Source organism: Canis lupus, chromosome 9 (assembly GCF_003254725.2).
Source record: "Canis lupus dingo isolate Sandy chromosome 9, ASM325472v2, whole genome shotgun sequence".
Taxonomy (NCBI): domain Eukaryota; kingdom Metazoa; phylum Chordata; class Mammalia; order Carnivora; family Canidae; genus Canis; species Canis lupus.
Window position 1 is genome coordinate 24,453,287 of NC_064251.1, and position 279,910 is coordinate 24,733,196.

General features: G+C 48.2%; 10 protein-coding genes, 2 long non-coding RNA genes and 6 other non-coding genes across 31 annotated transcripts; 13 read left to right on the plus strand and 5 right to left on the minus strand.

Moving 5' to 3' along the window:
* The first annotated feature begins 2,559 nt into the window (after positions 1 to 2,559).
* Positions 2,560 to 4,902, plus strand: LOC112655387 (uncharacterized). The gene is made up of 2 exons (XR_003133648.3): positions 2,560 to 2,820; positions 4,697 to 4,902. It is a non-coding gene; the product is annotated as an uncharacterized LOC112655387 (long non-coding RNA).
* Positions 4,903 to 25,228: 20,326 nt separating this feature from the next.
* On the plus strand, positions 25,229 to 52,954 carry FBXO47 (F-box protein 47). 2 transcript variants are annotated; one of them, XM_025440337.3, is made up of 11 exons: positions 25,229 to 25,413; positions 27,894 to 28,103; positions 28,499 to 28,669; positions 31,285 to 31,361; positions 33,385 to 33,462; positions 36,669 to 36,777; positions 41,918 to 42,094; positions 43,036 to 43,182; positions 43,855 to 43,997; positions 47,748 to 47,907; positions 48,572 to 52,954. In XM_025440337.3, exons 2-11 carry the CDS (start codon positions 27,920 to 27,922, stop codon positions 48,682 to 48,684), a joined length of 1,359 nt encoding a protein of 452 aa, XP_025296122.1. In that variant the 5' UTR covers positions 25,229 to 25,413; positions 27,894 to 27,919; the 3' UTR covers positions 48,685 to 52,954. The 2 variants fall into 2 exon arrangements, with proteins under 2 accessions (XP_025296122.1, XP_025296124.1); XM_025440339.3 differs by lacking the exon at positions 48,572 to 52,954 and adding an exon at positions 48,287 to 48,504.
* A 6,958-nt stretch (positions 52,955 to 59,912) lies between these two features.
* On the minus strand, positions 59,913 to 111,899 carry LASP1 (LIM and SH3 protein 1). Of its 3 annotated transcripts, none has more exons than XM_025440720.3 (7): positions 111,773 to 111,899; positions 92,039 to 92,133; positions 82,948 to 83,032; positions 75,200 to 75,307; positions 66,519 to 66,672; positions 66,021 to 66,124; positions 59,913 to 62,853 (listed from the first exon to the last, which is right to left on the minus strand). In XM_025440720.3, the coding sequence occupies exons 1-7, from the start codon at positions 111,803 to 111,805 to the stop codon at positions 62,680 to 62,682; spliced, it is 753 nt and encodes a 250-aa protein (XP_025296505.1). In that variant the 5' UTR covers positions 111,806 to 111,899; the 3' UTR covers positions 59,913 to 62,679. The 3 variants fall into 3 exon arrangements, with proteins under 3 accessions (XP_025296505.1, XP_025296506.1, XP_025296504.1); XM_025440721.3 differs by having other exon boundaries at positions 111,753 to 111,779; XM_025440719.3 differs by lacking the exon at positions 111,773 to 111,899 and adding an exon at positions 99,551 to 99,800.
* Positions 100,484 to 100,555, plus strand: TRNAC-GCA (transfer RNA cysteine (anticodon GCA)). Its single transcript has one exon. It is a non-coding gene; the product is annotated as a tRNA-Cys (tRNA).
* Positions 102,173 to 102,244, minus strand: TRNAC-GCA (transfer RNA cysteine (anticodon GCA)). The gene has a single exon. It is a non-coding gene; the product is annotated as a tRNA-Cys (tRNA).
* On the plus strand, positions 105,994 to 106,065 carry TRNAC-GCA (transfer RNA cysteine (anticodon GCA)). The gene has a single exon. It is a non-coding gene; the product is annotated as a tRNA-Cys (tRNA).
* Positions 111,900 to 112,000: 101 nt separating the features above from the next.
* RPL23 (ribosomal protein L23) lies at positions 112,001 to 118,124 on the plus strand. Its single transcript, XM_025440722.3, has 5 exons — positions 112,001 to 112,131; positions 112,696 to 112,779; positions 113,067 to 113,195; positions 117,776 to 117,889; positions 117,994 to 118,124. The coding sequence occupies exons 1-5, from the start codon at positions 112,119 to 112,121 to the stop codon at positions 118,074 to 118,076; spliced, it is 423 nt and encodes a 140-aa protein (XP_025296507.1). The 5' UTR covers positions 112,001 to 112,118; the 3' UTR covers positions 118,077 to 118,124.
* LOC112655735 (small nucleolar RNA SNORA21) lies at positions 112,811 to 112,945 on the plus strand. Its single transcript, XR_003133862.1, has one exon. It is a non-coding gene; the product is annotated as a small nucleolar RNA SNORA21 (small nucleolar RNA).
* Positions 118,125 to 121,338: 3,214 nt separating the features above from the next.
* Positions 121,339 to 124,687, plus strand: C9H17orf98 (chromosome 9 C17orf98 homolog). Its single transcript, XM_025440499.3, has 3 exons — positions 121,339 to 121,670; positions 123,442 to 123,541; positions 124,430 to 124,687. Exons 1-3 carry the CDS (start codon positions 121,464 to 121,466, stop codon positions 124,585 to 124,587), a joined length of 465 nt encoding a protein of 154 aa, XP_025296284.1. The 5' UTR covers positions 121,339 to 121,463; the 3' UTR covers positions 124,588 to 124,687.
* Positions 124,688 to 125,404: 717 nt separating this feature from the next.
* On the plus strand, positions 125,405 to 125,476 carry TRNAC-GCA (transfer RNA cysteine (anticodon GCA)). The gene has a single exon. It is a non-coding gene; the product is annotated as a tRNA-Cys (tRNA).
* Positions 125,477 to 141,512: 16,036 nt separating this feature from the next.
* CWC25 (CWC25 spliceosome associated protein homolog) lies at positions 141,513 to 160,110 on the plus strand. Its single transcript, XM_025440845.3, has 10 exons — positions 141,513 to 141,653; positions 144,008 to 144,180; positions 149,174 to 149,410; positions 151,328 to 151,397; positions 152,089 to 152,216; positions 152,890 to 152,953; positions 153,588 to 153,784; positions 154,169 to 154,267; positions 157,673 to 157,834; positions 158,550 to 160,110. Exons 1-10 carry the CDS (start codon positions 141,636 to 141,638, stop codon positions 158,662 to 158,664), a joined length of 1,263 nt encoding a protein of 420 aa, XP_025296630.3. The 5' UTR covers positions 141,513 to 141,635; the 3' UTR covers positions 158,665 to 160,110.
* A 915-nt stretch (positions 160,111 to 161,025) lies between these two features.
* PIP4K2B (phosphatidylinositol-5-phosphate 4-kinase type 2 beta) lies at positions 161,026 to 189,107 on the plus strand. 2 transcript variants are annotated; one of them, XM_025440850.3, is made up of 10 exons: positions 161,026 to 161,321; positions 171,646 to 171,743; positions 174,996 to 175,092; positions 177,702 to 177,854; positions 178,663 to 178,809; positions 179,837 to 179,875; positions 180,354 to 180,467; positions 183,769 to 184,027; positions 184,463 to 184,566; positions 185,085 to 189,107. In XM_025440850.3, the coding sequence occupies exons 1-10, from the start codon at positions 161,163 to 161,165 to the stop codon at positions 185,163 to 185,165; spliced, it is 1,251 nt and encodes a 416-aa protein (XP_025296635.1). In that variant the 5' UTR covers positions 161,026 to 161,162; the 3' UTR covers positions 185,166 to 189,107. The 2 variants fall into 2 exon arrangements, with proteins under 2 accessions (XP_025296635.1, XP_025296637.1); XM_025440852.3 differs by lacking the exon at positions 161,026 to 161,321 and adding an exon at positions 163,067 to 163,087.
* A 1,281-nt stretch (positions 189,108 to 190,388) lies between these two features.
* Positions 190,389 to 200,706, minus strand: PSMB3 (proteasome 20S subunit beta 3). Its single transcript, XM_025440862.3, has 6 exons — positions 200,485 to 200,706; positions 200,019 to 200,203; positions 196,833 to 196,940; positions 192,922 to 193,099; positions 191,424 to 191,518; positions 190,389 to 190,489 (listed from the first exon to the last, which is right to left on the minus strand). The coding sequence occupies exons 1-6, from the start codon at positions 200,485 to 200,487 to the stop codon at positions 190,441 to 190,443; spliced, it is 618 nt and encodes a 205-aa protein (XP_025296647.1). The 5' UTR covers positions 200,488 to 200,706; the 3' UTR covers positions 190,389 to 190,440.
* A 736-nt stretch (positions 200,707 to 201,442) lies between these two features.
* TRNAN-GUU (transfer RNA asparagine (anticodon GUU)) lies at positions 201,443 to 201,516 on the plus strand. The gene has a single exon. It is a non-coding gene; the product is annotated as a tRNA-Asn (tRNA).
* An 8,542-nt stretch (positions 201,517 to 210,058) lies between these two features.
* LOC118355858 (uncharacterized) lies at positions 210,059 to 213,170 on the minus strand. Its single transcript, XR_004819121.2, has 3 exons — positions 213,046 to 213,170; positions 210,958 to 212,496; positions 210,059 to 210,456 (listed from the first exon to the last, which is right to left on the minus strand). It is a non-coding gene; the product is annotated as an uncharacterized LOC118355858 (long non-coding RNA).
* PCGF2 (polycomb group ring finger 2) lies at positions 210,949 to 217,021 on the plus strand. Of its 3 annotated transcripts, none has more exons than XM_025440854.3 (10): positions 210,949 to 211,069; positions 211,593 to 211,744; positions 212,331 to 212,427; positions 212,739 to 212,794; positions 212,877 to 212,927; positions 213,132 to 213,240; positions 213,425 to 213,479; positions 213,569 to 213,667; positions 214,697 to 214,777; positions 215,323 to 217,021. In XM_025440854.3, the coding sequence occupies exons 1-10, from the start codon at positions 211,014 to 211,016 to the stop codon at positions 215,698 to 215,700; spliced, it is 1,134 nt and encodes a 377-aa protein (XP_025296639.1). In that variant the 5' UTR covers positions 210,949 to 211,013; the 3' UTR covers positions 215,701 to 217,021. The 3 variants fall into 3 exon arrangements, with proteins under 3 accessions (XP_025296639.1, XP_048970698.1, XP_025296638.1); XM_049114741.1 differs by lacking the exon at positions 210,949 to 211,069 and having other exon boundaries at positions 211,610 to 211,744; positions 215,323 to 215,431; positions 215,582 to 217,021; XM_025440853.3 differs by lacking the exon at positions 210,949 to 211,069 and having other exon boundaries at positions 211,610 to 211,744; positions 213,572 to 213,667.
* Positions 217,022 to 217,249: 228 nt separating this feature from the next.
* On the minus strand, positions 217,250 to 243,084 carry MLLT6 (MLLT6, PHD finger containing). Of its 8 annotated transcripts, none has more exons than XM_049114736.1 (22): positions 242,660 to 243,084; positions 241,381 to 241,460; positions 240,873 to 240,927; positions 240,521 to 240,630; positions 239,531 to 239,634; positions 239,206 to 239,299; positions 236,794 to 236,955; positions 236,036 to 236,134; positions 233,521 to 233,659; positions 232,309 to 232,923; positions 231,672 to 231,859; positions 231,312 to 231,420; positions 229,861 to 229,927; positions 229,509 to 229,654; positions 228,806 to 229,003; positions 228,613 to 228,701; positions 227,175 to 227,524; positions 226,638 to 226,728; positions 225,276 to 225,626; positions 219,981 to 220,037; positions 219,353 to 219,472; positions 217,250 to 217,653 (listed from the first exon to the last, which is right to left on the minus strand). In XM_049114736.1, exons 1-22 carry the CDS (start codon positions 242,766 to 242,768, stop codon positions 217,474 to 217,476), a joined length of 3,513 nt encoding a protein of 1,170 aa, XP_048970693.1. In that variant the 5' UTR covers positions 242,769 to 243,084; the 3' UTR covers positions 217,250 to 217,473. The 8 variants fall into 8 exon arrangements, with proteins under 8 accessions (XP_048970693.1, XP_048970691.1, XP_048970692.1 ...); XM_049114734.1 differs by having other exon boundaries at positions 233,434 to 233,659; XM_049114735.1 differs by having other exon boundaries at positions 233,434 to 233,659; positions 236,794 to 236,952; positions 242,660 to 242,833.
* Positions 243,085 to 265,363: 22,279 nt separating this feature from the next.
* On the plus strand, positions 265,364 to 268,697 carry LOC112655285 (elongin BC and polycomb repressive complex 2 associated protein). Its single transcript, XM_025440321.3, has one exon. The coding sequence runs from the start codon at positions 265,879 to 265,881 to the stop codon at positions 267,016 to 267,018; it is 1,140 nt and encodes a 379-aa protein (XP_025296106.1). The 5' UTR covers positions 265,364 to 265,878; the 3' UTR covers positions 267,019 to 268,697.
* The last annotated feature ends 11,213 nt before the right edge of the window (positions 268,698 to 279,910 follow it).

Genomic DNA, 279,910 nt, shown 5'->3' on the forward strand with positions numbered 1-279,910 from the left:
ACAAGTGCCATGATTGGCCACATACCAGACACCGGTTATAACAGTCATCAACACGGGGCCCTGCTGCCGCTGTATGCTCACCCATCCTTCTTTATTGGATTATTTTGAAGCAAACATTAGAACTCATGTCATCTTATCAGTTAAAAGATCAGTTTGTATCTCTTAAAAAGAAAGATCCTCCAAATCTGTGCTCTTGACTCCCTCAAAATAATGACCCTGGGTGAGAGATTATCACAGAAATGCCCACGCCACGGGGGAATGAAGCATTCCCTGGCTGCCTGTGGCATTTCAGCACAATGTGTGGGGACTACACTCAGTATCTGCTAAGTTCAAGAATGCCCATCTGGCAACCCAATACCACAAGGACCTGCCCACCTGGCCACAAAGACAAACCAACAGGCAGGAGCCTGTTACCCCAAGTAACATCTAATTAAAGAAAGGTATCTAACCAGTCTCTTTCAGATGCACTATCTCAGAACACATTACTCTGTTGGCTGTCCTGTAGACGTGGAAACATGGAATAATATTAACATTTATTCAACACATCTACTACACGTCAGACACTGACCTAGGAGTTTTTATGTGTCAGGTACCTAATGCTTGATTTTTTTTTTTCAATCTTGATTTTATTTTTGTGGTTTGAATTTCCATTTGGTTTGGAATTTCCTCTTAAACTGAAATATTATGGAAGGACTATATAATTCCTTCAAGGGTTGGCTTCAACAATCAGCAGTATTTCTTGAGAACATGTGCATGCACACGTGTGTAAGTCACCCTGTGAGTCACCTTGGAAGTACTGAGAATAGAATATAATTTCTGCTTTCTACTACAGTGGAAGAAACTTCTCTGTATTGAAGTCTGCAAATACTTTATTAATCTCCTTTTCTCATGCGGCAGGGCTTGTGGTCCCCGTCCTTAGAAGTCTAGTAGGGTGAATAAGACAAAGTGCACAAATAAGCAGATCTCCAAGGTGGGACACACCAACTGCCACAGCAGATGTAAAAATAACACATCATGGGAGTTGAAAAGTGATAGCAGTACTGTGTGACCTGGAGAATTCAGGAAAGTGTTGGTGGCATGTGAGACGAAGAATGTTCCCCAGGACTCTGTGAGGTGTGCTTTACCCGCCATGTACAACAGACTAGAGAAGCCATATGCTGGGTCTCAGTTTCTCCTCATCATGACGTGGTGCTAATCCTTACCAAGGGTCACTGGCTCTGGTCCCATCTGCATTCTTCCTTCATGAGTCAGAGCTGCCCCCTAACTGCTCTGGGTTATCTGCCCCTTACCACGGAAGACTGGTTGCTGCTAGTGATGGCTCTCAAGGGGTTGCTTGCTGACCCCAGAAAGCTGGGTGATGCTGTAGCTCTCTGTGTCTCCAGCACAGGGTTTGCTCACTAAATCACTGGTTTTCTGCACACTGTGAGGATGACAAAGGGTCTGAAGCACCATCAGAGGAGTTTACCTGCTGGAGTCAGGGCTGAACACAGAACCGTGGTTAGGATTTTTACTGGCAGAAATGATGAAGAGATGGAACCATAAGTAGAAAGGCACAGAGGCAGGAACAGAGCACTTTCAGAGAAACCCACCTAGAGGGCGGGCTGCAGGGAAAGACAGGGAGAACTGTGGAGGAGTATCTGGAGAAGCAGGCTGGGTGCTTGATGAAAATCCATAAATACACGTTGAGGACAAACACAGACAATGGAGAGCTAATGAAGGGACTTTGCAGAATTGTCACCGTACCTTAGGAATGTTCACCTGGCACAGCAAGTATCATGCACTGGAACGGAGGGGAAAAAAACAGAGGCCTGAGACCAGATAGAGGGCCCAGAGTGTATGCTCTTCTGCTTACTTATCATGGCCCCTGCTGAAAACAAGTGGGCCGTATGAAATAAGCCTTCAGCTGGCTCTCAGGATCTTGGGGAGTGGGCCAGCACGCATTCTTTGTTTTCCCAGGGCCTGGCACATAGTTGGTGCTTGTTAAATAGTAGTGCCTGGCACATAGTAGGTGCTCAATAAAGAAAGACAGAGAGAGAGGAAGGGAGGGAGAGGGGGGAGGAAAGAAGGAAGGAAGGAAGGAAGGAAGGAAGGAAGGAAGGAAGGAAGGAAAAAAAAGCCAACCCTGTGATATGTTATGAAGATGGCTTGGGGAGAGGCAATGACGTCCTTTCTAAAGAAGCAGAGGAGTTAGAAGTGATAAGGTGTGAAGCCACAGATACTTCACGGGGGGGGGGGGGGGGTCAGGGGGAGAGGCTGGCAAGTGGGCTGACAGCAAAAACCAGAAACCAAAGATGACCAGGAGAATGATGGGGCCATGAATAAAAATAAGACAACGAGGAGGAGAAGCAGGTTGGCAGGGAAAAGGCAGTAAAAGGATGATTTTCATTTGGACACCTTTGAGTTTCAGGTCCCCCCGAAAGTAGCCAGGACGCAGAGAGGAAAAGCTGCAGAAAGGACCTGGTTCCAGAAAGTGCAGACTGCCGTGGTATCCCTCCGCAGAGCCGGTCCAGTGGCCAACATGCGAATGGGTGAGATCATGGGGCAGAGAAGAGAGAGGGGCCGAGCCTTGAAGGATGCCAGCACCATGGGAAAAAGAACAAGCAGTTTCTGGGAGACACAAAAGGGAAACCGGGAAAGTGCAGCCTGGCCCAGCCAAGGGGGAGGCTTCAAGGGGGAGGTGAACAGCAAGACCAGATGCTTCAGAAGTCCGGTGGGATGAGGTCTGAAAATGAGCCCACGGGATTTGGCAACAGGAGGTCACAGCAGCCCTTAGGAGGGCACAGTGACTGTGACGCTCCGGCGGGATCCAGATGGTGCCTGGTAAGCAGGGAGTGGGCGGTGAGAGCCCGGAGGCAGCCAACTAAGGCACTCCATGAAGGGCCCTGGCAGCCATGGGGAGACGTGAGGGAGGACCACGGCGGGAAGGGAGGGAGGGCTGGAGGAAGATGGGCTTTTGGAGTGGGTGAGATGAGAACAGATTTGTAGGCGGGAGAGAAAGAAGCGGTGAGGTGTAAAGGAAGGAGACACAGGGCATTTGGGCGAGCAGAGCAAAACAAGAGAGAAGGAGGGGGGAAATCAAGAGAGTATATATTCTGAAAAAGCCTACCAATCAAAGCAGCACATAAGTGAAATGCAATCTACAGAACATTTTAATGTGCTTTATCTGATTTAATCCTTGTGAGGGGCATATTATGATCCCTACTGAAATAGAAGGTTAAATGACTCACCCAAGATCACACATCTAATAAGCAGAACTCAAGATCAAAAAGTCCATCATGAGACATGTCTTGATTAAAGAGTCCATCGTGAGCCTGCTGTGCCAGCACAGTGTTTGGTGCCAAAGATCTCAAAGAGAACAGAAATGGCTCCTGCCCCCAAGGAGCTCACAACCCAGGAGGCTGACTGCCACATGACTGACCAATGTGCTCCAAGACATAATTGTGCTCAGACTGAGGAAGGAATTGGGATAGGAATCAAGGGAAGCTTTCCAGAACTGGTGATGTTTTGCTGAGTGTGGAAGGATAAACTAGAATGAGCTGGCGAAAGGCATTCCCAGCAAAGATTGGTGTGCAAGAGTCTGGAGCCTTTGGAAGCTAAGAGCAATTCGCTCTGCTGGAACACAGGGTAGGTGTGGCAAGGTACAAGAGAGACCTGTGCCAAGTCCAGGGTGGGGGAGCATGGCATGCTACCCCGAGGACCTCTGATCATATCCTTAAGGTGAGAGCACCAGCAGAGGATTTTAAGCAAGGGAAAGGTATCCGATTTGTGTTCTATCAATCACTCTGGAAGACTTCGGAGGCAACATGGAGGATGGATTAGAGCAAGATATTATGGGAAGCAGGGACACCAATTGAGATGCAAATGTAGTGATCTAGGCAAGAAAGGATGAAGCCAACCTGGATGGGGCAGTGGGATTTATAATGGACTAGAGGACAAATATTCCTATGTAAGTGATGAAAAAATGGGCCAGCCTTAGAGGAGAGCAGAGAGCAGAGAAATAAATTTCTCTTATTTTCCTTAGAGAAATAAGGAAATGGAAGGGTCTAAGATCATTCCCAGTTTCTGGCTTGAACAGAAAAGCAGGAAGAGAAACAGCTACTGGTTGGAGGTGGGACGTTGAGTTCAGAATGTACTGGGTTGAAAAATCCATGGACATCCAGGAAGAGGTGCTCAGTAGGTAGCTGGATATGGAATCTGGGGCTCCTGGGGAGGCTGACCTGAAGATATATCTTGTAAGTTACAGATTAAGGCAGTGGTGGGAACCACAGATGGGGGAGAGTAATTGGGAAAGAGAAAATGGTCTTTTACTCAGCCTTATGAAGCACTGACACTTAAAGAGTAGGTGATGAGAAGGGGCACCTGAGAAGGAGGTCAGAAGGAGAGGCCAGAGAGGCAGGAGAGGGGGAGACAAAGGAGAAAAGAATGTTCCAGAAGATACTGAGATGCAGCAGGTCACTTGGGAAGATGCTGCTGAGAATAAGAGTACCATCTTTAGGGGCACCTGGGTGGCTCAGTGGTTGAGTGTCTGCCTTTGGCTCAGGTCGTGATCCCGGGGTCCTGCGATAAAGTTCCACATCGGGCTCTCCACAGAGAGCCTGCTTCTCCCTCTGCCTATGTCTCTGCCTCTCTCTGTGTGTCTCTCATGAATAAATAAATGAAATAAAAAAAAAAAAGTATAATCTTCATTCCCTTCCAGGGGGAGAGGAGATGACTTCCTCTGGCTGGTCAGAGAAGCTTTGAGGAAACAGAAGGAAAGCGAAAAAAAGCAAAGCCCTTTTGGGCTGAGAAGTGGAAGGAGAGAAGGTTATGTTTACCGTCTCATCTCCTCTTTGCTCTGTTTTCTTGACTCTGGCTGCAATAATCATTGCATTCATAGAAAATAAAGCATGTTATTTGATGAAATGTGGAGAATCAGATGTTCAAAATGTTTCAGTGACGTGCTTCGAAACCAGACATGCTAAAAATGGAGACCATCCAATGCAATGTGATCATGCTGTCCTTAAAAATATTCCTTTGATAAACACTAAACTGTTCTGTATACCAGAAATGTTAACAAGGAAAATAAACAACAGGGCTATTTAGGAGTACTTCAAAACTGAAGTTTAAACCATTAAAAAAAAAGACAAAAAAAAAAAAAAAATCCAAAACTGCATGCACATTGCAAATTTCAGCTGCCCTTGAAATCTTTTTCTCCACCTAACATTACATTCTTCATCAGCCCAAGCCATCAGGTTCACATGCTAAAATTCGGTGAGTATGTCATACTCAAAGGACAGGGTATTGAGAGCGGGGAAATGATGTAAAGAGATGGGTAAAAGTTTGACACATAAAGGCCTGAGGATTTTCTAGAGGAACTTTAAGAGGATTCTTGAAAAATAGGGGGTGCCTGGCTGGCTCAGTTTGTAGAATGTGCACTCTTGATCTCAAGGTTGTGAGTTTGAGCCCCATGTTGTGTGTAGAGATTATTTACAGACATAAATTATTTATTTATTTATTCATGAGAGACACAGAGAGAGGCAGAGACATAGGCAGAGGGAGAAGCAGGCTCCACGCAGGGAGCCGGATGCGGGACTCCATCCCAGGACTCCAGGATCACACCCTGAGCCAAAGGCAGACCTCAACCGCTGAGCCACCTAGGCGCCCTAAGACCTAAATTTTTTTCAAAAAATAATATTATTAAAAAATAAGTGATGCAAAAAAAAAAAAAAAAAGAAAGAAAGAAAGAAAAAGAAAAAGAAAAGAAAAGAAAAGAAAAAGAAAAGTAAGTGATGCAGACTTCCATTTCACATGATATAACGAACCCGGGCACATTAACTGCTGGAAACAACTAAATGCTCTGGATAAAATACTAAAAATATCTTCCCCTAAATACATGAATAAAAGTAAGAAATAGCCCAAACCATGTGACAGTAGGAGTTCGAGAGATAAATGGAGCAATTGTCAAACCAGTTAGCACTCAGTTTTCAACTCAGCTCCTCACAAGGAGCTCCAGGGTCAGAAGACAGAGCCTGAGTCTGCCTGGAGGGGAGATTCTGGTTGGATATCCTTCCCTGTGGCCATAAAGACTATACCTTCACCATTAGGCTAATCTAGATATACAGATAGTCCCCGACTTGTGATGGTTCAGCTTGTAATTTTTCGACTTTACATGGTATGAAAGTGATGCCCATTCCATAGAAACTATATTTCAAATTTTGCATTTTGGTCTTTTCCTGGGCTAACAATATTCAGTATGAATCTTTCTCATGATGCTGGACAGGGCAATCAGGAATGTAAACAATCGATACACTTACAACCACTCTGTACCCATACAACCATTTGTTTTACATTTCCAGTAAGGTAATCAGTAAATTACATGAGATAGTCAACACTTTATTACAAAATATAGGCTTTGTATTTTGTCCAGTTGCAGGCTAATATATGTGTCCTGAGTACATTCAAGGGAGGCTAGGCTAAGCTACGATGTTCCGTAGGTTAGGTGTCTTAAATGCTATTTCGACTTAATGGTATTTTCAATTTACCACAGGTTTATCGAAGGTAACCCCATTGTAAATCAAGGAAGATCTGTAAGTCTAATGCTTCTACCTGGAGGGTTTGCAACCAAAATGGGCCATCTTGGTTCTTGGTACCATGTGCAAGTGAAACTAACTCCCAAGAATGTGTACCCAAAGCTAGTCCCCACACAAGTTTGCAGCCCACATCCATATTAGTTGTTTGGGCTGAAAGCCTTCAGCAGAAAATTTAATGTAAAGTGGCCCTGAGTGCCTGAAGTATTGGGAGAAGCAAATGCAAATCCTCTCTAGATGAACCCATCTTTATCTCAGGATCCCTCCAAACTCACATAGGTAAAGAAAGCTTTAAGAAATGTCTACTCTCAGTGAAAATCATAAAATCCAAGGAAACTAGGGACCATTAGCAAGAGAAGCTGAAACACAGCAGAATCAGATTTATAAACTTTAGATATAGGACTGATCAGAAACCTGATATAAAATAACTACTTTAGGGCTTTTAAGAAATAAAAAAATAAATATTTTTAAGAAAAAAAATTTATTTAAGAAATAAATGAGTAAATAATGAGACTGTAAAAAATGATCACACAGATGTAAAAAGGAAATAAAAGTTTGGAAGTGAGGGTGCCTGAGTGTCTCACTCAGTTAAGCATCTGCCTTTGGCTCAGGTCATGATCCCAAGGGTCCTGGGATCAAGCCCCATGTTTGGCTCCCTGCTCAGTAGGGAGTCTACTTCTCCCTCTGCTGCTCCCTGTGCTTATGCTCTCTCTCTCTTTCAAGTAAATAAAATCTTTTTTAAAAATCTGGAAATGAGAAATGGAATAATTAAAAAATGTAAAGCTCAGTGGACAAATTTAATAGCAGACAGACACAGTGAAGAAGGAATTCATGAGCTAGATGTCTAAAGAAATGATTCTGAGCACAGTGAGACAAAGAAATGGGAAACAGAAGGATACTCAGATTTAAGAATCCCAATGAATCCCTACTAGAAATAAAAGGAAATTTGCATTCCAACACATTGTAATAAAATTGCAGGTTACCAAAGACAGAATCTAGATTGTAAAAGGAGAGAAAAAAGTCAGATAACTTCAAAGCTGCAACAATTAAACTAATGGCTGGTATCTCGAGAGCAATAAGAGTCAAAAGATAATGGAATTCATTGTGTTGAGAGGAAATTACAATCAACCTAGAATTCTATACCCACTGAAAATCTGTAAAGAACAAAGGTAAAGGGCTCTGGGCTGGCTCAGTTGATAAAGTATGGGACTCTTAATCTCTGGGGTCATGAGTTTAAATGCCACATTGGGCATGGACCCTACTTAAAAAAAAAAAAAAAAAAAAGGTGAAAAGAAGGAATTTCAAACAAATAAAAACTAAAAGCATTTGCTACCAAAGAGTATCACCAAAGGAAATTTCAAAGTATTTTGGGGTAGGGGGTTTTAGAGTGAGAGAGAGTGCATGCAGGCAGGTGTGTGCAATCTGGTGGGAGAGGGGGGAAGGGCAGAGGGGGAGAGAGAGAGAGAGAAAGAATTTTAAGCAGCTGAGCATGGAGCCCAAGGCAAGGCTCAAGGCTCAATCTCACAACCCTGAGATTATGACCTGAGCCAAAATCAAGAGTCAGACACCCTATCAATTAAGCTACCCAGCCACCCCTTACGGTATGTATTTCAAGCAGAAGAAAAGTAATCTCCAATGGAAGGAATGAAGAGAGACAAAAGTGGTAAAATAATTAATCAAATATGGACTATCTACTTTACTGAACTTCTATTGACTGTATAAAACTATAATAATGTCCTATGGCATTGAAAAACTAACAAAAGGCTATCTATCTGCTGTCATCTGGCCCCTGGGGCTGCAGTACAGGTCCAGCCATGGTTCTGTACTATCCCATGGCCATGGATCTCAACAAGGGGTGCGAGGTGACCAAGAATGTGAACAAGCTGTGGAGGCCAAGAAAAATTAAGGCCATCCCACCTAAAGTTTAGCATTAGCACAAGTACAGCCATTTTAGGCCCCTGTGAATAATAGCTGAACTTTACCGGAAAAATTGCAGAATGTCCTCAATGTCCTTGGCAGGGAATCCCATATCAGAAAGACAACAGAGCTCAGAATTGCCCTGGCCAGAGAATCCCATATCAGAAAGACAACAGAGCTCAGAATTGCCCTGGCCATAGAATCCCATATCAGAAAGACAACAGAGTCCCCACCTGTGGTAGAAAGTCCCATATTAGAATGAGAACAGAGCTCAATGCCCTTGAAAGCCCCATATCAGAATGTAAACAGAACTTGAGAAATTCGTCCACCCCTTCTGAAAATCCCCTAGACCAGCCTATAAAAAACCCAGCTGTAACCCACTTCGGGGTCCAAGTCCCTGTTCCGCTGTGTCGGTATATACTTGGACCCAAGCTCAAGCTTGCTAATAAACCCTTGTGTGCTTGCATCGGTGTCGGCTCCTTGGTGGTTTCTCGGATTCGCAATCTTGGGCACAACAAAGCCAAGACATAGATGTAACCCAGGTGCCTCATCAAGCACACCATGCTCCAGTGGGGCATAATCCAAGAGATGTGCAATTTTTATCTAAATGGAATATGAACAACACACCATGGAGCTGCTCAAAGTCTCCAAGGACAGGCAGGCCTTCAAGTTCATCAAGAAAACAGTAGAGATACATAACTACACCAAGAGGAAACAAGAGAACTGAGCAGTGTCCTGGCCACCAAGAGGAAAGCAGCTGCCAAGAGGACCAAGCCCCCTCCTGGCTGTGCATAAGAAAGCTTTACAGATAAATAAATAAATAAATAAATAAATAAATAAATAAATATAAACCTAGCAAGAAGTCAGAAGTCAGAATATGGGTAATGGAAATTATTGTCCTGGGATCCGTGGGTGGCGCAGTGGTTTGGTGCTTGCCTTTGGCCCAGGGCACGATCCTGGAGACCCGGGATCGAATCCCACATCAGGCTCCAGGTGCATGGAGCCTGCTTCTCCCTCTGCCTGTGTCTCTGCCTCTCTCTCTCTCTCTCTCTCTCTGTGTGACTATCATAAATAAATAAAAAATTTAAAAAAAAAAAAAAAAAAAGGAAATTATTGTCCTTACAGTGTTTGGAAGAAGGCAAAAGAATAATGATTTACTTTGGGTTTGATGAGTTAACTATGCAAGATAAAATTTCAGATTAACTACTAAAAGTCTAGGAATAGAATATTTAGCTTCTACACTAATAGAGGGGGAAATGAGAAGTGATAAAAAGTAATTTTTTAAAAAGTTAAAAGAGAAGAGGGAAAATAGCATAAAAAGGGAACCAAATATAGTTGATCCTTGAATGACATGAGGCTTAGGGGTGCTAACCTCCTACATAGTCAAAAATCCACGTATAATTTTTGACTCCCCAGGGATCCCTGGATGGCGCAGCGGTTTAGTGCCTGCCTTTGGCCCAGGGCGCGATCCTGGAGACCCGGGATCGAGTCTCACGTCAGGCTCCCGGTGCATGGAGCCTGCTTCTCCCTCTGCCTGTGTCTCTGCCTCTCTCTCTCTCTCTTTCTCTCTCTGTGACTATCATAAATAATAAATAAAAATTTAAAAAAATAAAAAAAATAATTTTTGACTCCCCAAAACCTCAACTAATAGTCTACTATTGACCAGAAGCTTGACCAATAATATAGTCAATTAACACTTATTTTTATATGTATCATACACTGCATTCTTACTCTAAACTAGAGAAAAGACAATATTATTAAGAAAATAACAAGGCAGAGAAAATATATTTACAGGACTGTACTGTAAAAAAAAAAAAAACCCGCATATAAGTGAAATTGCATAGCTCAAACCCATGTTGTTCAAAGGTCAATTCAAAAAAGAAAAATAGAGGACCTGGCTGGCTTAGTCAATGGAGCACATGATTTGATCTCAGGGTCATGAGTTTGAACCCCATGGTGAGTGTAGAGATTACTTAAATAAATAAACTTTAAAAAATAATAAAATAAAGAAAAAAAGAAAAACTATTAGCAAACATAATGGTGGTATACAAAAATTATTTCCTTTAAGACTGGAAACAAGACAAAAATGGTTGATTTTCTGTATTGTCCTGGAGACCAGCAGAGTAAGAATAAGTATAAAATTTGGAATGAAAGAAAGAAAACTCATTATTAGTAGATAATAGTATTAGTCACTGAAAATCTCCAAGTATCTACAGAAATTATCACAAGAATTAATAAGAATTTAGCAAGCATTAGATGCAAAAATCAATAAATGAAAATCAAGTGCATTTCTACATACCATGTACTGATAGAAATTATACTTTTAGAAAAAGACTTATTTATTTATTTGAGAGAGAGAGAGTGCCCGTGGATGGAGTGGGGGGGGGCGGGGCAGGCAGGGGACAGAGGTAGAGGGAGAGACAGAATCTCAAGCAGACTCCCACTGAGCATGGAGCCTAAGTCAGGGCTCCATCTCATGTCACTAAGAACATGACCTGAGCCAAAGCCAAGAGTTGGACACTTAACCAACTGTGCCAGACGGGTGGCCCAAAATTGTACTTTTAAAAGAGATATTTATAATCAAATAAATAATATGAAATACCTAGGAATAAATCTAACAAAGGATGTACCAGACCTCCATGAAGGAAAATTATAAAACTTTATCAAGAGATGTTAAAGAGGGCAGCCAGGTGGCTCAGCAGTTTAGCGCCGCCTACAGCCCAGGGCCTGCTCCTGGAGACCCAAGATCGAGTTCCACATCAGGCTCCCTGCATGGAGTCTGCTTCTCCCTCTGCCTGTATCTCTGACTCTCTCTCTCTCTCTGTGTGCCTCTCTCTCATGAATAAATAAAATCTTTAAAAAAAGAGAGAGAGATATTAAAGAATACTAAAATAAAGGGCTATACTATGTTCATAGACTGCAAAACTCATTAATAAAAATATCATCTCCTCAAAAAAAAAAATCATCTCCTCAAATAAACCTATAAATTCAATGCAATCTGCATTTAACAGATTAATTATTAAGTCTTTAAAAGGAAAGAAATTCTGACATATATTATAACAGGGATGAACCTTGAAGAATTTATACTAAATTAAGCAAGTCAGTCATGAAAGGACATATATGATTCCACTTACATGAGGAACCTACAGTGGTAAATTCATAAAGAAAGAAAGTAGGAAGGTGGTTGCCAGCTGCTGAGGGGAGAAGGGAATGGAGAATTAGTGTTTAATAGGTGCAGAGTTTCAGTTGGAAAGAGGAAAAAGTTCTGAAGATGGGTGAAGGTGTTGCAGTTGCACAACATTTTGAATGTACTTAATGCAACTAACTGTACACTTACAAATGGTTAAAATGGTAAATGTTGTGTATATTTTACCACAATGAAAATGGCTAATACAAAATTCCAGACAATATTCATCTCTGGGATGAAAATAGAAGATCCAGTTGGACAGATACATACATGAGTCTTCTGGGATATGATAATGTTCTTTCTTGGCCTGGAAATAGATTTACAAGTGTTCCTTTTATTGTTGTTTTTCAGAGTAAACATATACTTCCATGCATGATTTTGTTTGCATGCCATATTTCTTTTCAAATTTTAAACACATATAAACACATATGCTAAAACAATAATGAAAAGCAAGGACATGGGATACCTGGGTGGCTCAGTGGTTAAGCATCTGCCTTTGCCTCAAGGCATGATGCCGGGTTCCAGGGATCATGTCCCGCATCGGGCTCCCTGCATGGAGTCTGCTTCTCCCTCTGCCTGTGTCTCTGCCTATCTCTGTGTGTGTCTCATGAATAAATAAAATGTTTTTTTTTTTTAAGAAAAGAAAAGCAAGGATATTTATAACCACAAATTCAGGATAATGGGTACTTCTGAGGGGAGAGGGAACATCAGAGGTCATGCTGAATTATTTTCTAATACTGAGTAGTGGAGGTGCCTGGGTGGCTTGATTGGTTAAGCACTGCCTTGGGCTTAGTTCATGATCCTGGAGTCCCAGGATGGGGAGCCCCACATTGGGCTCACTGCTCAGCGAGGAGTCTGCTTCTCTCTCTCCCTCTGCCCCTCCCCACTGCTTGTGTGCATGCTCACTCACTCCCCGCCCCTCAGATAAATAAATAAAATCAATTTCAACCCTGTAACAAACTGGAGGAGCTGCAGAAAAACTTTAATATCCCCCAAAGGAGGGCATGTTCTCCTTTCCACCACTTGCATAGGAGAATAATAGTTTATTAGGCACTGAAGTTGTCCATTCATCACTTCACAAGTGCTATTTCAGACCACTGTGGTCATCCAATGGCATCACAAAGGTACCAGGAAAGAAGTAGCCTAGACAAGTAGCCCAATTACATAGCTGGCCTCAGTGTTTGACATGTGCCAGATTTACAAATAAAGCTGGACTTTATTTTTATTCTAACCGTTTTGTTCTTTTAAAAATTTTTATTTAGGGGCTCCTGGGTGGCTCAGGCGGTTGAGCATCTGCCTTGGCTCAGGTCATGGTCCCGGGGTCCTAGGATTGAGCCCTGCTCTGCGGGGAGCCTGGTCCTTCCTCTCCCAGACTCCTCGCTTGTGCTGTCTCTCTCTGTCAAATGAATAAATAAAAAATCTTTAAAAAAATAAAATTTTTTATTTAAATTCAATTAATTAACATATAATGTATTATTGGTTTCAGAGGTAGAGTTTAGTGATTCATCAGTCTTATAGAACACCCAGTACTCATTACATCATGTGACCTCCTTAATGTCCATCACCCAGTTGCCCCACCCCCCTCCTCTCCAGCAACCCTCAGTTTGTTTCCTAGGATTAAAATTCTCTTATGGTTTGTCTCCCTCTCTGATTTCATCTTGTTTTATTTTTTCCTCTCTTCCCCTATGATCCTCTGTTTTGTTTCTTAAATTCCACATGTGAGTTAGATCATATGATAATTGTCTTTCTCTGATTGACTAAAGCTGAACTTTAAAAATATACACATATATTAAGGTTTTCCTTAAAAATTACATTTATTAACTATTGAATAAATAAAAACGAATATTTTCAAAAATATGTGTAAGGAGTAAAGAATCATAATATAGGAGTGCCTGGGTGGCTCAGTGATTGAACATCTGCCTTTGGCTCAGGTCATGATTCCAGGGTCCAAGAATCGAGTTCAGCATCACACTCCCTGCTGGGAACCTGCTTCTCCCTCTGCCTATGTCTCTGGCTCTCTCTGTGTGTCTCTCATGAATAAATAAATAAAATCTTAAAAAAAAAAAAAAGAATCATGCTGTAAGGGACTCCCAAGTCTATCCCACCACTCAGTTTTATATTTTAATTTTTATTTATTTTTAAAAAAGATTTTGTTTATTTACTTGACACAGAGAGAGACAGAGCATGCACAAGTAGGCAGAGGGAGAAGCAGGTTCCCTGCTGAGCAGGGAGCCCAATGGGGGCTCAATCCCAGGATCCCTGAGATCATGACCTGAACCAAAGGCAGATGCTCAACCAGCTGAGCCACCCAGGAGCCCCTAAATAAAAATTTTTAAAAGAATAAAACGGTCAGAATAAAAATAAATAAAGTCCAACTTTATTTGTAAATCTGGCACATGTCAAACACTGAGGCCAGCTATGTAATTGGGCTACTTGTCTAGGCTACTTCTTTCCTGGTACCTTTGTGATGCCATTGGATGACCACAGTGGTCTGAAATAGCACTTGTGAAGTGATGAATGGACAACTTCAGTGCCTAATAAACTATTATTCTCCTTATGCAGGTGGTTGAAAGGAGAACATGCCCTCCTTTGGGGGATATTAAAGTTTTTCTGCAGCTCCTCCAGTTCTTTACAGGGTTGAAATTGGGCCACTATGTCCCTTGGCTGCATTCATCCCATTAGCTTCCTCTGCCTTTTTCCCAACATCAACAAAGAAACAATACAGAAAATACAATCGCATAAAAGATCCAGTCATATTTGACAAAGAAAACATTTTTCTAGGATAAAGTACCAATTATCTCTATTCTCTCAGAAAGTGAGTAGCCTATCACGGGTGGGGGGGCGGGTGGGGATGGGCAGAGGGCCATTTGGCTTGAGCCCTCACAGTCACAAAAGACCTCACACTTAGATCTTTGACTTCCTCTCCAAATGAGATTACAATACAGTCACAAAGACACACACACAAAAGATGAAAACATTTGTGATGCAGTTTTAAGTGTATGTCTCCCTATAGTGTCCTGAGAGTTAATAGTTGCTCTAAGCCCTATCATTATCTTGTGACCAGCATAAATATGGCAAAGTAGTTTTTGTTAGGAATTCTAGTTTATTAAATGTTAAGTATTTAAAAATTTAGCACAAATTTTATAACACTGCTTTGGCATTTCTTCATTTTGAAATAGATCAGGAGTCTTTAAGACTTAGAGTTGCCAGATTTAGCAAGAAAAAACACAGAACACCCAGCTAAAATTTTAATTGCAGCTAAATAACAAGGAATTTTTTTAGCATGAGTATGTAGCATGCAAAATTAGGGACATATTTACACTAAAAAAAAAAGTGTTGTTTATCTGAAATTAAAATTTAACTGGGTGTCCTGTATTTTACCTGGCAGCCCTAGTCATGAAGTACTCAGTCTTTCCATTTCTGTGTACCCTGGAGTGGGAGGAAAAAGCAAGTAACATTCATTGAGTGTCTGCAATGGATAAGCCAAGTACATTACAAGGGCAAGCTCATTGAAACCTTGCTACAGTCCTATGGCACAACCCTACATTCTCACTCCATGGTCCTATCTTATTGCTCCATTTTACAAGTAAACACAAAGCTTTATTACTTATTCAAAATAATTTGAATAATTTGAATTTTGGTTTATTCAAGGTGCGACAGCAGACATGGGATGGATGGAGAATCAAATTTGAGTTTGCTTCCCTAATCTATATTTTCTCCCTCTCGATACACTTTCTACCAGACAGCTTTCAGATGGCTTTTTAAAAGATTTTAATCAAAAAGAGACAGCGTTCTCTTGCCATTTTGCAAATACATGAATGGAACTAGAGAGTACAATGCTAAGCAAAATAAGTCAGAGAAAGACAAATACCATATGACTCTGCTCATATGTGGAATTTAAGAAACAAAACAAACATGCAAAGGAAAAAAATGAGAGTTAAAGCAAGAAACAGACTTCTAATCATAGAGAACAATCTGATGGTTACCAGAGAGGGGTGAGGGTGAGAGGGATGGGTTAAATGGGTGATAGAAATTAAGGAATGTTCTTGGGATGAGTACAGGGTGTTGTGTGGAAGTGCTGAATCCCTATATTATACACCTGAAACTAATATAACACTGTATGTTAACTACCTGGAATTAAAATAAAAACTTTTTTAAAAAGAGAGTTCCGGAAATACTCCAAAGATCTTTTTTATTATTATAACTTAATATTTCATGTAAAATATTTTCTTGTATCTAATTAAATGTGTTTGCATGGCATGGAATGTAATTATAAATTAAATCTGCATAGCCTGACATGTTTCAAGGAATTTTAATGAAGAGTTTTGCCTTAGGAAGGTCAGATAATTTCTCTGGAGTCAGTTTTCTTATCTGTGAAAGGAAAGTGTTCTGTGACAACGAAAGTGCTTTCCAGTCCTCTGCCTTTAGGATTTCCACACCTGGGGGGGTGGGGGGGTGGCGGGGGAGGGGAACATATTAAAATCTTATACAGCTCTCTGCTGCCACCTGCTGGAAAAATTGCAGAGCCCATTTCTGCTTGAAATGCGCTCTGTTCAGTAACCAGCCAGTATCCTTGATCCATCCTGAAGTTTATTTACTTAGTAATTTCAGTCAATTAATGAGAATTATAGTTTTCTGAGTTTTCCCAGTTTCAGTGTTTTCAATTTGTAAAACATTCCAAATGAGTCAAGCCTGAACTTTGACCATGTGGAAATTAATTTTTTAGCAGGTTTTCCCACAGGGATGTACTTTTTTATACTTGTCCAGTGTTTTGCAATGACTGTCCTGCCAAATCTACTCACATGGAATTTGCTTTAATACTTGCCATTAGTAAAAACAAAACAAAAAACCTGCCATTAGTGTTGCATTCATGAGGTCTGATAAAAAGAATTTAATAGAATAAAAAATATTTTTTTTCTTAAAATGTCTTTTAATTTCTGAAACATCTAATTTTTCTGCTTCAAGAAGACAAAGATACAGTTCTCATCTACTTTCCCACAAGGACACACAACCTTGGAATACGTGGGTTTTTCTGTTTGTTTGTTTTAATTTGAGTGCTTTATACCTAGAGTCTCTTTTCTTTAATCAGAAAAATAAAATCCATTGGGGAAAACAAAATTCCTAAATTAAAGGCTAAGTGGTATGTTTGCTATACTGGAATTAAAATATAAACTTAAAAGAATAAAGCCTTAGTGCTGGCCTGAAAATTTTTTTACACATAGACTATTTTTTAGAGCAGTTTTAGGTTCCCAGCAAAATTGGGTAGAAGTGGGTGCTTGGGTGGCTCAGTTGGTTGGGTGTCTGCCCTTGGGTCAGATCATGATCACCAGGGTACTGGGATCAAGTCCCATATTGGGCTCCCTGCTCAGCAGGGAGTCTGCCTCTGCCACTCCCCCTGCTTATGCTCTCTCTCTCTCAAATAAATAAATCTTTTTAAAAAATTTAGTGGGGCAGCCCCCAGTGGCGCAGTGGTTTAGCACCGCCTGCAGCCCAGGGCGTGATCCTGGAGACCCTGAATCGAGGTCCACGTCAGGCTCTCTGCATGGAGCCTGCTTGTCCCTCTGCCTGTGTCTCTGCATCTCTTGTCTCTATGAATAAATAAATAAAATCTTTAAAAAAAATAAAAAATAAAATAAATAAAAAATAAAAAAATTTAGTGGAAGCTATAGAAGTTTTCCACATGTCTGTGCCCCCCCTCCCACCAATGCACAGCCTCCCCACTACCCCTGCATCAACACCCCACACCTGAGTGGTACACTTGTTAAAACTGATGAACTTTTATTGTCACCCAAAGTCCACCGTTTATAAAAGGATTAATTCTTGGTGGTGTACATTCTATGGGTTTTGACAAATGTATCATGACATGTATCCACCATTATAGTGTCATACAAAATATTTTCAGTACTGTAAAAATCCTCTGCGTTCTGTGTCTCAAACTGCCCCCCCCCCCCCCCCAGCCGCTGGCAATCCCTAGTCCTTTTACTTTCTCCATAGTTTTGCCTTTTCCACATGTTATGTAATTGGAATCATACAATATGCTGCCTTTTCAGACCAGCATCTTTCATTTAGTAATATGCAGTTAAGTTTCCTCCTTGTCTTTTCATGGTTTGATAGCTCCTTTCTTTTTAGCACTGAATAATATTCCATTGACTGGATGTACCACAGTTTATCTGTTCACCTACTGAAAGACATCTTGGTTGCTTGCAAGTTTTGGCAGTTATGAATAAAGCTGCTATAAACATCTGTGTGCAGGTTTTTGCATGACATAAGCTTTCAACTCCTTTGGGTAAATACCAAGGAGCATGATTCCTGGATCATCTGGTAAGAATATGTTCAGTTTTGTAAGAAATCACCAAACTGCTTTCCAGAATGGCTACACCACTTTGCATTCCCACCAGCAATAAATCACAGTTCCTATTGCTACACATACTCACCAGCATCTGGTGTTGTCAGAGTTTTGGATTTCGGCCATTCTGATAGGTGTGTCCTGGGATGGCTGCTTAAATTTGCAATTCCTTGATCACAACATGATGGTGTGGAGTGTCTTTTCACATGCTTATTTGGCATTTGTATATCCTCTTTGGTGAGGTTTCTGTTCAGGTCTTGTGCTCATTGTTTAATGGGGTTGTTAATTTTCTTATAGCTGACTTTTAAAAGTTCTTTGTGTATTTTGGATAATGGTTCTTTATAAGCTATGTCTTGTGCAAGTATTTGCTCCCCGTCTGTGGCTCATTGGCCTTAATTTTTCAAACAATTAAAACCACTTTCCAGAATTCCCATCATAATGCTAAAAGTGCAGTCCAAATAATTCAATCATAAAATATAAAATATAGGACTAAGTATATTGCCAGTAGGGGTTGAGTCAGCTTCAGAGGGTGGGAGCCAATAGCCAGTCCCTTCATATCTGAATCCACATTATCTCAGGGTTTTGTTGTATAGCTGCCAGGAGCTTGATGTAATCTGAAGGGCATTAAATTCAGAATCCTACTCCTTTCTAAAAATTAACCTTGGGGGTAGGGCTTCTTGTGAAAGGAGATCAGAAAAAGATTTGAGGAAAAAGAGGAAATGCCCACTGACGGCTATTCTATTTGTTCCTTCTGCTGCTTGACTTCCTGGCAGAACTATCAACAGGTTTAGGTATTAGAATACATTTATTTATTACCATCTTTCAGTTGATGATGATACATGAAAACATCCAAAACTACTTTCCAACCCTTCCATTTATGGTACAGTAATATACAACAGTGCATATTATTAATATTTTTTTCTAATAAAATGACACAGGCTCCATACACAGAGCTTGGAAAACCGGAAATGTACAAAAGAAAAAAGAACTTAGTTGAAGTTCCCTTCCTATTGCCCTGCAAAAATAACTACTGCCCACATATTAATGGTGTCATTCCTTCCAATATTTTATATGCCAACAGACACGTTCTTCCCTCAAAAATAATAGTATTACACTGTACTTATGAATTTACAGTTGATTTGTTAACTATACAATTTTCCAGGCAAAATTTGACGTGACTCAAATGTGACTGACTCAAACTGGCTTCGTGCCAGGATGCTGGAGTTGAAAACCTTGGGAAAGACATTTAATTCCTTGGACCTCGGTGTCCTTGTCTGAAAAGTGAAGAATCTCTTGCCATTCTCCTGACAAAGCCTATTTTGGGATGAAATTTTGTCACTATGTCATATTCTGAGGACTCCATGTAACAGCCCCCAAGTTCCACATATCCTAAGTTTATACAGAGTTTTATTTTGTGTTAGTATATATTTTCACCTGCCCTATGCAAATCATTTGAATCTGCCTTATTATTTTTGCTGGCAATTTTTGTGATTCAGCTGACTAGCCTTTAAAAACAAAGAGTAAAAATAAAATATCCATCTTTTTAGTAAAAAAGGATGACAAAAGAAAAGTTGAAAAATCCATTATTGGGCTTTATTCTTACTGTGTAAAGAAATAAATGCACCAAAGTAGATGATGAAAATCACTATATTTCAATTCAATTCAGACAATTATGACTTAGTAAGAAAAAAAGGTACAAAATGTGGGGACCAAAATAAAGCAACATCAATAGAATACAACAAATATCCCAGAATGACAGAATAGGATTTGGAAACTCTAAGGAAATGTAACTAGAAAGGAAATTACTTTGTCTAAAGAAGGGAAGTGAGAGGTGACTTTAATTACATTCAATTATATAAAAGACATAAGCCAATTGTGTGTTTTCTCTATCAAGAACCAACAGGAAATTGGTTTAGGCTGTTGTTAGATTAATTTATACATTAAAAACTATTGAAAAAGGGATGGGAAAGAAGGCAAAGTGTACCAAAAATGGAAAATGTGCTAACCTATAGTACAAGAACTGCTGTTATACTCCGATATCTGCTCTTTCCTCTTCTTCCCTTCTTTTTTTTTTTAAAGACATGTTGGTGGGGTGGGAGGAGGCAGAGGGAGAGGAGAGAGAAAATTTCCAGCAGATGTCATGCCCAGTGCAGAGCCCAGCTCAGGGATCAATCTCAGGACCCTGAGATCATGACCTCAGCTGAAGCCGATAGTTCAACACTCATCCAACCGAGCCACCGAGGTGCTCCCTGCTCTTTCTTTCTTATATAGTAATAGAGTCCCCTATTTTTCAGTTGGACACAGGGCCCTATGAAATAGTTCCCAATTAAGAGTGGGAAGAGTGACTATGTTACTATATTCTGGCCAAATCTATGTCAAGGAGTATTTAAAAGGTCAAAGAGGGGGCACCTGGTTGGCTCAGTCAGTCAAGTGTTTGCCTTCAGCTCAGCTCATGATCTCAGGATCCTGGGATCGAGTCCCACATCGGACTCCCTGCTCAATGGTGACTCTGCTTTTCCTTTCTGCCTTTACTTTTGCTTGCACACTCCCTCTCTCTTCCCTCTCTCAAATAAATAAATAAATCTTAAAAAAAAAAATTGCAACAGATCTCCCTGGCCACACGTGGCACATCTGGGAGTCAAATATTTGGATCCTTGCAAACTTCTAAGTAAAACAACACCGGCACCATCTAGATTTGGGTGGTGTATGTGTGTGTATGAGGTGTAGAAGGAGCATGGAGAGAAATACCAAGTGAACTAACTCATCTCTAAGTTGAGACTCCATTGTTAGTGCTTTCAAAGAGCTTAAGGAATAAAAGGATAATGAAGACCTGTACATAATTAACCATGATTCAAGGCAGAATCAAGTGCCTATAGAGCAGTACCAGAATGAAGAGGGTTCAAAAGAAGGCACCTGGGTGGCTCAGTTGGTTAAGCATCTGCCTTTAGCTAAAGTCATGCTCTTAGGACCTTAGGTGCTCTCAGCACCTGTCTCCCTGTTCAGCAGGAAATCTGCTTCTCCCTCTACCCCTCCCCGCATCTCATTTTTTCTCTCTTTCTCTCATGCTTGCTCTCTCTCAAATAAATAAAATCTTAAAAAAAAAAAAAAAAAAAGAAGGTTCAAAGAGGAAAAACATTTATTATAGGGATTTTTTTAAAGGTTTAAGACACTTAGAAGAAGTAGCCTGGGAAATGGCCTAAGTCTGTATATCTCAAACTTGACTGTGGATTTTGTTAAAATACAGGTACTGATTTCACTAGCCTGGAGCAGGGTCTGAGATTCTGCATTTCTAATAAGCTCTCAGGTCATGCTGTTGGTCCTGGGACTCCTCTTCCAGAAGCAATGGTCTATCTATCTTAGGATGTCAAAAGGTAGAGTTGGAAGAGAGGATTTCAGAGCAGAGAAAGCAGCATGAACAACTCCCCCAGGTGATAGCAAGGGGGTCAGTGTTGGGGAAGTAAGGAGAGTCTGGGGAGTCATCTGGAGACATAAAAGTCAGCCACATCGAGGCAGGTCTTGAAGGCCAGGTTGAGAAACTTCTACTTGATTAGAGGCAATAAGGAGCCATTGAAGGCTTTTGGGAAAGGGAATGATATAATCAGTAACTAAAATCTTCATATAAATTCCAGTGAATAAAACAAGCTTAATAAGTCAATAAATATTTGAAGGTAGTTAATTTGGAGTCCATCAATAAACATGTGTTCAACGTCCCTGTGCTCTTTATAAATACAAAATTAAGTGCAGGGCGTTGGAAGGTGTCTGTGCATGTAGGAGGCCCCAAAGCTTAAATTTCAGTTGGCTTATGGTTGATTCATCCCTGTATTTGTTGTTCTTCCATATATGAAGGCTACAAAAGAGATATAAAGCATCTCAAGGTCATAGTATTTATGAGGGAAAGCATACTTATTGAAGAAACAAGCTTCATGCAAGGTGTGAATCTTCAAGTAGGACCCAGAGAAGATTTAGAAAGGAGGGAAATCACTTTTTTTTTTTAAGTTTATTTTTTTATTTTTTTTTTTTTATTAAAATTTTTATTTATTCATGATAGGCACACAGTGAGAGAGAGAGGGGCAGAGACACAGGCAGAGGGAGAAGCAGGCTCCATGCACCGGGAGCCTGACGTGGGATTTGATCCCGGATCTCCAGGATCGTGCCCTGGGCCAAAGGCAGGCGCCAAACTGCTGCGCCACCCAGGGATCCCTTTTTTTAAGTTTAGTTATTATTGTTTTAGTAATCTCTATATCCCATATGGGGCTGGAACTCACAACCCCTGAGATCAAGAGTCTCATGCTCTTCAAACTGAGCCAGCCAGGTGCCCTGAGATATCCTTTTGTTGTTTTCGTTTTTGTTTTTAAGATTTTTTTTTTTTTTTTTTTTTTTTTTTTTTAAGTAATCTCTAACATGGGGCTGGAACTCACAACCCTTAGATCATCAAGAGTCTCATGCTCTATGGACTGAGCCAGTCAGGTACCCTGGGAAATCATTGTTGATGGAAATTTCAACACAAAGAGGTAGGGGTAAATCTGCTAAGGAGACACCTCCCCCATCCTTTCTCCCCTACCCCCACAGAAGTAGCAGGTTTGTCTCCTAGGGAGGGAAGAGAATATGTATCCGTCCAGGTCAGGTGCTTGTGACCTTGAGACACTGGAAGGCAGAAACTGTACTTACTCTGCAGTTACTACTGAGCTTGGCAGAAAGTAGGCATGGATCGAATGTAACATATGAATGAACAAGTAGAAGGAAAGAGATAATAGAGAACACTAAAGAAATGGCAGAGATTTGCATTTGATGTGGCTGGCAAGGCAAAGCCACTGTACATTCTTGAAAAAGGAAATGACAATGTGGACCCAAAGTACTTCTACCTCAGCTGGACTGTCAATCCAGTGGACACTGGTAGTACTCATCTAACAGACACCTTGCGGAACTCAGCAGCACTCAGCACTACTGACCCCTCCTCATTCTTGAAGCACTCCGTTTCAAGTCTCCATGACTCCATTCTCTCCTGGTTTCTACAGTTTACTCTACCACGTGCTCTTTTTCAAATTCCTCTAAGAACTTGTCCTACTTTTCCCAATCTTTGAATGTCCATAAATGGATAGCTCCAGCCCAGAGTTTTTCTTTCAACCTCCAGGTTTGTAAATTCAACTACTTTCTTGATAACTCTACTTGGATGTCCTGTAGATACATTAAATTTACTATCTGCAAAATTAAACTCTTAATTTTCTGCTAGAAACACTCCTTCCCACTTGCATATCTCAGTAAATGAGATTAACATTCACCCACTCATTAAAATTAAAAGCCTAGGAATCACTTATATCTTCTTCCTTTCTCTCCCACCAGTGTCTAATTTATCAGCTGATTCAGTTACTTCTATCCCCAAAATACATCTCAAACCTATCTCTCCAGGGCCACTACTCTGGTCAGCCATCAACATCCTAACAGATCTCACCTCTTCTACTTCTACCAACTTCATTTATTCTCCACATAAAAGCCGGAGAAATCTTTCAATGACATAAATTAGATTCTATCACTCTGCTTCAAACTCCTCCATGACTTTCCAGGACACTTTGGATAAAATGTAAATGGCTGACCACTCAGAATCTTTGTATCCAGTAGGTACTCCTGGCCCACTGCCTAGGGGCTGAGATCTTTATGGACCTGTACAAAATGTTTGAAATTGGGGGTGGGGGGTGGGGGGGGGAGAACTAGCTCCAAAAAACTGCAAAGTCGAAATTAATAAATGTTTCTGACTACATAATATAACAATATGTCAGCTAATCCTAAATAGAAAGTCAATCGTTATGTAGTCATTTGTGTATTTTATTTTAATGAAGGATGTGGGCTATATTGTGGAGTGGGTCCCCTAAAGCAAGAGTATTATAGTGCCTACAGGGGTTCTAAAATGACCCTTTTTTTTTTTAAAGGTCTTTATATAAGGTCCTGTATACCCCATCTGTGCCTACCTCTCCACGGTCTCCACGGTGCTACTTTACTACTTGCTCACTAAACTCAGCCAGGTAGCTTACAAATTCCTACAGTGTACCAAAATCTTTCCTGCTGTACCCCAAGTCCTTTTCCTGACTGGCTGCTTCTCCTCCACTAGTTCTTAAATTAAGTGTAACCTCCTCAAAGGGACCGCCCCGACCAGTCCATTTAAAGTAGGCACCCCTCTCGCCCAGTACCATCTTATTTTCTGTTGTCTTATTTTCTCCATAACACTCTTTATGCTATCTTTCCCATTAGACCAATAAACTCTACTAAGGCAGGAAAATGATGTGTCTTATTCTGTTGTATCCTTAGGGCCTACTCCAGTAGCTGGCCCAGAGAGGGCTTTAATAAATAGCTATTGAATGAATAAATGAATGAGGACTTCATCTTCGGGACGCCTGGGTGGCTCAGCGGTTGTGTCTGCCTTTGGCTCAGGGCATGATGCCTGAGTCCTGGGATCGAATCTCACATCAGGCTTCCTGCGTGGAACCTCCTTCAGTCTCTGCCTCTGTGTGTGTGTGTGTGTGTGTGTCTCGTGAATAAATAAAATCTTAAAAAAAAAAAAAAAAGAGAGAGAGAGAGAGAGAGAGAGAGAACTTCATTTTCAAGGGAAGAGGGTCAAGCTAGTAAGTTCTGTCTTGGACTCCACCTTGGGAGGCTGGAGGCACGTATCCACGTATCCTTGTCTGAATCTAGGCACCCAAGAGAGGTTTAAAAAGGAATGTTTGGAGGTTTCTTCCAACAGAAGTTTTGATGAAAGCGCTTGTAACTTACCCTACTGCGATGGGGGCAAGGGAAACAAACAAACAAAAAAATGGGCTCAAAACTAGGCTGAAGGGAAAGGAAGTGGTTTGGAGCTGATGCGTGGCGCGCCAGGCTGGGGCTCCCTTCCTTTGCACCCTCCCCTCCCCCTAGACTCTAACGGCTCCACCCCTTCCTGTCTGGAGCTTGGAGCAAAGAGTCGCTTTAGCCTCGGCTTGGGCTCCGAGGACCTTGTCCTCGTTAATTATTCATGAGGTAGGTGGGCACTATGGGCGCCGGGCTTTTACTATTCATGAGGAGGCGGGGCCTCCTGCCTCCGGGGGTTCCGGAGGGAGTTTTCTAAAATATTCCTGAGGGAGGAGGGCACTATGGGAGCCTGGGTTCTTGCTATTCATGAGGGGGCGGGGCTTCCTTCCCGCTGGGGCTCCTGGGAGGATTCTAAAATATTCTTGAGGCCACGGGGGCGCCTGGGAGGCGGGAACGCGGCTCCGGAGCCGACCGGAGCTGGGTCCGCCCTCTACCCGGCGGGAAAAACTTGAGGAAAGAGTTTTCTTTTTTAAACATTAAGAAATTTGAGGATGGTGGGGCAGAACAACTAAATCCCATTTGCCTGTGATTCCTTAGCCGGAAAACTGTCAAAATCTGTGGTAAAAAGAGTTTTTTTTTCTCCCCAGTACTTTCCTGAGATAATTTCACCTTTTCATGGACTGAGGGGATAAAAACCTCATCATCATGTGGTTTGATTCTTCTATGGGCCAAGTTTCTGCTTTGTGGCCTCCCTAGTTTACCTCTCTCTAGAGGGGTTTGGGGCCAGTATCCAAGCAGATGTGGTGGGTCTCTAAGGGTTTTTTGTTTGCTTTTTGTTTTGTTTTGTTTTGTTTCTTAGATTAAAACAAAATAGAAATCGCGGGTGAATTGCTATTGGACGGTTTTCTCTGAAGGAGGGGCAAAGTTCAGCCAAGAAGGCCCTCAAAGCCTTTCAGAGTGGGGTGGAACGGAGGCATCGAAAATTTTTATTTATTAATATTATTTTGGTCAGTGATTCTCATTCTCTTGGGGGAGGAGAGAACCGGAAATAGTTTGGGTTTACACCTTCAGGGTTTTCAGAAAAGCCTGCATCCCCCCCCACCCCACCCCCACCCCCCCAGCACCAAAAGCGTCCAGGTCTGAGTGAGGAAAATAAGGAATTGTTAAGAGGAGACTTTAGTGTTAAAAGAATGGGCCCATTGCGTTTTAATCCCGAGAGGTTTCAATATATACACTCAGTGGTTGACACAACTGCAGTCCCCTGGGTCCCCAGGTGTCAGTGGGTCTCTGAAGAGCCCGCAGGTCCCACCCACGTCCCCACTTGACACGCTCCTCAGAACCAGGACAGATCCTAGGCCCGATTTATAATTCTGTTACAGTGAAAATGCTTTATAAAGTGCGTACTGTGAAAAGTTAAAAACAACCTCGTGGATTAAATAAATTAACATTCTTCCATTTGGTGTATTTACATGCAGCCTTTAAAATAGATATGCTTGTAGAAGTAGATTGGCATGGAAAGGAATTATTTTTACTTACAATTACAATGGGGAAAAAAGCAGATTACAAAAGCAGGGCATGAACAATGATCCTTTTTTGTTAGAATATATATTTATTTTTTTTTTTATTTTTTTTATTTTTAGAATATATATTTATATATGTTTTTCACTAAGAGCCAAGTTTCTTGGCCATGTTTTCCGATGGATAACTGATTTTTAAATTGGAATGTAACTTTTTAGATACGTTAAGTAACATTGTGATTTTAGCAATTTTGTGACAAAAGGAGAAAGTGGATTTGGGTCAGATATATTTGTAACGCTTTGATGAAACGTCTTAGTTGTTACTTCAGAAACAGGGAGGCCTGGACTGGAGTTGTAGTTACGTATATGTACATATACTTATATATAAACAAAAGGCAATGTTTTCTGAATTGCAGCAATAGTGACACAAAGTCACTGGGTACTATGAATATTTTTTTAAGAACTTTTTTGGGGGGTAAGTAAATTATCAGTGATTTCGATAAGTTCTAAGAAGTGTTCATTTTGAAGTCAAATTGTATAGGTCCTTCCTCAGACTTATAAGTAACTAGTATTAACCAAATTGGAATTAGAAGGAAAATCATTGTTCATTTATTTATTCTATTCTTATTAATTTTACAAGACTTTAATTTCACTGTTTATTTGTGTTATATAACACATAATTGGTAATGGTAATGCACCCTTCTTAATCTATTAGAGCTAGTAAATTTTAAAAACTCCAAACTTAGAATTTCTACTTATCTCTTTATTTTTACTGTTTCCAACAAAGAAAATGTCAGTTTTAAAGAAATAGAAAAACTTTACTACAAATTTTTAAAGCTACATTGATATTTTGATTTTTTTCTAGAATATGAGGATTGTTTTGTTTTGTTTAGAATATAAAGATTGTAAAAGCAACATATTAATTGACAGATATCGAACGTTTTGAATTTGTTACATTGTTTTTTTGTGTCAAATCTTTTACTTTTTAAAGATTTTGAATATTTTCTTAGACTATCTCTCATCCAAATACATGTTTCTTATTCTTTTTTTTTTTAATTTATTTATGATAGGCACACAGTGAGAGAGAGAGGCAGAGACACAGGCAGAGGGAGAAGCAGGCTCCATGCACGTGGAGCCTGACGTGGGACTTGATCCCTGGTCTCCAGGATCATGCCCTGGGCCAAAGGCAGGCGCTAAACCACTGCGCCACCCAGGGATCCCCCCCCCCCATGTTTCTTATTCTGCTAAAATTCTTTTTTGTAGAATATTTAGCTAAGAGGGGAAAGACTTTTAAACATTTCATATCATGTGAAGTGAATAAATACACTCTTACTGGTGGAAACTCCATAAATTGGACATTATAAGTTTTGTAAATAGAGGGGCTCCTGGTTGATTCAGTAGAGCATATGACTCTTGATCTTGAGGTGTGAGTTTGAGCCCCACAATGGGGGTAGAGATCACTTAAATTTTTTTTTGTGAATAGATAGACCATCAAAGTATCAACTTTTTGATTTTAAAAAACAGCTCTTTATTGCTATAATTTCCTTTCTTCTTTGTCTCTTGTGTTTTATTTTTCTAACCAGGGTAAATTCATGAGATAAGAAAAAGAATGGCGTCTAGAATAAATACTGGTTTCACTTTGATTCCCAACCAGAAATATAGACGCAGTAATCGTCGATCCACCAGCTATTTTTCCAACACCCTTGGCTCAGATTCTCAGCCTTTATCAACGCTTGGAAATTTTAAAGCCTTGCCATTGGAAATATTCCAAATAATCTTAAGATATTTGTCAGGTGAGGTCTGGGGACTGTGAGTAACTATATAGACCCTTGATTTTTTTTTTCCCCAAGAACTAATTTGTCATCTTAGACAAACTAGAATGCTAGAATGTTAATGATATTTACATTATGTTTATTTTCTAAAGTTTTGTCATTGTTAGGTAAGGGGTACAATGAAGAAAGTATGACACTCAAACTCTTTAAAGCATGCCTCTAATTATAACAATATGATAACTTGACTATTACATCCCTGAATATTTCCAATTTTCCCTACTTCTCCCCAGTTTTTTATGTATTTTATTATGTAGTATTATTATTAATGAGCTAACATGAATTAATAGATTGTACTGATAATGACATTCTTGTAATTAAGTTATTTTTTATATATGTATATGTATTTTTTTTGGTAGTGAAAGATATCAGCATGCTAAGTATGGTGTCCAAAACAGTCAGCCAGCACATTATTAATTATATCTCAACCTCATCAGGAAGCAAAAGACTTTTACTACAGGATTTTCATAACCTTGAGCTGCCTAGCAAGAGACAAGACTCTATCATACTGGAATATTACAGATCTCTAGGTAGGTAATTTATGTAATGAGAATTGTAACAAGTAAAGAACTACACTGAGTTAAGGGGATTTTATTAAACAATTCTGTTAAGGCCTGTGAGAAAGGGGATATTTCTTACAATGTGCCTATTTCTATGATGTTTTTTACTCTTCCCATAATAGTCCCTTATACTTATCTTTAAAGATGAGAGAATGTACTTTAATGTAAAGTATCAGTTCTTGTGATTTCATGTACCTACAATGTCACCTTTGCTTATTGTCTAGGTGGCTTGCCAGTGTGTTTTCTATGCTTTACTTCCTGTAGATCTAATGAGTTTTTTTTCTGAACTTTTCTCTTTCACCATAATCTAGTCCTTAAAATTAGAAAAGAAACGTAAATACCTTATTGTGGAAGATCACTTATTCTCTTATCAGAAATGATGTGTTTTCTTAAGTACTCCACACATTTACTAATAAATCATTATGCTATAATAAATTAATCTTATCAAAGGAAATTCCATGTAATCTCTTCCCTTGATTTATTGATTTTATTCTCCCTTCCTCAGAGTGCTGAAGTAAAATTCTAATTTTGACTTGACTGGTGACACCAGTTTAATTATGAAACTACCTAATAATTAACCAAAGCATGGCAATAAAACCAAAAATTAAGGTGATGTTTTCAAATTTTAAATAGAAGTGTAATAGTTAAGTGGTTATTACCTTTTAGTAGCCCAAGGATGCCTAGCTTTAAGACAATAAAATAAGACTATATACATGTGTAAATACATAAAAGTGTATTTGATAAGTGTATTTAATAAGATTAAATGAAAGATATGTAATCTGATTACATTATTGGTTTCAGTATTTGTGAGTAGACTTTGTAAAGCCTGTAACAGAGTATAGCAATGACTTTTTGCTACTTGTCATTTAAACATCTTTTTTCAAACATCCTTAATTGCAGAACAAGTGGTACGGTAAAAGAGCTTATTTTTTGGTTTTGATCTGAAATAATTTTTCTTCTCTCTGACCAAGACTCAATCACCTAAAGAACAAAAAAATTAAAATAATTATTTGGAAAATTCAGTGGAAAATACAAATATGTATCGATCTTAATAGCCAGGTTTTAAGAACAGTTTTATTCATGTAATAATTTCAACCCTCCATTTAATTTTGGTGCAGACACCTGGTTTATGACTGATTCTTTAGGTAAATGTTTGATGTACTTACCAATTTTTCATGTTGCCATTGCTATCTGATCCATTCTTGTTTTCAGACATTAAAATAACGTTTTCAGAATTCTGTGCTCTGAAGATTATAAATTTTAATTTGCTTCTTCATACAAATCAGAGCAGATGGCTAGTGTGAAAAGAACATTACATCTGACTCTATTTTAGTGGGAAGAAATTTTAAAAGTTGATCTCTAAAGGGTATAGCAGAGCACCTGTGTTAAAAAAATAAATAAGTCAGCCAGTATTGGTTTTTATGGTAAATTGCAACCCTTAAAAATAGGAGTTTTACATTAGAAAAAGCAACCAGCATACAATTATAGCTTACACTTCCCCAGCTATGATATGCCATGGGACTGGATGCCAAAACATGAAAGGAAAAGAACTCAGCTTAAAAACCAAACACTGAAAATGTCTTTTTATGTACAAAAATAAGGAAGGTTTATATTTCAAACTCAATTCTGGTCATGTGTTGCCCAAACATAGCAACTTCTAAAAATAAATTGGATTCCCATAGATTCTACAGAATTATATAAAGTAGCTATCATATATGTTGGAAAAAGTAAATGTAGAAAACATAAAAATGGAGAAATTCATGATATTCAGGTATTTATTTTCCTACTATATATCTTATTTTTAGTGTAAGGAAAACATTGCCCTTATAGGAATGTTAACAACATATTGCCATTTTAGGAAAACAGAACACATAAAGTTAGAAGAAACAAATCATACACTTCTGTCTCTGTAGTTCAAGTTACATGTCTCACTGGGAAATTGAAGAGTTTTTTCTTCTTTTTTAAAATATCTGAACACAAAATTCTATACATTCTTAACATGCATGCCCCATAAAAGGATATCATTGAAAAAGAAATGGATATTTCATCCAAACTGGATACTTTCTGTGAGCAAAAATAACTTCTAACCTCTGTATTTTAAGTACTTATGATTTAAAATTTTTTATATGGAGAAAAGAATATAAAATCTCTTTTCTCATTTTTTTCCCCATGTTCTACAGTAGTAACTCTTAAGGCATTTTGCTTCATGAACATGCGATTAATTTCAAGAAATAATTGGAATCTGTTTTCTATAGAATAAAGTTCCACTAGTGTATTTTTTGTATCTGTTATTATATATTTTTAAATCTAAATATTTTCTATATTTGTCTTTTAATATAATTTCATAGTTTTTGTAATATTTTACGCCACTTAGTGGATATCACATTACTTGGTAAACACCATATATTGTAAATAATTGGTGCCCTTGCTTCCAGTCTTCCTCTTCAGAACCATATCAGTTCACAGTCCACTGTCATTTACTATACTTGACTTTCAAGGAAATGTTATGCTGTGCTTTACAAATACTCTAAGTACATTAATTATATTGTTGTCATTTTTTTCATGTGTTCTCTTTACTTTCTCAGGTCTGCTATTTAAAAGATGTACGTTGCTGCTACCCACAAAGGAAAGACTAAAGTACATTCACAAGATACTTGCAGAAGTAAGATCATACTTCTTAATTGGTTCACAATCTTGATTTCTAGTAAAGATATTTCTTATATCTTACACTCATTTCAGATCCATCTTTAATTAGTAGATTTTCATGAAAAACCTAGTAAAAATTGATGATAATCTAATATTATACCAAGTACCTAGAGATTATAAAACAGCAAAATATAGTAGTCTTTTACTTATTATAAACAATTTTTACATATAGCTAAGAATATCATTCAAGTTTATTAGATTTATCAGAGAATAAAAGTGTTTTTTACCTTACATGAGAATCCTGAGGCTGTTTTAAAATAGTGATTTAGATATCTTATTAAAATGAAATAATTTCTGGGGCAGCCCAGGTGGCTCAGCAGTTTAGTGCCACCTTCAGCCCAGAGTGTGATCCTGGAGACCTGGGATTGAGTCCCACGTCGGGCTCCCTGCATGGCGCCTGCTTCTCTCTCTGCCTGTGTCTATGCCTCTCTCTCTCTCTCTCTCTCTCTGTCTCTCATGAATAAATAAATAAAATCTTTAAAATAAATAAATAAAATAAAATAATTTCTGAATGTTAACTTACTGTTTAAATGTACAAAAACATAGGAAACATATTTTTAATTTTAAAATGACAAAACTTTTGGAGGCGTCTGGGTGGCTTAGTTGGTTAAACATCCGACTTTCAGTTTTGGCTCAGATCATGATCTCAGGGTCATGGGATTGAGCCCTGTATCAGGCTCTGTGCTAAACAGGAAGTCTGCCTAAGATTCTCTCTCCCTCTCCCCTCACACACCTACATGTGCACACTCTCTCTCTCTCAAATAAATAAATCTTTAAAACATTTAAAAAATAAAATAACAAAAATTTTATGATAATTTATGACTTAGAAATGTGTATCTGTGTTTTTAGGCATAATCTCTGTATAAGCTTTTGAGTTTCACTATACAAACTCAAACATACATCCAACACTAATAGTTCAGTTCTACACTCAATAGCATGTGAACTGTTTCTGATGCATTAGCTTTGTTTCATGTCAGTATTTGCACTGAGTTCAGGTCTATATTATTACAGCAGCTTCTCAGATCTTTCTGCCATCTATTTCTTCACTTCCCAAGACATTCTATATGCTGAATCAAGGTTATTCTTCCTAAAGCATTCCTTTCATAGAGTTATTTTCTTACTTAAAAATCTTTCAGTGGCTACTCAGTTTTGGCAAGATAAGGTCCAAAGTCCATAGCTGGTATTTTTAGGGCTCTTCCTGACAATGCCGCCTTGCTTCCTACTACATTGAGCCTAGTTAAGCATGTCCCACATAAAGCTTCTTTTTTTTTTTTATTTTTTATTTTTCCACATAAAGCTTCTATACAATTTTGTCCTTATTTTGTTTCCCTCACTTATCTTTTCCATTCATTGTATTTGAATCCTACTTTGAGACAATGCTTTTTTCACATGCTTCAGAAGGTCTTTTGATCATTCCCAAATTTATCTTGTTTCTGCTTTCACAGTGTCTGATATAGTGTATATTCGGTCATTTTAACATTTATGTATATTCTAACCTGAATTATCAAAATAATTTCATTCGCATATATTTTATTCTTCTAAATTCTTCTAAATTAATTATGAACTCCTTGAAGACAGAGACACTGTTTTATACTTCTTTTGTGATCTCACCTACGTGATACAATGCTTATTAGTTATTTTACATTTTAATTATTTTCAATTAATATTGAAAAATTCCTGCATATTTACATTAAATTTGAATGTCCAATAATTGTATGGTTCGATTGGAAAAGGGGAACTAGGGGTGGCTGGATGGCTCAGTCAGTTAAATGTCTGCTTTGAACTCAGGTCATGATCCTGGGGTCCTGGGAATGAGCCCCCACCCATAGGGTTCCCTGCTCCAAGTGGAGCCTGCTTTTGTCTCCCTCTGCCTGATGCTCCCCCTGCTTGTCCTCTCTTGCTCACTCTCTCTCTCTTTATCAAATAAATAAATCTTTAAAAAAAAAAAAAAGAGGAATTAATTCTTGTTTTCTTTACAGGTTTCCTGTTTTAAATTCAATGGCTGTGCAGCTCCTATTCAGTGTTTAGGATTACCATGTTATGGCATGTTTTTACAGGTACATTTTTTTTTTTTTTTTTTAGTGAAAGAAGAAAAAATGTTTTTTGAAGTGTTAACAAGTAGAGTATGTAGTCTACCTTTCTGTAAGTTAATAAAAATAATAGTAATCTAAAGGAGAACAAGATAAAATTATAAAGATTTGAGGAAGTGTTAGTCTAATAATGTGTCTGCCACCTCAGATTTTTTTTTCTTGAATTTCTTGAGGGGAAGAACATTTAACATTTATTTGCTCTACAGGAATATCCTTGAACTTTCCAGCCAATTGTAAAGACTAGAAGTCTTGTGGGTGGTGCATGTGTGTATAATAATTTTTTAGTTTTGAGCTAGTTATTTAAAATATGATTTTAGGGATCCCTGGGTGGCTCAGCAGTTTAGTGCCTGCCTTCAGCCCAGGGTGTGATCCTGGAGTCCTGGGATCGAGTCCTACATCGGGCTCCCTGCATGGAGCCTGCTTCTCCCTCTGCCTATGTCTCTGCCTCTCTCTCTCTCTCTGTCTCTCTGTGTCTCTCATGAATAAATAAATAAAATCTTAAAATATATATATATATAAATAAATAAAATATGATTTTAGAAGTGAAAAAAAAGTGTAGCTTTGGGAGATGGTAGATGTGTGTGTTAACTAACCTTATTGTGGTAATTATTTTGCAATATATACATATATAAAATCACTACATTGTACACTTTAACTTAGACAATGTTATATGTCAATTTTATCTCAATTAAGCTGATAAAATAAGAAATCAACTACATGATTTTTTAAAAGTTTTTGACTAATCTTTTATTATAAACAAAGAAGATAGGACGCCTGGATGGCTCAACGGTTTGGTGCCTGCCTTTGGCCCAGGGCGTGATCCCCGAATCCCAGGATCGAGTCCCGCATCAGGTTCCCTGCATGGAGCCTGCTTCTCCCTCTGCCTGTGTCTTTGCCTCTCTCACTCTCTGTCTCTCATGAATAAATAAATAAAATCTTAAAAAAAAAAGAAGATAATAAGATAATACTATTATTTAATGTTATTCAATATTAATGATATATTATTAATCTATTATATTCTAAGTAGTTTAAATGTACAGTTTACCCTTGAACAACATGGATTTGAACTGTCCAGGTCTACTTATATACAGATTTTTTTTAATAAATACAGTACTGTAAATATATTACTTCTCCCTTATGATTTCTTTGTTTTATAATTTTCTTTTCTTTTTAAAGATTTTATTTATTTATTCATGAGAGACACAGAGAGATAGGCAGAGAGAGAAGCAGGCTTCTAGCACGGAGCCCGATGTGGGACTCGATCCCAGGACCCCAGGATCACATCCTGAGCCGAAAGCATAGGCTCAACCATGGAGCCACTCAGGCATCCCTGTTTTAGGATTTTCTTGATAACATTTTCTTTTCTTTCACTTTGTTGTAAGAATACGGTAGACAATACACATATCATACAAAATGTATGTCAATTGACTATGTTATTGGTAAGACTTGCAGTCAGCGGTAGATATTAAATAGTTAAGTTTTAGGCAAGCCAAAAGCTATATGCATATTTTTTACTGTGCAGGGGTGTCAGCACTCCATCCCCTGTCTTGTTCAAGGATCAACTGTAATAACTTATTTAAAACTTACACAACCTTGCAAGGTTTACAACAGTCTTGCTCTGTATCCCAGCTTGCCAGCCACCATCTGCAAGCCCAGATTCTGGTAGCCTACGCCCTCCTACCATCCCTTTTCTAAGATAGACTTTTGCTTTTGGGGGATGGGAGGTGGGTAGAGACGTAATATAAACATATATTTATATAAAATTCAAAAGGTACAAAGTTGTATAAAGTGAAAATTAAGTCTACCATCAAGGCCTGTTGCTGGTCCACCAAGTTCCTTTCAACAGAAGTAACCATTGTTAGCAGTTTCTTCTATGTCCTTCCACAGAGAAAGAGATTAATTTTTAAACTACTAAAATCCAGGGCACCTGGGTGGCTCAATGGTTGAACATCTGCCTTTGGCTCAGGTCATGATCCTGGGGTCTTGGGATCAAGTCCCACATCAGGCTCCATGCAGGGATCCTGCTTCTCTTTCTGTCTCTCTCTGTGTGTCTCTCATGAATAAAATATAAGTAAATAAATAAATAAACAACTAAAATCCAGTTCAACTGCTTTAAGAGAAACTTATTATTTTATTATTTTAAAAAAATATTTATTTATTCATGAGAGACAGAGAGAGAGAGAGGCAGAGACACAGGCAGAGGGGGAAGCAGGCTCCATGCAGGGAGCCCGATATGGGACTCCATCCTGGAACTCCAGGATTACTCCCTGAGCCGAAGGCAGACACTCAACTGCTGAGCCACCCAGGCATCCCTACTTTAAGAAAAATTTAAATCATTAGTCAACCTTTTTCAAAATCTAACAATAGTGGTGAGCCATTTGAATTTCCTTTCCTTTTTTTTTTTTTAAGATTTTATTTATTCATTCATGAGAGACGCAGAGAGAGAGAGAGAGAGAGAGAGAGAGAGAGAAAGGCAGAGACACAGGGAGAGTGAGAAGCAGGCTCCATGCAGGGAGCCCAATGTGGGACTCGATCCCAGGGCTTCCAGGAATACACCCTGAGTTGAAGGTGGCGCTAAATCGCTGAGCCACCGGGGCTGCCCTGAATTTCCTTTTCATATATGTTTAACTGTACAGTCTGGTTGGCTCAAAGACAATTATTAAACTTTGTCCTAATAAAAATTTTTTGCTTGTTCACATCAAAATGTTAATAATAAATGCTCATAATTGTCACATTAAAATGAGATCACTGTCATTTGTAAGCAATATCATAAATGATTAACCAGAAGAAGACAAAGGGATTTTATTATAGTCTAAAACTAAACCACCGTATGGTTGTGAATCAGATCTCTAATGTGTGTCCTAGGATTTTGGCCTTTGTTATTTTACCCATACTGCCAGAGTTCAAGATTCAGTACCATTTGAAAGTTCTCTGAAATAATACTCCCTTTACAACCAAAAAAAAAAAAAAAAAAATTGGATCTTGGAGCATTTCTAGGATTTCTTTATGTAAATTTTCTTTTTAATTTTAATTTTAACATTCCATCGTGGATAAAAATTGTATGTTACTTCGATCATGTGCTACAGCAGTTATGCTCATAAGCTAGTAGTGACTTACATTTTGATTTGATGATCTGAACATCTGCAATGTTTCCTTTATTTTACTATTCTCAGACCTTAACAGCAGGTTGGGATGAACTTGAGTGCCATCGTGTATATAACTTCTTATGTGAACTGACTAATCTCTCCCGCAAGATGCAGACCGCTGTCTGCAGCAAACCAGGTAAAAAAAAAAAACTATAGCTCACAGGTAATATTATACAGATATTAAAATAGAAAAAAAAAAGCAGAGCTCAAAAGTATATTTAAAAGTCAACCATGGGGGATCCCTGGGTGGCTCAGGGGTTTGGTGCCTGTCTTTGGCCTAGGGCGCGATCCTGGAGACCTGGGATCGCATCCCACGTCGGGCTCCCTGCATGGAGCCTGCTTCTTGCTCTGCCTCTCTCTCTCTCTCTCTCTCTCTCTCACTCTCATGAATAAATAAGTAAAATATTTAAAAAAAAGAAATATAAGGGGATGATAAATACTGAATTAGATTTTGAGGCAAACATGGCATATGATTAGAGAAAGAAGTATTCGGAGGGCTCAACTGTATTAATAATATTTTATTGCTTAAGACTGGATGGAGGGGCACGTGGGTGGCTCAGTGATTGAGCCCCTGCCTTAGGCTCAGGGCATAATCCTGGGGTCCTTGGATTGAGTCCCACACTGGGCTCCCTGAGGAGAGCCTGCTTCTCCCTCTGCCTGTGTCTCTGCCTCTCTTTCTGTGTCTCTCATATAAATAAAATATTTTAAAAATTTTTTAAAAGAATGAGCATAACAGCATGTAACCATGAAAAACTGCCTACAGGGGCAGCCCGGGTGGCTCAGCGGTTTAGCACTGCCTTCAGCCAGGGACGTGATCCTGGAGACCCGGGATCGAGTCCCATGTCGGGCTCTCTGCATGGCGCCTGCTTCTCCCTCTGCCTGTGTCTCTGCCTCTCTCTGTGTGTCTCTCATGAATATATAAATAAAATCTTTAAAAAAAAAAAACTGCCTACAATCTAAATGCCCATCATCAGGAGAATGGATAAATGAATTAAGTATCCATACAGTGAAAACCATTAGTAGTTAAAATGAGTGAACCAAAGCCACATGTAGTAATATGGATAAATCTCAAAATGTAAGTTGAGGGTAGCCCGGGTGGCTCAGCGGTTTAGCACTGCCTTTATCCCAGGGCATGATCCTGGAGACTCGGGATCGAGTTCCACATCAGGCTCCCTGCATGGAGCCTGCTTCTCCCTCTGCCTGTGGGTGTCTCTGCCTCTTTCTCTCTGTGTCTCTCATAAATAAATAAATAAAATCTTAAAAATATATATATAAATTGAAAAAGATAACCAAAGGATATTTTCAATATGATACTATTTATATACAAATTAAAAACATGCAAAATAACTCTATGTATTTTTTATGGTAACATACATATATTAAAAAATATAAGACCATAGTTGGGAGATGTGATGTTAAGTTTAACTTGGCTGGGCCACAGTACCCAAATATTTGGTCAAACATTATTCTAGATGTTTCTCTACATTATTTCTTAGATGAGATTAACATTTAAACCAGTAGACCAGATGCGTGGTGGCTCAGTCAGTTAAGCATCTGCCTTTAGCTCAGGTCATGATCCCCTCATCCTGGGATCCAGCCTTGTAATGAGCCGTGCATCAGGCTCCCTGCTTCTCCCTCTCCCTCTGCCTGCCACTCCCCTGCTTGTTCTCTCTCTCTCTGTCAAATAAATAAATAAAATCTTTAAAAATAATAATAAATAAATAAATCAGTAGACTTTGAATAAAGATTACCCTCCATAACATGAGTAGGTCTCATCAATCACTTGAAGGACTTAGTAGAAAAAAACTGACCTCCCAAGCAAGAAAAATTCTACCAGCAGACTGCCTTTGTACTTGAACTAAAACTCTTCTCTGGTCTCTAGTGTGCCAGCATACCCTGCAGATTTTGGACTGCCAAATCTCTACAGTCTTGTGAGCTAATTCTTCAAAATAAATTTTTTTCTGTGTGTGTGTGTGTGTGTGTGTGTGTGTGTGTGTGTGTGTTCTATTTTTCTGGAGAATACTGACTAGTACAAGAAAGTCAAAACCCAAATTCAAGATGCTGATTACCTCTGAGGTTGAAGGGGAAGAGGATTGGGAATGATATACAAGAAACTGTAACTGTACCTATGTTTTATTTATTTTTTAAAATCTGAAGCAAATATAGCAAAAAGTAAAGCTTTGACAAAGCTAAGTGATTGGTACACAGTATTTGTTGTAGTATCTCTGCTTTTCTGACAGCTTGAGCTATTTCATTATGAAATCAAATTATAGATCAAAAGGCAGATTAGAAGCCCAATGAAACAATAACAAAATTAATTTATCATGTCCCTCTCTGGATCAAAAAAATTTATTGGCTTCCTGATGTCTTCAAAATAAAATCCAAATGTTTATACTGGCCTTCACATTCTAATCCCAACCTACTTTTTTTTTTTTTTAAGACTTTATTTATTTATTCATGAGAGACACAGAGAGAGACAGAGGCAGAGACAGAACTAGGCTCCATGCAAGGAGCTTGATGTGGGATTCAATCCTGGGACTCCAGGATCACGCCCTGAGCCGAAGGCAGATGGTTAACCGCTGAGCCAGCCCCCAACCCACTTTTTCAAATTTATTCCCTACTGTTCTCTGTATCTGTTTGACATAAGAGTAGTCTTTATCACTCTCCTCACTGTATCTCACACATCTCTTAAACATTTCTATTCATATCTTTTATTCATCTCTCTCTCTTTTTTTATCCCCTAAAATACCATCTTTTAAGACCCAATTTGCCTGACTTCCTCTGTAAACCCTTTCCTGATCCTCAGGCCTTCAGTAATCTCTGTCCTCTAAACGTCTGTGTTACTCGGCTTACTACCTCAGGGGGTACTTATTTCATATGACCTTAGATTACTGGTGGACTTTCTATTTACTCTTGTCTTACCTACAAGTAAGTAGAACATAAGTGGTATAAAGATGTAAAACAATGCCACCACTATGGAAAACAACTTGATTGTTTCTCAAAAAGCTAAACATATTATTATCACATTGCCAAATAATTCCACTCCTAGGTATTCCTAAGGGAATTGAGAGCTGGGACTTGGAAAGATACTTATATGCTAATGTTCACCACAGTGTTATTCGCAAAAGCCAAAATTGGAAACAACCCAAATATTCATCAACAGATGAATGGATAAACAAAATATGGTGTATCCATACAATGGAATATTTTTCAGCCATAAAAAGGAGTGAAGTTTTGATACATGCTAAAATGGATGAACTTGGAAAACATGATAAGTGAAATAAGTCAGACACAAAAGGACAAATATTGTGATTCCACTTAAATGAAGTACCTTAAACAAGCAAATTCATAAAAACAGCAGATTTGAGGTTATTAGGAACTGGGGGCAGAGGGAAATAGGAAGTTATTGCTTAATGATTATAGAGTTTCTCTTGGGGTAATAAAGAGTTTTAGAAATAAAAGTTGTGAGGTGGAACAGCATTGTGAATGTAAGTGATGCCATTGTATTTTATACTTTAAAAATGGTTAAGATGGCAAACATTATGTTATATATTACTTATATGTATATAAAGATATAGAAATACATTTTTCTATAATTAAAAAATTAATAAGATAATATATTTTTAAAAGTTTGTTTATTTAAGGGGATCCCTGGGTGGCTCAGCAGTTTGGCGCCTGCCTTTGGCCTGGGGCGCGATCCTGGAGTCCCGGGATCGAGTCCCACGTCGGGCTCTCGGCATGGAGCCTGCTTCTCCCTCCTCCTGTGTCTCTGCCTCTCTCTCTCTTTCTATGTCTATCATAAATAAATAAATCTTTAAAAAAAAGTTTGTTTATTTAAGTAATCTCTACACCTAACATGGGGTATGAACCCATAACTCCAACATCAAGAGTTGCATCTTCCAACTGAACCAACCAGGTACCCCAATAATATAGATTATAAACTATTGAATTATATACTTTAAATGGGTATATTATTTGGTATGTAAATTATATGTATTTTAATAAGTCTGTTTAATAACACAACCACAAGATACCACTTCATTCCCAGTAGGATGGCTAGAATCAAAAAGTCAGAGAACAACAAATGTTGGTGAGAATATGGAGAAATTGGAACCTTCATACATTGCTGGTCAGAATGTAAGATGGTACAGCCACTTTGGAGAGCAGCCTGAGTTCCTCAAATGAGTAAAGAGTTACTGTATGACCCCAAAACTCCACTCCTAGGTATATCCACAGAGAAATTAAAACATATGTCCACACAGAAATTGGTACACAAATGTTAAGAACAGCATTATTTATAATGCCCAACAGGTGGATACTATCAAAATGTCCATCAGTGGGTGAATGGATAAGCAAAATGAGGTATATCTATGCAACGGAATATTATTTGGCCATAAAAATGAAGGAAGTACTGATAGATGCCATAACATGGGTGGAACTTGAAAACATGCTAAGTGAAAGAAGCCAGTCACAAAAGACTACATACTATATGATTTCATTCATATGAATGTCCAGAAAAAGGAAATCTTTAGAGATAGAGGGTAGATTATTGGTTAAGGCTAGGGGTGGTAAAGAATGGAGGGTTGGGGGTGATAGCTAAAAGAAGAGGATTTCTTTTTGAAGTGATGAAAATATTCTAAAATTGACTTGGTACTGGGTGTACATCTCTGTGAATATACTAAAACCACTGAATTGTATGATGTGTCTATCTCAATAGAATTCTTTATTTTTAAAATATTTTATTTATTTATTCGTGAAAGATACAGAGAGAGGGAGAGACATAGGCAGAGGAAGAAGCAGGCTCCCTGTGGGGGAGCCCCATGTGGGCTCAATCCTAAGAACCTGGGAACACACCCTGAGCCAAAGGCAGACGTTCAACCACTGAGCCACCCAGGTGTCCCTCAATAGAATTCTTTAAAAAAGAGTCCCTTCATAATCTAAAATTATTACAGAGGAAAATGAAATAACACTTATAGTACAAAGTATATTACAGACATCTATCACTGACCATATCCACGTGCATATCCAATATGCATATAAGCCTTTCTTTTTTTTTAAGATTTTATTTATTCATGAGAGACACAGAGAGAGAGAGGCAGAGACATAGGCAGAGGGAGAAGCAGGCGCCCTGTGGGGAGCCCAATGTGGGATTCCATCCCAGGACCCTGGGATCATGAACTGAGCCAAAGACAGACGCTCAAACACTGAGCCACCCAGGCATCCCCATATCAGCCTTTCTAGGAAGAATGGTTTATATAATTATTTTGTCTTCATAGGAAGTGCCCGAAAACTGGAATTAAGGATCAGACTGTTCTGTAGGAACGTCCTGCTTGATCACTGGACACATCAAAGTGATTCTGCTTTTTGGTTGACACGTATATTAAAACCATGGCCAATGGTGAATCAGGCAAGATTATTGTATATCATCTTCGGACCAGTATCTCCTCAAGATGGTGAGCATACATTTTGGGGGGATGTATGTTACAAAACTGGTTAATTACTTCTATTTTAGAAAGCATATCTTTTTGTACCTGCTCACTTTCCTCATTCCTTATGACTGAACTATGTTTCATGATTTCATAGATGTACACAACTTTAGCTTATGCATAGCTTAAGCTTCAAGACTACAGGCCATTACCAAATATATTCCCATCATCTCTGGTATACCTAAAGATCACTATCTTTCATTTGTAAACATTACCTCACCTCGAGATTATGTTTGCTGCTAGAAGGGAATCACAGTGTCTGTAAAGCACAGTAGTAGTTGAAATTGACATTTACTTAATTTTGGATGCATAATATGATTATTTGCATTTTTTGTCTTTCTAATTAAGTTTTACTTAGATTATTGTTAATATTAGTGTGCAGTTCTTTGGTTTATGTTGACTACGTTAGGAGGTTACCAGTTTAAAGTATCAGCAGGAAACCGATCTGGGATTAAATTTTATTGTGTGTAATTCACAAAGAGAATTGGTCATAGGCAAATATTCAAAACTTGACTGGATTACTGTATTTTCATATTAATGTTTGGAAGATACTCAAATACAGTGTGGCCTCTTTTGGGGAGGTTATCAGATTTCATCTGATTTTAGTAAGATTATATTAATTGTTTATTATCATTTTTGTTACAGGAGTAGCATTATCTTTGAACTAGAAGTGCTGTTCTGCTTGGTGAAACTATGTTTTCTTTACTTCGTGTAGCTATTGTTGCTAAACTTCATCACAGCAGTCAGAGACATTCACATTTATACTGTTAGCAGAATTGACTTTTCACTATGAAAGTAGCATATATAAGCAATGGGATTCCATAATGCAATTCAATTTCCTTTCCATGAAGTCTTTATCACAAAGCCAACTATTCTGTCATAGCCTAGTTTTTGTTTCAATTATCCAGGACAGGTGGTTTGGCAGAAAATGATAGAAGGACCTACGGATGAATCCAGTCTGAAAGATTTGGCTGATGCTATTAAATTACTGTATGACACAGGCACCAAAGAGTGGACAGCAGATGATGTTATCAGTCTTGTAGATGAACTATCAGGTAAAATACATATTTAACACATAGAGTAGTTGAAATGTATTCTTAGAAGACAGTTATAAAATTGTAAGGATAATGCTACAGGTAACAAATGAATTGCCTATTCAAAATCACTAAATGTTCTAAAATATTTAAAGAGTTTGGCATTATATCTGAAGAGAATGCATATAGTCAACTTCCTTTCCTCCAGTTGCCAATTAATATGTATGTTTATTACTATTATTATTTGAAAGTTTCATAATTAAATTACCTTTATTATTCCCATTTTGCAAATTCTCACAAACAACCTCCTAGGTTGCATAAGAAGAAAGCCCTCTCCTGTTGGCACAGGAGAAGGAAAACAATTTTTTCTTAAATTCTTGCAGAATCTTTTAGATTCTAAATTTTATAAGATTTCTTTCCTTATACAGAATTAGACCATCTTGCCTTTTGATCTATGTGTAGGAGGAATGCTTTGACTATATTACTAGGACATTTGTAAAAGCCACCATAACTTGGCAGTAATCTCTGTCTCTGGTTGAATGCTGTAATTGCAAAACTAAAGCACTTTTTCTGAGCTTTTTCCTTGGCACTAGTATTTCCAATAAGGCGATATAATATTGCATGTATTTAATGATGTTTACTAGAACTATTATATAATTTCTCACCAAATAACTGTTCTTCCTCTAATAAAAGTGGTTCCCCGTGAATGGCTTCTAGAGAATAATGCACGTCTCCTAATCCTAAGTGGGAACAACATCTGTTTCACTTTCATGGCTAGTAAAGCTGTGAATGGACGGGCCATTGAACTGGCAAAGCTCATTGTCTTTTTGGCTTTGGTAAGTAAGAACAAATTTTTCTCTAGCAAATTGTTTACCATGATAGTTGGCTTACCAAGGAGCTGCCCTGAAGGAACAGAAATATGTTCAAAACATTTTGAAAGAATCAGTATTTAAGGGCAGCCTGGGTGGCTCAGCAGTTTAGCGCTGCCTTCTGTCCAGGGCCTGATCCTGGAGACCTGAGATCAGGTCCCATGTCGGGCTCCCCACATGGAGCCTGCTTCTCCCTCTGCCTGTGTCTCTGCCTCTCTCTCTCTGTGTGTCTCTCATGAATAAATAAATAAATAAAACCTTTAAAAAAAAGAATAAGTATTTAAGCATATATTTTTATGTATACTTAAAAATCTATATATTATCATATCATATTTGGAATTGTTCCTTATATTAACGTCTCCCCACTTTATGTCCATATTTTCATTATGCAGCTCTGCCAAGTTATATTCTTTTTCTAAAATTCCATTTAAAAACACTTTTTATGATTTGCTTCAAAATAATCAGTGGGCAGCAGGGAGAGGATGTGAAAGTAAATGGTAGTAAAGAGGAAACAGGATCAGTAAGTGATGAAACTAGGGAATGGCTATTGGAAGTTCATTATACTATTATCTCCACTTTTGTATAGTTAAAATGTTTCTCAAAAGAAAACATTAAAGAGGCATTAAACGGGGTGGCTCAGTTAGTTAAGTATCCGACTCTTGATTTTGGCTCAGGTCAGGATCTCAGGGTCATGAGATCTAACCCAGCGTCAGAATCCATGCTAGACATGGAGCCTGCCTAGATTCTCTCCTTCTCTCTCTGTTCCTCCCCCACCCCCCTCATACTCTCTCTCTAAAAATAATACTAATAAATAAAACATTAAAAATATATCAAATATTCATTCAATACAAATTGAGTGCTTTACTATGGGCCATATACTGTATGAGATTCTAAGACTATGGAAATTAATAGAAAAAATCTTCTACCAAAAGCTGCTTAAGGTCTTTGAGATATCAAGGTACATATAAATAAGTTCAGTGTGATAAGTACAAAAATATATGTACAAAAAAACACAAACAGAGGTAGCAGAGAGGAACCAATGTTGGGTGAATACAGAGCACAGACAGGGCTTCCCTAGCCTCAGTAGAAATATGTTTTTAAAAATGGATAGGAGGAATTTGCCAGGAGATTGGGGGGAGGTACAAATTATTCAAGGGTGTACCTGCATGAGTTACATAGAAATGTCATTGATTTGGCTACCATCACAGATGCCATCCCAACCAGTGCTTCAGAAGCACTGGAATAATCTTCCAGGTGACTCTTGTCAGGAGTGACTGAATGTAATCCATTTCCTATGGAATGGAGACAAGGACCTTTACCAGCCCAACTGCTTAAAACATGAGAAACCTCTGTGGCTCTTCTTATAATGTGAAACTGTGAAGAAAACTACTAAGTTAACTACATTCTCAGTGTAAATATTTATTTTAGTAATTAAGCAGATTGCCTCAGAGAGAGAGAAATGGAACTGCATGGCTATATGTGCAGGACTGTAAGCAGCTCAGTATTACTTCTGGAGTAATATGTGCAGAGGAGGAGGAGGAGGAGGAGGAGGAGGTAAGGCTAGATAGGAAGGGAAAGGCTAGGTAAGGAAGGGCTTTGTCAGCCATTCTGTGGGGCTTGAACATATCCTCTACTAGGAAGCTGCTGAAAAGTTTTAAGAAGGTGAGAGACATGATCAGTTTTAAGTTTTTGGAAAGTCACTTTGGCAGCACTATAGCAAGTAGAATGAAAAGCACGTCACTTCGGGTGACTTCCCTAGAAAATCTCCGATAAACATCTCAACTCTGATCACTGATTTTCTCTAAGTGGTTTCAGATTTGTCTTTTATCTTCGTTTACTACTAGTGTTCTTAAGCCATTGTATGTGTGGTAAATCATCTCCCAGAAGAGATTGAGAGTTCTTTGACATCCAGGACTGGGTGGCTTATTTTTTTCATAGTATCTGGAAGAGTGCGTTACACTTAATATATAGTCAACGAATCTTTCCTGCCAGGTTTACGTTATAACTAAATGTTGCACTACTATATGGTTTATCTTCATGCTGTGTATTATTTGGCTGAGTGAATTAAATTAGAATGTTAGTAAATAAACCTCTTTCCTTCTGGCCAGTTTTAATTAACATGTAATCGCTAAATATTTTATCTTTTATTTTTTTAAAGATTTTATTTATTTGAGACTGAGTGAGAGAGAGAGCATAAATGGGGGGGGGGCGATATAGAAGGGGAAGAGAGGCAGAGGGAGAGGGAGAAGCAGACTCCCTCCCTGCTGAGCAGAGCAGCAGATGCTGGGCGGGATCCCAGGATCCTGGAATCACAACTCAAGCTGAAGTCAGACATCCAACCAACTGAGCCACCCAAGTGTCCTTAAATATTTTATCTTTTGGGCAGCACTGGTGCTCAGTGGTTTAGCACCGCCTTTGGCCCAGGGCGTGATCCTGAAGACCTGGGATTGAGTCCCAGGTCGGGCTCCCTGCATGGAGCCTGCTTCTCCCTCTGCCTGTGTATCTGCCTTTCTCTCTGTGTGTGTCTCATGAATAAATAAATAAAATCTTAAAAAAAAATTTTATCTTTTGGGGATCCCTGGGTGGCGCAGCGGTTTAGCGCCTGCCTTTGGCCCAGGGCGCGATCCTGGAGACCCGGGATCGAATCCCACATCGGGCTCCCGGTGCATGGAGCCTGCTTCTCCCTCTGCCTGTGTCTCTGCCTCTCTCTCTCTGTGACTATCATACATAAATAAATTTTTTAAAAAATTAAAAAAATTTTTATCTTTTAAATAATAGGTAAATATTCCCTGCAGCTTTCATGGTGGAGTCACCATAGTTCTCTTGCCTATTAAAATTGCCTGTTTGTTGGGGCACTTGGGTGGCTCAGTTGGTTTGGGCGTCTGCCTTGGGCTTGGATCATGATACCAGAGTCCTGGGACTGAGTCCCACGTCGGGCTCCCTGCTCACCAGGGAGTCTGCTTCTCCCTCTGCCCTTCCCCTCTGCTCATGGTTTCTCTTTCTCTCTTAAATAAATAAATAAAATGTTTAAAATATGTAAATAGGGATTCCTGGGTGGCTCAGTGGTTTAGCGCCTGCCTTTGGCCCAGGGCGTGATCCTGGAGTCCCGGGACTGAGTTCCGCGTCGGGCTCCCGGCATGGAGCCTGCTTCTCCCTCCTCCTGTGTCTCTGCCTCTCTCTCTCTCTGTGTCTATCATAAATAAATACATACATACATACATACATACATACATAAATACATAAATAAAATATGTAAATAATAAAATTGCAAAAAATAAAATAAAATAAAATAAAATTGCCTGTTTGTCACCCTTATTGAATTTCTGGAAAATAGAGGCCCTGTCTTTATGGCTTAACCACTGTATCTCTAGCTTTTAACATCTGCTCAGTAAATATTAACCAAGTGAATAAATGAGCAGAAATCTTATTTTTGATGTGTTTAATATTTGCGATATTAGTTCTTACATTAATAAATAATGTGCTATGATAATCTTGAACAAAGCTTTTATTTACATCATATTTTTTGCCACTAAAATTGTACCATTTGAAAGCAAAGGAGAATTAGATGTAAAAGCATTTCCCACTTATAAACTCAATATGATGTCATGTGTAATAACTTCTGTAAAGTCATAAAGCATCATTGTCAGTACCATTTTCAAATTCTACAGTTTTCTTCACATGAAGATTTACCGTAACTCTTTTCGTTATCTAAATCAGGTATGTGAGAAAGAACTCTACTGCATGGATTGGGCAGTTAAAATGATGCAAAAAGTCTGTAAAGTCTTTAGCACTCCAGTGGAAAGAAATAACTTCCTACAGAGTGTGGCAAATGCGTTTGCATGTGTTATAATGGAAATGCTGCAGTCAGTTATGTCCGGTGAGTGAGAATGCGTGTAGACGGTGCACAGGTGTGACTAAAATGCATCCTGGTCTCCATTGAAAACAGAGCTAATTCCATGGAGACTTTTATTTCCAAACCAAGAATAGAAGAAGCAGACCTTTGTTTGTTTGTTTTTCCACAAGATATATTTAGCTCTTGGTTTTGCTCCTTTTTATATCTCATATGGATTTTAATGGAAAACCTAAAGAGTCTGCTCTGAAAGGAACGAGTTTCAGTTTTGCACAGCAAAATGCTCACTTGCTCACTTACCATCTATCATAAACATCATAATAATGCCCTATGTTGTTTTGTTGCAACATATATTATTGTATAGTTTTATTAGGTAGCCAACATGATAATTAACCCTGTTTTACAGATGAGAAAACTAAGGTGAAGAGAAATTATTTGACTTGCCCAGGGTCATGGAGTTAGAGGCAGTAAAGCATGGACCAGCATCCTTTTCTGCTGACTTCTTATATAGAGCTCTTATCTGATTCCCTGATTTCAGTGTTAACATCTGACTTAGTAAAGATCACTAAGAAGTCTTCTGTTACATATTATTAGGGAAAATTGGAACATCTTGTTCCAAATAAATCATGTATTTAAAAATTTAACTGTCATTTCCTTTTCCCTACTGTCCATTCCTGTGTGGGGCATACAGGAGACCGTGACGAAGATGACAGAAGCTTCTTGAATCTGTTCCATCTTGTGCATGCTCAGGCTAACTTCCATAAGGAAGTCTTGTATTTGACCATGAATACTCTTTCTACCTAAATACTCAAAAAGCCTTGCATTGAGAGAATACCTCACTGAACTAACAATTCCAAGAGTGCTACTTTTCCACCCTCAAAGAACAGCAGCCATGGGACTTTTTATCACCTAAGTGACCTAAGAACTCAAAAGCTGTACAGAATTTTAGAAGCAACTGCTTGCCCTATTACTAACATAAAAATTACAGGCAAATCCAAGAGTGTATTGAGATTTCTCGGGAAAACAAGCTGTGCCTCTCCAGATTTTGGTAAACCTCACACCCAACTCAATACAGCATTAGTGTCCGAGAATCTGGGGCTAACCTGTATGTGTGGATGTTTGAAGCAAGGGAAAATTGTTTTCTAGGTAGAGCTGACTCAAATTCACTAAATGGTTTATATCTGTTCTCTTTGCTGAGGTTCTGTAGACATAATCTAGAATGTTTTGTGAGGATCTGCAATATGATGTTTTGGAATGTACAGATATAAATCACATCTTTTACCACCTTTTTGGCATATGATTACAAAAACATTATATTTTGTTCATGTTTTGCATGAACTAATCAAAAACCAAAAACCAAAGGAAGTGGATCTATACATATTCATACATATATATGTGTGTGTGTGTATATGTATATATACATATACACATATACATTTTCCTCTTTAAGACAAAAGTCTATAAATAGAGGAAAGTATACGTTGTCTTAATACAATTAAATCATCTTTTATGCCTTCCTGGAGATTAGAGTAAAATGTTGCAAATAAGGGAAAATATAAAATAAAGTACCTGTTCTGCTGCCAGAACAATCTTTACAAATAATTTGCACTTCTTCCTAAAGCTTTCCTCCCTGTCTAAAGAGTGGAACTTGAAGGAAACTGGAAGCAGCATGCATTGGCTAGAGCAGCCCTGAGAGGGTGGAGTTTTCACTCAAGTAAATGGATTCCAGGAAGCTCCAGGACTATTTCAGTCTTACTAGCATTTACCCACTGCTTTTACTATTAAAATTGAAACTAATAGTGTAACAGGGCTGAAATCATGCCGGGGCCCTCCTGGATCTCCCATTTTCTTCTCCTTGGGTTTGATCATTTTATTTCTGTTAAAGACATACTCCTTCCCCCTGGACTTCTCAGAGTCTGGCTTTCTTTTCCTAAGCCCTTGACTTAACTCTGTAGCTGAGGAAGGAAAGGAACACTAGAAAATATAGAAACTACTCACAAAAATGGGGTGTAAATTATGGAAAATTCTCAGGTGTTTGGTAAGAGGGGCTCAGAGATTTAGTAGGATTGAGGAAGAGTGAACATTTTGGAGAAAATAGAAATTGTGATAAGATTTTACTATATTTCAGTAGCATAAACACTTACCTTCATTTTTGGAATGTCAGAAATTAACTACTTTTTCCTGATGGATCATCCAGCTATAATTCCATCAGTGGCAGGAATTTTTTCTCTAGAGTTCAGTATTTGTATATTCGTGTAGAAACAGAGTTCTTGCTTTTATCTTAGCTTCATTTTCTTCCTCTCATTTTAATAATTCACTCACCATTAAATTATAAAGATTAAAAATTGGCAGATACCAAAATACGAAGTAATACCTTGCTTTTAGCCTTTTCTTCCCCCTCTCTCACTCTTTTTCCTATACATGCTCTGAAAAGCCTAACCCACTTATTTATCAAAACACTGGTGATTCCAAGTTAGCAAAATATGCCCATTAAATTATTTGAGGAGGGATAGTAAAAACTTTAATATTAACAGTGAATATTTTTAGTATTTTACTCAATAGATGTTAAGTCTCATTCTCTTAGAGAAAGAAATCTGGCCTTGTGAAGTTTCCTTGAATTATCGAAGTCCCCACAGTGATTATTTTCAGCACATTTACAAAATTTTGAATCTCGTTATACACTTGAATTGACATGACTGCTGCTATAAAATTTTTCAAACATATTGTATTATCCTGGCTAATTGTGAGATTATTATCTCACTCTGCCCCAAAAGTTGGAACATAAAAAAATCGAGTTCATTCTTTGGATGCAACAGAAAATGAAGTTGTCTTGCTACCAATAAAAAGTAAACTGACAAGTTCCTCATTTGGTTATTAATAGATAAAAATAAAATTGCAACCAAACTTGCAATTTCCTCAATTTAGCAGCTCAGTGTTTTTTTGTTTGTTTGTTTGCCAAACGCATTTGTCATCAGGAATAAAGTGTGACATCAAATGTTAAAGTGGGAGATTAGCTTGCAAAAGTACATATGGTTATCACTGGTATCAATGTTTAAGGGACAGTATAGACACGGTGCCATCAAAAAAGGAGTATCGGTAAAAATGCATAGCCTAAAAAATGCTAGGAGATTGTCCATTTCTAACTAACTTTAGAACAGTCATAACAGAACAACATGAGCTGCTAACAGGTCTAATAATTTATCCTATTCTTTTCCTAAGTTAGAAGATTGACCTGGCCTTCTAGTTCTTTTTTTCCTTTTGATAGTGATTCCCTCATCTCCTTTGACTTTCATTTGAGGCTGATTTTTACTTCTACTAAAAAGCAAGCCCCATGATACATCATTATCTTTACTATTGATTCTAAACACACAATACCATACTAATAAACTAAGGACACTTCTTATAAACTCATTTAAAGCTTATATCTTATGATAAATACTCTGCACCTTAAGAAACCATGGAACATCTATCCTTAACACTTTTTTGAGTAATTTCTTCTGATGGCCTTCTGATCCCTCAACTTCTTTATTGTATTCACAATGCAGGCAGTAAATTGCTGTGTTTGGGAAGCGGTTTAATCACTCAGGAAGTTCAAGTAGTTGCTTATTGGGTTGCTCTCCACAGCATGAACAATAGACACCTTATTTCACACTTGTCCCATCCTCTGATGACTTAGTTCATGCTTCCAGTTCTTCTGTTACGAACAAAGATTTTATTGCCAGGATAGTCATCTACCTGAAGTAGGATTAGAGCAAACATGAGGTGTGCAGGAAAAGATGGAACTGGAAGAACCATCTTATGGTAATAAAAAACAAACCTTTACCTCTTTGTGTGATTATTACTTAAGAGTTAATCTCTTTAAGTGAATAGTACTCAGTTATATGATTACAGATTTCTTTTCAATTCCACTAGCAGGTAGCAGTGAAACCTGTAAGAAATCAGGTTATGAACATATGCTCCTTGGTTTATTGAAACATCACTAAGATAGGAAAGATGACCTGAAAGACAGCTGTATTGGATAGTCTTCTCTAGATTAAAAAAAAAAAAAAAAAAGTGCCGAAGTACGAAGAACACATTGTTTTTCCAACAAGAAAGCAAATATAACTCCAGAAATTTCCTCAAGTAACCAGAGACTTTAAAAAATTTTTAGGTTAGCCCTTGAAAGGCTTTCTTATAAATGTGTACAAAACTGAAAAATATGCATTGTTATTTTTTAAATATTGTATTTATGGTAAAATGTCTTTGATAACCTAAATATTTGCTAAACTTTATTTGTTATTTATTAATATTAATAAAATAAAACTTAAATTGGAAACATTCTAACTTGTATAGAGTTTGTCATTATGCAAATCATTGAGTATAATTTCTTTATTTTTTATGGAGGAACTTATTTTTATTTAAGCTGTTAGTTATAGCTCTACCATGATCAAAACACAAAACATCTTAATATAATATTGCAATTAGCTATATCTATGTCTATTTATGCTTAGTATTACAGTACATAAATCACTTTAGTCAAATAATTTCATTTCGTGGCAACAATTCACAAACTGAACAATAATCTAAAGTAGAACAGTAATCTGTACTATTCTATTTAATTCAGAGACCAAATTCCCAACAATTAATGTTCCAAATACTACAGTTATTGTAGTTTAACATTAGTTTCAGAAACCAAAATATGAAATTAAGTATCGTGGATTACCTGCAATTTCCCATAACTACAAGATCTGTTTTTCTAAGAACAAAGAACTTCTTACATAAGTCTAAATGTACTTGACTTAGCATGTTTGAGTTTATAATGGAAGTTGTGTCAATGGCTTTTTCTGTTTCTTCTTTTATATATGACTTTGTTTTTATTTTTGTTTAAAATGGATGGAAGCAAAACTAACTTAGAAGAGGTCATTCTAGGGATGCCTCGGTAGCTCAGCGGTTGAGCGTCTGTCTTTGGCCCAGGGCGTGATCCTGGGGTTGGGGGATTGAGTCACACATCAGGCTCTTTGTGTGGAGCCTGCTTGTGTCTCTGCCTTTCTCTCTCTCATAAATAAATAAAATCTTAAAAAAAAAAAAAAAAAAAGAAGAAGAAGAAGAAGAAGAAGAGGTCATTCTAGGTTTAGCAAATATCTGTAGTGTGATAAAGCCAAAGCATGTAATCTACAAAGACAATTTTCACTTCACTAAGCTTGTCTTTTATTAAGGGAAATTCCCTTTTCTTGAGTAATTTAAAATTAAAATGATATTTTTAAGGGATCTGAAGTCTGAATAAGGCCAATTTAAGCCCTTCAAAGCAAATAAATTTTTTGAAATTCAATAAATCATGTCATGCCAAGTTGCAAACTCAAAAAGTTTAGATTTGATTCTGTATACCCAGAACAATGAGTCTTAGGTGGTTCAAGACTTAGTAACATTTATCTTTCCATTATTTAACTGTTTCTCAAAATATATCCTCTTTCTCCTGAAATAAAATACATCACTTTCTCATACAAATCCCTATTTTTTGTCAAGAAAGCAGAAATTAGTGTAATAAAAAATATTAATTTTTTCTAAGTAATCTACAATTATTTAGAGATGTTTTGACTGCATTGATGTGGGCCAAGTACAATACCCATTCTATAGGACAGGATTGCCTCATGACAAATTTATAAAATTTATACAAAACTTCCTTTTACAGATGTAACTTTTTTCAGTGTTTTATTACATATTAGGATGCCAATATATACCAATATACAAATAGTTTAAATGTGAAATTAAAAAATATCAAAATGATGAACACCATAAAACTCTATTATCAACTGGCATATTATAACACAGATATAGGCACAAAGTCCTAAGATTTTTTTCCAAAATATAGCCACTTATTTTTTTAAAACCATAACATTTCATAAGTAATATGGACACTCTTTCTGTCCTTACATTGCACCCAATACCAGTGATATGTGTCAATGGGGTATAACTGAAACTGGCTGCTTGTTTTCATTGAAATGCTTAGTGGTTTCAACTATGCATGAATACAGGCTAAAGAGCCTTGACCTCATAAAAGACTTCAGAGCAAACTTGATTAGAGACTAAATCTTGAAGAGTCATATCACTCTAATGAACTGTGTCACTCGGACCCCTCCAAAACACTGACACTTGCCTTGAAGTAGAAAAAAATTTAGTTTGAAACACAAAGTTAGCTAAAGAGTCAGAAGAATGTTTTAGTGGAAAATGTCATGTCAAGGACTCCCCAGATAACCAAAGATCATCCCTGAATGTATTAATGTTCAGAGCCATGCTTCTCGACTTTAGCATGTCAGATCACCTTTATGTTACCACCACGTAGGACTGCACATGTTAATATTTCCTAAATGGCTTAGGCAAATTGTCACTGCCACATATTTGGAGTAAATAAATATTGTCATTTTCTCCTCACAGTGTGGTTGGTAGTGCCAACAAAAGAGTTTTGCAGTTGAGTTTTCATTATAAAATGTCATGTGGAGAGAGCAGAAAAGCGAACTACTGATAAACTATTTTAAAAGTTTATTCCATAGGAATTCTGTTCTCTGGGACGCCTGGGCGGCTCAGTAGTTGAGCATCTACCAGTGGCTCAGGGTGTGATCCCAGAGTCCTGGGATCAAGTCCTGTATCGGGTTCCCCACAGGGAGCCTGCTTCTCCCTCTGCCTGTGTCTCTGCCTCTGTGTGTCTCTTATGAATAAATAAATAAAATCTTAAAAAAAAAAAAGAAGGGACGCCTGGGTGGCTCAGTGGTTGAGCGTCTGCCTTCGGCTCAGGGCGTGATCCTGGAGTCCCGGGATCGAGTCCCACATAGGGCTCCCTGCGAGGAGCCTGCTTCTCCCTCTGTCTCTGCCTCTCTGTGTCTCTCATGAATGAATAAATAAAATCTTAAAAAAAAAAAAAAAAAGAAGGAATTCTGCCCTTAAAGGTGTGGTTTCCAAAAATAATGCATCCTAGAATTGTAGAATTTTAAAATGAAAAAGGGAACTTTAAAATTAAAATTAAGTTAAAATTTAATAAGTAACATAATAAATAAATAGCAATTTTTTAATCCAATCCTTTCATCTGTCAGAATAAACAGAAGCCCTGAAGGCTAAATGACTTATTGAAGGTCATTCATTTATTGCCAAGACAATGCTTCTAGAGCAGTGTTTTTTCTTGGCCAGAATTTTAAAACGCAAGTTTTCCATTTTAATTGGATCATATATTGTAGTGCCTCAATTTCACTTCCTTTTAAGACATAGAAATTGAATACAGTATTATAAATAAAAACTATTAAGTTAATCTTTCTCCCGGTTTATTTTTAAGCTAGAAAGGAAAATCAAATGTAGAACAATGATGATGGACTTTTCAAAGGACTGGGTATTACAGATTTGGAGCCCAATCTACTCTGGACTCTAAAATATATGGTTTCTTCAACCCTAATTGGACAAAAAAAAAAAAGAAATATGTTGAAAGCTTTTTTTCCAGACAAGGAACATTTGACAATATATATAAAAAAAAAAACACACACTTATTTGGGAGTAAGAGAGAGATTTTTCCCCAAATAACAAGTGAGATGATGTATAGCTACCCTATTTCTATAATTTATAATTCAGCTAGTCACAACAATGAGGATTATGTAACAATTTCTCTCTTGAAACGAGAAGCTGGGGCACAAGTGGTATGGAGTGGAAGAAACTATGATAAATCTTAAAAATTCAAACGACAAGTTCCTTCTGGCTGGAGAGTGAGACAAGGGATACCACACAAGCTCACACGGTGCAGTCTGCAAAGACAGTGATAAAGTGACCGCTTCATAGATGAAGATAGACGATGAGCTCTTGAACTTACAAGGGGCCCCCTACGTGTGGAACGGAAAGGAAAGAACATGTTCTAGCATCATATGTTGCATTTACACCTAAAGAAAGGCTGTCAAGAATGAATATTTGAGCAGTTCTCCATGGTAAGTTTAATGAGTCTACATTTCAGCTCTGTGCCTCAACACCCTCTATCTACAGTTAGAACACACAGTATCTGCCAGCCATGCCCACGAATTCCTGAGGTCCCAGATGAGGGCCTCTGCCTTGGAGCTCAGAAAGCCCCTTGCTCGATGGTGGTTAGCCATATCCGGAAGGCTCTGGAAGAGGTCTGCTGGGCAGCAGGACTGTTGCTGCTGATAAGAGGCCTCTGGCTGGACTGGAGACCGGGAGCTGTGGGAAACCCAGAAACAAGACTCAGATGGAAATAGGGTGACGCTATCAGCAGCCCAGTATTGGCTATGGATTAACAAATGAAGTAGTTCCTCTCTCTCGGCCACCAAACCCCACAGCTGGGAAAGAATGGACAGGTCTCCCCCAGGCCCCACCCCCAAGTACATTTCATTAGCCACTTCATCTTCAAGTGAAAATGAGTCACTAATTAATGCAACCAAGGAAGCGTAATTGCAAACCACTCTGTTGACATATAAAGATGTGTTTTACCTTTAATTACCAAGAGAGAGAGGGGAAAAAAAGATAACTTGGAGCCGGAGCACCTCACTTGAAGAAAAAAACTAGGAAATCATAGTCCCACCCCCCCAAGCACACCACTCCCGACCTGTCCTATCTAAAAATCCTTCGCATTGGGGGTTTTATTTTTTCATTTTAAAAAATCGTTATTTTAAATTAGGTCTCAAAGAAAGAGGTTGGCATCTCTTATTCTTTTCAGAGTGGTCTGAGAAAGGCTCTATCAATGCATCTGAGGAAGAAAAAAAAAATAGGATAACGAGATCTCTTTCAATTTTGTTTTGGAATCAATACCCGAAATAATGACCAGAAGCAAAAATCCACCGGTGCGTCAGCAAAGCAGGATGCTCGGCCAGTCAGCTTCATCCTTTCCCCCTGAGCTGTTCTGAGGGCTCCCGGCGCAGCTGCAGGCCACTAGAGCAGATAGATAATGTAGGACAGAATGACCAGGCCTATGATGGCAAAGAACATCAGGATGAAAATATCCAGCATTATGGAGTCCTGGGCTGAGGAGGCCTCTGGATTCCGGGCAGACGGGAGCTGGGAGCTGGGAGGTTGCAGCCAGTGGAGAGAAATGGCTCCCTCCTCCCTCCACTGCGCTCCCTTCCCCCTCCCAGGCCTGAGACTAAGATGCTGCAGCTCCATCAGCAGCTACTGGCCGCCCCCCTCGCCGCCCCCCAGCCAACCAATCACAAGGCCCGGGAGCGGGGTAACCAAGGCACTGCTCGATTTAGACCCGGCAGTAGCGAAGAGGCTCAATTTCTCCCCAGGAACCCAATCCCACCTCTTTGTATCTAAATGGAGTCTGCATGATAGGGACGTAGGAGGAGATCTGATCTCTATCCGGATCCCCTAGGAATGAAGCCTCCTGACTGCCTTCCGTCTCTGCCTTTTTCCTCTAACACATCCCTGGCAAATGATCTCAGCAAAATAATGGCTGGGAGTTGGGTGAGCCATGGGCAAGTGGTAAGGGTCAGGCTATGGAGGGACATAGACAGAGGTCTCTTCTGAGTCTCAGGTGGCACCCCTGGGGTGGGCGATTCCTGTGCTGTGCCAGGTGCTGCACACTGGCCATAGTTTCAGCCTCCCTGCAAGCCGTTTATAGATGAGGCTCCGAGATGGTCAGGAATTTGCCTGATGTTTCATTGGAAGGGGGGAGACCAAGATTTAACCTAGGCAACCAGGCTTACACACTCTGGAGTCCATAGTCCTTTAAAAAAAAAAAAAAAGATTTTATTTATTTATGAGAGACACAGAGAGAGAGAGAGAGAGAGAGGCAGAGACACAGGCAGAGGGAGAAGCAGGCTCCATGCACAGGGAGCCCGACGTGGGACTCGATCCCGGGTCTCCAGGATCACACCCTGGGCCAAAAGTGGCGCTAAACCGCTGAGCCACCTGGGCTGCCCCCCTCCCCTTTTTAAGATGTTATTTATTTATTCATGAGAGACACAGAGAGAGAAGCAGAGATTTACGCAGAGGGAGAAGCAGGCTCCCTGCAGGGAGTCTGATAGGGGACTCTATCCCAGGACCCCAGGATCACGACCTGAGGCAAAGGCAGATGCTCAACCACTGAGCCACCCAGGTGCCCCAGGAGTCCATATTTTTCTCCTGTCCCCCTGACTGGCCCACCTTGTTAGCCTGAAATGCCCCCTCGGCCCTGCCTGCCCTGCTCAGATCACTCCGCGTACACTGTGAGCCCCGGAGTTCTCTCCTCCAGCTATTCCGAGGCTCTTTGTGGTCATCACCACAATCTTTGTCCTCCTCAGGGAGCTCAGGACAGTGTTCTACCCGAAGAGCATACCATCCAACTCCCAGGACCCCATTCCTGTGCAGTGAGAGTGTCTAGATGTGCAAATTCAAGAGAGGCCTTCTGGGAGGTATGGAGAATTAATGTTTTATTTTTTTAATCTAGGTGGTGGGTACTCAATTATGTCTTGTGTTGTTTTTATGCCTTTTTATGTTTTACTTATTCTCTGTAAAATGAGGGAATATCCTTGACTCTAAACAGTTCTTTTGAAAGCCCAGCAGGTGGGGGTGTGGAGGCGAGGGCATAAGTGACCCCCTTCCACATGCTAGAGGCGGCTTCTAGAAGGGGGTCTGGAAACCCTCCTGTTGGCTTGTGCCCAGGAGGTAGGGCCCAGAGCTTTCTGTGACCAGGGAGTGGAGTGGAGGCAAGGATTCCCTCCCAAGCTGACTGCCCCCTCCAATCGCTCTGGTGAATGAAGCCTCCAGGGAGGGAGGGAGGGAGGGAGGGAGGGCTGCTGCTCGGCAGACAGAGGGGGCAGGCCAACAGGAGGCAAGATTTGCCAACTCATTCCCTTCTGCTGGGAAAATATTAGGCGGCCTGCTCAGTCCGCTCGAGAGGGAGTGGGTGTCGGCGCTGTCTTTAATTATCCCACCCGGGGCCTCCGATGCTCCCTGCACCACTCCCTGCAGCCCTGCAGCCCTCGCATCTTTCTTTCTCCCTATTACCAAGGCTCAGAGAGGGCCCTTCCACCTCCACCGCTGCTCCCCTGAAGCCAGAGGATGCCTTCATCCTGAGCCCCAAGTGGGAAATGCCCCCCCTGCAAAGCACCTGGACAGGAGGCTGACTGGCAGCACCATCCTGGGAGGGGCGGCTCCAGATTCCTCTACCACTGTCCCCTTCCCAGTCCCGCAGAAGAGGGAGAGGCCATCTGGCCCTCTGGTGGGAGGTCAGACCCAGGGCACCTGGAGCAAAGGACAGAGCAGGAGGTGGATACAGAGATGAGAGGTGCAAAGGGCATGGGTGCAGGGCCCACGGGGCAAGGTGGCATGGCCTGAGGCTGTTGTGAGCATTGCACTGGGGGTCCTAAGACCTCCGGCCCTGCCCCTGGCTGTGCAACTTCCACCAAACCACGCCCTCCCCGGGTTTCAGAACCCCACCAGTGGGATGGACATGGTGGTAGTTATTCAGCTTCTGAGTGGGTTAGGTTGCCAGATGCCCCCCCCCCCCATAAGATGGCTTCATCCCATGTCTTACCCCACCCAGACTTTCCCTGTCATTTCATTCCTCACACAGCACCAAGCTCTTCCCGTGTCCCAGGCAGTGGCAGAGGGCTAAACCTGCTCCTATCCCTGGGCTGAGCTCATGCATTAGTGCAACAAATATTTGTTTCACAGCTATGAGCCTGGCCCAGGGCAGGCACTGGAGATTGAGAGGACTTAGACCCATTACCTGCCCCGTGAGTGCACTGGCTCGTGGAGAGACAGTGGTGGGTCAAACTAAGGAAGTCAGACAGGACGAGGGAGACAAAGGAGATCAGGGAAGCTTCTGGAAATGTCACCAAGGTGGCCTCAAACTGTAGCCAGGAGCAGACTGGCAGGAAGAATTCTCCACGAGAAGGAAGTAGGTGCCAAGTCCCCATCGCAGAGCAGACCGCTGCTCCATTCAGGCGGACAGCTCTCCAACTGGGCATCATCTCCTCAAGGGGGGGGCAGCAGGACTCCCGGGGGAGTGGGGCACAGGGTAATGGCGCACATGCACAGCACACACAGCAGCACTTCAGAGCCAGAGAGAAAACCAAGTCCGCAGGTAAAAATTATACTTTTATTATTTGAGTCACCAGGAGAAAGATTCACTTGTGGTCCAAGTCAAATGTCGAGAATCATTAACAGGCCAGAAAGAGTTGATCCCAAGCACAAGCCCACGAGGGAGAGGACCAAACAGACCAAGAAAAGACAACCACCCCATATAAAAAGATGAACGGACGGCTTCACACACACACACACACACACACGCACACACACACGGATGAAATGTTTGGACAAAGGCAAATTTCACATGGTCATTTGTTTCTTTTTAAATACAGGTTTGTGGGGTGGTATTTTTTTTTTCCAGCTACTTAAAAAATAAAAAATAAAAAGGCCCAAAAGTGCATATGTGAGAGGAAAAAGGCAGAAATTAAGCAATAGTTTTCCCTGGAGGGACATGAGGAATAGGAAGCAGTGTGACAAATTCACTTTTCTCACTATTGGGCTTCTTGTATTTTCTTATTGGTTGGTCCACTAAAGTTATAGTCACATTCTAGCTTTGATGTATCTGCTTTCCTGGGATTAGATTGGCCAAAGACCTTTGTGAACTGTAAGAAAAGACCTGGGACTTGGCCCAGCCCTCAGTTCTGTGCTCTTTTAGGGATGGATGGTTCTGGAAAGGAGCAAGGACTCCTAGCAGCCTCTGAGTCCCTCAGCACCAGTGTGGCAGTCCTTCTCTCTGGGGGTGTGTACAAAAAGGTCCCCTATTTTTAGGCCGGGAGGAGCAGAGTGGCCGGCAGCAAGATTCCAGTGGCTGGCCTGCCTTGTTTTGGAAGAAAAATTAAACTAAGGGAAGACAGGCTGCTTCTTGCTCCTCCAGGCTCTCCTCCCGCCTCACCGGGCTCCCAACCACAGGTCTTGCAACAGGACAGGTCTCTGACCTTGGTTCCCAAATCCAAATTGTGCTTTGAGATCAAGAGGAAAAGTAATGGCCAGGTGCCCCCTTCTCAAAGCTCCCCAGATTGCTCCTTCTCTGCCTCCTTCAGCTCCCAAATTGTCCAACATAAAGCCCCTCCACCTGCCTTCGCCTAGGTCGGGGCCAGAGAAGAGAGATGGGCCAGGGAGAGTTCTCCCCCCACAGTCGTTTCTTCAACCTTCTGATTTGGGGTAAATATTCCAAGGTTGACTCCCAAGCAGTGAAGACCTGATTGCCGCATCTGCCTGCAGGGTCCTCCCTCCCCCAATGGGACAAGGAGGCAAAGATGTCGAGGCTGAGGCAAAGACAGGAGGGGGAAGCCCAGAGGGATGCTGAGAGAGCCCAGAGATGAATAAAGCCAAGCAAGGGTCGTCACAGCCACCAGCGAACGAGAGAAGGGACTTGGAAATAGCACCATCTTTCCCTTCCTCATCCCGGGGTCTGTGCTTCCAGTTTTGTAGGCCTGGGACCTTCTCCCTCTGCTTCAAGGGGGCGTTAGGTTAGCGGGGAGATGGTGGGTAAGGGCAGTGAGGCACCCACACTGCGGGTGACACAGGGTGGTCTGCAGCCCAGGACACAGAGATGGGGGGAAAGAGGCCTAGAGCCACGAAGCCTGCCCCACCGACCCCAGCGAACTGTAGGCCCCAACATCAGCCTCGCCAACCCCACGACCACCCCCCTTACCTCTGGCCAGCACTCTGGAAGGGGAAGGGGGTGGGCGGGCTTCTGCTGTTTGGCAATTGAAGGAAAGGAGGAATCTTCACTCCACAGAAACCACGAGGCACGTGTCTCCCCCAGGGCCCTCCCCCACTGTGGGTTCTGAGGAAGCCATGGCAGGGAGGCGGCTCCGTGAACTCTCGCAGAAGCCCAGGGGCTCCCGGCGGCCCGGACCCCGACTGCTTGCTCAGCTAGCCCGTCAGACACAGACGCGCCCCTTCCTCCACATGCGGAGTCCTGGAGACACAAAGCCCTGTGGCTTCGCACAGTTCCAGTCCACATGGCCCTGGGCCGAGGAGGGGTGCCCGTGGGAGGCCTGAGACATCTTCCCACGGGGAGGGGGGTGGGGAGGGGCCTACCTAACCCAGAGCTCAGGGGCCAGGAGACTGGGGGTGGAGGAATGAAAAGGGCTGTGGGAGAGAACACCCTGTTCCCCTCCTTCCTGCAACTGTCCCTAAGAGTAAGAAAGGTGAGCACTTGACCCAAGCCGTGCTTCCTGGGGAGCCCCTTGCCCACACGGCCGTGTGTGTGGGCACAAGAGCAAAATCACAGTGAGAGAAGGAACACGAATGAGGAGGGGCGAGTGGATCCCAGAGCAGGAACCTACCCTCCTCTGTGGTCCTAGAGACTGGGGGGGGGGGGGGGAGGGGGGGGGGCGCAGCAGCCCTGTCTTTGAGAAGTAGAGGCCAAGCCCTTCCCAGGGGCAAGGGTGGTGGGGTCCCACTCTGGGAATGTATGGAGCCCCTCCCCCAGGAGTCCTGGAAAGTTGGGGTGTGTGAGGAGGGCAGGGAGATCGGAGGGGGGCAGGAAAGAGAGAAGCCATGGGTCTCCAATTCCAGACCCACTCCCTGTGCCTCAGCCTCCCCCGGAGAGGTCCACACCTTTTCCATCCAGAGAGAAAACCAAGAAGTTGGTCAAAGGGAAAACCTGCCAGAGGAAGAGCCTGCGAAAGTGGCAGAACAAGGCTTCGGTTGGCAAAAGCTGGAGGAGGGTGGGAATAAACAAGCTGTCGCAGATTAAAACAAAACAAAACAAACAAACAGAGACACTGAAGGGGGGACAGGTGACGCCCAGGACAGATGCGATGCCGTGGAATGCACTGAAGACGGATGGGGCAGGGAGGCCGGGCCAGGCGCTCAGATGGCCTCCACGTAGTTGGCCGGCAGCATCCCCGTGTCGCCCGTGCGCTCCACGGTCCCGTACATCCAGCCATCGTCGATCTGCTGCACGTTGACGATGGTGTCCCCGTCCTGGAAGGAGACTTCATCCTCATCGGCGGCGCTGTAGTCGTACACGGCGCGGTACCGCTTCTGCAGGGTGGGGGACACAGTCAGGGGCCTGGCCCGGCCCTTCCTTCTGCCCCCACAGGATGGGACAGAGCCTGGATGGGTCACGAACCAGGGGCCCAGGGGCCGAACCAGGGGCCGGGAGACAGACAGGCTCTGCCACGAATTTTCTCTCCTCTGCGCCTCGCTACCTGAGACCCACCACCCTTTCCACAACTATCTGGCGTCTACTAAGGGCCAGGCCCAGGACGGGGCCTGAAACGGCCACAGCTCTGCCCCACCTCTCGCGACAGGAATGCAGCAGGCCCAATGACTACAGGGCTCGGTAGTGTTTTCAAGACCTATTCTGGGGAGAAACATCTCCAGGTGACACAAGAGATTCCACCCTCAAACCTCAGCCAAAATCGTCCGCTGAAGCCCCGGCCTAGGAAACGGCCAGCGAAGCACCTGCAGTCCTCCTGTGGTCTTAGACGAGGGCCCGATTCGAACGTCCTCACCGCCCTTTACATGGACTTGTCTCTGGAGGGTCAGCTCAGCCTCTGTGGTCTCCCCAGCCCGGGCCCTGGGACCTGAATGCAGACTGACCCGGGACTGGAGGAGCCCCTCTGGACCTCCCAGGTGTACACCCACAGTCCCACTCCACTAGGACCCCTGCTCAGCCCTTCTGTTTCTGGCCTCTGATCTGTTCATCCGCTGTCATCTCAGGGGGATCTTTCCAAACTGCAAACCTGATCATGTCACTCCCTGGCTTTTAAGCATTCAGAGGTGTCCCACGCTCTTGAACACCAATTTTTTTTCCTTCTATTTATTTTTTAAGATTTTATTTTATTTTTTATTTTTTTTTAAAGTATTTTATTTTATAGGCACACAGTGAGAGAGAGAGAGGCAGAGACACAGGCAGAGGGAGAAGCAGGCTCCATGCACCGGGAGCCCGATGTGGGACTCGATCCCAGGTCCCCAGGATCGCGCCCTGGGCCAAAGGCAGGCGCCAAACCGCTGCGCCACCCAGGGATCCCAAGATTTTATTTTTTCAGTAATCTCTACACCTAATGTAGACCCTGAGATCAGGAGTCACATGCTCTATTGACTGAGCTAGCCTGGCACCCCAGTACCAAATTGCAAACTTTCTTTCAAGCAGCAGAAGCCAGATCCATCAGCCGCAAAGGCTGTGTGTGGCATAAGAGGTCACCCCCCCCCACCCCCCACAAAGTGACCTTGGTCTCTTATCACCAACTCTGCCTCTATCTCTTAGGCTGAATTGCCACCAGCTACGCCTCCATCCTACGACAGCCTCCTCCCTCATCTCCCTGCTTCCACCCTCAACCTTCTGTTGCCTCTTCTCACACAGCCGTCAGAGTGATCCTTTATTTTTCACTCTTTTTATTTATTATGCAAGAGAGAGAGAAAGAGAGAGAACAGGCACAAGCAGAGGGGAAGGACAGAGATAAAGGAGAAGCAGACTTCCCACTGAGCAGGGAGCCCAATGTGGGATTCAATCCCAGGACCCCAGGATCATGAATCATGAGCCCAAGGCAGACGCTAACTGACTGGGCCACCCAGGCACCCCAGAGTGACCCTTTAAAAAAACATAAATCGGGCAGCCCAGGTGGCTCAGTGGTTTAGCGCCGCCTGCAGCCTAGGGTATGATCCTGGAGACCCTGGATCGAGTCCCACGTTGGGCTCCCTGCATGGTGCCTGCTTCTCCCTCTGCCTGTGTCTCTGCCTCTCTCTCTCTCATTCTGTGTCTCTATGAATAAATAAATAAATAATCTTAAAAAAAATAAATACAAAATAAAAATTAAAAAAAACATAAATCAGAACCTGTCACTCTGCATAGCTCGGCAATCACAAAGGCATTCCTGTGGCCTACAAGTCCCTGCATGATCTGACATTATCTCCTACCCTCCTCCCTCCTAACCATTTTGGCCTTCCTGCTGACCCCAGGACCTTTGCAGTTGCTGTTCTTCCTCAACCACTCACTCTTTCATCTTGTTGAGGACTTTGCTGCTTTCCCTCACATTGCCCTGCCATATTTTTCTTCACAGCATGTGCCTCTATCCGACCTTATATTATATACCTACTTACTTTTTGCCTTTTTGTCTCCCTGACTGAAATATAAGCTCCAGGATTGCAGGATGGTGGTCTTTTATTCAGAGACAAATCCCTCATGTCCAAGACAGGTTTAGCAAGTATTTGAAGGACTGGCTGGCCTATCTAGAATCTTATCCTACAGATGACTTCTCCGTCCTGCCCAGCACCTCACACAGCATGGCCACTCCCTTGTTTACTGCCCTGTGTCCAGAGCATGAGGCTCCAGGAAGGCCTGTATCTCGGGCTATTTTACTTCTCTAAGCATGTCTCTCCTGCTCCTACATGAGCTACTTTGAATTCCCAGGAACCAAGCACAGAAGAGCCAAGCTCAGCCAGGAGCTCAGTATGGGTGGCTCAGAATGCCCTTCATTGGAGGACCTCAGCTCTAAGGACTGGTAAGCCTGATCCTGACACCTGTCCCACTCTGCTCATCACTAACTTGGCAATGTCAGTGAGTGCCCACTCTGTGCCTGGCTCAGAGTAGCTGAACCAAAAGGACACTGCCTGCCTGCACAGAGCTTCAAATCCAGCAGGGGATGCAACTGAAGTTCACAGACAGAACAGTTTTGAGTTGGGAATAGTGCTCTGAAGAAAACCAGCAGGGTGGAGTAATAAAGATGTCAGGGGAGACCTACTTGACAATTGGGGGGGTGGTTTGGGAGAACCCTTCAGAGGCAGGGGCAAGCTGAGATCTGAAGGACGTGTTGGGGGGAGTCACCCTCATGAAGACTGGGGAGTGGTGCCAAGGTTTGGAAGGCCCTGGACAGAAAGGTGCTTCTTGTGCTCCTGGGGAGCTGGAAAGGTACCCAAGATACACCCAGAGCTGGAACATTGGGCCCCAATCCCAACCCAGGGCTCTGTCCACTAACCACACATCCCCTGCTCAAAGGCTGTGATCCCTATCACCTGCAGTGGACAACAGGAGCTGGGGTCAAGGGTCAGGGGAAGCCAGGACTCCTGGGTGGATTTCTAAGGAGAATCTAGGAGCTATGTCTCTGGGCCCAGCTACCTCTGGCCTCCTCAGGCTTCTGACCCCACCCCCTCCCTCAACCCCTGACCTCCCAGCTCCAGGCTCTTTCCCTCTGGCCGGAGCTACTCACCCCACCCCCGCCTGGGGCGCTGCGTGGTATGGAGACTGGGGCGGCGGGCTCCTTGTAGCCACCATAGGACTGTGCCACCTGCTGCTGCTGGGGCTGCTGGTAAACTGGATGATGGAGGGGGGAGACGGGATTCAGAAACCATCTTGCCAAACCCAATCCCTCCCGGAGCCCCCTTCTTCCCCTGCGAAGCCCCCATCATGCATTTCCACCCCCACAACCTTGCTCAGCCCCCACTTCTCAAAGGCTCATCTGTGTGTGTGTGCACATCTGGTGTCGTGTACTCTAACGGGGGGGTGGGGGGGGTTGGATCTCTGGCAACACACCGGGACCCAGCACAGACCCTGCCCCTGGTGCCCATGGCCCTGCTGGGATGGGGCCTGAGACTTTGTGTGAGCACAGGTACAGGTGTGCATGGACATGGGGATCCCCTCCAGCATCCTCCCCAGCCCACGGCTGGCCTGGTCTCGGGCCCTCTGCTGCCACAGGCCTCAGGCTCACCTGGCGCGCTGGCTGGGATGTGGTGGGGCGGCTGCTGCTGCTCCTGGGGCCGCCGGTAGCTGCTGCTGTCCTGCGAATCTCGGCGCTCAGGTTCCACGCCCTCGCCCCCGCTGGGGCCCATACGGCTCTTCTCGAACTCCTCGTGGTATTTTATCTGCAGCGGCAGAAAGGTACTGGGTGAAGGACTTCTAGCAGATGGACCAAATCTCCCTTCCTGTTGCCATCTACTAGCTCCCAGGAGAGGAGACTCGCCGAGGGCCACAGGCAGAGAGAACCAGATTCTTGTCGGAGCTTCTTGGAGATGCTACTTAACCTTGCTGGGCTTCAGTTTCCACCTCTGTAAAATGGAACATCGGTGTCGACCTCAGGCCTTGCTGGAGGATGACAAAAACACCTGTTCACGGAGTACCTGCTGGGTGTCAGGCATTGCACTAGGTGTTTTACGTCACAGGCTTGTCAGCAACGATGAGGGGTTCCCCACTGAACAGATAAGAAGGACACGAAGGCACTGACAAGCTAAGTGAGTTGCTCAAGATCATGCAGATTCTCTTAATCATTAGGCAATTCTGCTTCTGTGGACCTGACCTCACAGAGCTCTACTGAGGACCCCACGCTGTGGGACCACAAATGCAGGATCCTCCCTCTTTGTCAAGGAAGGGAGAAGAGCACAGCCTGCCCTGTTATCTGGAGCAGAAGGAACCAGTGATTCTGTGCCTCAAGGCCTGATGGGAGTTGTCCCAGGCCAGGGCAGTGCCTTTTGGCCATCTCTTCCTACTTTCTCTGCTGCCTTCTCTCCCACTCCTTGGCATTCACTTTGCAAGGAGAGCAAGAGTTAACATTTGGCCAGGCGGGGCTCACACTTAATAGCTGGGCTAAAGGTCTGCAGGCGCGGCCGTTTAGAACACCCCATTGCTTCTACTGGCTAAATGACACTCACCACAGCCTGGGCTGGGAAGACAGGCAGGGCAGCAGCGAAGCCTCACTTAGGGGCTGGGCAGGACCAGCCCTTTCCTCTCATGCCCCAGCAGGGACCCACACCCCTGTGGTGAAATGGGCTGAGTGCATCCCTCACGGGGAGGCAGCTAGGCCTGGCCAGCCTGGAAACCCACGGATTCCCCTAACTCCTGCTTGGAAGGGCACTCAAGAGGGAAGTTTTCAGACACAAGGCCAGGGGCCTGCTCTCAAATTCCTAAGACAGAGCAAAAGGCGAGTGTCCCCGAGCTTCACTCCCTCAGTGATCCTAGTCCACTGGTGATGGGGGAGCGACAAAGAGGGGCCACCCCTCCTGAGGTCATTAGGCTCACAAGGCAACTGCCCTTCCGACTTTTGTCCTAGGGGTTAGAAAGGTCAGCTTCCTGTGTTTACTTTCTGTGAAAGAAAAGAGGCCTAAACCGGGGAGTCAGTGAGCAGGGGAGGGGAAGTGCATGTGTAGAAGCGGGGTGGGGGGGGTGCGTGCAGGCGTCCCTACAGCTGGGGGCCCGGCTTCCCTGTGTGACAGCCCCCTTCTCAGGGTGTGGAGGGTGATGGTGAGCCCTGGGGAGAGGATATGTCAGTCCCAGCTCCTTTTTCATACCAAGGCCCAATGCCTAGTGTCCCCCATCAGTGTCCTAGAAATTCAGTCCTTTCCCCACCCCTGCCTCATCCCCGGAAGATCATCAGTTTTTTGCTAACTCATGTGACCCTGGGAGAGTCTCCACCCCTTTGGGCCTCAGTTTCTTGCTCTGTAAACAAGGGCCTGGTACCATCTGTTCCCAGGAGGTCTTGAGGCTCCGGACCAGGTCTAGGAACCAAACTGGACTCTCTCACAAGCTGAAAGCAGGTATGGACACGTGTGTTTCCACAAGTGGCTGGGAGAATCAATCCTGTTCCTTACAAAGTCACTACACAGGAGTAAATATTTATAAAATTAGGGCCAGCTGCGTCAGATGGCTGGAGTCGTGGCAGCCGGAACACAAGAGAACCCCACCCCCACCAAGGTACACACCACCTGTTACTGTTAATATTAATAACCTTCACATTTGCTCCGTCATTCACACTGAGTGCATAAAGGCCCTTTGCACATTATCTCCCTCGGCCCGGGTGATAATCACCCCCTCATAAAGAAGCTGGACAGGTACACTTTAATTCCCACTTTACAGAGGAAAATGTGCTCAGAAGTTAAATGACTTCCCAAGATAGAGCTTTCATTACTGGGTAAGGGCTGAGGCTGGTGACACAGGGACAGAGTCACAGCTAGATGGGCCCTTTTCTGGGGGCAGGTGCGGAGCATGGTGACCAGACACCCAAGTCCGCCACTCGTCCCACTTCATGACTTCTGTTGTGGAAGAAATCTGAGTAGCGCCTCTCACTCGCAACAGGGATGATGACGATAAGGTCACCCTAACTTTGAGAGGAGAGGCAGTACGGTAGGGATAAGGGGGATGAAAAAAGTGGGGTACAGCCCCTCTGTCCGAGCCAACTGGGATAAGATGCCACTACACTCCATTTCCTCTTCCTCCCTTCCACGGCAATATGAGAAAATTGTGTTTTTCTTTGCCGACTGGCTGAATGGTGTGAGAAGCAAATAGGTACACTAAAGGGAAGCTAGGAGGGCACCTGGGGGGCTCGGTCGGTTGAAGTGCCTGCCTTGGGGCTCAGGTCATGATCCTGGGGTTCTGGGATCTAGCCTCACATTGGGGTCCCTGCTGAGCAGGGGCCTGCTTCTCTCTCTCTCTGCCACTCCCCCTGCTTATAACACGTGCTTATAACTCTCTAATAAATAAATAAAATCTATAAATAAATAAATAAATAAATAAATAAATAAATAAATAAATAAATAAATAAATAAATAAATAACTAGCTAGCATATTTGAAAGGGAAAGAAACATTTTCCAGACTCTGGGGTCTGGCTGGTCCCTGCTCCACGGTCGGCAGTTTGATCTCCCAAGAGCCCTGCTAGGGGTCACCAGAAGCCCAGAGGTGTCAGTATGGCCTCAGCTTAAGAACTGTCATGGGTCCCCTGAACCCCGTCCTATGCCCAGAAGATGCAAGAGCGCGCAGGTGGAGAGGCGCATGCCCCTGCTAGCCAGGACTCCGGGATGACTAGCGGAGGGTCCATCCCAAAGCTAAATCAAGAAACTCCTTTTCTCTGCTAGCCAATGTTCTGTTTTCTGAACCCCTGGCCTCCTGATTATGGCGGAAAACAAAGGCCTGACACTGCACGATGCCGCCACATGATTCTACATCATGGTCAGCAAGGGAACGTGGGCTCTGAATGGAATCATCCACTCACTGAGCAGGGGCTATTTTTTATAACAATGTCTCCCACTTTTTGAGGGCCTGTTTTGTGCCCTTACACAGATGACTCATTTCCTTTTCTCCACCAGCCCTCAACTACGTGTCACTATCAACCCCATTTTTCTTATAGATGGGGAAACCAATGCTCAGAGTGGGTAAGTGGTGGGTTATCAGAATCCAGCTCTAATATCACATCCTTACTTCTCAGCTACCATGCAATACTGTTCCCTATTACAGACTAACGATATTTTGTTTATAAAACAAATGTAAACCTGTGTTCACCTTCATTAGTCATCAGAGAAGTACAAATTAAAACCCCAGGGCAGCTTGGGTGGCTCAGAGGTTTAGTGCCGTCTTTAGCTCAGGGCATGATCCCGGAGACCCGGGATCGAGCCCCAAGTCGGGCTCCCTGCATGGAGCCTGCTTCTCCCTCTTGCCTGTGTCTCTACCTCTCTGTCTCTCATGAATAAATAAATAAAATCTTAAAAAAAAAAACAATAAGATACCACTACACCCAATCAAAATGGCTAAAGTGAGGGCAGCTGGGTGGTTCAGTGCTTGAGCATGGCTCAAGTCATGATCCCAGGGTCCCGGGATTGAGTCCTGTATCGGGCTTCCCACAGGGAGCCTGTTTCTCCCTCTGCCTATGTCTGCCTCTCTCACTGTGTCTCTCATGAATAAATAAATAAGATATATTTTTAAAAATGGCTAAAGTGAGTAAGGCTAAGAATGGAGAGCAATGGAAACTCATCACTGCTGGCAGGAAGTTAAGTCAGTACAACCACTTGAAAAATAGATCAGTATTATCTGGTAAGGTGGAAGGATCATAAACTCTAAGACCCAGCAAATTCCACTCCACACATACACCAGGGAATATGTATGGGAACATCCACAGCGTGTGGAAGCAATCTAATGTCCAACACCAGAATAAATAAAATGTGGTATAAGCATCAAGTTGAATACTATATACAGCAATGAAGAAGAATGACTATAGCTACACGCAAATATGTAGATGAATTTTAAACCCACTGTTGACCAAAGGAAGTAAGACACAACAAGAATAACTAGTATATGTTCAAAGTCATGGAAAACAAAACTATGGTGCTTAGGAATGCATAGTTGCATATTAAAATTAGAAAAAGAAAAACACAGCAGATGTTTTCAAAAACTACACTAGGGCTATTCCACAAGCCTGTCTCCAGGTCACTTGACCCTGGACATAGAATTTTTGTTTGACTTTACTATTTACTACCAATTAGGCCCAGCCTCTAAAGACGGAAGCTTACAGAATATGTGCTGCTAATTATTTTTCACTGTTAGAAATGCTTTGCATTTCTGCCTGTGGCAAAGATATTCATTCCCAAAGTTTATGGCTTTATGGTCCTGTAGAACATTACCCAGTTCTGCTGATAATGGCAGGGCACTAACCAGTTCTGTGTCTAATTGTATCCAGCACTTTCTTTCACTTGCTAGGCCTCACATCTGCCTGTCCTATCCTCCCACAGAATTCAGTGAAATATATGATAGGTACTCGCTGCATGAGAGTAAGGTTTTTAGCACTTTAAAAACTCTATTTTAAAAGGGAGTTTGGGCAGGGGGGAAGAGGAGTTCGGTAATGTTTCTTGACTTGCACGGTGAGTATGCACGCAGGTGTTCACTGTGTGTGTTACTGGGTGTTACATTTCACAGAAAACACAGAATTGTAGATAGAAAATCAATATATAAGCAGATATGTGGGTAAACAAAAGCAGAGCTTCTCTACTGGGAGGCAGGGGTTCCCATAAAAGGGTCTCGGTCATGAAAATGTCCTAGTGCATTACAGCCATTAGAGCTCATGACCAAAGGCCAGGAGTCCAGAAGGATACACTACATTCCAGAATGTGAGGCCCTGGCCTCTCAACCCTTTCCATGCCTTTAACGAAGACACAGTCACCTCAGAAGCATAACTTACGAGCACCCCACCTCAAAAATTTTCACACATTCTCAGTACCAGACAATTAATGGCCCAACTTTTCAACCAAAGCTTTACTCCCTGCCTCTTCTTTAGCCACAATGTGGAAAGCAGGCAGGTCTGCCTTTACAGGAATGATAATTATATTGACAACATTGATCTGAGGAATCATAGACTGCACACATCCAAAGCCTTTAAACACCACCTGGGGAGACCAGATACTTTTTCAAAATGTTCTTGCTTGTAAATCCTCTAATCTGGAGTATATTCCTCCGGGGAGGCAAATCCCATCTCTATGCCAGATGGTCTGACCTCTCTGGAAATAGCTAGGAGTCTTTGGGTACTGACCGCAGAGGTGAGGGACAAACTACATCTAGGACACTATTCTGGATGCAAACCAAAAGGTGTGGCTCTCTAAACACTATTTTTGCCAAAACTCTTCTGGAGGTTGGGACACCTTAACAATGACTCTAAGCATGGTTTCAGGTTCCCTTAGAGTCTGGGGATGTGGCCAGGTCTGGCACTCTCTGACTTAGGGCTGGGTGTAGCTTTTTCAGGCTTTTAAGTAATGGTTCTCAAACTTCACTGAGCACCACAGAAACCCAGCAAATGTGTTTACAATACTGGTTCCTTGATTTCGGCGCAGGTCATGATCTCAGAGTCATGGGATGGAGCTTCAGGTCGGGCTCCCCACTCAGTAAGGAGTCTGCTTGGGATTCTCTCCCTCTCCTTCTGCCCTTCTCACTGCCGTCTCTCTCAAATAAATAAATAAATAAATAAATAAATAAATAAATATTTTTTAAAAATTTAAATGAAATAAAATGCTGGTTCCTGGGCCCCACTCCCAGAGATGCTCAATCAGGCAACCTATGCAGAGCCTGCCTGTGAGCCTGCATTTTCAAAAAATCTTCCCACATTGGGGCATCTGGCTGGCAGTCGGTTAAGAGTCTGACTTGGTTTCAGCTCAGGTCATGATCTCAGGGTTGTGAGATCAAGCCCTGCATCTGGCTCCAAACTCAGTGCAGAGTCGGCTTCAGATTCTTTCTGCCCCTCTCTACTCGTGGGTGTGCGTGCACTCTCTCTCTCTCTCTCTCTAATAAAATCTTGGGGCACCTGGGTGGCTCAGTGGTGGAGTATCTGCCTTTGGCTCAGGTCGTGATCCCGCAGGTCCTGGGACCAAGTCCTGCATCGGGCTCCCCAGAGGGAGCCTGCTTCTCCCTCTGCCTGTGTCTCTCTCTCTCTCGGTGTCTCTCATGAATAAATAAATAATCTTTTTTTTTTTTTTTAAGATTTTTAAAAATGAAAGAGAGAGAGAGAGGCAGAGACACAGGCAGAGGGAGAAGCAGGCTCCATGCAGGGAGCCTGACACGGGAGTCTTCCAGCTTTGCGGTCCACCTCAGATGTCCTAGCTAAAGCTGCAAAAGCAAAACCTGGTCAGGTTCAAGTTACCTCCTCCACCTCAGAGCCGAGTACAATCAGCTAATTGCAGCCCAGTGATTAATGATAAGATGGTTATCTCCTTAGGTGTAGATGTCTTGGCCACAGTGAGTTGTTACCAGAGCACCTCAGTAACACCTCCAATAACTGGGTATGGAATATTCTGGAAGCCTTCCAGAAAGGGAGACAGGGATGACTGGGCTTGCTTGTCTTCTGCCTCTAAAACCCACAGACTGGAAGCAATGAATGAATGTGCTGGGGTGTTGGGGTTGTAGATGAGAGCATGTGTCCTCACAATGAAAGGCCCCGAGACTAGAGTCAAGATTCCAGCTCTGTGAGCCACTCCAGGTTTTCCCCATTGCCCAAGGCTTCCCCCTCCCTCACACTTGCCATGTGGAGAGCTAGAAGAGACAGAGGTCTTTAACCCTCTTTACCCTTCTGAGGGTCTGGGCAGCTTAGGCAGGGAAGCTCTAGGGTATGAGGCCAGACCCTGGCTTCTAAAGAAGCAACTGAAACAGGCTTTATTTGTGTGTGTGTGTGTGTGTGTGTGTGTGTGTGTGTGTGTGTGTGTTGAGGAGGGTGAATTAGAGTCCTCCTAGCCCAAGGGAAGCGCTCCCATTTCCTCAAGCCACAAATTTCAAACTATAGGTTAACAGTCTTGTTGCAAAACCCACTTAGCTACCCATTTAGTTAAGTCTGCAGTAGGCATCTTTACAAAATAAAATAGAATGGAAAATATCTAAAGGCTCTCCAAGTAGTAAGGGCTCTTTCATGAAAGCTTTGATTTGGTTTTCTCTCTAAATAAATAAGCACGCCTGTTTGGAGGGTCACTAAAGTGAAATGTACTTCATATCGTAGGTTGCAAAGTTTAAAAGCCAGGGTCCTGAGCATGGTTCTCCTGGCCTAGACTCTGAAACCCACCTGAGCCACTGTGGAGCACAGCACCCCACCCCCACCCCCACTCTCCCCACCCCCACACCTCAGGCCGGGGAGGAGGAATGGGGAGGGATGTGGATCCTGGGGATGGGTGCCAGGTGGACCACCTGAAACCCAGGCCCTCAGTGACATTGGCCAACTTGCCAACTCCCTTCTGTTCTAGACATAAAGGCAATCGTTCGCCCAGGCTTCCATTTGTAGGACCTCCCAGTAGAGGCTGGCTGGCCACATGCTGCAACTCTGTACCCCAGGACTCTGGGTCATGGGTCTGCAGCCCATGCTCTGTGCTTGTGGCTCACAGCAAGTCTCCACCCCCACATGCCCAAAACCCCCCAGAGCTTCCCCACGAACCCAGATACACATGGGCTGCTAGTCCGTGGCTCTGCCAAGCAGGAAACCAATTCCTATCCCCAGCCACAGGTGCCATGGTCCCATCAATCTACTGCCCACTCTATATCCAGGGCTGCCATAGGCAGACACTGCTGACCATCCCCAGCCCAGGAAGGCCAGACCAGAGGGTATGGGGCCAGCCAGCAAAGCCGGCTGGGGTTTTTACACAGGAAGGAAGAGCAAGCCGAGGTGGGGGTGGAGGCCGAGGGAGGGCGGAAATACTGCAATATCAGCACCCAGAGACAGACAGGAGCGGGGAGGGGGTGGGAGCTGGCCCCACCCTACTCCTGCCACCCAGTTATGACTTTTGTGCTTAGACAAAACAGCCTGGACCCTGACACCCACCATAGCCGGGGGGGAAACAACAGAAAAACTTCAGAGAGGCTGGGGAGTGATTAGCACATAGGCCCTCCCTGTACACCCTCCCCCACCACTGCATAAAAAAAAATAGTGCTTTCATGGTAGAAATGCCAGGGTAAAGCAGAGAAATATGAGGGTACACAGAAAAAAAAGCTTCTGGGAATCCCAGACCTTTTCTTCCCTCTGCTCAAACAGCTGCCACCCAGGCACGCCCAGAAGAGCAGGGGCAGCGGAGAACCGGCCTCTCTCACGCCTGCCAGGCCGGCAGGGAGGGGGCGAGGAGGGAGGGCGGCGGGTCAGCGTGGGCACCGTGGCGGGCAGGGGAGCGTACGTTACTGATCTGGTCCTGGGTCTTCTTGATTCTCTGGAGTTCGGGTGTGTCTGCCACCACGCTGAAGCCTTTGCCCTTGTTCTTCTCAAACTCCTCCTTGTAGCGCACCTGGAGGGCCGAGCAGGGGAGACGGGTTAGAGTGGAGACAGGGCCAGCAGAGAGGGCCTCGGCCTGTGGCCGCCTCTGAGGCAGCAAGCAGCTGGGAGGAAGGAAATCCCCCCGCAATGGCATTCACCGCCCAGCCCCGAACTCAGAGCGGGAGCCTTGGCCAAAAAACGGTAGGCCACCCACAATAACCCATTAAGACGTATTCAGTGCATGCTGAGTCCAAGTGCGTTACATGAATCATCTCATTTAAGTCTTACTGTATTCTAGTATTAGCTCCATTCTACAGATAAAGAAACTGAGCCAGAGAGAGGCGAAGTCCACTGCCAAGGTCACAGAGCTTGGCCACACACCTCCAGAGCCATCAGGGTGCAAACATTCATCTGCCTGACTCCTGACCCCTCACTGCCGGCCTATCCTGCCTGAAAGCGAGAGGAAGAAGGTTCTTTCCAGAGCTCCCAAAGACCGCCCCAGGCCTCACCCTAGCCAGGATGTGGCCTTACCAACCAAGAGCCTGGAAGAGTTTTTAAGCGACCAGCTGAGTGAAGGCTGTGCCAAGGGACAAAGCTGGCACCCAGAAAGGAGGGCGGTGAGACAGCCACTCGGAAGGACTCCATCAATGAGCCTTTGACAGGCCCGGTGGCTTCCTGGAGCCTGCCAGGCCCGCTTCTGAGGTCAATGCCACATGAGGGGGTGAAATGGTGGGACACGGACAGGACTTCAGGACAAGGTTCCGAGCTCCAGGGAAGAACGCTTACAACTCCACCACTGCCTTCCTCTTCTAAGAAATCCACAAAAACTCAAGTGCCAGAGGAATGCCAGTCAGACATAAGAAAGGACTTCCCGAACACTAATGGAATTGAAATATGAAAAATATCCTGTTCTCCCCTGGGGAGTTTTAAAGAACAGAATGGAGGCTGGAAATGCCCATGGGACAGACAACTGTTCCCTGGCTTCCAGAGACTTCACCGTCCTCCTCTGCAACCAGCTGTTCCAATCCCACCAGCTGCCTGGACTTCCTCCAGGGGGCCGCACTATTCTGGAGGCAGGTCAGCCCAGGACATGAAGCCCAGGGCCTTGGGAGCTTCCAGGATGGGACACCCACCCAGGCAGCTCTCAGGCATGGAGTCGGGAGTCACTTGGCCACAGGGCTGAGCTGAGCTGCGCCCTGACCTAACTGACAACATGAATGTGTGCATCCGCGGCCACGCCTGTCTGTTCCTCTGTGCACTGCTCCAGGGTCAGAAGTCCTGGTTCACCCTCTAGAGCCCTGCTTACCTACCCACCCATGGGGTTCTATATCCTAAAAGGTTTCAGAAGCTCCTTTGTTCTTTTTTTCTTTTCTTTTCTTTTTTTTCTTTTCTTTTCTTTTCTTTTCTTTTCTTTTCTTTTCTTTTCTTTTCTTTTCTTTTCTTTTCTTTTCTTTTCTTTTCAAGAAGCTCCTTTATTCTGATCCAGACTGAAAACAAAGGCCTGGATGTACAACCCATCAGACTAGAAGTTAAGGCAGTAAATATGAGGACTGATCCCCTGCAACCCTCCCAGCATCAGCTCTTCCAGGAAGCCCTGGAACAGCAGTACTGGAGGCAGGGAGACTCTTCAGGAAAGAAAGGCATTAGAGTCAGAAAAATGTAGCTCCAGGTGCAGAAGCTCCAAATCCAGGGGCTCTGGCCTTGATCCCTCATCTGTAAAAGGGTCGTCACAGGAATCAGTTAAAACATGGGGAGGGGGCACTTCCCATCGCCAAGCTGGGCAAAGAGCCAGAGGGACCTGGTTCTAACATGTGCTCAGCCTCCCACCTGCCAAGCAATCGTAGGCAAATGACAACCTCTCGAGCCTCCATTCCCAATCTGTCTAATGGGGATAGTACCACCCATTCCAGTCAATGGTGCAGCCAAAAGACGGTGGCTCAAACACAGCAAATGCATCCTGGAGCATCGTGAAGTTAAGGAAGGGCTCACCACCTCCTGATAAGGGCAAGTGTGGAAATGTTTTGTCAACATTAAAGTGCTGAACAAGTGCCAGACCCCCACTCTTTCCTCCACTTCCTGGCCTTGCAAGGGTCAGGCCCCTAATCCAGGGCAATAATTGCCATGGCGACACGACAATGACATCAGCTAGTTCCCAGGCTCAGGAACTGCCTCTCCCCCGCTGCTGGGGACTGGGGACGGAGAATTCATTTCACTCCTGGCACAGGCAGCCAGATAGGGCGGAGCCGGGGTGGAATGGAGACAGAAAGGATGGAGGGAGCTCGGGGTTCAGCACCTTTGTGCTGTGTGCCACTAGGCAAGTCAGTCCCCCTCTCTGGATCCCTGAGTGGGAGGCTGTCCAGTTGCTCTCTAAAAACCCACCTAGCAGTGGTTGTGTGACTCAGTCGGTTAAGTCAGTCTGCCTATGGCCTAGGTCATGATCTCAGGGTCCTGGGATCAGTCCTGCATCGGGCTCCCTGCTTGGCAGAGAGCCTGCTTCTCCCTTTCCACTGCTGCTCCCCCTGCTTGTGCTCTCTCTCTCTCTGTTAAATAAATAAATAAAATCTTTAAAACAAAAAAACCCACCCAGCTCTAGAGTTTGTGATCATTTTTAAGTACCTGCCAGCCTTCACTATGAAGAATCAAGGTGAGAGTCTCTGAGAGGCCTTTTGGTGCTGGAGTGGGTGGCAGAAGTAAAAGGTAGAGAGCCAGTAATGTGGGGTGGACTCTGCCCAAGGTCATTCAACCCAGTTGCTCATAAGGGCAGGATGCAACTCTGCACTGTGGGTGGATGATTCCACACCTGGGCCTCTCATCCTGAAAATTCCCAAGGCAGGGCCCAGTCTGATGCCCGAGGCTCCTCCCACCCCACAGACACTGCCTGTGAGACTCTACTTTCTCTATGCACCTGTATTAATAGCTCCCTGGGACTATCTTGTTCATTACTTACCCCAGCAAAGTAGGTACAAATAAATGTTTGCAGTGTGAATGATGAGTGGACTGAATAGACACAAAATATCAGAACAGACTATTTAGAAAGTATAATTTAGAATTTAGAAAGTAACTGCTTTGCTGACCTAACCTAAGGAAAGATCATGACTTAAAAAAAAAAAAAAAAAAAAAAAAGGCTTTTCTCCTAAATAAACCAGTATGAAACAAAACAAAACAAAAACAAAAATCGTTTTAAAAAAAAAATACAATACCAATAATTTCCACTTCCTATGTGCCTTCTCTGTGCTGGGCCTGCATACTATGTAACTTAGCCCCTTCTAAACAAAAAAGAAATCAGCTTTAGAATTAGACAGACACAGGGGCTCCTGGGTGGCTCAGTCGGTTAAGCATCTGCCTTCGGTTCAGGTCACGATCCCAGGGGTCCTGGGATGGAGTCCTGCCTCTGGCTCCCTGTTCTGGGGAGCCTGCTTCTCCCTCTGCTCCCGCTCGTGTGCATGAGCTCTCTCTCTCTCTCAAATCAATAAATAAAATATTAAAAATAAAATAAAATAAAATTAGAGATGGGGAGGAGAACGAATGAAAAAAGTCAGTGCTGGAAGCAATTATCAAAAGGTCAGAGTCTATTCTGCAGCTCCATTGTGCCCAGGCTCCATTTCCTCTCCTTTCCAGAATAGTTAAGAGTGAACGTTTATTGAGCGCTGACTCTATGCCAGGAACTGTTCTTAATGCCTAAGATATACTAATATTCTCCATAACACATAATGTCATATATTCTACATAATACATACTATCCCCTCACGACCACCTTTGGAGAAAGGTAATCCCCATTTTACAGATGAAGCCACTGAGGCTCAGGAAGGTATAATATCTTGCCCAAAGTCACACAGCTAGTGGTGGCAGACCCAGGATCTGACCTTCAGCCGGCAGGTCGGAGTGACACAAGTATGTCGCCTGCAGTGCTGGGACAGATCATGCTGTCCTGAGTCTGGGATTGCACAGTGCCATAGAGTATGACAATAGGGGAAAGAATGAAAGAGGCATTCTCCTTGCACTTCTGCCTGGGTTTCGGGGGCCACACAGACATTCCCAGCTGAGACTCCCCCCAACGATGTTGCCTCTACTCAGCCTGGGTCCGGCAGGGGAAGGGGAGCTGCCTTGCGAGGAGAGTACAGCTGGGCCCCAACCTCCAGTTCCCTGCCTCAGCCAGGCCTGGGCAGGACCACCCAGAGGGTCATTTCTGGTCAGTTCTGTGGTTACCTCCCCCGCAGAGGAGGCTCCAGGTGTCCCAGACACCCAAAGTACCACTTTGGGAACCAACCTAGAGACAGGAAAACAAATAAAGTTGAAATAGCACTGGCAGCTTCCAGAGACTGAGGGGGGCTGAGACACCCATGAGGCCAGGAAGGGGTTCTGGAAAGAGACCAAGTGACACCCTGGTGGGGTGGGGCCGGGTAGGCAGAGGAGGCTCCCACTTCCCTTCCCGCCAGCCACATACTGCTCTAGCCAGCCCTGCCCCCCACAGCAGCCACAGGAACCAGAACCTGTCACTACCCCCGGCCGGGCCCACTCAGCCCTTCCAAACCTCAGCGCATCAGCCCAGCCCCCAGCCTCCAGGCGACAGGGGGTTTGCTGTCCCCACTTTCCCGGGGAGGAAAAATGTCCTCTGAGAGGACAGGAGCCAGGCACAGAACACAGAGCTGGGGGCAAGGCAGAGGGAAGACAGACCCAGGCTTGCAAAGAAGACAGGGCCCTGGCCTCCACCCTCCTTACCCTAGCCCCCAGCCCCAGGAGCCCAGCTGCAGGTTAGGGCTGTGTCCTTGGCACAGAGCCCTGACTTCACTCAGAGCAGAAGCAAGGCGAGCTCAGGTCAGTTCCACCCAGCTCCCTGCCTGCTCCCTCAGCCCCGGCTCGAAGTCTCTCAAAGTAAGTCCCTAAGGCTCATGAGAATCACCAGGACAGCCAAAATGCAGATTCCTGGGCATGGCCCAGACTTGCCAACCAGAAACCCCTGTGTGGAGCCTAGGAATCCGCATTCTAGTTCTCTCAATCTCTCTCTCTCTCCTCCTGCCCCCGACCTGTCTTTCTCTTCCTCTCCCCCCATCGGTAACCGTGCATCCTGTGGGCTGAGAGTAAAGCTGGGTGCCAGCCACATCAGGCTACGGAACTGGCAGGAGCAAAGAGCTTGAAATCTGCCTCTGTCACTGGGCTCTGGGCCAGTGGCATGGCCTATCTAAATCTGTGTTTCCATCTGCAGAATGGGAATTAAAAAATCCCTGCTTCATCAGGTAGTTGCAAGGATTATATGCAGTCAGGGCCTGGCCCTCAGTGAGGACCTAATGGAGAATGATTGCCATTCTCGCCATTTCCTCAGCCTTCCTGAAAGACAGGGGGGCCCAGGAAGCCGGGAGGCAAGCAGCACAGAGGCCAGGTCCTGGGGGGATGGAGCGAAGGTGGAGCAGGGGAACTCAGGAGCCTGAGCCCGAGCCCGAGCCCGAGCCCGAGCCCGAGCCCGAGCCCGGTGCTTCCTCCTACAGACCCCACCCCTGGGGGACCTAGTTCCACCTGCAAAAAGAGCTACAACCACGCTTCTGTGGTGCTGCCAAAGGCTAAGGAAATTAACAGGGTTTGAATTTCTCCTCCTGAGAATAGGGGTGTGTGTGTGTGTGTGTGTGTGTGTGTGTGTGTGCGCGCGCGCGCTCGTGTGCAGGCCTGCCCTTGCCTCTGCCTGAGTATGCACACACTCTCGCACCTGTGGGACCTGCACCTTTTCAAAGACCTGAGGTCCCCTCCCCACACCTCTTCTTCCAGGTCCCTCTGGTGGGGCCCCCAGCACTCAGGGTTCTGACTGCCCCCCTCAAGCTGTGGGGGTGAGTATAGGTCGTCCTGGATCCTGTGGCCTGCACACCCCTGGGAGCCCCCTCCACCTCTGGCCCCCTGGGACCAGGATTGGGAGTCCCAGACACTCATCAGCTGTTGGCTAGGGTCTGACCGAAATCTTCACTGTGCAGACCAGCCCGAGGCCCCAGGCTGCCTCAGTCCCTCTTCCTGCCTCCTGGACCACCCTGGCCTCCTCAGCCAGCAGAGGTCAGGACTCCATATCGGCTCCCCCTTACTACAGGTTCCACGGAAAGCAGGTCAGCATCCGGGTTGGCAGATGTAACCTGCGGCCGACAGAAAACAGCTTCTCCTACTTGCTCCTCTGGCTGCTGTGGGACACGCAGGAGGTCACGCAGTTCAGTCACGCCTGAACGTCAGGCCGGGACTGTAACACGGTCAAGGTCATTGTACTTGGGAGTGGAAACTTCATGTGAAAATTCACTTACTGTGCGTGTCAACAGGCAAAGCGTCAGTCCCTCCTCTGACACCCACCTTGGAGTAGGGTCAAGGATGAATGAGGCCAAGTAACTAAAAGTGCTTGCTAAGCTATCAAAGTTCTCACTAGCACCAGGAACTACTGTGTTTATTATCAAGGTAGAGATAAGTTCTGCTTAGGGAGCTGGGTAGAAAATTAGAAAGAACAGAAGTCTCAGAATTAGCCAAGCCAGCCTTCAAGGTCAGCAATATCCCTTCCCTCAGCCCTACAGTGGTACTGACGCTGCCAACTGCACAGGCTCACGAGGTACCCAGGGCATGAGGCGCTTGATACCACAGCAGTTCATATCATTCTACCCCTACTACCCATATGGTCTTAGCAAGTCCCCTCATGTCTCTGGGCCTGCTTCCTCATCTGTGCCAGGGGAAAAACAGCTGCCAGGAAGAGTCAATGAGAGAATGCACATAAAGCCCTCGAGAGCACAGGGCTGGTTCTCCTTCCCATGACCTCCTGGGAGACAGGGACCCCAAGAGGTCATGTTAACATCAGACAGCAGGAATCCCACTCTGGAGGGATTAGGAGAGATCCCCCTCTGTGACCCAGGTGGATCCTCTGCAACATGTTCCCGGCCTTGGGCACCCTGTCCACTTGGCTAAGTTCCTTGGTTGGGGGGGGGGTCTTTGCCAGAGCCTCAACCCACCCCCATCCCCCACCACCTATCTGGGCCAGGATGGTCCCAGAAGCCCACCCACAACTCCAGGCAGAGGGACCTGTTCAGGTCCCAAGGCTCTGGATTCTTTGCTTATTCCTCGCTGTTCACTAAAGACCGGGTCCTTCCTGGGGCAGGAGGCCATCTTCTCCCCTGCGACAGTGGCAGGCATCACTCCCCACAAAGCAGGTGCTCAAAAAAAACCAAGCCCTAGGAGACAAAGGTGGGACAGGCCCCAGGGCAAGGCCCCCTCCACAGCCTGCCCTCTGAAGGGTGGAGGAGGTTCGGAGACATGGCCATAAAGGGTGGGCTGACCTCAGATTGGCACGAGCCTGGAGAGGTGAGTCCTGTCCTTTGAGGGAGGGCATGAGTAGAGAGTAGGGAGTAGTAGACAGGGAGGCCCTCCTGGAGGAGGTAGGCTTTAGAAGCCCCATGAGAATTCCTGGAGCAGAATCAGATATCCATATCTCTCCAAGGCAGAAGGAGGAGGGAGCATGCCTTCCTCCACTTCTTTGATAAAAATCAGGAAATATGAAGTAACCAGGCGCAGGGGTGTGGGGGCAGGGAGACAAGGCAAGTGCCAGGATTTCAGCACCTTGGGCTTGCTGAGTAACCACAGGAGGAAGGAACCCTTGCCAAATGCAGAGGTTACAACAGGCCTCCCTCCCTGCCAGGCCACAGTGCCACCCCGCCCCCTCACCTGACTCTGGAGCTCGCTCTGTTGCTTGAGGCGGAGGTTTTCCGGGGTGTCAGCCACCATGGTGAAGGACTGCTTGGGGTAGTGTCTGCAGGAAGGAAATAAAGAGTGAGGTCACTCTGGGGAAGGGGCAGGAACCTCTGATGAACACCATGTGATTAAAATAAAAACTTAAAAAAAAAAGTAGTAGTAAAGGGGAATGGGACATGCATATCCAGGGGGACTTCCTGGAGGAGGTGGTGAGAGAAAATGCACACATCCGGAGTGGTGTTTCAAGAGGCTGACAAGGTCTAACTCAACTGAAAGGTGGGGACACATTAGCATGATGTCAGAAAATCAGCTTGAGGCCCCCGAGTGACAGATAACACTATAAGAAAGGCTGATGTTCGCCTGGTGCCTTAGTTCATCAAATCCCCACAAACACCCTCTTTTCCTGCTCTGACAGAAGGGAGAACTGAGGCTTGGACAAGTTGAACAATGTGGCCAAGGCACAGGGCCAGTAACTGGTAGCATCTAAATTCGCACCCAATCTCCCTAGGGCCCAGCATCCTGTACCAAACCCTCTAGTCTCCAGACACAGGACAGACCAGAAGCCTGTTCCCCAGAAAGAGCGCTGGCTTGGAGGTACCAGGAGCCAGGGCAGCCCTCAACGCCAAGCCTGCAGGGACCTCCAGGATCACAAGGGGGCCTCAAGGACCTTACTTGAGGGGGCAAGTGAGTGCCCCCTCACTTCCCAGAGGAGGAAATGGTGTGCTGGTGCCAGGCCCTTAGCACTTCGCCGTTTTCATAATTAACTTATTTATCACACTGGTTTCTTGTCCTCTCTCTACTTCTCCCTGAGGTGAGAGGTTTCTGGTCTCTTTTGTCCACTATTTTATCCCAAACTCCTTAGAACAGTAGCTGGTGTTCAACAGATGTTTGTTGGATAAATGAATGTCACACAAGGCACTGCACTGTTCTAGGCCAAGACTAGAACTCGAGTCTCCTATGTCCACTGGGGCATGAGCAAGTCCCTCAGCAAACCAGCTACTGACAGGCAGCCTTGAGTCACTGGTTTGTGGGTATGTGCTGCTATGTAACACGGTTGCGGGTCCACACAAGTTCCAAATAGTTCATAGACTGGTGAGCAGCTTCTCTGAGCAGGAGCTGAGGTCTGGCCGTCTGGTCATTTGCAGGCCTGGGTGACCATACCTCACCACAACCATGATCACCTGCGGATTTCCAATTCACAGAAGAAGGTCCTCAGCCTTCTTCTAGGTATGTTCCACCCCGGCTGGCTGATACGCCCTAGAGCCAGAAATGAACTGCCCTCCTACTGTGCGCTCACCAAAGCTGGAAGGTTCTTGCTGGCAACACGCTGAGCCAGAGGTACCTGTGAACACAGGACTTCCCTCCAGGCCACCACTTGTGAAGGGGAAGACTTAGGATTTGCAGAACTAAACCAAGGTGGCTAGGGAGGGGAGGGTGACTAGAATGGACACAGCGCTGGGCTCTGGCCCTGCCACTGACCCTCTGGGTGATGTTAGCAAAATTTTTTTCCGCCTGGGCTAGTTTCACTGTCCTGGACTGAGGTGATTCCGGCTGTACCCCACTCCCAGCCTCCACTGCCTCTCCTGGGTCCTCCCTCCCACATCAGCTCAGGCCTTCAGCAATCCCAGCAGAGGGAGAGGACAGAAAAATAAACACAGGTGCCTGCAGCTGGCAACAGAAATGGCCCATGGATGAATGAGGGGCTAGGGCTATGGATCCAGGCCCCAGGCTTGGCCCAGCTGCAGGAAGCTAGGGCCACCCACAGGTGAGGTGCTCCATTCAAAATTCCTTAGCAGTTCCAGAAAAAGGGAGGGTCATTGGGAGTCTGTTCCCAGATACCAGAAAGAGAATAGCAGGAGGCATCCAAGTAAGATCTTCAGCAGAAATGGCTAAGGTCGTGGGAGGGAAGGCTTCAGAGATGACCCTCCCACCAAATCAGAGTCCTTCTGAAGGTGTCATGGAGGTGAGAAGAGCATCCTGTAAGTAGAGACTCATGTGGCAGAGGAGGGAGGTAAGGTCCTGACACCAGAGGAAGGAAGGGAAGACACCCCCACCCCCACCCCAGGCAGCTCTGGCCCAGGACTTGAAGGGTCTGTTCCACGATGGCATTGCTTAGCACTTGGTGGGGAAGGGTGGCCGGTGGGCTCAGCAAACACGCATGCTCTGGAGCCAGTCTGCAAACCTGGGCTTTCCCATGTGCCTGAATGTACAAGGTGAAAATGGAGTGCCAGCTCCGGTGGTCCAAGGACAGCCAGACGCAGGCACCTGCCGTGCACCCTCCACTCTGCAGTTCTCTGAGGCTCCTACGGTGTACACATGCCGCCGTGTTCCTCACACGCAGTGAATACAGAGATGGGCCCTCTGCAACCATGCGTGTCTCCTAGACGCCTACGGCCAGCAGGTCCACACCCGACAGCACGCGTTCCAGGCCACATTCACGCATCTCTGCCACTGCACCAAAAGGGTATCGGGAGATCCACCCCAACAGGCAGCAAGTGTCTCTTGATGATACTGCCAGGTGTTTCACCTTCTCTTTGGAACCATCATGACCACCTCCCCCACCCCAGATCTAAGCACCCCGTGGCCAAAACGCCAATCCCATCAGAAGGGAAGGGGAGCTGAACCTAGATGCGCATGCAGCTTAATCTGGCAGGAAGAGGGGGAAGTAGGGAAGATTTTAATCCTGCATCAGATTAACTAGATTATAGTGGGGCTCCAGAACCTCCAGTCTCTTACCCCACCTCCTAGACCCAACCGTGGGCGGGAGGAAGGCAGGCAGACATCTATTCCCCCTGCTCGGTCAAACCCATCCCCTCCCCACAGCCCCCAGCCCTGGCGAGACAACCGTGCCTTCCCCGCCTTCCCTTCCCTTCCCTTGCTCACTGCGCTTCAGGTTCCCATAGCAACCCCATCCTCAGCTCCAGGCAGGAGCAGCAGACACAGAGTCTGTGGGGGTGGGGGAGGCGCCCACGGCAAGGGTGTCCTCAGCTGCAGAGGAGCCCATGAGGGCCAAACCAGGAGACTACGGATGCAGGATCCTTGGAGACCGTGGCAGTGAGGACGACAGGAGACACTGTGTTTCGGGGGGAGGACCCCAAATGTCGGTGCTGTGCCCTTCCCCCACCAGCATGACTGCCTTCCAAGAGGGCTGCAACTGATTTGACCTCCTTCCGGAGAAGCTGCTGGGAATTCCACTTTCTGCCTCCCTCTCTCCTCAGACTGAAGCTCTCCCCACCCATCACCCTCAGATTCCGGTCGGCGAACAGATGTGTGTGTGTTTGCCCATGTGGGCGCTGAGGCAGATGGGGGGTCATCACCCCAGCTAGTGACCCTGCTGGCACCCCAGCCCCACCAACAGGCCAGACCATGGTGAGGGAGCAGGGAGCCAGGGTGGGAAGAATTGGGTGTCCCAACCCTACCTGGAGCTGGGTGCAGAGCATGGTTGTTCTTTGTCCTTTCTGGTGGCCGGGCTGCACCAGCCCCTTGTTATCATTCCAGGCAGTGGGCCCTCTCCTGACGCCCTTCCCCACCTTTGACTGCGGTATCAGCTGCTCTGGGGGAGAGGGAGACATGCAGACTGTCCAAGTCCACTAGGGCAGGAAGCCTGGGGAGGGGTGGGGGTGGGGGGCTGCCGGGAAAGGGATCTAGCATCCATGAGGGCAAGATCAGGGACCAGCAGGGCAATCAGGCAGTGGCTGGCAGCAGCCTGGGCCTCTGGGAGAACCTAGAGGAACACCAAGTGACTTCTGGATAGACTGTATCCTGTGCACATTCTCTCGTGAAATCTGCTACAAGGCTTTGGGTTAGAAAAGGCAGGTATTATCACTGTGTCTGTTTTACAGATAAAGAAGCTGATGCTCAGTGTCAAGGACAAAGACCTTGCCCCGTGCACTCCCCCCTCCCCACCAGTGCCCAGGCATCTAGGGGCAGGCTGACATCTCTCTCAGATGGACCCCAGTCCACCCCCAGCTCTCAGAGCTCTGGGGAAAGATGTGCTTGGCAGGGCGGGTGGAGAATGAAGTACTTTATCTTTCAAACCCCACCAGTTCCCCCAGCTTGGTCATCATGAGAGACCCTCTGGAGGTCAGAAGGCAGGCAGACAGGCCAAAGCCACCTACTCCTTAAAACTTTTCTAAAGCAGGTATCTCGAGAGTCCAGCCAACGACCCACATGGATGCAGGAGGAGGGTCCTCCGCCTCTCAGGGGCTTTCCCTGAGGACCTCTGAGTCACCTTCCTGATCAGAAGGACTATGAGGACAGGTGGGATGCAGAGAAGCTGCCAGGCTCAGGCTTCAGGCACACTGGAGACAGGGACAGCTTAGAGGGCACGGCCCCACTCCCGCTCCTGCCCTTAGCTGCATTCCAGAGGCCAAGCTAGAATAGACCAGAAAGCCCGGCTCTCCCTTTCTACAAGCAACCTTGCCCCTTTCAGCCTTGGACCCCTTCAAAAACTACAGCTTTTTGTTCAGGGAGGAACAAAAATACATCAACAAAAGCAACAAGGAGCCTTTGGTTTTACCAAAAGAAAAAAAAAAATAGCCCCTGCATCCTGCCTCTGGAAGTAGCGGCCGATTCCCCTGCTGGGAAGGCTGCCCACGGGCCAGCGGGGAGGGCTACTTTCTAACCCAGTTTCTCCCCAGTCCCCCAGGCCTGAGGGGCTGAAATGGTGGGGATAGGAGACAACAAGGAAGCACTGTTTGACCAGTCGAAAAAAATGAGCAGCCAGAAAGATCAAGGCCAGACATGAAGAATTTACCAGCCCTCAGGTATCAGAGACCAGATGAAAAATCAAAGCTGGGAGCTGTCCCCAATGGCAGTACACCAAGAAAAATGATTCTGCCAAGTTGGGTAAGGCATGCAAACTGGGCCTCAGTTTCCTCATCTCTAAAATGGGGGCATCAAACCAAAAAATAAAATAAAATAAAATAAAATGGGGGCATCAGGGACGCCTGGGTGGCTCAACAGTTGAGCGTCTGCCTTAGGCTCAGGTCATGATCCCAGGGTCCTGGGATCGAGTGCCGCATCGGGCTTCCTGCATGGAGCCTGCTTCTCCCTCTGCCTGTGTCTCTGCCTCTCTGTGTGTCTCTCGTGAATAAATAAATATAATCCTTAAAAAAAAATCTTTAAAAAAATAAAATAAATAAAATAAAATGGAGGCATCAAGAAACAAAGTGGTCTCTGAGTTTCCTTGAGGCCCCAACATCTCTGAGTGTAAGACTTTGGGGATGAGAGTGGTGGCCCGGGGGAAGGGGAGTGCTGCATCTGGCCATGTGGATGCCCCATTGAGCCTGCCTCCTCCCTCCCCAACTCGAATCACATCCTCTCACTCCCACTCCTGGTGCTACACCCACTCCTTGGGACATCAGATCCCATTTTCTCCCCATCAGAGGCAGGGAAGAGGGAAGCAGCAAAGCCCCAGGCCCCAGTCCTGGATCTACCCACCAATGAATCCAGGGACACTTTGAGCACCCAACCTCACCAGCACAGGCCTCACACACTCTGAGACCCGAGGGAAGGAGCAGGATGACAGTCCCTTATTCTCCAGAGCCATCTCCATCCTCATTAGCCCTTCACCACCTAGCTCAAGGAAACTGAAGGATGGAGGGAAGTCTGTAGGCGGTGAAGAGGGGGAGGGTGCTTCTGAGTGTGCCCCCTTTCTTCCCTGGCCTACCTTGTCCATGTCCACCCCCACACTTGACAGCCCCAAAAGCTGGTTCCCCTAGTCTGAATCTCTGCCTCAGGTGTGCAGGCTACATTAACTCATGGCCCCGAAGAGAGAGGAAAAGGCCACATTCTCCCCACCCCCATCCCACCCCTGACCTCCACACTCCTAGACTATTTGCATGGAGACAAAGGGGCAGGTTTGTGCGTGCTAGCCCATAGCACATCAGCCACACTTTCGGAAAAGGTAGTTTACAAAACAAAAAATGGAGGGCATAAATATTCCTCTAACAGAGGGAGCAGACTCACTCCACTTATCTAGAAATTTCACCAAAGAACTTGATTGACAGTGGTTCTTGCACCACCAGCCATGGTGCAAAAGTGGCACCTCTACCTTGCCACAGCAATGCCTGGATGGCTGTGCCTGGGGAATGTGAACACAAACGCAGCCTTTTCAGTCTGACTTGGCATTTCTTCCCGGCCCCACACCCAAATAAGTGTGTGTGTCTGGATACGCACCAGGTATGCATTTAAGGGCATGTCTGTGGGGGTCCATGATGGCCCAGCAGGCTGGCTGTGAGCTCTAGCCTGTGTTCTCTCTGTTGGCTAAGCCCAAAACAAGTCTGGTGCAAGGAGAGAAACTGAAGAGGCCTTTTTGCTGCTTACAGTCACTTTCTAGAAAATATTAAAATCTCAGTCTTGAGAAGCTACCAGGGAATGACAGACAGCCTTCTTCTCTCTTGACCACCCCCTTGCAAGATCCTGGCTCAGAGACTGGCCAGAAACAGGCACAACATAGAAGCCTCCCTGCACGCCAAACTCACACACTCACTCACCAAGTGGGTCCAACTTCCTAGCAAAGGGCCAGGAGAGATTACTGGTCCCTCTGAGTCTTGAGCAGGAGGTACTGCTGAGAAGGAAGGAAGCCAGGCCTGAGGTCTACAAAGCGAGGCCAGGATGGGAGTGGGGGCAAAGCTACACCCTGGGAAGCCCCACGACTCAGGAACCTGAATGTCACTGGAAGATGGGGCCAGAGGAGAAAAGACACAGGAGGGAATGAGGAGGGGACATCAGCCCAGTGCACATGGCACATGGCAGGTGCTCATACTCTTTGGTCTAGGGGCCAGCACCCCTGGGTAGGAATTTGTAACTGGAGAAACTGAAGCTCAGACAAGTCCAGAGGGTACTGCTCGCAAGCCAGGCCCATTACATCTGGCTTATTCTGGACTCGCTATGTCAGGTTTGCTGGCCCAGACTAGCTGCTCTACAGCGATGCAGTCGCCCTCACTGAGGGAATGTGAATGCCTGGGGCAAAGTGCTACTCTGCTCACTCCCAGCTGAAGTGAGGCCCTGCTGGGCCACACACCCACCGGAGGTCTCGAGATCTCGGCTCTCATTCAGAGTCCTCCCTAGATAACATCCCAGCTGAGCCAAAGGTCAACTGGGCAGAGGCTAGGGCTGTAAAGGCTGGGGAAACAGAGAAGGGCCAACCTGCTCCTATGGCCAGGGTGGGGGTGAGGGAGCCAGGAACCTCTGCCTGGGCAGTTTGGAAGCAACATCCCGGAAGCGGTGCTTCATCTCCTGCCTCTCCTGGAGACCCCAACACCTGCAGGAGTCCCCCAGCCCCCCTGCTTGCTGCAGCTCTCCAGAAGAAGTTAGAAGAGCTAAGCTGGGACTCTGGCACCAGGCTGAAAAAACGCAGAGAAAACAAGGACAAACCTCTGACTTCTTTCACCAACTCCCAATGCTCACTGAATTCTAGGCTACTAGAGTCTTAGGAAAAGACGTGAGTAAGCATCAGTCTGTGCCCACCCACCAGGCTCTGGGCTAGGCCACGCTTCTGCCTAGAGAGGCAGAGGCTCAGCAGCTGCCCCCAGAGGAGCCTCAGAGCCCAGAATCTAGCTTTGAGTGGTCCAGTCCTGAAGGGGTTAAGCTGCCCCAGCCTCTGGGCTCTACTGAACCCCACCCCACTCCTCAGCGGAGGGAGGAGGGAGGAAGTGGCAGAGAATCAGGGCTTGTGTGAGCCTTTAAGAATCCTAAGAATGTCCCATTTCCCTTGGGGGGGTTGGGAGGGGTTGGTAGGGGGAAGAGGATCAGTGGAAGCTAATAGAAGAGCAGAGGCAGCTGAAGGAGGAGCCAGGACAGAGCTGTGACCCTCCTTCTACCCGGGGGCAACCTTCTGGTGCCCCAGTCCCTCACAGAAGGGACAATATCCAAGCTGCTTCTTGGGCTTGAGATTTGTGTCAGAAATCTCCTTTCCCAGCACCTGGCACCGGTTGGCACATAGCAGCTGGCAGGCAGTAGGTGCCTAATGAAGGTTCAAATCCCAGGGAGATGACACTGTGGTGTTAAGAGGGCACTGGGGGTGCCGTAAAGGAGAGACTGCCTTTCAAAGGGGTTTAAGCCCCCCATCCTTTTTAGCGAAGTCCCAGCGCTGCCCTCCTTGGCAAACTTCAGCTTCGGAGAGCCTCCTGACTGAGAAAAAGCCTAGACTCAAGTCAGATGCTGGATTCTTTGAATATTGATTTTGCCACTGCTTAGTGACTTGACCTTCTGAAGCCCTCACCTAGGAGAGCGGGAGAGGGGAGAGGGCAGGGTGCCAGGAGGTTGTGTGTGTGTGTCCCCTCCCCCACACTGGGTTTACACTTGCTACAGATGAAGTCAACTTGCTATATATGAGGTCAACATGCAGGTGGAAGGTGGTGTGCTCTCTGGAACTGCATGGGACCGGAGGGGGGTGTCCTGGATGGAATGAGTTCCCCACCTCTCCCTCTCTCCTCACAGCAGGATAGGCTGCAGGTCCCAGTGTAAAAGAAACAGAGCCCCAGCCAACTCCACTGGAATCCACAGCCTCCTTCACCAGGCAGGGAGGGAAGAGATCTGCCCCCAGGCTGGGCACCCCCTGAACATTGCCCCCAGTTCTCAAGGGATGAACACCGGGAAGTGCTAGAGCCGGAAGCCCCCAGAGCCTAGTACCCAGAACCTCTGGCAGGGGGCGGGTAAGAGAGAGAGATGAGGGGAGGCAAAACCAAGGGAAGGCAAAACTGACAATTCTCACAATAGGCCAGAGGACAGTCCCCTGAAGAACCAGGCTAGGCCCCTCTCGCACGGCGGGGTGCAATGGAAGGGTCAGGCCTGCTTCGCAGAGACCAGAATGTCACTGGGTTCACCTGCTTGCCTGGATTTGAACTAGCCTCTCACGGCCACATCATCTGGGGCAAATCCAGTCCCTTCCCCAGCCTCAGTTTCCCTCCCTGTAAAATGGGCATATCAGCAGCCCTTACTTCATTCTGCTGAGGTGAGGACTAAGCATGACGAGTGCTTATCAGGTAGGGTGCAGGAGTGCTGGGCAGCCTCGGGGAACAGGAGAAAGGGGGAAGGGAGGGAGGGAGGCAGGACTCACGCATTGCAGTAGGGGATCTTCTCATAGCCCTTGTAGTTTTTCATGTTGAGTGTCATCTTGCAGGTCTCGCAGTGGAAGCATGCTTTGTGCCAGAACTAGGGACAGAAGCAGAGGGAGGACAGCCATCAGAACCAGGACTTCAGGGAGGGGCACTCGGTCCCAGGGACTGGAACATGGAATCACTCTGGGTGAGCTGGGGCCATCTCAGTGGTTCCGGCACCTGCTGACTCTCCCCTTCCTGCCCCCACTTGCCACGGGCCAGCTGTGTGAGCTAAGAGGGAGTGAGGAAGAGGCCAGATACAGCAGGGACAAGCTGCCCCCAGAAGGCGGGCCCCACCTCCCCAATACCACTGTGTTGCCCCTATGCGCCCGCTCAAACACACACACACACACACACACACACACACACACACACACACACACACACACACGCTGGAGAGCCTCATTGCTTATGCAAAGCCGCACCAGGGTTGCTAAGAAGCCATTGGAAGAGTAGCTCCTCAGCTTTGACAGGGAGTAGAGAAGAAGAGGAGGGCCCCAGCCACCTTGGCACTCCTTGCTCCCGCTCCAGGGCCCTGAGACACCCATGACACCGACGATACCCATGAGGCCCCGGGACCAGCTCTTCCTGGGGGACCTGGAGTGGGAGGTGGGTGTCCCAAGCTCTAGTCACCATACCCAGACCCTTCCTACCCTTCCTCACCCTTCTCTCAGCCCAGCCAGACAACTGTGGGACAGCACGCCCCAACTGCTCTCCCTCTGAGGCACTACAGAGCCTTGCTTGGAGGTGAACACGCCCCACAGTGGACATCCCAGCTCCACCCTGACCAGCTTGTGACCTTGGTCAGGGCCTATGCCTCTGAGCCATTTCCAGGTCTGTAGAATGAAAATAAGAAAAACAGGGCAACCGGGTGGCTCAGTGGTTGAGCGTCTGCCTTTGGCTCACGCTGGGGCTCCACATTGGAGCCTTAGACCCCAAGATCCCGGGGTTCTGGGATCAAGCCCCACATCGGGCTCCCAGTGGAGAACCTGCTTCTCCCTCTTCCTTCGTCTCTGCCTCTCTGTGTGTCTCTCATGAATAAATAAATAAAATCTTAACAGTGAAGATTAAATGAGAAATCACCTGTAAAGCACTCAGCACAGCACTTGGCCCCTCCGAGGACTTGACTCTTAGGTGCCGAGCACTGAGACAGGTACAAACCCAGCCCAGGGAGCTCAGTGGCTCATGGTGGAGGTTTGCATATGCTGGGGAGCAGGTGGGGTGGCCCAACCACAGCTACATCGAGTGCCAATGAGTGACAGATAAGATTTCAGCAAAACCCAGGGACCAAACCAGGGAACAGAGTCAAAGACCAGGAGGGTGGATCCCTGGGTGGCTCAGTGGTTGAGCGCCTGCCTTCAGCCCAGGGCGTGGTCCTGGAGTCCCGGGATGGAGTCCCACGTCAGGCTCCCTGCATGGAGCCTGCTTCTCCCTCTGCCCGTGTCTCTGCCTCTCTCTCTCTGTGTCTCTCATGAATAAATAAATTCTTTAAAAAACAAAGACCAGGAGGGAAGGGGGCCCGAGGCCATAGAAGTGCCCCCATCCTGAGAAATGCTGATGCTCAGGCCAACCCATGTAAATGAGATAGAAACTGACCGCCCGTCAGCCCAGGATGAGGCCCCAGGATCAACACAGCCCTGTGAGGCCAGCCTCCAGGACCCCCGAATCTGGGCTGTGTGGTAGCCTGGCTGGCCTATCTGCCCCATTTCCATTGATCAGAGGAAGACATTCCCGACCCCTCAAAGAAGGAGGCCAGAAGCCAGGGAAGGGCCCAGGGAGACTTCCGAAGGTGCCCAGCACAGAGCTGCTTGTCGGCCATCTGTTAAGGAATTCCCCAGAGTCAGTGCTTTTCAAAACGTGTTGCCCAGCCAAGGGGCGCTTCTGAGACGCTTGGGAGGAGGGGACAGAAAAAAAGGGAAGCTGAGGGACTGGGACATCACCTCTTCAACCCTGGCCCACTTCAACCAGAGACCAGAGGATAATTTGGGGGTAACTACCTTCCAACAGAGTCCTTTCCCTACCAAGTAGACTTGCCAAAGGTGGAATAGTAAAGGAAGTGATAGGAGAACCACACTTTTGGGAAGAAGGCCAGCTGAAGTCTGGGAGCAAAGGGATGGTTAGTGTAAGCTTGGCCCTCACCCCAACCTGGGCCTATCCCAGAGCCCAGCCCAGACTCCTCCCAGTACAAAACCCCGGCACACACAACCTGGCTGGGAAACCAGAACAGGGTAGGCCCTGCCCCCCATCAGCACCCAGAAGTGACAGCCCCTCTCACTCCCCCAATGCCTGGGAGGTGCTGGCAGAGTGCCCCAGCCCTGTCACCACCCAGTCTGCTGGCCTCTGCCTGCCTAGCTGCACAGGCCCCTGCCTGGGCCTCCTGGCCTCCCCCCCACCCCCTCAGGGGCCTGCCAGGAAAAACATTCTCTGGAATCCGGACCATGACCCACTTTCACACACACATATGCAGGAATATGCACTGTCCTAGGACTGGGGACCTCCAAAGCTGCCTCCTGATTGATGTGGGGGAGACACAGGGCAAGAGGGAGGCAGCTCAATCCTAGCAGATGGCCTAGTCCCCACCCTGGAGGTCCCCACCCTCAGGAAGGGGGGCAGAGCATGCTGGCCAGGCTGGGGGTACAGGAGCACCACAGAAACCTCCTAGCTGCCTTTTGGAGGAAGGGGAACCCCTAGCAGGGGATGGTACCCATTTCCATCAGTAGTTCTTCCCCCCCTCACCCCCAGAGACACCATGCTCTCAGCTAAGCACGTTAGAGGCCCAGGCAGTAGCGCCTTGCTCCCTTACAGGGGCTCAGGAGCAGGATAATGAAAATGAGAGTGGCCTGATTGCCTTCAGCGTGTCTACTGAACTCAGGTTCCATGCCCTGCAAAGTGGTCTCACAGAGGTGTGGGGTGGGGGCGTGGGAGGGATGAGATGACCCAGATGCAGGCTCCAAGCCCAGCACAGATCCCGTCACTTCCCTCCTCCCTCTAGAGGAGGGCTCCAAGGTTAAAGAAAATCTGGTAGCTCCCGCTACTGTGTCTCTTTGGACAAGGGTGGGCAGGGGGAGTAGATGGGGAGAGCAGAAGGTGGTAAGTCACCCAACAGCCCCTGTGAGCCAAGCCTGAGCTGGGGACACCAAGGGGATCCCAAGATCAAGGAAATCCCATCCCTATTTCAAACACGTCTGGCGAAGGGCATGGGGAAATAAATCAGTACAACCCCAGTGACCTGTCTGCTTCCCTCCTCTGTCCCATACGCCCTATCCCAGAGTAAGAGTGTCATCCCCCCCCCACTCTCTCCCTCAGCCACCTTTCCTGGAGGCCCCAGGTAAGACTTGCGGAGATGCATTCCTGAGACTCTAGTCTCAGGGGAGCAAAGTACACCTCTGGGTGTGCCACTCTAATCCTTCCTGCTGCCCTAGAAGTCCACTGCTTCCCTAATCACAAAAACCAGCCTCTGGGGCCAGTTAGAAACCTCTGTCCATTTCCAGGTTCCAATGGTGCCTTCAGCACTCTTCAGGTGCATCTCCAAAGCTGCAACCCATTCTACTGAAAACCCACTCCACAGAAGCCCAAATGGAAGCTGAGCGGGGCAGAAGCAAGATCCCCCACACTTGGTCAAGGCCTTGGGCCAGCCTCTCTCTCTCTCTCTCTCTCTCTCTCTCTGAGATCACTGTGTAAGTGGGGGAAGTGGCTGCTCACAGTTCTGGGGGAGGGGGATGCAGTGATCTCCAGGTCACTGTGCCTGCAGCCAGGCACCCTGCCCTCTGAACCCAGGCTGCCTGGGGTGGCCATGACTCAGGGTTGGAGTATGAGGCCCTTTCCTCCCTCCCTGTTGCCAAGGGTTACAGTGTCTCCCCCCCCCCCTCCAGGAACAACACCAGCTGTACCCAGGCCATCCCCTGGCAGGGCTGGGTCACCATCCTAGCTCAGTTGGCCACCTGGGATGCTGGCTAAAAGGAACAGGCCTTGGGTGCACCTCCCCAATTTTCCAGGGGAAGATGGTTATTCCTAGCGCCCCAGCTACACACAGGAGCCCAGGCCCAGAACATTCCTCAGGCCAGAGTCAGGAAGGAGTGGACTGCTATAGACACTGTGAGACAGTGTCGATAAAAGTACCTTTTGCAAACACAACAAACACAAGCGCTGAGCATAAAGAACTTTAGATTAGGATTTCAGCTCTGGCTGAGCAGGGAATGAGCCACATGATCTGTCTGAGCCTCCATTTCTGGGCTTATCATCTACAGGAGCAATCACATCTGTTTTGTGAAGACGGAACCTGGCACGTAGCAGGAAGGAGTAGCTACTGTGAATGGATGATCACAAAGTGATTGTTGGGTATTCTCAGCTTCAGCTGGGAAAGTGGGACATTGAGGCTACATGGTGTCTTGCCCAGCTGCCTTCGGCCTTGTTACCCCCTGTGGGGGTGGCTCAGACCACCAGAGACCGAGAGCCCTACCAACGAGGCGTTCCAGGGGGAACTAGCAGCCTGCCAACCCTCTAGCCTTCCACAAAGTCTCCACCTGTTTTCTGGGGCCTGGGGAAGTAAACCAGGGGACAGCACTCTTGCAGTACAGATCCCCAGATGCAAATGCTTCCCAACAGGGTCATTTCCCAACAGGGTCACTTCCCAACAGGGTCGGGGACAAAACTTCACCCTTCTCAAAATGTAGAGGAGGATGTTTTGAGACACAGACTCCCTTCCTCCCCAAAAGCCCTGCAGCAGCCATTCAGGGAGCCTGGCACAAAGCAAGTGCTCAATAAATATTTGTCCAATGAATGAGCGAATGAGGTCACCCCATTTCTCCCCCAACTCTAAGCCCAGAAGTCCTCTGGGGAAGCACATTTCAACCTCCTTCCTCGAACGCCATCATCAGCAATACATATTTATTCAGCATGCACAGCACACTGGGTACTGGGGGCAGGTGGGGGGCAGGGTGGCTATCAGAAGTGACATGGCCTCTACCCACCTAAGCCCTTGGGGGATAAGGCTCAGGGAGAAGAAAAAGCTAACAGCAAGGACGTAGTTTGTGCTCTGGGTCACATCGTGAGCTATGTACCATAGGGAAATCATAGTGAAATGAATCTAATTTGACTCTCTCCTATAGTAAATGGGAGGCCTTGGGAAGTTGATTAGCAACCACACCTATAAGACTGTATGTTCTTCCTCCCAGGTTTCAGTCCTTTGGGCACGAGGTCCCTAGTCCAGGTGCTTGTCTTTATTGCCTGTAGAGGGTTTGGAGGAACAGGTCTGATACCTGAATATTCTAGGCCTCCAGCTCAGTGCAAGAGTGGGGGAGGTGTCCCCAGGGACATTTCCTGTAAGGAGAGCTCTAAAAAGAGGGAAGACTAACTAACACCCACTTCCCAAGGCAACCCCACCTGAATGTCCTCTTCCAGTTAGGGCAAGAGAACCGCTGGAGAAGGCACCTTGCAGGATCCCTACCCCCTCACCTCTGGCACACAGCACCAAAAGACCTTATGTGGGAGCTGGGTGTGGGGCTGGACCAAGTATCCCAGAAAGATAGGGAGGACACAGCCTATACCACATCCCCTTCCAGGCACTTCAGCACACTGCCCTGCCTCCAAGGAAATCATATCATTCATACCCATCTGACAGATGGTGACTACTGAGGCCTACAGCCATTCATAAAGCTGGTGGGAGCAGACCTGGAACCAGGGCCAAGTCTCCCAACTCCAGGCCTAGCAATCCCTCCACCATATATTGTTTCTGCCTTATATGGGTGAAAGAGCCCACAGCCTCTTCCCAGTTCATGACTATGGAGAATAAGAGGGTGGGGTGGGGGGCATATGGAACGTAAGATGCAGAAGACAAAATCCCTCCCATCAAGGAAAGGCCAAAATCCCAGTGCGCAAGGACAGTGAGTTCTTTAGCCAGTACCTTCAAGTTCAAGTCCTGCCTACCAGAAATTGGCGCGGTCTTTGGGAAGGTCAGCACCCCCATTGCTTGGGCCCACAATATGGCCCTCCTGTCCTCCTGCCCAGCCAAGCCCAGGAGAGACGATGGAACAGCAGCAGCCCCATATACCTCCTGACTCCAAAAGCAAGTTCAAATGTATTTCTGGACCTGGGAACGACACCCGTGGCCCTGACTCATAGATAGGCTAAAGATCGCTGAGGAAGCTTCAACAACAAGGGGGAGGGAAGAGACAAAAAGTATCCAATGAACTATCCTTTCCCAAACAAAACCTGGCTCCAGGTGTGCAATGAAGTTCGCCCCAGGGCCCTGCACTCACTACTCTTCCATTCCATGCCCCCCCAACCTCTGCCAGTTCAGACAGGTCAGAAGGGATATTTGGATTTGGAGTCAGCTTTGGAAGGAGACAAAACCACAGAGCCCTCTCTTCCAGAGTGGGGAGGAGATGCAGAGGGGAGGCATCGCCTTAGGATCTTAGGGAGCTTAAAAGACCTATCCTACCCCAAACTGCTGGAAACACCCAGTTCTACTCTTCAACCCCCTCCAAAAGTATAATAGCAACCAGATGAACAAGTCCAGCATGGATGGGGGGGTGGGGGGGAGACGACGAGTAAAGGCCCCCGGGGGACCGTGAATTTCCAGAAGGCCACCTTCCCTTCTTGGCTTCCCCAGAACTCAGCCAACCCCACCCTCCATTGGGGAAACCTGCTTTGAAAAGTTAGCTCTTTGTTCTACAGGCCAGTCTCAGGCTCTGCGCACAATTTCAAGAGATCTCTGCAAAGCACCCCCCACCCACCCTACTCCAGCACCCGACCCCGCCCCGTTCTGGCTGGGCGGCCTAGCCCCGGGAGTTGGCTTCTAATTTGAGGTGGGGGCTGGGAAGCGATGGAGGATATCTCCTAGTCCCTTAAGCCCTGAACCACCGAGGGGGGTACAGGTCGTCCAAAAAAAGGTGGGGCTTGGGTCCTTATCCGAAGCCCAATTCATCAGATGCAACACTCGCGGCTGATAGCCCCAGCCCCCCGGTCTCCAGGCCACGAAGTCCGGCCATTTGCGGCCAGCGCTGACGGTTTCGCTGGGCCCCCCAACCTCTGCCCCGCCCCCCCGCCGCCCCCTCCCCCTCCCCCTCCCCCAGCGCCCGGCGCTTCCGCCTACTTGGCGCTCAGCTCGGCGGGGAGAGGGAGCGGCCGTCTCCTCTCACTCTCTCGGCCCTAGGGGGCGGGACTGCACCCCTAACCTTCCCCCACCCCCCACCCGGGGCCTGGCCTCCCCACTCCTCTTCCGTCCTCCCAGCCCCAGGGCTCAGAGCCCACTATTCTCCAGTAGTGGCTACCGCCAAGCGTGGACTCCCTGCCGCGCCGCACATCCCCCGTCTCCGGACTGGGGTCTGTCCCCACACCCCATGACACCGCCCTCCCTCCCTCCTCCCGGGATCGCGGGGTTGAGGCGGCACAGACCCGGCCCTTCTCTCCTCCCCTAATCCGGAGCATTGCTCGGGGGTTGCGAGGACGCGCCTCCCGATCCCGGAGCTCACCTTATCCAGACAGTTCACCTTCTCCGTGGGGTACACGATCTTGCCGCACCGGGCGCAGTTGGGATTCATGGCTCCGGGAAGGGCTGGGGCGGGGACGCCCGAGCTCGCGCGCGTTCTCTTTCCCCGGAGCGAGCTGGCGGGAGGCGGCCGCTGCTGCAACTACACAGGCAGCGGCGACGGCGGCTGGAGCTAGGGAACTGGCCTCCGCCTCCGCCCTCCTTCCCCTAATAAACACAGCGGGGAGGAGGGGCTGCACCGGGGCGGGGACGCGCCGCGGGCGCGGGCAGGGGCGCGCGCGGGCGGCGCGCTTCCCGGGCGACGTGGGGCTGCGCGGGGGCGGATTCCGGGGAGGGCGGCTGGGCAGGGGGCGCGCGCCTAGGTGCGTCCATGGGGTCCCCCGTGCGCGGGCGCCCTCCAGCAGAAGGTGCGGGGAGAAACGCGCCCGGAGGCCAGGGACCCCTCGGCGCTGGAGGCGGCGCGGAGCCGGTCTGGCTGCACATCTGGGGCGCCCGGGCTGCGGGAGGCGGGCAAAGCCCTCGCACCTCGAGGGTGGGGCTAGAACCCTCCTGAACGCCCGATCGGATTCACCAGATTCGGGGACTTTCCTTTGTGCCCGTCGGTACCTGGCGTGAACCTGCGGACGGAACGGGAAGCCCCTGCCCCGCCCCTTAGTTCGCCTCCCTTCCCCCCACATCCTTTCCCACATTTGTAGGGCGGAACCGGTACAGCCTGGACGCTGCGCCTTGTAGCCCCGGCTAGTTCTTCCCTCCCCGACCTCTGTCCTGTCGCTGTCCCAGGGTTCTCCGGGTCCGGACACCATCTGCTTTCCGCTTGGCCCCCTTTCTTCCTTCATTCCTTTCTCCTTATTCCCTACTCTTAGTGTAGTAATGTCTTAGTACCCAAAAGAGCCATGTCCAGGCGCAGCAGCGGCGTGGGGGTATAGCTCAGTGGTAGAGCATTTGACTGCAGATCAAGAGGTCCCTGGTTCAAATCCGGGTGCCCCCTTCGTGGTTTTTCCTCCACGCTGTGACGAGCATTTAACAACTTGGATTAACTATTGAACATTGGATTCTAGGTTAAGAGAAAACAGAAAGTAGGATTTTTTTAAATGCCTTCCGCGTTTTCCAACCTTAGCAGAAAGCTTTCGGTTTTGCTTTGTACCCAGCAGGAGAAGGACCGGGTGCACGCACAAATCCAAGTACAGAAGCTGCGTGTCCCTATTATCCGCGCCAGAAGCGTCAGGGTTTCTGTGGCCGATGCCAAGCAGCCTCACGCTGGGATCGGGGAACAAGATTACCCACCCACCCCCCAATTTGGCTTTCCATTTCCGATGAGGGAGGTGGATGGTCAAGATAAGGAAACCCACAAACACCTTTCCCCGACTTCAACTTTCTTTATTAACAATGTCATGGACCTGCTATATTCACCCTTCCCTATTGCTCATGACGCAGGCAGGATGAAAGCACACCCATAGGCTCATTTTAATTTATAAAAATAAAGTTACATCCGGATGCAAACTGATATATACTGATGACCCGACTCTCAAACTTGAGCGTGAATCAGAATTACCAAAAGAGCTTGTTAAGACACCCCCAGTTTCTGATTTTGTAGACCGGGAGTGGAACTTCAAGAATTTGCATTTGTAACCAGTTCCTGGGTGCGGGTGCTGCTGCTGCTGGTCAGGGTTCCACACTTTGAGAACTGCTGAACTAGTAATAGGGGACAATTGAGTTTCACAACCTGAAGGTAGGGCAGATATCTATTGGCTTCCTGACTGACAATTATCACTGTTGGGCCACAGGGAAACATTGTGTTAAATCAGCAAAGGCAACCCCCTCGACTAGATTTTGCCCAAAAAAAGGAAAAATAAAGGAGAAAGGGAGAGACATGCTGCCTGGGTCAGGGGGCAGCTGTGATATTTTAAACCGGGAATCTGGTTGTGTCATTCTTCGGAGCCCCTGGGGAATACTCCAGTGCATTTTTCCCCATAGCTTTCATAAATGTGAGAGGCATTCAAAGTCTAGATAGATATTGAGATTGAGCAGAGCCACTGTCGGGTGAAAAGCCCAGTCCCAAGAAATAGCCAGGTTTTCACCCCGTTTCTGGACACGAGGCCTCAAACTTACCACCTGTAGTTTTATCCAACCAAAGCCCTCCCTTTGAGCTAACATAAAGAAGGAGAAAGCCCTTCACTTTTGACATATCTTCTCTCTGTGTGCTGGGTCTTAAACTTCGCAACCATGTAGATATGCCTTCTGAACTTGGATTGTGTTCTCACAGTCTTCTCAGAGTATGAACTCAGCGCAATAATATTGCCCAAAGAGAAATATAAATAATATTAAACCAATAGATCTCAGTCTCAGAGATGAAAATAGTTTGGTGCCTTCTTTTTACATACAAGTGGGCTTCTTGCCACTGAGTTGGGGTATATATACTGAGTGGGCAGAGTAATCACCATTCAACCTCTGGGGCTTTGCTCTTTGCTTCTCGGGTATAAGGAACAAGTACCTGCTGGGGGAAATCAGACAAGTGAAAGATTGGGATTCCAAAGAGTTTCGGATTCAGAACCTACAGAAGTCCGAGTTATACCTGAACAACTGCGAAAAACAGTAAAGGCAACCAAGGGGGCACCCGGATTTGAACCGGGGACCTCTTGATCTGCAGTCAAATGCTCTACCACTGAGCTATACCCCCTCTGCTGGTGAAAGCCTGGTAAATTCTCTTTACTGCAATCCTAAATTTTTCATCCTGAAAATTATTTGTTCAAAGTTAGTTTCTTAAAAAAAAAAACAAGTTTCTTCTTGCTAGGTGATACTGAATTTTCTAGTAAGGAGGAACAAAATTAAAATACAGTTGAAGACATGGCATTTTGAAAATGTGTGAACTCAGATACCAATCTGCCTTTTCAAAATGGGCTCAATTCTTTATCCACAATCCAACCCATCTCTTTACCCAAAGAAGTCAGAAAACAACCTTTTGCAAAACTGGGTGGGGAATCCTTTTGCCTGGTCTCTCTAAAAAAGATACAAACACCAGCTAACAAGATACCCCTAGGAGATGTTCCAGGAGTATACTCTCTAGGGGTGGCTCTCCCCTTTTATGGAGCAACTTCTCTACTTTAGGTGCCAAACACACTTTCTGTTCTTACAACGAGTTTAAAATCTAGTGAACACAAACAACAAACTAGAAAGTTAAGATCTGAAAGACATATAAGAAACAGTTTGGTTATCTGGGAGGGCAGGAATGCTAGGTAGCAGAAATGACTACTGCAAATCCCTAGAGCCAGAGTGGCTGGACAGGTGGACAAGGGGAGAGCAATTCAAAAGAGCTGCACAGGTAGCCTGGGCCATAGAGGGCCTTGTAATCCAAGGTAAGGAGTTTGGATTTTATTTCAAATGGATGAAAAGCCAGCCATTGGACGGTTTTGAGCGGGGATTTGAAATCATCACCCACACTACTGTGGGACTCAAGAATTGGCATAGAGAATACATAAAATGGGATATTATTCGGCCTTAAAAAAAAAAAAGGCAGGAAATTTTGCAATATTTGACAACATAGGACATTATGCTAAGTGAAATAAGCCAATCATAGAAGGACAAACACTGAATAATTCCACTTATATGAGGTATCTAAAACAGTCAAACTCATAGAAACAGAGAATAGAATGGCTGCCAGGGATGAGGAAAGAGACACATGGGGAATTGCTAGCCAGTGGCTATAAAGTTTCAGGTATACAAGATAAATAATTTCTAGAGATCTGTTATACAATAGTGTGCCTATAGTTAGCAATATTGTACTGTACACTTAAAAATCTGTATGTCTGGGTGGCTCAATTGGTTGAGCATCTGACTCTTAGTTTTGTTTCTGCTCAAGTCATGATCTCACAGTGGTGAGATGGAGCCCCACATCAGGCTCAATGTTCACTCGTTCTCATAAATAAATAAATAAATAAATAAATAAATAAATAAATAAATAAAATCAATCTTTAAAAATCTATAAAGAGGGTAGATCTCACGTTAAGTGTTCTTGCCACAATAAAGGAAAAGAAAAAGGTGGACACAGAGACAGATTAGGATGCTATTGCAGTAGTGCAGGTGAGAGATGGTGGTGGTGTCTTACACTACAACAGTGTACTTATTTCCTATTGCTGCTGTAACAAACCACCATGAACTTATTTCCTTAAAACAACACAAAAGTATCATCTTACACTCCTGGAGGTCAGAATTGCAAATCAAATTCACTGGACTAAACTCAACGTGTTGACATGCCTGTATTCTTTTGGAGGCTTTAGGAGAGAATTGGTTTCTTTGTTTTTGTTTTTTGTTTTGTTTTTTGGTGTTTTTTTGTTGTTGTTGTTGTTTGTTTTTTTGTAGTTCTCAGAGGCCACCTGCATTTCTTGGCTTATGGCCCCTTCCTCTATCTTCAAAGCCAGGGTAGTATCTTCTTACCCTCTGATCTCTGCATCCATCCTCACATCTTCTCTCAGTCTCTGACTCTAATCCTCCTGCTTCTCTAAGGACCCTTGTGATTAAATTGAGTTTATCTACATAATCCAAAATAATCTCCTAAATTCAAGATTCTTAACTGAACCATACCTGCAAAGTCCCTTTTATTTTATAAGCTAACATATTCACAAGAGGATTGGGACATGGAGATACCTAGAAGGCCATTATTTAACGTCCTACAGTGAGAACAGCAGAGCTGGAGAGGGGTATAGGTATCCAGATTGATCATGACAGAGGAGCTCCATGATTCCTGTATATTGGATGGCTTGAGGAAGAGGAGAGAAAGAGATAAATCAAGAGTGACTCTTCTTTTTTATATTCACTCTCTTGGTGAATGGTTATGTGGTTTCCTGAGATAAAGAACACTGGGAAAGGAGTATGTTAGGAGGGAAAAAAATTAAATTTATCTTAAAAACTCTTACCCAAAGTAAAACAGGATAGCCTCCTATCCTCATGGACTTCACATTCTAATATGGGTCAATATGTTAAGAGAGGGGTGCTGCCCCATAAATGTTGAAGAGGAGATGTTAAGAGTGCAGTTGAAGATCCTGTTAATTCTAGGGATCAGGGAGGGGTCTGGGTTGGAAATGTAATTCTGGAGTTGTCGGTGTACAGTGGGTAGTTGATGAAGGAGGTGGTCAACCCTAGAAGTGTGCTAGACTTGGCTCATACCGCTTGTGAGAGCTGATGATTGAATTTTCAGGAATTTAAAAAGCCAGTTGATTTCATTTGGGTAGCTTGAAATTGGCGGGTGGGATATTTGCACCATGGGAATTAGCAAATGCTATAAATCAGGTCCTCTTAAGCCAGCTGTTAGCCATTTACCAGCATACCACTGCTTCTGACAGATTCTAATTTTCTCAAAAAAGGAAGAGGCCAGCTTTTCAGCTAAGAGAGTGAGGAAAGATAAGATATGGAAGGTTTAAGACAGGAGAAAGTGTGTGGAATAAACATTTTGGAGACTGAGAAAGTGAACCTAGCTAGTCAGCCAGTGGTGTAGGAATACTAGGCAGGGAACACTAGCCTGTTTGAGACTGATGAAGTGACACAGAACTTGTGAGTTCTTCTCCGACAACATTCAGCTGCTTGAGTGCTAGCGTGGTGTAATGTAATAGTTGAGTTTAATCAGGATTGTGGTTTGGCTATCAAGTACAAACTAGGGCGTGTAGTGAACCAGGCACTGTGCCAACTACTGTGGGGGAATCCAAGGAGGAATGTAAAGTGATCCCTGCCCTCAAAGAACTTACAGTCTAGTTGGAGAAACAAGATACATACTCCAGGGGAAGAAATTAGTGACAGTCGAGAAGGCAAATGCAGAGTAGCAGAACTGCAGAGACAGGTAGTGGATAATGAAAGAAATGAAGTCACTGCCTTTCTTATAAATTGGTAGTGAGAAAGAAGAAATGCGCAGGCGACTGCAGCTGTACAAAGCAACCGAAAGGCTTTCTGATCTTGGGGAAACCTGATGATGTTTGAAGAAGCCAGAGAAAGTGACTGAAGATGCTGAGAACGGAGACAATAGAAGCTCGTCTGGTACAGGAGCGGAGAGGGTCTGAAGAAGGACAAGGGAAGCACTTCCTCTCTTGCACAAAGCACTGGGCTGGGGATTCAGTGCAGCTCAGGTTGCAAGCAGGGAAGATGGTAATGCACAGAACAGTTAATTCCCAGAAGCTAGAGGTAGAAAAGCCTGTAGTTGTTGGAAAGAAGGAATCCTATCCACACCCCTCCCACAGGACCTTCAAGCCTGGGTCAGAGCTGACTTTGCATTCCTCTCCCACCACTGGGTCCAGATCACCTCTGCAATCTTCTCTTGGTTCTTTGTATCACCCCCAGGAAACCTCAAAGAATCGATCACAGGTACCAAACCATTATCAATCACCAGAAAGGTCTGGTCAGTGAACACTACAATTAGGATATAATCCCTCTCCAGCCAGCAGAGGGGGTATAGCTCAGGGGTAGAGCATTTGACTGCAGATCAAGAGGTCCCCGGTTCAAATCCGGGTGCCCCCTGCTGTATTCACTTTTAAGCCTTAGCACCCTCAAGATGATTAAAAAAAAAAGAGAGAGAGAGAGAGAGAGAGAGATAATACTAAGGAAATAGTCATCCTGTCCATTTCGCCCAGTGTTCTGGAACACACACAGAAAGTAATGAACCACAGCACTGAGGATTTCATGTTCTAATACCTGAGTCAACATGCAAACAAAGGAATTAGTGTATGAGGTAATGATGTCCCTAACCATTGCAGGGCCCTTTTATGCAGGTCAGTGGTTCCCAAACAATGGTCTGAAGATTCCCGGGTGTCTCGGAGACACTTTCTAGCAAGAGAAAGTTAGTTTTACAATACTACATTATTTACCTGTTTCTTGAGTATTCAGTAGAGCTTTCCAGAAGCTACCATGTGTGATATCATAACAAATTTTGTATGGGAGCATGAAAATCCAGCTGTCTTCCTTTAACCCAGACATTAAAGGGATCCCCAAAAGGATGTAAAGCAAAGTCACTCTTCTCATTAAATTATTTTTGTTTGGGGACGCCTGGGTGGCTCAGCAGTTGAGCATCTGCCTTAGGCTCAGGGTGTGATCTCGGGGTCTGGGATTGAGTCCCGCATCAGGCTCCCTGCAGGGAGCCTGCTTCTCCCTCTGCCTGTGTCTATGCCTCTCTCTCTCTCTCTCTCTCTGTCTCTCATGAATAAATAAATAAAATCTTTTAAATAAATGAATAATTTTTGTTTGGAAAGATGTATTTTTCATTTTAAGATGTTATGTATTTTTAATAAGCGTAGACTTATTATCTTAGGTGAATTAACAAATACTTAAACATCTCACAATTTTAATGTCTAATCTGGTCAATGTCGATAGACATAACCTATATAAACAAAAACTCTTTGGGGTCCTCAACAATCTAAGAATGTTAAGAGGTCTTCAGACAAACACTTGAGAACCACTACTCTTAGTAAAGAGAGGGCTCAGGGGAGAGCATGCTTTGGTTGTGAAATGGCACAGGAAAGGTATGACATTTGAGCACAAATTTTGAAGAACATGAGGATAAAGCAAGAGTCCTGAAATTCTAAGCAGTTTGGTGTTGCTGGAGAATGAAGTGTAAGAGGCGAGGTGATCAGAGATGAGGCCAGAGAGAAGGTAAGCCATTTCAGAAAGAGACTCCAATACTGTGCTAAGAGCTTGGACTTTATTCTATAAGCCCTGGAGAGCCAGCTCGGTGTTTTAAGCAATAAAGTGTTATGGTCAGACACTGGTAGTAGCACCAGCTAAGACAAATACAGGGAAGCCTGGCTGGCTCAGTGGGTAGAGAATGCAACCACTGATCTTAGGGTTATGAGCTTGAGCCCCATGTTTGGCATAGAGTTTACTTTAAAAAATAAAAAGGGGATCCCTGGGTGGCGCAGCGGTTTGGCGCCTGCCTTTGGCCCAGTGTGTGATCCTGGAGACCCGGGATCGAGTCCCACATCAGGCTCCTGGTGGGTGCATGGAGCCTGCTTCTCCCTCTGCCTGTGTCTCTGCCTCTCTCTCTCTCTCTCTCTCTCTCTGTGACTATCATAAATAAATAAATAAATAAACAAATAAAATTTAATAAAATAAAAATAAAAAGAAGAAAAAAACTAATACAGGAAGAAGAGCAGATTTCCTGGGAAAAGGATGATTTTTGTTTTGGACATGCCAGGTTTGAAGTCCCTCTGCAGTAGAGGTATCCCAATCATCATTTCCGTATATTGGTGAGAGCTAAGCAGAAATGTCTGGGCTTGCAGATATAGATGGGGGAGCAATTAGCATATAGACAATGATTGAAGCTATCAGGGTGGGCTTGATCACAAAGGGAAATACAGGAGGAAATATAGCCAACATAGTGGTTAAGGGAATGTGTTTTGAAATGAGCCAGATTTGGGGGGACATTCCAGCTCCGCCTTTCATGAACTGTCTTCCTGGACTTTACCTTTGTATGTCTTGGTTTTCTCATTGGTAAGTGAGAATAAGAATACCTACATCACAGGGTTGTTGGGCGGATCCAAGAAGTCACGTTCCAGTAAATGCTTAACTCAATGACTAGGACTCAGTAACATTGCATAAATAGTAACTTCTTTTATTAGCAGCATCATGAAAACCATGGGTGACAAGATATTTAAGCCAAAAATCTGAAAAATTATAGGCATGATATACATGATGAGGGAAGGCAGGGTAGAGAGTTCCAAACATGTGAGAGGCCTAAGGGTATTTAGGAGCATGGGCAGTTTCCGAGACTAAAAAGCCAACTCGTCAGAACAAGAGCAAGCATGGTGTAAGATACAGTTAATGAGGTAGGGCAATGCCAGATCAGGGCCTAGTAGGCCATGATACAGATTTTAACTTTGATTCTAAGAGTGCTAGAAACCACTGGAGGATTTTCAGGAGGATGACTTTGTAATTGTATTTCTGAAAAATCATTCCTGGCCATTATATGAAAGGTGAGTGGGTGGAGGGGGAGAAACAGAGGTCAGGAGGTATGCTAGGAAGCTTCAGAAGTAGCTTAGGTTAAGACATGGACCAGAGTAGTACTAGAGGAGATGGAGAGAAGTGGATAGATATAACAGATTTTGTTTGAGATTTTTTATTATTTTTTAAATATTTTGTTTATACAAGAGAGACACAGAGAGAGAGGCAGACAGGTAGAGGGAGAAGCAAGTTCCCCGTGGGGAGCCCGATGTGGGACTCAATCCCAGGACCCTGGGATCAGGACCTGAGCCAAAGACAGATGCTCAACTACTGAGCGAGCCAGGTACTCCGAGGTTTTTTATTTTAATTTTTAAAAAATATTTTATTTATTTATTCATGAGACACACACACACACACACACACACACACACACACACAGAAAGGCAGAGACAGAAGCAGGCTCCATGCAGGGAGCCAGACATGGGACTTGATCCCGGATGTCCAGGATCATGCCCTGGGCCAAAGGCAGCGCTAAACCGCTGAGCCACCCAGGCTGCCCGATTTTTTATTTTTAAAGTAATCTCCATGCCCATCATGGGCCTGAAATGCACAACGCTGACATCAAGAGTCACAGCTCTACACAGTGAGCCAGCCAGGCACCCCGTTACAGACATTCAGAAGACAAACTGAAAAGAACTCGGGCAAGAGTCTCAGATGGGACACCTGGATGGATAGGTGTTCTGTTCATTGAGAGACAAATTTGGTAAAGAAATCATAGAGAAACACATGGAAGTGAAGGAGAGCAAAAAAAAAAAAAAAAGATAGCTAGAGAAGTTGGCAGGACCAAATGAAGGCATTTTAAGAGTGTTAAGAGAGATTTATAAATGAACAGATTTACAGACTTCTCTACTGTTGAAGTGCCCCAGAGCTTAGATCATGGTCTTTATTTACCCTTATTTCTTCTTATATTTTTTTATTTTTAATTAATCTTTACACTCACTGTTGAGCTCAAATCCACACCCCTGAGATTAGGACCCCCCTGAGTCAGCCAGATACCCCTACCTTATGATATCATCCACCATTATGGTTTGAAATGTGCTTAATCCTCAAACAACATAGGTTTGAACTGCAGTCCCATTTTTTTTTAAATGCAGTGCAGTACTATAAATGTATTTTTTTCTTCCTTTTGATTTTTTAAAGATTTTATTTATTTATTCATGAGAGACACAGAGAGGCAGAGACATAGGCAGAGGGAGAAGCAGGCTCCATGCAGGGAGTCCAGAACTCCAGGATCATGCCCTGAGCTGAAGGGAGGAGCTAAACCACTGAGCCACCCAGGCGTCCCTCCTTTTGATTTTCTTGGTAACATTTTTTTCTCGATTTTATTTATATTGTAAAAATACAATATTGATACATATAACATATGTTAATTGACTATGTTATTGGTAAGGCTTCTGGTGAAAGTAGTCTACTAATAATTAAGTTAGGGGAGTCAAAAGTTATACATGAAATACACGGATTTTTGTATGTACAGAGGGGTCCATGCTCCTAATCCCAGAATTGTTCAAGGGTCAAATATATACCTATATTCTGACAACTTCCAAATTTATAGCTCCTCCTCTTCAGAACTCCGGGTTAATATGTCCAACTTGTTATCTGAATCTTGTTTGGTTATCCAAAATTGAAGTCCTATTCTTTTTTTCAAGATTTTCATCTATTTATTCATGAGAGACACATAAAGAGGCAGAGACACGGGCAGAGGAAGAAGCAGGTTCCCCACAGGGAGCCTGATGTGGGACTTGATCCAGGACTCCAGGATCACACCCAAAGCAAAAAGCAGATGCTCAACCACTGAGCCACTCAGGCATCCCTGAAGTCCTATTCTTAACCCCAAACCTGTTCCTTCCGTAGTTTTCCCTATCCCAGTTGACTTCAACTTGGTCAGACTTAAAGCCTTGGAGACATTTTGACTCCTTCTTTTCTTACACACCCTACATTTTATTGGCTCTACGTCCAAAACACATCCAGAATCTGACCACATCACGTTACCTCTACTGCTACCACTGTAGTCCAAATCACCATCATTTCTTTCCTGGTTATTGCAAGAGCTTTCGTCCTCTCCCAGTCTACCCTCAGTTAGCGTGATTCTCCTGATATATTAGTCAGATCATGTCCCCTCACTGCTTACAGTGGGGCAATGGTTCTCCATTTCAGTCCACAAATGCCAAAGTCCATAGAGGCATACACAATCTCATTCCATTATTTCTGACCTTCTCTCTTACTACTCTTCCCTTCACTTACTCTGTCCAGACACATCTGGCTTCCTTGCTGGTCCTCTTATTGCTCAGGCACACTTCAGCCTTGGGGCCGCTCATTGGCTGATGTCTATCTCCACTGTTCTTTCCAGACATTGGTATTGCCAACTCCCTCACCTAAAGTCTTTGCTCTAATATCAACTTTGTCCATGGAGCCTACACTGACCATATTGTTTCATATTGCAATGTGCCCCTATTCCCACTTCCTGATTCCTCTTACCTTGTTCTTTTACTTTTCCATAGTACACATTATCATCTTACATACTATACACTGCAGTTAGTGTATCTATTGTTTAGCGTCTAATACCGGCTATCACTGCCACCCTAGCAGAACGTAAGCTCCTCAAAGGCAATAATGTCGATCTGGCTTTTTTCCCTGAGGTAGTCCGAAGTATGACAGTACCTGGCATAAACCAGGTGCTCAATAAATATTTGCATGAATGTATTGACAAAAGGAAAGCCAGAAAAGGGGGAAGTTGAAGCTGTGAAAGGGATAATAAGCCAAAGTTATCTAAAATACAAATGGCGGTGCGCCTGGGTGGCTCAGCGGCTGAGTGTCTGCCTTTGGCTCAGGACATGATCCCAGGATCCCGGGATCCAGTCCCACATCAGGCTCCCTGCGGGGAGCCTGCTTCTCCCTCTGCCTGTTTCTCTGCCTCTCTCTTCGTGTCTCTCATGAATAAATAAAATCTTTAAAATAAATATAATTAATTAATTAAGATACAAATGGGTATGGGACCAAACACACATATGTGGGATTATACATAGTGCTAGTGGCCCTTCTCAATACCACATCCTTTTTGGGGGACGAGGGTTGTTAATTTTTATTCGCAATCTCTCTTTCAACACAATTTTTTTTTCTTTTTTTTCAATACCACATCCTAACGACACCATTTGGAGCTCTTTCTAGCTCGGTCCCCCATTCCCTGTGTCCCCGGGGGCCCCTACACAGCAGACCCTTTTAATCATTCCCGAACCTCGAGTGTCCACCAGCGAAGTTCCGGACACATAGTACGTGCTCCGAAGAGGTTTCTGGGTAAATTAACCAATGTTTCTGCATCCCCAACTACCTCGGAGCTCGTCGAGAGGACGCTCCGAGAGGCATTGCCTCCAGCGGCCCTCTACACGCACGCCCTTCTCTTCGCAACCCGAACGCACGCCGAGGCGCAGGGTTTATTACGTAATAGGCCAGCGCCCGGGGCCGGAGAGAAGAGGCGGATTGAGCAAACTCCGGGCCACGTGACGATACTGGGCGGGGCATCAAAGTTCATATCCCAGAGTCCTTTGGTCTTCCTTCCTTTCTGTCCTTTTCCGGTGTTCAAGATGTCGAAGCGAGGTGAGGTTTTGAGTCTTGGGTATCCTTCGCCATCTGTCGCGAGGTGGCTGCTGGCCTCGCCCGGGCGGCGGCCATGGGCAGCTGAGGCACTTTGCTCTCCTCCGGGGCGGAGAGGGAGAGGAGGGCACCGTGAGAGCCCTGGAACGGCCCCCGAAAGCGGCGGGGGGTGGGTGGGTGGCTGGAGAGTTGAGGTGGCAGGATCCGGACAGGACTTTAGGCCAAACCCCGCGGGGTCCTCCCCCTGCGCCTGGCGCTCCTCCAGTAATGCTATTGAAGTGGGATGGTTTAGGCCCCAGAGTGGACGACTGCTGCCTTCGGGGAGAGCTACGTGGTGCAAAAGTTGGAGCGAGGATTGAGAGGCTCAGGCCCCTTCATCATAACGTAGGGGCGGTAATAGGAATTGGCTGTTTGCTATGGGGAGGGGTAGGCGTAGTCCCGGAGAGAGGCAATTGAGTATACCGTTGCCCAAAGCATGTGCAAATGAATTTATTTCTTGAGAGTGGGAGGGGAACTCCGAACCATGAGTAGACAGTGACCCCTATGCTGTTTTTCTTCTACCCGCAGGACGTGGTGGGTCCTCCGGTGCAAAATTCCGGATTTCCCTGGGCCTTCCGGTAGGAGCCGTCATCAATTGTGCTGACAACACAGGTGAGACCTTCAGCTGCACTGTGCCAAACTCCCCCTTTTAAAAGCACTCGGTGGGCCTTGACTGATGACCCACTGAGCCGTCAAGAAAGGGTAGAGTAAAAACACTGCTTTTGGGTGAAGCAGCAGCATATTGTGTTGTTTTGCTTCAATCGGTGGTGTGACAAGGTGTACCACCTTGGTTGGGCGTGGGAACTCACTTGGGAGTGTGAGCAGAGGGATAGGCTTTGGAAGTGCAGGAGAAGCATTATACTGGCCAAAGAACAATCACTTTTGTTTACACTCTCTAGGAGCCAAAAATCTGTATATTATCTCTGTGAAGGGGATTAAGGGACGATTGAACAGACTTCCTGCTGCTGGTGTGGGGGACATGGTGATGGCCACAGTGAAGAAAGGCAAACCAGAGCTCAGGAAGAAGGGTGAGTAGACACTGAATCCTCGTTGCTTGGTGGACAGGTGAAGGACTTTTCCCTTTATTGGAAAATGGAATAATTTTACCATTCTAAAGGTTTCTTAAACCTTGATTTTCTTTGAGAGGCAGTGCGAGATAAATACCTGGAATTGACGTTCTGCCCCTGCTGTCTTAGAGACTACTCTCCGCTACCTGGTCTTGCTGTATTTGGTTTTTTTTGTTGTTGTTGTTTTTAAGTAATCTCTGCCCAGTGAGGGGCTTGAACTTCCTACCCTGAAATCGAGTCACACACTATACTGGCTGAGACAGCCAGGCACCCCATTGTTCTATTTGTTCTTGCCCTCTTAACTCCTTAAATATTTTTGCCACATTGAAGTCTGGGCCCATCTTTTAAAAATGTAAATTATGGGGCACCTGGATGGCTCATTCAGTGGAGCATGGTTCATTGCTCATTGGTTGGCTATAAATGAATATGGTGGTATTTAGTAAAAAATTTTAAAAAATATTTTATTTATTTATTCGTGATAGACATAGAGCGGCAGAGACACAGGCAGAGGGAGAAGCAGGCTCCATGCTAGGAGCCTGATGCGGGACTCGATCCCGGGACTCCAGGATCGCGCCCAGGGCCAAAGGCAGGTGCCAAACCGCTGAGCCACCCAGGGATTCCCCTAGTAAATGTTTTTTAAGTAATCTGTATAGTCAACATGGGGCTCGAACTCACAATCCGAAGATTAAGAGTCCCACACACTACTGACTGAGCCAGCCAGGCCCCCTAGTTAATGTATTTTTTATTGATTATTTGGTAGACGTTTAGAGTTGGATGAGGTGTCAGGCAAGTTTCCTTTTTCTGGAACAACTGATTTGAAGGAGAATAATATTTGCATAGTTTCTCAAGTGGTTGTGAGATTCGGGTAATAAGCTGAGAATGTAGAGCATTTGGCCTATGACCTGACAATTTGTAAGTAGAGAATAACATGCGTCCTGCTTTAGGACAGGTTCTTTATATAGATGAGATTTTTTTTTAGTATTTTATTTACTTATTTACTCATTCATTCATTCATTCATTCATTCATGAGAGACCCACAGAGAGAGAGAGAGGCAGGCAGAGACACAGGCAGAGAGAGAGGCAGGCTCCATGCCGGGAGCCCAACGTGGGACTCCAGGATCACGCCCTGGGCTGAAGGCGGTGCTAAACCGCTGAGCCACCCGGGCTGCCCTATATAGATGAGATTTACTCAAAATTGTGACTTGTCAAAGGTTTAGCATAGTTGCTTCTAAATTTCTTCTGGTAGAAACTATAATAGGGAACTGCTCATTGCTTAATTCCCCTAGGAGTAGGAGTTGGGTGGGAGAGGGTCTCAGAGCACTTCTGACTTGTAATGTAATAATGTTCTGTCTGGCTTTAGAGCTCATGATACTCCATGCACTTAACTTCAGCTCCTGAACTTTGCTCTTGTACCTGCTTAGTCTATCTCTGCCCTGGGACATCTTGCTTTTTTGAGAAGTCCTGGTCATCTCTTGATGTACAGTACGAATACGATGGGTTGTGACCACATACTGCAGTTATTCCTTTTAGGCCTATACAAGCAGCCCTCCCACCCCCTGCTTTCTTAGCCTTTGGGTCTGAAGTCTTTGCTCACCTTGAATACCCACTTGAGGGCTTGGAGTTGTGATTATTGATTAATCAGTGTGTAGATTGGGATCTGCATACAACTGGACAGGCTTTCCTTTTAGAACACTTGCTGGGTCTGCCCTGTGGCCTGGGAAGCTGTCAGAGAAGGGCAGAGCAGTCCATTGTCACTGATGAGATGGCAGCGGGATGTGTTGTTGGTCTCAATCAGATTGTTGTGGGACAGACCAGAGGACACTTAAATGGCTTTAAAAATCGTGAATTGCCAACACTGTTAATCTTACTGGTCCTTGTTTCTTTTTTTTTTTTTTTTTTTTTTAAGATTTTATTTATTTATTTGAGAGAGTGACAGAACAAGCATGAACAAGGTGGTGGGGGGTGGGCAGAGGGAGAGGGAGAAGCAGACTCCCCTCTGAGCAGGGAGCTGATGCGGGGCTTGATCCCAGGATCCTGGGATCATGACCTGAGCCGAAGGCAGATGCTTAACCACCTGAGCCACCCAGGCGCCCCTGGTCCTTGTTTCTGCTAAATGAATAGATCCCTTCACCTTGGCCTTCCATGTAACAGAAGTGTGGAAAGGGGCAGTTCTGGAGGTCCAGAGTCCTGGATTTGTGTGTGGCTATGAGTAGATGAATGAGAGTCCAATAGAGGAGGGTCTCAGTAAATACTAGTTATCTTTCAATGTGTATTTCATTGTTAAAAACCTAATCCAGAGGTAGGGGATTCTGGCTGGCTCAGTCAATGGAGAATACAACTTAATCTTGAGTTTAGGGGTTCGAGCCCCACATTGAGTATAGAGATTTTAGAAAGAAAAAACCTTATCAGGGGCTAATTTTATGTATAGTGAAAGTATTAGCCTCAAGGATAGACAGGATCCGTGTCCTGTATTTGCAGTGTCTGATCTTGAATGTGGAAATGTAACTATTATCCCTATTTTACAAGAGGAAAACTTGAACCTCAGAAGATAAGTAACTTCTTCAAAAGTCTCTAAGCTAGTGACAGTCAAGGTTTGCATGCAGGTGATGTCCTGTCTTCAGTGCTTTCTTTTTTTTTCTCACTATTTTATTTATTCATGGGAGACACAGAGGCAGAAACATAGGCAGTGGGAGAAGCAGGCTCCCTGTGAGGAGCCTGATGTGGGACTTGATCCCAGGACGTCCCTGTCTTCAGTACTTCCGTGCAGTAGGTGAAGGTTTGGGCGAGTGTTTACTTTAGTGCAGGTAGGTTTTTTTAAGTTACTTAAGACCTTGGAAAACAGTTCCTCAAAAAGTTAAACACAGTTAAGTACATAGGAAGTGGAAGTTAAATTTCAGTTATCCAACTTTCAGACTTCCAAGAGATGATCACATAATATTTTGTTGTATGTCCTTTCTCTTATTTTATTTTATTTTATTTTATTTTTTTTTTAAAGATTTTATTTATTTATTCATGATAGTCACAGAGAGAGAGAGAGGCTCAGAGACACAGGCAGAGGGAGAAGCAGGCTCCGTGCACCGGGAGCCCGACGTGGGATTCGATCCCGGGTCTCCAGGATCGCGCCCTGGGCCAAAGGCAGGCGCCAAACCGCTGCGCCACCCAGGGATCCCTCTCTTTATTTTAAAGATTGTATTTATTTGGGGCACCTGGGTGGCTCAGTGGTTGGTTATCTGCCTTTGGCTCTGGTCATGATCCTGGGGTCCTGGAATCAAGTCCCGCATCAAGCTCCCTGTGAGAGGAGCCTGCTTCTCCCTTTGCCTATGTCTCTACCTCTCTGTCTCTCTCATGAATAAATAAATACAGTCTTTAAAAAAAAAAAGATTGTATTTATTTATTTGAGAGACAGCATGAGCAGAAGGAAGGGCAGAGGGAGAAAGTCTCTCCACTGAGCAGGGAGCTTGATGGAGGGCTCAATCCCAGGACCCTGAGATCAGGACCTGATTGCAAAGTAGATGCTTAATCAACTGAACCACCCAGGTGCCCCATCCTTTCTTTCTGACTTATTTGCAGAAAATTAGCTTGTAAACTTCTTAAATGGGACCATGGCGTTCCTGTAACCTGTTTTTTTCTTGCTTCACAGATGATAGGTCCTATATGTGAAAAATTACAGATAGGTGTAAATTTTTGTTGTTATTAGAGGGCATGAGTGAGGGCAGGGGGGATGGAGCCTGACACGGGACTTGATCCCAGGACCCCAGCATGATGACCTGAGCCCAAGGCAGATGACTAATTGACTGAGCCACCCAGGCAACCCCTAAGTTTTTGCTCTATTAAAAAAAAAACAAAAAACAAAAAACAAAAAAAAACCAAACACACATTTGCCGGGCAATTAGGCATTTGAAATAAAGTAGAGTGTGGTCAAGATCCTGGATGTATTGCTAGGATTCAAGGAGTATCTGTATATATATGCACACTAGAAATTACAGGGCTTCTTTGGTTAAATTTGTGTGAATGAACTTCTATTTGTAAAATCTAACACTGTACGTACTCAGTCCTAACCCTTGAAAGCAGTAGTTTTTAGATCAAGGTATGTACTTTCCTGGAGGTTTTAATACATACTGGGATGGAATGTTGCCTAATGAGTTAATAGCTTGACCTCTGCTTACTCCGTCCAAAAGGGGGTCCCATTTTGTGATACGAAGATTGTAACAGTATCCACCTGTTCCTGAAGTGGGAACAAGTATTGAGGTGCTCAGCAAGTTTCCTGCTAATGTGTTGCTAATCTTTCTAAAAGAGTACAGATTTATACTTGCAAGAAATGCAGGCAGTTTTGACTTGGAATAAGGTCTTTCCTTAAGTCCTTAAGAGTTGATTGGTATTTGCAGTATCCCACACTTGCTTTGAGAAATGAAAAGCGAATCATGAGTATATATTCTGTCCAAGTGGGAAATGTTGGAGAACTAAGTGAGATGTGAACTACTTTCTTGTGGTGGCTCTGGGACTTGACAAGTTAATGACTGCTCTCCTGTTTTCCCTCTTAGTACATCCAGCAGTGGTGATTCGACAACGAAAATCATACCGGAGAAAAGATGGTGTGTTTCTCTATTTTGAGGATAATGCGGGGGTCATAGTAAATAATAAAGGTGAAATGAAAGGTAAGAAAGAAATCAAAGTGTTGCCTAGGTCTTCGAGAGCAGTTGACTTATTAACCTTAGGGTCTATCTGAGCTTATCTGTCACTTCGTTCTTTTTTTATGTAGGTTCTGCTATTACAGGACCAGTCGCAAAGGAGTGTGCAGACTTGTGGCCCAGGATTGCTTCCAATGCTGGCAGCATTGCATGATTCTTTGGTGTATTTGTTTTAAAAAAAAATAAAAATTATTTGTTCTCAGTGTTTGCCTTCCTGTTTTCTACATGTCATTCTTCTTCTTCTTTTTTTTTTTTTTTACATGTCCTTCTTGAACACCCCCTAACCCTTGCTTCTTTTTGTAAAATGAAGCTACTCAGTGCAGTACTTGCACTTTGTGACTTTACAGACACTTTTGGACTATTGAGTTTCTGCTATAAAATTTAGTGGTTTTTTTTGTTTGTTTGGAGTCCTTAAAGTAAATTGCAGATAGTAAATACTGTTTAATGAGAGGTCACCCCAGGTAATTGCACTGCTCTTTTTTTTTTTTAAGATTTTATTTATTCATAGAGACAGGCAGAGGGAGAAGCAGGCTCCACGCAGGAAGCCCGATGTGGGACTTGATCCCGGGTCTCCAGGATCACACCCCAGTCTGCAGGCGGTATTAAACCACCACGCCACCGGGGCTGCCCAACTCCACTGCTCTTAATTTGAGATAAAGTGAATGATTGGATTGTGGACACAGATGGGAGTTCAGGGAGTGATGTGAGGAAGGATCAGGTGCATGTCTATATATGCATACTTGGGAGTTAGAGTTTTCTTTGGGTAAGCCAGCACATAAAGGACTATAGTTGTAAAGTCTAACATGATTGCCATATAAATTTGCTCTTGTGGAAGGTAATTAAGTTACTAAAAATATCTGCATGTTTTTTGCTGTCAAAACGTTTTGACAAGATAGCTGTATAATGTACCTGCCAAACCCTAGTTCATGAATAAAAAGTGATCTAATTAACCAGCATAATGGGTGTAAACCTTGGCAAATTAAGCATGAAAGCATCGGACATTGCAACTTTTTCTAAACCATGATTTATGTGACATTCAGAGCCTGAGAGAATAAGCACTTAGCAGGTTTGGGTCAATTGGCCTAAAGATGTAGGAATAGGCTTTTTAGACTAAGATGTTCATATATCTAGTATCTGAGTATACTCCGCCTTAGGTGTTCTCTGTAAGGCTGAAGCTTAGAGTATGTGTAGGTCCTAGCACATATTTGGTAAGACCTAATCAGTGGTTCTCAACCAGAAGAGTTAAGAAATGTGTCCAGGCCATACAATATCCCAGACCAATTAGGTCAGATTTGGAGGTAGGATCCAGGCATCAGTACTTAAGATCCCTAGGAGATTCCAAGATGCAGCCAAGATTGAGAACCAAGGCTGTCTAGACTAGACCTATCTTGGCTTTAGGAATATTAAATCTGGGGATCCCTGGGTGGCGCAGCGGTTTGGCGCCTGCCTTTGGCCCAGGGCGCAGTCCTGGAGACCCAGAATCGAATCCCATGTCGGGCTCCCAGTGCATGGAGCCTGCTTCTCCCTCTGCCTGTGTCTCTGCCTCTCTCTCTCTCTGTGTGTGACTGTCATAAATAAATAAAAAAAAAATTAAATCTGGAAGTCTTTTAAAACAGACCTGTTTTCCTACCCTATCCTCCAGCCTGGTGAATTTGAAGTCTAATGTGATATGAAGCCCCCAGGTCCTCCACTTAAAATTAATCCTTTTTATCCCTTTGTGTGCTCTATATGAAATTTCTCACTTTCCTGCTTCCATGTTCTCCAGGTTTTTTGCAAATTTTAATAGAACGAACTCAAACTATAGACTTCATTTCCTATGATTCCAGATTTCTTAGGAATTTACTGGTCAGTGGGACGCCGGAGTGGCTCAGTGGTTGAGCTCCTGCCTTTGGCTGGGGGCGTGATCCCCGATTCCTGGGATGAGTCCCACGTCGGGCTTCCTGCATGGAGCCTGCTTCTCCCTCTGCCTCTCTGCCTCTCTCTCTGTTTCTCATGAATAAATAAAATCTTTTTAAAAAGAAAAAAGGGGGATCCCTGGGTGGCGCAGCGGTTTGGCGCCTGCCTTTGGCCCAGGGCGCGATCCTGGAGACCCGGGATCGAATCCCACGTCGGGCTCCCGGTGCATGGAGCCTGCTTCTCCTTCTGCCTATGTCTCTGCCTCTCTCTCTCTCTCTCTCTGTGTGACTATCATAAATAAATAAAAATTAAAAAAAAAATAAAAAGAAAAAAGGAATTTACTTGTCAGAGACATCAAATATATTGAGTATTGAATTGCCAGAATGTGGTTTTTTGTATAGATATAAAGCAACCTTTTTCCAATTAATACATGTGCGTTTATATAATAGTGAATATAAGAGATTTCCCTAATCCTGTTGTCTAGTGTAAAATAACAGCACCTTATAGAGAAGCAGTTTGAATAAAGCACTTTGATGTGTAAAGCATCTATGTAAGGGTTTATTATTAAAGAGGAAAATTTTGGAAATAAGTAAAAATTGGGGTTCCTGGGTGGCTTGGTTGGGTTTCTGCCTTCAGTTCGGTTCATGGTCCCAGGGTCCTGGGATCAACCCCCATGTCCAGCTCCCTGCTTGTGGAGAGCCTGCTGCTTTTCCCCACTTGTGGTCTCTTGCTATCTCTCTCAAATTCTTTCTTGAGTGTTTTAAGAAAAATAATCACTTCATGGTTTGCTGTAGCTAGTCATATACACATAAAATTAGAGGAAAAAATATGGTACTGTGTCAACCTGCTGGGACTTTTTGCTTTTGGGGTTTTTAAAAGATTTTATTAGCATGGGGAGGGGGGCAGTACCAAGGGAGAAGCTGGTTCCCTTGCTCAGCAGGAAGCCTGCTGTGGGGCTAGATCCAGGACCCCAGGATCATAACTTGAGCTGAAGGCAGACAACCTACTGAGTCACCCAGGCGCACCTGTTTGTTTTGGGGTTTTTTTTTGTTTTGTTTTTGTTTTGGTTTTTAATTTTTTTTTTTTTTTTTACAAGGAGAAATGCTAGCTGATGAAAATAATTAGGTAAGTAGAACTGCTTTAAGTGAACTTAGTGGAAGTCAGGAGTCCTGAATTCTGGTTCTGGATCTGCCACTAAATGGATTTAGGGAATATCCCAATGTTTCTGAGCTTCAAATTCCAGTTACGTAAAATGAGATTTGGAAGTAGGTGGTATCTGAACTCTTTCTGATCCATTCTGGGTACGAGCTTTTCAACGGAACCGAGTTTAGGAAATGTATATGGCAAGACGGAGGGTGGGGGCGGGGCGATGCCCGACTGCGTTCACACCGCCCCAATTCCACAACACCCCTCCAATCTCCAATTCCTCTTGCATGATCTCTTAGTCATCCTTCACCTCAAAGAGCCTTGCGGGCAACTTACGCCACAGCCCTAAGAGCCTACCCTGTTGGATGGGACAATAGGGTTTGTGTCGCAGGAGTCTTTGACACCACCCCACGTAACAATGCTACTAATGCGCAGGGGGGCCCCGAGCTAGGGCGCTGCACTCCCACCAGAAAGGCCCTCGGAGGCTGCGGTGGTTGGGATGTCGCACTTGTGCGAGTGTCCTCTGCGGCTGGAGAAGAGCTTCATTTTGGATGGCGTGGCCGTGAGCACCATGTCCCGCGCCTCCGAGCGCGTGAGGCCCAAGCTCTGGTCGGCGATTCCGCCCTACAACGCTCAGCAGGACTGCCACGCCCGCCGGTACTTCCAGAGCCACGTGGTTCCGCCCGTTCTGCGGAAGACTGAGCAGGTTATTAGAGGAGCACCCGGGACGACCCCACTGGCTGTCCCCGCAGAGCCTGACCCCGGGGGCGGGGCCGACTTCCGAAATCCCGGCCTCCCCACTCCCCCCCCCCACCCCCGGCTTTCTCCACGAAACCCCGGAACTGGCGGGGCCAGGTGACAGGTATCGAGCTCCCTGAGCTCAAGGAATCGCTCTCCACCCCTGAGTTTGAGAACGAACTCATCTGGGGTTTCTGCAAGCCTGAGAGAACGGTGGTGAAGCCCGCCTCCGGCAGACCGATCGGTTTCATTGTCCTTTTTGACGTCACAGACCCACACTTTGGGGTGATCTCACGCCACTGATTCTCCGAGTGCGAGAATCCTTGTGACTTCAGCGAAAGAGACAAAGCGACGCCTCGAGCCGCCAGGCGGGGCGCCCTCCTTTGGTGATGTCACGGTTACAGAGGGGCTCGCTCGGTGGGCCTACCCGTGAGGAGGTGGGAAATAATTTCCAAAACCTCCTCGGACCTCACTTCTCTCCCCGCCCCGCCCCGGGCCTTTGCCCTCGTGGATCCGAGATCCTGACGCTATTTGCTGATGCTGCCAACTTCTTTCAACACCCCCAACAAATATGGGAGGCCTTTTCAAGTCTCCAATATTTGTGTGCGTATGTCACAGTGGTATGGGGAGGGGAGAGGTGGTGTTGGTGCGGGTAATTCTGCGAACAAATCTTGGGGCTTATTTGTGGTCTCCGTGTTTGTGTGTGTGTGTACATGTGCCTGGGTGTGCACTGTGTGTGTATGGACACATCAGTGTGTGCCATACTGGAGTGTGTACTGGCTATCTACCTGCGTGATGTTTACAACAGAAGGATCCAGAGCTTGGGAGGAAAAAAAGAGAAAAACTTGAGTATTTAAAAGCTTGAAAAGAATATGGTGCGCACACTTTCAAAACTATCTGTGTTTCATTTTATAAGGATTTAATCATCACAACCGTTTGTAGTAGGTATGATTTTCATTTATATAAAGATAATGGGGGGTGTTTTGTTTTTAAGTAAACTGCTGCCTAAGGTGGTGCTTGAGCTCACAACCCCAAGATCAAGAGTGGCATGGTCTGTGGACTGAGCTAGCCCTGTGAATAGGGGCGCTAGGGTGGCTCAGTTAGTTAAGCATCTGCCTTCAGCTCAGGTGGTGATGGCGGGGTCCTAGGATGAGCCCAGGTATCCTGGGATTGGCTCAGGTCGTGATCCCAGGGCCCTGGGATCCAGCCCTGCCTTGGGCTCCCTGCTCAACAGGGAGTCTACTTCTCCCTCCTCTGCTCCCCCTCCCCCTGCTCATTCTCTCTCTCTCTCTCTTTCTCTCTCTCTCTCTCTCTAATAATTAAAATCTTAAGCCAAAAAAAAAAAAAAAAAAAAAAAGAAGAAGAAGAAGAAGGAGGTTTACTATGTTAGGCCCTTTATTTGAACTATCTCTCTTAAATCCTACAGTCCTCCTTTCACTGATAAGAAAGCTGAGGTCCAGAAAAGCTGTGTCATTGGCCCAGGGTCACAGCTTGTTAGTGACAGAGCTGGAATTGTAACCAGTCTGGCAGCAGACACTGAGCCTTTAACTATCCACCTATACTGCCTCTCCCTGAGAGACAATAGGTCCACATGTATATTTATATTTCATCTGTCCTGCCTGGTGACCCCTGGCTGTGACCTTGTCTCTCTCCCCCCACAACTAGCCCAAAGGGACTTTACCTGTGTACCCCTCAGCATGGTTGCTGACAGTCTTCTGTGTTCTCTCTCTGACTCTCAGGATCACGGTGGCACAGGAAGAGACGGCTGGATAGTGGACTATTTCCACATCTTCGGGCAAGGACAGAGATACCTGAACAGGAGAAATTGGGCAGGGGCAGGCAAGTGCCACCTGGCTTTGCAGCCTCAGTGTGAACCCACCTGGAAGAGTGGTGTGCATTCCCCAGTTTAGAGAGAGGAATCAGGCCCCAGAGAGCCCTGGTTTCCAGGGGATAAGGGTTCGGGGGTCAGAAGCCCTGGAACTGCATCACCAGCTTTTCTTCTCATACATGAGCAGATGGTGTCACCATGCTCTTGTTCAGTGACTAAGCACCTCTGTAGGTCAGGTGGTTTTTGCCTTCACACTACCCCTGTGCTAAGCTGGGCAAAGTGAAGTGTAGGGAGGTGAGGTGACCGGCCAAGGAGAGCTTAGCTTGAGATTGGAATTCCCCTCTTTCCGACTCTAGAGCCCATGTTCTCCTCCCTGCTCCCTGAACAGGCTGTGTCCTCCTTTCGCAGGCCCAATTTCACAACAGGAAAGGAAAGGTTGGGAGATGTTTTTCTGATGGCGTGAGCCCTCCCACCCCACAACTCCTTCACCCTTTGGCCACACTCTAGTCTTGTGACCCTTGGCACCAGTGGGCGAAATCGAGCTCATCCATTTTCTCTATGTGGGTCAAAAGGAAGGGGGAAATGTTTTTCAGTCTTCCTGGGAGCCAGGCAATTGTAGCCAAGCCCAGAAGTTTCTGGCCCCTCCTGTCTTAGCACATACCATTCACATTCCTCCTGTGTGCTACTCCTGGTATGTGGTTTGGTTTCTAGAAAGCTATCTCTCTCCTTGACTTCATCAACCCTTGGCTTTTAATCAAGAGGCTTGAGACATTTGAGGATTGAGGGTTCAGCTGGGACATGGGGAGCACATTCTCTACCAGCCCTGTGGGAGCAGGGGGCAGGGGTGGGGAGCAAGATGGAGCTGAATGCAGGCTGAGGCCTCTCTCTTTGCCCCAAAGGGCATTCCTTCCAGCAGGTGACCGGGCATGATTACTACAATGCAGAACTGAGGATGATCAGGGGGTTCAATGGCCGATTTGGCTACCGCCGAAACACCCCAGCCCTCCGCCAGCGCCCGTCGGTCTTTGGAGAGGTCACCCAGTTCCCCCTCTTCTAACAACATCTTTACCTTTCCTACTCCTGGACCTGAATAGAAGACAGATGTTTAGATGAACTTTTTAATGCTATTTTTATATAAACGATGATGTTAATTTGTGCCTGCAAGTGTGCTTGCTGTTTCTTTGCTGAGGTTGGGAGGGGGCAGACTGGTTTCCCCACCCTGAGCTCCTCTAGCCCGACGAGGAGGTGGGAGGAGAGAGAGTGTTGTCAGGCCTGTGCCCTTGTACACCATGCCCTGGAGTGTGAGGCTTGAACAGAGGCCTCAGATCTCCCCTGCTCACGGCAGAAGGAGGAACACCTCACCCTACACAAAGCTCTGCCCCAGGCAGCAAGCAGAGCCCCAGGCTAGAAGCTGGCTACCATTTTCCCATCAAGAATGGACAGGCAGTTCGTCCAAAGAGATAGTGATTGGTTGCCTGTGATTTTCCTGAGAGTCATCCCATCCAACATAACTGACATCTTCCTTCTCCTTTCCACCCTCAGTGCATCAAGAGTCCGGGGTGAGCAAGGGGATATGTGGGACTGCTTTTTAGCCTCTAGATTCTGACATGGTAATTCTGGCACAGTGCTCGTGGACACTTTGTCTGCTGATGTGCTGTCAATTTCCTTTTCAGCTAGTTTCCAGGATGTCGTTTTTCATTTTTCAAGTGTCCCCACCCAGTTTATTGGTGGCCAAGAGAAAAGCCAAAGCAGATGATGGATACAAAAGAAGGTGGAGCTTTAGAACACAAAGCTTGCCAGACCTTGAGTGTGGGTGGAATCTGATGGCACTGAGTCACCATAAGTGGACAAGGAAGAGAAGGACACTAGGTCATGGGGGTATAGCTCAGGGGTAGAGCATTTGACTGCAGATCAAGAGGTCCCCGGTTCAAATCCGGGTGCCCCCTTCCTCTTCCCTTTTCTTTACTTCCACTAAGTGGAAGCAAGTAAATGCACTGTACTTCCTAACTCCCAGCCAGGATTACTAGAGAGGATAAGGATCGCTTGACTCATCTGTGTACTGAAATGATCCTAGTTCCCCCTACATTCCAAATGACACTTAGCTGAGACTGCCAGAGGATCCCATTGGGCTTCAATTAAAACAAAGGCCCTAAGGAGATTCTAAATCTAAAATTAGGTGTGAGAGGGATGTCTGGGTGGATCTGTCAATTAAGTGTCTGACTCTTTTTTTTTTAAGACTTTTATTTCTTTTTTTTTTAATTTTTATTTATTATTTATGATAGTCACAGAGAGAGAGAGAGGCAGAGACATAGGCAGAGGGAGAAGCAGGCTCCATGCACCGGGAGCCCGACGTGGGATTCGATCCCGGGTCTCCAGGATCGCGCCCTGGGCCAAAGGCAGGCGCCAAACCGCTGCGCCACCCAGGGATCCCAAGACTTTTATTTCTTTATTCATGAGAGACACAGCAAGAGAGAGGCAGAGACATAGGCTGAGAGAGAAGCAAGCTCCATGCAGGGAGCTTGATATGGGACTTGATCCCGGATCCCAGGTTCACACCCTGAGCCAAAGGCAGATGCTCAACCACTGAGCCACCCAGGCCTCACAAGTGTCTGACTCTTGGTTTTCCCCTCTGGTGATGATCTCAGGGTTGTGAGATGGAGCCTTGCATCAGGCTCTGCTCAGTGTGGAATCTGCTTGTGATTCTCTCTCCCTCTCCCTCTGCCCCTTCCCCCACTCTATCTTTCTTTCTAAAATAAAATAAATCTTTAAAATTAGGTGTGAGAGCTGTGAACACAAGTTTAGCAATCTGATGTATGAGAGAACAGATAAAGAGGTTCATACAACATGTATTTTTGAGAGCTTAGTATAGTACATGCAAAGCAGCTGTGAATTAAAACATGAAATGGGTCGCCTGGGTGGTTCAGTTGGTTAAGCGTCTGCCTTGTGTTCAGGTCACGATCTCAAGTTCCTGGGACTGAGACCTGCATCAGGCTCCCTGCTCAGGCTGCCTGCTTCTCCCTCGGCATCTACTCCTCTCCCTGCTCATTCTCTCTCTCTCTCTCTCTCTCAAATAAATAAAATCTTTAAAAAATAATAATACATGAAACAGGGCCTCTGACCCCAGGGAATTTCGTGTCTGCTGGAACTTGAAATATTCATACACAGCTGTCAGAGGGAGACATTTGTTGGTAGCTCCAGGACGACATACCTTTTAAAAATACCTACACACCTTTTCTAGACTAACTTCTAACCGAATCTTTCCTACAATTGGAAGGAACATTTCTGTCTGATCTGAAAAGCTTATTAACACATTTCCAACACTGTGCAAATCCCTCTCTCGAAGGTTAGGGGCACTTTCCTCTTACCCATGTATTCTGCTAGTCAGAGTTCTTGGAATGGAACAGATATCCACTCTGCCCACTAAAAGCAGGAAAGGAGGTATGGTGGGGACTCGCAGAATTGAAGAAGATTGGAGAACCTAACTCACAAAGCAGTTAACTAAGAAGAAGGGCAGAGGAGGGAAATCCAGCTCAGGTCTCATCTCAGGAAGTGTCCACTGTGGGAGCCACCCACTCAGGGCACTCATCACTAAGTCGTGGGTACTGTTCTAGCTGCACCTGCATTCCCAGGACAATTCCTCCCCTTTTACATGGCCAGGTGGAAGCAGTTGATTGGCCGAGTTGTGTTCTGATGTGCGTGTGTGTGTGCAGTTTTCCGCCAGGAGTGGGAGAAGGTAGTGTTGCTTCACCGAGTTTGACCATGTGAGGTACTCCCTGAGAATTGGAGGGGTGTTTGGGCGCAAAAATTTCCAGTTCTAGCTGTCGAGGATTTGCCCTCTCACACCCCTTGACTTCTCATTTGCTGAAATTAGGTCAAAATTTTGTATTAAATCACTTATGTTCACATTATCATGATCATGTCAATACTATTTAATATTGAGTCTATATATACTACAAACAGCATTGATTTCTTTTTTTTTTTTTTTTTTTTAATTTAAATTCAATTAGGGGCTCCTGGGTGGCTCAGTGGTTGAGCCTCTGCCTTCAGCTCAGGGCATGATCCTAGGGTCCTCGGATTGAATCCCATATTGGGCTCCCCGTAGGGAGCCTGCTTCTCCCTCTGCCTGTGTCTCTGTCTCTCTGTGTGTGTCTCTAAATAAATAAAATCTTTTAAAAAATTAATTCAATTACATACAATTTATCACCCAGTTACCCCAGCCCCCACCCCTTCCTACCACTGATTTCTTGAAAACTTTTTTCTCTTGAAGATAATTATCTCATTTTTTCTTTTTTTAATTTTTATTTATTTATTTATTATTTATTTATTTATTTATGATAGTCACACACACAGAGAGAGAGAGAGGCAGAGACACAGGAAGAGGGAGAAGCAGGCTCCATGCACCGGGAGCCCGACGTGGGACCCGATCCCGGGTCTCCAGGATCGCGCCCTGGGCCAAAGGCAGGCGCTAAACCGCTGCGCCACCCAGGGATCCCTCATTTTATCTTTTTTAAATATTTTATTTATTTATTCATGAGAGAGAGAGAGAGAGAGAGAGGCAGAGAGAGAAGCAGGCTCTTTGCAGAGAACCTGATGTGGGACTCCATCCCAGGACTCCAGGATCACATCGTGATCCAAAGGCAGGCACCAAACCTCTGAGCTACCCAGGCATCCCTCATTTTTTCATTTGCATGTTTTTCTTTCTATTAGAGCCTTCAACAGCCTCACAGTACAATTATTCACTTGGTCCAAACCTATCAAATTAATTTTTTTCAAGACAGTCTTCCTGACACCCTCCATCCCTCTGCTTTCAGGCAGACTGTTTAGACATGTCACCCACCTGGTGCCTGGGGAATTCGCCTTCCCTGTCCTCTGTGTGGGATTCTCAGTTTCCTGAGCAACGCCTTCCTTTTTCTAGTTTCCTTCTTTATATGGTGGAGAATAACCCTGAGCAGCTTCCTGAGGAAAAAAAATATATATGCCAGGTAAGATGCTTGAGTTCGGGCATACCCGAAAATAAATTTTGTCTGAACACTTGAGAGATACTTTGAGAACATAATTTTTGCTGAGGAGTTTGCTTTCAGAACTTTGAAAATCCTTGTCTTCTAGCTTCTCTTGGTAAGTTCAATGTCCTTATTCCCATATGTGACCTGTTTCTCTCTGTAAAATCTTAGGCTCTCTGTTCTTGATGTTCTGGTTTTTCCATGATCTATTCCGTGATCTCTTTCAATCTAGAGATTCATATCCTACCTTAAGCCTTATTATGTCTGATAATTTCTTCTTCATTTGCTAATGGGAGGACTTATCTGTTCTTGTCTCCTGTTCATTTGTCTTTTTGTTGTACTTTCTAGGAGATTTCCTGGTGCTATATTTCAACTTTTTAAAAATTTTTTTTATTTTTAAATTTTTATTTATTTATGATAGCCACAGAGAGAGAGAGAGAGAGGCAGAGACACAGGCAGAGGGAGAAGCAGGCTCCATGCACCCGGAGCCCGATGTGGGATTCGATCCCGGGTCTCCAGGATCACACCCTGGGCCAAAGGCAGGCGCTAAACCGCTGCGTCACCCAGGGATCCCTTTTTTTTTTGTTGGCTTTTGAGTTTCAGTTTTCTCATGTGCCCCAACTGCATTTTTTTTTTTTTTTGTCATGACATCCTATTCTAGTTTTAGTGATACTATTTTTTCCTCTTGTTTCTTTAAAATTATGGTAGTTTCTGAAGTGTTCTTCTCCAAGGATTGCCTTTTCCCCTTCTTTTTGCTGTTTCCTTTGTTTTTAGACGCTAGTGTTGAGGGCATTGCCAAACAACTGGCCCTCCAATAGGTTAAAGGTCATTGGAAGCTCTGTTCTTGGGTAGGGCTTGTTGATTGGTGGATTTCTTTGTGGGTTCTCCAACAGTGAGCCAGCCTTTTCATTTGGGAACTTCCAAATGTGGGTCAACATTCTCCCTGACTCCTCAAGCTATTTAGTTTCTCCATAGAAGAATTCTGAGATCTGGGGTACCTGGAAGGCTCAGTGGTTGAGCATCTGCCTTCAGCTCAGGGAGTGATCCCAGGGTCTTGGGATCAAGTCCTGCATTGGGCTTCCAGTAGGGAGCCTGCTTCTCCCTCTGCCTACGTCTCTGCCTTCCTCTCTGTGTGTCTCATGAATAAATTTTTAAAAAAATCTTTCTTTTTAAGATTTTATTTATTTATTAATGAGAGACACAGAGAGAGAGAGGCAGAGACACAGGCAGAGGGAGAAGCAGGCTCCATGCAGGGAGCCTGACATGGGACTCGATCCCGGGTCTCCAGGATCAGGCCCTGGGCTGAAGGTGGCGCTAAACCGCTGCACCACCCAGGGATCCCCAGTGGTTCTCAATCTTGGGCACACATTGATGTCACCTGGGAGAGAAATAAATCTGTAGGCCTAGGTTCCATTAAGCATCAATAGTTTAAAAATCTCTCTGGGGGGTGGGGGGCACCTGGGTGGCTCAGTTGGTTAAGCATCTGCCTTCAACTCAGGTCTTGATCCGGGGAATAAACCCTGTGTCAGGCTCCCTGCACAGTGGGGGGCCTGCTTCTCCACCTTCATCTGCCTCTGCATGCCACTTCCCTTCTTGTGCTCTGTTGAATGAATTAAAAAAAAAAAAAAAACAAAACCTCTACAGGTATTTCTGCTCAGATCATGATCTTCAGGGTCCTTGGGTCGAGCCCCAAGTTGGGTTCTGTGCTCAGTGAGGAATCTGCTTAAGATTCTCTCTCTCCCTCTCCCACTGCCCCTCTTCCTGCTGGTGTGTGTGCTTGCTAGCTCTCATTCCCTCTCTCTCAAATATATAAATAAATCTTAAAAAAAAAAATCTTTAAAAAAAAAAAGATTGAGAACCACTGCCTCAGCTAACACTTGGGTTTCAGCTTCCTCTGCTTTGCTGTTACTCCCACCCTTCCTTTCCATCTTTGAAAAATGTGTGACATGGTTCTTCTGTTCCCTCTCCAGTTTTCCTTTCCAGTCCTTTAAGAGTTAAACACTTTAAGAGTTTTGGGAGGGAGTGGAGATAAATACATATGATCCATAGAAACTTGTTGCTCTATGAGAATTATTTATATATAAATTTTCAAATGTATATACTTGTGGCTTATCTCTTGGGTTGAAATTTCTTAGGAGCAAGCACTTTGGCATGCTTGCTCTCTTTGTACAGTAGCCAGGAAAGAATTTTCTTGCATTCTTGTATTCATTCACTCATTCCGTAGTAGTTGAAATAACAGATAGCCTACTACATGTTAGACACACACTGGGTGCTCCATATAGGATGGCAGTTGTCTGGGGCACCTGGGTGGCTCAGTCAGTTAAATTAAGCATCTGACTCTTGATTTCAGCTCAGGTCATGATGTCAGGTCATGAGATAAAGCCCAGTATCGGCTCATTGGGAAGTCTGCTGGAGATCCTCTCACTCAGTCTCTCCCTAACACTTTCTCTCTTTTTCTCTCTCAAATAATAAATAAGTAAACTTAGAAAAAAAAAAAAGGATGGCAGTTGTTAGTGACACAGTAAACATAATTCTACCAATATACACATTTGGTCAAATGAAAGTTATCTTCAGTTTCTTGCCCCTTTTATGGTGTCTCTGTTTTGACAGACACATGCCTTGATAATATTTGAGGTTGCTTTCAACACACCTACCCACCTCCACCTTCTTACCCTAGTAATTAAAAGGCCACCTTTTAAGGTGAGTATTGTGACAGTGAACATGGTTTGGCTTTATTAAAGCAGGAGTAAAACTTTTCATCACACAGCAGATAACTACAGGTAAGCCTGCAGTAGACTATGATTTCAGTGACATCTGAAGTGTGTACTATTTAAGACTATTTAGAATACAGGAAGACTCACTTCTTAGTAACTGGGGAATCAGCCAAATGCTATGGGCTAATGCCCCAGATGCAGAAAATGCAAATCAGTGAATCAGTGACGATAATGCTCTGTAGCCTCCTCATTGTTTCCTAAGCATTTTGATCGGCATGATAGCCTCTTTCTGGGTGTATATGGCCTGGAGAAGAGTTTTGTGAGTATTGATGCCTGTGACACCGGGCTACACACATTAGTACAGATAGATTTCCCCCTTTTTAATGACCTTGCCCTGTCCAATACTTAAATGATTGTCTCAGAAAAACTCAAGAAGGATCATAGACAAGCTGTTAAAGGAAAACATAGAAAAATAGCTTTCTGTCTTGAAGGATGGCAAAGGTTTCTTAGTGTGTGACCAAGATATTCTCTCCATGATCAAACGTTGGACAGGCTTTTCTGAGCTCTTTTTCAACTGGGCCCTAACTTTAGGACTTCTGATTTCCTGTTTGCGTTGTCCATTTTTTTTTCAGTGAAGACAGCAGAAGAGATGATTTATTGTATATGTGTTATATTCAGCCACAAATGAAAACAATTAGTCCCGAAAGTCACAGGTCCAGGGCAAAGGACCAAAAGGGACTGTTCTGGTTTCAATTTTAGGGTATGTGCTATGGAAGTGAGCAGAAAAGGGATTGTTTTGGTATGAGCAAGGCAGATTTCTCAAAGGTGGTCACTGAGATCAGATGGCAATGAATGTTCTAGATCCATTGACTCAAGCTCTAGAAAGTAGGCCTGCAGTCCAATAATTGATATCAGCCTCCTGGCCTCTGGCTTTCCTTATTTCTGCTCCTCTGGCTCCATGGGTGTGTAAGCTAGCAGTTTACTGGACCTCTGCCTCCTCTTTTACACTTCAGTGCATTCGCTTCTTCCTCCATTGGGCTCTCACGGAGCAGAGGTTTCCAGAAAGATTGTGCTAAGGCTGAGAGCTACCTTGTCCAATTCTAGCAAGAACCTTGCTAAGTCAGTTTAGCCAGGGTCAGAATCCCACATTTTCCATATCTGATCACCCTCAGTATCTGATTCAGTTCCTCATCCCCCACCGCCCTGGAGGCAAAGTCTGATCATCCTGGCCTGCCTGCCATCAGTAACAATCATGTAAAGTCAGTTTAGCCAGAAATACCCCTTGGCCCATAATGTTTCCTTTGAGTAATTTTCCATCTACCCCTCACCTGACCCCAGTCCTGCCTCCTCCCTGCTGCTTGGCTATAAATGCTGTACTCAGAGCTGAGATCCATCTCTCTCCCCCGCTGCAAGGTCCCATTGGTATTTACTGCAGTAGTCCCCCCCTTAAAGAAAGTCTTCCTTATCTTTGATCTTTAACTAGTATTATGTGTAATTTTTTCTCCAACAAGAGGATACAAAAAGGAAAGGAAATATTAATGAATTAGGCTTTAGCAAGTCTGTTTGTCAAAAGACCCCGTTAAGAACAGGCAAGCCACACACTAGGAGAAATGATTTGCAAAATACAGATCTGATAGAGAACTGGTATTCAGAATATATAAAGAACTCTTGCAACTCAAAAGTAAAAAGACTATAAACAGCCCAATGAGGAAATGGAGTAAAGGCCCCATGCACAGAGGTCATGGAGCTTTTCCGTGTCTCCCCTGCAGATGGGCTCTGTGGCCTAGGGTCCCCACCACCTGGGATCGTGCACTGAGTTCCTGGAGGGCTCCCCACAGACGTTTCCACCAGCCCACAAGCCATAGCAAGGCAGCCATCCCTCAAGACTGTTACCCATGCTGCCGGGGTTCTACTACCAGTAACGGGTCCTGCATAAGTGCAGAGCATCCTAGGGAAGCCATTCCTCACCACCTTTGTCTCCCCAAAGCCCACCTGGGGCACTGGTGGTCAAGCTTCTTTTTTAGGAAGTCCACTCTCCCATCCACAGCTACCATGTTGGAATTCCCCCTTTCTGGGGGCCAGGTGAGGGAGATGCAGGCAGGTGTTAGCAGCCTCTGGCCACAAGCTCTCCCCCAGCAGGGAATCTCCCCAGGCTTCCAGTGACAGGATCACCTGTGACTTGACTCTGGAAGCCATGATGAAACAGCCTGGCAGCCAGTCTGGCAAAGCCAATAGCAGGCTCTAGGCCTGAGTGGCCACCACAAAGCTTCAGGAGGCACTAGCCTCATCAGAGGCCCTTCCTTCCCTGTAGACTACAGGCTGCAGCAAGCAGAAGCAGCTGGGTTCTTTTATAGCAAAACACCAAAAGGAGGTTGAGAGAACTTCACTCTACTATCCAAACCACACATGTCTTCCATACACCCTGTAACCTGTGCCTTGCACGAAGTGAAAAATAAACTCCAAGCAGCCAGTCGAAAGAAAGAAAGAAAGAAAGAAAGAAAGAAAGAAAGAAAGAAAGAAAGATTTATTTGAAGAGACATTTCATAAAGGAAGAGATACAAATGGCAGATAAACCCATAAAAAATATTTGACATTGTTAATCATCAGAGAAATGCAAATTGAGATCACATTGTTACACCACACATGGATCAGATTGACTAGAAGCACACCAAACACTAACTCTTAATTGGGGGAATGTAAAATGGTATGCCATTTTGGGAAAAGACCTGGCAGTTTGTATGAAACTATACTGACCTTCTGGCCCAGCAGTTCCATTCCTAGGATTTTACTCAGGATAAATGAAAACACATGCTTACAACAAGACCCACATAGAAATGTTCATAGAGACTTTCTTCATAATAGGGAAAACCAAAAACAGACTAGGGCTCACCAATAGGAAAATGATTTTTTATTTTTTTTTATTTTTTTATTTTTTTATTATTTTTTTTTTAGGAAAATGATTTTTTAAATCTGTGGTTTATTCATACAAATAAATACTACTCACCCATGACAAGGAATGGATTACCCATGCAAGATGGATGAATCCCACAAACATTATGCTGATAAAAATCTTACAGAAAAGAGTGTATGTCGTACTATTCCAGTTATATGAAATTCTAGAACAGGCAAAACTAATCTATGGTAAAAAAAAAAAAAAAATCCAAGACTGGTTGTCTCTAGGCTGGGGATAGGACAGAAATTAGCCAGGAAGGGGATGAAGGAATCTTACTGGGATAATGGTAGTGTTCCATTTTTTCTTCTTCTTATTTTTAAAAAATATTTATGTATTTATTTGAGAGAGAGAGAGAGAGAATCTCAAGCAGGCTCCCTGCAGATCATGGTGGGGCTTGATCTCACAACCTTGAGATCACAATCCAAGCCAAAATCAAGAGTCGGAAGCTCAATTGAATGAGCTACCCAGGTATCCCAGTAACGTTCCATTTCTTTCTTTTTTTTCCCCCCATTTCTTTCAATTAGCAATAATTGTGCCTTGGATAAACTTCATTGGCTATGATACTGTCACTGAGCAAAGCTAATGTTCCATTTCTTGATAGCTGTTTGGGTTACAGTAGTGTGTGCATCTGTCAGAACTAGTGAATGGTTATTTTAGATTTATACATCTCATTTTATGTAACTTTAACATAAAATGAAAAATACTATAAACAAATATGGACTCTAGTTAATGACATACAAGCTGAGGGGTGCCTGGGTGGCTCAGTCAGTTAAGCGTCCGACTCTTGATTTCAGATCAGGTCATAATCTCAGAGTTATGAGATTGAGCCCAGCACTGGGATCCCTGCTGAGCATGGAGACTACTTAAGATTCTTCTCTCTCCCTCTCTCTCTGCCTATGCATTTGTGTGCTCTCATGTGTACAACAACAGCAACAACAAATGATATGCATGCTGAAGTATTTAGGAGGAAGTATATTATTGTCCATTATTTATTTTGAAATGCACTGAAAAACAGATGGCTTAATGGATGGAGAAGGGAATACATATGGGTATGCATATATATACATACATAGGAGGAATGTGATAAAGCAAGTATAGTAAATATACTAAAATGTTCATTGTAGAATCTAGGTGGTGTGTTTATAGGTGTTCCATGTCAAGTTCTTTCACTATGTTGAATGTTTGAAAATTTTCATAATAAAATGTTGGAGACTTTTTAAAAAAGTGAATCAATATAAGTAAATGTATTAAATAAGTATCATTGCTATATGAATATGACAGACTTATGACAGTGGTACTTGAATGACTGAAGTGGGTTAGCAGGGCATTGCTTCATTGAAGCCACACAACAACCTTATGGAGTAGGTTAGGTACTAATAAAATGATTGTTTTAGCATTGGGGAAACTGAGGCTCAGAAAGGTTTTTCTGACTTGCAATGTGGCATTCCAGGATCCCAGCCCAAGTGTATTTTGACTCCAGAGCTCATTACACTTTGCTGCTTGTGCAAAAAATTATTTCTCTGTGTTAATGTGTACATTACTTTGTACATTTCTCAATTATAGCCTGAGTTATACCATAGTGATGCTAAGTGTTTACCTCTTTCATACCACGAGCGCTTTGAGGGCAGAAACAGTTTCCATCTTTGTAGCTTCTGTGTATAATATAGTGCTAAGTAGCCTATAATCATTTCTCCCTTAAGGTGCTGATGGATGAAGAAAGAAGAAAAGCGAGGAAGGAAGGAAGGAAGGAAGGAAGGAAGGAAGGAAGGAAGGAAGGAAGGAAGGAAGGAAGGAGAGAAAGAAAGAGAAAGAAAGAGAGAAAGAGAGAGAGAGAAAGAGAGAAAGAAAGAAAGGGAAAGGAAGGGAAAGGAAAGGAAAGGAAAGGAAAGGAAAGGAAAGGAAAGGAAAGGAAAGGAAAGGAAAGGAAAGGAAAGGAAAGGAAAGGAAAGGAAAGGAAAGGAAAGGAAAGGAAGAAAAAAAAAAGAGAGAAGACTTCCTGACTTCGATGATGTTTTGGCTTAACCTACCTCCAAAGCTCTCTCTCCCATCACTTTCTGCAAAGATCCACGCCTAACCATTTGATTAGAGCCTATCCTTGTTCACTGGGCTCAACAGCTGTGGGACTATTTATGGTTACTTGACATGGCTAGTTGCTACAAGCCCCAGGGAAACATAAGTTGGAGCATCTGTCTTTGGAATAGCTGGGGAGTAGCAAAGACTTAACTTTACCTCGGGAAGAGCATTAATTAGTTTGCAAACTATGGCTACAATACCATTTATTCAGTGTCTGACATCTATCGAATGGATGAATGAATGCTGTATAGCTGGATGAAAAGACAACACAAGTCAGCAATGGTGATTCATTCCTTTTTTCTCTCCTCACTGGGGAAACAGCTCTGTATTACAGTGTTTGTGAACAACCTTCACACTTCCTGGCTTAAGACAACACTACTTTATTTTTTTTCTTTGAAAGCTAACTTTATTCTAAAGAGGTTTTCAAATTCTACTGTGTATTTGAATCACAGGAGCAACTTGTTAGAATCCGGGAATTCCACCCTCTGGGAAGTCTGATTGAGTGGTCAGGCGTATTTAATAAATTCTAGGATTTAATAATAATTCTCTAGGATTTAATAAAACTCTCAGGGCAATCCATTATGGGTAATCCCCAGGTCACAGTTTGAAAAACACTGGTGAGATGAAATTGATTATTTCTAGTTCTCTTTCCTCCAAATACAGCTCTGTCCTGTTTTCAAATATTTCCCACCACAAAACTATGGCACTGTTGACTTTTAGAATCATCCTTGTCCTCCTAACCTTTGGTGTCAATCAGATGGAGTCCTAGAACAGAAATTATTGTGGGTAATAGTAACACAGTAGGTAGAATGATCATTTTTTTATTTTTAAAGATGAGAGAGATATCTTTTTAAAAGATGAGTGAATAAGGGGTAGGAAGTCTTACAAGGCTGGAGATTTAAGATGTGTCAGGTCATGAAGGGCCTAGAGAGAGAGGCAGAGACACAGGCAGAGGGAGAAGCAGGCTCCATGCAGGAAGCCCAATGTAGGACTAGATCCTGAAATGCTTTACAAATGCTATTTCATGTCATACGACAACTTTTCACAGTAAGTGGTAGTAGAGTTATTTTACAGATGGGGAAAACCCCTCCAGAGAGGCTATATAACTTGTCCAAAGTCACAGTAATACACACAGCAGACTTAAGATTCAAACTCAAATCAAAGCCATTGGTTTTCAAATATATAATCTTATTTATTTATTTAAAGATTTTATTTATTTATTTTAAAAAGATTTTATGTGTCTCCGGAGAGACACACACACAGAGAGGCAGAGAGAGAAGCAGGCTCCCTACAGGGATCCTGATGTGGGACTCCATCTTGGATCCTGGGATCAGATGCTGAACGACTGAGCCACTTAGGCATCCCTATCCCATTATTATTGTTAATTATTAATAACATTAATGATTACTATTATTTCTATGAGATCATACCCTAAAGAAATATCTTGGTCAACTTTGACTCCAGGACACGTGGCCTTTAAGAACTCAGTAATCCATTCACTCATTCATTTATCCACAGGTGTTGAGCAACTATCCTGCACCAGAATCGGTGCCAGGCATAAGGGACACGAAGGTGAACTAAAGTCTCTAGCACTATGGAACTCATTTAGATACAGACAAGTATACAGGCAATTTATAAAACAGTGATAAGTGCTGTAACATAATTCTCCAAATTAACCTAAAAATATGATCTATCCTTCAAAAAAAAAACCACAAAAAGGACTATTTCTGGAATGGACAAGTTGACGTTGAAAGTCACTTGGAGAGGATCCCTGAGTGGCTCAGCTGTTTAGCACCTGCCTTCAGCCCAGGGCATGATCCTGGAGTCCCAGGATCGAGTCCCACATTGAGCTACCTGCATGGAGCCTGCTTCTCCCTCTGCCTGTGTCTCTGCCTCTCTCTCTCTCTATCATGAATAAATAAATAAAATCTTTTAAAAAAATAAAAAAAAAGAAAGTCACTTGGAAAAACAAAAGTGTAAGAAGGGCCAGGAAATTCTAGAAAATAAAAGAGCAGCGAGGAAGAAGTAGTTTACCAGTCATTAAAAGGAAGTTATAATAATGAGGTCAGTTTGGTAACAGCATATGAATAGATGGACTAATGAAGTGAAATGGAGAGTCCAGAAACAAACTCAGATACAAATGGGAATATAAAAATAAATAAATAAATAAATAAATAAATAAATATTTAAAAAATGGGAATATACTATATAATAAAGGGATATTTTACAACAGTGGGGGGAATATAAGATTATTCTGTAAAATGTTGAGGCAAATGTGTAGCCAACTGGAAAGACAATATGCAAAAATAAATTTTTTTTTAATTTATTTTTTATTGGTGTTCAATTTACTAACATACAGAATAACCCCCAGTGCCCGTCACCCATTCACTCCCACCCCCCGCCCTCCTCCCCTTCTACCACCCCTAGTTCGTTTCCCAGAGTTAGGAGTCTTTACGTTATGTCTCCCTTTCTGATATTTCCCACACATTTCTTCTCCCTTCCCTTATATTCCCTTTCACTATTATTTATATTCCCCAAATGAATGAGAACATATAATGTTTGTCCTTCTCCGACTGACTTACTTCACTCAGCATAATACCCTCCAGTTCCATCCACGTTGAAGCAAATGGTGGGTATTTGTCATTTCTAATAGCTGAGTAATATTCCATTGTATACATAAACCACATCTTCTTTATCCATTCATCTTTCGTTGGACACTGAGGCTCCTTCCACAGTTTGGCTATCGTGGCCATTGCTGCTATAAACATCGGGGTGCAGGTGTCCCGGCGTTTCACTGCATCTGTATCTTTGGGGTAAATCCCCAACAGTGCAATTGCTGGGTCGTAGGGCAGGTCTATTCTTAACTCTTTGAGGAACCTCCACACAGTTTTCCAGAGTGGCTGCACCAGTTCACATTCCCACCAACAGTGTAAGAGGGTTCCCTTTTCTCCGCATCCCCTCCAACATTTGTTGTTTCCTGTGCAAAAATAAATTTTAAATGGATCAAAGACTCAAATATAAATATTCAATATATAATTGTAAAGGAACATGAGATAAAAGAGCTCTGAGGAGGATATAAGGATAGTGGGAGACTTTTTTTTACTTTATTGTCTTTTGCATCTTTTAAAATATATTTAAAATGTATTACCTATTTAAAAAATGTTAAGAGTGCTTGGCCAGGGAAATAAAAGGAGAGCGAATAAGGGGTAGGAAGTCTTATGAGGCTGGAGAGGTAAGATGAGTCAGGTCATGAAGGGCCTAGATACGTTTAAAGTGTGGTCTTTGGGATGCCTGGGTGGCTCAGTGGTTGAGCGTCTTGCCTTTGGCTCAGGGCATGATCCTGGAGACCTGGGATCAAGTCCCACATCGGACTCCCTGCATGGAGCCTGCTTCTCCTCTCTCTGCCTGTATCTCTGCCTTTCTCTGTGTGTCTCTCATGAATAAATAAATAAAATCTTTAAAAAAAAATAAAGTGTGGTCTTTATAGTATGGATAATGGGGAATTATTAAAGGTTTCAGAGCATGGGGATGGATACATCAGCTTTGCACTTTAGAGAGATCACTCTTAGCTATAAAGGAGAGTATTCTTTTTTTTTTTTTTTTTAATTTATGATAGTCACATAGAGAGAGAGGCAGAAATATAGGCAGAGGGAGAAGTAGGCTCCATGCACCGGGAGCCTAACGTGGGATTCGATCCCGGATCTCCAGGATCGCGCCCTGGGCCAAAGGCAGGCGCTAAACCGCTGTGCCACCCAGGGATCCCTATAAAGGAGAGTATAGATGGGTAAGGATACAACTGAAAGTAGGGAAATAAGACTTCTCTCAGAGGAGGGATGATGGGGCCTTAGGCTGGTGGTGAATGTGATAGAGAGGTGGACAGATGTGAGAGATACTTAGCAGTGAGGATCTTGTGAACTGATTGGATGTTGGAGGTGAGGGAAAGGTCTTGAATGATGTCCAGATGGAGAAGTGGTGGTAATGAGAGAAAAGAGCCAGACTGGGGTAATGGGGATAGGTTAGATAAGGAGTTCAGTTTCCAACTGGAAATGTCTAACAGCCAGGTTTAAAACCCTGGAGCTTGAAGGAGAAATAGGACTGGACATAATGAATTTGGGATCCATCAATATACAGATCGTAAGTGAAGCCCTGTGAGTAGATGAGATCACTCAGGGAGAGCATTCAGTGTGAGAATACTCAAGCCGGAACCTAGAGCAAGATGAAGAGGCAAAATGAAGTAGAAACAAAATGTTCCCTGAGAAGGGAGTAGGGAATAAAACAAAACCCTAGAGAGTGGTGCAGACAAGTCATGGGCAAAGTGTTTCAAAGAGGGGAGCGTTGTCCTCAATACCTTTCAAGGCTAGGGGAGGTCAAATGGGGATGCAATGTGGCTTTTGACTTAAATCGGGGCGGGGGGATTACTGAAGATTATGGGGGAAAAATAGTTAAGTGGAGGGTTGAGGTTAAGCAGAAGATGAAAGGGAGGCACCTTGTCTCCTGAGTGGAGGCAGCCCATTTAAAGTTTGGTTAATAAGACAGAGTGAAACAGCTGGGGGGAAAGACGTGGTTGTTTTCGTTTGTTTTGTTTTCTTAAAGGGTCAATTGAGCGCATCTAAAAGGCTGGTGACCTGGGGCCTGGCTGGCTCAGACAGTAGAGCTTGGCTCTTGATGGCAGGGTCCTGAATTCGAGCCCTACGTTTTGGGTAGAGATCTCACCCAATAAAAAAATAATCAAAGTCTGGTGCAGGGGAGCTGATGGAATCTCCGCTGGATGCTTTCCACCTCACTCGGTAAACCAGGCCGGGACTCAGGGAGTTGACCCTGCGCGGAGGTCGGGGAGGAGTGCAGGTGTGGGAAGCGTTTCTACACGGCCGGTGTGTGGGCGTGCGTGCCGGGGGAGGCGAACCAGCCAAAACAGTAGCCGAGCCTCGCGAGGAGAAGCGGGGTGCAGCCTGTGGGGGGCGGGGTGAACGTCCTGGCACGCTGCCATGGCAACGGACGGCGGGGCGGAGCCCCCTGTACGTGGACCGGCGCGGTCTCAACGCAGCTTTCCCGAAACCGGGTGAGGCTCCAGCAGAGGAGTCCAAAACGGGACCGCGAGCGCCGCGAGATCTGGGCCCCAAACCACGAGACTGCCCGTGGCGCTACCCTCGCGCTGCGCGACAGACTATTCAACGTCATCGTCGCGCGACGCCGACGCAGTAATAGGACGCCCTCCCGGAAGTGGGCTCTAGGTCGGGCAGTAAAAGTGGCAGCCGGTGGCCTCCGAAATCCGGGGAGGTCGCAGCTGATCTCTTTCTCTACGTTTCCTCTTGATTCCGCCTGAGCCCTCCAGGTTCGCGGCGAGAGAGGAAACTTCGCCGCCGTCATGGGGGGCGGAGATCTGGTAAGTGAGCGAGGCCTGGGCGGGGGAGGACGGAGCCGGAGATTGACCGGGGGCTGGGGACGGAAATTGGAGGGTGTGGGAGTGGGTGACCACGGCTTTCGAGAGAAGGGAGCCGTAGCCTTGGAGAAGGGACCGGTCTCTGTGGCCATGGAGGGACCGGGCGGAGACTTGGGAAGGTGTGCGAAGCGTGTCGCCAACGGTGCCGGCTGATGTTTGTGTGTTTGTTGGAGGGGGGGCCCTTACGCCTGGAAATTCTGGGAAGGGCCAGGAGGGGGTGGTGGTGCTGGAACCATGCCTCGGAAAGGAGACAGATACCGAGTCGAGCAGGCTTTATTTTGTGCATCCCTTCTCTCTTCCTCAGCTGGGAGTTGAGCCTTGTTTTGGGCTGTAGTGGGAGTGTCGTGCTGCCCCATTCTCTAAGCCCTTGAGCCATTTCTATTTCAAACCTGAAGAACTCTTCTACATGTCCACTTTTCTGTCTCCACTTCTCCTTCAATGCTGCATTCTGATTTGTAGTGACAGTTTTCTTCTTAATTTATAGCACTTAGTATAAGTCATGTGGCAATTTCTCTTGAACTGTATAGTTCATTTGTAGTGTGCTGAAGCCCTCCGTAGGGCAGAGGACCCACAGGAGCATGGTGCAAGATCGGAAAGATGCTAACCTGTTTAAAGTGTCCCTGATTGAATCAGCAAATAGATCAAATTAGCCACCTATCCAGTATCTATATTAGAGTTTGTCAGGGGTTGTTGATTAGAATGCTTTCCAAGACTCCAAGATTCATGTAATGTAGTGTATTCTTCAGGTAACTGCATTAAGAGACAGGAAAGCTGTAATTCAGGTTTCTCAGCCTTGGCACTATTGACATTTTGGGTTGGATACTTCTTTGTTTTGCCTTGTGTGTGGTTGGGTGGGTGGTGGTCCTATGCATTGTAGGATGTTTAGTAGCATCCTTGGCCTCCAGCCATTGGATGCCAGTAGCACTCTTCTCCTCTGATTGGGACAACCAAAATTGTCTCTGGACATTTACCCTAGGGGGCAAAATCACCCATATTGAAGGAGGGAGAGAAAGACCAGTAGGATAGGGCAGGGATGGGGTCGGGGTAGGGGACTGAGTGGGTAGGGGACTGACACGATGAAGGGAAAAGAAGGACAAGGCGGAAAAGAGAAAGGAAAGAAAAGAGCCGTCATTAACTGAATACCTTCTACATGGCAGGTACCTTGTGTAGGTTTTCTCATTAGGCCTCTTAACTGGTCTCCTGGTCCTCAATCTCTGCTCTCTCCAGTTCATTCTAAACACAATAACTAGGGGACACCTGGGTGGCTTAGCAGTTAAGCACCTGCCCAGGTGTGATCCTGGAGTCCTGAGATCGAGTCCCACATCAGGCTTCCTGCATGGAGCCTGCTTCTCTCTCTGCCTGTGTCTCTGCCTCTCTCTCTGTGTGTCTCTCATGAATAAATAAATAAAATCTTAAAAAAAAAAAAACGCAATAGGTAGTCATGCCCGTCACCTGCATATTACTGTTTAGTGTTTCTTCTTGTTTACAGGAGAAAGCCCACACCTTTAACACGGTTTCAAAGGCCCTTATTCTTTTCCTTTCTTAGTTGTCTTGGACCCTCATCATTATCTTACATGCTATCTTTTTTTTTTCCTTGCATGCTATCTTTAGCCACATGGAATCATTTGTGCTATGTTCTTTCTCCCCACTGAGCCTGCAGTTGTGTGTGCTCTTCCCTCTGGAAATCTACCCTGCTCCTCCTTGCTTCCTGCATCACTAGGCTAAATTGTAATTGTCATTAGAGATCACTTCTTCCCCCCTTCCCTGGTTGGAAGCTGAAATAAAGCAGTGGCTTGTGGGGAGGAGGGAGAGGGGAAGCATTTTTGAGGTACTTCAGTGGTGCAGCGTGAAGGAGAGATCAGAACTAAGGGGAGATTCCCAGGAAGGAAGACTGAAAGAGGTACTTGGTGGGGTCATAAACTATGCAAGGTTAAGGCTGGTTAACTGGACTCAAGGAGAAGAAGATTGTGTTCATAAAAACGATTGTCCCCTGCTAAACACATTTGAGTTCTCTTGCCTTTCAGAGTTTACCTTCCCACCCCTCTGCTCATTCGTGAAGTCTGATCCATAAGCATTTCAAGCTAAAAGTGTTCAAAGGAATCCAGAAAAGGCATGTTCTATCCTGAAGCTTTACGTACTTGAACAAAACCCCCATACGTGCAAGAAATAATTGGGTGCCATTCTTGCCATTATGAAGGACATCTTGCCCTTAGATGTCTGCTTTGGCACAAATGGAATATGGGGAGGGGGGCCCACCCTCACCCCCTGCATTGTTTTCTCCCTCCTTTCATTCACAGAATCTGAAGAAGAGCTGGCACCCACAGACCCTCCGCAATGTGGAAAAGGTGTGGAAGGCTGAGCAGAAGCATGAGGCTGAGCGGAAGAAGATCGAGGAGCTACAGCGGGAGCTGCGGGAGGAGAGGGCCCGGGAAGAGATGCAGCGCTATGCTGAGGATGTCGGGGCTGTCAAGTGAGTAAGAAGCTGAGGCCGCAGCGGGGCAGTGGGTCTGTGGCTGTCCTGGTACATAGGGCACCATGAGGCTGGCCTGCCACTGCATCATCCTTTTGCTATAGAACTGCTGGCTAAGAGCATGGGTTTTGGAGTCAGTCTGACCCAGGCTCTAAGGCTGGCTTTGTGTGTCCTAGCTTAACGGTGTAGCTGGGAGCTAGTTGGGGGGGGGGGGCCTCAGTTACCTCTAGAACTGGGGGAGTGAGAGTACCCAATTCTCAAGGTGTGGGGAGGATCAGATGAGATAATATGTAAAGAAAGGGCTTAGGGTAGGCCTAGCTCACGGTAGGTGATCGACAAATAAGCATGCCATGCCTCTCCCCTGCTTCTCAGTGTGTGTCTCAGCCTCAGTCCTCCTTTTGTTTGTTTATGTACTGCAGACTCATTTTCAGTGGCAGTGAGGTCTCATGGAAGCAAGTGGGTGGCGTCTGTCAGTAAAAGTTGTGACTGTGGACAGTCCCACTCAGTTTCACCCGGCTTTAATTTCCTCGTATATAATATAGGATAGGAGTAGCAGATACTCGTTAATGTATCCATCTCATAAAATGAGGCAGGAGCAAATGTATTCTGAGAAAAATAAAAGGCATAAAATGTACAGTGTATTAAGTTTAGTGAAAACAGCCCATAGACTAAAATCGAGTAATCTGTACTGTCATTCTCCTGTTCATGTCCTTGTGAGCAAGTCCCTGGAGTGGTGTATGGCATACTCTCCCCATTGGATATCTAGGGCTTTTCCTTAATACTTCATGACAAGAGGATCTGTGACTTGCAGTGTTGTGTGTCTGTGTCAAACTTCTACATGGAAATGCCGTTATGGAACTTAGGCATGGTGACAATCATATTCTTTCAGGATATTGGATTGGGAAGAAGGCCATTCTGACTCAAGTGCGAAACTTGGAATGTTTTAAAATAACGTTTTAGAATTTTTAAGTAGAATAAAATTTATTTATGACCATAATACATCAAATGAGATAAGGGAATGAACTTTTATGGTTTTTTATCCATAGACATACATTAAGTTATTTTACTTTATATAGTTTATGTAAATTATTTACTTTACAGTTTTTAAAACGTGGGGGTTTTTTTCTTTCTTTTTTTTAAAGTAAACTCTGCTCCATCGTGGGACTCAAACTCACAACTCTAAGATCAGGAATTGCTTTCTCTAGCCAGGCACCTACATTATAATTTTGTGTAAATACATTTCACACATTCAGATTAATTCCTGAGCAGCTTATAAGGTGCACACACATGGTTCTATGGGAAACTTTATTTATTTATTTATTTATTTATTTTATTTTATTTTATTTATTTATGATAGGCACACAGTGAGAGAGAGAGAGAGGCAGAGACACAGGAAGAGGGAGAAGCAGGCTCTATGCACCGGGAGCCTGACTTGGGATTCGATCCCGGGTCTCCAGGATCGCGCCCTGGGCCAAAGGCAGGCGCTAAACCGCTGCGCCACCCAGGGATCCCCTATGGGAAACTTTAGATTTTGTGAACCCTTGATTTTAAAACAGATACCAATTTTAGATTCAGTACTCATTAGTCAGGAATTTGCTTTCCCACTAACCAAAAGTAAAAGATTATTTTGGAAAAAAAATTTTTTAAAGATTTTATTTTAATATAATCTCTACACCCAACATGGGGGTCAAACTCACAGACCCCAAGATCAAGAGTCACATGCTCTTCTGACTGAGCCAGCCAGGTACAAAGAACCCTTTGAAATTCTTATTCAGCAAAGTATTACACATCATATACCTAATGTATCAGAAATTTGGGCTTTGCAGAATCTAGTTAATGAGGTGGGAGTATAGTTGAACAGCTCCAGAGCAGGGAGCTAAATGTTTATCCATGGCTGATCCTCATGCCTGCTTATCTGTTGTGAATAGGAGGAAGTTGATTGATTGATTTCCCCCTCATATATCCTCCAACTTTATAAAACACAAATGTTAGCATGTATGTCCTTTTTTTTGGTCTTTACTTGCAAATGTATTTAATCATTTGCTTGTCTCATGGCTTTGTATAGCTGTTTGCACAGTGGCATGGTTTTAATTTATCCTATAAAATGCCAGTAAGAACTTTTTACTATGTAGTGATTAACTTCCATGGGTCAAATAATCTTTCCTGTGTTTGTAATGCATCTCTCTGAACAATTAGAAACCTTAATCCACATATTATCCTGGATGTCCAAATCTTTCTTTTGCAATAGTGTTGCTATAGGGTTTACTGATAATGCTAGGAAATTATGTGTTCTATAAAGTGGTCTATACCAGTGTTTCTCAATCTTTTCACTTAGAGTGTTCTTGGAAGATTTTATTTTATTTTATTTTTTTAAAACAGGCTTTTTTTTAAAGATTTTTTTTTTTTAAGATTTTATTTATATATCACGAGAGACACACACAGAGAGAGAGGCAGAGACACAGGCAGAGGGCAGCCCGGGTGGCTCAGCGGTTTAGCGCCGCCTTCAGCCTGGGGACTGATCCTGGAGACCCGGGATCAAGTCCCACATCAGGCTCAAGTCCCATATCGGGCTCCCTGCATGGGGCCTGCTTCTCCCTCTGCCTGTGTCTCTGCCTCTCTCTCTCTGTGTCTCTCATGAATAAATAAAATGAGTAAAATCTTAAAAAAAAAAAAAAAAAAGAGAGAGAGAGACACACACACAGGCAGAGGGAGGAGCAGGCTCCATGCAAGGAGCCCAACGTGGGCCTCGATCCCGGGTCTCCAGGATCACACCCTGGGCTGAAGGTGGCGCTAAACCACTGAGCCACCTGGGTTGCCCTTTTTAAGATTTTATTTATTTATTCATGAGAGACAGAGAGAGAGAGAGAGAGAGAGAGGCAGAGACACAGGCAGAGGGAGAAGCAGGCTCCATGCAGGGAGCCCAGTGTGGGTCTCGATCCCGGGACTCCAGGACCACGCCCTGGGCCAAAGGCGGGCACTAAACCGCTGAGCCACCCAGGGATCCCCTGTTCTTAGAAGATTTTAAAGATGGGATCCTAATGGGCAGCCTCAATTGAGAACCTGGTTATAGCCATAACAAAAATCTATAGATCATTTTATTTTTTTTAAGACTTTATTTTATTTTATTTTATTTTATTTTTTTTTAATTTTTATTTTATTTATTTATGATAAGCACACAGTGAGAGAGAGAGAGGCAGAGACATAGGCAGAGGGAGAAGCAGGCTCCATGCACCGGGAGCCCGACGTGGGATTCGATCCCGGGTCTCCAGGCTCGCGCCCTGGGCCAAAGACAGGTGCCAAACCGCTGCGCCACCCAGGGATTCCGACTTTATTTATTTTAGAGAGAGAGATGGCATGAGTGGGAGGGACAGAGGGCAAGGGAAAGGGAGAATCTCAAGCAAACTCCATGCTGAGCGTGGAGCCTGATGTCAGGCCCTGAGATCAGGACCTGAACTGAAATCAAGAGTCAGACATTTGACTGAGCCACCCAGGCGCCCCTGTTTTAAAATATTCTTATTTTGGGCAGCTTGGGTGGCTCAGCGGTTTAGTGCCACCTTTGGCCCAGGGCCTGATCCTGGAGACCTGGGATCGAGTCCCACATCGGGCTCCTTGCAGGGAGTGGGCTTCTCCCTTTGCCTGTGTCTCTGCCTCTCTCTCTCTCTCTCTCTGTATGTCTCTCATGAATAAATAAATGAAATCTTTAAAAAATAAAATATTCTGTTTTTTAAAGATTTTAGTTATTTATTTGACAGAATGTGTATGTGTACAAGTAGGGGGAGTAGCAGGCAGAGGGAGAGGGAGAAACAGACTCCCCACTGAGCAGAGAGCCCCTGAGGCTCAAACCTAGGGTCCCTGGGATCATGACCTGAGCTGAAGGCAGATGCTTAACTTACTGAGCCACCCAGGCGTTCCCTAAAATCTTATTAAGAGTGTCCAAAGACATAAACTTAGGAAGATATTCTTTATGTTCATAATTGTTATATAATCTTTAAAAAAATTTTTTTTAAAAGATTTTATGTATTTATTCATAAGAGACACACACGGCTGGGGGGGGGGGGGCGGCGGAGCAGAGACACAGGCAGAGGGAGAAGCAGGCTCCATGCAGGGAGCCTGATGTGGGCCTTGATCCCGGGGCTCCAGGATCACACCCTGGGCTGAAGGCAGGCGCCAAACCGCTAAACCACCCAGATGTCCTTAATTGTTATATAATCTTAAGCAAAAATATATACACAAATGTTAAAAAAGCATATTCAAAAAGTGTTGAATTTGATGTTACAGTTGATGCTGTTTTGATGAAACTACTTTGCTGCTTTCAGTGTGAATGATATGTTGGCTGCTTTAACACATGCACTTGTGAATTCAGCATGCCTTTACTGTCTGTTGTGTGAGGGTTCCATTTTCCCACCACTTTTTTCTCTCAGAACCACCGGGCAGTATTTGTTTGGCAAATATTGGACATACTTGGCCCCTCTCTTTTGGCTTGAAAGCATAATTTACTTATTTGGTTATCTCTGATCTTTTCTCCTTATCTTCTCAAGTGTAGAATTAGTGCATGCTTGTGCACATGTGACCATACACACCAAAACACACTTCACACAACTGCATATGTGGTCATTGAAATTGTTCTTGATAATGAGATGACCCAGAATCTATTGTTTCATATTATCCTCAAAATGAAAGCATAATATAAAGGCTTTGTAAAGGAGGCTTAAGAAGCCCTGAGCAAATGTCCTGCCCCAGGTTGAGAGATACTCTTTCCACATAAATGGCTTAAGTGTGTGGAAACGATGTCTTCACTGAATGATGAGCCCCATGCCGACAAGCATCATTTCTTCTTGTGTGCCACATGGAGCCCAGTGTTTAGCCCCTGCTAGATGCCTGGAGAATGAGTCTTGCTCTGACCAGCTGGAGTCCTCTACCTTGTGTTCAGGTTGTATGTGCAGGTCTTCAAGAATCTACATTTCCTTTGATTGTATTTTTTGTCTCGAACTAGGAAAAAAGAAGAAAAATTGGATTGGATGTATCAGGGTCCTGGTGGGATGGTAAACCGTGATGAGTACTTGCTGGGGCGTCCCATTGACAAGTATGTTTTTGAGAAGATGGAGGAGAAGGAGGCAGGCTGTTCTTCGGAAACAGGACTACTCCCAGGCTCTATTTTTGCTCCTTCCGGTGCTAATTCCCTTCTTGACATGGCCAGCAAAATCCGGGAGGACCCACTCTTCATCATCAGGTACTGATAACAGGGTGGGAAGGGTTGTTGTTGTTGTTGTTGTTTTTTCATAGCTGGTTTCCTCTTGGCTTTTGTCTGCCCTGTAAAAGGATTTGTTTCCATTTGGGCTCCCTGATGTTGGGAAGGAGGATCCATCAAGTGTGTCTTATCTAGGCCATGTGATAGGACTATGGCAAGTGGACCAGACCAGACCAGATTATTCATTTGCCTTTGACCCTTGAACAAAAATAAGAGTTAAAAGCAAGGTGAGAAAGGCTGGCAGCTTCTTGGAAATGTGAGGATATGTATAGAGTGGGATAGGTCAGTGAGCAGTCCTTCTGCCTCCCCCAACCCCTCTTTTTTTTGTACAGCAGAACCTTTTAAAAAGAAACCTTAGAATCTTCCTTGAAACCCTAATATATACTATATCAAAATAGAGTTGCATTTTGAGTGCCAACTCATGCTGTGTATACTAATTTTTTTGGTTTAATTTGTAGCATTTTATTTCAGGTATATAAAATTGAACATCGAAAACATTTGTCATATTTTTAATTTTGAAAACAATTTTAAGGTTATTTACATAATAAAGACATTGCATAGCCGTATATAAAGGTACTGTGTGTGTGTGTGTGTGTGTATATATATATATATATATATATATATATATGCAAATATTTCTCCTCCTTTTGTCATCTTCTTAATTACCTTAGTCATGGTAAGATAAAACATAACAAAATTTACAGTCTTAACCACTTTTAAGTGTACAGTTCTGTGTACATTCACTGTGTTATGCAACCATTAGCACCACCCATCTTTTTTTTTTTAAGATTATATTTATTTATTCATGAGAGATACACAGAGAGAGGCAGAGGCATAGGCAGAGGGAGAAGCAGACTCCCTGCAGGAAGCCTGATGCAGGACTCAATCCTGGAACCCTGGGACTGTGCCCTGGGCTGAAGGCAGATGCTCAACTGCTGAGCCACCCAGGTGTCTCAGCACCACCCATCTTTGGGAGTTTTTCACCTTGCAAAACTGAAATTCTTTAACCATGAAACATGAAATCCATGTTTCCCCCTCCCCCAGCCCCGGGGAACCACCATTCCAGGTTCTGTGTTCATGAGTTTGACAACTCTAGGAACCTCACATAAGTGAAATTACAGAATAATTATCCTTTTGTGGCTTATTTAACTCAGCAGAATGTCTTCATGGTTCATGTTGTAGCATGTATCAGAATTTCTTTCCTTTTTTTGTTTTTTAAAGACTTATATTTACTTATTTTAGAGAGAGAGTGCACACATGCAGGGACAGGGACAGAGAGGGAGAGAAAACCTCAAGCAGACTCCCTGCTGAGTGGGGAGCTGAGTGAGGGGCTCAGTACCACCACCCTGAGACTTGACCCAAGCTAAAAATGAGTGCAACGGATCGAGCCACCCAGGCACCCCTCCTTCTTTTTTACATTATATACATTCTGTTTGTCTCTTCATCTGTCAATGGACATTTGGGTTATTTTCACCTTTTGGCTATTGCAAATAATGCTGCTCTAAACATTGATGTGTTTATATATATTATTTTATAAACTTTTTTTAAACCTAGTTATATATAGCAAACATCTTTCTGTATCACTAACTGTGCTTTTAGAATATTTTTTTGTGTGTGTCTGTATTGTGTGAATATACCGTAATTTATATGCTTTCTTACTGGGTCCCTAACTTGTTTCCAAATTTTAATTGTTATAATATGGACAGCTTTGTAGGGACCTTCCTTGATTATATCCTTACAGTAACAAATTCTTATGGAAGAATTTATATGATTAAAGAGTGTGCACGCTGTGATAAGTGTTGTCCAGTTGTTTTCCATGAAGGCTGACCAGTTTACCCTTAGTAGCAATAAATGACAGTAGGACTTTTTTATAATTTCCTCTTTTTTCTTTTATTTTAGGAAGAAAGAGGAGGAGAAAAAAAGAGAAGTGTTGAATAATCCTGTAAAAATGAAGAAAATCAAAGAATTGGTAAGCAATGCATCAAAGAGGGTCTTGTAACTACTTTACATGAGAACTTCTCTCCATTCCCTCTTATGAGAGGGAAAACAGAATGGCTTTTAAATTTTGACTTTAAGAGACCTTCTCCTGGTGATTTTATGCAATCTTCCTTGTCAAGCTTAATTAAGCTTGATTTCCTCTTGTGTTGTTTGGTTGGAAAAGCACCATATGATGTCATTTGTTTTAGAAAAGAAGGAGTATGGGATGTGCCTGTGAAGTCCTGATCATACAGTGTGTTCAGGAGATCAGGTGTTATCAAGCCTCTAGGGCCCATTTATCATTCACGTGACAAGTCATGCGATTGTGTTTTGGATTAGTTGGTAAGGGAAATGTAAAATTGATCTTGCAGTCCCCGATTGCTTTCAGGGGAGTTGGCGTTCTTTTGACAGTTGGAAATTCCTAGGCATTAGTTCTAGGGATGGTTTAAAATACCAGTTCCTAGCCCCAGCCACCAGAGATTCTGTTCAGTAGTCTAGGGGGTGTCTGTGTACTGCCGGGGTTAAGACTTGCCCCTCTTGTTGACAGGGAAGCTCTGATGGCATCTTGGACCTCTGTAGACCCAGAGGCACAGAGTCAGGTAGTTTGTGTATAAACCAGGCCCTTCCGAGGGACTGACAGGATCTCAGTGATCCTATATGGCTGTGTTCTGGCTGTTTTCTAGTTGCAAATGAGCCTGGAAAAAAAGGAGAAGAAGAAAAAGAAGGAAAAGAAAAAGAAGCACAAGAAACATAAGCACAGAAGCTCAAGTAGTGATGGTTGCAGTAGCGAGGATGAGCGCGGTCGGGGGAGGTGAGTGTGTGGAGGCGGGCCTCCTTCATTGACTCATTGACTCATTCATTCTCCAGATAGTCATGGATGCCCCGCTCTATGCTGGGAACTGCCAGGCACTGAGGTTGCAATGGTGAGCACTCATATGTGGGCTCACCATGTCCACAAAACTTGCCATCTAACACTAGAGTTCTTTGGAGGTCTTGGCATTGCTCTGGACAGAGCTGACCATAGCCTTGCAGGTCTTGGTGCAGACATCCTAGATGTGACTTTCATCTCTGCTCGTGACTCCTCCAAAGTGGAAGTGGATTTTATGTAGGCCTTTTTTTTTTTTTTTTTTTTTTTAAAGTGCATTAATGGGCCCATCTGGGCCCATTCTGTGTGTCTTCTCTGTGGGAGCAGTGAGCATTGTCACTGCTGACTCACTCTCAGTCCCTGGAATAGCAGCACGAGGTGAGGAGGAGAACGTGTTCAGGCACTGAGGCTGAAAAGCTAGGCCCACGGGTTTTCACAGGAAAAACATGACTGTGCTGGTGCATCTTCCAGCAGAGAGAGTCCAAATAGAGAGCCACGCTCCTGAGTGATCATGGAAGTGGGAAAGGTCACGTTTGAAGCAGGAAGCACATTTCAGCACAAGAGACTTACCCTGGACCTTTATGCGTTACCTTTTTCAATGACTGTCTTAATCCCTTAGATCTCAAAAGAAGTTGGCAGATTCTTCCTCTGTGTTGTCCAAAGCCTCTGGATATGGCTTACAGGTAAGGATGTGAGCTTCTCGGAGTGACTGTGGGCTATAGAACGTGTTAACTCAAGAGCGTTTTTGGACAGAGAGCATTTCTAGCAGCCAATCAGACATAAGGGAAGGGAAGTTTGGGCAGCCAGGGTGGGGGCTTCTGGGGAGCTGGCCTGTTCCTTATCCCGTAGTCTCTGACCGGGCTGAGAGCCCTCTGAGCGCAGAGCCTAACCCAGCAGTGGGGCCTGTTGCCATTCTGTCTGGTCCTCTGCAGATAATTTACATGGAATGCAGGCATTTTAAGCTTCCAGGTCGATGACTTTTGACAGATGGACATCCCTCTGGATTCCTTTTTTCCTTAGTAGGTTTAACCTTAGGCCTTGTTCTCCTTGTCTCCCCTTGTCTCTTGGTGCTGCCCAGGCTGTGCTGAAGAGTCAGCAGAGTGCAGGTGGCTGGTGGCGTCCGTTCTCTTAGGGGATTCTGCAGAGAACTTGGCTGCTAACTTTGAGTGGTTCTCTGTGGTAGCTGTGTGATAGGATCGGTACGCCTAGTTGGCTTCTTAACCTCAGTGCTTATGTCATTTCCTTGTATTGCTGCCTTTTCTCCTGAGCTGCAGATTTTCCTGTGAATACCTTTTTTTCTTTTCCTTGATGCTGCAGATCAGGGACCCCTGTCATAGCCAGGGAGTACAGAGTTCTTTAATGGCCAAGCAAAAGGGAATGCACGGGTTGAGGAATCATTCCAGGTCCAGAAACTCCTCCCACTCACCCCCCAGACATGCCAACAAGAAGAGCACCAGGGAAGCAGGGTCCCGGGACCCAGGCAGAAGGTCACGGTCCCCGAGGCCAAGCAAACCGTGAGTGTGGGAATTCACTGGGAAATGGCCTGTAAATGCAGGGGCTGGTTACAGCAGATACTTGCTTTTACTGATGTCTGTTTGTTAATTTTTCTAAATGTCTTTGCTTTATTTCCTTTATATATTGTCCCCTCCCCACCTCAATGTAAAGCTCAGGCTCCTAGAACTACATATTTAGATATGTGGAATCTTTGGAGGGAGTTCAATATCAAATCTTATAAATCTTTATGTGTTTGTTTTTCTTCCACTTCTGCCCTCTGTTCTCTTCAATCTGGATTATAATTCTAAGACTGTTAGCTTTTCTCCAGTTATCTGAGGGACATGATAAAAGCCCCTGTATTAAAAAGGCTTTTCTCCTCTCTGCCCTCTGTGTGTCTGTCACAGGCACAACTCTAAGGTAAACAGGAGAGAGAGAGGCCGAACTAAGAGCCCATCGCCCAGAAAAGAGGTCTACCAAAGGCGGCACGCTCCCGGATACACCAGGTGAGTCAGGAGCCCCAGAGGTGAACTGCAGACTCTGCAGGCTTAAGTCCAGGAGTGGCTCAAACCGGGGCAAGTGGAAAATCTACCTCACCTTTCCTTGCCAAACCAGCCTTTTTTTTTTTTTTTTTTTTTTTAATTTATATATTTGACAGAGAGAGAGAACACAAGCAGGGAGAGCAGCAGGCAGAGGGAATGGGAGAAGCAGGATCCCCACTGAGCAGGGAGCCCAATACGAGGCTTGATCCCAGGACCCCATGACCTGAGCCAAAGGCAGACGCTTAACCGACTGAGTGACCCAGGTGCCCCTAAAACGACTTTCTTAACAGCTATAAAGATAAAGCTTCTCTTTTGTAGTAAGATGCTCAATTTAAAGAGACTTTTGAGGTACCTTAGTGGCTCAGTTCGTTAAGCATCTGACTCTTAATTTTGGCTCAGGTCATGGTCTCACAGTTATGAGATTGAGCCCCACCTAGGGCTCCATGCTCAGTGTGGAGTCTACTTGAGATTTTTCTCTCTCTCTCCCTTTGCTCCTCTCCCCGCTTGTATATCTCTTACTCTCTCTCAGAATAAATAAATGAAATTCAAAACAAAACAGGGATGACTGGGTGGCTTAGTGGTTGAGCATTAGCCTTTGGCTCAGGGCATGATCCTGGGGACCTGGAATTGAGTCCCATATCGGTCTCCCTACATGGAGCCTGCTTCTCCCTCTGCCTTTTTCTCTGCCTCTCTCTGTGTGTCTCTCATAAATAAATAAATAAAATGTTTGGATCCCTGGGTGGCTCAGCGTTTAGCACCTGCCTTTGGCTCAGGGTGTGATTCTGGAGTCCCAGGATTGAATCCCACATCAGGCTTCCTGCATGGAGCCTGCTTCTCCCTCTGCCTGTGTCTCTGCCTCTCTCTCTTTCTCTCTCTCTCTCTGTCTCTCATGAATAAAAAACAAAACAAAACAAAACAAAACCCACTTTAAATAAATAAATAAAATGTTTTTTAAAAATTTGGAAAAAAACCTATTTTTATGGGATGACTTTTTCTTTTTTCTTTCTTTTTTTTTTTTTTTTCTTTTTTCTTTTTAAGATTTATTTATTTAGAGAAACACAGAAAGAGAGGCAGAGACAGAGGCAGAGGGAGAAGCCGGCTCCATGCAGGGAGCCCGATACGGGTCTTGATCCTGGAACTCCGGGATCATGCCCTGAGCCGAAGGCAGACACTCAACCACTGAGCCACCAAGGCATCCCAAGACTATTTTTTCTTGTAAAATTTCTTGGGGGTCTTGTGGGATTCCTATTTAATTAAATATTTTTCATTGCTTTCGAAATTTCAAAATTTCTTATAGGCAACATAGCACTTTTATAATTTTTAAAAAAGATTTTACTTATTTTAGAGAGAGATGTATTTTAGAAAGATTTACTTATTTTAGAGAAAGTGAGGGAAGGGTCATAGGGAGAGCATCTCAAGCAGACTCCCCACTGAGCTCTGAGTGCAGAGCCCCTGAAGCTGATCCCTTGACCCTGAGGTTGTGATCTGAGTCAAAACCAAGAATCAGGCACTTAATGGACTGAGCCACCCAGGCACCCCCTCCCTAATTTCCAAGAGCTCTTTTACATTCTGATTGTTCCATTTTAAAAATCTTTCTCTAAAAAAAATTAAAAAATAAAAATAAATAAATAAAAATCTTTCTCTTTTCATCAATGTAATATATTCATTATCTCTGAGTGAGATTTTTAATTGTAAACTTTAAAAAAATTAAAAAAAAAAGATTTTATTTATTTATTCATGAGAGACACACACAGAGAGAGAGAGGCAGAGGCAGAGGGAGAAGCAGGCTCCATGCAGGGAGCCTGACATGGGACTCAATTCCGGGTCTCCAGAATCCCACCCTGGCTGAAGGCGGTGCTGAACCGTTGAGCCACCAGGGTTGCCCCCCAAAAAAATTTTCTATAGAAGGAAAAAACCCTCTGGTTGCCTGACTGATGGCTCTAACAGGCTGCTGACATCTTGGGAGACATTATTTTCACCCCTGGTGGCCCTGCCAGCTTTCTTTACTATGCCTGATGCACCTGAAACTTCTGAGTTCTTGTCTGGCTTAGTTCTTCAGAAACTACCAAAACGGTCTCTTTTGGATGGTCTCCTGTTGATGTTTGGAAGAACAGTCATTGGCTTCCCCAACTTAGGCATGAGGACTTGGGGTGTCTTAATTGCTTCTCATACAGACTTTAAATCATTCCCTTTGTTTATAGCTCTACCACCATCCTCCACTTGGTGCCTGCAGTCTCTGAGCCTTCCCTGGATTTTGCTTCTGATTAGTGTCTGGCACTTCACAGGATTGAGTTTTCTTTAGTCTGTGAAAACTAGTTACAACTCCTTCATCTACTTCCATCTTCCAACAGTTTTTAGACATCTCTTACCCAATGTCCTCTCCTCTCCCATTCTCTTTGTGGTTTTGTATATTTTATTTAGTGGGAGTTTTGAAATGGATCATTGTCATTTCACTATAGACAACTAAATGTCAAGTTTTAGTGTTTTAAGTTTCTGTCTCAAAAGTGGGCTCCACTCCCTTATGAGACTCCACCAATTATTTTTCCTCTTTTTTTTTTTTTTAAGATTTTATTTATTTGAGAGGGAGTGAGAGCATGAGCAGTGGGGGGTGGGGGGGTTGCAGAGGGAGAGAGAGAAGCAGGCTCCCCACTGAGCAGGGCCATGGACCAGGATCCTGGGATCATAATCTGAGCCAAAGGCAGACGTTTAACTGAGCCACCCAGGTGCCCCAATTATTTTCCTCTTAAAGGGTGATATTTTACATGGGTATATCACACCCATTTGAGAAACGATGGATTTGGATTTCTAACCTTGTTAAATGGTGATTGAACTGGTTCGTTACCTCCTCTTCTTGCTCTGACTTCATTTGCAGTGAGTGCCAGGAAAGAAGACCTACCTATTACTCTCTGAGGTTAACTTGAATTGACCTGAATTCTTCAGACATCTGGCTTCTAGCTTATTCCTAAAGTGGTATACTCCTGGGCTATGTCCATGAATTTCCAAGCATTTCCAGCGAGGGGATGGTAGAGGTCCACAGTCACATGGCTAACTTAGTCCTGTGTTCTTAAATAAGTCAGTGAACAAACAATTGGAATATTTTGAATTTAATGTTTAGAATAATCACTCCAGATATTATTGAGAGTATGAAATCCTTCACTACAAATGTTTGGGATTTGGATGAAACCACCTGCCCAAGATAGTAGGAAGGAAGGAACCTCATGCCGAGTGTGGCTCTGGGTTGGGCATTTCCATAGAAAGAGCTGGGTGAATGGAGAACCTGGGTCCTACCTGATTTCTGTTCTCCCTATAGTGTTTATTTTTTTGCTGGGAGAGAAGCAGCCCTGATATGATGGTTTTTGTGTTCAACAGAAAGCTCTCATCAGAGGAACTAGAGCGGAAACGTCAAGAGATGATGGAAAATGCCAAGTGGCGGGAGGAAGAGAGGCTGAACATCCTCAAGAGGCATGCTAAGGATGATGAATGGGAGCAGAGGCTGGAGAAGCTGGACTCCCGAGATGGGAAATTTATTCAGTGAGTGCATCTTCTTGCTGCCTAACAGCTTTCATGGCTGTGGACCCAAGGAGGCAGCTAGGCAGCTGATCCATTCATTGTGTCCTGGTGTTTCTGTGTCTGTGCGGTGAGAACGGGGACATCAGCCTCCAAGCTAACCTTTGTTATTACTCCCAGCATCTAGCCAGACATTGGGATATTTCTCATTTGAAGGGAGGAGCAGTGAAGTGTTATTTTCATTGAATCTCCTTGATTTTTATTTAAATAACTCATGGCTCCAGAGGCCTTTTTCCAATGAAGCTTTACTTGCTTTCCAAAACAGATAACTTTTCCCTGATGGATATTGCTTTAAAAATTGAGTTCCCGGGACGCCTGGGTAGGTTAGCGGTTGAGCTGTATGCCTTTGGCCCAGGGTGTGATCCTGGAGTCCCGGGATTGAGTCCCACATCGGGCTCCCTGCATGGAGCCTGCTTCTCTCTGCCTGTGTCTCTGCCTCTCTCTCTCTCTCTCTCTGTGTGTGTGTGTCTCTCATGAATAAATAGATAAAAATCTTTAAAAAAATAAAGTAAAATTGAGTTCCAGATGGGAATCCACTCAAAAATTACCTACATGGGTTTAAAAGAGCTTGGGTTTCTAGATCTGTTTTATGGCAACCTGTTTCTTCTAATTCTGCCAGATAGTTGACCAGTTGACAAGTATTTGTTACTCCTATTATTCTCCTATCTTCTCTTCCTAGCCGCATGAAGCTGGAGAGCGCATCTACTTCCTCTCTGGAAGATCGGGTGAAACGGAACATCTACTCTCTACAGAGAACCTCAATAGCTCTGGAGAAGAACTTTATGAAAAGATGAAAATTATTCCCTCTCCTGCTGGTTTTCCTGAATTTTCCAGGGAGGCTGCTGATCCCTTAAAAATTCTCTTTATAAGAGTTCAAGTGACTTCTTCCATAGTTGGCAAACCACCACTGTTCAAAGTGACTCTCCTCCAGTGATTCCTGAAACAGCTTCCTTCCTTTGAGAACCAGTGTGACTCGCTTTATGGGACCCTCAGTAACTTTTGCTGAGTGCCAAGTAGGTTTTAACAGGTGGGCAACTGTGTGCCTCGGTGTAGACCGTACCTTTCAGAAGCCTCTCTCTGGAGTTGGCCAGATAGATTGTGCTTAGTGGGGTAAATGGACATCTACTTGATTTAGTAGATAATGTATATCAGCTTAGGGCAGAGACAAGGGGGGTGACAAATCTGGACAAGGAAACAATATAAAAAATCACTAAATGAGCTGTTGAACTATTTGGACTATCTTTTGAACTGTAAAAGTGTAGTGTGTATGTGTATATAAATGTATGATTTTTACATGCTTTTTAAAAAGTTAGCTTTGTGAGAACATCTTGTTTGGTAAGTGATTTTACCTATATCATGGAACCATATTGTATCTTGTTACTGAGTAATTACAGTAAGGCAGATCAACTATTTTTCCCCTCTGGGTCTGGCTAGTTTAGGAGAAGCTTGGGTTTGTAGATAGGATCCAGGGTATCTATCCTTTTAACCCTTCTTACAGTCTCCCATGTGGGCAGTGCAGTGGTGAAGTCAAATGATTTAGGGAGTCAGGACCAAATTACTTGTGTGCTCCCACCCTGGCTCTTAAAATGGAAGCGGTTTATTTCATGGCTTCCTTTTTATCATGTAACAATCTTATTCTAATTCTAGATTTTCAGGAGTTTGCTACTATTTTTTTAGTCAGGTATAAAAAACAAACCAAAACGGGATCCCTGGGTGGCGCAGCGGTTTGGCGCCTGCCTTTGGCCCAGGGCACGATCCTGGAGACCCGGGATTGAATCCCACGTCGGGCTCCGGGTGCATGGAGCCTGCTTCTCCCTCTGCCTGTGTCTCTGCCTCTCTCTCTGTGAGACTATCATAATAAAAAAAAACAAAAAAAAAACCAAAACCAAAACAAAGACCTAAAACTTGTGGGACCAGTCTCCTAATTTTACGCCTTTCCCTTTACTGTTTTACCAGAAGCCTCATTTGACCCATGAACTCCTAGGCCTTCTTGACCCACACATTAGCCGGGTTAGTTCCTTGTTCTGCTAATCCCTAATTCTGCTTAAAACGAATTTGGATTTATATTTTTGCGCACTCAGGATGCCAGGCACTGGAATACTTAAAACCCAGTTTTAAGAAGAGAGAGAAAGAAAGTAACATACACTTGTTATTCATTTAATCACCTCATCCTGCTTCTCTATGCTAATTATGTCTTTTATTTTATTACTTGGTAATAAAGGCTACATTTATTTTTGTAAGTGTTTAAAGAGCAACCATGCGCTGAGTACCGAATTTACAAACAATTCCTGTACAGAACAATACTGACCCCGTAATTTGTGTGGCATGTATGGAGATCCTTCGTCCGAGAGGAATTATGTAACAAAGCGTGGGCAGTTTACTCAAAAGATGTCATGAAGTGAACCAGAGAATAAGACGATTACGATGCTCTGCTGTAGAATAGGTGTCTGAAGGTGCCGCCGGTCTCTGAACTCGACGCTTTGGAGGGAGGGGGCCGAGCGGCCGGTGGGTGGGTGCGGGACCCATTCATAAATCCCAGGGCTCCCGGCCCGCGGCTGTCATTGGCCTCGGGGGAAAGGGGCGTGACCTGCGGCTGGAGTGCGCGCCCGGTCCTGGGGAGTGGGAAGATCCACGCACGGGTGGAGCGAGGGGGCGTTCCTTGGCTCTCCCGGCTGGACTTCCTTTTCCCCCTGCTGTGTTCCGCCTCTCTCCCCCGGGGTGGGATGGTACGTCCCACCCTCCTCGCATTCCCGCCCCTCCTCCCCTACGGAGCTGTGGCGCCGCCGCCATCTTGGCACGTCAGGTTGAGGGAAAGAGCCAAGCCTGGGCTTTGGCGGGCGGGGAGGGGAACCCGGACAGGGGGACTCTCCCGCGGTAGACAGCGACCCTAGCCCCAGCCCTTCTCCCCTCCCCGTTGCGGTGCGGGGCTCTGAGGCGTCTCCAGGCCAGCCTGGTTTCTGTCAGGCCCGGGGAGGAGGGCCGGGCGGGGCGGCCGCTGCCTCCCCGGGGCGGGCGCTACCACTCGGGCGGGGAGAAGCGAGCCTAGTGACGGCGGGGCGGTGGCGGCAGCGCCCGGGGGCGGGGCGGGGCGGGGCGTGGGGGCGGGGCGCGGGGCGGACGAAACCACCGGGGCGGGGTGGGGAGGTAACGGGACGGGCGCGACCATGGCGCGGTGAGGGAGCGGGGGTGGGGATCGGTCCCGGGGAGGCCTGGGGCCGCTGGCTTGTGCGCCGTCTCGGCCGCCCCCCCTTTCGCCGCCACCGCCGCCGCCGCCGCCGCCGCCGCCCCGGGCATGTCGTCCAACTGCACCAGCACCACGGCGGTGGCGGTGGCGCCGCTCAGCGCCAGCAAGACCAAGACCAAGAAGAAGCATTTCGTGTGCCAGAAAGTGAAGCTATTCCGGGCCAGCGAGCCGATCCTCAGCGTCCTGATGTGGGGGGTGAACCACACGGTAACCAGCTCCCCCGCGCGCGCCCCTCCGAGCGCGGCCCCGCGCGCTCCCACGCCCCCCGCAGGCCCGGCCGTCGCCCCGCGGGCCCTGACGGGGACGCCCGCAGCCCCTCGCCCAGCCGCTTGCACGCCCACCCCGCCCTTGCACACCGTCCCGGCCGGGTGTGCACTCCCCGCGCGCCACGCGAGGCCTGGTGTCTCCGACGGTGGTATGCCGTCGCCCCCTCCCTTCCTTCCAGCAGCTCCAGCTTCCTGCGTCTGGCTTGCTCGCTACGGGCAGTCCCTGGAGCGCAGGGGGAAGGCCTGGGTGCGGCGGAGCCGCTTTCATCCGCTCACCCTGTGTGTTGCATGTGTTTTACCCCCTTGTTCTTTAACTGGCGGCCAGCTCACTGTCCAGTTGACAGGGCAGGTGGCATCGGCCTGCCTGAATGTTCCTCTGTTTCTGGTTATTTGGTTGGTGCGGCTGCTTAAAGTTTCCCATCCTCCAGACCTTACCCCTGACTGTAGAAATCCTCCCTGGGTTTCCTTTTTTTCTTCTTGAACAAGATATATTAACTGGAGAAACACAGGCTTCCTTGAACCACCGACTCTTTACCGGGGTCTTCCTAGGTTAGGGAGAAGAGAGAATGTAACCATTTGAGAGAAGGTGAGGCCTGATTATAAGGAAGACTATCCGCAGTAGAAATAATGTGGCTTCCTGCATTCTCCTGTCGTATTCATGTCAAAGACGTTGACTTCTCTTTTATTGAGCCTTCTGTTGTATGATCATGAAAGCTGTGGTAATGGGCAGAAGTTAGGATGAGAGGGTGATCCCTGGACCCTTAGGGTGCTTGAGAATGTCCCATTAGGAAGTTCGAGCCCAGCATTAGCGCTTGAGCTTCGAGGACTTTGTTTGTGCCCTGTTTGTTAAGGGTCTTTTTTCTTTTCCAACCACTCGCTCCTTGCCTTCTGACCATTTGCACTGTGAGTCCCAACGCCAGGAATGAGCAGAGGAAATAAAAGGACCTGAAACACCTAACTTCACCAACTATAGGTTTGGAATGAGGAAGATGGAGCTAATAGCTTGGGTTTCCTGTTAATTTCAGTTCTTTAGGCACCCTGACTTTTCAGAGCACTTGAAATTGCCCACAAGATCAAATGCTGACAGAGGGACCTGAGGCCAGCGAGACTTTTTGCTTTGCTTTGGTAGAGGAGCCTTTGGCTGGAGGCGGATGAACCTTAGTCTGAGCCAGAGTTTTAGATCTTTGCATCTAATACAGAAAAGTGCATATGTATGCGGGTGAGGTCGCTATTGGTGTTTTGGTCTTGGGCAGGTTACTTGTTTTCAGTAACCTCACTCTGGTGAGAGTCCTGGCCAGAGTAGGGAGTAGTACTGGTTTAATGTCCAGACCCCTAGAAGCTGTTTTGGGCCAGTAGTCCAGCAGACTTTGTTTCTCCTGCTTTCTGCTGCTTCAGGGGTCGTCTGACAACATTGCAAGGGAAACTGGGTCATCAAAATGTGGACCTTGTGTCCCTGCCTGGAAGTCAATCCTTGATTTTGTTCTACAGCCTGTTTCTCACTAGAAAGCATCCTGTCTGTATAAGAACTGGTGGAGGCTCTTAACAGCTCCTACATTGGAATAGTACACCTACCTACCTTGGGTCCCTTATTTTATACACGAAGAAATGGAGACCCCAGGTGGAGAATTAGCTCACCCATGGCCACAGCAAAAGATGCAGCTCATTGTCCGGCACCACGGACTGTTATTCAGCAGTAGTGCTTGAATGGTAGGTCTCGCTTTTTGTGCCTTCTGGTCCTTATTCTGTTTCTCAGCCCAGTGCCGGGATAGGTGGGGATTATGGTCTTGTTAGGGAACTCAAAATGTACGCTCAGGTGTGTGTGCCTGTGCATGCCAGCTCATGGGAGTGTGTGTGATGTTGGGTGTTCTGATACGCAAGCAGTGAGTCTGCCTAGATGGGGGCCTCTGAATGGTAGATGGATAGGCATCTGTGAGTCTTACTTTCTTGGACTAGAAAGTCACCCTCTTTCTTTGCCAACTTGAAGGAAAGTTGGAGGGCTAGCTGGAAAGGCATTGACTTTAAGCAAGACCCAAGGTTCTGGGCATAATGAGTGGGCGCCTCAGGGGAAAGGCACTGACGCAGCTCCCTGGACAGGGCAAGTTGTGCAGGCCACCTGGTCCCTAGCATTTAGTGTTTCTGGACCTGAGGTAAGGTCTAGAACTCTAGGATTTCCATCTGGGAAATGGAGGCATCTCCCCAGAAGAAGAGTGGTATAAAATCTTGTGGTTCTCCAGGGAGTCAAGACCACATAGTTCTTGGTGGATTGCTAGCCTTTCTGAGAAGTTACCTTCCTTCAGAAGCCCACTTTTGCCACTTTTTGCAATCTGAGGTTTCAGATGTCACATTTCTTTGATTCTTTAGTTCCTCCCCCTTTTAGGTATTTAGGGCATGATAGTCTATGGCCGATGGTGAATGAGATATGAAGGATGGATATATATCTTTATCGAGAGCAAAAGTCACTCTTTCCTGATGTGGTTGATTTACTTCCAGGTGGAAAAAGAGAGGTTTTTGAGCTTGGTGTTGTCACAGGAGCTCCTCTCTTGGACAAGAGTTGCAGCCCGTGGACTTTGTGGAGAGAGAGTATAGGAAACAGGATCTAGGGTGCCTGGCTGGCTTAGTCAGTGGAGCACATGGCTCTTGGTCGCAAGTTTTTGCCCCATGTTGGGTGTAGAGTTTACTTAAATAAAACTTAAAAAAAGAAGAAGACTTTAGCTCTGTCAGGGAAGAACTAGTAAAGAGAGAACACTAGTGTTTTAGTGGATGAAATACAGTGTAGAGGCTCTGGAATTAGAGAAGAGATTTCCCTGGAGAGGGGCATGGAGACCAGAGGGTCATGGAGACCTGCAAGAGGAGGCAGACCTGCCTTGATAACCTGCTGGTTTTAGAAACCAGGTATTCATGAAACGTCACTCAGATGGTCACAAGGAATAGGAGCAATTGGTGGTAACTGTATTCAACTATATTGGAACCTGCTAGACTGTTCTTTAAAGTGACTGCATCATTGTACATTTCCACTAGCAGAGTGTGTGTGTGTGTGGGTCCAGGTTCTCATCCTTGCACTTCTCTGCACATCCGCAACACTTGTAATCATCTTTTTTATTATAGCCACATTGGTGGGTGCGAAGCGTTACCTCATTGTAATTATGATTTATATTTCCTTGATAACTAATGGTGTTGAGTATCTTTTCATGTGCTTATTGGCCATTTGTATATTTTCCTCAGAGAAACGTCTGTTAAGATCCTTTGTCCATTTTTTTTTTTAAGATTTTATTTATTTGGGATCCCTGGGTGGCGCAGCGGTTTGGCGCCTGCCTTTGGCCCAGGGCGCGATCCTGGAGACCCAGGATCGAATCCCACGTCAGGCTCCCGGTGCATGGAGCCTGCTTCTCCCTCTGCCTGTGTCTCTGCCTCTCTCTCTCTCTCTCTCTGTGACTATCCTAAATAAATAAATAAAATATTTAAAAAAAAAAAAAAAAGATTTTATTTATTTATTCATGAGAGACACACAGAGAGAGGCAGAGACACAGGCAGAGGGAGAAGCAGGCCCCATGCAGGGAGCCCAGTGAGGGACTGGATCCCATGTCTCCAGGATCAGCCCCTGGGCTAAAGGCGGCGCTAAACCACTGAGCCACCCAGGCTGCCCTCCTTTGTCCATTTTTAAAAAACATTTTTGCCCAGTTTTAAATTGGGTTATCTTTTCATTGTTGAGTTATTAAGAGGGTTTTTTGTTTGTTTGTTTGTTTTTATAGAACTCCAGCACTAGTTGGGGTGGGGGGAGGCAGTGAAGGGCAGAGGGAGAAGGAAATGCTGAGCAGGGAGCCAGATGTGGGGCTTGATCCCAGGACCCTGAGATCATGAGAAAGCAGAAGCTTAACTGACTGAGCCACCCAGGTGCCCCTAGAGTTATAAGAGTTCTTTGTATAGTTTAGGTACAAGTCCCTTATTAGATATATGATTTGCAAGTATCTTCTCCTGTTCTTTGGATTATCTTTTATACTTTCTTTTTTTCTTTTTTTTTTTCTTTTATACTTTCTTGATGGTACCTTTTGAAGCTCAGGTTTTTTAATTTTGATAAAGTCCATTTATGTATTTTCTTTGCTTGCACTTTTGGTGCATATCTAAGAAGGCTTTCCCTCACCCAAGGTCATGAAAATTTACTCCAATATTCTAAGAAAAACTCTCATAGTTTTAGCTCTTACATTTAGGTCTGTAATCCATTTTTAAAAAATTTTTTTATTTATTTATTCATGAGAGATACAGAGAGAGAGACAGAGACACAGGCAGAGTCAGAGAAACAGACTCCTCACAAGGAGCCTGATGTGCGACTCGATCCTGGATCCTGGGATCAGGCCCTGAGCTGAAGGCTGACGCTCAACCGCTGAGCCACTCAGGCGTCTCAGTCTCTGTAATCCATTTTGAATTAATTTCTGCTTGTGGTGTAAGGAACAGATTCATTCTTAAGTCTCCATTCTCTCCCACACTCCACCCCCATTCTGTCCATGCATTTTCTTTGCTTAATGCAGACCTAGAACTTCTTTTACCAGCCTTTTTCTCTTGCTCTGCTACTTTGAAAATCTTTGGTAAATATTCCTGCTCTTGTGAGACCTTTGGACAAATTTGCCCTTCACCAGACCTTTCCACCTCATGGAGAACAGGAAGAGAAGAAAAACCAGGGTGTGAAAAAGGAGGAATAAACCTAGGAGTGAATTTGTTGGCACCTGTGGCTCTGTTCTTGCCCACTTCCCTCTCTAGCTTGAGGTGTTGCCTGGACTTCCTTGGTCTTAGGGTTTTTCAATATATCATATTTTCTGATGGTGGCAGGTGAACATGATTGTCTGCTGTAGCCAGCTTATTGCTGAGCCCCCCACAAAATCACAGGACAAGTCAGGAAACCTGCATGCCCTGCCCACCCCTCCTGCGTAACAATTCCTATGAAGGTCACATAGGGAAGTAGAGGCTTCTGGACTCAGAAGTTCAACAGACTGGAACTAGTGACTGAATTTTCATCTCAGTAGGATCAGTGTAGAGTGAATTGTCTGCTCCTGAATTTCTTACTCAACTCGTTTAGCCTCCTTATTATTTATGCTGATGGCTCCTGGAGTTAATCATGTGGATAATCCAAAAATCACTTACATGTTGTGAGATACAGCAGATTTACCATCCTAATATGTTGTACTTAGCATGATACTTGAATGAATATGCATTCCACAAGTGTGCTTATGCTGAAGGTGAGAGGGGTCGGCCCAGGATTATGCTAGATAATAGAGGACAGACACATCTTCCTGAAACATTCAAGAAGTCATGACCTTTCATGCTTCAGAACTTTTAGTTACTTTCCTTTGTCTACTACATAAAGTTTACTCTTCTCTCTCTGCTATTTAAGATTCTTTATAGGGACGCCTGGGTGACTCAGCGGTTGAGAGGCTGCCTTTGGCTCAGGGTGTGATCCTGGAGTCCCGGGATCGAGTCCTGGGATGGAGTCCTGCATCAGGCTCCCTGCATGGAGCCTGCTTCTTCCTCTGCCTGTGTCTCTGCCTCTCTCTCTTTCTCTTTCTGTGTCTCTCATGAATAAATAAATAAACACATCTTTAAAAAAAAAAAAAAGACTCTTTACAGTCTGGCCATAGACTCCATAGCCAACTTTAACCTTCATTCCCACCCTCCAGACCGAGTCTTTGGTATGGTCACAACAGCTTTGCTGTCTCTTTTCTCTTTATCCTGGAGTTAGCCATACTTCAGTCCCCTTTTTCTAGCCATCCATCCCCCTAGCCAGCATGTATTGTGCAGCTACTCTGTGCCAGTTGTTGTGCATAAACATGGATACCATATTTTCTTCCTTCTAGGGCTTCACAGCCTTGTGGAAGAATCAAACATGTAAGCAAACATTGCCCAAAATGAATGTGCCATTTGGGATATAAAGATGCACAGAGGAGTGAGCATCTAATTCAACCTGGGGAAGACAGGGTAGCTCTCATAGAGGAAGTGTCATTTAGCCAGATCTTGGATGATTCTATTAGCTTTATCCTTTCTTCTCTTCTTGCTGCCATAGTCTATCACCTGAACTACTAAAGTGGCCCTATAAATGGCCTTACTGCTTATTTTTACCTTTTCCAATCCCTGCTTGATTTTGATTCCAGGATACCTTTCTGTATCACCCGTTTTATCATGTGAATTCCCAGACTTGAACCCAAGAATACTTCCCATTTCCTGCATAGTCAAGTCTAGATTTTTATAGTGGACAAATCTAAGTTTAAATCCAAGCTCTGCCCCTTACTAAGAGCTTTGGAGCTTCATTTTACTTTTCTGTAAGATGAGCAGAAACACTTTCCTTGCAGATTATTAGGAGAGAAGCAAGGAATGGGGAACACTGCCTCAGTCAAGTTAGCTATCCAGAAGAAGGCTCACACAGCACTGTATACAGAGCCAAGGTGTGGGCACCAGACAGACCTGGGAGCAAATCCTGACTCTGCACATCCTGTCTGTGTGACCTTGAGGAAGGTTTCTTGAACTTCTTTTGCAAAATCAGATTAATAACAATTAGTGTGGCAATTAAGTATTAGAAATAATAGCACAGGGCAGCCCAGGTGGTTCAGCAGTTTAGCGCCACCTTCAGCCCAGGGCGTGATCCTGGAGTCCCGGGATCGAGTCCCATATTGGGCTTCCTGCGTGGAGCCTGCTTCTCCCTCTGCCTGTGTCTCTGCCCCCTCTCTCTCTCTCTGTGTCTATCATAAATAAAAATAAATAAATAAATCTTTAAAAAAATAGAAATAATAGCACAGAATATGTGATATCTATGTGATACCTATGATATATAATATATAACATTGCCTATGATATATAATATATAACATAAAGCCCCAACCACTTCTAGGTATTCATTAAAAAGAAGCAGCTGTTATTTATTAATATTAATCATAGGCTAGGCCATTCCCCTATCTTCCTATGTTCTTTCCATGCACTCCTTAGAACTTCTATCCTACCCTGCCACCTGCCAGTCTACCGCCACACACCGTACTTAAGCTCTTGAGTCTTGGGTCTGACTCTTTCCACTACCTGGGGATTCCCTTACCCCTACCCCCTACCCTATCCTCTCCCTCTCTCTCTCTCTCTCTTTTTTTTTTTTTTTTGAGAACTACTGTCCTAGGCCTTTCTCACATGTATTTATTTCTCTACAGCTTCCTCTAGCAAACAGCTCTTGGGAGTCTATCCCCAGGCAGCACCGATTTCTTCACCTGTTTTTCCCCCCTCCCTTTATTCATAACTCTGCAGCACTCATCACATTGTATTCTTTGTTGTCTGTTTTCCCAGCTGGACAAAGCCCACCTTCTCATTGTTGTATCCCCAGCTCTGGCACAGTCCTGGCATATATAGTAAGGCCCTCAATACATTTGTAGAAGTTAACTGAAAAGGAGTTTGTCAGATCAGAGTCTGAGCCAGGTCAGGAAAGGCCTTAAGTGCCAGGCTAAGAAGGTGAAACTTTACCCTGGGATTGATGAGGAGCCATGGAAGATCTTCAGTGGGGGTATAACATGATCTTGTAGTCTTCCAGTGTCAGGTGCTCTTGGCAAAACCAGGAGAGGCATTAGGTGCTCAGTTTCTAGCCTGATGTGTGAGGGCCAGGAGTCTTTGTGACCATATTAACCTCACCCTCAGCTGTTCTTGCTGTCATTTCCCCGTGTTCGCACTCATTGTATACTACTTGATTTTTAGTTTCTCTGTGCCATGAGTCTGTCTCATCTCCCAGATAAGAGAATAAGCCGCCTCCTTTTTGTGTGCACAGTGTGCAGTGTGCCCCCTCCTCCCTGACATGAAGTGAAGCATGTAGTAGGTATCTTATTAAGTGCTTGTTCAATTGAAATTGGCTAGAACTCTCTGGGGTGGTAGAATTTAGCACAACTAAAAAATAGTACAGCTAATCCCTAGAGTGAATCATCTGCATGGGCCCAGTGGAAATGAAGGGTGGGCCTACCTAGTTCATATATATGGATTGTTCACCAAAAATTATCTCAGAAATCTCCTGCCATTGGGTTGTGTAGTCAAGAATTGAGATGAAGGGAGAACTAAAAACTGACTAATTTACGACCTTCTGAAGTAGGTGGAATCAAAAGTTACAGAGAATTAACGAATAGAGCATTCTTGAATAGCTGCCGTTAGAAAAATCCACCGTGGCTGGCTCTCAGGAAAGGGCTTCAGTCTTTTCTAGTTCTCGCATCAAGCCCTGGCCTTCACACCAAATCTAGATTTTAGACTAACCCAGAATCAATGAGTAGTACATTCTAGAACATTCTGTATAAAATCATGCTCTTTGAGCCAGTGTGGAAGATGAACTAGAAAATAGAAAAGGTGGGATTACACAAGAGCCATGAACTTCTTAACTTCTTCAACTGTCCAAGCCAAGCAAGCAATACATGCCAGGAAAAAGGAAGTGGGACAGCTACCATGAATTGTTTCTGTTGGCAGGAAAACAAGGAAGTGGAATGGTTTCCTCTGTAGGCACACACTTCACAGTCAGGTTCCCTCGTGAGCACCTCCTGGAATGGGAATTGGTGTGTTTTTTTTTTTTTCATGTGGCTGGTAAGCCAGTGTGGTAGGTACCATAGACCTGGGTGCTGAGAATTTTCAGTGTCTGGTTTGATGAATTTCGATAGATGTATATATGGTCATGTAATTATCACCCCAAACAATACGTAGAACACTTCTGTCACCCCAGAATCAAATCTCTTATGTCCCTTTATAGTCAGCTGCCCCTAGCCAACCGAGGCAGCCTCTTACTGGATTTCTCTCACTGTAGATGCCTGTTCTAGAATTTCATGTAAATAGACTCATACAGGATATACTCTTGTGTCTGTGCTCATCACTTTGGGCCAGGAGTTTATTGAGTCTCTGCCCCACTGCCAGTTTCTGCCACCTCCCCATATATACACATGCCTGTGCCTTCCTTCATTTCCCCAGGAGCAAATTAGGTTTTTCACCACTGCTAGAAAAGTAGGGTTCCCCAGCCCAGATACTGCATTAATTTGAACATCTTCCGTCCTCTGACATTTCTAAATAAAAAAGGTTTGGAGCATGAAAGGGGCAGCAAATTAAATGCTGTTTCCCCTATTTGTGCTCCTAATGACTCTTGGTTATCCCCTCACTGCCACATGGGCCTCATTGAGATAATAGGATTTGCAAGGAAAGTTTCTGGCAGACCTAAGGCTGTGCATCCCCTCCCCCCCATCCATTAAGGCAGACCTAAGGTTTCCTCTGTAAATCCTGAATGCATTAGTGGCAACTGGGTTGAGGGTCAAATGTCAAATACTCTGCTGTGAGGGGAGAGGACATCTGTGGCTAATTAGACCACTAATTGGCTAAGCTGGGGACAGGGAAGGGCAGGGTATACTCTCTGAGCTCTGTGCCAATGGGAAGCCAGCTCCCTGTCAGCCTCCAGCTCCCTTAAGAGGGATGAAAGCCAATGGGAAGGTTTGCTTGCAGTGGGTGCAAGGCATCCTACCCCATCTCCTTCAGTTCAGCATAATGCAGGACATGGCTTTAGGAACTGGCCCTGTTTTAATCAGGAGAGTAAGAGTGAGCCAGTGGCCAGATGTCTACCTCTTCTTCTCACTTTAAATTTGATCCTTTACTTTGGAGATGAGTTACATACCCACACAAACTCATCCAGCTTTTTTTCCTACCCCATCCTGACATCTTGAGTGACCCACAATTTGTATAAAGATGTTAAAAGGCCTCAGTACCCACATAGGTTGTGTAATGTTTATTCATTGATCCACTTATTGCTACATTTAACAAATATTTATATTGTACCTGCCATAAGCAAATCACCGGGCCAACCCTGAAGGAACCTCCAGAGATCAGTTAGATGACCTTTGCTTAAAAAGATCAGTAATACAATCTTGCCTCACTTATAGTCTAGCAAGCTTGCGAGGTTTATAAGCATTAACCATGATATGAGGGAGACTGTGTTATGGCCAAAGGATGGATACAAGCACAGGAATTCCAGAATGAAGAAGAACATTTATGGTCTGGAGAATCATGGAAAGCTTCATGGAATAGGTGCCTTTTGAGCTGGAACTTAGCAGGTGGGGAGAATTTCAATAGGTGGAGATGGGTTAGGAACTTATTTGAAAAGAAGAGCAGAAATAAAGGCAAGGAGGGAATCCATGGACATGTTTTTGGTAAGATGGTGGCATTCACGTTGTGGCATATTGTGTCTCTGAGGCAGGTGGCCTCCTGGCTGAGAACGTTGGTTTTCCCTTGCTTTGCAGATCAATGAGCTGAGCAATGTCCCTGTCCCTGTCATGCTAATGCCGGATGACTTCAAAGCATACAGCAAGATCAAGGTGGACAATCATCTCTTCAATAAGTAAGTGGCCTCCTGAGTGGGCTCAGGTTTTGTGGGTAGTCCTTTCCCTCAAGGCAGAGAACTTCTGAAAACTTGCACATGGCAGTGCCAAGCCAGCACCTGGCAGGGTGTGACAGCGACACCTGGATCTCAGTGCTGACAAACTGGCTGGGAAAATGCATTCATTATGTGCCTCTCCTGTTTGTGTCATTCTGTCATCTCCTGTATCCGCCTACCTCCAGGGTCCCTCAGGGCATGTGGTCCGGGCCAGGGTGATTCATCTGGGGCCAGATTAGGTAGCAGTGAGCTGCTCACGAGCTGTGGTATCTACTGTGAGGCTGACAACAGTGGCCCTATCTTGATCTTTGTCTGTGGCAAGAAGCTGCCAGACATTTTCCTGGCCCAGGATACAGCCAAGCTCTTCTCTCTCCCGATGGGTGTGTGAGCCACAGGCTGAGCATGGTGCCCAGGGGTGCCATCCAAAGTAATTCCTCCCACTTTTGTTCCTTGTGGCTTCTGGGACGATGTCTGAAGGGCATCTCCAGGTTGGAGCAGCTATCTCACCTAATGCAGGGTGGGGCCTGCTCTAAGCCCTTGGGAGGCCGTACTTTTTCAGCCCATCTTGGGTCATCTGGAGGAGCTCTTGCTGCCCACACCCTTCTTTCTGCGCTTGCATCCTGGCACCACTTTCCATTGTCCCACGGTCCCTGGCACCCCTCCAGCTGGGCTCTGTCACCCCACTGTTGCCAGACTGTTAGCCTAGAGGGGAAGCTTGGTTTGAAAATATCCCTTAGTGTCCTCTGTCTGCCATAGTAATATCAACATCTTATTCTAGAAGCCATCTGTCTTCAGAGCTAAGTGGCTACCTGTATAGAAGAAAGACTCCTGTTTCTGCTCTGTTCTCACACTGCCACCACATTTCACTTCACTGGGTTTTCGGAATCAAGCAATTCTGAAGGATACCAGCAGGGTGTCCTGCCAATTCAGTTCAGCTCTGATACTATCTACCTGAACTTAGCATCAGGTCCCTCAGGTTCAGCCCCACAAAACTGCCCTCCTGCCTTCAGATCCCAGTTAGAAGTCTAGGTTGTCACCTGTGTTAATGACTAACTTGCTGTGGGTCCCACATTCCCATGACTCTCACCCCCTGGATTCAGTGAGTTTGCTAAAGCGGCTCACAGAATGTGGTAAAACATTTTATTTACTCAATTACGGGTTTATTATAAAGGATACAGCTTAGGAACAACCAGATGGAAGAGATGCATGGGGCAACGTGTATGAGGAGGGGCATGGACCTCCCGGACCCTCTCTAGGTACACCACCCTCCCCATACCTAGACATGTTGACCAGCCTGGAGCTCCTGAGCCCTGCCTTCATTGCAAAGCGTGATTGATAAAATCATTAGCAAGTGTGGCGATTGGCTCTACCCCCCAGCCCTTTACCCCTCCCTGCTGGCTGGTTCCCCTGGCAACCAGCACCCAGCCCTCAAGTCTTCCCAGAAGTTACCATGCGGCTCTCCAAAAATCACTTTTTTTTTTCTCTCTCTCTTTTTTTTAAAATAGGCTCCATAGGATGCCCGGGTGGCTCAGCGGTTGAGCACCTGCCTTCGGCCCAGGGTGTGATTCTGGAGTACCAGGATCGAGTTCCTCCATCAGTCCCACACGGAGCCTGCTTCTCTCTCTACTTATGTCTCTGCCTCTCTCTCTCTCTCTCTGTGTCTCTCATGAATAAATAAAATCTTAGAAAAAATAATAATGAAGTTGGCTCCACATCCAGTGTAGAGCCCAATGCAGGGCTTGAACTCACAACCTGAGATGAAGACCTGAGCTGAGATGAAGAGGCAGATGCTTAACTGACTGAGCCACCCAAGCACCCCCTCCTCCAAAAGTCACCTTTTTAACATAAACTCAGATGTGGTTGAAAGTCTGAGAAACAAGCATTACTAGAATGTAACAGGGCTTGTTGAAATGTTGAAAGGGGTTTGTTATGAATAAAAAAAGACATGTTTATTGCTCTTATGACTTCAGAAATTCCAAGGGCTTAGTTGCTCTGTGCCTAAAACAGGAATGAAGGCTAAATATATATTTCTTACTGTATCACAATATTATACCTTCTAAGAAAGGAGAGGCAGTCCTTGGCCCTGAGTCAGGAAAGGAGGTGGGTCTGTCCCAGGGCTCAGGGCTCTGGAAGAAGACATTGCACTGTCGCCTATTTCAGGGTTTGTGGCCTCTGGTGAAGTTCTACCACCTTGACATCTTGGCCTAAAGCAGAGCGTCCAATCTCTTCATTTATCTTTCTTTATCCCTTTGTCCTTTTAGCAACTGTTGATGTGCTAATTATTGGACTACGGTACGGTTTACTAAAAGAAGGGCACATGAGGCAGAGCAGGCCCCTGCCTTCATGAGAAGCCACTGCTGTTTATTTCCTCAAAGTATGTCATCCTGGAGTATAGTCAGGGAGTCGTATTTCTCAAAGGGAGTTCCCAAGAAAGGGGACATTGTAAAGGTGGAGGATTCAGAGAAGGCATCCCTTCAAGGCGATTCTCTCCCCTCCTGGGATTATTGACTAACAGGTGGGCAGGGTGGAGATGGTGCCAGCAGTCCACAGATGAGGCTTCCTGAAAAAATGGGATCCTAGTCAATTGACTGAGGACCTCTTCAACCCAAAGCACCCTCATCTTCCATCCCAAGGGAAGCCCAGTGTAGGGCTTCCTGGATGTTACCATCTTTAGAACGTGTTGATAGAAGCATCCTCAGAAGAAAGGGTCCCTGGGTCAAGAAAGGCCACTCCTTTTAGTGGCCAGACTGCCATCCACCTCACAGCAGCTGTTCACATGCAGCCACTCGCATGTAGCAAGTATAGCTCTTAAGCAGTGGACCTGCACTCTGTCACACTTCTCGGCAGGTGAGGGTTTTTCCCCTTTAATGTAAATTTTGTCAAAAGAGACCATACACTCAGAAAAAGTCCACAAATTTTAAGTATACAGCTCAACTAGTTTTTACAAAATGAACACATGGATGTGAAGTTTAAAAACTTTTACATGCTCAGAATCACCAGGATTGTCTGTTAAAAGTGCAGATTTCCAGACTCATCTCCAGAATTTCTGGGGCCTAGAAACCTACATCCTGAGTGCTGCAGATTGTTCAGATCCCGGTGACCTGTGGACCAAACCCAGAGAAGTTCTTTTTTTTTTTTTTTTCCCCAGAGAAGTTCTGATGTAAGAATTAGATGGACAAGAGAGGCTCACAAAGACATTTCTCTGCTTTGCCCTAGGGAGAACCTCCCCAGCCGCTTTAAGTTTAAGGAGTACTGCCCGATGGTGTTCCGGAATCTCCGAGAGAGGTTTGGGATTGATGATCAGGATTACCAGGTACTGGCTATGGGCTTTTTTTTCAAAGTCAGAGGGGTCAGAGAGTGGAGTGGGGTCAGGAGGCCACGGGACAATTTGAGGAAAGACTTGTCTACTGTCCTTGTGCTATGCCTTCCTGTGTTGTCCTGTTCCAGCCTGTTGGTCTCTACCTGGGTGCTTGCAGGCTCCTGGAGGGGTCAAAACCCTAGAAGTGCTTCTGAAGCTGCCTGGCAGGCTCATGCTCCTCTTGTGGGGGAGAGAGCAGCAGGAGGGACAGGGGCTGCAGAAGCAGCTTCATCTCAGTCTGACATTCCCAGTCTAGGCCCAAGAACCCTTCTCCTCCATAGTTTGGCTTAAGAGAGAGAATTGTTGCCAGCGGGTGATGAGGCCTCTTAAAACAGATAAGACAGAGTAGAAAAGGAAGACTTCCAGGGTGGTGTAACCTTGCCAGGTACGCAGGCCGCCTCCTACATGCATCCTGGCCTGCTGTGGGAGTGGGGCAGGCGTGGCTGGCGACTGTTCCTCCTGGGCCTGACAATGCCAGGTCCCAGTATCAGGGATGGTACAGTCTGACTCCTACTCAGTGGTTTCTGTTCCTGCTCCACCTCACACCTGCCTCCAACCTTCTGCCCCTGGCAGACAATCTGCCAATGACTGTGGGAGAATTTTCCACTTCACTTTGCTAGCAATAAGAAATACAGCTGATTTGTGGTTGTCTGGAGAGAAGAAAAGGAGTGCATTTCCTAGTGAAATTTAAAATGGATGTCCAAATCTTTTAAAATACTGTAATGCCTCACGGCTGGCTGGCCGGATCCCAGCAAGCCTTTCGGGGAGTAGTTCCTGAGGAGCAGAATGCACTTCAGTGAGGCCCCTCCCTGCTCCCCTCCACTCGGAGGACCACCTGCAGAGATGCCATTTCCCAAGAGGAGGGCATGGGGAGGCAGGGGTGGAGATGCCAGGGACGGAAAACTCAAGAACAGCTGTGTCTAAGGTACTGGGAAGAGCTTCCGGCCCCTTCTGTCAGCACCAAACCCTGAGCTAAATCATGACCTGATTGGAGCTGGAGGTTTTCTGAAAACTCTTGCCACTGTTGAAACCCCAGGTTGCCGAGACATCTTCCTTCTGCTGCGGCTCCTTCCCTTCCCCTTGGTGCTCTAACCACATCCTTTCCATGTCTGCATTTTTTCTCTGCGAACCTTGTGGGCAAGTGACTGTGCTCACGACTGAGGGAGATGGGGTGTGTGGTGCTCAGGGAGGGGACTCTAACCGTGTAGAGTATCCAAGCACGCAGCCTGGAAACTAGGCAGGGATGGAAGCATGCTTCCCCATGAGGCTGGGCACCTGCACATCTTACCAGAAGTAGGAGAGTGAGGCCCTTGGCTGAGTACCCTACTCAACATTTCTGGGTTGGGGACACCCTATTTTGGGGGTGTCCTTTTAATTTAGAGAGTGCCTCACTACCTCAGACTTGAGTCTTCCCTTGAAGGTGGCACTCTGGGCAGCCTGGGTGGCTCAGCGGTTGAGCGCCTGCCTTCGGCCCAGGGCATGATCCTGGAGTCCCAGATCGAGTCCCACATTGGGCTCCCTGTATGGAGCCTGCTTCTCCCTCTGCCTGTGTCTCTGACTCTCTCTGTGTGTGTTTCTCATGAATAAATGATCTTTAAAAAAAGAAGTGGAAAAAAAAAAAAAGAAGTGGTACTCCCTCTTGCCCCCAGGGTCTTGTGAGGAGGCACTGGGTGAAGGCAGAATGTGGACTCCTAGGTGAGAGCTGATGAGAGGGCTTGGAGAGGAGGCATTTCTGTGAGCAGATCCCTATATGTGTCTGCTTGGGAATAGGGACAGCTGGGGCCTCTCTCTCTGCCTCGCCTTTCAAAGGTCCTCTCCCGGCATCTGCTTTGTGAACACATCCCTTTGCTTGACTCACACCTCCCCCTCCACCCTCTCAGAGGCTTCTACTGCTCTCTGATCCTAATGGGAATGGGGCCTCAAGGAGGAGCAGTGTCAGAGCCAGAAAAGCTCCCCAGAACTGCCTCATAGCTCTGCACAGACAAGCAGGAGTTTGAGGTGCTCAGGGAGAGGTGCTGGGCAGAGAGGCCAGGAACACCTGCCTGCTTCGGGAAGGGTTCTCCAGCATGTATGTACAGGGAAGAGAGGTGGCTGCCCATTGCTGCTCTATGCTGGCCTGCTTAAATATTTCCTAAGCTTTGTCTTTGTCACCCCAGGAAACTGGGAAAATCATCCTGGACTGCCTCCTTGTGTTCCAGGTCAGGAAATTCAGGAGTGGAAAGGTGAAGTGGCTCACCCAAGGTCAGGTTACCTGTGGGCGTCAGGGTTAGGGCCCAGCCTGAGGCAGAGATTTAGTTGACAGGGGAGTTCCAGGGGTCAGAATGAAAGATGTTTCACAGCCAGCCCTCTGCCCATCCAGTCGGGGATTAGGAGCAGGTGGTCTGGAACAACTTTACCACTCTTCAGGAGGACTTTTGGGAGAGAAGCAAACTTCCCATGAGACCAGGGGTGGGTAAGTTCCTGCCTGTCTCAGCATTGTTGGCCTTAGAGCAGTCTGGCCCAAGTAAAGATCAGAGTCCTTGTTCTTCTCCCGAGACCAGCCTGCTTTTGTCTTGGTCCCTCAGAACTCAGTAACGCGCAGCGCCCCTATCAACAGTGACAGCCAGGGCCGGTGTGGCACACGTTTCCTCACCACCTACGACCGACGCTTTGTCATCAAGACTGTGTCAAGTGAGGATGTGGCTGAGATGCACAACATCTTAAAGAAATACCACCAGGTATGGTGAGTCCCGAGCCTGGGCGGTAGAGGACAGGTGGCAAGGGGGAGGAGAGAGCCCCTGGGCAGCTTCCTGGGGAGAGGTCAGTCCCCTCATGGTGGTCCCCACCTCCCGAGACCCAAGCGCTTGGCCCTGCCTGGCTCTCCCTTGGGCCATGTGCTGAACTGAAATGCTTGCTTGTAAAAAGGGAAAAAGGAGAAATGAAGGCATGTTACCCACTCAGTCCCCATTGAACAGCTGTTTCTTGTCAGAGTCGGGAAGTTTCCCACTCTGGCACCTGCCACATTTCTTCTAAATGAGGTCCTGTGGGCTTGCAGGGTAGCTTCCTTTCCATCTCGACTCTCCACTCGTCAGGAAGCTGCCCTGGAGAGAACTAGGGGAAAGCTGCCCTCTCCCCGGAGTACCTGGAATGTACTGAATGGGACTGCTGATCTCTGGGGCTCCATTGGAACCCCTGGGGCACAGCATGGCTGAGAGCTCCTGGCAGGAGGCCCTTGCTCTTTCCCAGACCACAGTTCCGCCTCCATCTCCCCCATATGCCCCTGGCCTAGCCTACCTCAGTGACTCTCCGGTGGCAGAAGCCTATTTCAGACAGAAGTCTCAGCAGAGTCCCAGTAACATGAAGCCAGAAGGCCTCTGCCAAACCTGCTGGGGGTGGGAATGGCGTGGTCTGTTTAAGTCCAAGGAACCCCCTGGGACCTCCTGGGACCCATCTGAAAGACGACTGGTCTGGAGGCCTGGGGAGAGCCCTGTCCATCCCGGTGTCTTCATTGTCCCTCAGCCGCCGACCTTCCTCCCTCTGCTCTAGTTCATCGTGGAGTGTCATGGCAACACCCTTCTGCCGCAGTTTCTGGGCATGTACCGCTTGACCGTGGACGGTGTCGAGACCTACATGGTGGTCACCAGGAATGTGTTCAGCCACCGGCTCACTGTACACCGCAAATATGACCTCAAGGTAAAGGGCTTGGCGTTTCCAGCTCTGGGGCTGCCATCCACCCCCTGCCCCCAAGGCTTGGAGGGGCCGAGGCTCCACCTTGCACAGAACGGGAAAGCCTCCGGAGCATAGGTTTTGGTACAGAATGGGAACTCTGGAGTTGATGTGTCTAATTCCTTTGGGTCAGAAGCTGTTTGAAGTCCAAGTGACAATGACAAGAGGTTATTTAATGCACCATATTTACATCACAGTTGATGTTCTTCAGCTCCCGTCAGTAGGACGTGCACACTGAGGGTCAGTCTGGGGATGGGCGTGCTGACACCCTCACCCTGGCATCTGTGAGGGCACTGTGGACTAGCAGCACAAACACGTCTCTAGACACAGAAAGGGACACGCTTGTGTCTGTGAGCTGTAGTGCTCCGCTGTTCTGAAAGCTGCCTTCGTGCTTCGTTACCTCACACCTCTGTCTCTCTCCCTGCCACAGCCACAGCGCGTCTCTTCCATTCCTGCGGGGCCTGTGGTCTGCTCCTCCCCAGTGCCTCTCATGGCCGCCCAGCCTCTGCCCTCCTTGCTCTTTTGTTCATCTCTGCCTTTCTCAACCTGATTACTTCTTCCTCGGCTCAGATGTCACTTCCTGCAGGAAGCAAGCCTGGACCGTTGCCCCGCCCCAGCCTAGACCACCCTGTGCGACCTGCTTGCAGAGTGTGGTCCTCCCTTGTACCACCTAGCACCCATGTCATTGATGGATTAATGAATCGTGTAACTACTTCTTAATGCCTGTCTTCTCTGTTGGAAGGAAAGTCCCCTGAGGGCAGGGACTATGTCTTAGTACAGTCCTGTTTGCTGAGCGCAGGCCTCATGTCTACTCAGTTCTGACAGTGGTCTGTGAAAGAGGATGTTGAACAAATTGCTGCCTCCTGGCCCCTCTAGGATTCTAACCAGCCTCCTTCCGTTCACCTGCTGCCTCTCCCCAAAGACGGGTGCATGTTTCCCTGCTCAACGGACTTTGCCTCAGCTGGACCTCTCCTGATGGCTCTTATCCTTTCAGGGCTCTACTGTTGCCAGAGAAGCGAGCGACAAGGAGAAGGTATGCTGGGACCTGTACCGATCAAGTGTGGAATGGGTCGCTTGGAATCAGAAACACCTTCTGTCGGCCATCCTGTCCCTTCCTCCACCACAGCCCCTGGCCTGGTTCCCAGACATGCAGTCTGTCAGTGCTGTGTCACTGGGCACCCGTCTGTCCTCATCTCTGGCCTAGGCCTTGCTCTCCAACCTTGCTGGGTTGTCCACAGTCCCACAGAGCTGGTGATTTCTGTCTCATAGTCCAGCTTGACTCGCGGAGTGGCTGCCTGAGCCCCGAGGTGGTCCAGGCTCATTGTGTGACATATGCCACATATTTGCCATCCCTGCCTACTTGAGGCCTGAGACTATAGCCTCCTGTGCTGAACCTATTGATTTGACAGGTTGACCATCTGTGCTCTAAGGACCCTTCCCCTTTTTGTACCATCACCTCTTGGGGTGAGTGTATTAGGTCACCCAGCCTAACAGTGCTGTTACTCTCCCAGGCCAAGGACTTGCCAACATTCAAAGACAATGACTTCCTCAATGAAGGGCAGAAGCTGCATGTGGGAGAGGAGAGTAAAAAGAACTTCCTGGAAAAACTGAAACGGGACGTAGAGGTACTTAGTAACCCTTATTTTCACCTTGGTTGAGGAGGCCCCCCTCTTGTCCTCAGAGCAGGAGCCTCTTTAACCTTAAGAAAAATTGAATTCATGGGGCACCTGGTAGGCTCAGTTGGAGGAGCATGTGACTCTTGATCTTGGGGTTGTGAATTCAAGCCCCACATTGGTTGTAGAGATTACTTAAAAATAAAATCTTAAAAGAAAATTTTAATTCACAACATTTCACATTCTTGGAAAGGAAGGCTGGTGATTTGAATGGTATAGGTGCAGATGAGTATCCCATCAGGGGAACACATTTATGCCAGTAGAATCTTTGTAGCACAAGTTGGAATGCTTTCCTTTATCTTTTCGCTAATCTGTTTCAACACCTTTTTCTAAAGCCCCTAACCTTCCTTTCTGGAGGTATCCCCATAGTGGAAGGGGGGTCGGCCATCAGAGCAACGGGAAGCCAGCTGTTAAGATCCACAACCAGGCCATTCTGTGGCTCGGATTCTTCACTTACCCAGCAGCCTTCTTTTAGAATAGGACTTCCTGCGGAGAAGTTCTTCTGGGGAGGACAAGTGCTAAATAGTGAATTTGTCACCTGGACCACTTGATAACTGAGCGTCTCCTATTTTAATAAATTGGGAACCTGTTCGTTGAAACTAAATCCTACACACTGTTAGAAGTGTTTTCTTATTTTTTTTATTAGGGTAAAAGATGCATAAAGTTTACTATCTTAACCATTTGGAAGTGAACAGTGCAGTGGCATTAAGTACATCCACACTGTTGTACAACCATCACCACCATCCATCTCCAGAATTTTTCATCTTTTCAAACTGAAGCTCTGTCCCCATTCAACAATAATTCCCCATTCCTCTTCTCCCTAGCCTCTGGCAGCCACCATGCTACTTTGTGTCCCTGTGAATCTGACTATTCTAAATACTTTTTATATAAGTGGAATCGTACAGTATTTGTCTTCTGTGTCAGGCTTTTTTCACTTGTCATAATGTCTTTGAGGTTCATGCATGTTTAGCATATGTCAGAATGGCCTTCCCTTGTAAGGCTGAATAATATTCCATTGTACATTTACACTCCACCTTGTTTACCTGTTCATGCATCAAAGGGCCAAAGGGCTGGTATAATAGTTAAGATTTTCCAGAGAAACAGAACCAATAGATGGTGCTGAGACATGGATGGTTAGACCAATAGGTAGTTAAGTAGACAGGCAAGTGTTTATTATAAGGAATTGAATCTCACAGTTATGGAGGCTGGCAATTCCTAGAGCCATAGTTGATACACTGGAGACCCAGGAGAACAGATGGTATAGATTCAGTCTGGAGGCCAGTGTGGTCTCAAGACCAGGGCAGGGCCAATGGTTTAGACCATGTCTGAAAGCAGGAAAAATTGATGTTCCTGTTCAGAGGCACTCAGGCAGGAGGAATTCCCTTTTACTCACAGAAAGGTCACCCTTGGGGATCCCTGGGTGGCTCAGCAGTTTAGCGCCTGCTTTGGGCCAAGGGCATGATCCTGGAGACCCGGGATCAAGTCCCACATCGGGCTCCGTGCATGGAGCCTGCTTCTCCCTCTGCCTGTGTCTCTGCCTCTCTCTCTCTCATTCTCTCTCTCTCTCTCTCTCTCTGTTTCTAATGAATAAATAAATAAAATATTTTTTTTAAAAGAAGGGTCACCCTTTTTGTTCCACTCAAGCCTTCAACTGATTAGATGAGGCCCACATCAGGCCCAATCTGCTTTACTCAATTTGCCAATTCACATGTTAATATCATGTACAAATACCCTCAGGATGCATGCAGAATAATATCTGACCAAATGTCTGGGCACCTAACATTAACCATTGCACTTGGATTGATTCACTGTGTGCTGCTATGCACATGGGTTTTGCAAATGGCTTTAGTTCCTGGGAAGCTTTTTTTTCATCCCTGCCTGCTATGTCTATGGCTTTATTCTGCCTCTAAGTTTGTCCAAAGTCTTTCTCCTCCCTTTCTTCCCTTTCTCCCTCCTCTCTTTCTGAGAGGAATTTAAGGCAGTTTACACATTTTGTTTGTTTTCACTTGCCTGTTGCTTTCCAAATGTTCTCAGGTCGATAGGAGTGGGTGTGGGTCATGTACTCTCTTTGGTGACCTCGGCCCCCTCTCCTTGGACCTTGAGAAGGGCTCTCGTCTGGGGGTGCTTGGCATGGTGCCCCCGCCTTTCTCTATAGAGGAGATGCACCTGATCTATCATCAGGGCTTCTTATGTTTTTAGCAGCCCAAGAGTCTGTGTAAGGCCGCTCTGGTCACAGCGCTCAGTCAGACAGTTTCCTGGTGACTGGCAGAGTCCTGGCTCATGCCTATTGGCGGTGGCCAGCTACCTAACAGGATTTGGACCATGACTGTGGCCTCAGTATTCACTGAGCTGGATTTCCAGCTGGCCGGTTCCATCCGTATCAGCCCCACACTTTCATTTTTCAAGACATGGAATTCTAGATCAAGAGACCTGAGATGCCGTCTTGCTCACAACACTCCTGTAGATGTGAACTCTGCAGCCCGTGCCTTCTCCCCCTTGCCATCTCCCCCTGTGCCATAGCCTCTTCTGACCTTTGGAAAGAGGTTCAATTGTCGCTTGGCTCTTATGGGATGTCCCTTTTCTTTATCTCCCTGTTCTCACTCTTGACTGGTGAAGAAGCTGAGTCACATGGTGTTTCAAACCGCACTTGTGAGTCTCAGAGGTACATTTACTTCACAACCCAGCACACACACATACACGCACACAACTGAAATACTGTCCATCTATTTCATATTACAAACTCTGGCATTATCTATTTCTATTCTATTCTATTCTATTCTATTCTATTCTATTCTATTCTATTCTATTCTTAGTATTTAATAATTTAAAAAAATTCCTGGCCCCAGACTACTCAACTAGATACAGGGCTCCTGACGGGGAAGGTTCATGGTCTGAAGGAAACCGGCCTGTGGTGTCAGCCTCTTTTGATCCCAGACCCAATGGGTCATTTCTCTTCCTTGGTGTTCCTTCTGCCTTTCCTCCCACAGCTTCTGCCATCCTTCTCAACTCCTCTCCCCAGGGAGGCCCCTCTCCCCACTGGCCCTGGTTCCTGAGGCTCCTTGCCCTCGGGGAATGGCTGTCCTCCCTGCTGGACTCAGAGCTCACTGAAGGCAGAGATTCTGATGGCTTGTTCTCACCTGTTTCCAAAGTAGAGAATGGACTCAAAGGGAGTGCCTTTTCTCCCCTTGCCAGATGCTCCCCGGATGCCCTGTGTAACCTCTTCCTTCCATCTCTCCTTCCCCACCTTTGCTAGTTCCTGGCCCAGCTGAAGATCATGGACTACAGCCTGCTGGTGGGCATCCACGATGTGGACCGGGCAGAGCAAGAGGAGATGGAGGTGGAGGAGCGGGCTGAGGATGAGGAGTGCGAGAACGACGGACTGGGTGGCAACCTGCTCTGCTCCTACGGCACGCCTCCCGACAGCCCGGGCAACCTCCTCAGCTTCCCCCGCTTCTTTGGCCCTGGGGAGTTCGACCCCTCCGTTGATGTCTATGCCATGAAAAGCCATGAAAGTAAGTGGGAGGCCACACCTGCCCCGCCCAGCCCTGCTCCCATGGCCTATTGTGTAGATACCGCTGGGATCTGGACCCCCCACTTCATTCACTGCTGACTTTGGCCTTTTCCTGCCTCCGGGCTCTCCTACCAAACCACCTCCAGGAACTGTGGCTTCTGGGGCCTCCAGGGTCCTTCTCTGTCAGGCTTTCCTTCACCTCTGCTTATCCTGGATGTCTGAGGCTTGCTTCTGCCCTCCTTCACGGTTCTGAAACCTTATACAGACTGTCAACAAGAAGAGAAGAGCACTGAAGACTTGTGAAAAGGGCCCCATTAGGATTCCTTTCCTCAGGTCCAGAGCACTAGGGGTGGCTCTGGTTCTCCGGTCTGCAGAGTTCCGGAGCCCCTGCTTTCTGCTGTTCTCCCTGCCACCTCTCCTTCCTTCCCTGCTCTAGGTGCCCCCAAGAAGGAAGTCTATTTCATGGCCATCATCGACATCCTCACGCCATATGATGCGAAGAAGAAAGCTGCCCATGCTGCCAAGACAGTGAAACATGGGGTAAGTCCTTCCTGCTGCCTCCAGGCCCCCTGCTCCGAGACACCCCGCCCCCCCAGACCCACCCAGGCGCCCTACTGCTCTCCCTGTCAGGTGGTTTGCCTAGTTGATATTCCCTGGTTCTCAGGCCGGCAAAAAAGCTTTTGTGGCTTTTCCCTTCTGGCTGGGCACTAATAGCTTTGTACGTGCCCAGTCTGCTCCCCCAAGAACCTCTTCCCCATGGACTTGAAGCTCCTCTGTCCAAACAGGAACCTGGCCCCAAGATCCCGAGTCTCTCCACCACTTCCCCACAACCTTGCCCCTCCTTCAGTGGGTGCAGGCTTAGGGTTGTGAGTCAGAGGAGCAAGGCCAGGGTAACTCTGAGTGGGAACTGCCGTCTGGACATAGCGTTAGGCTCTCAGGCCGAGCCAGAGGCTGCTGAATCCGCCCCCCACCCCCCGCCGCCCCTCCCACTGGATCCTTCCAGTAGCCTCCCATTTGGGGCCATGAGCTCCACCTGAGTCAGCCTCTGTGTGTTACAGGCAGGGGCCGAGATTTCGACTGTGAACCCTGAGCAGTACTCCAAACGCTTCAACGAGTTCATGTCCAACATCCTGACGTAGTTACTTTCTACCTTCAGCCAGAGCCAGAGAGCCGGATGTGGGGTCGGGTCGGAAAAGGGAGAGGGTAGATTTGGGCTGGAGGGGAGGGTGGGAAGCAGAGTCAGAGTCGGGGGAGGGGAGGGCTTTGGTGAGGAGCTGGCCGCCTGTGAGGGAAAGACTAGCTGGGGGGCAGGAGAGATGCTGCGTGAGCTCTCTCGGACTCACAGGGTGTGCCTCACCTTCCGCTCACCTTTGATTTTCCCCCCATTTGACCCAGGTTGAAAAGGGGTTTCCTTTTTGTTCCCTTGTAACCTTTTACAGTACCTTGGGGCTAGAGATGACTTTGTGGGTTTATGTGGGTTTTGTTTCTGAAATCTCATTGCTCCAGGTTTGCTATTTATAATGACGTATGTCATCACCCCATCACTCTCCCCATCCCTGCTCTACTCTGGGTTCCCTTTAGTTAAAGAGGCACCCCATGGACCTGGCCAACGGTCCAAGTGCTCTGATGCCAGAGAAGAAGAGGTCAGACACCTCACCCCTGCTGCATTTGATCATGTCTGGATTAACTTTTTAATTTTATGGAGTTTTGTGCACAACTTCCTCCACCTTTCGCCTCGGATCCAAGTGAAATGTTACCGGATTCCTCCATGTAAATGCTGTCCTCCTGAAGGAACGTTCCAGATCAACATCAGGCACCTTGGATCAGGAGAGATCTCCCAGGGGCGTGAGTTCATCCTCATGGGATGGTTAGGGGTGGGGGTAACGGCTGGGCTCTCGGACAGCTGGTTCTCACAGAACCCCGCGAACGTCACCCAGGCCCCTGGCTCCTGGCGTTCCGATGTCCTGTCTATAATGCCTGCCTCTCATTGGGTCAAGAGGAACGAGGGAGCCTCTTTACTTATAGCAGGACCCCCAGAAGCTGATGAGTATCAAATGAGGTCTTGTGCCCTCCATCTGTTCACTTCCTTCTAATCTTGGCCCAGGCGCCCTCCCTTGTAGTTGAGCTTTTAGCTGGGGCACATCTCCACGTGCCTGGGGTGTTCCTTGCAGAGATACCTCAAGTGCCAGGGCTGCCATGTAGATAATCTGATGCCCTGTGCCTGTGGTCTGTCCCTCGGATGGTCTTGGCCAGCAGGGAGCCCACCCCCCACCTTGGAAGGTGGCACCCATGCCTGACGTTGCTTCAGAGTTACTTGATGAGACCCAGGAAATCGCATTTGGAGGCCTGATATGGGGATCGACCTGGCGCCAGCTTTGGGACTATTTTCCTTGATGCCTGGGTGTCAACTTTTAGCAGATCTGCCATCCCCGGGCTTCCTCAGGAGTGGCATCCTGCAGCTTCCTTCTGGGTCTCCACCCACCTGCTGAGCTACCCAGATCTTAGAACTGAGCCACGTGTCATTCTTGATGCCATCAGAGCAGCTTGGTCTGGCTAGGAGAGAAACAGCCCTGTGTTGGGGGAGGTACATTCCTGCATCTTCTCACCCCCTCACCAGGAACTGGGGATTTGGGATGAGATATGGCAAAACTTGTAGATAACCCCACAGATGCGAAGAAAGTCTGTGGAAACACTGACTGAATGGATTGCTTTCCTGTGGCTCCCTCCAAACCTGGCCAAGCTCAGCTTCCGGAGCAGGAACCAGCACTGTTTCCGTGCCCTCCCCACAGCTTTTAAGGTCAGGGAGGAATGGAGGCAACATTTTTGGACTCCACAGGGGCTTACTGGCACTGTTCTGGAAGAGGCAAGCAGGTCAAACAACCACCCTGGCCCCAAGAAGGGGCCGTAGGTAGCTCTGAACATCAGCAGCAAGACCACCAGGTGATTTGAGGAAGAACGTGACACCAAGTGGCTCATGGAGAAAACAAATCTGATGTAGGAAGGGATTATGTAGGAGTAATGTTTGGACTTGATTTCCCCACCTCCTAATCAAGAATGAAAATTTGGATCTGCCCCTCGAGAGGCCCAACATCTTCAGAACTTGGCAGGCTGTCCTTCCATGGCTGCCACAGCCTTGGGCTCCCACCGGCTTCCTGCGTTTGGTCCACTGATCATGTTGCCATCATGTGTATGAAAAGTGTAACGTAACACAATCCATCAGTTAAAGATGAGCTACCAGGTATCTAACTTCTTTAACATTGAGTTTTTGTGGGTTTTTTTTTTTTTTTTTTTTTTTTTATTGTTTACATTTTGAGAGTAGCATTCTGTTTCAAATGCTCTTTGTTTTTCTGACAGTATTGTTTGGGCCGAAACATTTGAGCTGTGGTTGGGTGGATTTTAGATTTTTTTTTTTAAAGGTCATTCTCTGTGCTTCTTCAAAACCTTGGGTTTGGCTCTCTAATTCCTTTGCCATTCAAATGTTCAAGAGCTATTTATCTTGGTTTCTGTCAGTTTTCTTTCTCTTTTTTGGAATGACGCAGGTATATTTGGTTTGTGGTCTGAATGTGGAGAAAGGGAACTGACCCCCAAGCTTTTGTGTGCCCCTACTCCTTTCCTGAGCCCCACTGTTCCCTCTGTGGGGGCCCTAGAAGGTGTCCAAGGGCACTACCCTCAGCCCTCCTCTCTGGAGCCTTGCAGAAAAGCTCCAGCGGTCTCCCAGCAAGCACCCCAGAATAATTTGGGGTCTCCCAAGAACAGGGGTGTAGGAATAGGACATGACTGATGGGGTGAAGCCTGAATGGAGAGAAGAGCAAGATTCCTCTCCACCCACCCCCATCCCTGCCCTGACCGCCTAGCCAGCCACAGCTTCTCCCGTCCTCAAAGTTTGTGGCTGAGACACCAGCCTCCCAGGCCTCCCAACCAGAGCGAGGCTTTTCTGGAAAGTCTGCCTAGATCACTAGATGAAGGCCTCTGGCCCTCGTTCCTTTTCACGCACCAGAGTCTTTGTCTCCCAGTGCAAGCTCCTTCCCTGTGCCCTGCAGTTTGGGGGTCCCGGGCAGAAGCCAGCAGTTCCAGGAGCAGACTGAAGCAGTGCTCCATCTCTCCTTCTCTAGCTCAGGGGTTACTGGTCTGTGGCTGTGCTCAGTGGCTCCCTCTAAGTTCCCACCACAGGCAGCTCTTCCTCCCCTCCTCCTTCCTGTTTCTCCTGCCTGTGCTTTAGGCCTCAGACAGGTGTGTCCCCCCCCCCCCCTCCCGTAGTGCTCAGGACTGGGGACAACAGACTTCTGCCCTAAGAATCTGCCCTGGGGAGGTGGACCAAAGACCCGGGACTTTGCTCAGCAGCCAGTCCCACTCCCCCAGTTGTCTTTTTACCAATTCTTGTTGGGAGAGAAAAAAACTTCAGCACTCCCTAGCATTTGAGCTACTCAAGTGTTAGGGGCCAAGAGGAACCTTACAGCTCGGGCTTTAGAGCTGTGGTTCCCCCAAGTCTAGGGACCTCACTTCTTTCTGGCAGAAATAGAGGGAGGGTCCGGCCTGAGCACAGGAATCCTAGGGAAAACCTATTTGCCCCCCAAATCTACCAGCCATCTGCAGGGGGCAGGGACATGGCCCACCTTTCCGCTGAGATGTGCCACCTATGAAGAGTGCCTCCAAAGGAAAGACGAGATTCAGCTGCCCCCACTGGGTTGTCCTGAGATCCTTGGGAGGCTGAGGAGGAAACTTCAGAGGAGCCCCTTCCCCTGCTCAGAGCTATTTCATGAGTTGTGAACCAGCAGCCTTTAGGGGGAGGCCAGAACTGCTCGGCACATCCAAGCATCAGGTCAGATCATTGTCATCAAAAAATGTGAATGAAGCTTAGATTCACCTCTTGGGGGGCGGGATACACTAGCACCCATCAGATGTACGTGACTTCTCAGTTTCTCACTGCGACCTCCATTTTTTTAAATAGGAATTTTCAACCCCTTGTGCTTGTCTCATGTCTGCTCGAACAGTTCGAGACCCTGATTACTGTTTTAAAATGCATGCACGTTAAGATGAATCTCCAACCCAAGGAACAAATAAAACTCAAAAAGCTTTGTGTACACACCTGTCACGTGTGAGTCCTTTGGAAACAACCCTTTTTTTCAGAATTAAAAGGTTTGGGGGATCCCTGGGTGGCGCAGCGGTTTGGCGCCTGCCTTTGGCCCAGGGCGCGATCCTGGAGACCCGGGATCGAATCCCACATCGGGCTCCCAGTGCATGGAGCCTGCTTCTCCCTCTGCCTGTGTCTCTGCCTCTCTCTCTCTCTGTGACTATCATAAATAAATTTAAAAAAAAAAATTAAAAGGTTTGGGTCCCAGCTTCAAAAGTTGCTTGGACAAAATCCATGTATGACTTGAGTCTGGAGAAAGGGTATAGGCTGGGACTGTGGCCACCTACTTTCAGACCTGGCTAATAAGCAGGGATTAAGGGCACAGGCACCAAGCTGGTCAGGTATTGTGACCTCACTGTGCACATTGAGAAATGGACAGATTGCTCACCTCTCACTTCCAGCTGTGTAAAACCAACACTGGCTAGGAGCCACACACATACACCTGTCCCAGCTCTCCCTTGACCAGCTACATGGCTGTCTTTGAACAGGTCACTTCTGTGTAGCTCATGTTCTCCATGTAGACTCTTAGCTTAAAAATCTAGGGGTCCTCCCAGTGTGGTCCTCCACCAGCAATAGCAGTAGCAGCTGGGAATCAAAAGTGTCCAGGTCCCGCTATAGGTCCAAATCAGAAATGGTTTTAGCGGGCCCTCCAGGTGATTCTGATGGAGGCACAAGTTTGGGAGCCACTGCCACAGGTTGCAAGCAGGAATCATTTGAGAAGCTTTTAGGAAGGACAGACCTTTAAAAGCCAGTTAAGTCACAATCTTGAGGGATGGAATCAGAGTAGCTGTGTGACTAATGTGCAGCTAAGGTTAAGAAACGCTAATCCCCAAGTTATTACTTGTGGCTACCTGGCCCAATTTCTACCTGAAACAATGAAAGATTTAAGAGTTTTCCAGTAGAACGGAGTGAAAAAGTATTCTAGGCTTTGAGGTCAAATGGAATAGGAGTTTCCATCTTTGCTCTACCACTTATTAAAGTGGCCCTGAGCAAGTTAACTGCCTTAAGTCACCGCGGTGATTAAACTCTAGAATGTGTAAAGCACTTTGTGCGGGCCTAGCACACAGCAGGCACTCAGGAAGTGACTTGTAAGTGTCATCCCCACTGGCTTACCACTAGGGAAAGCCACCAGTCAAGAAGAAAACCAAGGTATACCCTGGGTAGCTCCTTTTAACTGCCCAGATGGAGACAAAGATCCCTGGTAAAAGACCCAAACACAAAGAAACAGAAATGAAAGAAAAACGATTTATTAAAAAAAAAAAGTAGTCTCTGGGAACAGAGGGTTAGTCCATGCGGGCCTTCAGTGTCCTGGTGGTGATTTTGTCCTTCTCACTGCAGAGGGAGAAAGTCACAAAACATCTGTACCATTCTAGACTGCAAAACAAAGAGCTGTGCTGCCAACTCTTGGTGGAAGTGTCTTGCTCGTGTTACATTAGCATTAGCTTGTCTGCCTGGCCTGGGATGAGGAAGGGGAGAAAGGCAAAAATGGGGAGCCTAGTGAAGGATGTCCACAGCTGGAACCATCAGGAGTCCAAGTGATTCCGGGCCTGGCAGTGCAGCCCTCAGAGAAGGGCAGGGGCTCCCCCAGGCCCAGAGAACAAGGAGGTGTGTGGTGTTTCGTCCCCAAGAATATAAAGGACCCGAGTGGTAAATTCTCTATCAGCCTCAGTCTGCTTTTCATGATAATTAAGCAAGCTATCCTGTAACAAAAGGGTCCAAATGCTTACTTTGGGATGCACCCAAGGAAAGCTATCGGGAGGACCTCTATTTCATCCAACCAGGATCCTGGTGACAGCTCCAGAATTACTTAGGGGGAAAGGGAATGGCGGGGAAGAAGCTGGCTGGGGCTGGAAAATCCATTCCCAGAGCTCAGGACATCATCCAGATGTGCCTCAGAATGTCACCCGGAGGCAGGAGCTGGGCGAGGAGGGAGTCCCTTAGAGTTCTGATCAATCTGCAGGAGTTCTGCTGTGGCTCATCCCAACACAGGTCCCTGAGACCTTGGGGACACTTAGGAAAGAAATGTCCACTGTGAGCAAGCGGGGAGGAACTCAGGGTCATGGAGCCTCACCTGACAGAGGCCAGGGGACCCAGGAGAGGCTCCCTGTTGCCACCCTTGGAGAGGCACAGATTTCTATCCCAAGCCTGCCACAACTGCCTTTCCTTCCTCACACCTGATCAGGGAGGTGGGAAGATCGGGTGTTTGTTGGGGAGAGGAGAAGAAGGTGTCTGCAAAGCTTCTAGACTTCTCCCAACTCATACTCACATGATGTGGACAATGACTCCCATGCCTGACACCGCATCCCGATCCACAGCATTCAGCATGGCTTGTGAGATGGTTTCAAACAGGTGTTCTGGGTCCTGCCAACAGAGCAAAAGCCTCAGACTCAGAGCCTTGGACCCTAACTGGGTTTGACCCCTTAATTCTCTTTTTATAGGCTCAAGGTACCCCCACTCTGCCTATCCCTGTGCCTGAAGTGAGGGATGGTTCCCTGGATGTGGGAAGCCCCATGAGCTCCTCCAAAGAAAGCAGGGAATGTAAGGGAAAGTGAAGGAGAATTCAAGCCCTGAACTTCCTCCACTAACCAGCAGTGACCGGGGCAAATCACATGTCCCTTCACTAAGCTCAATCTCTTCTGTAAAATAAGGAGAATCCCTGTTCAACTTCCATGTGCTTTACGAGTTGTCTATGGGCTCTCCTCCTGGGTATCACAGGAATGTCAGAACCTGTCCACGAACCCACACCCCTCACAAACCTGTTCCTTCCACATCCTCCATCTTGGTTAGCTTGGCTAGAAAACTCCGATATCTGCATTATCTCACCACTCTCAACTGTTTGAGGTGACCAAATCCTCTGGACTCTGGCTGCCCCCAACCTCCGACTCCCTCTCCCAACAACCTTTGTTCAGGTCTCACTCAGTGCCTCCTACAGGTGACCACGAAGCCTACGAAGCCTACGGCATCTACCTGCAGGCTCTGGATCCTGATTGCCTTTGATATCAAGCGCTAGGAAGAAGTTCAAGCTCTTTGGCACGGCATTCAAGGCCTTCTGAAGTCTCAGCCCACTCTTGCTCTCCACCATCATCTCACCCCACATTTGGCCCACACTGCAGCAGCCACAGCAAGTTCTCCATCACTGAACACACCTGGCCCCTCCAGTAACTTCCCACAGGCTGTTTCTTCTGCAAGCCAGGCCCTTTTCGCTTCCCCGATTCCTGGCAAACTGCATTTTAACACCAATTCGGGTGTCTGTCTTGCTTCATTAGCTTGCAGTAAACCCGTGAAGACAGACTCCCTGGTCCCCAGGGCCCGGCAGCGCTGGCACGAGAGCCAGCCCTCACTATCAGGCACCATTCCAGTCTTCATGTCTCCCCTCACACCACTCCCCCTAACAGAACTAAGTGACAGGTGGGTCCAGGTTTCCAACCCAGACAACCTGACTCTGGAGCCCATTCTGTTGAGCTTCCTCTAACCCTACACCTGTTAAACATCTATTTGATGAATGGATGCGAGAACTCCGTAAACCCAAGGTCAGAAACTATCTTTTGTTGCAGCAAATATCTGACTGGGGTCTCCTAACAAAAGATGCTCTCCCCTGGAGCTGGCCTGCATCAAGCCCTGGCAGATGGGGTTTCTGGACACCCTCACAAGGCCCAGCAGCTCTTGCTCTCTCCCGTGTCTCCTCTTATTACATGCCACACAAACACTGATGGCCAAGGGGTGGACAGCTCCGAGCCTAGCCCTACTCCATGCCACCAACTTACCATGTTGGGCTCCCAGAGGGACTCGCACATCCCATACATTTGTTCGGAGCAGGTGCCACTGACCACAAAGTCATCAGTCACCATGGGGCAGCCGATGAGGTCTAGAGAGCAGATGAAGGGCTTAAAGGTCTTTGGGTCCAACCCAGCGATGACTGGCTCTGTGTAGTAGGGGCCAAACCTGTGAGGGCCAGGAGCAGAGAGAAGCCACAGCTCAAGAACATTTGCTTTCCTGCTCAGGCCTACTCAGACAAGGCCCCAGCTCAGACCCGGGGAGGAACACAGAGGACCTATCTGGGAAGATCCACTTTCCCGACGCCAGCTTTTATTTATTTATTTTTTAAAGATTTTATTTATTTATTTATGAGAGACAGAGAGACAGAGAAAGGCAGAGACACAGGCAGAGGGAGAAGCAGGCTCCATGCACGGAGTCGATGTGGGACTCCAGGATCACGCCCCAACCTGAAGGCGGTGCTAAACTGCTGAGCCACCCAGGCTGCCCTGTTTTGTTTTGTTTTTAACTCTATAGACCCAACATGGGGCTTGAACTCAAAGACCCTAAGATTAAGAGTCACCTGCTGTGGGATGCCTGGGTGGCTCAGCAGTTGAGTGTCTGCCTTCGGCTCAGGGCGTGATCCTGGAGTCCCGGGGTCGAGTCCCACATCAGCTCCCTGCATGGAGCCTGCTTCTCCCTCTGCCTGTGTCACTGCCCCCTCTCTCTGTGTCTCTCACGAATAAATAAATAAAATCTTAAAAAAAAAAAAGTCAACTGCTCTACCAACTGAGCTAGCCAGGTGCCTCCCCATACAGCCAGCTTTGGTTCACCCTTCCCCACCTCCTGACATCTGAAAATGCTCTAAGACTTCTTTTCCCTGACACTTGCCTTCATATCCTCCTCACGTCTGACCCTCTCTTCCACATTCTTTTTTTGGGGAATTCCGATTTCTTCCCATCTTCCTTATCCTCACCAAAGTCCTACCACCATTCAATTCTCTATTCATACATCTATACCTCTACTCCTTTAGAAAGCAGCTTTGAAGCAGTTCATAAGAAAAACACTGAAAAATAAAATGAAACCATGAAAACAGAGACACACAGACCGAATCCAAAGTTTTGTTGTGAGTCTCCTGGCAGGCAAGGCAAAGGACACTCATCGAGTTGGGTTATTTCCTTGTCTGCCTGTGCCTACAAGGAAATAGGAGATTATCAGTTACTTGTTCTAGGGGACGGTTAGATGGCTCAGTAGTTGAGTGTCCGCCTTTGGCTCAGGGTGTGATCCTGATCCTAGGATCAAGTCCTGCATCAAGTCCCGCGTTGAGCTCCTGATGGGGAGCCTGCTTCTCCCTCTGCCTGTGTCTCAGCCTCTGGGTATTGCTCATGAATAAATAAAATCTAAAACAAAAACAAAAACAAAAACCCAAAACCTTGTTCTAGATCCTGAGCTTCGAGAAGAATTAATCTCTGGAATCTCTCTATAAAATACTCAGAAACTAAAAAAAATAAAAAAAAAAATACTCAGAAACTAATGACCACTAGTCTCAATAGAAACAGTAACTAAGATGTTTTGTCTTTACTTATCCATGTCTTATACCAGTTCTCAGTAATATCTAAGAGTATGACCTTCAATTACAGCTCTACAAAAGAAAATTCTAAAGACAAAAACCTAGTTAATTGTAACATGAAGGGGTTGAGATAGTGTGCTTTGAACCCTTGTTTCTTGAACAGATGCCTGGGTATCAACTTATTTAAGAAATTTAAAATCCAGGGGCACCTGGATGGCTCAGTGGTTGAGCGTCTGCCTTCAGCTCAGGTTGTCATCCCAGGGTCCTGCGATCGAGTCCCACATTGGGCTCCCTGGTCAGTGGGGAGTCTGCTTCTTTCTCTCTGCCCTTCTCCCTTATTCATGCTCTATCTAAAATAAATAAAATCTTTTTAAAAAATTGAAATCCTGTATTTAGTTTACAATAAACTGTAAATACATATAAGAATATTCTAGATTATTTGGGCGACTTTTTTTTTTTTTTTCTTAAGATTGCATTTATTCATGAGACACACAGAGACATAAGCAGAGGGGAGCCTGATGCAGGACTTGACCTGAGCCAAAGGCAGACGCTCAACCACTGAGCCACCCAGGTGCCCCTTCAAGTGACAATCTTAAAACTAAATACAAAACACAGTTCAGGGTCAGCATTTAGACATCAAGTCACACTGACCAAGGTTCCACCCGAATGTAATAACTTTTACGGACAATGTCTCACAAAGAGAGGTACTTGGATGGATTCTCTGGGACCACGGGAAGTTTTTTCTTTGAAAAAGGCTTTGCACATTGCTCAAATTTGCAAATCACAGCACTAGCCTATCCTGCTGGAAAGTCACTGACTTCAGCTGGGCTTATAGAGAAAGCTCCTGGCTAGCTAAGAACCTAGAATTTTCCAGGTCAGCCTCAATGTTCTGCGTTTTTCTTATTTTCAATAAACAAAGTAGCTAAGTTGGTAGAGCATGTGACTCCATTTGTGGGTTTCTTTTTTAAGTTTACTTTTTTTTTCAAATAAATTTTTATTTATTTATGATAGTCACACAGAGAGAGAGAGAGAGAGAGGCAGAGACACAGGCAGAGGGAGAAGCAGGCTCCATGCACTGGGAGCCCGACGTGGGACTCGATCCCGGGTCTCCAGGATCGTGCCCTGGGCCAAAGGCAGGCGCCAAACCGCTGCGCCACCCAGGGATCCCTTAAGTTTACTTTTTTATTTAAAGTAATCTGTGCACCCAATGTGGGGCCTGAATTCACTACCCTGGTTGTGAACTCAAGCTCTATGATGGATTTATGTAGAATTTACTTAAAAACAACAATATGAGCCATTACAAATATACCTAAATGTGAGTTATCTTTAGGACTGTATAAGACATTGTCCCCCTCTATAAATCAGTTTTAAAAATCATTTAGGCCTTTGTCAATTCAGGATTTTGATAAACATGGTTACCATACATGGCAGACAATACACATCTGAGGATAGATATTACCACACCTAGAAATACGCAATCGTTTTATAGGTTTTTATTTTTATTTTTATTTTTATTTTTTTTTATTTTTTTAACTTTTATTTATTTATGATAGTCATACAGAGAGAGAGAGAGAGACAGAGACAGAGGCAGAGGGAGAAGCAGGCTCCATGCACCGGGAGCCCGACGTGGGATTCGATCCCGGGTCTCCAGGATCGCGCCCTGGGCCAAAGGCAGGCGCTAAACCGCTGCGCCACCCAGGGATCCCTATAGGTTTTTAGATTGTATACTAAAAAGGCAACAGTATTGCTCCACGTATGGAAATGGCAAAGACTTAGTTGTAAGAGCTAAAGAGTACTTCTGTAACTTTTCCACAAAGTTTGAAATTATCTTAAAATAAAAAGTTTAAAAAGAAAAAAGAAAACAAAAGAATCCCACTTGTCTTTCTGCCACCCAGTGTAGCCCAGAGATGAGTGGAAAAGTCCCCGTGGGGCTCTTCTTTAATTTCTGCTTCTGCACTGGATTCTGTGCCTAGGCCTTTACTTTCCTCATCATGAGGTCTTCAAAGAAAACTCCATTCCTAGGTCCCGAGAATCTAGTGCCAACAGAATTAGCTCTGGAGTCAGGATGGCTCCTGGCTGGGAGACTCCAGGGCACTCTCTGGAAGGGTTAATTCTGTTGCCTGGAAACAAGTTTGTCTGCTATTTGCATTCCTTGTCTTCTTCTGAAGTAACTGTTCCTGTCCTATTTGGTTATCAGAAAGGCCCATGGAAAACAGACCCAAAAAGTAAGGTTATCACCCTGCAAACAAGAAACGGGAGGCAGAGGAACCTTCCCAGGCATCTCTCCATACCACGTGCCTACTCGGCCCAAGGTTTCTGCATTCCCCAAGTCCCAGGCTACACTCCGCTCACCGTTTCTCATACAAGAGGTTGGCCACCATGCTCATGAGTGTGTAGGGCTTGATCTGCCGGCCTTCCTTCAGCTCATACAGGTTTAGCCGGAACTTGAGACGCTGGGCACTGTGACAGAAGAAAAGTCAGGTAGTAAGTCACAAGTGAATGGTCCCCTGGTGTCCACCCCCTGGAGGTCAGGATGTATGTAGGGAGACACACAATCGCCTCCCCCTGACAAGACTCTTCTCTTTCCCTCCCAGTGATTTTTCTCACCGGAAGTCCAGCCTCACGTCCATGTTTCAGATTATCCAACATTTACCACCTGTAAACATACCATTCTGTAATACCTCTCTTCCCATACCTTTTGCTGAGGTGAGGGGAAGTAAGGAACAGATTTTGCCTTTCTTTTTTAAAATTTTAAAATTTTTATTTATTTATTCATGAGACACACAGAGAGAGGCAGAGACAGAAGCAGGCTCCCCATGGGGAGCCCATGCGGAATTTGATCCCAGGACCCCAGGATCACGACCTGAGCCAAAGGCAGACGCCCAACCACTGAGCCACCTAGGCATCCCCTTTGCCTCTCTTTCTTGAGGGACAATTTATATACCATAAAATACACAGCTCCTCTACACTCTTGGCAAGAGTCTACCTGCAGACACACAGATGGGAAATGACAGTCAAAAGAGCAGTGGACCAAAAACAAAACAAAACAAAACAAAACAAAACCAAAACCAAAATGAAAGAAAGGAAAGAGCAATGGATTGTAAGAGTTGACCTAAGCCTTCGTCCTCCCACTTAATTTTACCATCTGTAAGACAGGAACACAACAAATCACTAGGCAGTGAGGCAATGTATGGGGGGACGATCAGGTGCTTGGAAGACCACAGTCTTCTGTGCATTAAGCAGCAGCTGCTGTACTAATGGCCTGGGAGGTGCATAAGCAAAAAGGTGGGGGATCCCTGGGTGGCTCAGCGGTTTAGTGCCTGGCTTCAGCCTGGGGCCTGATCCTGGAGTCCTGGGATCGGGTCCTACATCGGGCTCCCCGCATGGAGCCGCTTCTCCCTCTGCCTGTGTCTCTCTCTGACTCTCTCTGTCTCTCATGAATAAATAAATAAAATCTTAAAAAAAAAAAAAAAAAAAAAAGGCAAAAAAGCCACACCTTCTCCAGTGCCACAATTCAGAGCCCAGGATAGGCCCCTGCAGAGGGCTGACCAATGCCAGAACTGCCAGAAGCAAAATGGTGAGTCAAAGGAAATGGAACAAAGCCTTAGACAAAACATGAGCTTCCTTACAGGTGAAGAACCTGATGCCTAGCAAAATTACAAGTTACTGCCCACAAACACACAAACTTGGTGAGAAAGCTTCCCGAAGAAAAGGAAGGAAATGGTGTGAGGGGAATGCCCGTGACTGGGGAGAGAAAGGCTGATGGGGGCCTTTAGAGGGATGGGAACTCAAAGCTGTCACCTTGATTCCACCAGGATCTGGCTGGAATCTAGGAAGAATTTCTAAGTCCTGTGTTCTTGAGACTGAGGAGCTTCAAGGGGAATGAGAAAGAATTCTCTGACAAACTTTCACCCACATTAGTGAACCACTGTCTTGGTTTCCTAAGAACTAAGTACAAGAATTGCTGTTCTTGAGACGCCTGGGTGGCTCAGTGGTTGAGCATCTGCCTTCAGCTCAGGGTGTGATCCCGGAGTCCCAGGGTCCAGTCCCATGTGGGCTCCCTGCATGGAGCCTGCTTCTCCCTCTACCTGTGTCTCTGTCTCTCTGTCTCTCACGAATAAATAAAATCTTAAAAGAAGGGATCCCTGGGTGGCTCAGCAGTTTAGCGCCTGCCTTTGACCCAGGGCATGATCCTGGAGTCCCAGGATTGAGTCCCGCATCGGGCTCCAGGCATGGAGCCAGCTTCTCCCTCTGCCTATGTCTCTGCCACTCTCTCTCTATGTCTATCAAGAATAAATAAATAAAATATTAAAAAAAAAAAAATCTTAAATGGAAAAAAAAAAAAAAAGAACTGCTGTTCTTCAGGCCACCAGCTTCCTGCAGGACCTGCCACCTGCAACTACATCTTCCCTCTTCAAACCCTATCCTGATTCTTTCCCTTTGGCCTCTCTTCTTCGCCCATTGCCAAATATACAGTTAGTTAAGCTCTCAAACGGCAGCTAATTTTTCTCCTCTACATATTTGTCTCTCCAAAATCTGTTCCCACAGGGTTAAATGATCACCAGAGCCTCACCAGTCCTGAGATACATAATTTCAAGATCCCAACTGCTTGAAGGTTGTTTCCTACTTGGCTTGGCTTGTCCCTTTCAAATTAGTGTCAAAATCAGTCATCACCTTTCCCTAAAACTAGTCCTCCCAATTTCCATATTTCAGTCAACATGCTCAAAACACAAATCATCTTTAAAACATTTCTGGATTAAAGACTATACTTTCAGAGATCATTTCTATATTTTGTTCTCTAAAACATTTCTGGATTACTTACATGCCATGTACTAATCTAGATGCTAGTAATAGATAAAAAAAGACACAAGCTCCACTCTCAATGAATGACTCTGTACTCTCACAATATTCAGGCAGCCACTAGGGCTGGTCAGCAACAACTCTCAGAAACACCGTCCTTTCCTTTCCCACCACTACCACCCCGTCAGGACAATAACCCTCATACCTGGACCAACACAAGAGCTACCTATTTCATCTCCCAGATTCCCCCTCCTTTCAAATCACACAGCCTCTATTCACTAGATGACACATCTAGCAGGTAATATGCGTCCGGTGTATGCTGGGGTTAGTTATCTTTCTGTATGCGTTTCCCAACTAAACCTAAAGTTATTGAGGGACTGCCCACAGGACTGAAAGAGCCCTGCACTGGGATTCTGGATGACATCCATTAGCTTTCCTCTTGGGCATAAAGCTCTAAGACTCTCAGTTTCCTCATCTGCCAATGGGACAGCAACAGGGTAATGTAGTTAAGAGGATTAAATGAGTCCATGCATGTAAGGTGCTCTGCGCAGAGTCTGGCACTGAGTAAATGCTGGTGCAAGCTGGTTAGGACACAATTCTGCAAGGTTTACGGTGTCCGGCAAAGTCTCTGATCCACTGGTGCGGTCTGGTACATGACTGATACCTGGGCCACTCAGGACGCTAGGCAAGGCTAGTCCAGGAAGAGGCCCGCGCGTGGGCGGGGACCCCGACACTTACACAGTCTGGACATCCGTGGCGAGCCCGGCCAGGCCTATGTACAGCCGATCACCCATGGGAAAGATCTTCTGGAAGTCCGTGGTCACCATCTGGGCCTGGATCCCGAAGCGCCTGTCGGCAGCGATGGCCACGCAGTTCTTCCCCTTCATGGCCATGACGGCCCCTCCATTATAGGACATAATAGACTGCGGCAGACAGAGCGAGGGGGGCTCAGCGCCAGGGGCCAAGTGCGACCAGAGCCCCCGGCGCGGCCCCTGGCCCAGAGGCGCCCGGACACCCCGAGCTCCAGCTCTGACACGAACGCTGTGCAACTGCGGGGAGCCGCCTTCGGCCCCTTGGTCCTCACCGTGGTCCGCTTACCTTCGAACTCCCGACGACCACCGAGCCCTCTCCGCCTCCCACGCCCCCCAGGCCCCCCGCGTCGTTCACCCCTACCCCGCGTCCTTCTGCTCGCTCCCCATCTCACCATGGCTGCGGTGCCGAGGGACCCCCAATCGCCGCAAGCCCACTCTACCGGCTACAGCCCTCACCGCGCAGCCACTCCTGCTGCCCTCCCCGTATTAGCCGGAAGGCCGACCCTTCCGGGACACTTTGACTTCCCATTGGCTGAGGCTCTGCGTCAGTCATCGGTGCCGGAGTTTGGTTGAGAAGCCAACGCCGAGAACGCGAAAGCGGAAAGTGAAAAGTCACTGTGAGTGCGGAAGAGCCTGGAGCCGCGTTGCAAGCTGGGATCGCGGCGGACCGGGACTCCGGACGCCAGCGGCCCGGGGCGGGGACCTGTGAGCACGTGGGCTGGGGAAGCCTGAAGCGGCCGCGGTCCTAGCTGAGGAGCCAGGGTGTTGCTTATGAACGCGGCGTGTGCGTGGACGTATTACTCACGCTAGCTTGTTTCATTTATTCACTGCAGAAATACATCTCTTACGTGCCAGGTACTTTGCTGGGCTCTGGACGTCCACTGGCCTAGAACGATGCCTGGTGCTTAAGAGGTGCCCATTCCGTAAATATTGAATGTCCCGAGCAGGGTTAGGGTTAGGGTGGAGCAGGGGGAGGGCGTCACGGGTGTACTGCGGGGCTACAGGGGTTCAGCTGCAAAGGTTATTATGCTTTTTGGGACTCTCAGCAGGTCGACTTCATGTATCCCCAAGACTCAGGTCACCCTAAAAAAAAAAAAAAAAAAAAAAAAGACCAGAGTCGTCTTGTCTTCCTCTAAGAGCGCCCTAGAGGAAGCCGGCGACTACCCCTCCCAGAACCAACGGAGGAGAGACGTGAAGGTCCCCCCTCCTCCGCTCCTTCGATCGGGACCCTTCTCTTCCTCTCCGGGGTCTGACTTCTTTCGCCCGAGCGCAGGGTTTCGGTTGGATTCCCGCGCCGTCGCAGGCTCGCTCCCATTGACTCCGCTCGCAGCCACGCCAGCAGTTGTCGCAGTCTCTGTGGCGCAATCGGTTAGCGCGTTCGGCTGTTAACCGAAAGGTTGGTGGTTCGAGCCCACCCAGGGACGCAGCTGTTTTTTCTCCCTTCCTATTAAAAGGAAAACCTAAGCGCATCCTCTCCACCTCTAAAATGCCAAATTTCGTTTTGAAATGGCATAGAGACTTTCTCTGTAACAAATCAGAGCATCAGTGATTGGAAATTCCTTGTTGTTCAGAGATTTTTTTTTTTTTTGATGGGATAATTTTCTCCAGCACTTTCCAACCACTGCCTACCTCCCACTCCACCCCCAGGCTGGATTGTAGGAAAGGCAAAGACAGAGGTTTTTGTCTCAGTGTGCAATACGTTTCAGGTTGCATTTTTCATAGGATTAAGAATGAATTTGCAGTGGAGGTGGGACACTTTTCCATTGTCTGCCTGAATCGATGTGACAGTCTGGAAATACTACGTTTGGAAGGGAGGAAAGTAGCGCCGGAGACAAAGGCAGGGAGAAACTGTGGGATGAAGCGAAAGGTGAGAAAGCGAGGACATAGCTGAGATATACCCAGACGGAAAAGGGACACCACAGAGACACCACAGAGAAATAGGCGCGGTGAGTGGAAGGAAGGCTCCAAGAAAATGGAGGGAAATCAGAGGCAGTTAATAGAAGCTTTTGAAAAAGAAAAATGACAACAAAACTAGACACACAGAGAAGTGGGGCATCCGTTGGAGAAACAGAAACTGACAAAGGACATTGTCTCGGGGAGAGAAGAGTGAAGGACAGGTAAAAACAGTCATAAAATTACTAGAGGAGCTGCCCTGTGCTACCATTGTCATCATCTTCAAAGGGATCTTATCTTCCCAGTAGCTCTTGGCATATGCCAGAAATTGATTACATATCCTGGATTCCTGCCCTCTGGAAGCTTCTAGTCTGTGACAGACACAGTGATTCTTCTGATGAGAAGTTGTCAGCTAGAGGACCCTGTGAGATGACGACTAGCACAGAACGCAGGGGAAGCATTGACATCTAATGGCAGCCAGAGGCACATCCCAGGACCAGGAGCTAAGCAAAGGACTCTCAGGCAGTTCCCTTCAATGTCTGGCTTCTCTTCGAGTTTGGACTCAAAGGACGCCTCTTCTGAAAACCTTTCCCAGCTGCCCCCCTCCCCCTTACCAGGTGCTCACAGGACTGGTGGGGACAAACCAGAGGGATACCTAGTGTCATGGAAGCTAACAGGACAGGCTATGTAGTACCACTGGCCTGTGAGCTCCTTGTGGGCAAAAATGTGGCTCATCAGCTTTAGGTCTCTGCTGCCTGGCAAAGTATTTGACTTCGTATATGACAAGTGCTTTTTTTTTTTTTTTCCCCCCGGGGAAACCAAAGAACTTCAGATTAAAGGTTGGGTCTCCGAAGGCTCTCCTGATAATTCAGGAAAGGTCAGGGATGTGGAGACAGGTGGCTCAGGATGGAAATGATTAAAATGAAGTTTTAGTGGTAGTGGGGTCTTCATCTCTGTGTCTCATAATTTGCTAGTGACTGGCACTTAATAACTGAGGGACACGTGAATGGATGCCCCGCCAGCTCGGTGGGCCCCCTTGCTGCAACGCTCCTGGATAAAGGACGGAAGCAGGGACTTATCAGCCCTCTTCCTAGTAACTGAGACCACCTCCCCCACCCCCCACGTACATACATACATACATAACCCCTAGGTCCCAAGTGGATTGTGTGTGATGGAGATCTTCAGGAAGCCCCTACAGTTTGCCTTGCCCCCAGATCTTCTAGCTGGAGTGACAGACAAGGAGTCCCTGCTGCGCTCCAGCCCCACAGGGCAATTAGGGGACAGTAGAGGATGCACAAGTCTTCCCTGGCAGAGTTCGGGAGGCTGGCGACACACTTGCCCTAGGAACAGTGGGTGTGTCCACCCCAAGAGCCCCCTTTCCAAGAAGGGCGGGGAAATCCCAGTCTCCGCGTGCAAGTACAGGGGAATAGGTGACCGGGTCCTCCCCCGGACCTTCTCCCGCGGGTTCTCAGACCCCCCCTCTTTGGGAGGAAATCTCTCCCGCCCAGGCTCTTCCTCCCCGCCCCCATTCGGCCGGTGTGGGCTGAAGGCTGAAGCTGGGGTCACTGGGCGGCCAGTGTCCACAGGTCTCCCGGTCGCTGGCCACAGGGTGAAAGCCTTCAGTCCGGGGGGCCCAGCTCCGGGTGGGCCTGAGCTGCGAGCGCGGAGAGAAGAGCAGGCGGCGGGCACTCCGAAGCTTGCGGATTCGTCTCCTAATTTCCTAACCCGAGCCACCCACCGCCAATGCGCTTAATGGCCCGTCTGGCCGGATAATCGAGCTCTCTGGAGGGACAGACCCAGCGACCATCTCTAATAAATCTTGAATAACGAATAAGCGAATCGACCGTCCTAACGAGGCAGGGCCCGGGTCGTCGCCGTAACGTAGTATCGATTGGCTTCCCCGGCGCCAGCCTCGGCCGCTCCTCCCCGCCTTTCCAAGCCTCCCTCGGCGTTTTCCCCTCCCGGCGGGAGCCACTGGCGACGGGAGCCCGAGCGCTGGGAGGAGCTGGGAGCGGCGGTCGGAGGCGGACTGGCACCAGCCGCCTTTGCGCTCGCCCGGCTCCTTCCCGCCGCCCGGCCGAGGGAGGCGCACCAGCCGTGCAGAGCTGCGAGCGCGATCGGCGCCCCGGAGAAAAATGCGGGAAGCAGCGCAAGGCAGGAGTAAAAGCGCGGGCCCACTTTCGAGCCCCAGCGCCCGGTGTTCTAGTCCAGTCGGACCGGGTTATTGTGTCCCGGACCCGGAGCCCGAGTCCCCGTCTTCAGCTTGTCTCCCGGCCCAAGTTGTATTCCATTCTTATCCGCGCGAGCACGCGGGGGACACCAGCCTCCACTCCGGCAGACCGACCCCCACCCCCAGCCTTCCCCCGCTGGCCTTTCCCCCGAGGCGCCCCAGCTGGGTCCCGGGGGGACTGCCTTTTAGAGCCGGTGATCCGGCCGCCGAGAGGGGCCGGGGGAGGGGGGGGGGTGGCGAGGACACGCTCTCTCCCACGGTTGCAGTTATTAATTTTAAGGGAGTGTCACTAGGAGTGAATGAATATACCCTGGACGGGTGGCCGGAGGCGTCGCGTCCGCTGCGCCAGCCCAGCGCCCATCGGCCCGGGCCGAGGCGGGCAGGACTGCAGAACGAGCCTCATTTCAGCCTAGTCTTCATTTTCCAGGCGCCCCAGCTTAGGGGCGGGGATCGCAGGGTCAGGGGGTGGGGGGCACACACACACACATTTTGGGGAGAGGCAGGAAGGGTTAACGGAGGTTAACAGAGAAGGTTAACAGAGAAGAGGATGCACCTTCCAGGCTCACGGGCAGTTTGGGAAGAGTGAGGTCGCGTCCCAGTTTAGGGGGCCCCGCACCCGGTGTGGGGGCAGCCGCGTTAGCCTCTCCCCCTCCTCCTCTTCCCCTCTCCGCAAACACCCTAAAGGAATGAGGTCACGTGGGTGAGTAGTGGGCGGGACCTACTCTTGTCTGGAGGAAAAAAGCCATTTTGTACCCCCCCAGCCCCAGTCCCTCCCCTCCCCCCTTCGTCCCCTCCCCTCCCCTCTCTCCCTCCCACCCCAAGCCGCTTTCACAAACTCCTTTCTTACCGTAGGTTTCTCCCCTCCCGCCGCCGGAGCGAGCGACCCGGCTGCGGCCCCCCTCCCCTCCCTTCCCTCCCTCCCTCCCATCCCCCCTTCCCCGAGACCCACCGGACCCCGAGCCCAGGTAAGTGGAGGCGGACTCCCTGTGCTTCCCTCCTCCCACCCCGCCACCGGAACGGGGCCGGGGGGCCGGTCCATCCCTCTTTACACACCCCTGTGGGAGGGGGAGACTCTGAGCCGGGCCTGCTCCTCGCGTCCCCGCCCCACCCCGCCAGCCCCTATCCTGGCTCGCCCCGTCCGCCTTTCTTTCTCCCTTTTCTCTCCCCTTTTCCCTTTCCTCCCTTCCAAGATGGCCGAAGCGGATTCCCCCTTGTAGCGATTTGGCGTCTCCCTCGACCACCACCTCTTTGTGCCGCAGCCCCCTCGCAGACCTGCTCCCAAGGTAGCGAGGGGGAGGGTCCGAGGCCGCCGCGGGGGCTGCGGGCTCCGCGCCGCGCCGGGTCTCTGCCCCCCCGGCCGGCCCCGCGAGCCGGGCGGCCCCTGGCCCTGCCCTACCGCCCCCTCGGGTTTGGGGAGGGGGCGCGCTCCGCTCCTTCCGTGGGCACCGGGGCGTCGTAGACGCGCCAGGACTTGAGGCCGGGGGCCGGGCGACAGGGCTTTTCGATCGCCGCGGGGCCGGGGGAGGGCGCTCCTCCTCGCCCGGGGTCTCCGGCCTTCCGGGCACCCCCCCAGCGGGTCCCTTTCCCCCCCTGGCCCGGGACTGGGCGCCCCGCCCCCTCCCCGAGCCACCCCGGCGGAGCCTCTTTCCCCGGAACACCCCTCCTTGGGCCCCGCCGAAAGTTTGACTCTAGGGAAGGTAGGAGCGGCCGCCGGGTAACTGGGGTCCCCGATCCTCTGACCCGGGCTCGGGGGGAAGCCCCGGAGGAGTGAGCAGGATGGAGATGGGGGGAGAGTTATCGCGATATTTCTCGTCGCCGGCGGAGGCGGGAGGGGTCTGCCCGGCGGGCCCCCTCCTCCCTGGAGCCCCGGGCCGCCCCCTCCCTGCCCCGGCCTCGGATGGGGTGGGACCTCTGGCCCGCGGACGCCACTGCCCCTCCTGCCTCCACGGTGGGCCCCGGCTTGCCTCTCCCCCTCCCCCACTGCCCCCATCTGCCCAGAATTGCTCCGGATGGCTTGAGGTGGGGAAGGAAGAGGCCTGGGGGTGGTGCCTTTGCCTGTAAATATTGTGGAAGTGTTACCCCGCGCGTCTCCCCGGTCTTTGTCTCTTGGAGAAATCCCTCTCCCCATACATAGATCTATGCCTCAGTCTCTCCTGGGCTCCCCGTCGCTCCCGGGGAGGCAGAGGGTTTGTCTCCGGGTTGTCTCCCGCTATTCTGATGCCTCCTTCCCTGGACCTCTTGCAGTTTGTATATGTTCCTGAAACTCTAATTTCTCTTCCTCCCGTCTTCACTCTGTTCCGAGGTGTTCCTGCTTGGAGCATAAAGCCAGCTCTGTTGCAGCTTTTGGGCTAGGAGGTTTTCCCTGGGGTTCCCTGGTTTGGAGTTGGGGATTGAGGTCTTAGAGCTGTCTTTGGAGGAATGAGGCCAGAAACAGACCCCAGGTGAGGCCTGGACCCAGGATGCGGACCCTGTGTAGTTTGAGGGGGGTTCAAGTGGAAGTCTTTGGGGGTGGGCAGCAAGGTGGGGGGTGCTCTCTACTGCCCCTGGCCTTGCTGGAGAGATCTTGGTTGATGGAGCTGTTGCCATGGGAATGGAGAGAGCCTGAACAGGAAGAGGCTGCATCTTTGTGCAGGTCAGATGCCCACCCTACCTCCTGCAGCCTCTGGCCTCCAGAGTGGAGGTTGGGAGCTGCACTGCCTTTGTTGCTGGAAGACTTATGTTATAATTTACCCTGGGTGGACCAGGGATGCATAAATGGTTAGTGGGTATTTGCAGCTCTGGTTTCAGGCAGGCATGTTAGACTGTGTGCTTCTGGGGTGGGTGGGGGTAGCTTGTGCATCTGGCAAGTGTGGGCCTGGGCTCTGGTCTGGCTGTGTGTGTGATGGGGTGTGTCTGGCCTGGGATGTGTGTGTGTGTGTGTAGTGTCTGGCCTTGTGTGAGAGAAATGGAGGGGGTGTGTCTGGCTTTGTGTGCATATGTGTGTATTCGGCAGTGTGTAGCTCTGCGTGCATATTTTGGGGTTTTGTCTTTGTTTGGTCTTAGGAAGCTGTGAGGGGCAATAAGCCCAGTTTCAGGAGATGAGAGGATGTCTCGATGCTGCTGGCAGGAGAAGCAGGTTCCAGGTCCAAGGATCAGGGAACACTGAGAGGTTGACGTTGTCCCAGGGCAGGCCCCAGTACTCCCCCTCCACACACAAATACACGCAGAGCTTGTTCAGTTGGACCCATGACACCTCGAAGAGAAGCGGATCCAGTAGGTTCTGGCTCACTGTACTTCCGTGGAGCCTCAGTTTTCCTACCTGTTCCATGGAAGTGGGATGAGGTGATTCTTCCCTGCCCCTCTTCCTGCTTCAAAGTGAGAATGTATGCTGAAGGTCATGTTTGTGCCAGACTCTGACCCCTCCCAGAAGGCTCACTGAGTGGTCTTCTAGGGAACCTGGAGTCCTTCTACCTCCTACCTACCTGGATGGAGTCAGGCCAGGCTTACTGATTTCTTAAATGAATGGGGAGCCCAGCCTGTGTGCCAGTGTGTCAAGAGCACTGGAATGGGAGTCAGGCAGTTTCTAGTCCTAGGACTGCTGCCACTGTGTTAGTGGGTGATCTTAGCCACCTTTCTTCACCTGGAAAATGAAAAGATTGGACAAGATTCTTTCTCTCTTTCTTTCTTTCTTTCTTTCTTTCTTTCTTTCTTTCTTCTTTCTTTCTTTCTTTCTTTCTTTCTGATTTTATTTATTTGAAAGAGAGCATGAGCAGGGGGAGGGGCAGAAGGGAGAGGGACAAGCAGACACTGCTGAGCAGAAAGCCCTATGCAGGGCTGAATCCCAGGACCCCTGAGGTCATGATCTGAGTCAAAGTCAGAAGCTTAATTCATGAAGTCCACTTAGGCACCCCTCTTTTTTATGATTTATTTATTTATTTATTTATTTATTCATGAGAGAGAGAGACAGAGACAGAGACAGAGACACAGGAGGAGGGAGAAGCAGGCTCCATGCCGGGAGCCCGACGCGGGACTCGATCCCGGGACTCCAGGATCGCGCCCTGGGCCAAAGGCAGGCGCTAAACCGCTGAGCCACCCAGGGATCCCCTGATTTATTTATTATTTTAGAAAGAGAGAGAGCAGGGGTGAGGGGAAGGGGTAGAGGGAAAGGAAGAATGCATCTCAATTTGACTCCAAGCTGAGCAGGGAGCCCAACGTGGAACTCTGATCTCACCACCCCAAGATCATGACCTGAGAATAAGATGTTCCACCGACTGAGCCACCCAAGTGCCCCTGGAGAAGAGGCTTATAAGATCCCTTCTACTACTTCTGTTATTGTAGGTGTTGGGATGTGACCTTGAGTGACTTTTCCCAAGACCTGATGATGCTCTAGTGGGGGAGTGAGCTAATTTCATGTGAAGGAAAGGCAGAGCAGAGAATGCTATCTCAGAGCATCTGAAGGAGCAGAGACCTCTGGGTTATCAGAGACAGGCTATCCTGCAGAGGAAAATGGAAAAAAACAAACAACAAAACCTGGCAGTGGGAGAGGCCTAAATGGCAGGGAGCTTCCAGCAAAAGACTGGCTAGAACAGAGGGGAGGTGGGTGGGGGGGCTGTAATTAGTAGGGACTTTGAGGAAGGGGAAAGACAAATGTGGCTTGAAAGGCCAGGAGGAACTGGGCTTGGGTGCTGGGTGCTCACCCGAGGTCCTTTGCTGCCACTGTAGCAGAGACCTGGATCCCCAGGGGCCAGGAACATGGGCTGCCCAGAGATCGTGTTCTTGTAAAGACAGTGGTTTGAGGATAAAAAGTGTTGAAGGAGTTGGCTGCCGCTGAGGTGGGGGGCAGTGCTCACGTCCCTATGTTGCTATCATTGGAATTGACCTGTTAAAGCCCCCAGAGCCCCACAGAAGCCACTTCCAAATGGCCCATGGCCTCTGTGGATTTTGTTTCTTTCTCCCTCAGGCTGTTTCCCATTTCCCAATGTCTTCCCTAGAGTGATGACAGCTGGAGGTCCAGCCACCATCACCCCTCTTCCCTCTCCTTCCCACAATACACCCACTAGCTGCAACGGGGGAGGAATTGGGTGTCAGGTGTGGGGCCCTGAGGCCTTGGGTTGGGAGGTGCGCCAGGGGGGAACTGGGCTCCTGTTTACAGTTGTTCTTGGCACCTGCTGGCAGGGCCCTGCAGGTAACCATGGCAATCAGGTGCAGAGCCAATCAGTGCTTCTCCCCGCCCCCAGCCCCAGAGGTAGCAGTCTGAGGCCCCTGGGGATAGGGTGGGGGGAGCAGGGAGCACAGTGAGGGGGCCTGTTCTTACACTGGAGGAGGAATATTTCATTCTGTAAGCACCACAGGGCTCCCTCTACCCCTGCGTCTAGAAAGGAGTTGGTGTGGGACGGGTAGTCATGGTCAGAATTCTCACCTATGCTAAGGGAAGTGAGAGGGTAAAGGTCATGGCCACTTGTCTAGGAACTCCCTTGTGTTGAGGCTGCAGTCTGCCGGACAGGAACTGGATGGGAATTCTTAAGAGAAAATGTCTGTTTTGAAAACACAGCCAATGTGTGAATGGGGTGACTAAGGCAGGGGGAGGCGCCTGCATGTTTGTGTGTATATACATGTGTGTGTATGTGTGTGTGAGAGAGAGAGTGTGAGAGAGACGGGGGTGCAAGATGCATCCGTGGCAACTTGGACACCCAGCATCAGCCACCATGTGTTGTTTCTCTCTGTGCGTGCACATGTAGATTCATCTGGACCCAGATACACGTAGGAAGGCCGTCACACAAAGTGCCTTTGGAGGCCCAGACATCACGTACACATCCGATGGATATTACACACACACTCAGCGAGACAGGCACTGGGAGTTTGCTCTCTCTGGATGGTTGTAATAATATTTGGGCATCTTGCCAGGGCCAGGGTTACTATGGAAACAACCAAACAGTGGAGTAGCCAGCGAGTCTGAATCATTTTTAAGGGGGAACCCTTGTAGAGAGGGTCTGGCCCTGGGGCTGCCCTCTGAGAGATAGGCACCCCTCCTTCCCGAAGCCAGATCGCTGCTGCCCGGTTGCTGCGTGTCCACTGGCTCCCTGGGCTTGCCCGTTTCCCCTCCGTCTGCCCTGCAGACTTGCTGTCTCACCCACATGTGGCCTTTGTGCGTCTCTCCATCTCTTTCGGTCTCTGGCCAGCCTCTGTTGGCTGTTTGGGTCCTGGCCAAACTCATCCTGGGGTCTCTATAGAAACTGTTGATCCTGGCTGCGAATTTCTGGTCCTAGAAAACCCAATGTGGTGGCTTTAGAAATCTTTCTGGAAAGGAGAGGAGGGTGTGTGTTGTGAAGGCGTCTTTGGGGGTTTGGCCACCTTCCCGAGCCCCACCCCTTGGACTTTTAGCTGGAAAAGAGGAAGGAGGGAGGGGCCTTCTGTAGGTGCGGGTTTGATTTCTAGATCAAGAAGTTAAGCATCTCAGCCAATCCAGAGTTCAGCTCTGACTGACCTGTCTGGACCCTGCCAAGGCCTGGCTGTGTGCTCGGGGCTGCTGCTCAGAGAACTTTCTTGCCCCGCTTTGGCAGGCATCCCCGAGAGCCTGCGGTCTGTCACTGGACAGTCTGTGGAGATGTGCCCACATAGGGGAATTCGTGGATTTGCATGAGACGGAGGTCCTGGGATCCAGGGGAACTTGTGCAGTGTGCTGTCCACCCGGGAACGGTGGCCGCATTCCTTTGGAAGGGGTGGTAGTGTTTGTTTTTTTTTTGCCCAGGCTCTCTGCCATTACCTTCAGGGCCCAGGGCCGGGGTCAGGCTGGAGCTACATGGTCCCCACTGTGGGCATATGAGCACCAGACCCAGGGCCAGGCTGGATGCTGAGCTAGGAAGACAAGCGATGAGGTGCTCCTTCTAGTCTTAGGATGGTCCATGCCTATGGTGTTTTCAGGGCTTCCTGGAAGAAGAAGTGTTGGGATGGAAGGAGAGGAGGATGGAGCAGAGAGACCCAGGTGGCAGTTGGGGGGTGGCTCATATCCAGGTAGAGGGAGAATCTATGTTTCCTCAGTTCCTAGCACTCACATGAGAGAATATGGGGTTGGGGAACATCAGGGACATTTTTAAAAACTATTCTCTTCCATTTTTCCTGCCTCCCTATATCCTCTGGAGAGTTGTTCTCACTTCAGACTGCTCCTGCTCTTGAGATGGAGCCTGACCTCATTGCCCAAGGTCGTAGGACTCTCCACAGCTCCCCAGTCCAGGGAACACACAGGGACCAGGAGGAGCCAGTCCCAGTCGCGTAGCCAGTCTAGCCTGGGAGGCAGAAAGCAAGGGTTTTGGGCTTGGGGCCAGATGTCGGGTGGTGAGGAGGGGACTGTGGGAAGGGCTGTCTGGTCTCTGGATGTCTGATTCCACTCTCATTTCTCAGGGTGACGCTCCCCAGGCCCCCTGTCCCCCACCCCGGCAACATGCACCGGACCACCCGGATCAAAATCACGGAGCTGAATCCTCACCTCATGTGTGCCCTCTGCGGGGGGTACTTCATTGATGCTACTACCATCGTGGAGTGCTTGCATTCCTGTGAGTTGGGTGGAGGGGCTGCCTCTCAGGGTGGGCGGTCTCTGCCCGGGTCGGAGGGGCATGGCCTTGGGAGGGCAGAGCATGAGCTCCTGCCCTGAAGAGTGCACGTGTCCACATGTCTGGTGGTGGTCCCTGGTCTCAGGAAGACTACTGGGGTGGGGAGCCTCGAGGGTTCAGCCCAGAGGTTTGTTTCAGAAGCTTTCACCTGAACCCTCATGGGTCCCCTGCACTGGCAGTCCTGGAAGATGCAGGTGCCCCTCGCGTGCACTCTGGGCTTGGTGGCAAGGGGTCAGGGACCCTGGGAGGTGTCCCGACAGGCTGGCTCTTGTTCTGTACTCTGTCAGACTTGGGGCTCACCCGCTTGGGACACAACACTGGTCTGACACAAACACACCCACACTCCGTCCTCTGAGGATAGACAAGGGGCGATTGCCATCTATGCAAAATAGGACCACGTTGAGCCTCTGAGTGGGCTGAGCTGTGGGGACAAGCTGGAGAGGAGGGGATACCTGAATGTGAGCAGTGAGCGTTGGTCCTGGATTACAAAGGGGGCTCTGACTCCGCTTTCTTTCTCCACACCCCTAAGTCTGCAAAACCTGCATCGTGCGCTACCTGGAGACCAACAAGTACTGCCCCATGTGTGACGTGCAGGTCCATAAAACCAGACCGCTGCTGAGCATCAGGTGGGCCTGGCGCTGTCCCTCCTGCCACGCCGATCCTCTGGGGCTGCTGCCCTCTGTCCTCAGGCGTCCCTGCTTCCGACAGCCAAGGTGGCAGAGGGGAGAAGCACAGGGCGTCAACCCAGGGCCCTGCCCCTCCCCTTGTTCTGTATCCAGCTTGTCTAGGCTGCGAAATGCCAGAGGGGTAAAGACCACACCTCCAGGGACCCTGATAGCTGGGCCCTGGATCAAGGAAGGGAGGTGGGAGTAGGGATTCCTGGCTGGGGAGAGGAGGGTGAAGTGGTCACCCACAGGACTCCGTACATTTTTTCCAGATCTGATAAGACCCTCCAAGACATCGTCTATAAACTGGTCCCTGGGCTTTTTAAAGGTATCTGCACACCTTTGTCTGCCCTGCTGCCCCCCACTTCCCTGCCTGGTGCTCCCATCCTCACCCTGCCTCCCTCTTCCAGATGAGATGAAACGGCGGCGGGACTTCTACGCAGCGTACCCCCTGACTGAAGGTGAGTGTGTGCACGTGTCCGTTCGTGGGAGCGTGTGGTGCTGCCGCCAGCACGTGGGCTGTCCCTCTTGCACAGACCGCCACACCACCGTCCCAGCCTAGAGGATGGCTGGACTCACCCCGATGAACGCTGAGGTCCCGGGGTCCTTGGACGGGCTCCTTTCGCCGTCTTAGGCCACCCCCTCAGAGCTCTCTTCTTCTGCAGTCCCCAATGGCTCCAATGAGGACCGCGGCGAGGTCCTGGAGCAGGAGAAGGGGGCTCTGAGCGACAACGAGATCGTCAGCCTCTCCATCGAGTTCTACGAAGGTGTCAGGCAAGTGTGACCCACGCTGGTCTTCTGGGGTTCTAGGGTGGGTCGCCCCTTTCTCCCACCCTGACCCCTCCCCCTAGGAAGAGAAAGGACCCTTGGGAGGGCCTTCTGGATGTATGCATTAGGGGATTAGGGGATGCTGCCGGTTCCAGGGTCTCCCTAGCTTCATTCTTTGTCCTTCCCCCAGGGACCGGGAGGAAAAGAAGGGTCCTCTGGAGAATGGGGATGGGGACAAGGAGAAGGTGAGTGCTAGGGGCCTGCTTAGGAGTGGGACGTGGGCTGGGAGAGAGTGCCTGGAACGGACCCCAGCCCTTGGGTGCCTCTTCCCCAGCAGACAGGGGTGCGATTCCTGCAATGCCCAGCAGCCATGACTGTCATGCATCTCGCCAAGTTTCTTCGCAACAAGATGGATGTGCCCAGCAAGTACAAGGTGAGTCCCTGGGCCTTCAGAAACTTGAGTGTCTGTGCATGTCTGACAATCTGTGCATCCCAGCCACTGTTCTGAACTGGCTGTGTGATTGAGCTCGAAGAGAAGAGTAATTGAAACCAAGATTAGGGTGGGGCAGTCATTATCTGTTGAAGCCAGTGTTCCAGGGTGCTGGGACCAAGATGACGAGTAGTGTGTGTGCATGTCTGTGCACACACATGCATGCTTGCACGTTCAGAACTGTGGCAGAGGTACAGGTGCAAAAATATAAGGTCTTGTCTGGGGCAGCTGGCTGAAGGAAGGCCGGTCTAGACTTCCAATGGCGCTCTTGGCCAGTGCTTCTCAAATGCGAATGTGTCAGTGATTCTCTAAGATCTTGATAATGCGAATGTGAATGTGTCAGTGATCTCTAAGATCTCTAAGAGTAGATTCTGATTCAGTAGATTCTGCAGTTCTAGCAAGCTCCCAGGTGCTGCCAGTACTACTAGTCTAAATACCACACTTTGGGTATCAAGGCTCTAGGACAGTGGATCCCAAACTTTGCTGCAGGTCAGAATCAAGTGGGGAGCTTTATTTAAAACTCAACTTATGTCATACCAATTAAATCAGAATCTCTGGTGAGATCCAAGCATTGGTATTTCTTTTAAAGCTCCTTGGGTCATTCCACTGCAGCCTGGGTGAGAGCCACCTTTCTATGTGAGATCTTTCTCAGCAGGGTTTTTCTTTGCCCCCATTATCTCTGCCCGAGATAAAAGGGGACCCAGACAACTGTGTGGATGGCAGCAGGCAGGGGTTGTTAACAATCTGGAGACTTTCTCCAGATCCTTTCCCATCTGGTGGTTGGGAATTCTGTTGGGTCAAGTCTGGTAGCGAAGTCAAACCCACCATGAAACCCCAGAGTATCTAAGGGAACACCTGCTAACCCCTCCTCCCCAGTGTCCCGTCTACTACCCCTGGCTTAGAGCCTCATTGCCAAATGGCTGGAGCCTTGAACCTGACCAGGGTCAAAGTGTCCTCCGTGTCCTCCTCTAGGTGGAGGTTCTGTATGAGGATGAGCCACTGAAGGAATACTACACCCTCATGGATATCGCCTACATCTATCCCTGGCGGCGGGTGAGCTGGGCAGGATGGCGCAGGGCAAGGGCAGGGCCGGGAGGGGAACCCTGCAGGGTCTGGCATCGGTCTGTGGCCACAGAGACCACACAGTGACCAGTAATCACAGTTTGTGCCTTGTCCCGAGAGCTGGGTGTGTCCAGGGTGGCCTGCCACACCACACCAGCCTCCAAGCCATCCTTTGATGATGACCTGCCACACTCTGAAGTATAAAAGGATCCTTTGGCAGATGACATGCCCCAATTTGGGTCAGAAAGTAGGGTCGGGTGGCTACAGAGGAGCAAATGTTGCTCCCTGCTTTTCAACCTCCCTCTCCTCTCCAGCCTGTGGCCTTGCGTGTTCTTTTTGCCTCTCTGGGGCTTTGTGTGCTCCTGTATCTCTGGCCTTGCTTGGTCCCTCGGCTTTGCCTATCCCCTCATCTCCAAGGCCTGGACCCCTTTCTTCCGTTGGGGCACTGTGGGGTGAACGTCAGCTCGCTGCCTGACCAGCCTCTTTCCCCTGACCCCCTCCCCTTCCCTGCCTCTCTCTGCCCCCTCTCCCTGCAGAATGGGCCTCTTCCCCTCAAGTATCGGGTCCAGCCAGCCTGCAAGCGGCTCACCTTGCCTACAGCACCCACCCCCTCGGAGGGTACCAACACCAGCGGGGCATCCGAGTGTGAGTCCGTCAGCGACAAGGCTCCCAGCCCTGCCACCCTGCCAGCCACCTCCTCCTCCCTGCCCAGCCCAGCCACCCCCTGCCATGGCTCCCCCAGCTCCCATGGGCCCCCGGCCACCCACCCTACCTCCCCCACTCCCCCTGCCACAGCCGGTGGGGCCACCGCAGCTGCGAACGGGGGTACCTCGAACTGCCTGCAGACACCATCTTCCACCAGCAGGGGGCGCAAGATGACTGTCAACGGAGCTCCTGTGCCCCCCTTAACTTGAGGAAAGAGACCCTCTCTGTCCTTCTCCAGCCATGCCTCTCCATCCTCCACTTTTTCTGGGCCCCCTTTCCACCTCTGACTTTCCCTAGCTCCTCCCGCCTTAGGGGTGGGGGGCGGGTTTTATAAATAAATCTATATATATATGTACATAGGAAAAACCAAATATACATACTTATTTTCTATGGACCAACCAGATTAATTTAAATGCCACAGGAAACAAACTTTATGTGTGTGTGTATGTGTGGGGGGTGGAATGTTCATTTTTAGGGGGTCTTGTGTCATTTGCCCTGCTCTCATTTTGGGGGTGCCTGGAGGTGGGCTAGAGGGGCCACCTGAGGCTCAGTAAAGCTCTGCTCCATCCTCCTCCTGTTCCCCAAGGCAGATGGGGTGTTCAGGGAGCACTCCCAGTCCCCAGAGCTTTAGACATAACTCCAGCTGGCTGCGTGTGGGGCCTCCCCTCTCTTCCCCCCCCCCCCCCCCCCCCCCCCCCGTCTTGGCTGCTGTCCTGCCTCCACTGGTGCCCCTACCCCCACCCCCCATTGTTGAATGTCCAGAGAATCGCTAAGACAGTGCCTTTTACAAATGCAGTTTATCCCCTGGTTCTGAGGAGCGAGTGGGTGGTAGAGATGGCATCTCCCTTACCTCCTCCTCTTGCAGTGGAAACTTTGTGCAAAGAATAGATAGTTCTGCCTCCCCCCCCCCCCCCCCCCGGCCCCATGTGTGTGGCCTTTGCATCATTTATCTTGTGGAGGAGAAGATTCAGGCCACGGGAGGCCTCAGCCCTTGAAATTCCACTGTGGCTTTAGCAATGTGAACCGCTTCACCGGGTCCTGCCCCTGCCCCCAGCTGGGAGCCCTGACTGGCAAGGCTAGCACTCCTGGGGGCCTGGGGTGCAGTGGAGAGGTGGAGGGGGGTTCATCTCAGACAAGCACAGACCCCAGATTGTGCCAAAGGCCATCAGCCCTGCAGTCCCCTCCCTGCCCCCAGCTGAGGCTAAGTCAGGACAGACTAAAAGCACAAGATGGAAACCTGTAAGCTCTGACCTTGGCTCCATCCTGAGAGGTCAGTGGACTGCCCCCTGAAGGGCAGACCCCAGCAGATCCCTGCACACTTGTTTTTCCTCCAATGTACATAGGATCAGCTTGGGGAGGAGGTGAGGAGGCAAGACTCCCTTGGAACCTAGGTGTTTGGGGTCAGGACCCCGCCCCCCCCATCAGGTTTGTCTGTGTTTGCACCTTGTCTTGTGTCTGAGGTGACTGTACCCTCCTTCTGCCCTGGGACATTTGTATCTCCTGGCTTTGTAATAAATGCTGCATACTCTCCGGAACCTGTAGTTCTTTGGGGGATAGGGGACAGGGAAAGGGTGGGCGGGTCCTTTGGCCTCCTCCTTGTGTCTCTTGTCTCTGGGCTCAGCCAGCCTTGGGAGGCCCCATGTGGAATGAATGTGAACTGCCCCTTCCCTGTGGCCAGTCAGGTGCCCCACCCCAGGTTAAGATCCAGAGCGGTGGGACACCATGTGCCTCACACCAATGACCACAAGAGCACCACGCTGGGGTGGGCAAAGTGTTTAATGCCATCTTCACTGACAGGCAGTGAAACTGGGGGCATGTTCCTGGCTGCCCGAGACTCCTCAGGTATTGGGAGCAAGCCCTTCACAAGCCAGCAGTGTGTACTGGGATCCCTGGGTGGACCCTTCTTGGGCTCAGCACTCCCATCTCCTTCCCCACAAATGGGGTACCTGTCAGAGGCTTGGGGCTGGGCAGCAGCCAGCCTCTCAGAGCGGGGAGCCCAGTTCTGCCTTCTGCACCCGCTCACTTCTGTGGGTACCATCGCAGTACGGAGGCTTCTGGGTGGCCTTGCAGGTACAGAGGGCCATTACTCGGGTCTCCTGGGCCTTGAACTTGAGTGGGGAGAGGCCAGTGCGTTGGAAGAAGTGGGAGCCATCACAGAAGGGCTGGTGAGGGAAAGAGAGAAGTTAGAGGCCCAACCCCATCTTCTGAGGTAGGACAGGTCTAGAATAGGGCTCAGGCTCCTGAGGGGAACTGCCTGGATCCCCTAGTTTACTCTCATCTGCAGTGTGAGAGTGAGAGGAGAGCTGTCCCAAGTAAAACAAATAAATAGTGGTTCTTACACACTTTGCTGGCAGAGAGTGTTCAGTAAGGAGTCTACAGCATTCATCTCGGGGACCCAGAAGACCAGGATACAAGGGCAGAATTTTCTTTTTCTTTTTTTTTTTTTTTTTTATGATAGTCACGCAGAGAGAGAGAGAGAGAGAGAGAGAGAGAGAGAGGCAGAGACACAGGCAGAGGGAGAAGCAGGCTCCATGCACCGGGAGCCCGACGTGGGATTCGATCCCGGGTCTCCAGGATCACGCCCTGGGCCAAAGGCAGGCGCCAAACCGCTGCACTACCCAGGGATCCCAAGGGCAGAATTTTCAAGGTGAAATGGGACTTTCAGTATCAGCAATGAATTACGTGAATAGATTTTTTTTTTTTTATGTATCTGAGTCTCCGGTGGCTCATGAAATTTACTTCCTTCCACATATTCTCAGGGTAAGACCTCTGCGTGGGAGAGAGCCTGCACGCATCACAGTGCTCTGAGACTGGGCTATCGCTTTGGTTTGGCCCCAGGAAATAAGTGGGCATGTTATAGGGAGTGGATGTCACAGGGAGGAAGGGTGAACCGGTTGCCTGGTGCAGGCATATATTTCCCATCCTTCCCAGAAGCTGTTCAGGCAGAGACAGGGTAATGAAAACAGGCCTGCCTTGACTTGCTAGTTAGCAGCAGAGCTGAGCCAAGCAAGGCCTCTGGACCCTGAGGTCAGGAGAGGGGAGGGGAGGAGGCGACCTGAGGGAAGTATACAAATAAAACACAGCAACCTGTCCCAGAGGGCAAAAGGCAGGGAGGCAGAGTGCCAGCCTGCGCCAGCCACATGCCTGGCGTTCCCCCAGCACTGCTCTCCCCTTGTGAGGACATGCTCCAAAGTCAAGTCAGTGGCAAAGTAGGACTTGGGACCCAGGGCGCTGACACCACACCACACCCACACCACTTAGAGGCACACAGTTGAGAGCCCAGCTCAGGAAGGAAAGGGGCCCTGGAGGCCAAGTGTATGGGTCAGGTTCCTGCTGGAAAGAAGGCTCCTGGGGCGGGAGGGAGAGGGAGGTGGGAGCAGGCAGTGAGGGGCAACCAGGGAAGCCACGTCAGCTGAGAAAGGGAGGGTCTGTAGGAGAAGACGCAGGCGAGGGGCACTTGGAACCGGAGAGCCTGCAGTCTTCCAATGCTGGGGTCTAAGGCCTGGGAACCTTTGGCTCAGATGCTTCCTAGAAGGAGGGACAGAAGAAGGGAGAAAGACAACCCAGCTTCTCAGGGCTCAGAGCAGAGTCCAGGCCGGGGCTCCAAGGGGGGCACACGGGTAGAGGCCAGAACCCTGGGCTCCAGCCACCTGGCTGTGGGGCTGAGTCTCTCTGTCTCTCTGGCCTCATCTCAAATGGTGGATACAGAAAAAAGGGAGTTCAGGGATGTGGGTGGCATTGGCTTGAGGGCATGCTTTCGCCCCCAACCTCCCCTGTACTTCAGGTAAGTGTGGGAAAAGAGGAAGGTCTCGGCAACCAGAGGTGCCCTATGGTAATGAGAGGCGGGTAGGGGTCTCTCACCTGCTTCTTGCTGCGCCCACACACACACCATCTGTAGGTTTTCCCAGCTACCAACTCCACCTTGATGGGCGCTTTCAGGGCCACCACAGACTTGGCTGGGGTTTTAGGGAACCATCGGCTCTGTGGCAAGGGAAGACGAAGGGCTTGGGGTCAGCCCATGTCCTGGAAGCAACTTCCAGCCTATGGACTTGTCCAGGTTCCCTGTGGCTCTGGCTTATGGCAGGCTTCCTCTGCAGGAGGCTGATTTGATGCCACTCCACAAAGACATTCCCCCAGGACAGGACCCTGAGCTCCAGACAGGGAAGAGATTTCAAGCCCATGCAGGCATTCTAGTTTCTGGGGTGCCCAGCTGCTTTCCCCAGGTGGGAGTCCAGGATCCTGGCAGCCTGGGGCTGTGTTTGTCAGGCACTGCCATTCCCAGCCGGGAAGCCTGGCTCCCTGCCCTGTGCCCCCTGGTCACTCTACCTCCCCTGAGCCATCGGGGAAGGGAGCTGGATAGAGGCAGGGCATTCTGAGGTTGGAGTGGGGAAGCAGAGCTGACCGTTTCTCGTTTCTTCTCTGGTCTCTACCTTTGGGGGTCTCTGGGCCGGGGGGACTTGGGGGAAGGGAAGGGGAAAGGGGTACTTACCAGCCAGGAGGAGAGGTCGCGCCTCTGGCTCAGCCTCTGAAAGGTATGCAGGCGTGACTAGCCAGGCGGTTTGGAAGCGGAGGGAAAAAAAAAATCAGTGGAAAGCGTTGGAATTCCAGAGGGAAGTCATCTGGGAGGGAAGAGACGCCAGGGATTCGGGGCGTAGGAGAAAGCAGAGGGTAAGAAAAAGAGGGTCACAGACAGGAAGTGGAGTTGCTGGGAGGTGCTGGCTGCATCCCGCCCGGCGCGGCGAGGGAGGGCTGCGCGGCAGCGGGCGAGGCGGGACTCGGGGGCGCTCAGCGGGGGACGGACGGGGCTGGGGCGCGGGGCCGAGGTGCTCACCCAGGCCGCAGGCCGCACGGCCGCCCCCACGCCACTCATGCCGGTCCCCGCCGCCGCGCCGCGCCCCGCCGGCTCCGCCCCGCGCCCGGGTCACCGCCCGCTCCCGCCCAACGGGCCGGCCCAGCCTGCCGCGGCCCGGAAGACGCCCCGGGGCTCCGCGCGGTGGGGGCCGGGCCTGCGCGGTGGCCGGCCCCGGGGAGGGGGGAGGGCTGCGCGGGGGCCGTCCGGGCCGTGCTCCCGTAGCCTCGCCGCCGCGTGTGGGCGGGGACCTCCCGGGAGCCGGCGGCTCCACGTCCTCGCCCGGGGGCTCGCGTTGCGAACGGATTCCCGCCGGGCACAGGTATCGGAGTCTTCCTCAGGAACCTGGGGGGCTTGCGCTTACCGCTCTGTGAACTATTACGAGTGCTTCTAGAAATACGACAGACCACCAGCCGCAGCCCCTCCCCAGGCTCCCACAGTTGGCACTCCCCTCCCTTCCCCTTCAGTAAAGCCAGACAAAGCAGGGGTCTTTGGATTTTTTTTTTTTTTTTGTAAAACATTCTTTTATTAAAAGAACAAGTGCTGTTTACGAACTGCCCTTCGTACAAATAACATCCGTTATACAAAGATACAAGATCCGGGTTATGCACAATTCCAGGCTTGGAAGTGAAAGGAGGGGGGCATTGCCTTTTGGGCTGAGGATATAAAGGAGGTTCTAGAAAGAATGTAAAAGGAGCCCCTGGGTTTGCAAACTCTGGCTTCCCCTCCCTGCTCCCCTAGGAAGGGTCTGCTACATTGAGACAGGCTGGGATGGCTAGGAGGGAACAGGGCTGGGAGTCAGGATTTGGGTCTCCAGTCCTGCCACCTGAGTCCCAAGTTGGGCTGGAGGAAGTGAACAAAGGGCAATGAAGGCACCCCTCAGTCCCCAACTTTTCAGTAGATCAAGTCAAAGTGGTTGGAAGCTAGACACACTTTGAATCTGGATTGATGTGACTGGAGGGAGCCAGGGTATTGTGCCCCACTTCCTCCAAATTCCCCACCAAAGTCACCTTAATCCCTCTAGGCACCTCTCCCTGGGGAAAAATAAATTGAGATAAAGGACAATTGGGAGCAAGCTGCCTACTCCTAACTTTGGCCCACTGCACACACCAAGAAGATGCTGGAAGTTGGCCAAGGGAGCCTGTGCCTTTGAAAAGTTGTCTGCATTTCCAGTTTGGATGAAAGGAAAATGTGGAGGTTACCCTTTCTCAGAGCTCACCCCTGGCTCTGTATCCCCTCACTCGTCCAGGCCCTTCCCTGGAACTCAGTATAGGCATGGGTGGGGAGCTCTCAGCCTCAAGGTTAGAGCACCAGGAGGCAGTGGGAGACCCAGGAGCCTGAGGGGAAAGACACACACAAATAGGAAAAAACTTAAAAAAAAAAAAAAAAAAAAAAAGCAATCTTTAAAGTGTCATTGTCTACGGAGAGGATCCATCAGCTCTGAGCTAAGACTATCAGTGCTACATAGACACCCTCCCACCCCAGGGCCAAGCCCAGCCCCCCCCCCACAGGGACATACAGACAGCCACATGGAGGTGGTGCAGTGGGGGGCGAGAGAGCCCAGGACCAGGAGGCCAGGGTCCTGAGGGCTGGTCCTGGCTCTGCCCCGAGCCCCTGCCCCTCCTAGGCTTGGAGCTATCACCTGTGAAGCAAGGAACCGGTTTCCAACCACCCCTAAAGACAAGTCCCTTCCAGCTCTGATATTCATGCACCAGTCGTGACCTCAAAGCCAGACAGGGGTTCTGCATGCACACCCCTCACACCTCCACGCTGAGCGTGCTTACACACGAAGCTCCTCTCATGCATTTTCAGACTCAATTTCCGTCCTGCAAACCACATCCTTTCTCTCTGCTAGGCAGAGAGACCTACAAATCTGTATTTTTTCCCATTCCCCATCCAAATTCGTCCTTGAAAAAAAAGGAACAGGGGATGGGAAAGGAGGGTGAGGTCAGTAATAGCCATTCCCCTGCATTGGGATCCAGATCTCTAGAACTTTCCTATTATAAAGCTCCCTCTGAAGAAGGAAATGCACTACTTCTCTCACGCCCTGCCCCCTGGCAGAAATAGAGGGACAGCAGCGATTCATACCCAGCCTGGGTCCCTTCTAATCTAACCTAACCTACCTGCTGCTGCACCCCAGCCTGGGGAAAGCTGAAAAAAAACATAGGCTCTTGGAGATGAGAACCCCAGGCTCTCGGGTGCTGGGAGGGAGGGGGAGGTCTTGGTTCCAGTGCACTAAATCCTAGGGACCCCTCGCTCTCTGCCACAGCAACCTTGGAGTGGACTGGCTTCCCTCAGCATCCAGAACAGAAGTTGACTTCAGCTCCTAGTGGGTGTGAGTGTGAATGAGCAACTCTTCTAAGAATCTCTGAAGGTTATTTTCAGTGGTTTGGGGGCAGGGAATTAGAGAGCTTAATAGATGAAGATGAATAAAATGCTGAATCCTATCATTTCTTTCTAATTGATATTTAGCCTTAATAAAAAGTGAGTATTTCTGAGGTCATCACAACTGCCTTCCCCCCACCCCCAAGCCCTTGCAAGTGCCTAAGAAATTGCCTCTGAAGGATTCCCACCCACCCCCTCCTTTATCAGCTCCCTAACATCTTACAAAGTCTTATCAACAGGAATATTAATATTATTTTCAGTATCAGAAAAAAACCAGTTGAGCAGCACAGGCAAAAATATATCTGCACTACGTTTCTGTCGTTGCCAAAAATATACACATCTTCTTTTCTTTATTTAAAAAAAAAAACCAACAATAACAAAAACCCAAACAGAAACACACACAAAAAATCCACACATGCAAAGACTGACGAGACATGAGCATCAGGGAAAGCTGGAAACGCCTTCTCCCGGCTCCAACCCCAGTGCAACTGAAACAGAGACACAGGCTTCCCCCCACCACTCTCCTGGCTGCCCTACTGGCCCCTCGGCCTTTGCCACCAAAGGCTCTGAGCAGGTGGGGGCTCTTTTAGGTGAGAACTGCCCCCTCCACCCTGGGGAAATAGCTGGTGGGGGAAGGGATGGCTGTCAGGTCAGCTCAAGTGAAGGCTCCTGGCTCCCATGGTTGGTCGGGGCGGGAATAGGGTGCCAGGGAAGCAAGCTGGCTAATCCTGGGAAGGAGGTTTTCTCTGCTGAAGGACGTGGCACTTTACCCCCCACCCCTGCCCCATCCCCCAGATCCTTGGGACTCCCCCTGTGCCAGTGAGGCAGGACCAGCTATCAGTGGGGGAATGAGAGCTCTGAAGGGGGCAGTGAGGCCAAGTGGGGTCTGGGGGAGGGAAGGCAGGATATTACCCTGATTCAAAGCCCCCAGCCCCCATTACTCTCCAATAGTGGAGTACTGTTCTGGTTTTTGTTAACCATTCACGCCCCAGAAAGGGACCAAAGTTGGTGAGGTGGGGAGGGTGCAAACAAAAGTCGGGAGCCCCCTTCTGGTGCTGCCTCATCTGAGCACTGCTCCTATCCCTGCCCTCGGCGGCCCCAGGCCCAGGGGGAGTCAGTCAGACAGACAGACAGACAGACAGACACACACACACACACACACACACGGACACACAAGCACACACGCTCTCTGAGTCAGGCAGCTCCATCTTCCCACCCTCCGCACTCCTAAATCCAATAGTGCAAACAAGGGGCAGGGCCCCAGGGGGCTGGGCCTCCTCCCCCTGCGCTCCCCCAGCCAGTCACCTGGGGGCTCTCGACAGGTGGGGAGGCTCAGGCTAAATCTGAGGCCCCGCTGCCCCTTCCTCAGCTCCCTAGTCTGTGGGCTTTTACAAGCTCAGCTTGTAACCGTTGTTGGGGGGGCGGGGGAGGGGTACCAGGGAGACACAGTCCCAGGGATCTCTTCTGCCATCTGCCCAAGCTAGGAAGAAACTGCAGGTAAAGCAGGGCCACCCCTTCTTTCCTAAGAGATTTCCGCGCACGAACAGGCCCAAGCCTGTCCCCCTACTTCTCCCCACTCAAGTGCTGATCCATTTTCTGTGGAGGGTCCAACCAACCCCCCACTTATGCCATAGCCCACTTTGCTCTTGGAGGACCTCAAAGCATTACTGAGAGTGGGGGCTCCTAGGTGGGCTGGGAGCCTGTCCTCCCTCTGAGCCCCTCACAAAGGGGACAGTGCGGAGGGAGGGGGGCCCAGTGGAAGGGGCACCCTTCTCTGGCTCAGTCCTCGGCACCAGGTGCACCCTGCACTCCCCAGGCCTCAGCACAGGATCTGGGCTGGGGCTCTCCAGGGTCTGGATGCAGGTGCCTGCTCCAGGCTAGGACCCTCAGGCCAAGATCTGCCCCCTTCATCTGGGGATCAGGAGGGGCTGGGTGGATTTAGCCTTTTTCCTGGTTGGCTGAGGTTCCTTTGTCAGCGGTCTGGAAAGAGAGGAAGGGAGGCTGGGGGTTTAGGAGGTGTCTGGTTCTAACACCCAGTTGAGAACAGCTGCCAGGGGAAGGATGCTATTGTAGGGTCCGGTGAGGGAGCCCAGCTGAAGCCCCTGCCCTGGGCTCTTGGCTAAGGCCTGTGTTTGTGGTTCATAGGGGGAAGGGGAGGGCAGGCTGCCCTGCACAAGCGCACCCATCTAAGCGGGCATGTGCCTGCCAAGGCTGGCAGCACCCTGGGCTCTGACAATATGCCCTCAGAGGAAGGAGGGAGAGATGGAGCCTTTGGAGAAAGGCCCACCCAGAGCATCATCTTTTTCTAATTGGTCCACTCAGAGAGCAAACAGACTTTTCTAATTGGTCTTCCAGAGGAACATCATTTTCCAACTGGTCCTTTTGCTACTAGCCTGTGCTCAGTTTCTCCCTGGCAGATCCAACAGAGGCCCTGGGGCCTGCAGCAGGGTGCCTGGCTGACCTAGGGGGTCACTTCCTTCCTCCTTCTGATGCTCCACCTCTGCCCCTCCCGGAGAAGGCAGACAGGACAGCCCTGTGCCCCCTACTCACCCCGCCTTTGGGGCCACTGCCATCCGCCCCCGCCAGGCTGAGGAAGGGGTTGGTCTGGGCCGTGAGGACTGGAGGTCCGCCTGCTGCTGCTACTGCTGCGGCTGCTGCCGCCGCGGCCATGAGACTCGTGTTGTTGCCGAGCGAGGGAGCTACCAGGGCCCCGGCAGGCAGCAGTGGGGGGGCGGAGGCCGCAGGCAGCAGGCCAGGGGTGCCCGCAGACAGCAGCGGGGTGGAGCTTCCCGCCAGCAGGCTGGCCATGGGCAGCTGGGAGCCCCCAGCCATCTGCAGCCGCTGCAGCTCCCGCTTCTGCTGGATCTGCTGGATCATCTGGTAGACAACAGTCTGGTGTTCCTGCAAAGGGGCCAGAATGCTCATGGGCTAGTGGTCCCCGGAGCCAGCTTGCCCTACTTGGCCCAGGCCCCGTCCCATCTCACTGGAGCCCTGAGGAAGGAGACCTGGGGACAGTCAAGGTCCTGTCTCTAACTCCCTGCTCGGGGCCTCAGTCTCCCCATCTGGATAAGAAAGTGGTTGCTGCCATCAGTGTCGGTAGACAGGCATTACAGGCCTAGTGCTGGAGGATGTTTGACATCCCTGGCTCCACCCCCTGGCTGAAGCGATTCCTCAGTCGCTATGACAACCACAAATGCCCCCAGGGGTGGGATGACCCCAAGTTGAGAAACAACTAGACTAGGTCAATAGTATTCAACTCCTCCTCTTTTTGTTTGGTTTCTTTCAAGATTTATTTTTGCTTTGAGTAGGCAAGGCGTTTTCAGTGTTCTAAAAACCAAAACGATATCCAGGTTTACCTTTAAGGAATCTTGCTGCAACCCCTGTTCCCTTCTGGCCCCTACAGGTAACCAGCTGAATTGGTTTCTTGGGTTTTTAATGTTTCTTTATAGGAAAATGGTTCTGTTTTCTGGTTTTTCAGTTCCCTCCTTTTTAAAAAGAACTTTTCTCCAAAGGAAACCTTCGAAGAACCCGACATACAACACAGACGTAAAAGGGGCTGCTCTGGTTGAGAGGGTGACCACCTGCTCAGCCACAGACCCTGCAGCTCCCACTGAAGATCCTTGGGACTGGGACTGGAAATGCTCCGGTCACTGGGAATTCACCCCCCAACAGACCTTTCCCCTAGGATGTGATGCGGGATCACTAGAGCATCCCTTCTGCTATGCCCAGGGCCGGAAAGCGACCCTTATCCCTTTTGTCCCTACATGCCCCACAGGGGCCCAGCCTGGGGCTGCCCTCCTCCTTCCACCTTCCCTCCCAATCCCTGCGGTGCCAGCCTGGCCCAGCCCTGACACGGTGAACCCCCACCTTCACCCTGCAACGCGGGAGCTGCCTGGGCAGGGAGGGCATTACCGGGGTCAGCTGTGGGGAGGCCAGGAGCTGCTGGAGCTGCTGGAGCTGCTGCTCTTGCTGCTGCAGGAGATGTCTCTGCTGCTCTGTCAGGCTGAGGCAGGGGGACAAAACACAGACCATGGGAAGGGGCGGGGCGACACTCCTCTCCCACCCAGGCCCTCCAAGTTCCCAGACTCCCTCAGACCCAGGTGGAGAAAGGCAGGGGTGTGCGGTGTTAAAGGACTACAGAGAAACAGTGTGAGCTCAGAGACCACTGGGAGGGAGACAAGTTGGACAGAAGAATGTTTCCGGACGGGAAATCAAGATTGGGGATGCAAGAAGGAAACTGATGATTTTGTCCCTGGAGAGCTACCATCCAGAGGACACTCACATCTACCATCTAGGGAATACTTGGGGCCAAGAAGTGACTAGATTCTATACCCTGTAAGACTGAAGAATGTTCTTCCTTTTGGGGGTGGGAACTATGGGTGTTTGGGGGGGGAGTCCCTCCCCAAACCAGCCTCCCCATTCCCTTCCCCAGGCTGAGCTCTCCCTCACCTGTTAAGACAACCTGGCAGCTGCAGCGTGGGGGCCCCGCCAGCCTGGCTCAAGCCCGCAGGGTTGGGGGCGGCAGCCCCATTCAACCCCCCCAGGAGCCCATTGAGGGGCAGGGCCCCGCTGCCCGCCAGCCCCCCCAACAGCCCCTCAGCCATGGGCATGGCCCCCAGCCCCGCTGCCCCCGGTGCCCGGCCCAGCCCGTTCTGTGGCTGGGGCGGGAGCGGGGCCGGGGCCCCAGGCAGGGCCAGGGGCAGAGTAGCAGGGCTCTGCTGGAGCAGGGGCAGCGGTGGGGGCGTGCTGTGGAAGGACAGCGACGAGCTGCTGCGGCTGGGGCAGCCTGAGTGTGGGTCCTGGGGAGGGAGGGGGAAGGGAGGGGTCAGAGGGGCAGGGGGCCAGCATGATCTTTCTGGCCCCCGGCCCAGCACCCACCAGCATTCTCACAGAGCACAGCCACCCCCACCTCACCCAGGCAGAGCCACCCAGGGGGAAGGGGCATGGCCCAGAGATAAAGGCTAAAGATCCCAACAGTCTTCACAAATATTTACAGATCACATCCTGGGGGCCCAGTGCCCCTTGCAATCCTTGTTAATCAGGAACAGTGAGGTTGGCGGTGGACATCTAGTGAACTAGACCCCAGCCCCAGGGTTCACTGCTTGCCCTGAATTATCTAATTATTCCCATATACGGGTGAAGCCATTGATTCTTAGGCAGGCTAAGTAACTGCAGGCTGGAGAATGGCAGCTGGAGGGAAAGGCTCAGGTTCAAATTCTGTGTCCACAGTTCACTGGCTTCTCTGTCTTACTCACTCATAACGTGGGGGCAATAGTAACACCTATTCCATAAAGTCTAAAAAACAGTGCTTTGAAAATCTCAGCATAGGACATGATTTCAGAGGGCAAGTGTGCAATTAATATTCATTATTGCTATGATCATTGTTGCTCAGGTACACAAGCACCCCATTTGTTTGATTTCACTAGTAACCACAACCTAACAATAGATTGTTCCTCCTCACATTGACCGCCAAGCACAGGAGGATTATTTGTGCCAGTTGCTGTAATGAACCCTTTCCAAATAGTCTCAAAGAAGCCTTCCCTAACCACCTCCTAGCTCCAGAAGAATACCACCCCCATTCTGCCTCACAGCCCTCAAATTATTCCCATTTTTGCACTTTTCCTGGTTTGTAATGATTATTTTCTTGGATCGCTAGTCTATCTTCAGAGGCGGGGCCCAGGCCGTTTTGCTCACTGATTGTTGAGCCAGTGCCCAGCATTAAGTAGGCACCTATAATTATCATTTAAGGAAGGAAGGAATGGATCGGTCAACCAATTGCTCAGCCAGTCACTTCACTGCCAGGCCTCCAGTAGCTGCAGCGTGGAGGCCTGGCGCTTCCCCTCTTGCTCCCCCCACCCCCTCCTTGCCTCCCCCCCGCGGCGCCCACCTCGGAAGACGTGGACAGAGAGTTGTCCAGGCCAAGGCTGTTCTTCCCTGGGGGGCTCTTGCTGGTGCTTAAGGAATCGCTGCTGCCGGCTGAGGGAGGGGAGTAGGAAAGGAGGTCAAGGGCTGCAGTCGGGGCCCTTGTCGCGCCGCCCGGCCGAGGCTCCCACTCCCGGACCGGGTGGGAGTCCCCTTACCTTGGGGAGGCAGGCCATAGGGCCCAGGGACTGGGCCGTTGGCGGCAGGCAGGGCGGCAGGCAGGGCGGGAAAGGGCACAGACAGCTGCACATTGAGAATCTGCAGCCGCTCCTTCTTGGCCGTCAGGCTCAGGATCTGCTCCTGAAGCCGCTGGTTTTCCTTCTGCAGCGCGTGCAGCGCCTTCAGCATCTCCACGACTGCAAGGAGAGGGCGAGAGCGCCTGAGCCCCGCGGGCCGGGAGAGGCGGGGCGGAGGCGGGGCGAGAGGCCCGGGGCGGGGCCTGGAGGGCGGGGCCTGGCGGAGGAAATCAGTCTGAGACCTAGAAGAGAAGGCGCCAGGCAGCAAGAGACTCAGGTGAGCTCCGGGGAGGCGGGACCCGGGGGAGCCAGAGGTGTGAGGACTAGAGGCGGGGCCTGAGGCTCGGGGTCGAGGTGTGACCGAGAGCGTCGAGGTGGGAGGAAGTTGGAGCAGAGTAAGGTAAGGGCCAGGAGGCCGCGGGGGCCGAAGGCGGGGAGCACAGGTGGCGGGTCCAGGAGTCGGGCCTAGCGAAGGTTAAAGGTAAGGCTCGGGGTAGCCCACAGTTAAGGCTGGAGCGGGGCCCAGGGACGGAACCTTAAAAAAGTTTGGGGACCTCGCAGAGAAAGGTGACCGAGCCTGGGGGTCCTAGGGCAGGTCTCCCCGCCCGGCTCCACCCCTCCTCACTGTTGACACCGGCCTCGCCGTCGCCCTGCTTCTCCAACAGCTGCTCCATGTTCGTCGTTCCGGGGGCCGCTGGGTCTAACTGGCCGCCCCCGCAGGGTGCAGACGCTGTCTGGTCAAAGAGTGCCGGGAGGCTGCTGATGGGGGACCTGGGGTCAGAAGAGAGAACCGGGCTCAGGCTAACCTCACGGCCCCACTCCTGTCTCCCTACCTCCCCCCTCCCCCCTCAGGGGTCCCAGTCGCCCCTTCTCGGATCCCACCCTCTCCTGGCGCCCCGCAGCCGTCCCCTCCTCCCACTAGTGTCCCTCCAGCCCCGCTCCCAGCCCCTCCCCCAAGCCGCCGCCCCCTCCCTCACATGGAAGACAGACTCTCCTGGGGGGAGGTCCCCCGACACCGGAAGCTGCAGTCCTCCAGGTCTGGCTCTTGGAAGGAGAAGGGGAGCAGGGATCAGCGGGGGAGGGGTGCCATCGGCCTCACGGTCCCCGCCTGGGAAGTGGGTGAGGGATCTGGGACTTTACCGCAGACTCCTTGCCCCCAGGATCTCCCCCAACCCCAGGCTGGCAGTTCTAGCTGGTAAGGCTCTGGGAGCCCGGTCTTGGAAACCTCGCCCCGTGGGAGGCAGTTATGGATCTGGTCTCTTCTCCTTTCTTTAGGCCGAGAGGCGGCCGCTGCCTAGCTTCTTTCAGAACCACCTCCCAAGTTCTTTCCTGGTGGATTCGGGGTTCTAGAAATTCAGGGCCTAGACAGTCCTGGGTTGAACTTGGACCTGACACTTCCTACATGACCTTGAAATGGAAACTAATCTCAGTGGGACGCCTGGGTGGCTCAGCAGTTGAATGTCTGCCTTAGGCTCAGCAGGGCGTGATCCTGGAGTCCTGGGATCGAGTCCTGCATCGGGTCCCTGCATGGAGCCTGCCTCTCTTTCTCTGTGTCTCTCATGAATAAATAAAATCTTTAAAAAAAAAAAAAAACAACCCTATTCTCTCTGAAATGACTGTTAGGAGGATTAAAAATAAGGTAATAAATGTGAAGTGTCAGCTGTCCTGCAACAAGTCCTAATAACTGCCACTATTCTAATAAGTCTTGTGCAATTTTTCATATCATAAACTCACAGGTTAGAGTGCAAAACCTTTTGCTGGGCCACAGAATGCCAATTTTGGTCTTGGAAAACGTAGTCACCCTGCGCTATCAGGCCATTAATTCTGGGATCGGATTCGGCCCCTTTAAGAAGGTTTACCTGAACGGGCGGGCGGGAGGTGAGCCCCGCCCCCTAGCCAGGCAGGTGGTGTCACAGCACCAATGAGCTCTCTGGGGCTCGGTGGACTCTCCAGGGAGGGGGAGGGGCGCTTGCGAACTTCCGAACCCTTAACTCCGAAATATCCGGAGCGCAGCTGCCAAGCTAGTGGACTCTCTGGAGGCCCCATCCCGGGGAATAAGAGGCCAGCTGGGAACTATGCTGCAGTGACCAGAAAACTGGGCTTGGTGTCAGGACCAGAATTTGAGCTCTGGCTCTGCCTTTCTCTACTTCAACTGTTTTGAGCAAATCATTAAGCCTCTTTCTTCTGTGGGATGGAGCAGTAGACATTCTGGCCGGTCCTGCTCCCACCGTCCACGGTTTTGTTTTGGTTTTGTTCTTAACGTGAACGCATACTCTGGTTTGTTGTGTGTGATTTTTTTTTCAGGGCAGGCAATGGCCAGAGGGAGGGGGCAGCCAGAAAGCCCTCCTATCCTTCTGGGGTGACATGCAAGTGATGAGTGCCCCTCAGGTCCTTGGGAAGACAGGGGAATGGAGTCAGAAACACATACCTGTGTGGCTGCTCTCAGCTTGGGTGAGGAGGGGGTTAACGGCACCCATGGGGGTTCCAAAGATGTGGGTAGAAGGGAGGCTAAAGGTAGAGCCAGCCAGAGAAAACACCTGAGGGAAAGGAGGTATAGCCCAGCCCATGGTTATTCTTGGATCTAGGGCACAACTGTGTGTGTATGTATGTGTGTGTATAGGGAGGGAGAGGGGGATCAGGTGTGCTGGGGAGGAGAGGACCCAGGAGAGGGAGATATTCTGGTGGCCATCAAGCCCCATCTCTCAATCTCTCCCCTGGAGAGTTGGCATCCTGGGCAGCCTGTCCCCCACCTGCCCAGGGATGGAGGAGTGCAGGGGTAAGGCCTCACCTGAGTGGTGGAGATAGAAGCAGAGGAGGAAGGGAGGGTGCTGGTGAATGGGGAGCGGCTGAGGCGGGGCAGGGCCGAGGTCCCTGGGGGCCCCAGCAGGCTGGAGGAGAGAGGGGTGCTGCAGACAGCGCGCAGCATTCCGCCACTGCCACCATGGGAGATGGGGTCCTTATTACTGGTGTAGATGCCTACAGGCACAAGAAGGACACAGAGGGAAGCTTACTGTCACTGCTCCCCCAGGCCCGTCCTCAGTCAGATGGCTGGGGCAGCCCCTCCCCAGGGAGGATATTCCCTTGGATCTGGCCACACACATCAGTCTGACCCTCTTGCTGCAAAAATGTCACTTCTTGCCTATGTGACATCTCCTTGACATGCCTGCTTATTAGACTGTCCTGCCAAGACCAGCGGGATTCCAGGGTTTTTGAATAGGTTAAGTCCCATTGGCAGTTGACTCCAATCTCTCCCACTACAACTCTGCAGAAAATGGCTATAGGGGAGTGTCTTACAGGTGATTGGCTCTTCCATCCTTTATCTCTGTCTTTGGAGCAGTTTCTATCACATTGCCCTCTGACTGCATGCTTATGCCTCTGTTCCCTCACTAGACTGGCTGGGCCCTGGATGCCCAAGGGTCACTAACCTGCCCCCAGCAGGGGGGACTCCAGGCTCAGGCTGGGAAGGCTCCCTGAAGGCCCAAAGGTGCGGGAGGCCAGACCACCCAGGCCAGAGCTGACCAGGGAACCTCCGGAGAAGGGTGAGGCAGCAGTGGCAGTAAAGCCAGCCAGCTGGGCACTGGGCAAGGAGGGAATGGTGACGCCCCCAGCCCCCTCCTTGTTCCGGCTGCCCTTAGGACGACCCGGTCCATGTCGGCTCCTCTTGCTAGCTTTGTGCTTCTTCTCCTTCAGGCCTGTCTCAGGGGTCTCCTCAGCAGGCGCAGGGGCAGCACTCAGTGTGGGCATCCGCTTGTGGGTGCCTGCTGAGGCCCCAGACCCCGAAACGTGGGGAGACTTATAGTCTCCAGGGGACGGGGCCCGGGCCCGGGCCGAGCTGGAGGTGGTGGTGGAGAAGCGCATGATGGGCCCAAAGCCAGAGAAGACCACCTTCTGCTCAAAGAGGTCTGCCTTTGGGGGCTCAGGGGCTGAGGGAGAGGGGGGGGCCGAAGGGGTGGGGGCTGCAGGCTTGGAGTACTTGTCCTCCTCTGGCTGCTCCAGCTTGGGGAATGCCGAGAAGTCAGGGGAGCTCTGCAGGGACGAGACTGCACAGAGGGAAAACTGCATTACAGCCGCCCCCCCACCCTACCTCCCACTCCCAATGGCACTAGCTGGAGAGAGCTCTGGTCAGGGGGCTGGGGAAGCCTGAGTTCCTATCCCAGCTTTGGCACTGTCTCTATGTCTTGGGATGAGTGTCCTCTGCCACCCCGCTCCAGCTTCCCCACATGCAATAAAGGGGAAGAACTCCTGCTCAACTGACCTCACTGGACTGTAGAGATTACTGGAGAGATCATTAGTGTTGGTACTTTAAAAATGGCACCTCATGGTCCAAGTGCAGGGGATAATGAATACAGCTATGGCAGTAGAGGGATGGGGCCTGAGAGGGAGGGGGCTGAGGGGAGGGATTTTAGAGGAGTAACTTGGTGAGGAGCCCCCATCTTTAACCAATTTAAGAAGCAAATGAGATGCAAACCAGTGTGCAGAGGCCCTTGCTAGAGAAGCTCTGAGCCGAAGGCTGTCCCGCCCCCAGCTTCTTCCATGATGCCCACACTCACCTGCAGGCTGGAAGGGCCCCCCAGAGGAGGAGGAAGAGGAGGAGGAGGAAGAGGAGGAGGAGGAGGCGGAGGTGAAACTGCTCACACCTTTCCCACTGCTCAGTTTCTTCCCCTTGTGACTCAGGCTATGGCTGGAAGACTTTTTCCCCTTGGAGTCCCTGCTGCTCTCAGAGGTCTCCTGAGTGCTGGCCTCATGGTGGGAGGAGGAAGAAGCTGAGGAGGGGACCTGAGAGGAGAAGAGGGGAAGGCTCAAGGCCAGCTGCCTGGGCTCGCCGGACCCGGCCAAGGGGCAGGAGGACACAGGGCCCTGGCTCTACCAGAAGAGCCCTAGTTTGGTTTGGGAAGGACTTGTAGGTGGGGAGGGCAGATCAGGGAAGTGGATGGCAGGAGAGGAGAATCTGTCTGTCCTCCACCTGAGGCAGAAGAGAGTGAAAACAGTCCCTGGGCCTATACAGATGTGCCCATCTGTTCACTCATCCATTTAAGAAAGGCTTAGTGGGTCGCAGAAGGCTGGACTTGTGCTGGCTGGGACATGTGCCACGGAGAGAAACCGCTGCCCTGGCCCTGCCCTTGAGCCTGCCAGTCACCACCCCTCCCTGGGTGGGGGCAGCCACCTGACTAACACCTCCTCCCCTGGTCACTCTGTGCCCTTCCTAGACAACCTGAGATTGCAGTGCCAAGCTTCTGCCTGGGAAACCTCTCATCCTTCCAAATCCAGCTTGGAAGTCCACGAGGCCACCTAGATCCCTGAGGTGGGCCCGGTCACTCTGTCCTCTAGTTCCTGAACACTGTGTCCTCACATCAGCCATGCCAACAGTTGCCACACAGTACTGCAATATCCAGTCCCATGTCTGAGGCCTCTGGCAACCCCCTAGAGGGCAGCAGGGTAGTGGCTGGAGGAGCACAGGCCCTGGAGTCAGGCAGAGCAGGCTGTGAGCCTGGTGGGCTCTGCCATCTGCTTTGTTCTGTTGTGCAGCTTCTCAACCTTGCTGAGCTGCAGTGTCCTTCCACGGCCAACTAGGCCTCTTTGGAATGTCACGAGGAGCATAGAGCCAGATACATACATAGTGTGGGGTCAGTAATGTTGACAACTCTGATGCTGGTAGCTGCTATGAATATACTGCAGAGATTGTCCTGTGGTGGGCAAGAGCATGGGCCTTTAAGCCAGACTGCCTGCACTCAGATCTTGACTCTACCACTTGCTGGCTGTGTGCTTTTAAGGTAAATTACTTACCCTCTCTGTGCCCCGGCTTCTCACTTATTAGGGTTAATAAAATAGCTAATTCACTGGATTATTTTGAGGATTAAAAGAGCTAATCCCCACAGACCCCTTCTACCCTCCTGTTCTAGAAGGGACCCTGGCATGTGGTGAGTGAGTGAGTGAGTTAAGGCTTTGTATTCCTGCCAGGGTTGGTGCTTTTCCTCCGGGTGGAGACCAGGTATTCAGTAAGAGAACAAATGCTAGAGGAAGGATGGGTCAGGGGGAGGAGAGCCACCCTGCACTGCCCTTCTCTGGGAGGAGTCCTGTCTCTGTCTTCCTCTTTGTTCTTTTCAACAGCTGGAGTTCTGAAGGGAGCCAGATGTGGTTCTGAGCAAGGGAGGAGAGGGGCAAGGGGGCGGGGTAGCTGAAATGCTGGGGTGGGCAGAGGGGGGATGGGCAGAAGGCTCCCAGAGGTCCAAGAGGACACCTGGCCTCTGGGAATTCCCATTATCTCTGGCCCTGTTTCCACCTGCCTGCAGGCCCCAGGGAAAGGTCAGAGGGCATGAATGACAAGCTTTTCCAGGTGAGGCCTGGGAAGCAGGTGGGGACAGGTTTACTGGGACAGTTACCATAACATCACCCTGGAAACCTGATGCCTGATCCTCCTACTAAGATGCCCAGAGCTCTGCCAACCTCCTAAGGCGGGTGGAGGTGAACGGGGTAGTAATGGCGACAGGAAGAAGTGGTTTCTCCAGGCCCCTGTGCTCCTTCCATAGTGGGGTGTGGGGGTGTGGGCTGGAAGGAGGGGAAGGAAGGGGCTGCTCTGGCTTGGATTAGCGATTCCCTAGCCTCGGGTAGGGCCTGCTGGTTGCTCCTCCAGATGTTGCCCATTTCTGGAGACAGGCCTGACATACCAAGCCTGGGAAGGGTGGGATGAGTGGGGGGTTTCAGGGTACTGTCCATGGGTCTGCCCCCTGCCACCATGGGATTTTGGCTGGGAAATGGGCTTTGGGCAGTGCCCTGATTGGGGGAGGGGTGAAAGCCAAGAGGTCCTCTCTATCTCTGGGGAAGTGGGTCCCAGAATTTGTAGAATCAGCCTGAGTACAGTACCCGCAGACAAGAGCCAGTACTGAGGCTCTCTGTCTGGACAGAGGCAGATGTAAACATCTGGCAGCCAGCAGGCAGGGCAACACCCCTACTGCACCCCAACCAGCCTGGTAGGTCAGTGACTGGTGGGGCTGAGGAGCATAGGGTAGAATGGGGAGGTGGAGAAGTGTGGAGTAGAGAATATTGGCATTAACTTGAAGCTGCTGGGGGTGCCCAGAGTCCCTGGCTCACTCTGAGCCTCTCCCTTCCTACCTCAGCCACTCCCTCCCCCCACACTGGTGTGGGCAGCAGTACCTTGTCAGCAGTGGGGACCACAGGCGGGGTGAGGATGCTGGGGGGTGACTCAGGCCGCTTCTTGTGCTTCTGTTTAAGGCGTTCTTTGTCCTTTCGACTCTGGGGAGGGAGAAGTAACCAGATATGGGTTGTGGGGGACTGTCTGGGCTACTGCATGGCATGTGCATGCAGGCAGTAGCCCTCTCTTGGACAGACTGGGAGACTCAGGCTGGACAAGAATGGCTCAGGCAGGTTGCTTTGGGAGCCAACGGCCCCTCCCCCTCATCTTCCCTGCTTATTAAAGATAGCCTGTCCCATTTTCACACCAGAGACACAGTACCACACACATGAGCACACACCTGCAAGGGTACCCACCTGGGACATGGAGCTGTGTGTGCAACTGAGATGGGAACCAGGCACGCTGTGATGTACAGTGCAAGGGGACAGAGACAACCTGGCTGACACATGGCTAGACTGTGGAGGGGTCTACAAACGTGCATGGCCAAGTGTTGAGGGCTTTGGAAACATGGTCATGTCACAGGGAAGACACGAAGGAACCACAAAGACAGCTCCAGAGAAGCCAGGCCCTCATGTTACCCTCCATAACCCCCATGTGTCACTTCCTCAGCCCCTGCTGGCCCTTAGTGGACTCTGAGGAAGAGGGGGCAGGCCCCAAGGCCTCCTGGGCACCTTGTGGTGGCTTCTTGAAAGACTTATGTGTGTGTGTGCGTATGCGTGTGCGTGGGGGGGGGGGACAAGGAAAGAGAGGAGACATTTACCTTCTTCTGGCCTCTTTCATGGTGAGAAGGGTGCTTCTCTTGCTGGGTGGATGGAGAGGCTGACCGGCTTCTCCTGCCAGCAATAAAACCACTGCCACCGCCCCCTGTGCTTCCTCCTCCCCCTGCTCCTCCGCCTCCCCCACTGGTATGCCGGGATGTCTTCTGGGGAAAGAAGAGAGAGGAACAGCCAAATCCTCCTTTCACTAGGTTAGGAAAAGATTCCTGAAATGATCCTGGTGGGGCTAGTCCCTCCCACCCTGCTTGTCACTCAAAGGACCTTGTGTCTTCAGTGATGCTCCACTCAGCAGAAGGCATTCTCTAGCCTTAAATCCTAGAGCTTTCCCAGCTGGCTTATCTAATGCACAGATTCAGTAACTGAGGCCCAGCAGAGCTAGAGGCATCTTGGCCCCAGCAATGTACCACTGGAGGTAGGACAAGTCTCTTCTTATCCACCTACATCTTTCCATGGCACCTCTTGGCCCATGTCAGGCAGCCCAAGCAGTCCAGTTCTGCCTCTTTCGCTGGGGTACAGGCGAGGTGGGGGCCCTCTCAGGCAATCCCTGCTTCCCCTGCACTCCACTCCATGCGCCCCTCCAGATAACTTCATTCCAGCCATCAGCCTTCTGTCTCTTGATCCTGGCCCTCCCCCTCCATCAAACACAGCAGATCCTTCTGTCCCAATGGAGTTGATGCCCTTAAAAAGGGGGAAGTAAACATGCACAACAGCAAAAACCCAAATGATCCTCGTTCTGCATCTCCTCCTAGCCAGGGCCTGCCCCCTCCTTCCCTTCACTGCTGATAACTTCCCCCTATCTGACCGTTTCACATGTCCCACACCAGCAGGTCACCCACTACCTCCCAATTGCCAAATCGAAGGACTAATTGCCAAATCTAAGCCCTTTCCAAGCCACTTCCTCCCCAGTGGTGGGTACTGCTCCTACCTTGCCAAGCACTAGACTCCCCCCTTCACAGTCCCCCTCACACCCTGACCCAGTGTACCCTGGTGGGCACCTGAGGATTCCAGCCTTGCCTTCTATCCTTGGGACTGCCACTACCCTGCCTGTGGGGCTGATAGCCACCTAATCTGAACATCCCCACTTGGCACCTCCTATCTGCTGCACTGAGCTCTCTACCTTGTCCTAAGTTGTCAACAAACCCTGAAACCAAGGTGACTATATAATTTATGATTCAAACCAGGACACTTTTGAAAACAAAAGGGGGAATTATTAATAATTACACCAAGGTGACAGGCACATATGGAACTATCCAGGGCAGTGTAGGACATGTGCCAATCCTACAGAAGAAGCCCACCACACCCCGTTCACAGCATTCCCAGGTGCCCAAGCACTGACAGCCTGACTCCTCTGTCCCACCCTCACTCGGCCACCCCCACATGTAGGCCTGTCTACCTAGAAATGGTTCTAGAGTCCAGCTTTATCCCTCCAGCTCCCGCCCCCCCCCCCCCCTCGCAGCTGTCTCCCAGCCGCTAGCCTCAGCCCTTTGGATCCAGCTTCACATTGGCTGCCAGGGTAATCTTCCTAAAAAACAAATCTGATCATGTTACCCTCCTGCTCACAAGCCTGTGGCCTGGGGGTGAGGTCCAAGCTGCATTCCCAGGCAGGCTGCAGCCTCCCTCTCTAGGACACCTCACAGTTTCTGGAGCATGCAGGTCTCTCCACAACCAGGGAACAGAACCCCTCCACCAGCCTCTCCTTGGGCCCCAGAAGCCTAGGGCAGAAGCTGGCCCTGCTCTGGCCCTGCCTGAGCACTCTGCTCATCTCCTGCCTCATTCTCACCAAGCTCCCTGTTCTGTTCCTACATTCTCTTTTTCATCTCAGGACCTGGCCCATGCCAGTCCCTTCACCTAGACAGTCCCAGCACCTGTCTTTGCTTGGCAGGTCCTCGAGGAGCTTTCAAAGCAAATTGTGTGTTCTGAACCCCACATGCCAGCTGTAGTGGAATAAGTTACACGACCTCGGTGGGTCTTAGTTTATTTGTATAAAATGGAAAATACAGTATACCTAGTTCTTAGGGTTGTGGGGAGGACCACATAAAATAACACACGTAAAGAGTTTCAGAAGCTGGAGCACAGTAAACCCCCACAAATGTTGGCTCTTATTGCTTCCACTTCCACTCAGCTTCAATGCTGCTTATTCCTTGAAAACTCTCCCACACTCTGACAGGCAGGTGTCTGAGCTCTGTCTCCTGGGATGGACTGCTGGCTTTGGCCCTCATTCACCTCCCTTGGGCTGTACTTCAACCTATTCCTTATCCAGTGGCAAAGCTCCTCAGAGCAGGGACTGGGCTCCTTCCATCTCTGTCTCCCAGCACCAGGCACCAGCCTGGTCAACAGCCCATACCCTCTAAGGCATGGCTGACTGACCCACTCACACCCTGGCAGACAAGACTCACCATTTTGCTGAAGTGGTATTTGCAGTAGCCACAGTACTTGACGTTGTCCACCTCTAGCACTTCCTCCTCACACAGCAGGCCTGCCATTTGGGCACTAACCAAAGGAGGTCATTCTGAGAAGGGCAATGGCCACAAACCAGACCAGCCCCCTTCTTCCCACCCGCCCTGGACCATAGCTAGGGTGAGGCCAAGACCATCCACGGAAACCACTGCCATCACCACCAAAGAGATAGCTGTCTGTGGCAAACCTCGGAGGGGGTCGGTACAGCTGGCCAGGGATTCTCAAGAACCCTGAAGGGGGTGTGGGACAGGCAGGGGGTCTCACCAGGTGACATGGAAAGCTTGCCGACATCCGTGGCGGTTACAGGTCATGCAGGCTCCCGAGGCCGCCTTGCTCTCCCGGCCCTGCTCCTCACAGATGTAGCACGTCTGTGGGACACAGTACAATTGTCCTCTCCTCCCTTCTACCTGAGGGATCCCTTGGCCTTCTCAACTCTCTCCTCTCCCCATGATCCCACATCAGTGCCATCTAATCAAAGTTTCTGTGATGATGGAAATTGTCCAATATAGTAGCTATAAACCACACAGGCTACTGAATGCCTGAAATGTGGCTAGCGTGACTGAGGAATTGAACTTTAAGCTGTACTTTATTTAAATTAATTTACATAGCCACATGTAGCTGGTAGCTACTGAATTGGATAGCAGTCCCTGGATGGTGAGCCCTGTCAGGGCGGGGACTGTTGCTTTGCTTCCAGTGAGCTTATCCCCACCTCTGGGCCTTTGCTCATCTAGGTTCCTTCTGCCTGGATTTGGAACCCCATCCTCTCAAGGTGGGCCTCAGTCTACATATCTCTTTCCTTGACCACTTATCTATCGTAAGCCCCCCGTGAGGTGTTCTTTATTTTAGTACCTTGTTTCTTTTCATACCACTTACCACAAACTGCATGTATTTTATTTGCCTGCTTATTGCTAGCTACAGTCTTCCCACACGGAGAACACATCTGTTTTGATATGTAACGCTGTGTGCCTGGTGCCTTGGCCCAGGTTTGGCCCATAGTAGGCATTCAGGAAAACGTGTTCAGCGGATGAATAAGCGAACCCCCCACTGAAGTCTACCCCTTGGCAGTACTAGTTTCCATAAGTTCCAGAGCACAAGTGCGTGTCTGTTGATGGAAGGGGCCTAGCCACCTCCTCAGTTCCCCTTTGGCTGCATAGAATCAGATTACACTGGATGAAGAGAGAGCTGGAGGGACCCAAGGATGGATGGCTGGGATGGGTGGTGTGGGCAGGGCTGGTATGGGGCAGGGCTACTGACCTTGTTGAAGCGATCATGAGGCACATACTGCAGCACGATGGGCTCCATGGTGAGCACATTGGCAAACTGTACCTCTGGGATGTAGAGGGCGCACACCACATGGGCCCAGCCTGGGGCGGTGGGAAGCTGGCCTCAGAGCCTGAGACCTGGCCTCTCACTACCCCACACTGCACAACCCCCTACCCCCACCATACCCTTCCCATCAGAATCCAGTGCCAGCCAGGGAAGGGAAACCCAGCCTCCATCCCCACCCTGCCCATCCCAATGTCATCCACTCCTGCCTTCCCAGACCCTGCTCAGGGAGCTTTGCTGACCTCCACAGATGAGCTCTGGGGCTCAGGGCCCCCCTCACCTCCATTATCAGTCCTCTTCAATGCCCCGTCTTTGTGTGGGCACAGCTCACACCTCTGCCAATGCAAGGGGGGGCACAGGGATTTGGGGTGGGGGATCTGCTGAGCTGGGCCCTTCCTGAACACATTCAAAGGGCCCCTTGATGAAATAAGCTGTCTGGGGAATGGATGGGGGTATGGAAGAAACAGGATTGGCCATGAGTGATAACTGTAGGACACGAGTGATGGGGACATGAGATTCATCATAGTACCCTTTCGGCTTCTGTATGTGTTGGCAACTTTCCATAACAAAAAGTTCACATAACTAACAAACAAAATAAAAGGCCCAGTGCCAGAGGTGAGGCAGAGTGAAGGATAAGCTGAGGGAGAGATGGGTTGGTGATAGATGACAGGAAACAGGAAGTCCTGTGTGACAGTCCCACCCTAGCCTCAGCCTCTGAGTCCTCTAGTTGAACTGGGAGGAGATGCTCAGGTGTACAGGAGCAGGGAGGGAGTCTCAAACAAACTCACCACCCTGGCTGCTCGCTCCTGAGATTCACATTTCCGGCAGAACCAGGGTCCCGTTGGCACCTGGACGATGCCATAGCAAGCTGGGAAGAGGGGGGAGAAAGAATCACCAAGTAAATCTGTCAGCAGTGGCTTTTCCCAGAGCAACCGGGGGGCAGAGGACTTTAAGGGAGAGGGGCTGCTCCCTTATCTGGAGTGGCTCATGAGACAGCAGGACCACAAAGAATGCCTAACAGCACATGGCCAGACTTCAACCACACAACCAAGCATTCTAAGAAGTCTGAGTCCTTGACCTTAAACTTCTAGAAGACCTCTCACCCCCACCCCACGCTCTTTCTGGACCTGTTTCCCAACTCTGGCCTGGGAACAGTCCTCATCCTCAGGAATAGAGAAAACGAGAGAGGGAGAACATTTACTATAGTCAAACACGTTTTGTTGTTATGGGGGGGGGGGCATTTCTTAAAGGGCCAGTAAGGGAAGAGGTGGGGAAGGAGGGGGTCCAGGGACCTCATCTTAAGCCTCTAACTATAATAGGTACAGGTCAAAAGTCAAGGCCGAACGCAGGTGCAGTACAGGTAACCGATATGAGAGCGCAGGGAAGCCCGGACAGCAACAGCATTAAGGGTTGTCCCAGGAAGAGGGGGGGCAGCTGGCTGTGCCAGACAGGCGGGAGATGCCAGCCTGCGCCCTCGGCAAGACTCCTCAAGGAGTTAACTCCCGAACCATGTGCTGTTGGGGGAAACTCCAAACCTCCCTCTTCTCGATTCCCGGCCCCCTGCACAACCTCTCTCCTATGCGCAGCTCTTCCCGGAGGATTTTAGGAGTCCCCTCTCCCCTGGGACCCTTCTCTCCTCCCTTCCCAATTCCGCTCCTCCCAGTATCCGGAAGCGGGAGGGGGGGATGACCCCCCCTTGACCTCTCCCTCTCCGAGCCGGGACCAAAATAACCGGGCGGGAGGGGACACCTCGCAGGTAAACATTCCCCCAGCAGCCCCGACACTGGCGGTGTGGGGCGCGGAGAGTGCACTCACTGCCCCCTAGTCTGTCCCCAAACTCCCCCAACTTGGGGTGGGGGGCGCGGGACTGGAACAATAGGCAAGAAAACAATGCCTGACCCGGTCCTCCAGGACCGGGCGGGGGGAGCCCCCTGACGCCTCCCTTCCCTTCAGGTGGGGTGGGGGAGGGGCGCCCGAGCCCCGGGAGGTCTCCAGAGGGCGCGGCCCGGGGCTCCCCGCGCGCGCCGCCCCCGGGGTCCCGCCGCCTCCCGCGGGCCACCCCCGTACCTTGGTGGACAGCCACGCTGCACGCGTGCCCATCACAGTAGACCAGCGGGTTCTCGGCCCAGCCCCTCTCGTCCGAACATACGCAGCAGCCTCCTACCATCTCCTTCATACTCCCATGAGCTCCCTCCGGGGCTGGGGCGGGGGGCCGGCCGGCGGGGGTCGGGGGTCAGGGGGGGAGGGAGGGAGCGGGGGGCCGCGCGCCTCCTCGCTCCCTCCTCCTCCTCCTCCGCCGCCGCCGCTTCTTTTCTTTGCCTCCTCCTTCCTCCTCCTCGGCGTCCTCCTCCTCCTCCTCCTCGCTCGCTCTGTCTGGCCGCCCCCCCCGCCGTGCTCTCGCCCTCATGCCCCGACGGGCCCCCCCCCCAACAATGAGACCCGCGCGCCGGGCTCGCCCCCTCCGCGCCGCGCGCCCAGCTACCAGGGCCGCCCGGCCGCCGCACAGCCCGGGCCCGGCGGGGGAGGCGCCGAGTGGCACATCGCGGGCGCCCGCCCGCCCCGCGCCCGCCCCGCGCCGCCCGCTCACGCGCCGCCCCCCCGGCCCCCCTGCCCGGCCGCGGCAGCCATGGCCGCGCGCCTCCGCTCGCTCGCTCCCGGCCCGCCCGCCGCCCGCCGCCGGGTAAAGTCTTAGGTTCAGGGAACAAAGCCTGGCTTGGTAGGGAGCTTTTCGCTCGCTCGCTCCGCGCGTATTTTCTCTCTTTCTTTTTCTTTCGGTGGCTCTTGGTTGTTGCTCCTGAGCTCTCCCTCCGCCTTGCCCTTCCATCTCGGCCCCAGTTCCCCGATTCTCCATCCCCCTCAGCCCAGGTCTTCGTCTCTGCTCTTTAACTCCAAGGAAACTCAGAGGTGGAGATCAGAGGAAGGGGCGCAGGAACGAACGGGAGCTACGTGGGTCGCTCGCCTTTCCGCGTCTAGGGGGGGCTCTTTGGGTGGCCGTTCGTGGGCTCTTTCCTCGGAGGCCCCTCTGGAGGGTAGACACTCACATGCAGATGTTTGTTCATTTCACAAATATTTATTGAATGGTTACTATGTGCAGCCGCTGGGATAGAGCAGTGTACAAAACAGGTATGGATTCCTGCCCTCAGGGAGCTTCCGATCCAGCTTACAGACTCAGACGCGCGCGTACAGGAACTCGGACCCCTCGGAGGCACACCGAGGCACCCCAGACCCACAAACCCACCCCTAGCCTCATCCAGCCACACCACTTGACTCTCCCAGAGCCGCAAACCCCAGGTTCGGCCCCGCAGGCACGCTTACAGACCCACGCCAGTTAGAGACCCACGATTGCGGAAGTGCCCGCAGACAGCAAGGTTACACTTGACCTCTAGGCGCACACACAAACACCTCACATAAACCTACACACAGCACCCGCAAAGGATTAAGCCCCTGAAACTGGGTCTTGGAAGAAGTGAGGGGAGTCAGCCCGATGGCTTTATCCCAAGACCGGCGTGGGCCAAGGGAACGCAAGCTGACCCCCCTCCCCCGCTACTTCCTAAAGGAGGGGGCGGACGCCCTCAGGGACCAAAGGTCACACTCCCTCAGCGGGAGGTGGGGTGGCGGCGGGGAGAAGGCAGCCCTACGGGCTTCACCGACACTTCAAAGACTCGCGCCCGGAACGCTTCCTGCGGGGGAGGGGCAGAGGGAGAGGAGAGGGGAAGACAGGCAGGGGGACTTGAGGGTGGAGGGGGCTGCCCCCCCTTGGGCGCACTGCCCCCCTGGCCGACTCTTCCGCCGGCACCGCCTCCTTTTCACCAGCACCTGTTCAACCGGAACATCAAGGGGCCGGGACCCGCCGCCACCCCTCCCTTCGCGTCTATTTAGTACCTTTCATCCGGGAAGGGGGGGGGGTGAATCTCCGCCCAAGGGGGGGGGGGAGTAGGCCGGGGGAGAACTTGTCCTTGACCTGGTGTTTGGCGTCAGGGATTTACTCCCTAATCCCGGCGACACTGGCGTTTGGGGAGGTCGGGGAAGCTGAGCTCTGGGCAGCAGCCCTCCACCTCCCCTCACTCCTGCAGGGACCAGAGAATCCCGGAGGGCTGCCAGGACGGCGAAGCTCTGTCTAAACGGGCGCGGCGGGGAGGAGGCCCGTCTCTGCTGCTTCCGTGCCTGGGGGAGGGGGCCGAGAGCTAAGGGATTGTCGGGGCTGGCCCGAGGACCGGGATCCCTGCGAGGACTGCCGAGTGCCCGTATCTTGGTCTGCTTTGTGAACTTCGCTCATACGAAAAGTTAAGAAACAGACGAGAAGTCTCACTTAGGAGTTTCTAACGAATTACTTTTCCTAACAAGGATAAAACTTCCAGAAAATTGAACGCAACAATGTCAGCTCCAGCCATGCACCGGTTTCGGAATATTTGAATATTTGCTTTCGGGACCGACCGCGGCCGAAGTGGCCGAAGTTCAGGTTTCGCCGGACGAGGGTCACTCGAAGGCCCATTGGTCCCTGCATCCAGGGTTGGGCAACGTGGAGTCTGGGGCGGCGGAGGCTTTGTCTCCGGTTCTCATCCCGTGGGGGTGCACCCCCGAAGATTGAGAGGTGAACGCGCGAGGATACTTGCACGTTTACTAAGTGTATTAAGAACACTGTTTCGTTTAATCCTTCCCATAACCCTTTGGGACCGGGGTTAATATCCCATTTTATAAATAGATTAGCTGAGGTTCTAGCGGATGAAGTGACTTGCCCAAAGTCACACAGCCTGAAAGCGGCAGAGCAGGGACTTGAACCCAGCCTGTCCTCCGCTGGGGCTGGGGCTGGGGCTTCGCCACCACGTGTTGGTCAAATGACTGTGTTTAACTGGTATGTCCACTCATCGCGAATGTTCCCTTCCGAGGTCTGGGGAAACCCGGTGCCGCGCGGGTTGGGCTGGATTCGTGGCGGGTGCTCCGAGGGCTGCGCTGTAAAGCTCTTATTCCCGGTCTTCCACTGTTTTCCTGAGAACCTACTCTGTGCTTCAATCCACACCGAAGAGAGAAAGAGCAGGAGTCAGCCAACAAGTGGTTCAAGTTCGCCTTGCTCTATCTGGCGTAACTGAGCACCGATCTGGGGTGTCACGCTGATCTCGGCTGTGCAGTTTTGGGCGAGTGACTTCACCTCTCAGGCTCAGCTCGTCCCTCTTAAATGGGTCGTTAACTCCCTCTGGCAAGTGCCAGAGTGAAGATCTAACGAAAATCCTTGGGGAAAGCACTGAGGCACACAGTAGGCGCTCAATCCCTGCTCTCCCCCTCTCCGCCCGCCCCTCTAAGCGTTCCGGGGCAGCGCGTTCCCGCTCCCGCTTCCCGCCTCCGGCATCGCTGCCCGACTCGCGCGTCCCGCGGCTAAGGGACTGGGGCAGAGAGGACCAAACAGAAAATTATTTCCGCCCGCTCGGCCCGCCCCGCCCCGCCCCGCCCCGCCCCGCCCGTCCCCGGAGCCAGAAGGGGATTGTGGGGCCGCCGCGGCCGCCGCCGGAGCCGAGCGGGGCGGAAGCGCGCGTCGCGCTGCTGCTCGGGCCCGACCGCGCCGGCCCCCGCACCTCCCGGCCCGGGACTGCGGGCTGTGGTCGGGGCGGTCCCGGGGCCCGAGGCGGCTGCCGCCGCGCGCGTTTCCACGAAGCCTGGCTCGCTGGTTCCCAGAACCGAGCGGGGGAGGCTGAGGAGTGTTGAGGTTTCGCTTCGGCTAGCCGGCCCGGCGCTTGCTTGCGCGGGTCCCGGGGGCTGGGGGCGCGCCCTCCGGATTAGAAAGCCCCGGGCTCCGGGAAAGAACTGCGCCGGCGCCCGCGGCTTTGCGTTTCCTTTGCGTCTCGCTTTCTCTCCCAAAAGCAAAGCTTCTGACCTTGGGGGCGTTCAGAGAGGTTGAGTCACTTTCTCTAGGTAACCCAGTCGGTAAGAGGCTTCAGGTGGTTTCCTGCCGGGTGGGAGAGCCTGGCGTGCCCGAAGAGAAAAGGGAACGCGAGGGTCAGAAAGACCTGGATTCAAGACCCAGCCTAGCCTCTTGCTGGCTGCGCTCTCCAGTGCCCCGTCTCGGAATGCGGACGGTAGTCCCAACCCCAGGGGTGGTGTGAACAGTGACACTGTCAAGTGCCAGGCACAGGAAAGGGTGATTTCCCCGTCAAAGGTTATGTCCCTGCGGTGGTCTCTCCAGTAGGCCGGGCTGGGGTGCGAGGGCGGGTGGACAGGTTCTTTCCTAAGTCAGACATCCTGTGCAAGAGGGAAAGAAGTTCGATTTAAAGAGGAACTGATGGGACTGAGGGGATTCCCCGGCCATTAGGAGGCCACTCGTCATGATTATTGTAAATAGTGACTCTGCACGGGTGGGACTTTTGGCTTTTCAGATCTTTCTACAGAACAGCACAGTACTTAGTGTCAAATCCTGCCTCTGCCCTTAGCTAGGAGTGTGACACAGCCTGGCTACCTCAGTTTGCCAATCTGGAACATGGGGATAATCGGATGTCCTCTTCCAATAGTCAGGGCTTTGGCAACTCCAGCCAGCCAAGATCCCAACAGGGGTTTTAAAAGTTGTGAGTGAGCCCAGGCAGTCCCCATTGATTACTTTAGGCACAAGGGACTTCTTTTAGGGAGCTAAGATGGATAGGAAAGGAAGAGGTTCATGGGGTGAAGCAGCCATCTGGAATCTACTCCCAGCCCTGCCCCTAGCCAGCTGTGTGACCTTGGGCAAAGCACTTGCCCTCTCTGGCATTTGGTTGGGTCACCAGATCTTGAGAATCTCCTTGGAGTTAACATTTTGTGGTTGATGACTTTGCTCCTGGGAAGTTTCCAGGCTGAGAGATGACAGAAGGATAGTGTATTTGTCCTGCTGTGTTCCCCTTTTCCACCAGTTCCTCCTGAGGTCTAATCTTCATTCCTCCTGTTACAGCTGCCATCACGACAGAAGTTGAAAACGTTGTATTATTCAGTCTTTTAGCAGACACTCCATTGAATCATCTTGGATGGGCTGGCCATAGGAGAGACACAGCATCCAGGATGGTCAGAGTGACAGACATATAGAGAAATAACTTCAAGGATATAAGAGCCATGCTAGTGCTCAGAACAGTGCTAACACGGGCAGGAGGGAAGTAATTATGTTTATGGAGTCAGAGAAGGTCTCAGCTGGGACCAAGTGGGTACAGGCAGATAAGAGACAGAAGAGCATTCCAGGCAGGGTGGACAGCACGTTCAAAGGCACAGAGGTAGGAACCAGCAAAGTACTAGAGTTGTGCCTTGTGGCAGCGACAAGGTGGTATATGTGGCAGGAGAGCAGGAGGGAGGGTTAGAGGAATAGCCTTAAGGCAAACGCTAGATTAAGGGGAATTTGGATATTTTGCTAAGGGGTTTGGACTTAATCCTGAGGGCAGTGGGGAGTCACTAAGGGCTTTTAAGAGGTGCAAATGTTGGTTGTCAAGTTTGGGGTTGGTCAGTGTTGGGAGAGGCTAGAGGTTGGGAGATTGGTTAGGATAGCAATTCTCAACCTTTAAAATGCATGGGAATCCCTGGGGGGTCTTGTTAAAATGCAGATTATGAGTCAGTAGGTCTGAGGTGGGGGTCTGAGATCCAACATTTTTAACAAGCTCCCAGGTGATGCTGTGTTGTTGATCCAAAGAACACACTTGAATAGCAAGTGGTAGGAGAATTATAAGGGCCCTGCTGAGAGAAGATGGTTTGATTTCGGCAGAGCAGAAGGAATGAGTGGAGGGCTAGGGATGAGGATGTCCAAAAAGTGGGATGTTAAGACCAGGATTGGGACTGCTTGGCAGGGCAAGACTAAGCAGATAACTCCCAGAGGGGCAGCTTGGGGATTTGGTGCATGGGGCTTATCTGTCCACTCACTGATAGATCCCAGGAGTGAGGGCGCAGGGGAGATGGAGCTGGTAAGAAACTGCTTTGGGCACGCTGACATTGGGGGCTTGCGGCACACGGGTTGGTGATGCTCACTAGACAGCCGACTTTGTGTCTGGGTCAGCAGAGTCTGGGCTGGAGAGACCCAGAGTGAGAGGGCAGAAGCCTGTCCAGAGAAGCTGGAGAGTTCACATCATGGAAGTTGGAGAGGAACTTTTAATAAGAAGGAAATGATGCCAGGGTCACATGCCATTGAGAGGTCGAGAGAGGAAAGGGCTCTGCAAGGAGGAGGTCCCCAGTGATCTCAGCCTGGAAAATTCCAGGCACTGGCGGTGTGGCTCAAGCATGGATTGGGAGGGGATAGTGGAGAATGCACTAGGGGGATGGGAGGGCAAGGAGACAAGGATGGACACCTATGGTGATTATGATGATGACAGTGACAGCTCACTTTTGATGGAGCTGATGTGCCAGACACCGTGCCAGACTTCTCATGTGCTCCTTGCAGCACCACTGAGATAGATTCTGTTCTTGTTCCTATTTTACAGGGAAGGGAACAAGCTCAGAGCACAGAGAGTACAGCCAGTGGGTGCAGAAGCAGGATTTGAACCCTGCTTTTAACTGTGGGGTTGATCCAAATGATCATTAAGAGGGCTGTTCTGGAAACACTTGACAACTTACTATATCCCCTTCTCCCCAAATCTCTCCCTATCTGTGACACTAATTCACTGTCGCTTATTTAATCCACTACCATTTGTTGACTATGTGTGAGATAATGGGCCAGAGTTTGGTGATGCAGAAAGGGTCGAAGCAGGTTGCAGCTCTGCAGGCGCTCAAGGTGGACAGGAGGGGCTGGTTGGTGGGTAGGCAAGCCACACCGTGCAGTATGATGTGTTATAATGGGGGCTGGACCACTCTACACAGAGAGCCCTGGAGAAAGAGCTCCAGTGGCTGCCTCAGGAAGTTGGGCAAGGCTCTTTGGAAGAGACAGGGTCAGAGCTATGACTTGAAGGTGATCAGGAATTTGCTAGGTAGCCAGGTGAGGGAAGCGCTAAAGGCGGAATACTAGCAAGTGTACTTGCTAGCGTGAGAGCACCACTGTTTGGGGGGACAAGTGTTCAGTGAAGGAGGAGTGGAAGGTGGGTTGGTAGTGGGAGGAAAGGAAACATGAGAGCAGACAGGAGGGGAGAGATCAGGGCACTTCACATGTGGACCAGACTTGATCCCAGGAGCAAGAGATCCCGTGGTGGAAGGTGCCAAGCAGAAGTGCATGTTGCAAAGTCCAGTGGGTGTAGCAGAGTTGGAGGTCTGAGGGTGAAAGTAGAAGACAGAGTGACTTCTGAAATTATTGCAAGTGCTAGGATGTAACTTCCATAGAGCAGTGATTTTTGTGTGATGTGTTCGCTGACGTATCCCCTGTATCCCCAGTACCTAGATCAGCATCTGGCACGTAATGGGTGCTCAGCTAATATTTGCTGAATGAATGAATGAATGAATAGATGAACAAATGAATGAATGAGTGAATGAATGGATGAATGTTTGACCATCTCTGGGAGTAAGAAAGAGGACCTATACAGGAGTATGGGGACTAAGAGACAGGGCGTGTAGAGGGTGAACTAGAGAGAAGGGGGTGATGGACAGTTGGCAGCTGTGGAGTGGGAGCGTGACTGCCAGGTTTCTGTCTTAAATAGCAGGGCTCCTGACAAAGGGAGGAAGAGAAGGAGCAGGATTGGGAGAAGTGATGAATTCAGATTGGGGCTTCTTGAATTTGAGGTCTAGTGGACTGTCCCAGAAGAGGGTTGGATACATGTGTCACTTTAAAAATTGTATAATGCTTTTGAAGCATATGTGATATTTTGTCCACCTCGTCTGCCATATCCTTGATACTCTGAAAAAATATCAGAGATATCTTTGAGCATTGTCAGCACTAGACAGTAACTGAAGCCCTGGTGCGGGTGAGATCACGCTGGGAGGCTGTGCAGGTGCAGAGAGCAGAAGGCCAAGGCCAGAGGCATTTAAGAAGGGGTAGAGCGAGAGAAGCCAGGCAAAGAGCATGAGAAGTGTCCAGAGATGGAGAAGGACTTAGGAGAAAACAGTGTCATGGAAATGAGAGAGGAGGGAGGGTGGGAGTGGCCTGCAGGTTAGGGGTCTCAGAGCGGGACAACTGGTCCAGCATGGTGGAGCGGGGTGGCAGTAGATTGCACAAGGAGGAGGAGGATGTGTGAGTTTTGACAACCTTCCTAGGGACTGGTGGGAGACAGGACAGCAGGGGAAGAGAGTGCCAGGTCATGGAGGTGTGGCCGGCAGTTTTCTGGGATAATCTCCTGCACAAGGCTGGGGTGGACCAGAGGGCGCTCTGTCTCTCTCTCTTTCAGGGAGGAAGTGAAGGATGGGACTGGTGAATGTCCGACTTTTCTGCTTGTTAGCACGTATCTTCTCTTTAAAAACATTTTGTAGGGGCACCTGGGTGGCTCAGCAGTTGAGCGTCTACCTTTGGCTCAGGTCGTGGTCCCGGGGGATTGGATCCCACATCAGGGTCCCCATAGGAGCCTGCTTCTCCCTCTCCCTATGTCTCCGCCTCTGTGTGTGTGTGTGTGTCTCATGAATAAATAAATATTTTAAAAATTGTTTACTTCTCTACATTTCCTCAGTTTTATTGAGATATAATTGCTAACTGCATATTACTTTCAGGAGTACAACATAAGTATATATTGTGAAATGATCACCACAATAAGCTTAGTTAACATCCATCATCCTCTATTTCCTTAAATCAACTTTGTATGGAATAATTCACATGTAATAAAATGCACACATCTTAACTGTACAAGTGATGACTCGACAAATATTTACAGCCATGTAGCCCCCACCCTGATAAAGATATAGAACATTTCCATCTCCCCAGAAGGTTCCTTCCTATTCCATTGCATTCCTCAGCCCCAGGCAAATACTGATGTGATTACTATCACTCTGGATCATGGTGGGTTCATTTTGCTGGTTCTAGAACCTCCTAAGCATGGAATCTTAGGAGATGTACTCTTTTGTGTTTGGCTTCTCTTATTCTGCACTGCATTTTCTTTTCTTTGAATCAGGAAGCAAAACTATTACTGGGATGGAGGCTCAGGTGGAGAGCAGGAGAGAGAGCCCCTTGGGACTGGGGGGCATCCAGTAAGCTGTGCTCCCCAAGTGTGTCCCATGGCAGAAGCAGAGAAAGCAGCCGTGTGGATGTGGGTTCAGTGATGAGCGTGTGCTCAGAGCGCTGAGCATTTTCGGTGCAGTTGACCTTGGTCACAGCAGGGGCAGGGAGGCCCCAGGGCTTACTGGTGTGAGGATGAGGAGGCCCATCAGAAGTGGACATTTCAGGATGGATGGTAGAGTTGGGACTGAAAATCCTGGAGTCACACCTCACTTCCTGCTCTCCAACATTGGCCCGGCCACATCTTCTGTTGAAACGTCTCTGGAATCCTTCTCTTTGTTCCTTGACCCTCAGCGCCTTGAGCTTGAACCTCTGCATGTCTGGGCGAAGCCTCTGCTGGGTCACATCTGTCCTCCTTCTTGTGGGGTCTCTTTATCCTGATCTACCTCTCCCGTATCTGCCTCTTTCTCTATCCCAAAGGCCACCTCTCTGCACTTGTCTCTTGGTTTCTCTGTCTCACACCCCTGCTCTGCTTTACACAGCTCCAGTTGACTCTCTGCCCCTACTCACCCCTGCTGAAATTGCTCTGTCAGTGGTCACCAGTCACCACCTGTCATGGGGATTTTCTGGAGGTTGTCTTCTGCTCAGTGCCCCCGTTCCTGTTTCAGGGGAATGTCCCACTGGGTGAAGTACCATAGAACTCTCTATTTACCATTACTTCCTCACCTTCACCTGCGCAAACTGCTTCTCCCACGGCCTTCTCCATCTCCACTGATGGCAGCTTGATCTCTCTAGCTGTTCTGGCCCCAAACCTGAATTTTGCTCCCACCTCTGCTCTGTCAGCAGATCCTGCCAGCCTCACCTTCATGATGCACACATAATCTGATGACTTCCCGCCATCTGCACCATCGTCCTCTCCCCTGGGTTACTGTGGTGGCCTCCTAACTGCTCCCTCCGCCTCCACCCTTGCCCTGACATCTGTTCCCTACACAGTGGCCAGAGTGGTCCAATTAAGCTGTAAGATGATTACGTTGGCCCTGGGATCCAGAGAGTTCCCAATGTACTCAGAGGGAAGCCCAATTCCCTACAGGCCGTGAGGTCCTGTAGAACCCACCCTCCCAATCCCTCTGGCCCCATCTCTGCTCTTCTCCTCATTCCTGTGCTGTGGCCACACCAGCCGTACATGTGGGCATGCTCCTGCCTTATACCTGCAGCCTGTGCCCTTTCTACTCGACTTCTAACCTTCCTTATACTTTTCCTTTGTCCTTAACCGTCTCATTATTAATATTTCTGTCTGTTGTTTGTGGTCAGTGTTTCCCCTCCAGTGGAAGTGCCATGAAGATAAGGATCTTTTTGGATTTGGTTGCTGTTTTCAAGGGCCTAGAAGTGTGCCTGACACATACTTGGTACTCAATAAATATTTACTGAAAGAACTGAAGGAAGGATTTCTAAGCATCTGTCTTCGCACCCTGGACACTGAGATGTAGGCCCGGCATCCAAGCTTCGCCAATCTGATGGCTTCATGCTCAGCAAGTGACCAGAACAGAGGCTGGTGGGGGTTCCCTCTTGATGGCTTTGCCCGTGGTACCCAGGGGGTGCTGCATCCAATTCCTGCTGAGAGACAGCTGTGCTTTTTGCTTCTTGGCCCCCAGGGCTCCAACTCCAGGAGATTCTTTCCATTTCTCTGTTTTTCCTAAGAAGCCAGAATCAATTTCCCAGACCCCTGGCTGGTTCATTTCAGAATCACTAAGGCCAGCTCTTGATCATGGTCCAGCTTAACTTCTCCATGGCATTGAATCCCCATGACCACCCTGCACGTCTCATCCTCTCATATTTCTCAGCCCCTTTGCTGGGATCCTTTGCCTCTGCCTATCCCACAGGGGTCCTCTTCTGGATCCACATGACTTTGCTTGGAAGAGTGTATCCATGCCTGTAGTTTCTACCCTACCCTGGGTGCCCATAACTTAGTCCTGATACTCTCCAGTCCTAGACCTTTCCCCGGGGCCCCTCAGACCACACCCACTTATATTTGGTCCCTTGAAATGTCAATTCAAGACTGAACTGATATTTCCTCATCCTCATCCCTCCTCTTGTCCTACTTTAGTTAATAGCCTCCTCTCTCTCCTGAGAAAGAAATCTGAGGGTCCTTCTTAACTCTTTCTCTCCCTCCTCCTCTGAATCAGCCAGCAAGTCTCCTAAAACCTGCCTTGCCAAAACCTCTTAAATCAAAGTTTCCCTAAACACAGCCCTCTTTCAGTCTTCAGCATCCCTATGGCCAATCTCAGCAGGTGCCTCCCAGCTGTCTTCTCTTAACCATCTTCCTCCTCACTGTGCCTCCACGTGGCTCTTGGAACCAATCTCTGGAGTACGCTTCTGCTGGGCACTGAATGTGTAGGTTCCAGAACCCCACTCTCAGGCAGCTCCCTATCTGAGGGGGCGCCCACACTCCTAAGCCCCGGAGACAGACACACACTAGCTGAGAAAACAGACAGCACATCCACCAACTTCAGTTTCTGACCCACTTGAGCCAAGAGAGACTGCATGGCTCTAGATTCACACTCACCCTTGTATGGCTCACAGAAAACAGGTCTCATCAGAATGAATGGAAGAGTGTCCTTGCTTTGAATGAAATGCCAATGAAGGATAACTTAAGCTAATTATCGAGTCATGCCGGAAGCCAAATTATAGACATTGTCATGTTATAAACAACATTTCCTAAGAGAGTGGCTTGAAGACATCTGGGCAGCTGGAAGCTTGAGCTCATTATCTTCCCCCTCCAACCTGCTCTGTCTCCTGCTGCATCCCATCCATGATGCACAGGAAGTGTCAGCCTCCCCTCTTCCCCATGGCCAGTTGCTTACAAATACTGCTAATTCTCCCCGCAAATAACTGCCCAGGCTTGTGGTCACTGACTCCATCAGGTCTTCATCATCTCTTGGGTGAGTGACAGCAAGTGATGCCTCCACTTTCCTCATCTGCAAAATAGGATTTTTGTTTTAAACACAGCGGAGGTTTCATTTTGATCAAGTATGCCAAACACAGAGCGCAGAGTTGGGTTCAGGCTGAGCATTCAGGAAATGCTTGTTCCCTAGTCCCTTCATGCTTCCCCACCCCCTTCCCTTGCTAAGTCTGATCATGTGATTTCCTTTGCTTAAAAGTGGTCCTTAATTCCCAATCCTACAGGATAAAATCCAAATTTCTTTTTTTAAAAAAAATATTTATTTACTCATAGAAACACAGAGAGAGAGAGGCAGAGAGAGAGAAGCAGGCACCATGCAGAGGGCCCCACGTGGGACTCGATCCAGGGTCTCCAGGATCACACCCTAGGCTGCAGGTGGCGCTAAACCGATGCGCCACCGGGGCTGCCCCCAAATTTCTTTTTTTAAGAAAGATTTTATTTATTTATTTATTTATTTATTTATTTATTTATTTATTTATTTATTTATTTATTTACAGAGAGCAAGAATGGGGGTTATGGGGAGAGGAAGAGCAAGAGCAAGAGTTACCTCAAGAATCACAAGCAGAAGGACACCTGGGTGGCTCAGCGGTTGAGCGCCTGCCTTGGCTCAAGGTGTGATCCTGGATTTCCAGGTTCAAGTCCCACATCAGGCTCCTTGCATGCAGCCTGCTTCTCTGTTTGCCTGTGTCTCTGCCTCTCTCTCTCTCATGAATAAATAAAGAAAATCTTAAAAAAAAAAAAAAAAAAAAAAGAATTTCAGGCCTACTCTGCTCCTAGCCTGGAGCCCAGCAGGGGGCTCAATTCCACAAAGCTGAGATCACAACCTGAGTCGAAATCAAGAGTTGGATGCCTAACCAACTGAGCCACCCAGCACCTCTAAAATCCAAATTTATTTTTTAAAGATTTTATTTATTTATTCATGAGACACAGAGAGAGAGAGAGAGAGAGAGAGAGAGGCATAGGCAGAGGTAGAAGCAGGCTCCATGCAAGGAGCCCGATGTGGGACTTGATCCCAGGATTCCAGGATCATGCTCTGGGCTGAAGGCAGGTGCTAAACTGCTGAGCCACCCAGGAGTCCCAAAATCCAAATTTCTTTTTTTTTTTTTTTTAATTTTTATTTATTTGTGATAGTCACAGAGAGAGAGAGAGAGAATGAGGCAGAGACACAGGCAGAGGGAGAAGCAGGCTCCATGCACCAGGAGCCCGACGTGGGATTCGATCCCGGGTCTCCAGGATCGCGCCCTGGGCCAAAGGCAGGCGCCAAACCGCTGCGCCACCCAGGGATCCCCAAAATCCAAATTTCTTATCAAGGCATTCAGGCCTTTGAGTTCCTGCCCTCCGTCCTTATCACTGTTCAGCCACACTGACCTACTTCATTCATTTATTAAAAATACAGTCATGCATGGGATGAGTGGCTGGTTGGTAGAGCAAGCGACTCTTGATCTTGGGGTCATGACTTCGACCTCCACATTATGCATAGAGCTTACTTTTAAAAAATTTAAGGGGGGCAGCCTGGGTGGCTCAGCGGTTTAGCACCGCCTTCAGCCCGGGGCCTGATTCTGGAGACCCGGGATTGAGTCCCACGTCAGGCTCCCTGCATGGAGCCTGCTTCTCCCTCTGCCTGTGTCTCTGCCTCTCTCTCTCTCTCTCTCTGTTTCTCATGAATAAATAAATAAAAACCTTTAAAATAAATAAATAGATAGATAGATAAATAAATAAATAAATAAATAAATAAATAAAATAAGGATAAAAAATATAAAACCACGATCATTCCAAAATATCGTCCCACAGATTACTAATGCTGGCCCTAAAGGAAGAAAATGCTCCTTCTCAATAAAGAAATCAGCTCTCACCAATGGGACCTACCAGTCAGTGGTCCATTACAAAGGCTCGAACTCAGGGATTGAGGAGATGTAGCGCAATATGAAGGACGCATTACCCATGAGGTATTTTTGCTAGTCTAGTCAACCTGAATCTAATCAAGCCTATAGATCTAATTTCCAGTTTGTAGGAAATACAGGATAAACAACACCACGAGGAAGCAATCAGAGAAATCTAGAAGGTGGGACATGATGTCTGTAATTTACTTAAAATACTTCAGCAATTCAACAACTCAATGGCATGGGGGAAGAAGTTGTTCTAGATTTAAATGAAACTTAAGAGACATAACCAATTGCAATATGTGGACCTGATTTATATTCTAGTTGGAACAGGCAAAATGCAAACACATTTTGGGGGGATAGTCTGAGAAATTTGAATATGGTCTGGGTATTGGATGATATTAAGGGATTATTGTTAATTTTGTAAGGTGTGGTAAAAATATTGTATTTTAAAAAATATTTAATTTATTTGAGAGAGAGAGCAGGGCAAGGGCAGAAGGGGGAGAGAGAGGGAGAGGGAGAAAAGGAAGGGCAGAAGGGGGAGGGAGAGGGAGAAAGTCTCAAGCAGATTCTAAGCTGAGAGCGGAGCCTGATGCAGGGCTCTATCTCAGACCCTGAGATCATGACCCAAGTAGACATCAAGAGTCAGACGCTCAACTGACTGGCTCCCAAATCATAACATCATATTAAGAAAACTTCCTATTTAGGGATGCACAGTCATGCAAACTCTAAATCACTTGAAAATATTTCAGCAAACATGATAAATATGCAAAATGTTAATAATTATTAACATAATTGCCCATCTAGATAATGGGTATATAAGGGTTTATTTTACTGTTCTCTGCTTTTCTCTAGGTTACAGATGTGCATAATTAAAAAGATTTTTAGGAGTGCCTGAGTGGCTCAGCCAGTTAAGTGTCTGCCTTTGGCTCAGGTCATGATCCCAGGGTCCTGGGATTAAGTCCCACACTGGGCTCCCTGCTCTGAGGAGACCCTGCTTCTCCATCTCCCTCTGCCTGCCAACTCCCCCTGCTTGCACGCTCTCTCTCTGTCAAGTAAATAAATAAAATCTTTAAAAAGCATAAAAAAGATTTTTAAAATGTATTTGAGAGCCAGGGATGTGTTAAACACTGAGCTAAGGCAAAGTCTAATGTGCTTCCTGTCTACGTGAAACAGAGCGTGGTAGGGGAGAGGTGAATAATGTTAATCACAGTAATGAATAAATAGTGACAAATGGGTGAAAATGATTTGAAAGAAGATACATAGGTTTTGAGGGGGGATAAAGATGGAAGCTGACCTGGTCAGGGTTTGGAGGAGTGGGAAAGGTTTTCTCTGAGGAAAAAATGATTTAGTGAAGCTCTGAATGGGAGCAGATATTGGCCAGGTACCTGTGAAGGCAGGTGGGGGGAAAAGTTTGCAGTTGGACGGAACAGTATGTGCTAAGGGGGGAGGAGTGGAGGGAGCTTGTTGCTTTAGGTACTAGAGGAGGTCTAGGTGGCTGAAGGGATAGACGATGGCACAGGGAGGTGGGAGGTGGAAGGTGAGGGTACTCATCCCCTCTTCCCAGGAGGACCAGTGGATAGGGTTGTCAGACTCAGGTAATCCTGCCTGTGAGCCAAATCAATTATTTCACTCTGCATCTGGAAAGCAGTGGGAAGCTATTAAAAGGTTTTGAGCAAGGGGTAACACAATCCAATCTGTGGCTTAGAAAGATAACTGGTGACTACGTAGAGGGCATGGTGAGATGTGGGGGTTCTGCCAGTGTAGGTGGAGTAGAGGTAGGCAGAAACAGACATGGCCATGTGACTTGGTGAAGCATTGGCTTGGAGGTGCCAGGATGACCCCAGGGTTTCTGGCTGTGGAAGTGGGTAGATAGAAGAGTCATACACTGGGACACGTTTCCCTGGAAGTGGAACCGGGTGGGGGAGCAGTGGAGGCGGGTTGCTGATGATCTGGGACAGGTTGATATTGCTGGGCTTTTGGGACACTTGAGCTAGAGGCTGGGTGGGCAGTGGAATGTCTTGGTCAGAGCTGAGAAGAGAGGTGTCTGGCTGAGCCCCCCGGTGGATGGATGCTGATTGTGGAGTGGGCACAGAAGAAGGTCCAGAGGAAAAAAAGAGAGAAATTCTGGACAGAGCCTTGACGTTTGGGCTGAGGTGGGGAGAATGAGCCTGCGCCCATACCTCGAAGGAGCAGCCAGCGAGGCAGGACAGCAGGAAAGCAGTGCCCGGGAGGTGAAGGACTATAGAAGGTTCCTAGAAAGAGGAAGTGGCCAATCATGTGGATGTTGTTGAGAGGTCAAGATGAGAGAACTGGCAAGAGCTTGCCAGTTTTGATGAGATGGACGCCACTGGGACCTCAGCAAGAGCTATTTCGGTGGTGGGTGGGGGTGGAAGCAGATGGAAGTGGGTTGAGGAGCAAGTGGGAAGTGAGAAACGGAAGACAGTGTGTAGACAGCTCTTGGGGGGAAGTTGGGCTGTGAAGGGGAGGACAGAGGGATGGGGGCTAGAGCCTATGGGGTCAAGGGAAGACCAGGCTCTTTAATGGGAGAGACGTGCTGATGGAGTTGCCTGTGTGAGAAAGATAAGGGATGACTCAGAAGGCGGATATGCCGGGAGTGATGCCAGGGCGCCCCCTCTACTTAACAGAAAGAGATGTTGATGGCTGCTAGTTGGCAGCACATGGGACAGGCACTTGCTTGCCTCTGTTCCTTACCCATAATGTTTCCTGGGTTGGAATTATTGTCTCATGCTTCCTTTGGCATTCCTGTTCATCCTTTAGAACCTACGTGGGAGATCACCTTCTCTGAAAAGACTTCTCTTTCATATAGTTACTCTGACTTGACCGTTCCAAGGACCATGGTCATCCTCCTGTTGCTCCTTCTCAAATTAGCCTGTAATGTCCATCTCCCCAACCAGCTGCGTCCCCAATCAACTCTGAGTACCCACGGCCTGGCCTGGGGCTTGCTACAAGGGGTGGAGGGTGCTCAGTGACTGTGGAGTGACTAGACGAATGAAGTACCTATAGATATATGGAGGAAGGGATCCCTGGGTGGCCCAACGGTTTAGCGCCAGCCTTTGGCCCAGGGCGTGCTCCTGGAGACCCAGGATCGAATCCCACGTCGGGCTCCCGGTGCATGAAGCCTGCTTCTCCCTCTGCCTATGTCTCTGCCTCTCTCTCTGGGGTGTGAGTAATTAAAAAATTAAAAAAAAAGATATGTGGAGGAAGTAGAGCAGCAGGAGGGCAAGCCTGGGATAATTCTCAGGTTTGATGTGGAGCAGGGGTGGGAAAAGGAAAGAAACAGAAAGGAGAAAGGCTAGTTTATTGCCAAGAACACTGGCATTTATCAAGGGCTTCTAATAGACCAGGCATTAAAATTAAGGGTTTCTTATTTAATCCTCACAGAATCCCCAGGAGGAGTACTGTCTGTTTGTACATTCCCTGGCTTCCCCTAGTTTACTAGAATGTAAACTCTCTGAGGGCAAGGAGCTGTCCGCCTTGCTCACTGCTGTGCCTCTAACACTAGATAGGCACACAGGTAGGGTTGCTAGATGATAGACACACAGGACGTCTGGTTAAATTTGAATTACAGAGAGAAAATAATTTTTCTATGAGCACCTGGGTGGTTCAGTGGTTGAGCATCTGCCTTTGGCTCATGTCATGATCCTGAGGTCCTGCAATCTAGTCCCACATCAGGTTCCCCACAGGGAGCCTGCTTCTCCCTCCGCCTATGTCTCTGTGTCTCTCATGAATAAAGAAATAAAGTCTTTAAAAAATAATTTTTCTAGCCTAAGTGTGTTCTCTATTTTTTGTGCTACATTTGGCAATCCTGCACATAGTAGATGCTTAGTAAATATTGTTGAATAAACGTTGCTTGATTGAATGATGCAATGGGGATGCAATCAGTAAATTCCAGACCATGGGAATTCTAGATGACAGCCTCATATCTTCAATGACTAAACTGTAAGGAGAAAATAAAAAGAGTTAAAGAAGGAATTTCTAAATTAGAAGTAAGAGAAACATCAGCCACTTGAAATCCTTCTTTGGATTCTAATTCAAATAAGGCAAATTATGGGCAGCCCGATGGCTCAGAGGTTTAGCGCCGCCTTCAGCCCAGGGCCTGATCCTGGAGACCTGGGATTGAGTCCCACGTCGGGCTCCTTGCATGGGGCCTGCTTCTCCCTCTGCCTGTGTCTCTGCCTCTGTCTGTGTCTCTGTGTCTCTCATGAATAAATAAACAGAATCTTTAAAAAAAAGGCAAATTATAAAGAAAAAAATATTATAAAATAATTAGAAACTTGAACGCTGGCTGGCTATTTGATGATATTAAAGGTTGAGCATTAATTCTTTTTATCCTCTAGTTCCTTTTAGATTTGATAGCATTGGGGTTATGTTTACTTCCAAAGAGTCCTTATGTTGTAGAAATGTGAATTGAAATATTTAGGAATGAAATTGTATGATATCTGAGATTTGCTTCAAGGCAATATGGGGTATGTTCTATACCTTAATTGTAGTGTTTACATTCATTCATGAAAATTCTTTGAAAAAAGAAAAAAGAAAACTCTTTGAACTGGGCACTTAAAATGTACGTTTATTGTATGTAAATCATACGCCAGTAAAGTTGATTTTTAAAAATGGGAGTAGGGTAGGAAGTGGATGGGGTAAGGATGAAACAAGGTTGGCTGAGTTGATAAGTGTTGAAGCTGGATGTTGGGTACATGGAAGTTTATTATGCTCCTCTGTTTATTTTGTATGGGTTTGAAAATTTCCATAATAAAGCACTTTTTAAATTGCTTGAAGGAAGATGCTATTTCTATTTTACAGATGAAGAAACTAAAGCAGAGGTTAAGTAACTTGCCCCTGAATTACACAGCTGGTAAAATGATGAGTCAGGAATATGAACAGACCATCTGAGTCCAGAACTTAAGCTATTAATCATGGTTACAGGGCAGCCTGGGTGGCTCAGCTGTTTAGCGCCGCCTTCAGCCCAGGGCCTGATTCTGGAGACCCGGGATCGAGTCCCATGTCGGCCTCCCTGCATGGAGCCTGTTTCTCTCTCTGCCTGTGTCTCTGCCTCTCTCTCTGTGTCTCTCATGAATAAATAAATAAAATCTTTAGAAAAAAATCTTTTAAAAAATCATGGTTACAAATTTCCAGAGAAGGTAGAGCAAAGTGTGCTTGTGGTTACAGGGGGAGGCAGCACTGCTGGGTGAGAACAGAGTCTAATTTAGAGAATTCTGGAAGTGAGATGTACAAAAGTGGTGGTGGCTAGCTTGCAGTGCATCAAGGAATGGGTTCTTTCTTAGATTCATTGCCATGGAGTAGATTTAGATTGGGAGCATGGTCTTGGGACCCTGCTGCCTGGGTTTGAGTCTTGGCTCTGACACCAGCTAGCAGTGACCTAAAAATCTTGTGATTTTAGGTGACTTGTGAAAGTCACCTAAAAATCTCTGCCCTTAGTTTTTTTTTTAAGATTTTATTTAATTATTTAATTATTTAATTATTTATTTATTCATGAGAGATACACAGAGAGAGGCAGAGACATAGGCTGAAGGAGAAGCAGGCTCCCTGTGGGAAGGCTAATGCAGGACTCGATCACAGGACCCTGGGGTCCTGACCTGAGCCAAAGGCAGACACTCAACCACTAAGCCATCCAGGTACCCCTACTTTTCCCAGTTTGGCAGTTTCTTAAAAAGTTAATATAAATTTACCATATGACCTGGCAATTCCTCTCTTAACATGAAAACATATGTCCACATGAAGAATTGTATGCCAATGTCCATAACAGTATTATTCGTAATAACTGAGAAGTGGAAACAACCCAAATGTGGTTGGCTACACAAAATGTGATGTGTCCACACTATGGAATACTACTCAGTGATAAAAAAGAACGGACTGCTAGTACATGCTACGGTATGGGTAAACCTCCAAAACATGCTTTTGTGAAGTAGTCAGACGCAAAGACCACATATGTTGTGATTCCATTTCTATGAAATGTCCAGAAAAGACAGATCTATATGGGCAGAAAGTAGATTAGTCACCCGGGGCCGGGGGTGGGAATGGGGAGTTACTGTAAGTGGAGATGAAGGATTTCTTAGGAAATGTTCTAAAATTGGATTGTGGTGATAGTTGTGTAACCTTGTAAGTTTAATAACATTCATTGACTTGGATACTTAAAATGGGTTATATATGGTATGTAAAATTAAAAAAAAATAGTGCCTATCTCCTAGAATTGTTATGGGGATTACATAACATTAAGTTCCTAGACAGAGACTGGAATGCAGTCTCTAGAAGTTACTGTACTGGGCTGGACCTCTGGGGCTCCTTCTCTGCTGTGCCCTTCCAGGGAAAGGACCACTGAGCTGCTCCCAAATCCTTAAACACAGGCCTTCGGGTGAGACCCAGATGGGCCACGGAGGGGGAAGGGCTGGCTTCCAACTCTCTCCAGGCCCTTTCCTATCCCTTATTCCTGAGGTGTCAGATGGGACCCAGCATCCAGCCTTGTCCCTCTTTTTCTCCTCTGTGGGGAAGGGCTCCTGAGAAGGGTGTTGCCTCCTCATCTTGCCAGCTAAGGATGGGGTCGAGTGTCCTCTACTGTAGGCAATGGGAATTGCAACAGCCCGGCCAGCCCGCTCACCTCACCCTCCTGACTGGTGAGGAGCACTGTTACCCCTTTTTACTGAGAGGGACACGGAGACTCAGAGTGTGTAAGTGACCTGCCCAGGGTTGCACAGCAGGCACCCCCAGCCTACGCCCTCTGAAAATGGAGGCTTGATGACTTCAGGTCCTTTCAGCTAGAGTTACTCACACCAACCCCTGCTGTTTGTAAAGTGCTTCCATGCCCACAACCCAGCATTCCCATCTGGGCTGTATTCTGGGGGTGCCTGATTCAAGGAAGGAGAAGTGGAGGTGGAAGGAATTCCTTCTCCAGGGAAGGACTCCCAACAGTAATGATCCCAACTAAAGCCCCTAAACTCAGATCTGAAGGACCGAAGGCTTTTGGAGTGAGAGAAGGAGGAGGCCGTTGATCTGCATGGTTAGGTAAGATTCATTCATTTATTCATACTGAAGAACTTCCTGAGCATTTTCTCCTTATGTCAACACTACACTAGGCACAGGAATGCAAATATGAGTGAGACTATAGGGGAGGATCAAAGGAGTTTCCTAGTCCAGGTTCCTGTAGGTGGGGCCCAAACTCCCTCCCCAGGATCTCAGCAGCGGAGGCTGAAGGAGTACAGTGGGAGGTTGAAGCAGATGCCTTCCGCCCCATAAGCAAAAGAAATCTGTCACTGCTGTCTCAGGGTAAGAGTTTTCAGCATTGTCCCCCAGAAGAGACAGCTGTGAAGATCATCATCCTTCCAGAATTTTCCTCCTGTGTGTGTATGGGGGGAGGGGTTGCAGAAAGTGGGGAGGGGAGCCAAGGCTTTTGGAGCACTCAGGAATCCTGGAGTGCAGACCTGGCAAGATCCCAGGATATCCCCTAGGACAACTGCCCTGAAGGCTTCTACCGAAGATTCTAGGGGGTTTTTGGAGCAATAGAACATCATACCCTCCGGTTCCTCAAACCCTGGCTTCACCTCAGGGCCTTTATCTGTGGCCTCTGCAGAAGGAACCCCTTCCTCCCAAATGTTATTTGATGATGACAGAAAAATGATTCTTCTGTTGTCACTGCCAGGAGCCCCAGGACGCAAGCTGCATCATTTGCCCCTTTACAGAAACCCAGTCTTACCCTGGCTCCAGAAGGAGATATTCTCTCTGTGACACTCTCCCCAACTTCCATATTCCTACTCCAAGCTATCATACCAATTTCTTTATATCTCTGGGGATGGGAAGCAGCCATATTCCAGTAACCTGATTTTTATCAAGAGAGAAACACTTCAGGGATTCATTCATTCACTGCAAATATTTATTGAGCACCTATTAAGTCTGGGCACTGTTTAAGGCAGTAGGGATGCAGTAGTGATTAAGATGAAGTTCTTGTCAGCTCATTTCCAGACTAATGAGAAACAGACAATAAAAATAAATATGTTCAGACTTTCGTATAATAGTAAGCTATACAGAAACTAAAGAAAGTTAAGGGGGATAGTACATGTTGGGGAGAGGTGGTCCTTCATCATTAGGATTTATTTGGGAGGGGAGATAATTCACCTTTTTTTTTTTTTTTTTTTGCTTCACTCTCCTTGGAGATAAGAGGGTCTAGGTGTCCCCTACTCTGGACTCCTCGGCCCATTTTGGCAGCTCAGCTTCAGAGGGCAGCGTCTTGGTATTTGAAGGGGCCGGAAAACCAGCCCCTGGTAATTTGGTCAAGGGGCCATTAGAAACTGCATTAGAGAAACGCAAACAAGCCTATTTATCATCTTTCCTGGGTGAAATAATACTCACCGCCCCCCCCCAATTGATTTTTTTTCCTTTGTTCATCTTGCACACACTGAATGCCTAACTCCTTTTTCAACATTTTTCTTTCTTTTTTCTTTTTTTTTTTAGCTCAGTGTGTGCCAGGCGCTGTTCTCGGGCTCCGGAACAGAGACGAAGGAGACATTCTCTGCCCGCGGGAGTCCCTGCCTTGGCAAAGCTTGTAAACAACCATCGCCTCACTTCAGTTTTTCACCCAACTCAGTGTTCGCGATCCATCTATGTTGATTCATGCAGCCCGCAAGAGGGCAGATGTGAACATTCCCATTTTACAGATGCGAAAACCGTGGCTGCTAAGCGAAAAGCGACGCGTTCCGCGACGACTAGAGGGCGGGACGCCACCGGGCCACGTGCAGCGGCGCGTCTCGCCCCTCGCGATCCCACCCGCACACGCTCCCTCTCCTCCTCCCTCCCAGCCGCCGCCGCGCCGGGTCCACGTGTGTGTGTCTGTGTGCGGAATGGGGACGGGGGCGGTGCCGCCGGAGGGGTGGGGTCCAGGCCAACGTCACAGGCAGCGGCGCCCAATCAGCGGCGGGCTCGCGGCCCCGGCGCTGGTATTGGGGCAGCGAGGGGGCAGTTCTCTATAACGCGGTCTCCGGGAGCCAGCGGGGAAGAAAGAAGCCGAGCGGGCGGAAGGCGCCCTCCCCGCCGCCTGGGCCCGGGCACCGGGTGCCGGGCCCGGGGTCCTTCCCGCCTCCCGCGGCCGCCGGCCGCTTTGTTTCCCCGGCCTCTGCGCCCTGGTCTACTCGAGAGGGGCTCCCGCCGGGGCTGCGCAGGGAACGCGGCGGCAGGAAGGGCGGCCGACCGCGCCGGGACTCGCAGGGACCCAGGAGTCCGGCCGCCGGGAGGGCCGCGTGACGAGATCGAGGAGGGAGCCAGAGCTCCGCGGCCCGGGGTTGCGGGCCGGGGGCGCCCGTGAGCAGAGACCTCCCCGTCGAGGGGGGGCGATGTTCCCCTCGCCCGTGGGCTCTTCGGGCAGCCCGGGCACACCGCCGCTGGGACCAGGGCCCCCGCAGTGGGCACCCCCCCGGGCGGTTCCATGGAAACTCTGTGCCCCGCTCCCCGCCTCGCAGTGCCGGCGTCCCCGCGAGGGTCGCCCTGCTCCCCGACACCCCGGAAGCCGCGTCGGGGGACCCAGGAGTTCTCTCCGCTGTGCCTGCGTGCCCTTGCCTTCTGCGCCCTTGCCAAACCTCGGGCGTCCTCTCTGGACCTGGGGCCTGGGGAGCTGGCGCCGCGGGGCCCGGTGCTGCTGGGCCCTCGCGCCCCCCTGTGCACCGGCGGCTGGGCCCCGGATGGCCTGAAGCACCTCGCGGGACCCGCCGGGCGGTCCAGCGACCCGGACTCCCCGGCCGGTCAGGATGCCGACGCCGCAGTGTGCCGGGGCCGCGGCGAGGAGGAAGAGGGCGGAGGCGGTTTCCCGCACTTGGGCTCTCGCTCCGGCGGACCTCCCGGCCGCTGCCCGGCGCCCCGGCGCCCTCGGGAATCTCCGACCAGCTCCGCCTCCGCTCCGCCTCGGCCAGCCTCGGGTCTCGACTCCCAGCCCGGCCCCGCCGCCAGCCCCCATCAGGAGCCCGGTTCCCCGCCTCCGCCGCCACCTGCGGGCCTCGCCCCCGAGCCCGCGGGTCCCGGGGCCGCGCCGGAGCCGCCCGCGCCGGGCCAGACGGCCGCAGTCGATGGAAACGCCCCGCAGGCCGCCCCGGAGGCACCGGCCGCCAGCCCCCCGACGGCCGGCGGAGCCCCGGCCGCGCCCGGCGATCTGCGCCAGGAACATTTCGATCGTCTGATCCGCCGGTCGAAACTTTGGTGTTACGCGAAGGGCTTCGCCCTCGACACTCCGAGTTTGCGCCGGGGCCCGGAGCGGCCGCCTGCGAAAGGGCCCGCCCGGGGAACCGCCAAGAAACGCCGACGGCCGCCGCCCCCCCATCGCAGCGCACAGCCCCGCCGCCCGGCACCGACGCTCCCCACCTCGAGCACCTTCAGCCTCCTCGACTCCTTCCCCTGCCCCCCGGCCCTGGTGGTGGGGGAGGACGGAGACTTAGGGCCGGCATCCTCGCTTCGCCTGCAGGGAGACGCTAAGCCCCCGCCTGCCCACCCGCTGTGGAGGTGGCAGATAGGGGGTCCTGCTGTCCCTGAGCCCCCAGGCCTCAAATTCTGGGGGATCAACCTGGAGGAACTTTGAGCCTGAGACCTCTTCTGCCAACGGGGAAAATTTGGGGCCACGGCCAAGCTTTGGGCCCCAGGATAGGGCCTCGTTTCTCACATTTTGCCTGTTCCTTTACGTTTTATGGGCTGCGGTCAGAGGGACCTCAAGTGACAGTGATCTTCAAGCACCTAAGTGTTTGGGGTGACACCCCCTCCCCCTCATCCTTTGGAGACGAACCAAGGGCTGCAGTCAGGAGAAGGCTTAACGGAAAAAGGCTTAATGACATAGATTCCAATCCCTCCCCTCTTCCATCTCGGATCTCTGGGGGCAGGGCCTTCACCCCAGGGGGAGTAAAGGAGGCTACCGCTCAAAGACAAGGAAAAAAAAGAGGGAGAGAGACCTTGGTGATGGACAAACCGGTTGTTTCTGTGGGCGAGCCTGGGGTGGAGGGGGCCGTCGTGGGGGTGGGGAGGTGATTGGCAGCTCCCTGGGGGCATCCCCCACCCCCACCATCCAGGCCTTTAACCCTTCACTCCCCTCCGGCCTTCCCCTGCACTCCGAGCCCCGCCAGAGCCTTCATGGGGGAGGGGACAGCCTGAGCTGGGGACAGCCTGAGCTAGGGGCAGATCACTCCCTCCCTCTTTTCCCGAGCCCTCTCCCCCTGACCAAGGCAGGTGACCCCTAATTGGTGATGTCTTCAGTCTCAGCCACCAGCCTTTCCCCTTTTGTCCGCTTTTTGAAGTTTCTCCCTTTTAATTTTTCCTGTTTGCTTTCAGTTTAAAAGGTCCAATGGGTAAAATAGGTCCTCCTCCTGGATCCATCAGCCCCCCTCCCCCAGTTTGCTTCTCTGGTTTGTAGGGGACTGGCCGGGGGACCGCCTCCCCTCCAAAGGCGCAGACCTTGCCTGGGGAAAGGGCCGGGGATGGTCCCAGGGAAAGTAATAGAAGGTGGAAGAGTCAATAAAATCAGACCAAACAAGTTGCCTTTCGAGGTCCTCTCCACCGATTTATGCTTGAGAGAGGGTGGAGGTAGAGGGCAGGCCTGGGTCCAGTCTTTGGACACCCAAAACTCAGCCCCCTCAAAGGCTAGAGGTGAGGCCAGCTGCTCCTTACAGAAGGGGTAAATTGAGGAGTTCTTGCCCTAACCTCCAGGGTCCCGCGGGGCCTGAAGGAGCGGAGTTTGAGTTTGAATGGGAGCTGGGCTAGTTGTCTGCAGCTTCCTTCCCTAACTCCAGGCATTTCGGGAGTTGTCAGGGACCTGATGGATCCGATGGGGGCAGGGCTAGGGGATTAGTTTTGAGGTCAGAGGTGCTGTTTTCCAGGGGGGGAGGGGAGTGGTAGGCCTGGACCCCGCCCCGGCTGCTGCTGGGAGGACCCCCTAGAGTTTGAGAGGGCTGAACTGGCCCTCTCCTCCACCCAGGTGAGGTCAGGGGAGGTTAGCTCTTAGGGAGACTCCTTAGGTGTGAGGGGAACCTGGGGGTGACAGATCTGCCCGCCAAGTGAGGGACCCAGTGACCCTTCTGCCCACACTAGTGAATAGCACCCCCTTGCCCCCCCCAAAACGGGGTGAGGGAGGAACAGTTCCCACGTTCGATACTGGGGAAGGACTTGTCTCCTTTTCTGTGAAAATGCTTTGTAAAAAGTTGTTATTGTTTGCATAGAGCAGATTCCCGAGAAAAACTGTTTGGGGCCACAAAAATTTTGTTTGTTTTAAAAGCTGTCTCTTCTCATTTTTTTTCCCACCCCCACCCCAAGGGGGTGAGGATGGGGGTGGGGTAGGTGGGCGTGGGTTGGACTTTGCTCTCTTTCTCCTCAACATCTGGCCTTTCTGAACCCGGCTGACCTCCCCTCCCCCCTCCAGCTGTGTTGTGGGGAGGAGGGGGAGGGCAGGGAGAGGGCCTCCCACTCCTGTGCTTCAGGGTTCAGGGGTATCCAGCTTATTTTACGCCCCTCAAGATCGGGGAAGGCGGAGGAAAAAGGCCGACCTGAGAGGTGGGAAGAGGGGGTCTTGTCTATAAGGAGAAATTCTGAAAGGCAGGCTCCCGTTTTTAAAAATCTCCCTGCTTTTACTAATGTGGTCCGGGGTCAGCTTTGGCCCTTTCTCCACCAGCCTGGGCGGGATGGTGCGCGCTCTGGGAGCAGGAGGAAGGGGGGTCCTTAGAATACCCTTTGCGGACTCTACTTCCCTGACAGTGAGGTGTGATGCAGTGAATTTGTCTGCCCTCCTTCCTCCTTTGGTGAAAGCATTCAACATTAAACCTTAGCCTGGAAGGAGTCTAGGCGGTGAGTTAAAAAACACACCTTTTGGCCAGACCTGGAACTCCCCTCCCTTGCTGAATGGTTTAATTTGGAGAAACTCAGGGCTAGAAGCCTCTCTAGAAGCTTTCTAGTCATTCCGCAGAATGGGGAACTGTATTAGTTTTCCTGCAGCTGCTGTAACAATTTACCACAAACTTGGTGCCTTCCAACAAAGGGAAATCTTTCCTCTCACGCTTCTGGAGGCCAGGGGTCCAAAGTTAAGTTGTTGGGAGGGCCCTGCTCTCTCCCAAGGCTATCGAGGAGAATCCCTTCCCTGCTCCTTCCAGCTCCTGGAGGCTCCAGGCGTTCCTTGGGTTGCGGCCACATCACTCCCATCTGCCTCCATCTACACGTGGCCCTCCCTCCCTCCCTCCCTCTACTTGTGTCTTTTATAAGGACACTTATGGATTTAGGGCACACCCAGATAATCTAGCATGAGTTCATTTTGCCAGTCGTAATTTGGTTACATCTGGAAAGACCCTTGTTCCAAATAAGGTCACATTCATAGGTTTCGGAGGGAGGGGAGTTAGGATACAGAGATCTTTTTGGGGTATTGCCATTCAGCCCATTACAGAAATGGAGTTCCTGAAAGGGGAAACTTGCCCAGATTTTCTGGGGGAAGGAAGCACATGCTGCAGTATGTGGGGTTGGTTGGGTGTGGGGCCGTAAGTCTTCCTGAATTGGAGCAGTTTGGAGAAAGAGTAGACTTGGACTCCTTGCTTTTTCCAGGCTAACCCCAAGGATGCTAGGACTCCACCCCCCACAATACTGAGCCAGGAGGGCAACTCAGTCTCCCCAGAAGGGTCCCATGAGTCTCCCTTCCTCCCTTCCTGTTTCCGCGCCCTCCCTTTGGAGCCCTCCCTTTGGAGCCTCTTCAGTGTCCCCAGCCCCTGTTCTTAGATTGTCATTAGGTGTGTGTCCTTCCTTCTCCCTCTCTCCACCCAAACTTCGCATCCTCTGATGCTCTGCCAGTGGTCCCCATGTGTTTGGTGGGATATGGAGGTGGAGGGTCTTCCTTGGCTTCTGCCTGGGTCTCTTTCTGGGTGTTCTCTTTCCTTTCAGTCTCAGATGGTCTCTCTTCTGTGCCCCCCCCCCCAACAGCTCTGGGGCCAGTTGTCTGCCCCTCCTCATCAAGACCACCTGCAGGACCCTGAGAGTGAAGGGACTCCTTAAATTGTGTTCCCCAGGCGCCTTGCCCGCCTCTTTCTAGTCTAGCTCTGCTTGCCATACCTCCCTCCTCCTGGGAGCTGCCCCCACATATTCTGCTTCTTGCCTCTTAAATCTTTGCAGCTTGACTTCTCCCTGACATGACTTTTTCCAGAGTCACTCACCACAGCCCCCCAACCACACATCCAGGGGTTGCCTCCGGGCCATCCTGACCCTTGTGTTCCTCCATGACTTCTGCTGGATATTCACCAGGGTCGGTTAGTTCTCCTCCCATAAGAAGTCCCTGCTCTGGGGCAGCCTGGGTGGCTTGGTGGTTTAGCACTGCCTTCGGCCCAGGGCATGATCCTGGAGACTGAGGACTGAGTCCCATGTCAGGTTCCCTGCATGGAGAACTCTCTGCTTGTGTCTCTGCCTCTCTGTGTGTGTGTGTCTCTCATAGATAAATAAATAATAATCTTAAAAAGAAATAAAAATAAAGGGATCCCTGGGTGGCTCAGCCGTTTAGTGCCTGCCTTTGGCCCAGGGTGTGGAGTCCCAGGATCGATTCCTGCATCAGGCTCCCTGCCTTGAGCCTGCTTTTCCTCCCTCTGCCTGTGCCTCTGCCGCTCTCTGTGTCTCTCATGAATGAATAAATAAAATCTTTAAAAAAATAGAAATAAAAATAAAGTAGTCCCTGCTTTGTCTTCTCTGCTCCCTCTTTTTCCTCTGACTTCAGGAAGCTTTAAAATACAAGGAGCTCCGTGATGTCCAGGTGGTGTCTCCCCTTCGCTGCTATGTCTCCCCAGGTGATTCCCTTCATCTCTTCCTCCCTCTCAAGTCATCTGGCACTTGCGTAGGTAAGAATCGAAATGACTGTCCCTGCCTCCTTGCCCTCCAGCCTAGCCCCTCTTCTGAGCTTTGGTCCCAGTATCTCCAAGTGGTTGCTGGCAACTCATACTTTCCTATTGAAAACTCAGCTCAGCGTCTCTACGCCCTGCCCACATCAGCCCCCGCCCCCACCAGTCAGCCAACATTCTGGTGACAGCTCTGCCTTTCTACTCCTCAAGCCTCAGCTCCTTGAATTCTCACCAGGGTCCTCTCCTTTGACTAACTGCTGTCTATTTCTGAACCTCCGCCTCCTGCTGGTGTCTCCTGAGCCTCTTGTATCCTCTCCATGAGGGTGTGACACACTGGATGCCTAGTCTGGGCTATTGCAGTAGCCACCTTACTAGTTTCTATATCTCTGGTTTTCCTCTGATACCCTCGCATCTGATTACCTTCCTACTCAGCAAGTTCCCTGATTTTATTAAATGCAGCCTCCTTGGCCTATCATTTGGGGCCTTCTAGGATTCAACCCTAATTCTCATGGCCCTGTTTCTTCACTTTATGCACCATGTGGTCCATCACATTGGACTATCCTTCCTTCCCCAGCCACCCACCTCTTTTTTACCTCCATTCTCCAAAGCTCATTTGAAATGGCATCTCTCCACAAAGTCTTTTTTGATTTCCCCCCGTTGGATGTCATCCATGCCATCTTTAGACCATCTTTATCTCTTTTATGTCTGGAGCAGGGGTGGTGGAGTGTGGTGGAGCAATTCGGGCTTTGGAGTCAAACACTCCCCTTTCCCCCCTCTTCATGGAGAACCTGGGAAGCTAAGTCCAGCCACCAGGGGGGAAATCATCTTTCTGTCTGTCCTAAGCTTTTATTTCATTGCTTTGGCCTTAATTGGGAGTTATTAACACGAAACGGCCACTTCAAAATCACTCCATAATTGTAGAAACTTCCTAAGGAGACACTATCCAGTGTGCCAACTTCCCCTACATAGTGTTTATATTTTCTTTAAATAGAGATTAAAAATTAAGGTTATTGATGATAAGCTTATAGTTGTGATTTTTTTCTCCTTATTTCTACAGTCATCTTGTATTTTGCATTTAATTTTCTTTAGGTCCTGAGTCTGTGTCCCGTAACACCAGGCACACGATGAATACTTGTCCAATGCAGAGTGCATATTTTTAAAGGCTTATTTAAAGGATCACACAGGAGCGCGGGGAGTGGCACTTGGCCGGGATGCAGTTCCAGAGCCGTCCACTAGATGCTGCTGTCTGCTAGCGCCAGAGGATGATGCCAGCCTGGAGAAGGGTGGATGGGGGAAGGAAGTTAAGTCTTGCAAGTATTTGAGCACCTCCCAGTGCTGGGGCCTGGGGAAAGGGATGTGTTGGACATGGTCTCTGCCTACAAGGAATTTAGTCAGGTGCTTTGCATACATTATCTTGCTTTCGTAACAATAGATATTATTATTTCTGTTTAGTAGGTGAGGAAATGGGAAGCTCAGAGAGGTTAATTAATTTTACTGAGGTCACACAGCCAGTGGAGGAGCGGTTTAACTCTAGTCTGTCTGATTGGGTTTTCCCCTAATAGCAGTTGTCATAACAAACACTTACATGGCACAGGTTTGGAGCTGGGCACCGTTCTAAGGGCTTTATGCCTAGTTGCTCATCTAATCCACAGAGCAACACTAAGAGGTAGGTATTATTATTATTATCCCCATTTTGCAGCTGGGGAAACAGGTATAGAGAGGTTAAGCCCACACAGAATTGTACCGTTAGAGTTTGTGCTCTTTTTTTTTAAGATTTTATTTTTTAGGGATCCCTGGGTGGTGCAGCGGTTTGGCGCCTGCCTTTGGCCCAGGGCGCGATCCTGGAGACCCGGGATCGAATTCCACATCGGGCTCCTGGTGCATGGAGCCTGCTTCTCCCTCTGCCTGTGTCTCTGCGCCTCTCTCTCTCTCTGTGACTATCATAAATAAATAAAAATTAAAAAAATTATTTTTTATTTAGAAAGAACACATGCATACACTCATGAGTGAGGGGAGGGGCAGAGGGAGAGGGAGAGGGAATCAAGCAGACTCTGTGCTGAGTTCAGAGCCTGATGCGGGGGCCAATTCCACCACCCTAAGACCATGACCTGAGCCAAAATCAAGAGTTGGACGCTTAACCCACTGAGCCACCCAGGCACCCCGGAGTCAGTGCTCTTAATGACTACACTGCTGCCATGTTTCACCACCTCAGCAGCAACCAGCTGTAGACCAGAGGCAGCCTCCCACCAATATTTGGAAATCACAGAGTGCTGTGCCAGAGACACAAAGACACAGAACCTGACCCCGAGGAGCCTAAAGCTGCATGGGAAAAGGAGGACATGCAGTCTCCTTCTTGGCTCTCCACAGACGTGCTGGCTGCTCCAGCCAAGTGGTTTACCCTCTCTGGGCTTGGGGAGAGGGATGTGTAATATCACCACCTAAAACCAGGAGACTCTAGCAGGAAGTGACTCAGACACAGAAGGTTTTTTTTTTTTTTTTTTTTTTTTTTGACACAGAAGGTTTTTATCCATGATGATCAATTGCACAATTATATCGCTTAAAAAAAAAAAAAACAGAGGTAAAGTTATCTACTTTAAAATGCACGAAAATCCAGCTTGGTTAACATTACACATGTGCCTACCAGTGTGATCACCACCCATTTTTCTAGTCTAGCCCTCTGGGAACAACCTGGACACCACCACCTTGCTGGCCTCTATCCCTGCAAATTCATCTGGAATGTTTTTAACCTTCATAGAAGTGAAAGGTACTTTTTCGGTCCTGGCTTCTTTTGTTCAACCTTATACATTTGATATTCATCGTGCTGTTTCATGTGGCAGTATTTCTTTTCATTGCCATGGACAATGGGCTAAGGGTTGTAGAGAAGAAATAGCTCAAACATTGTGTTCCTCTCCCCAAAGCTTGCGGCTTAGGAAGGGAGAGAGACAAGTGAGCAAACAGCCACAGTGTGGCACGACAAGGTAGAGATTAGTGAGGCTGAAGGATCAATGGAGCAGGTGGGAGCCCTGGGGAATCAGGGAGGACTTCCCAGAGGAGGAGAAATCTGAATTGGGTCTCAAAGGTAGATAGTTCATGAAGTGGAGAAGGCCAGGGAGGTGCTGAGGACAGAGCACAGAGTGGGCAGCTTGAGTGAATAGGGCCCTTAAACAGATCATATTGCCTGGAGTGCGGGATATGGATGACAAGAGATGAAGTAGATAGAGGTCAGATCACAAAAGATCTGGGTATATATCAGGGTAAGGAGTTTCTTCTGAAGGCAACAAAGAGCCCCTAAAGGATGGCCTGATCAGACTGCGACGGCCATAAACTTTCCTTTACTTACCTTTTGTTCAACAAATATTAACCGAGCCCCTACTTTGTACGGGGCATTGTGCCAGGCGTGGAGAGACTGTGTGAGCAAAACAGGCAGGGTCCTAGGAGCACCTGGGTGGCTCAGTGGTTGAGCATCTGCCTTTGGCTTAGGTTGTGACCCCAGGGTCCTGGGATCGAGTCCCACATTGGGCTCCCTGCAGGGAGCCTGCTTCTCTCTCTGCCTATGTTTCTGCCTGTCTCTGTGTCTCTCATGAATAAATAAATAAAATCTAAAAAAAAAAAAAAACAAAAAACAAAAACAGGCAGGGTCCTGGCTTTCTGGAGTTTGTGGGTGGGGGACAGAAGAATGAAGTCAACAGTCACACAGTTGAGACAAGTGCTGTGAAAAAGATGTGCAGGGGGCCAAGGGCTGTGTCCTGAGCGTTTGTCCTAGTCAGGGAGAGCAGAGGAGTCTCTGGGGAAGCAAAGCTCCTGATGAGCTTGGGAAGATGACTAGGGGTTCATGGCAGGGAGAGCGGAGGGCAGTGTTTGGGGCGGCAGGAACAATTGGATGATGGTGTTGGGGCTGGCAGAGCTAGGTACATCAAAGAACTGAACATGACTAGAGCCTAGAGCAGGGGGGAGAAGCTGCACAGGGGCAGAGGCAGGGCTGGATCTTGCAGGGCCTTGTGGTAAGGATTTTGGCTTGTTCTCAGAGCACTGGGAAGCCCGAGATGGGTTTAAGCGGGGCTGTGACAAGCAGATTTGCATTTGGAGAGGATCACTGCACCTTCAGAGTGGATCATGTGAGCCAAGGCAGATGCGAGGAGGTTGGTGAGGAGCCTGTTGTCACAGTCCAGGCCAGAGGTGGGTGGCAGGGGTGGGAATGGAGACCTAGAGCGAAGCCAACTCAGGTACCGTTGACCAGATGTGGGGAGGGTCAGCTGGGAGATGAAGGAGAGGGCAGTGACAAGAGCAGATCTCAGGACACTGACTTCAGACACTGGGCTGACAATGAGACAGGGAACACTGCGCTGAAGTGGGAGCTGGGGGCACATCCTGAGTTCGGATTTGAACCTGTGGGGTCTGAGACACCTTGAGACATCCAAGCTGGGTATTTGGGTCTGATGCTCGGTGAAGAGGGGAGGGCCACAGATATACTCGTGTGAGGCACCTGGGAGTCTGTGGGAATGGAGGCTGGGAGGCTGGATGTGGGGCTCAGGGAAATACTGGAAAGGGAGAAGAAGAGCGCTTAGGGCCTTGACAGATGCCCATGTTTCACTGGAGGATGGTGCGAAGTTTTGGGGAGGCGGATGGAGGCAGGGAGACCAGCTTGGAAGCTGTGAGAAACGATGGAGGAGTCAGCAGGGAGAAGGAGAACAGAGTCCTCATTGGAGATGAGTAGAATTGCCAGCGCTGAATGTGGGGTGAGGGAGAGGAGGAGTCTGTGAGGCTGGCTTGGGTCCCGGCTTTTGGATTTTGGTACCCAGGTAGGTCTGCTGCTCAAGTGGGAAATCTGGAGTGCAGATTGAAATGTTTGGAGTCGTCCACATATGACTGGACATGAAGGACCAGCAGCATGTGTCAAGAGAAGAGGGATCCAAGGAGAGAACCCTGAGGGACATTAGGGAAGGTGAGAGGGAGGCTCTGGTGACTGCTGTTGGTTTACCACCAGAATCTGTGCTGAATGGCTGCCCAGCTGACTTGCCTCCCAGCCTCCCTCAAGATCTCAAGGTCAGGTGCCACCATATTCCTGCCATGGGGTGCCAGGGGGAGGTGGTGTGGGCGCTTCTCAAGACCCTAAATGTACCTTTTCTACTCCTTTTCCCTTTCCTGTGCTGGGCAGCCCAGCCTGGGGGCCACCCAGCTCCAGTCTTGGGTCGTTGATAATGCCCTAGGGGGCAGTGCAGCAACACCACAGAAAGAACCTGGGTTTCGTTGGAATGCCTGCCCAGGGGTTTCCCACTTGCCCTGGAATGTTCACTCTGAACATGAGAAGAAGGAAACTACATTTTTAAGCCACTGTCTTTTTTGGATCTCTTTGTTATAGGAGTTTAGTGTAACGAATACAACTTAGCCTAACCAAGCTATAATACAATTTAGCATAGCCCAACTGATACCGTTAATTGGTCTAATAAAAAAATTAGGTAGGTTACTATTATATTATATTGCATTTTAATTTTGTATTGTGTTAGACTACTACTACACTATAACTTATCCTCATTAATGCAAGAAGCGAGAGCGGACAGTGTATCCAGGAAGAGAAAGAGGGGGACAGGGTTGAATGTTGCACAAAGATCAGATAAAATAAGGGATTAAAGGGCGCCTGGGTGGCTCAGTGGTTGAACATTCTGCCTTCAGCTCAGGTCATGATCCCAGGATCCTGGTATCAAATCCCACATTGGGCTCCCTGAAGGGAGCCTGCTTCTCCTTCTGCCTATGTCTCTGCCTCTCTCTCTGTGTCTCTCATGAATAAATAAGTAAGATCTTTTAAAAAGGGGGGGTGGTAAAGAAGATCCATGGCCTTGGCAGCGAGGAGGTCATGGCGACTGTATTTTTTTTTAATTTTTTAAAAAGATTTTATTTATTTATTCATGAGAGACACAAAGAGAGCAGAGACATAGAGGGAGAAGCAGACTCCTCACAGGGAGCCTGATGTGGGACTCGATACCTGGAACCGGGTCATACCCTGAGCCAAAGGCAGATGCCCAACTGCTGAGCCACCCAGGTGTCCCATGGTGATTGTATTGAGCCCTTTCAAGGGCATGCTGGGGTGAAATGGGAGGTAAAGAAGTAGATACAGCCAGCAGAGCCATCTCTTTGAGGAACTGGCATGTGAAGGAAAGAGATGGAGAAAGATCCAGAAGGGTACTCACATGAAGCATGGTTTTGGTGGATCTGGGGAAGATTGGGGGGTTGAAGACACTGGCAAAAGGATGAGTGAAGGAGTGAGGCCTCCCTGGAGGGGCAGGGGCTGAGACCATGAGCTCAGGTGGAGGGGGAAGGAAATGTGTGTTCCCAGACGTGCCTGACTCATGCACATATGCATACAGATATACACGCACATGCAAGAGATGGAAGAGCAGACGAGCATAAAGACAGGCAACTTGGCAGCTGTGGGAGCAGGGAGGCAAACGAACTTTCTAGAGAGCTTCCATTTTCTCTGAGAAGTTGGAGACTCAGTTGAGGGGTGCTGTGGGGCAGGGGAGAGACTTGGGTAGAACTCAGTTGAGAGATGGCATCTGCTAACAAGGCAGAGAGAATGGGAAACCCAGAGTTGGTGGAGCCCCCAAATTTCCTGGGGGAGGGGGAGCTTTTTCCAGCTGAGCTTAGTCTCTGGTGTCTAGGAGTGCAGCAGGTAGGTGGATAGGCCCAAGGTGGGAATTCTTCCCATTATAGGCAGAAGATGTCAGGGGTCACTGGAATGAGGGTCTGAAGTGATGGATTCAGGGGTTGGACAGGGAAGGTAGTTAAGCCCGGAGTGGGGGTGGGGGTGGCAAGAATTCAGCAGACGATGGAGAAGCATGGAAGGTGCTGGGGAGGGCACAGAGCAGCTGCATGGAAAGAGGTAGCCCTGGAACTGGGGAACTTTGGCTAGTGGAGGCTGCTTACCCTTCCACCTTTACAGGGACCTCCAAGGCCACGCAGGATGACAGCAGGACTTGGGTTGGAGAGGCATTCTGGGAGTTAAGAGCCGAGTCTTTGAAATATGGGCATGTGGGCAGTGCAGAGAGAGGAATGAGCCTTTCCTCTGCCCCTAGACTGTCTTCCCTGGGTCTCGGTCCCCCATTTCCTTCTGGGCTGAGTGACTTCCTGTAGCATAGGATGGGGCTGTCCGGATGCAGATGTGGGAGATCCCCTCTGCCCCCACGCAGACATTGACAGGCAGAATGATAACGATCTCTTGCATTTATGTGGCAGAGCTTAGCCATTTACAAAGGCTTTCATATTCTCTACCTATGCGATCAACTCTTTGTTTTAGCAGAGGAGTAACTGAGTGATTAAGATGCTCAAGGCCCTGTAGTAGAGGTTGCTTTGCTCCACCTCCTGTGGTGTCCACAGACCTGGCCTTGTAACCTTGATTTTGTTGCCATGAAAACGGAAGGGAAGTTCCCCGACCCTTGATCCCTTTCATGGAGGTACAGGGTCTTGTCACAGGGAAGTAAGACCTGCAGTTTTACGGAGTGGGCACAGTGGAGAGAGGAGGGGACACAGGGGATCCGTTCCTGGGTTTGGGGTGATTCCCATCCCTATGGCTGTGGCAGCATGGCAGCAGGGCCGGATGGGGGGCCACATGCCTCCTTTAGTGTTTTCCTGGCCTAAAGAATGAGGATCTACAAGCTGGAACTGGAGATGGAGTCAGGGAGCCCCTGTGGGGAATTGTGTCTATGGCTTATGAGGGCCTGTATGTCTGCCACTGTGTTCCCTGGTCCTGTGAACAAGAGAGCCTTGTGTATGTATGTGCCCATGAAGTGGACCCTGACATGCTCCTGAACTGGGAAGGTGTCTCCAGCTGTGTACACACACGTGTGCATGAGCCTGAGAGTGTCTGGGGATACACACCTGCATTTGTCAATCCCAGGCGCACTGAGGGTGTGTCTGTCTCTTGGCTATGCAGGGCTCTGTGTCTAGGAGCGTGTAAGGACGTGTCCCCTCTGCATTGAGCCAGAAACTAGGTCAGCGTGCAGGCGGGAGTGAAGTTAGGGATCGATTCTCCAGCAGTATCAGGTTGAATGGGGAAAGATGGCAGAGGTGGATGAAGAGGAGGGGGAGGGCACAGGGAAAGGCATCCTTGGACCTGGGAGCCCCCAACCTTTTCTTGACACCTGCCTTGGGGCGAGGGGGACAAAGAACAGACTGGAAGTATCAGAGAAGCTTCCCACACAGGGACCAGAAATGGGGGTAGTGGGGAGACAAAGGCAGAGGTCGAGATTTGGGGATGTACTGGCTTGGGGCTAGTGCAGTGGGGAAGCCAGATGTTGCATTAAACAGATGTTTGGGGCTTTGGTCAAGAAAAATGTCTCTTTTTCCCTTGGAAAAAAGGCTGGGGTCCCCCTTGCCTGATACCACCAGACCTGCCACAGCAGGGATCCATAGTGACACCCCTCCCTCCCTCCCTTCTCTCCTTTCACCTGGAGGTAAAGAGAAGCTGCAAGTAGGCCCTGAGGAGCCTCTTGCCTGGGTGGGGAAGAGGATCAAGGGCTGTCTGGTTGGATGGGGGGAGTGAGGGCTAGATTTACTTAAGAAAAAGATGGAAAGCATCCGTGTCTAGATACTGATGGAGGGTCTTTGCCAAGGATCTGGGGAGGGGGAAAACCT

Excerpts from the sequence above, each read along its gene's own strand:
- FBXO47 (XM_025440337.3), top strand. The coding sequence starts at position 27,920 with ATGGCGTCTAGAATAAATACTGGTTTCACTTTGATTCCCAACCAGAAA. Across the intron at positions 33,463-36,668 it reads GTTATGGCATGTTTTTACAG|ACCTTAACAGCAGGTTGGGA; the intron begins GTACATTTTTTT and ends TACTATTCTCAG. Across the intron at positions 36,778-41,917 it reads CGCTGTCTGCAGCAAACCAG|GAAGTGCCCGAAAACTGGAA; the intron begins GTAAAAAAAAAA and ends TTGTCTTCATAG.
- LASP1 (XM_025440719.3), bottom strand. The coding sequence starts at position 99,619 with ATGAATCCCAACTGCGCCCGGTGCGGCAAGATCGTGTACCCCACGGAG. Across the intron at positions 66,673-75,199 it reads CCCAGGACCAGATCAGTAAC|ATAAAATACCACGAGGAGTT; the intron begins GTACGCTCCCCT and ends CTGCCGCTGCAG. Across the intron at positions 62,854-66,020 it reads GCGCCCCAGGCGGGGGTGGG|AAGCGGTACCGCGCCGTGTA; the intron begins GTGAGTAGCTCC and ends CCCACCCTGCAG.
- RPL23 (XM_025440722.3), top strand. Across the intron at positions 112,780-113,066 it reads CAATTGTGCTGACAACACAG|GAGCCAAAAATCTGTATATT; the intron begins GTGAGACCTTCA and ends TACACTCTCTAG. Across the intron at positions 113,196-117,775 it reads ACCAGAGCTCAGGAAGAAGG|TACATCCAGCAGTGGTGATT; the intron begins GTGAGTAGACAC and ends TTTCCCTCTTAG.
- C9H17orf98 (XM_025440499.3), top strand. The coding sequence starts at position 121,464 with ATGTCGCACTTGTGCGAGTGTCCTCTGCGGCTGGAGAAGAGCTTCATT. Across the intron at positions 121,671-123,441 it reads TTCTGCGGAAGACTGAGCAG|GATCACGGTGGCACAGGAAG; the intron begins GTTATTAGAGGA and ends TCTGACTCTCAG. Across the intron at positions 123,542-124,429 it reads GAGAAATTGGGCAGGGGCAG|GGCATTCCTTCCAGCAGGTG; the intron begins GCAAGTGCCACC and ends TTTGCCCCAAAG.
- CWC25 (XM_025440845.3), top strand. Across the intron at positions 152,954-153,587 it reads CCTCTGGATATGGCTTACAG|ATCAGGGACCCCTGTCATAG; the intron begins GTAAGGATGTGA and ends TTGATGCTGCAG. Across the intron at positions 154,268-157,672 it reads CACGCTCCCGGATACACCAG|AAAGCTCTCATCAGAGGAAC; the intron begins GTGAGTCAGGAG and ends TGTGTTCAACAG.
- PIP4K2B (XM_025440850.3), top strand. The coding sequence starts at position 161,163 with ATGTCGTCCAACTGCACCAGCACCACGGCGGTGGCGGTGGCGCCGCTC. Across the intron at positions 161,322-171,645 it reads TGTGGGGGGTGAACCACACG|ATCAATGAGCTGAGCAATGT; the intron begins GTAACCAGCTCC and ends CTTGCTTTGCAG. Across the intron at positions 175,093-177,701 it reads TTGATGATCAGGATTACCAG|AACTCAGTAACGCGCAGCGC; the intron begins GTACTGGCTATG and ends TTGGTCCCTCAG.
- PSMB3 (XM_025440862.3), bottom strand. Across the intron at positions 196,941-200,018 it reads GCCACGGATGTCCAGACTGT|TGCCCAGCGTCTCAAGTTCC; the intron begins GTAAGTGTCGGG and ends CTTCTGTCACAG. Across the intron at positions 190,490-191,423 it reads GGAGTCATTGTCCACATCAT|TGAGAAGGACAAAATCACCA; the intron begins GTGAGTATGAGT and ends CTCCCTCTGCAG.
- PCGF2 (XM_025440854.3), top strand. The coding sequence starts at position 211,014 with ATGAGCACCAGACCCAGGGCCAGGCTGGATGCTGAGCTAGGAAGACAA. Across the intron at positions 212,428-212,738 it reads AGACCGCTGCTGAGCATCAG|ATCTGATAAGACCCTCCAAG; the intron begins GTGGGCCTGGCG and ends CATTTTTTCCAG. Across the intron at positions 212,795-212,876 it reads GGTCCCTGGGCTTTTTAAAG|ATGAGATGAAACGGCGGCGG; the intron begins GTATCTGCACAC and ends TCCCTCTTCCAG.
- MLLT6 (XM_049114734.1), bottom strand. The coding sequence starts at position 242,768 with ATGAAGGAGATGGTAGGAGGCTGCTGCGTATGTTCGGACGAGAGGGGC. Across the intron at positions 232,924-233,433 it reads GGGGCCCTTCCAGCCTGCAG|TCTCGTCCCTGCAGAGCTCC; the intron begins GTGAGTGTGGGC and ends CCCTCTGTGCAG. Across the intron at positions 229,928-231,311 it reads AGCTGAGAGCAGCCACACAG|AGCCAGACCTGGAGGACTGC; the intron begins GTATGTGTTTCT and ends TCTCCTTCCAAG.
- LOC112655285 (XM_025440321.3), top strand. The coding sequence starts at position 265,879 with ATGGAAACTCTGTGCCCCGCTCCCCGCCTCGCAGTGCCGGCGTCCCCG.